This window comes from Crinia signifera, chromosome 4 (genome assembly GCF_055691185.1).
Source record: "Crinia signifera chromosome 4, ASM5569118v1, whole genome shotgun sequence".
Classification (NCBI taxonomy): Eukaryota; Metazoa; Chordata; class Amphibia; order Anura; family Myobatrachidae; genus Crinia; species Crinia signifera.
In genome coordinates this window covers 19,947,454-20,160,781 of record NC_139220.1, presented here as the reverse complement: position 1 = coordinate 20,160,781, position 213,328 = coordinate 19,947,454, and the positions used below count along the sequence as shown (strand labels likewise).

Sequence of the window (213,328 nt, the reverse complement as noted above, 5' to 3'; positions counted from 1 at the left end):
TGAATGTGCATTTACTGTAATTGGGCCGATTCAGTCCTGCTCTCACTGGTCCGAATTAGGCCCTGTCCCCAATGGTCGGAGATTGCGCTTTGCAAGCATGTACAAACCACTAAAACAAGCGTCTTTGGTGATATTTTCATTCGCCAGGGTGCTCAGCTGACTGATTGACAGGCAGGGGGCGTTCCGTTGTGTCTTTGTTTGTGATCACTGTTGTGAATTGGTATTAATGTTGTACTTTATGTTGTTTTCCATTTCTGCGAGTCATGTTACTAGTGTTACGTCTATTACCGCTTTCAGACCGCAAAAGCAGGGTCGCACCGGGACTTTTAAACGGTTCAGTCCCGGTGCGACCCTGTGTGTGCGGTTCCCTGACCTCATGTGGGGGCGTGTTGGAGTGTCATGGGGGGCGAGGGAGGAGGCAGCAGTGTGAACGGGAAATGGGTCACTCAACCCAATTAACCCGTTCACACTGCACAGCAACACAGCCATCAACCAATAAGAACCCTTCTTCTTACCCGGTTCGCATTGCTGTGTTGCTACCGGTTAGCTGTAACCGGTAACCCCTTTCACATCGCACAAATTACCGGGTTGAACCGGCAAGAAACCGGCATGAACGCTGTAATTTTGTGCGATGTGAAATGGGTATATTTTGTTATGTCTTACGTGGGTGTTTCTATCCCTTTGTCATTCATTTTGGTGAACTTAATAAAAACAAAAAACTTTATGGCAAAAAAAAAAAAAAAGAATCCATGACAAAGGTTATATTTGTGAATAGATTCTTATGGATTCATATCCCAGCAATATATACGTTATTTCATTATACTGAAGGGTACAGTAGTTGGACTATATGATTTCTCCCTGCAGTGGAAGAGAACCATACCGTACAGAGGGCGTCTCGCCTGCAAGACAGGGAGATTTAAATGTACAGGGATGTGACTACAGGGAGAAAGTGACGGTAACGTATTATTATCTGTGAGTCACTATGAATAAGAAATGACACAGAACAGTTATGTAATCGCTGATCTGCATAGTAATTACACATATACCGGCAGTAACTCTACAGATTCCCATCAGCCTACTACATGCAGGGCATATATTACCAGTAAAATAGGCTATGTTGCCCTTAGCAACCATTCAGAATCTGTCCGTCATTTTCTAGGATGCAATAGAGAAATGCTAGACATACAGATGTAGCCCCTCTCATTCAGGCAGGGGCTTGCGGTAGATTCGCCAGCCGGCAGTTCCCCGAAAGGGGATGCGCGCGCACGAGAAGCACGCGCATCCCCTTCAACCGGAGCTCCCCCTGGGTCCCTTGCCGCCTCGTCGCCATTCCCCACCTCCCCTCCTAGCCCTGCCCATCTCCCTGAAGTGGAGACGGGCAGGGTTCCCATCCCCCGCCAACGTTAAACTGGGATGCGCATGCGTGTTGGATGCTCGCGCGTCCCAGTCAGATGTAGCGTCCGCTTGCCAGTGAGGGTGAGCGGCGCTGTAATCTGATTGGTTGCTATTGGCAACATTACCTTTTTTTTACTTTGGTAAATTTACCCTGAAGAATAACAAGATCTGTAATATTGTAGGTGGTTTCTCCAGAGCTTCTTGGGAGGCTGGTAGAGAATGTTGCCCATCCGCCGTGATTGGTGGATGCCTGGAGCAATTCACCAATCACAGTGCAGACAGACATTCACTGCATGGAGGGACAGTCTAGAACCGCAAGAGGGGTACTTTATGATTTTTTTCAATTATACCTGTGAATGGGTGGGTAAGGGACCAAGGTGTTGCTTTGTCAGGGTCTACAATGCTGTTAAGATGGTCCTGACCCTCTGTCACGGATGTCAAGAGGGCCAATGGTTTGATGGTCCAGTCCAGCCACCTGGCCGTGTAGCTCCGCCTCCGGGCGCTCTTCTCAACCGGCATTCTGACAGGACAGCGCGTCGGGGCAACATCCTGGTACTAGCAGCTTGTCCCTCACGACGTGTGGCCATGTCCTCTTTCCCATGTGCACACATGTACACCGGATGGCAGGGCTAATTCTGTATAATATAGTTTATGTGTCATACATGTAGGCTTACCATACTACGCCTTTAAACCAGGACGCTAATGACTTACCCAGGTTCTGGGGCAGGCTGACTTTAAGCCTACATCTCACTTGGTGTTAATCTGCCAAAGAACCTGTGTAATTCATGAGCATCCTGGACAGTATGGTAAGCGTACATATACAGTATATAATATACTAGGTGATTCATCGCGCCCTACGGGCGCTCTTCACACCGTCGTAAGGGGCTGCGCCCCCTTAATTTGTGAACGTTTGTATATGAGAAATATGGTTAGAATTGTATGAAAGATGCCCTGTATTGCAACTTAGGTGTCCGCGAATCGCGGGAGGGGGGGTCGCGGAGGGTGCCGCGAATTGCAGGAGGGGGGGTCGCGGGGGGTGCCGCGAATTGCAGGAGGGGGGTTGTGGGGGGGTGGATGCTGCGAATCGCGGGAGGGGAGGGATTGCAGAGAGTCGCGGGAGGGGGGTCGCGGGGTGGGTTGCCGCAAATCGCGGGAGGGGGGTTACGGGGGCGGGGGTTGCGGCGAATCATGGTAGGGGGGGTCGCGGGGGGTGTGCCGTGAATCACGGGAGGGGGGGTCACGGGGTGGGGTGCCGAGAATCGCGGGGGGGTGTGTGTGTGCCGTGAATCGCGGGAGTGGGGGTTGCGGGGGGGTGGGGGGGTGTGACGCGAATCGCCACAAGAAAAAATCAACACAGAAAGGTCAACACATGTAAATGTTGACATAAGTGTGGCACTTCATTGGTGTCCATGTCGACACATGAGAATGAATATGAAAACATTAAAAAAATGAAAAAAAAAACTTCAAAAACTCATGTCAACCTTTTTCATTGTCGACCATAGCCATGTCAGTGTTTTCCATGTGCAATTTAATTCTGGAGCTGCCGCGAATCGCGGGGGGGTGCCGCGAATTGCGGGAGGGGGGGTCGCGGGGGTGGGTGCCGCGAATCGCGGGAGGGGGGGTTACGGGGCGGAGGTTGCGGCGAATCATGGGAGGGGGGGTCGCGAGGGTGTGCCGTGAATCACGGGAGGGGGGGTCATGGGGTGGGGTGCCGAGAATCGCGGGGGAGGTGTGTGTGTGCCGTGAATCGCTGGAGTGGGGGGTGGGGGGGGTGTGACGCAAATCGCCACAAGAAAAAAATCAACACAGAAAGGTCAAAACATGTAAATGTTGACATAAGTGTGGCACTTCATTGGTGTCCATGTCGACACATGAGAATGAATATGAAAATATTCAAAAAATGACAAAAAAACTTCAAAAACTCATGTCAACCTTTTTCATTGTCGACCATAGCCATGTCAGTGTTTTCCATGTGCAATTTAATTCTGGAGCTGCCGCGAATCACGGGGGGGTGCCGCGAATTGCGGGAGGGGGGGTCGCGGGGGTGGGTGCCGCGAATCGCGGGAGGGCAGGGTTCACAGGGGTTCTGGTGGGGGGTTGCCGCGAATTGCCGGAGGTGGGGGGTCACGGGGGTGCCGCGAATCGCGGGAGGGGGGGTTGCGGGGGGTGTGACGCGAATCGCCACAAGAAAAAATCAACACAGAAAGGTCAACACATGTAAATGTTGACATAAGTGTGCCACTTCATTGGTGTTCAGCACAGATGAAGGCAATCACACATTAAGAGGAAAGTCCAGGAACAGAGCGTTATAGACACAGACACCCACTTTGAGTGACAGATGTAGCCAAATATATAGGAGATGTGCTGGCTTGTAGTCCCGTACGTGGCCAAGTGTCCCCGCCCTGCGCTATGAGGTCATCGCTGCAGCCGCTAATGATAAGAACCGAGTGGAGTCCTCCATAAGTGGGCAATACCATTAATTAACAATTGTACTCAATGATTCCAAGTTATAGGAGATTGCATAGTTTTGAATGGTTTATTGTGGTTTGTTGCCCATTTATATAAGCAAATAGCATTTAATTACAATAATATATATAATATAATATACAGGGCCGGTGCAAGGCACCGGAGAGCCCCAGGCGAGTCAGGGTGGGGGCGCCCTGGTGCCGGGGGGAGGGGGGGGTGGTACCTGTGGAAAAAACTTGCGGCCCCGGCGTCCCTGCAGTGCTGGGGCAGTCAGGGGTGTCCGTGCCGTAGGGGTACCTGCGGCGCCGTCATGTGTATAAAGCTGGCTGCGGCCCCGGCGTCCCTGCAGTGCTGCTGGGGCGGTCAGGGGTGTTCGTGCCGTAGGGGTACCTGCGGCGCCGTCATGTGTATAAAGCTGGCTGCGGCCGGCAGGGTCCCTGCAGTGAATAGAAAATAACTAGCGCTTCCCGCGCCGCCGCGCGCATAGCGCTAGTTATTTTCTAATCACTACAGGGACCCCGCCAGCCGCAGCCAGCTTTATACACATGATGGCGCCGCAGGTACCCCTACGGCACGGACACCCCTGACCGCTCCAGCAGCACTGCAGGGACGCCGGGGCCGCAAGTTTTTGACACAGTTCGCTGGGGGTGAGGGGCGAACTGCCGCCCTCCAGGTGCCGGCGCCCTAGGCAAATGCCTAGAGCTGCCTAGTGGTGGCGCCGGCCCTGATAATATAGTATATATATGATACTGTAACCCTAAAATCCCCTCTAATTCTCTCTTTTTTTTTTAGAAACACATCTTAAAGTGGTTACCTACTGCTGACATCAATATTACGCAATATGTACCAAGCAGCACTTTCCAACATATGGATCACATTAAAAACTCCTAACAACTGCCAAAAACTTGATACACGTGCGGCGGTTGTGACCTGGGGCTCGCTCAGCGTTCCGGCAATTTTATCTTTGGATTCGTGTAAGTTTTACTTGATGGAATTCCCAGAAGCCTTTGCGAGTTCAATCTGTGACCCAATAACAGACAGGCCAAAGGCGAAAACATTCTGACTGTGGGATTACTCCAAACACAAAACATTTACGCTCAAAACAGCCGCACGCTCCTCTGCGTTAATATGCAGGGAGTGATTCTAACTAGGCAACAGAACTGACGCTTTGATTGTCATGCACAGCGCAGAGCCCAGCATTACATCACGTTGTTCACTAGGAAAAGCACAACTGATAATAGCGAACTATGAAGATGAATTCATCTGAGTTTCACGCAAACTTTGCTTTGTACGTTTCATTTTGTTTACAGGTAGAGATTATGGGATGCTTCTGAGTTGCCAACTGTGCAAATTGGTGACACCATGCTGCACTGGAGTTGGGGCAGATGTAACATCTGCAGAGAGTTAGATTTGGACGGGGTGTGTCCAAACTCACATCTATGATAGTGTAGGTATAAAGGTCGCCATAGACTACTGCGATTTGGCATGATTTGACCCAATTCTGGTGGATCGGGGCGATACATTTGGCAAAATCGCATGTGTCTGACACCCCATCCGACCCGATGCATGGTCCCGTGCACATCGGGTCGGACCCTAGAGATTATACTTCCTGCTCATAGGATCTATTCTCTCTGACCCATCAGCGGCACATAGCGGGTGCTTTTGTAGTGGGTAGATGTGCGGAGGGGCGGCAGTGGGTCCGGGCGGCAGCTGCTGTGCAGGCGACAGCGGGTCTGCTTGGCAGCAGCTGCTGAGCGGGCAGGAGAATTAAAAAAAACTGTGAAAAGACTGTCCGGCTTTTGATTTTTGAAATTCTCCTGGCCCCGGCTGCTGCTGCAGCTCCCCGGGAACATTTACATGGGATAAATCACATTTTCATTATTTATCGCATGTAAAAAATGGCACATCAATGCCAAATTGTAAGTGAGCCCTCCCGGGGAGCTGATGGGGGAGCTCAGGGGAAATTAGGTCCAACTTGTCCTGAGACCTAATGTATGGGGGCCCCAAACCTATACAGCATTTGAGCGCTCCTCCATGTCACTGACATTCTGGGCATCTGATATTGGACTATGTAAACAACATAGTTATACATAACAGTCCAGCGCAAAACTCACAGCCTATCACTAACAGGTAAGAGCAGGGACCAGCGGTATCACTATAGTTGAGCAGAAATATGTAGCGTGTGCTCAAATTGATTAATACTGACAGCCAATAGGGAGGGAGGTGTTTTTAAGTTATAGTAGAAACACGTCATATTGGATCTGCCTTCTCCATAAAGACCTTCAATTATCTATATTAGCGATCCCATACTGGCTGCTCCATTAGGAAGTGGGGCGGGGTGTGGGGTAAGCACCCACTTTTCTGAGAGTCTCCCACTGGTTTTGGGAGTGCAGGTACGTATGGTTCTGCAATAAGCGGTAGTTAGTGTTTTTGGCTCCCCAAAATTGTTGAGTATCTAAGCTACCATGCAGGGGTAATACTCACTCCTTTGTCATTCTGATTACTCACGACCATTCCATGAACCAGACTTGCCTACTCTCCCGGAATGGCCGGGAGACTCCCGAAAATCAGGTCCGCCTCCCGGCCCCCCCCCCCCCCCCCCGGGAAGGTGGGCAAGTCTCCCGCATGCTGGCCAGAGACCCGACACCCCCTTCCCTGCTGATTCAAATATCAGGATAATAGCCCTTTTTTCTGGGGCTGCGAAGTGGCCACATGGATCAAGCTGTGCAAAACATTTCTTGTGCCCGTTCACTAACGCGATTGCAGTTACCCTATAGCAGGGGTGGCCAAACCGGTCCTCAAGATCTACCAACAGTTCATGTTTTCCAGGCAACCTGTGGATCTATAGTAGGAATGAATGCAGCAGGTTTGAAAATGTGACAGTTAGTAATGACTACAGCTGTGCACCAGCTAGGTGATCTGGGGAAATGTGACAGTTAGTAATGACTACAGCTGTGCACCAGCTAGGCGGTCTGGGGAAATGTGACAGTTAGTAATGACTACAGCTGTGCACCAGCTAGGTGATCCGGGGAAATGTGACAGTTAGTAATGACTACAGCTGTGCACCAGCTAGGTGATCTGGGGAAATGTGACAGTTAGTAATGACTACAGCTGTGCACCAGCTAGGTGATCTGGGGAAATGTGACAGTTAGTAATGACTACAGCTGTGCACCAGCTAGGTGGTCTGGGGAAATGTGACAGTTAGTAATGACTGCACCTGTGCACCAGCTAGGTGATCTGGAAAACGTGGACCATTGGTAGATCCCGAGGACCAGTTTGGCCACCCCTGCCCTATAAGGTCTGCTCAGAAAGAAAGGAAAAACACAATACTTGAATTATATAGACACATATCTGAGCTTATACTGCACAGAACTATGGTGTATCTTCTGGTTACAGTATCAGAGATGTCTAGGTTGACAGTCACTGGGTCGACGTCTTGAAATGGTTGACATTGACATATGGTTGACATGGGCATGGTTGACATGCATTTTTCACATTTTGTTGTTGTCTATGTCGACCATATATGTGTACTGCTGCACTCGCATTGCTTTGGGCACACTATTATATTGTTACTCTATGACCACTTGGGGGCGGAGCAAGTGCTGGGCAGATAGCAGGAAGCATTGATATGTATAGTGCTGCTCTATGAGTAGACCTACTGTATCTGCCATTGCTGATTGAGAGAAGTTCCATCCATAATATAGAATACTGTGTGACAGTTTACTTCCAGCACATGGCTTTCCATCATCCTTAATTGTCTAATGTTGGGAAATTGAAAGATTTATTTCCTGTGCTCTGGCCACTGGATCATTTTACCATTATTGTGGGATCTCTGATTAAGAGCGTCATTTACACCAGTGTTTGAATTTTCATTATTCTTTCTGTGTATACCTAAAAAAAAACCTGATGAAGCCTTTGTAAAAGGCGAAACGCGTCGGTTTATCACAGCGGCTTGAAAGAAGTAAATGAATGCATCAATGAAATTTTAAAGAGAAAATCTTTTAATAAAAAAAAAAATTGTTTTATTATTAACAGTTGTACGCATTGATAATATGCTTTGAAAGATTACATTCTAATCAGGTGGTGGATCGTATTAGCGCTCTCTATATTTCGGTGTCTATATATATATATATATATATATATATATATATATATAATATATAATATATATATTGTATTTATAGCATTATACAGTATATACCTCCTGGAAGCTTTATTACTTTATTACACAAAATTCCATTGGTGCTTTAGTTTGGCTCGAACTGGACTCCATTATAAGCAGCTGTCTAACAATTGACTTGTGCTACATTTAAAACAATAATACAAAATGTCAAGGATCCCAATATAAAACATTAGTGTTTTACCCACCAACAACATGAAATATATTAGGTAGGTGTGTTAGAAGATAAATGGTATAAAGGGGTGATTCTGGTTGGTTTGCAAGAGAAAACTTCTTCTTTAATGGACAAAACAATGCTGCACTGCAGGTGGGGCAGATGTAACATGTGCAGAGTGAGTTACATTTGCGTGAGGTGTGCCCAAACTGAAATCTATATTGCAATGTAAGAATAAAGCAGCCAGTATTTACTCTGCACAGAAACAAAATAACTCACCCAAATCTAACTCTCTCTCTCTGAAAATGTTACATCTGCCCCACCTGCAGTGCAGCATGGTTTTGTCCATTAAAGAAGGAGTTTTCTTTTGCAAACCAACCTGAATCACCCCCAAAGCGCATTACAAGAATAAATACACTTTAATTGTAAGATATGGAACTATGCTGCCATCTTGTGTCACATTGTGGTATAGTTCTTTTGTCTTAACTAACAGCTTGTATGGGGTGGAGCCATTCCAGGCAGCTAGTCAGCCAACATACTGTAATGGATCTGAAATGCTGACAGATCTAGTGCACTTACCAGGCTGAACCATTTAGCCCCAGACTTGGAAGTCGGTTTCAAAGCATCAGTTGCTTTAATTGGAAATAATAGGCGTTATTTGACTCAGGATACTGCAACAAGTGGAGACAAAAATAACAGCAGATCATCCTGTACATGAGTCATGTTGTAAGGATTGGAATGATCTGTCAGTTGCCATTTCCTTCTTTATGTCATAATACCTGCCATATAAAATACCTGTATTTCAGTGGTGTAACTATAGAACCACCCCCCCCCCCCCCCAGCGCCAAAAATGTTTCAATCACCCATCTTCCCACCATATGGTACCTGTTCATTATCAGAGGAGTCCCCCCTCCACCCCCTTCCCACAGCTGTCACCGAAGGTTTCCGGTCCTATTGCAATGGGCTCGTCTTCCTTGTTGTCAAGGGTTCTGCTCGTTTTCAGAGGTTTTGCTAGTTGGCGGGGGTTTCCACTGTCTTGCCGCTGCCACAGGTCTTTTGTGCGTCTCCCCATTAAAAATGTCACTGCCAAAACAAAATGGCCGCTGCCACCTCTAGCATCCTTAATAACTGTCTCCTCTAAGGCGGTGGACATTTTGGGAGGGACGTTGATAAAGGGAGCAGGCGTAGAAGGCCTGTGGACATTTTTCTGCAGGTCCAGGCAGTGAAGCCTGCAGGCCCTCAACACCCACAAGTAGGGTGGCCAATTCCGTGATCGGGCTTGGCGGGATCCCGGATTTGGTCCCAAAAACTTTGGGGTTTCCAATCCCAGGATTAGACTGTGCATGCAGCAGTGTGATGTCAGAGGTCACACTGCGCAGCGTTATGGCCAGAGGTTACACTGCACAGGCCGAACAGCTGCACTGCTGAAGGATGCACAGCTGCACTGCCTGCTCACCCCCGGCCCGGCTCCCAGACGTGCCTCCAGCTCCCGGGCCGCTTGCACCCTGCCATAAAGGTAATGCCAAAGCTTTTTCAAAAAATTTTTATGAGGGAAGCCAATCCCGGGATTGGGCATTTTTCAATCCTGAATTCCGGGATTGGAAAAATGCCCCAAGATTGGCATCCCTACCCACAAGCCATTACCGCCTCCAACCCACCGTGGGGTCTGCAGGGGCTATTGCTATACCACTGCTGTATTCATTATATTGGATTATCTATGTGGTATAGCATATTGTTATGGAATATAGATGATATTTAAATTTTTTCATGTAGTGCCACCATACTAGTCAGTGCTGCAAAAAACATTTTAGCCATTGTCCCTACCCCGCTGCAGCTTATAGTTTGCACAGATCCTTAAAGGTTATATCATCTGTCCCGCAGTGATGATGGAGGCAGAAAAGGAAGGAGGGGTGTTCGATCAGCCATATTCTCCTTGTCTCCTGTCTCTCTTATGTGCAGTACAGAATACCGCCCGGATGTTACAGTGCTCAGGGAATTAACAGGTTCACTAGTAAATTATTTGTTTATTGTCTCAAATTCACAGCATACAACATACGCTGCAAATATAATAGTTGTCATTTGTTTGAGCTGCAACTGAAATTACACTTTTATTCACTAGTATTTCACATGAACTGGGCGCATAATACAGGTTGTATCCAATAATTGTTATGTTTATCCCCTCCCTCATATAAATTACAGTGTCCAGAGTTTAGGAACTGCAATGGGAGCCAATCATGTCCCAGGTTTAACCATCTTCTTCATTGGCCATTCAGTGGAAAACCATAACTGGCAGGGGATAGCTTTACACATCACATTATTATTGTTATATAGGAGGCGGGTTATTACCACTGTAGCAGGCAGGGTTGGTTTTCTACACCTGGAAAACAATTGGGAAAGGAATTGCCACCCCAAAATACCGTAAGACCCCACCCTTATTGGAAAGAAAAACAGTATCTAAAGGGGGTTCATATATTTGGTCATCATTGATCATTTCAACACTCGTAATGTTGACATGAGAATGATGTTGACATTGATGAAATGTCAAATTTTATTTGACGAAGATGGGCGATCTATTGAAAATTGGATGGTACCCATAGCAACCAATCATTCCACTTCTTAATTATCAGCTAGAACCTGATTGTTTGCTATGGGAAACATCCCATCTTCAATAGAATTCTCATTTTAGTAAATGATGTACCCCTTAGTAGTGCAGCAATCGCTTAACCCTAATCCCACCATCCTGCAGCCTAATCCTAATGTTGGGATTCTGCGAATCGTTGTCATTTTAAATGATGGCATTGTGCAGATGTCGATATGTTCCATGTTGACATATCAACATCATAATTTTCGACATTTTTGTGTCGACGTGTTCACGTTGGGCATTTCTCTGCAGGTGCAGCCGTGTAGCTCTCGGTAAACATGTGCATATTAGATGAAAGAGGCATCAAAGTAACCACATCAAAGGGGAAGAGCGGGTGTGTTACCAGTGCAGCCTGTTTGTGGTGACATTGTCTATTAGGGAATTCCGCAGAGCAGCGATAAAGGATTCACCCAGGAAAAAAATCCAAGACCAGCAACGTGCGTTAGCCTCACATTGTACAAAGGAGGCGATTCTGATTGACTCGCTAAGCAGGGAAAATAGCGAACGAGATACATTATGTGTGTAGTAAATACAAACAAAATAAAATAAAAGAACATTTTGTGAAAATATGATAATATAGTTTACAGTGGTCTTCCTCAGCAGCGCTGCACAGCGGGTGTATCCCCTCAACAACTGACCCAGACCTCAGCTGGGCCTCTCCTACAATTTTGGGCCTGGGTAAACCTTACATGCTCTCCTCCCTTTCTGCCCTTGTTATGGTATAAAGCAGCATGTTTTACTACTGTGCCGTGGCGTACTAGTGTTCCTTGAGGTGTTCTCAAGCGTGCCACCAGAGCTAGAGATGGCCAAACCAGTTTACAGCCACCACCACCAGTTCTACTGTTCTTCACTCGTCTTTTGTTTTCAATGTATTTTATTTTTGTTACATGTGGGGACCAGTGTGACTTTTTTTTTTCATATGGGGGGTCAATGGGTTTGTTTACCTTTTGGGGGAAGAATGTGTTTTTCCCTGTGGGGGTCTAATGGTGTACCTTGGCAATTTTAAAATCTTGTATGGTGTGCCGCGAGTTGAAAATCACAAGTATAAAGGCTCGACATTCAAAAGGTTGACATGAAATGGTCAGCATAAACAAGGTCAACATAGACAACAAACTCGACACATAAGATGTCGACATGTAGTGGTCAATACATGAAAAGGTTAACGTGTTTTTTTTATTTTTATGGGTGTAAATTTGTAGATTTCAGCAAATGGATCCCAAAGCAGGGTACTGCTTCACTCACAATACTTCGGGTACGTTCACAATCGGAGCCCACGTGTATGTTAAAGTATAGAAGAGTAAAAAAAAAAGCTTAAGTCAACCTTTCAACCTATTCTTGTGTCGAACTTTTGCTTGTGTTGACTTTTTTTTATTTACGGTTTTGACCTTTTCAATGTTGACCATATGGTGTCGATCTATCAACTGGATACCCTCTGCGCCACTGACTATGGGGGTTATTCTGATTCACTCGGATAGGTATCATCACTCTCTAATGGACAAAACCATGTGCACTGCAGGTGGGGCTGATGTAACATCTTACACATTGTGCAGTTATAACTGGGAGGGATTGCACTTGTACCGTATCTTACACATTGCGCAGTTATAACTGGGAGGGATTGCACCGTGTACCGTATCTTACACATTGCGCAGTTATAACTGGGAGGGATTGCACTTGTACCGTATCTTACACATTGCGCAGTTATAACTGGGAGGGATTGCACAGTGTACCGTATCTTACACATTGCGCAGTTATAACTGGGAGGGATTGCACAGTGTACCGTATCTTACACATTGCGCAGTTATAACTGGGAGGGATTGCACAGTGTACCGTATCTTACGCATTGCGCAGTTATAACTGGGAGGGATTGCACCGTGTACCGTATCTTACGCATTGCGCAGTTATAACTGGGAGGGATTGCACAGTGTACCGTATCTTACGCATTGCGCAGTTATAACTGGGAGGGATTGCACAGTGTACCGTATCTTACGCATTGCGCAGTTATAACTGGGAGGGATTGCACCGTGTACCGTATCTTACGCATTGCGCAGTTATAACTGGGAGGGATTGCACCGTGTACCGTATCTTACGCATTGCGCAGTTATAACTGGAAGGGATTGCACCGTGTACCGTATCTTACACATTGCGCAGTTATAACTGGGAGGGATTGCACCGTGTACCGTATCTTACACATTGCGCAGTTATAACTGGGAGGGATTGCACCGTGTACCGTATCTTACACATTGCGCAGTTATAACTGGGAGGGATTGCACCGTGTACCGTATCTTACACATTGCGCAGTTATAACTGGCAGGGATTGCACCGTGTACCGTATCTTACACATTGCGCAGTTATAACTGGGAGGGATTGCACCGTGTACCGTATCTTACACATTGCGCAGTTATAACTGGGAGGGATTGCACAGTGTACCGTATCTTACACATTGCGCAGTTATAACTGGGAGGGATTGCACTTGTACCGTATCTTACACATTGTGCAGTTATAACTGGGAGGGATTGCACCTGTACCGTATCTTACACATTGCGCAGTTATAACTGGGAAGGATTGCACTTGTACCGTATCTTACACATTGCGCAGTTATAACTGGGAAGGATTGCACTTGTACCGTATCTTACACATTGCGCAGTTATAACTGGGAGGGATTGCACCGTGTACCGTATCTTACACATTGCACAGTTATAACTGGGAAGGATTGCACCGTGTACCGTATCTTACGCATTGCGCAGTTATAACTGGGAGGGATTGCACCGTGTACCGTATCTTACACATTGCGCAGTTATAACTGGGAGGGATTGCACCGTGTACCGTATCTTACGCATTGCGCAGTTATAACTGGGAGGGATTGCACCGTGTACCGTATCTTACGCATTGCGCAGTTATAACTGGGAGGGATTGCACCGTGTACCGTATCTTACGCATTGCGCAGTTATAACTGGGAGGGATTGCACCGTGTACCGTATCTTACGCATTGCGCAGTTATAACTGGGAGGGATTGCACCGTGTACAGTATCTTACGCATTGCGCAGTTATAACTGGGAGGGATTGCACCGTGTACCGTATGTTACGCATTGCGCAGTTATAACTGGGAGGGATTGCACCGTGTACCGTATCTTACGCATTGCGCAGTTATAACTGGGAGGGATTGCACTTGTACCGTATCTTACACATTGCGCAGTTATAACTGGGAAGGATTGCACTTGTACCGTATCTTACACATGGTGCAGTTATAACTGGGAGGGATTGCACCGTGTACCGTATCTTACACATTGCGCAGTTATAACTGGGAAGGATTGCACTTGTACCGTATCTTACACATTGCGCAGTTATAACTGGGAAGGATTGCACTTGTACCGTATCTTACACATTGCGCAGTTATAACTGGGGAGGATTGCACTTGTACCGTATCTTACACATTGCGCAGTTATAACTGGGGAGGATTGCACTTGTACCGTATCTTACACATTGCGCAGTTATAACTGGGAAGGATTGCACTTGTACCGTATCTTACACATTGCGCAGTTATAACTGGGAAGGATTGCACTTGTACCGTATCTTACACATTGCGCGTGTAAGATACGGTACACGGTGCAATCCCTCCCAGTTATAACTGCGCAATGTGTAAGATACAGTACAAGTGCAATCCCTCCCAGTTATAACTGCGCAATGTGTAAGATACAGTACAAGTGCAATCCCTCCCAGTTATAACTGCGCAATGTGTAAGATACGGTACACTGTGCAATCCCTCCCAGTTATAACTGCACAATCTGTAAGATACGGTACACGGTGCAATCCCTCCCAGTTATAACTGCGCAATGTGTAAGATACGGTACACGGTGCAATCCCTCCCAGTTATAACTGCGCAATGTGTAAGATACAGTACAAGTGCAATCCCTCCCAGTTATAACTGCGCAATGTGTAAGATACGGTACACTGTGCAATCCCTCCCAGTTATAACTGCGCAATGTGTAAGATACGGTACACGGTGCAATCCCTCCCAGTTATAACTGCGCAATGTGTAAGATACGGTACACGGTGCAATCCCTCCCAGTTATAACTGCGCAATGCGTAAGATACGGTACACGGTGCAATCCCTCCCAGTTATAACTGCGCAATGCGTAAGATACGGTACACTGTGCAATCCCTCCCAGTTATAACTGCGCAATGTGTAAGATACGGTACACTGTGCAATCCCTCCCAGTTATAACTGCGCAATGTGTAAGATACGTACACTGTGCAATCCCTCCCAGTTATAACTGCGCAATGTGTAAGATACGGTACACGGTGCAATCCCTCCCAGTTATAACTGCGCAATGTGTAAGATACGGTACACTGGGAGGGATTGCACCGTGTACCGTATCTTACACATTGCGCAGTTATAACTGGGAGGGATTGCACAGTGTACCGTATCTTACACATTGCGCAGTTATAACTGGGAGGGATTGCACTTGTACTGTATCTTACACATTGCGCAGTTATAACTGGGAGGGATTGCACCGTGTACCGTATCTTACACATTGCGCAGTTATAACTGGGAGGGATTGCACCGTGTACCGTATCTTACAGATTGTGCAGTTATAACTGGGAGGGATTGCACCGTGTACCGTATCTTACACATTGCGCAGTTATAACTGGGAGGGATTGCACTTGTACTGTATCTTACACATTGCGCAGTTATAACTGGGAGGGATTGCACTTGTACTGTATCTTACACATTGCGCAGTTATAACTGGGAGGGATTGCACTTGTACTGTATCTTACACATTGTGCAGTTATAACTGGGAGGGATTGCACTTGTACTGTATCTTACACATTGTGCAGTTATAACTGGGAGGGATTGCACCTGTACTGTATCTTACACATTGCGCAGTTATAACTGGGAGGGATTGCACTTGTACTGTATCTTACACATTGTGCAGTTATAACTGGGAGGGATTGCACTTGTACTGTATCTTACACATTGTGCAGTTATAACTGGGAGGGATTGCACCTGTACTGTATCTTACACATTGCGCAGTTATAACTGGGAGGGATTGCACTTCTACTGTATCTTACACATTGAAAGTAACATTTGCTTCATTTGGCTGCTCTGGATAACAGAGCTGCTTCATTCTGCAGAGACGCTGGGTCACTGAGCACCGGGTCACTGAGCGATTACTCATGGTGATGATTTTATTGCGTTATATGGAGTCTGTGTTGCGTGCGAGGACAGCAGCTGCAGCCACACTTATTACATTACAAAGCTGCCTTATATCCTGCCAGAGAAAAACAGGATATGTCTAGACTTATGTGGTATTGGGAGTCCGGGAATGGAGGTTGGACACACAGACCGGACAATGGTGTGATCCTTGCACCAAGCTGATAATTCTACTGTGCCTATAACACTGGGTATTTCATAAAGCCGTAATCAGTCGAACCACATGTCATGCATAGTAAGCCCAGTTGTCCAGCATAAAACATCGCTGAACGTCCAGCACACTAATCATTAAGCTATGGGATCCATTCAGCATGATTCACTAGATATAAGGCAGATCTGTAATGTCCTGCGATCAAATAGAACAGACCCTCGCAAAATCGCAAATGCATCCCAAATAGCGATCCATTCATAACATACGAACCATCCAACAGTTTTCTTTCCCCCTTGCGTCAGAACCAGGCAGGAAGTGGTCATCTGTGATGTCATAGTCCTACCTGTAAAACGCCTGGGCGCGCCTGTGTTTTGACAAAAACACCCAGAAACGCCATGTTTGCACCCGTAAGCGCTGTCTTCCTGTCAGACTGCAGCTTCTATGCATACGGAATTGCAGTCATTGTTGATGCCATGCATGCACAGCCGCTACAAAAGGAAACGGATTGTGAATTCTCTGATTGGCCATCCATACCGAATTAGAATTAGACCCAATAATTGGACAAATCAGAATAACTTTAACAATAATAATAATATGGCTCATTAACAAATCTAAAAAATACCTGCGCTGCATTTTTTTATTGAGCACGTGTGCCAGGTAAGCATATGCAAAGGTACAGGCCTATTTGCACAATTGGTCACTTTCCAAAATATCTGCATGTTGGGACCTGAGCTAATGTCATTTCTAATATACACCTGTTTCCGTGTTAGAGCCAGACTTGCTTTACTACTAGAATTCCGCTCAGTTCAACTGCATTTATGGATCTAGGCCGAACAACCAATCCCACCACGACAGAGAGGCAGGGGTCACACAAGCGAGAGTGATATAGAGAGAACATTACTTCATACCTCCCAACTGTCCCGTTATTTGTGGGAATGTCCCTTTTTTTTAGGAAGTTACCGCAGCAGGGGGCCATGCCCCATATCACCCCCCCAGTCAAAGTTGGGAGGCATGCTACTTGTAGATAATCAATAGGTTTAGTAGTACAAAATTATATGTGAAACTGTTCTACACTTAAGGTGCATACACACTGTACAATTTTTTGGACCAATTTCGTTGAAAGACATTTCCATTGAACTCAGTGTCCTGGACGAAAGATGTTGACAAAAGATAATGACACCAAACGAACGACGAATGATGATGCGCATACCCGCCAGTTGTTCATCAACTGTGGATGCAGTTCAATTTGAATATCTTTCAAAAAGAGCCTATAAACTGTAGCTAGATCTTTCGTCTTTCGTCAATATGTCGTTCAATGGAAATGTCTTTCAACCAAATTGGTCAAAAAATTGTACAGTGTGTATGCACCTTTACAGTAAATGCATAGGTGTGAATAAATTGTTTTGCTCAGCACATAAATTACTCGAGCGCTCACCGTTACTACCAATAAGCAATGGCAGTATGTCACAGATCTTTTCCTTTTTAATTTGTAATCTAGGAATTTATAAATAAAGTTTTGAATTTGTTTCACAGCCCCATTTAACTGAAGATGTTTATAGTCTAACATTCCGGTAATAGTACGTTATACTTTAACTGCCTAAACAACGTAAAGAGTATTAACTCTTTGAGTTCCAAGCAAATTTGTCAAAATAGATGTGAAAGTGACCAAATCAAACCTTTTTATTCACCATAATGACTTGTAATGTTACCTTATATAGGAAATATAATCTTTTTTTTTTTTTACATTATTTTTTATTTGAATTTATATAACAAATGTGAGCGGTGCCGGCATTTTTAGCGGATATATTGCACGTCTCTCACAGAGACGTTGGCACTCAAAGAGTTAATCTGCTGGGTTTCCATTTTCATGCATTCAAATTTAAAGAGAATTTATTTTTATTTATTGAGTATTAGCTTTGCAGACACCGGGATAGGGAATACGTGATTCAAGCAGGGCCCGCTCATGTCTGTCCGCTCGGACCCAGTCTCGCCTTATTAATGTTTTGCTCCCTATTCTAAAGTGCTGCAGACCAGGCTGGCGCTATGTAAATAACGGTCAATAAATGTTTACCTTGTGTTGGTGAATGTCCCATATGGAAAAGTAGGTGCTTTATTCATATTAAACAGACTTTGCGACATCATTATTCATGTATACATTATAAAGTTCAGTTCCTCCTTCTTTCCATCACTGTAAACAGATCAGTGTCATATCACAGATTAGACAGTGTCGTCGCAGAATGGGTGGATTTTTAGTGTGAGCGACCAATCACTTGCAGTCATCATTATCGACATTACTCTAACACCAGGGCAGAGGAACTGCCGCTCAGGAAGCTAGGTTTACATTAAGCGGAGTAATGGGCCTCATTCAGAACTGTCACCCTGCACAGAAACATAATAACTCCCCCAAATCTAACTCTCTCTCTGCACCTATTACATCTGCCCTGCCTGCAGTGCAGTGTGGTTTTGTCTGTCTGCATAAACTGCAGTCATGTGAATCAGGCCCTGTGTACATTAGCATTTCATATGACATCGCTTTTAAAATACAGTTTCGGGAATGCACAACAGAATCGGTAAGTGCAGAACACATTTAGGATTTAAAGCCCGCCTATAATAACCAATCACTTAATATGGAGAATGATGAGGAGAGGTCGTCACATAATACATGCTATATAGCTAGAATTCCATTCCACAAACAAAAATCAATGACAACCACTCGTCTCTGTGACTTCGGGGCGGCGCTGTCTGCATTAGGATACTGTTAAAAGCTCTGTAATATTTTATTGATGCTGAATTTCCCAATGGAAATATTCAGATTGGGATATTCTCAGGAGACCAGGATATACTGCAGAACTCAGCAGTCTGTATTCGTGATATCTCCAGCGATGAGATCACCGCACGACTCCAGCCCTCTCCCACACATGTACAGTAACACAACAACATGACATACGTGTATGGGGATGACACGTCACATGAAGAGATCACATTCGGAGGACAGAGGACGGGCTGCAGCACAGTGCTAAATTCAAAGAGAGGAGCCACAGCCACTGCCAGGGAGTCAGATTTGAATGGCAGTTGGTGGCAGTGGCTGTCATTTGAAGTTTGAACTGTGCTGCAGATTCCCCTCTGGAGCCTTTCCTGGGTTACAGCAATATGAACACAGGGCCTTATTCTAGTTCACTCTTTCTGACAAAATCCTTTTTAGATGGACAAAACCATGTGCACTGCAGGGGGGCAGATATAAAATGTGCAGAGAGAATTAGATTTGGGTGAGTGATTTTGTTTCTGTGCAGGGTAAATACTGACTGCTTTATTTTTACACTGCAATATAGACCTCACGTTGAAGTAAAACCCCACCCAAATCTAATTATATCTGCACAAGTAACATCTGCCCCACCTGCATTGCACATGGTTTTGTCCATCTTAAGCCCCGTGCACACGGGGGAGATATATTGCTGTTTCTCCTTTTCATCAGCGACCAGAGATGGTCGCTGATGAAAGGGAACCTCTGCAAGCTCCTGCGACCAGCGATTAGAACGGGGCTGAAAACGGGAGCGCGCACCCAGCGATTTATCGCCGGGGCACACTCCCATCACTGGCAATATGGTCGCCAGCGACCATATTGCCAGCGATTTCAGCCCCTATCGCCCCCGTGTGTACACAGCTTAAGAAGGATTTTTTTTTTTCCATCAATAAATTTTTATTAACAAAGAGTTTTATATGGGGTACAGAAGAAAGAAAAGGGGGGATACTTGGGAGGGGGGGGGGGGGGGACAACATTCTGGGTTAAAAAAAACAGTACAATTTGCAAATAAAATAGGTAGAACAAAACATATATAGAACATAGCACAGATACACCGCTGCGCAGAGCGGGCTATATACGAGGTAGGTAATATACTAGACAGATCAGGACATATAGAACAGTATGGCAGACTGATATGAAATGAAATAAGCATTCCCTAATAGTCCCAGCTCTATTGACTTGATCAGGCTGTTGTCTAGTACCTAAGGTGGGGGGGATTCCGGGTCTGGGGTTTCATTTAAACTGAACGTAGTTGACTGTCCAGATAGGTCAGGGGGGAGAAGTCTGGTCCCCTCTCCCTTTGTTTTGTAAGTATGCCAGGGGGCCCTAGGGTGGGGTGGGGGGGGGGTTAGTCGAGTGGGGTTGGTGACCGGTCTCCATGAGATAATGGTGATTTGTTTTTAAAATAACCTGGAGAGAGGAAGGCGGAGAGGGTTGCTTCCACTGTTGGGCAAGGTTTGCACGTGCCGCGATAAGAATGTGTCCGAGGACATATGTTTTCCCTGCCGGGAGTTCCCGGGGGTATACGTGGAATAGGGCTATGAGTGGGTCGGGTAGGAGGGATATCTGAATTACCATGGATATTAAATTAAATACCTCTCTCCAGTACTCCCTGAGCTTGGGACAAGACCAGAAAATGTGGAATATATTACCCACATTCCCACATTGACGCCAGCACATGTTAGAGCAAGTTGGCCAGAAAGTATGTAGGCGGTCGGGGGTCAGGTAGAGGCGGTTAATCAGTTTTATATGCATCTCCGAGTGATTGAGGCAGCGGGACATTGTATATGAAGATAGAAAGATCTTGCTCCACTGGGGGTCGGAGAGCTGGATGCCCAAGTCCGTCTCCCATTTCTTATGAGCTGCCGTCTTGGTAAACGCAGGGGGGGTTATCAGGATCCTATACCAAAAGGAAATATCTCCTTTGGAGATCGTCATAGAGGGGCGGGAGAGGACCGTTTGGTGGAGGGCTTCTGGGGGAGAATATTTGGCAAAGTGTGTGTTCCACCAGTGGGCCAGCTGCAGGTAGTGATAGTACTCGTGGGAGGGGAGGGAGTATGTTTCTTGTAGGGAGGTGAAGGGTAGGATTGTGTTGGCGTTTAACACATCTCCTAGGGTTTTAATCCCGTTGCGCTTCCAGAGGTTCAGATTGAGATTGGGTATGAGTTTTGCCGCTGTAGTGATAGGGAGAGTAGTGATAAGGGCAGGTGGGGCACGGAGATTGGAAAATAGTTGGTCCCACACATGTAGGGTAGCAGATGTCGCCGGGAGTAGGGTTAGGAGGGGGGGTCTTATATGTTTTGGGATCTTTAGTAAGTCTGAGAGAGGGATGTGTGGGCAGTGAGATTGTTCGATGTCCACCCAGGCTCTGGAAGAGGGACTCTCGGAGTAATGTTTGGATGGGGCCAAGAGGCAGGCTGTCTGGTAGAGGGACAAATCAGGGAGGTCCAGTCCTCCGAATGCTCTCGGAAGGGACATTTTGGAGCGGGCCATAGCTGGGGGTTTTGTTGACCATACATATTTTGTTAGAATAGAGGTAGCCAATTGGAGCTTAAGAAGGATTTTGACAGAAAGAGTGGACTAGAATAAGGCCCATAATTACTCATGGTCAGAGTCCAGAGCTGGTTTAAGACCTCATGGGGCCTTAGGCCAGATACCGTTTTGGGGCCCCCTTACCTCAAACACTCGATAGCACTATATTTTTGGACCAAATTCATGCCCCTTACATCATTGGTAATTTTTTCTCCTTATAGTAATGCCCTTACACAATATGCCACACACTGTAATGCCCTTTACACTTTAGGTCACACACCATAATGGCACTGATACAATATACCACCTTCTGTAAAGCCCTTTACACATTATGCACTGCACCGCAATGCACTGCTCAATCATATTAGTAATGCCCCTCATGTGCTGAAAGGGAGGGCATTAGTAATAAAATAATAGAAGGTAATTCAGAGATCTTGGTTATATATAATTTGCAAAAAATATGAAAACCCTCCAGGCCTCGTCAAGGCTTCTCTGATACCGGAAGTCCTACACTGCATCATAACAGCACCCATTCTGGTCCATATAATTGTCCACACTAAGGCTACATGATAACATCACTTACCAATATATCCAAGTTGAGAGCCAGCCTACCAGGAGTTACTGCTAAATCCTCCTTGTGGCACTACAGGAACCAGGATGCCCTCCAAATGCAGGTCCCAACAAATGCCTCTTTATTATGCACTGAACCGTAATGCCTACTACACATTATGCAATGCACCGTAACTCCTATTATACATTGGGGGTTATTCTAGTTTAATCGGTCCCCCGAGCATCCGAATTTTAGCGTATGCGTATGTGCAGACGCTTGGTGCGAGCGGGCACAGCGAACTGCCTATTTGCCGTTACGCTCGCACCTAGCAGTGCAGGTAGGGGGCGTAGCCCATGGGAACGGCCAGAGTTTCATGGGCGTTCCCATGGTAATGACCCGGGTGTGGGGGATGGGCAGCTGATGTCCCACACAGGATGCTCAGAGATCTGAGGACACCATAGAGGTGTCTCAGATCTGTGAGCGCTGGAGAAATCATTCGATGGTCGCCGACCAATCAAATGATTTCTCCCCCGCAACCAAGGTTGCGAATGGATTATTATGCAAATCATCCATTCGCAGCCCTGAGGGGGATTGTGGCGTGCAAGATGTGTGTGTGTGGGGGGCATGTGTGTGTGTGTGTGGGGGGGGGGGGGGGGGGGCGGCTGTGTGGGCAGCGTCTGGGGGACTTGGAAGGCTGTGAAATTTACAGCATTGCAAGTCAACCAGAATAAGGTCCATTATGCACTGCACCGCAATGCCCCTTACACATTATACACTGCACAGCAATGGCCCTTACACATTATGCACTGCACCACAATGCCCTTACACATTGCGGTGCAGTGCATAAATGTGTTGCTTTAGTTAATAGAGACTCTAATCAGGTGTTCCACTTTAGACAAGAGGTATCAAGGAGGGAAAGGTGGGAGCTGGAAAATAGAAAATACACAGATATCTGGTGAGAAGGTCAACAGTACCCTTGTGGATATTAGAATGTAGACATGGTTCAAATGGCCGATCTCAGAATTTCAGCATGTTCACAATCAAGACATCCGAGGATACCATCAGGAGGTTTAGGCTGCGTGGGTGGGTCAAGGTTGAGGTTTGGCACTAGGGGGAGGGTTAGGCTCCGGGAGGAGGTTAGGTTCTAAGGAGAGGGCGTTTTCTCTTTATGTATCTAGTAAATGTTAAGTGATAGAAAAAAACAGATTCTTCCTCTGAATTCCGCATCCCTATATCAGGGGAGAGCACATATTCACATGCCAAATGCAGAGAATTTTTTTTACATTTGTTGAGTAGCGTTATTGGTTGGGAAGTGTTCTCACAGTCATCAGCATTTTACCATTGTTTTGTTACTACAGGGAATCGGGCGTCCCAGTACTCGAAGTGAATGGGGATCCGCATTGGCATAGAAACTACGGAATGTAGTCTGAAGTCTGCTCCATCTGTAAAACATTTACACCATTTGCACCAATGATGACATTGGTCATACAATACAAGATATAAAACAATAACCACTGTGAATAAAGACACGAAAAAGGCAAAGGAAACAGATGAATGGTTTTATTAACAGTTCGAACAACATGATATGATTAGAACTCCCAGAAAAACTAAGCATGATATGTTTTTTTCTTGGTACAAACAGGTCTACAATGCAATATTAAAAAAAACAAAAACCCCATATAAACCCCATGGTGAGGACATGTCTGGCTCGCCACATTTGGCCTTTAGGATTCCAGAACAAAACAAAGTCTTCGATAATAACATACAAAATGACTATACCATGACATGAGAGCTCAAGATACAGCATCTGGCCACAATGGTATGTGCCAATGCCGCCAAAACTTGCAGGGCCTTTTTTTAAAAACGGTGGAACCTGCACCAACAGTGTAGCCACTCATCAGATCATATTTTTCATCAGTTGGTCTAGATTAATCTGTTATAAGATAGCCGATTGGCCGTGGCGGTCTAGAAATCTTTTGCTGTCGGCACAATGTTATTAAATAAGCACAATTGTTGAGCGGCACGAGCCTCAATCTGCCAGCAAAGCAAGAACACAACATTATATATATAAAAGGACACTATTTTAAAAAGTCAATATGCTGATGGCAGTCATTATTTCCCCAATTGACACTGGCACCGGAATATAGCGGCATTCTTATTGGTAGGTCATGGAATACACCCATCTCTCGTGACGGATCAGTGGATCACTGGGTAGGTCATAGATAAAAGCATTGACCGTGCATTTTGGTCTATGACCTTTCAGCTGGTAGCCGTGTTGTTTTGCTGGTATTCTTGTTTACATCTAATTAAGTTAGATCCCTCCCCCCACCCCAAAAAACCCCCCACAAGAGCTACGTTTAGATTTAATTAATTTACAAAAAGTCAAGAACTACAAAGGTTTGTTAGACACATACATGAAGGTTCATTAAGTCTTAATACCTTGTATTAACCAATAAACCAATACCACCGCATATGTTGTGCTTATGGAGTATGAAGCCATTTAGTTTTCTAGCCTACTTTAAAATGACGTACTTTAAGCGGTCTGGAAAATGAAGGGGAGCCCAGCGCCCGACATTCGAGAGAGTAGAAAAAAATATATTTGATATGTTTCAGAAATGAATTAAAATACAAAAAATAAACTAAAATAATCTGTAAAAGAAAAGCATAAACGTTAATGCATAGCAACGCTTCTACATCCATAGGGTTCCCAATTCAGAAGCCTAGGTAAAACATAAATATACATAGAAGTTTATGAAACACTAACGTGGATATTTATGTACTTGCTTTGTACAAATGCTGCCTGAAAAAAAAAAAAAAATCACCGGATGTACTATATACGGTCCTCATATAGAAAGTTTTGGCAATTGGATACGTCCATTCGAAGATACGGAACATATTTCATAAAACATTAGCAGCTAAGGTGTAAGCGCTGCTCTGGAGTCATTCAGTAACTACTAAGGTGCTTCAAATAAAGACACTATTTACAATTAATTTTTAACAGCATCCCTATTAGAATTAAGTTTTTATTTTATTTTAAATAAATCCCTTCCAAATGGTAGTAGTTGTTAGGTGAGGATACACCTGGTAGAATCACCGCCACCGGTTGTATATAGTAGAGTTCTACTGCCCTCCGTAGTTTAAGAAGGTCAGTTGAAAAGCTCTTGGGTCTTTCAGCGAAACGTCTTTTTTGTAAATAGACCAGTATGTCCCGATACACAACACAATATTTCTTAAAGTCCAGTGTACCAAAAATGCTGTAGTGCAATTTAAACTGGGGCGGAGCTAGCCCTAAGCTTGGTCCCAAACCGAAACGGTATTTTTAAACCTTTGGCCCACCTCTCGCTAACTCCGCCGACGCTTGCAACATTCGAGTCGTATTCAATTATGCGCATTCTTTTTTAAAAACTATATTTGTGCAGCTTTTCTTTAATAGGCTGGTTTCAAGTAATGTTTTATTTGTGTCTGCTTTGCTTATGCAATATTCCTATCCAGAAATATATAAAAATAATACAGTATCATAAAGTGAACTGCGCCATGAAAACACTTCCACATTCACCAACGGTGAATCTGGTATTTTTCCAATGAAAAGTTGTGTTTAGAAAAAAAACAAAAACATTTTGTGAACCAATATCAGATAATAATGTTCATATACAACAGTAACCTAGATGTAAATAAAGTTTTGATTGCAAAAAAAAAAAAATAATAATCAAGAGGACCTAAGTTTTAGGCATGCCAGTATTTCCTATGAATTAACAATTCTCCATATTAACTAAGACAGTGACCCTAACCCATACATTCTAATGGAGACCACCTTGTGCTGATACAGCACTGGTGGGTCAACCGTTAACAAGGAGGCACAGTAAAATGCAGTAAAGCCTCTTTCCAAATAATATTACTTTTACAAGTTCCTATCTAGTCTCCTAAATGTTCTATAAATCCAAAATATATCACGTATAAAATAAAAACACAAGTTTAAATGACATAGTACAGCATTTCAAAATCACGCAAGAACTTAATTTGCAGTGTATGACTATTTGTTTGCACTTTACACTTGGAGCACAAATTTAACCATTGGCAGCTCTAGAGGAGGGGCCTCCGGCACAGTTCAAAATTCATATAGAGGAGCCACACCCACAGCCATTCCAAAATGACTCACTGGCAGTTGGTGTTCCTCCCATATTTGAAGTTTGGACTGTTCTGCAGCCCCACATCTGGAGCTGCCACTGAATTTACCTATGACCAGTTGAGAAGTGAAGGTGAGTAGCTAAGTCGGTTTAAGCTCTAGTCATCAACGAAAGGGTGATCGTCTTTGTGCTTGAAAAGGTCTCATCTTACATTCAAGGAAAGAGCTTAAAAATTACAAAAATAGTTTAAATTTCCAAAGAGATCCAAAAGCAACCAAATGTGGTGGAGTGGATCACTTCCCCCAAATCATACATATAGAAGATGTGCAACGGAAATCCATCAATGATGCACAGTGGAAGCACGTTTGCGCTCACTTTAACAGAGCACAAAGATCAAAAACTGTACAATCATACAAACAGGTCAGCAGAAGATATCAGGCATAATACAGGACATAACAGCAAATACAAAGTGTCTGGTTCCCCATTAGAATCCACCAAAGGGGGAAGCATTTATTAGCGAACGCTGTTACTAATTAAAACAGAAATACTTCTTAAAAAAAACAAAAAAAAGCCCAATGTTCTGGGTAAACATATTTCTAAACACTAGTTTACCACTAGATGTGAGAGGTATTAAGAGACCTACTGTAGAGCTGGCAGGTGGTCATCGAGGTCTTCTGCAACGATGGACCCTATATTATACGTAAGGTAGAAGCGTTGTTTGATGATACAAAACGAAGCTCAGAAACCAACTTTGAAAGAAGGTACCATCAACAGATTTGTTGCATTCAAGTTTTTAAGATCATACACTATTATTAAGCAATGGTAATGTAGGGACAATGAACAGCAGATCCCACTGTACCATTAAAAAAAAAACAAAAAAAAGAAAAACCCAGAGCCAATGTAATTTTTCCTGCTATTACAATAACACCAAGATAAATAAATTACTCATGTACATTACAGTGATGTCAATGATCTCTGTCCTGAAGAGGAACGCAAAACAATGGATTAAGGCAATACTGTATTTACACTCGATCACACTTTGGTTAGATTAACTTAATCCCATTCCATATTTGTCTGACGCGTAGGGTTTATTTTTCTTGAACATTTGGCCGCAATGATCTCCTGTACACTGTACCAAGTAGCAGACATGAATCAATAGAGACTAAAAACAAAAAGACCAAGAAAACGAAGACCACTGATTGGCACCTTTTTTTTTCCTATGAATGACCCAAAATGCAGACTGAACATTTAAAAACATCTCATCTTCTCCTTGAAACAATCATTTTAAAAAGGGGCCTAAGCTGGTGAAAGTCTTCTCCAAAGTTCTTTTAAGGTCTCCTATTGCTGGCTTGGAAAAGTCCATTGCACGCGGAGTGGTTAATTTGAGCGCCTAAGTAGATCTTGCCCGTCTTCATGACCGATGTCCATTTCGGTCAAGTCCTGCTCAGCATATTTGAGCTTCTTCGTGCCCACAGATGTTAACGCATCATCCTTGGTCAATTCGGATGCTAGCAGCGAGGTAACGGCGTTGCCAACTTTTCGATTTGCTAAAAAAAAAAAGGCAAAAAAGAAAACACAATGAGACAACAGTAAAAGTGCACAAGGCACACGGTCTCCATCATCGTGACATGTATGTGCCTTTTTTCGAATTGTGGTTCCAAACATTAGTATGATCATGATAACTTAAAGGGAACTTACACTTGCCCCAAACGTTTCAACAATATAACTCTACAGTTCTTGCTTTTATGATCACCATTGAAAGGCAGGTTTTGGAATCAAGTTTTATGCCAATGAGCTATTGGATTTTTCTACAGCAAATGGCTGGATAGTTTTGTTCCCTTTAAGAAGTTCAAATTAGTGAATTTTCATTAAAAGTTACAATTATATTATACAAGCTCAAAAACAATAAATTCAGATTAAAAATGAAAGTGTAAGTTAATTACAGTATATTTATAATTTTTTTACATAAATGTACCTGGCAATGGATACCAAAAAAATAAATAAATAAACCCCCAACAAACAAATAAAATAACAAAAGAATAGACATATTAATATTACTGTGGGACCACTACAATACACAGCGGCTAATAAAACTAGTAATAAAAATAAATAGGTATATATTTCAAGATCTTAAGAGAACTAAAGATGTTTATCAGATATTGAAGGGAATAAAGAAATAAAGCATTACTTTTACATATATAGCCTCTTCTGGGCCATAGAGAGGTTGGCCGAGCTCATGTAGTATGGGCATGGCCTAATGGAAGGAGGTGTGGTCTTTACAATGGCCAACATTGGTTAATTACAAATTAATCGGGACTGCGTCTAGTGTCAGCTACAGGGCCAAACTCCAAACGAGAAACTTGAAATGAGCTGTGAAATTTTTTCTTTTAATATACAGCTTTATGGAAATGTTGGTGACCACCATTATCTTTGTAAACATCAGATAAATCTATGATTTCTTCAGTCTTCTTCATGATTTTTGAAATAAGCCTCTCTGATGAAGGCTGGTATTCTTTTCAGACTTAAGAGGCCCTAGCCTTGCAGGTACGTGGAAATTACATTGAAGGTAAGGGACGTGGCCATCCAGGCACGTGGCCATGGCCATGCAGGCACGTGGCCATGGCCCTAACTGTGTTGAGTTTGTATATTAACCTACCAGTATATTCTTGGATTGTGGGAGGAAACTGGTGTACCCGGAGGAAACCCACGAAAGCACGGGGAGAATATACAAACTCCACACAGTTTGAGCCATGGTGGGGATTGAACCCATGACCTCAGCGCTGTGAGGCAGTAATGCTAACCACTATACCGTCCGTACTGCCCACCTCACAGTGACTGGTCATATAACCTATATATATATCGCTAACTGGGTTAATGACGCATGTTAACATCAACACTACATAAAATCACATGAAATTATATGGGACAACTTAGGGGGGTATTTATTAAAGCATGGAGAGTCAATCAGCTCCTGACACGGTTTCAAACACAGCCTGTAAAATGACAGTTGGGAGCTGACTGGATAGTGCTTTATCTCACCCCCAAATCCCTAAAAACAAAAGCATTTTTTTCCATGGGTGGTCCTGTGTAGAAGGTCAGCTGTTAGTAAGAGCGTAAGACGGTTACCATGCACAACGCATGCACATAAAGAAACCCATGCAAAGGCACACAAAGAAAACACAAAGCAGCCACAAGGAAGCAGCCCAGCTCTAATCGTGGAAGAATACATGATGCATAAAGTATTTTCGTGTAGTGTCTCTGGTGTATAATGTGTACCTCCACTGATTGCACACCTTGCCAACAGGGACATACGCAGTGTCCCCCAGCTGGTTGCCTCGGATGGTTCCTCTGCGGGCAGGATGTGCTTCACATGGATGTTTCCATACACTGTATATCATACTACTACACAAGCATCCGCTTTCCCATATCCGCATTGGGTCCTTATATGGCTCACCTCCCACCGTGTATCCTTCATAGTGCGCCAGACATGGCTGCCTGATCTGGTGCATGGGATGAAAAATACATGGACCTGACTGTTTTATTGGGACCCTACTCTACACAGCAATCACCCCATTTTGTGTAATTTCTTCTAGGGGTATAATATTCCACCCAGGGTAATCCTACGCAGTGCGCCTAAAATGGCTGCCGCACCTGGTACCTTGTTAGGGTGGAATACACAACTCCTAAAAGTTATTATTCAAAATGCCTGCACCAACACTTCATTGCGTCTACTGTGCTCTCAAGGCTTTCTTTATGTCTATGTGACTTATCTATTGCTGTATCATTGTTTGATGTATTACGCCTTGAGTCTTGTTGGAGTGCGCAATATAGATAAAACTTACTATAACCGTAATCTGCATTTTCCTGACCCTCGTAAGTCAGCAAACTGCACTGATTGCGGAACGTGTGGCCCAAAAATGGGTAAGAATTATCCACAACAAATTCATGATGGTTTTCAGGGTAATTTACCAGCAATTCTGTCACAAATCTGGTCATAAGACAATGGCAGGTGGCTTCATCAAGCAACAGAAATGTGGTTCTAGATTGCCCAACAATTTGGCCAAATTGGAAACAGATCCTGTTGCTTGGACAAAGCGGAAAGGACTGTGTGCAGCCAGAATAAAACAACGGAGACAATCTACAAAAAACTTAAATTTAACTATTTCTACAACATAAAAAAAAATCTAAAGTTTGTCACTCTAAATTAATAAAATTAATCAGGAACAATTTTGTAGTTTAAGGCTAATAAATATAAAAGGGCCATTAAATGTTAAGGGAAAAAAATCCTCTAATGAATAAATGCCTAAAACTACTTTCAGACATAATTGCCCAGCTTGAACCTGGGTTGAATCCCGGGGAACCGTATTCCCGGGTTATAACCCTTCGAGCCGAACCTGTGTCTTCCGGCCTTTAGTACGTGCTTGAAGATGATGTCATCTCCAAGTGCTACTGCCCCCGGCCAATCCATTTATTTTAGGCATGACCAGGGTCATCAAGACTATCTGTTGACCAAGTGACACCAGAGGAAGGCAACACTGCAATTAAGTAATACGGTATATGTGAGATAAAGGGTTAAGATAACCATGAACACGTTCATTGGCTAACCATGGGCCCTATATATTTCATCCTTAATACCAAAAAAACAGCAGTCAACATATATATAAAAAAAAAAACATTTATATACTTTAACCAGTCTGGAGGGTAACATGGACTGCGGTATTATATTGGAGTTAGTCAAATAAATTATCCATTAATGTATTAATGTGTGTCAGTGAATCTGTAAGATTAATGGCAGGAACAGGGTCGGGATCTAGTGGTTTGAGAGATGAATCTGTGGCTTCTGTGAGACAGAAATACAATGTGGCGTGGTCAGTGACAGATGGCTTCATTTCTCACATACATACGTACAAAAAAGGTTAAATGGACTAATATGAAACCCAACAGGTCTAAAACTCCGCTGTGATTGAACTATTACTGTTCAGGTTACAAACTGCAGTCAATTTTTTTTTTTTTTTTAAATTGAACTTTAATTTCATTAATATGGTGATGAATCAAGGGAACTTTTTGTTTTCAACACTCCTTGCTCGGGGTGCGGGGCAAGATGTACTGAGCACCAGAAAGCGTAGGGTAGTGGACCAGTGTTTTTAGATAGCATTTATCAAATACAGGGGGTAAATGTATGAAGCTTGGAGAATTATCTATCCCATAAAGAACTTTGGGGTAGTTTTATTAAGCTCGGTGAAGTGATATAGTGTCTGGATTTTATCACCGGCCAATCAGCTCCTTCCTGTCATTTTTCTTCAACTTCACAGTTTGGAGCTGATTGGCCGGATTAATAAATCTGCCCCTTTATGTGCAAGGTGATATTACTCCAGCCAATCAACTTCTAATTCAATTCTGACTATTTACATATTGGAGCGGATTGGCTGGTGCGGATAGATACCACTTATTCAAGCTTCATACATCTACCCCACAGTCTATGACATGATCGCAAGAATCTCTTACTCTCCATTCTTTACACTGGTTGATGCAGTCCATACAAACAGGGAGTGCACGGTAAACCCCATGCATGTTCATGAAAAGAGGACAAACAATTAATGCGAACTATCGTCCTTGTACTTCCGAGAACCAAGACACATCTCTCAAGCCATTATTTAGTCGGCCTTGGCTCTGCCTGTTTTTATGCTTTGCCAACTATGTTAGAGGTTACGCTGTTTGCATAATAAAATCAGGAGGAACAGAATATTCTGAAAACAAAAAGGGAGGGATTGTTGGGAATGTTTAGCAGCAACCAAAAAAAAAAGCACAAATGGTTAATAGCACAAACACATCACACAGATGAACCCAGTGTTACCGGGTCTGGTGCCGCCACCTCCTCCTCAGTGAGGGACAGGAGAGAGTCTATTGAGAAGAAATAGAGCATTAAGAAGAGATACTGCAGCCCCGTAGCTTGCGGAGATGTGGAGGAAGCGGTTAGTGCACTTACCTTCACCCAGACGGAACACGTAAAACCCTCTAGCACATTTCAACGTAGACAAAAACATTTGAAAACTAAACACCGTCCTTGGTCAGAACTACTAGAATTTTCTAACATGAATACTGGTAAAAACAAAACATACTAACAATAAGGTCCGAATTCAGCCGATGTCCGATGGTTTGTGCACTACGCAGTGTCTGCAAAGCACACGCGCTCGGATAGGTTGCGAGCCCCTTCGGCAATTTTTTCTATTTGCAAGGCGCTCGCAACTTGATTGACAGGGGGTGGACATGTTGGGGCGGATCCCCGGGGTTTCATGGGTGTGCCCTCAAAAACGGTTTTGATTGCAGCCGCCAAGTCCTGGGATATGCAGCGGTGGTAAGTAAAAAAAAAAAATTCTATTGATTTTTCCTTGCAAGCAAATGGATGTGTACCCCTACACATTTGTTTGCAGCACTGCAAACCCCTTCGTAAGGTGGATTTTGCAGGGCATGAGACGGTGGTTACCTGCTCACTGGGCTCCGAACATTCAACGCCACACAAGCAGGATTGAATCAGGCCCCTAGTCTCAGCCAATCAGTCACTGAGCTCTTCATTGGTCACATGATCACAGAGGAAAAAAGGGGGTAGGGATTTATACTATGAATGTCCAATGCAATGTGACTGTGGTTGCCATGATAATTGCATGACACTTTACAAACTATAATTTATAGCACCTTGATTTAAAAAAACCTCTAAGAATAATGAATTTTTCCATGTGCCTCCTTACCGGTAAGAAGTCTGATTTAGGTTAGAAATACATTTTCAGATAGGATTGTAGCTTTAACATTATTACACATTCACCACCCACATACTAAGATAACAGAGCTTTGTTTTTCAGTGGTTACATATATTTAGAACATTTCCAAATGTGTTCAGCTAAAAACAGCAAATTGCTGAGTAGGTGGATTTGCAACCAAACGTATAAATTCCACCTTCTGTTCCCGATATGTAATTCTGTTCCAGAAACAACTGAATTGCAGCCAAATGAACACGCACTGCATTTAGATCAGGCATGCTGATATAGGATACTGTATATATATGCAGAAGAGGGAAATAATATACAGTAAGCTTCATTTACATTTTAGTATATTTGATGCCAGTCCATCTGTAGAGAAACGGGTGTACCCTTATTTGGTATTTTCCAGATATTGTACATACTTCACTTTACCTAGGAATCTAGCTATTGGTCTTTTTTTATTGGTCTCGCACCTGAGCATACACCCGGTCACCCAACTGTGCTGAATGGATATCAGGATGACAAGGGGAGGAGCCACCTGCTGCACTCTGGGTGAACTGTCTCTTAAATACCGTACCACTTTTAGAAGACTACATTTTAAAATTGGAAATTAGAATTCTCCGGCAGAGCCACAGTGTCGGAGTGATGTCTGGTCTCATATTTTTTCTTTCTTTATGAACACAAAGCCAGCAGAAGCACAGAGCTCCTAACTGCCACCATTAACGGTAAAGAACGTCATAAGCTATACTCATAGCACTCCTTGGTCTTGTTGTCAAAATTTGTAAAGTTTGTAAGTTTAGGGAGACTCTCTGAGGATTCGTAGTGCTGCTTTGGTTGGAGTTATTGGCGTTTTTTTGTTATCAGAAAGGACACGGATATGATTTAACAGAGTATTCGATAATAGTTATAATGTGACCAGTACCTACAATCATCTTTTATGCTTCCGATGGCGCCGTAATGGCTTACGCAATAGTTTCCACATCGATCCCTGGCAGTCTTCTACAGTGCAGAGATCCAAACAGCGCAACCAAATGTGTTTATAATAACAATGAATGTTCTGAACCAGCTGATGGAATTCCCAAGGTCCTGTGGACTTTATCTCACTAGAAGGGGGATGGGACTAAAAATGATCACATTTAACGGGATCTCTGTGCCCCTGTGACTTGTTCTTTATCAGGACTACACAATATACAGTAGTGACTCATTAACACTCTGTCATCCTGTTAGCTGACAACTAGCAGCCAGGATCAAACGAGATCATTGTAAGTCCGACCATGACCCGAGGAAGACCATGTTGACTTCACGCTGTAGCTGGGGAACAAAATTATGTTGATTCATCCAACTGCATCCGCCAGCGACAAATCTCTGGCTTAAACTGGTCTCGGCTGAAAACCACGGGGCTGCAGGATACTGCGTCTTTGTGAGACAACAAAGTCCGTCACTGCCAAAAGGGATTTCTATTCAAGGCCCTGGGATGCTGGAACCTGACACTGACAATTGCACAGTTGTGTAACTTACTCTCAAACTACTAAATAATCCAGAATGAATGGCTCGTTCGGGCTGGAATCAGCCTGAGAAAAAAAAAAAGGGATTATATAGTGGTTTTCAAACTCGGTCCTCAGTATCCCGACACAGGTCACGTTTTCCAGGTCGCCTACAGCAGGTGCACAGGTGTAGTCATTGATTGACACATTCCCAAGGTCCACAGGTGGAGTAGATTATTTCACTTTGGATTCTGTAAGGAGACCTTTGGAAACATGAACTGTTTGGGGTTATGGAGGACAGAGTTCCAGAACCCGGGGAGAAAACGATGTAAGTTGGCCCGTCAATGGAACCATTTTGCTTAAAAGTAGCAAACCAAAAACATAAAGTTACAAAATTATATCATTAACCCTTTGAGTGCCAAGTGATTTTGTCATTTAGTGTGAAAACTGCCAAGCAAACATTTTTTTCCCATTATAATGGTTTGCTAAGTAGCGGTCTTTCGCTGAATGAACGCCCGTCACCCACTGCATAGACGCAGCGGCATGCAAATAAATGTGTACACTCATTCACATCCGAGTGAATGGGGGGGAAAAATAATTTGATGGTTGCCGACCATTAAAGAATCAACCCCCCCCCCCCTCCTTTGCAAATAAATGGCCGAAGACGGGGTGGGCACTGACATCAGCTGCCCGCCCCCCGTACAGGCATGCCCAGCGTTTTTTCTGGGCGCACCCACCATTTTTGCTGGCACACCCAGGAAATGATGAGCGTTCCCAATGCGCCAGCCCCCTTGTCGATCAATGCCAGCCCCCTCTGTACGAACACCTCCTCGTTGACCGACGTTTGCCGAAGGCGTTCGTACATCGACCGCTTGCTGGGAGCGGCAACAAATGAATGCAAATAATGAGTAAATTCACTAAAGCTTTTGAAAATTTAAAGGTGATATCACCCATAGCAACCAGAGTCTATCAATTCTCTACTGCATCCTAGAAAATGCTAGAATCGGATTGGTTGCTACTGGCAACATCACCTCTTTTCATTTTTAGAAGCTTTAGTAAATACACCCTTTACCCTTTGAGTGCCATCGTCTCTGTGAGAGATGCACAAAATATCCGCTAAAAATCCCGGCATTGCTCACATTTGTTATATAAATTCAAATAAAAAATGTTGGGCGAAAAAAACCCACAAAAAACATTATTGCCTATATAAAGGTAACGTGACCGGTCATTATGATGGATACAAAGGTTTGCTTGGCAATTTTAACACCTAATTTGATAAATTCACTTGGCACTCAAAGGGTTAAGAAGGAATATACTCAGTTTTCACAATAACTATAAGACTGAGGCTGTAAATCCGGAAAAGTTTGGGGAAGAATAGTGCGATGAGAGAGGACCGCACCCGCCGGTGACTCATTCATCGGCAAGCACCTAAATAAAAGCTGGATTATTTTGCAATAGGAAACGGCCATGTGAGAACATGTTTAAAATGTACAAGGATCCAGCTTTCCAGGTCTCTTATACAATAACCGTTAAAAAATAATTACACTCTAAAATTCTTATATTAAACTGCCCCCCATCCCACAAACTAACATAACTGTAAATTTCCCAGGCAGTCCGACATCTCGGGAACATAAGCCTCTGCAGGTGATCACTACGTCTGACTTTGCAGGTCTACGGTTGCTGGGAGTACCGGCATTCCAGGACTCCCGATATGGGACTTGTGCTGCTCTTCAGTTGGGTATGCGGTATGTTTGTTTAAAATCGAAGTACCGGGTATTCATATGTTAAAACAAATTGGATCATGTAAAGCGCATCAGTTGCCTTGAATAATGAAGGGAGACATTTTGGAGGAGTCTAGAATGTATTCTTGCAAATACTGGTGTAGCTCACAAAATGGCTGCCACCACTGTTTAGGTAAAACGTGTTGTAACCAATAGTAAGACATCCATGCTTCCCTCAGGAGTAGCTTCAAGGTAAGCAATGCTTATACTAACTCTTCCTATCCTTATCCCTAGTTTAGCCAGGAAGAATGTCTTCAAGAACCCGCCATCCTTTCTGCTCGGTGATTGGCCGGGATAGCCTACACCACCACCTCAGCGATGGCGGCTGTTAGAACTGGGGCTGGAGGACACCAGCATAAGAGAAATTATTTGAGATTTCACGTATTTGTGTATAATGGACCCCCATCGGCAATAAATGGTACATCGTGAATTGAGATTACCTTGGCGTGGACCTCTTTTCCTTCGGAACGCAGCTCCAGACTGCAGGGCCTCTAGTAGACTGTCCATCACACCGGTTTCATCACCCTCTGGAAAGAAAATGGCAAAAACAAAATTAAGGGACGAAAACTACGCACCCATGCACAGAGCACACCGGCAGGAGTTCTCTGTCTGACTAATCTGCTGTTTAGGAAACTAAAGACCAACTACCAAACAGGTGCGAGATACTGACGCAACTGGAACAGTGGCCGGCCAATCCGTGAAGTGGATTCCTTCATCTACAAAACAATCCATTATGCTCTGCGCCTGAATACTGGGATCCGTGTTCTGTTAGATAAAAGGGGACTTGCCAGATCTAGCCTTTGCACCGGGCGTCTGGATCACAGAGTATTTAAGCAGTCTAACACACACCGTTGTAATTCAGTTCTTAGTCTTATTGCAAATGTCACAGTGAATAAACCACGTTGCCCACGGCTCTGGTAACCTGCTTATGTGACAGAATGACCTTGTCCATCCATATTTGTGTAGCAGTTACAACAGACAGACTTGCATTAGTCTGATGATCAGCAACATGGGAGTCGTAACCCCATGCTGAGGTGGTTGGGACCCAGAGTTTGAGAACCTCTGGTATAACAGAATGTTCTGATCGGGCGCTAGGCTTCCCGCTGCCAGTCATTGGAATAAAATGATGCCCCCCCCCCCCAGATTGCCACACTTTGCAGGAGAATAAATGCGTTCCTAATTAAATCTGATCACCGATACTAATCACTCTGTGTATAGCTTCCTATATCTATTACCCATGATGATCAATTCAACTGAAGATTGTTTTAATGCTGCACTTCCCGGTTCAATCAATGATGGTGGACCAGCAGCCCCCAGCTCCTTCCTGCTCGGACGCCATGTCTGTTCTAGCGTGTAATGCTTATTTAAAAGGCTAGCTGATATTTAATGACACGGATTGGCGTCTTTTTCATTTATCATATGTGTTAATTTAACTTACTATACTGATAGCAACTAGGGGGGGTGCAAGCCGCCAATCCAACAAAAAGCCATTAAAGCAATTTAATTAAAACCTTTTTTTATTTTACAGTCTGCTTTAAGAGACAAACGAGGCACGGATGGGGGCAGGGTGCCAGGATGTTCCGTCGCCCTTGGGGGATATCAGACCTTGCATGATTACATGTGCATACTGTACTCATCAGCGAAGCAGAAGTGCCGCCGCGCTCCAGGGTCAGTGAGACACTTCCCCCTAATTAGACGCTGTGCTACTAGGAAATGGGGGTTAATCTGCTAATAAGCAATTATTGCGCTATGGTAAATATAACGCAGCAGCGCCTTTTATCCCTTGGCTGCCGACGGTCAGGCGCTGCGAGTATTTCTCATTTGTCGCTACCACTAAGCTGCCTCTCTTTCCCTCTCCCGGTCAGTAAATAAAGGCTGCCAGCACGTGCGTAATCCACATTGTGTTTTGTGAATCAGCTGCACAGAGAGGAAGGACTGGCGCACTTGGCAGGAGGGGTGCAGGGTGGTGGAAAGAAGGGAGTTCCCATAACTCCTGGCATTAGGTCCTATGCCTTCACCGCAGTGCAGACCGCCCGTCCTCCCCTCTGTCTGCATTGCACAAGCCCTGGGAAGGGAGGAAGGTTAAAGGGTGTGCTGGATGTAAAATGCAATAACTAGATCCATGCTCCCTCTGCTGGACAAAGTGAAGAATTGCGTGCTGCTTTCTGCAACGGGAATGCACTTTAGAAACCTTTCCACTGATTATATTTGATATATAAGGCACTATTAGTGTTCTGCACCAGGGGATAAAATGGACAGCAGGATACATAAGTGCAGTCTAACAAAAGCGGTACAGAAGCAGGGAAAGCACACAGAGGCTAGAACTCAGTGCGGAATGTCCAGGGTACAGCTGCGTGGCAGGGATGGGGATCAGAGTCTGTCCGCCTGTGCACCACATGCTACTGTATGTCTGCAACAGCTGAATGGTTAAACCCCCGGCCTTCAGTGATTACAGAAGTGCAATGCAAACACAAGGTGCTTTTCCTACATTCGCTTCTCAACGCCAGCCAGAAACAAAGCCTTAGTCATTCATTCATATACAGAATCCGCAAGGCAAGATCAGACTACACCTCCAGCGTCACTAACAAAGGTGGGTGGGGAAGGGAGATTCCAGAGAGTGAGAGATCCGGCCTTGGCAAGCCCATATCTCCAGGAATCCAACAGTTAACCCTGAAGTAATCCGTGCCCTTGCCTCCCGGTCACCATAGAAACGCCTGAAACCTGAATCTATAAACTCATATTAGAACATCTGTCACTGGTGCACTAGCTCCAAAAAGCCTGCCAATGGCGCCATCTGGTGGCTGAATGCGGGTATGAGCACTGACCTAGATTACAGGGCTGCAAGGCAAAGAATTAAATCAGAGGCTGTGTGCTTCCTCGGTGATAAACATTCTAAGCTGATTTGCGAGATGACATAATCATTACATTTTTCGAAAGAGTAAAAATAATTAGCAGTCTTTGCAGGCGTAGCCATGCTGATGTAGCGAACATTGATGACAAGCGTATGGTAACGAGCAGGGCCCTCACACATCCTGTGCTCCTGACAGGAGTATGGGTCATTGCATCGACATGCATTGAGTCGACAGGGTTGGAAGTTCGACACAAGCATTCAGTCGACAATGGGAGTTTTTGGCCCGAATGTTTGATATAGTTGACATGGACACTGTCAAAGTGTACCGTTGTGCTCGGGACACCGCACCGTAGTGGATGGTAGGGTATTAAATACTGCCTGTCGGCACATGTCGGCACATGTCGGCTCAAAAAATCATAATAAATAAAAAAAAATGTTAAGACAAAAACATGTCCTTTTTAAAGTCCACATAATGCGCAGTGTACTGACCCGGGGACGTGTATATTACAACGCGTTACACATAGATCATTTTACATGGAGATGGGGCACAGGGATTGTTGGTTTCGGAATGTTAAAACAAAGGCAGGAAGCAGCATCTGGCCTTCATCACTGGCTGGCCGCACAGGAAATCTCCGGAACATTCTTCTGATGTGCAAACAAAAATCGTTTCTGCAAAATCTCCTCACGCCTGAAGCCCCTCGGTACGGAATCTGTAACATTCCCCATCCCTGTAATATAGGATTTCTGGGAGTACGGAGGGCCAGGCGCTCTGTACAGGACAGGCCCCATATTACAGGATTTGTGGTGTACAGAACTGTGCCAGTATTAACATTCCACCAGTGTCTGACAATGTACACAGCGGCTGTCCCTGCGTCTGGGAGACACACGAGCCGCTGATACAGAGCCAATATGTTAGATATTGTAAAGCAGTAGCTAAAGTTTACATGTTGCAGCAGGCGCATTAGCAATCAGTGTCTATGTAATAAGGAATCCAGGGATAATGGTCTCTGGGGGGACTTGGTCACTGACCGCTTACACTTTGTGCATGGAAACGTTCTCCCGACCCCCCCTTCTAAAGAAAACACATTCTTGAGAAATGTAACATCCTGGCAGCCTGAACTTCTGAGACGCCAAACAGATCTGGGGCTGGCGGAAACCAACCATACACATTTCATGTGGACGGAGGGCTTTTTTTTTTCACGTGTGGAAATGTTATTTTTTTGTGTGTGTGTGTGTGTGTGTGTGTGTGTGTGTGTGTGTGTGTGTGTGTGTGTGTGTGTGTAATTTAAGACTTTGTCAAAAACGAACCATAATATGTATTTTGCGATTCGCGGAGTGCACTAATGTCACGAGTCATTTGTGTATAAAAATAAACAAGATATTTTAATACAATGGGGGTCTCTGTACTAAGACTTGGGCGGCGATAAAGTGGAAAGAGAAAAAAAGGTATCGGCTAACCAGCTCCCAACTGCCATGAAACTAAAAATGGCCTCTGACGCATCCGCGGACTATTTGGAATACTCGGTCAGCAGAAGGGAAGAGATCACTGAGCGCAGGTTGTGTGGTGTGGGCCCCTCTGCTGGACCCTGGGGGCCCATATAATGGCTGCATAGCCTGCAACCATTATACTGTAGATACGTCATTGGTTGGCTGTTCAAATTCATGTTTCCTATGTACGGTATATGAGAGAAGGTGACAGACACTCACAGTAACAGATTATTACACCTTACCCCCGTTTAATATAATCAGGTCTTTTTACTTCACTACAGACACAAATCCCTACTGCAACTTGCTTTAAAGCAGGCATGTCCAACGTTGGCCCTCCAGATGTTTTGAAACTACACATCCCAGCATGCTTTGCAATAGTTTTAGCATTCTCTAATAGCAAAACTATGGCAAAGCATGCTGGGATGTGTAGTTTCACAACATCTGGAGGGCCAACGTTGGACATGCCTGCTTTAAAGTTTCCCATGTGGCTTTTACCTGACCCTTCCTTGTGCAATATTATGTTGTGAGCAAAATGTGCAGGTCCCCTGTAAGCCCCAATGCTGCTGGGACAGGTGTCCTCTAACAAACACAGCAGCACAGCTGGCCCCTGTAAATGCCCAGGACAGAGTGCAGCATTCTGGGCAGAATGTTCCCTCCTAGGGATGGGGGTTGTGTGTGTGTGTGTGTGAGACCGCTCTGCTTGCCCTGTAAACTAGTTTGTTCTTACTGTCTGATTACTGTACATGTGTAACACACACGTCACACTACCTGCTACACTATGTATGATAATACTTTGTATATACTACAATGACAGCAAACATTAGGGGACTTATACGGGGTTGGAACTGCACAATATAGGGCTATAATGGCACATCTGGCGGAGAGGAATGAGAGAGAACATAGACAAAGCCCACAGCATTTACTACACAATGGTTTGCCCAATGACCGAGAGGAACAGCTGGTAACCATTGGCCTGGGCTCCCGTCCGTGCACTGTGACCTGTGGTTGCCGTAGGGACAGAGGGATTGGACCATTTATGTGTGAAAAGTTTCTCCCATGTTTCTCTGCCGCCTTGAAGAGAAAATTGTTGCCAGCGGCACAATGACGGCAGCTGTACATCAGGGTTATTCAACACGTGGCCCCGCAGCTGCTGTGGTACTTACACATCACAGCATGCCCTCATGCAATTTTGCTAGTTATGAATGATAAAACTGTGGCAGGGCATGCTGGGATGTGTAGTTTCACAGCAGCTGGATGGATGCATAATACCACAGTTTGCCTCAGCCTCGTTTAACCACCCTCGCTCACTCTCGTTTTCTGCCATAAGCTCACTTACACTGGCTCGCTCAATGTTGTCCGTTCGTCACTCCTTTCCCTTTGGCAGGTAAGCTCCTAGGAGCCGAGGCCTCCTCCCTCCTGACTCACCACCTACACTTCTCCTCGTCCCTAGGCTCTCTGCCCGTGTCCACCCCATCTCTGTCTTGGTGTCACACCTCGTTCAGTGCCTCTAAAACCATACCCTCCAACATGACCCATTCCATTTGCTACAAAATGCTCTGTTCCTGGACTTCCCTGCCAGTGGCAGTTACAGAGGTTGGACTCCAGCACAGTCTAATATTCAAAGAGGTGGGGGGGTCACATCAACTGTCAGTGAGTCCAGGACAGTTATGTTTGGGGTGGCAGTAGTTGTGGCTCCCCTTTTTGAATATTGGACTGTGGTGCAGCCCTACCTCTGCAACTGACACTGGTAAGTAAGTCCAGGAACAGAGCCTTTTGTACCTAATGGAATAGGTCATGTCGGAGGGTATGTAAAACCTGTTGTGACCAAGCCTACGGGATTATGGTATCGAGGGTCAAATGGTAAACCTGGACAAGGTGGACAGAGAAAATGTTGACACACTCAAAACGTCGACATTGGCATGGTCAACATTTTTTGTGTAAAGTTGTAGATTTCAGCACATGGACCAAAAATGAGCGTGCTCGTGCGTTTCGTGCTAGGCGCCTCGCTTGGCTACTGCTTTGTCGAGTCTACTTGGTATAGCATGAAAAAAAGTATAAAAAAATTGAAAAAAAAATAAAAAAAAATTATATAAACGAAAAATATGTTGACCTTTCGATGCGTCGACCATTGCCATGCCATGCTGACCACATGCATGTCAACCTATAGACCGGATACCGCCTACAGCTACAGATTTTAGGTTGCTCTGAATATTTTCCATTGCAATTGTACTGAAGCGGTGTTGACAATGGCGGTGTTGTACTCTATGGTTTACTGTATCGTCCGGTGTTATTGTGTACTATTCGCTGTGTGTGCCCTCTGAAGAGCTGAGGACCCCATGTAGCACCGTGTAAATAAAGCACATTGATAATAATAATACCGCCGCTGTACATGTTTGCGGTTTGTTTCGGAAATGGAGCCGCTAAGTTACAGAAAGCTCCACAACGCATTTCTCCGCCTGCTGAATACCCTTACACATGGCCAGAACAGCAAAGTACATGCACTTGGAGCACAGCTGATGTAAGTTCTCTTGATAATGGTACAGAAGGGAATTGGTGGCTTTCAATATAAGTAACAGAACATTTGACTGTATTTAAAATAGTTTCTCCAGGATACCAAAAGCAGACAAGAAGTCTTCATCTGCTACTTTTTGAGCATGTGACGGCTTTGCGCGGTAGAACAGGATAACCTTACCGGCATTTATGTCTATTACTGGGTTGCCCTTTCGTTTCTCTCTCTCCAGTTTCTCCTTCTCTTGCTTCTCCTTGGCCAGTTTGGCGCGTTTCGCCTTCTCTTCTGCCTCGCGCCTCTTCTGGTTATCTTTGAGCGCTTGCTAATGAACATGAATAAAAAAAACCACATAAGTAATTCATTATATGAACCGTTCTGACGGTAGCATCTTCTAAGTCACTGCCACGAATAGCCAAAAACTCTAATAATTGAATACACGATCTCAGTCACATGACAACTTGGTAGCAGCCAATCAGAGCTCCAGATGCAATAAAGGCCCTTATCCTATAATCAGCAGAAGCACATCCACAACCTCATTTCAAACCATGGCCAATGTGTGACAATGATACGATTGGTTGAACTCTAAATACTAAAGGTCAACGCATCTGCAGCACACGTAACAGAAAAATGAGAGAGATGGGACATTATCTACGGAGACCATATCAGTCAGATTATCGCGCGCAGGCTTACCACAAACATGGTGCGGAAGTTGTTCAGTTCCATAAAGAACTCCTCGATGGTGAGCTTCTTAGGGTCAAACACAAAGTAAATGCCCAACTCTTCAAATAACGACACCATATTGTCGTGCATCATGCACAGCTTGGTGTACTGTTCTTGGGCTTCTTTGGCAAATATGTACGATAAAGTCAAGGAAAAGTACTTAAAGATAAGAGATTTTATTGAGAACGGCCAGGTCTATGTTACACTCCCCAACTCCCTGAACAGTCCAGCTATAGGCAAAGGTCTGATTTTGGAAATCTTGTGTTTGCCTTTTCTAGAAATCTCCTAGAGGCCAGTTAGGATGTGCGTATTACACTGATGACATCACTCACCACCATAGAGAAAACACTGGGGAAAAGGAGGAGTGCGTGTGCTACAAGAATATGGCTACCGTTCTACAACATGATGGCTACATGACTGGATGTAGGATGAATTACAGGTGATTTTGGTCCAAGGAAGTGTACCGATTCACTAGGGATGTGTGCTGCATTACAGGGCATCTGTTCCCGGTGATGTGTGCTATATTACAGGGCATCTGCGCTGCATTACAGGGAATCTGCTCCTAGTGATGTGTGCTACATTACAGGGCATCTGTTCTGTTCCCAGTGATGTGTGCTGCATTAAAGGGCGTGTGTGCTGCATTACAGGGCATCTGTTCTGTTCCCAGTGATGTGTGCTACATTACAGGGAATCTGTGCTGCATTAGAGGTCATGTGTGCTGCATTACAGGGAATCTGCTCCTAGTGATGTGTGCTACATTACAGGGCATCTGTTCTGTTCCCAGGGTGTGTGTGCTGCATTACAGGGTGTGTGTGCTGCATTACAGGGTGTGTGTGCGGTTTTCAGAGATGTGTGCTGCATTAGAGGTCATGTATGCCACATTACAGGGCATCTGTTGTTTCCAGGGCCTGTGTGCTGCATTACAGGGTGTGTGTGCTGTTCTCAGATGTGTGCTGCATTACAGGGCTTCTGTTCTGTTCCCAGGGCGTGTGTGTGCTGCATTACAGGGAATCTGCTCCTAGTGATGTGTGCTACATTACAGGGCATCTGTTCTGTTCCCAGGGCGTGTTTGCTGCATTAGAGGTCATGTCTGCCACATTACAGGGCATCTGTTGTTTCCAGGGCATGTGTGCTGCATTACAGGGCGTGTGTGCTGTTCTCAGATGTGTGCTGCATTACAGGGCATCTGTTCTGTTCTCAGAGATGTGTGCTGCATTGCAGGGCTTCTGTTCTGTTCCCAGGGCGTGTGTGTGCTGCATTACAGGGTGTGTGTGTGCTGCATTACAGGGCATCTGTTCTGTTCCCAGGGCGTGTGTGCTGCATTACAGGGTGTGTGTGCTGCATTAGAGGTCATGTGTGCTGCATTACAGGGTGTGTGTGCTGTTCTCAGATGTGTGCTGCATTACAGGGCATCTGTTCTGTTCTCAGAGATGTGTGCTGCATTGTAGGGCTTCTGTTCTGTTCCCAGGGCCTGTGTGTGCCGCATTACAGGGCCTGTGTGTGCCGCATTACAGGGCTTGTGTGTGCCGCATTACAGGACGTCTGCTCCCAGTGATGTGTGCTGCATTCCACTGAATCTGTGCCCAAGCATGTGTGCCACATCACACAGAATATGCAAAATAAATATACTTGGTTCAAAACTTGGCCAATCACATACTGTATGTACCCTGCCTGTAATTATCTATCTGTTCTACAACTAGGAAATAAAGAATAAACTGAATCAGAGATAGATAGATACAGTATATCTATTAGCTGAGCTGTGCTGAGCTACGTGACTGACTTGGGGCCTATTTACAGCTAGATGTCAGTAAATGTCCTCGGCTGATGCAGATTCACATCCTCTCCAGCGCCTACTGTAGGTTCCGATTCATCAGGCAGCATGTCTATAGGAACGTAACACCCGTATGGGCTGGTACATTGTGGCCTGTGATTACTGCTGGTCGCAGGTGACGCTCTTGTTCTGTCGGGACTTGGAATGTGGCTTTAGATCCTGACAAAGAACCCAGACAATGAACACAATGAATTAGTGAATAACGTGTAATAAAGGATATGGTCATCTTTTCCACAAATTTATCCTTGTCGTCCGTCGCTGGTGGGAAGTTCTCGATGTCCCGCTGCAGATCTGACACTTGCTTCTTCATCTGGTCCAAACTTTTTTGCAAAGTTTCTGCAGATACTGTAATGGCAGAAAAGGGAAAGGAATGGGGGACGGGATCTCGTGCCAACGCTGATCTAGAACTGTGACCAGTATCATCTACGCAAAGCCTGTAACAGGCGCAAACAAGGTGCCTGATTCATACCCGTTCCCTAGGAAGCATATATTCGCTGGTAAACACCGCCGCACCTGATTCATGCAGGCGCAAACCCCAAACATAGGCCGCGGGAGCGAATTCAGGCCACACTCATGGTGGCCTGGTCTTCTAGTAGAAACCTTACTACAGGGTATAAGGATTGCACGTACCTCTGCTGGCTTTTTCTACATGGACCATCTCATCAGGGAACTTTAATACGTCGGGGAAATCTTGTTCGCAGGTGTCCACCAGGAAGTGTAACAACGTGGTCTTTTGGTCAGCTGACTTGGTATCTTTTAACTGGAAACACACAGTAAGAATTGTTCAGGACACACAGATTTGCACTGGGGGGTTGTCGCCAAAGGACAAGGATTTTCACCCCGCCACTCCTTTCCCCATGAGGCTGTGCGGTAGACTGGTCTACTCACCGGTCCACTTCCTGTAGCAGCGGCTGTGTGCAGCCACCCTGGTGATCCCCAGATTAAGCTGTGATAGGTCAATATCTGACCATTGGCTGCTCCGGAGGTGGGGCGGAAACACAGTTCAAAATTCAAATAGGAGAGCCACACCCACTGGCGGGTGGTGACAGTGGGTGTGGCTTCCCCCTTCTCTGGGGCCGCCATTGTGTCTGACTGTACCAGGCCTGAACAGTATCATCCATACGCTGTGACAGTAAGTAGGGCTGCATGACTTGTAGCCAGCTGTACTGGCTTCTGAGTACCAGGTGACACTGCACAGCCCCCCGGGACATTTGCAGGATAAGTGATGGGGCAGGTGGAAGGAACTGGCACTAACTAGTTACTTGGTTAGCTGGAAGTCCCTAAACTACATTTAGCACCCAGAACAATTGAATTGTTTTTCTTACTCTTCCCCCAGAATCCCAACATCCCCTCCCAAAGATCTGTCACATATAATTTACGAAAAACCTCCATTTAACGCCGTTACTTATGGGCCAGTGCGCTGGACTTGCCCCCCAGGCTAAAAGTTGCCAGCCAGCCCCTGAGGGTGTTCCCTGGCGGTTGTAGTCACAGAACAGCATTTGTGGAGGTACAGTTATATCCACCCCCCACCCTGGGGTAATCCATACCCGCTATCTCCAATGCACTTCCCTCTTAGCGCCACTGATTACCTATGCTGTCTGTCTACTTAAACAGCTTATGTTGTAAGTCGCCAGAATATCGGTCATTAACGCTCACATTAAGCAGGAATCCGCCACTGTGTCCAACTGGAAAATGAATGTATAAACTGTTTATGGTAAAGGTTTTGTACCTTGCAGAGGAAACTGATGTCGAAGCCGAAAGCACCGGCATTCCTGGATCCGGCGTTCATGAAATTCCCGACGAGCAGCGTGATCTCCAAGAGCGTGGAAAAGTTCTTACTCTTTTGCACCTCCTCGCAGGCGGCGGTTACCGACACAATGTCAGGCTTGATGTTTTCTACTTGCTCGTTAAAGTTGAGTTTAAACAGGATGGCATTGAGTCGCGGCTGCAGGCGGGGCACAGTGCACATCTGAAACGGGGCGGAATAAGGAAGACTGTAAGGTAACCAGATTCAGGTGTTTAGCGTTGAAGATGAAACTGTCCGTTCTGTTACCGGACAAACACACACACAAAATGAGTAATAACCGGTCCTTGTACACATTGTTTGAGTAGTAGTTACCACTAGGCTGGTATTAACTGCATATTAAGGGCCAGATGTATCAAGCTTACAGGGCATCTGCTCCCAGTGATAAACAACCAGCCAATCAGCTCCTATCTGCCATGCCACATACTTTGTTTGGAAATGACAGGTAGAAGCCGATTGGCTGGTTGTTTATCACTCTCCATTTTATCACTTTTTGAAGCTTGACACATCTGGCCCTTACCGTGCAATTTTTTCCACAACATAAACTCAAACGCAGTGGTGTAACTAGAGGCTCGTGGGTTACTGGCAAACTTTCAAAAGTGGGCCACCATAGGTACCAACAGAGCCAAACGGAACCAGCAGACGATGTGGTGGAAGCTGTATAGGATGCTGGTCAGGTACACTTACAGTGGTCACACACCAACGGGCAGCCGCGGGGCTACTTGCAGGGACACCAACAACAGAGGAACCGCTTCAGGTAAGCAGCAAACCGGGAAGGGGGTGTCAGGGAGGCCCAGCAAGCAGCAGCATTGGAATGGTTATGGGAGATGATCAAGAAATCTAGGCTCTGGCTTTGGGTTTACCCAACCACCGGAATTTGTATGCCAGAGCTCGGTAGGCCCCCGGACATTTGCCAGTTTAGCCGCCCTGTAGTTACACCATTGCTCAAGCCTCTCCTGACAAGTAGAACTTACATACTGAAACTAAACGGTATTATCAGTAGGCTCCACAGTCAGGCCCATAAATATTGGGACATAGACACAATTCTCATATTTTGGGCGCTATACACCACAATGGATTTGAAATGAACCAAATAAGATGTGCTTTAGCTGCAGACTTTCAGCTTTAATTTGAGGGTAGTTACATCCAAATCAGGTGAACGGTGTAGGAGCCCAAAATATGAGAATTGTGTCCCAATAATTATGCACCTGACTGTAGATTTCCCCCAATTCTATTCACGGAGAAGTGCTTACAAATCCCAGACCATCCATTTTTACCCTTCATTTTTGTGCATTGTACAGAACAAGTGGTGGAACATAATCAGTGCAAAACAAATCTCAAAAACTGGGGGCACTTACCACAACTCCAAACTGCTCGGACTCCGCCAGGTCGTTATACTCCTCCTTAAATTCCGCCAGCATCTGCAGCACGCCGGCTTCTGGCAATTGCTTGATCAGGTTCTAGAACACAACAAGGTATAGACAACCGTTATTTCACCAAAGCCGCTGCTCCACGTCCCACCGGGGCGAATTCCTGTTTTATGAACTCGGATTAGATGGAGACGCAACATTTATTCATTCTAACATTCAGAAAAATTCCCTCACCGCAACCATAGATTCCGTTAGCACGTCTTCGTTCACTTCCAGGATGACGCTCTTAATCTCCTCATAAGGCATTCGGAACGAACCCAAGAAAATTGCTGCAAGAGAAAAAAAATAATAAGCCAGTCACTGGGAATGCATTATTATGGTCGTGTATCCGGCTTTCTATAGTGGGAGTGTGCCATATATTACCATTTATCACCACGTGAAAACCAGGGCGGAAACGTTGGTAGGTATTGAGGTGCAAATGTACCCAAAGCAATCTACTGCGGTTTGTGTAGACTTCATTTACTGCAGCACAAGTGACTTGGAAGATGTGGTGGCCTTACGTTAGGCTAGTGGTACCTAACCTCTGTCCTCAAGGTACCCAAAGAGGTCAGGTATTAAGGATAACCATTATTTAATCACAGGTGACTGCGTTTGATTATACCATCTGTGCTTGTGCATAGTTATCCTTAAAACCTGGAGTACTGGAAGCAATGGTCCAGCAATGGGCTGCCCATCGTCAGGTAGCGTTACATGTATTGGCTAGTACAGGCACCCGCACAGCTACACATTAGCAAACACCCTGTTTTATCTGTGTGACTATGGGAGAGCACAGACACAGCAGGGCCAACAGGCGGGATCGCGGTTCACAGATCCGCAGTGTAGCACATGAGAATGTATTCATGCGCATATTTGCAGATATTCAGGATATCCTAGGTTCAGCCGCTGCCAGCGTGCATTAGATGAGGCCGCACTGGTCTAGGGTACTGGAGGCTGGAAGGCCAGATACATTCAGCAGTAACCCAGACGTATAATCCACATCATCTAAATCAGGCATGTCCAAATTATGTCCCTCCAGCTGCTGTGAAACTACAAGCCCCATCATGCCTTGCCACAGTTATGCTACAGGTACACCACCGATTTTCCGGCAACCGTTTGTCCGGAACCTCTTTTAATCCGGACACTTTTGATTTGTCCGGAATAAAGGAGTTTAGAGACCTCCTTTAATCAGGACAAAGCAAAATTGTAAATTGTCTGGATTAAAAGAGGTTGATGAACTATTTTAAAATCGGGAACACTTTCTGTGCATGGGTGTAACACGCAATAGGCGCAAGTGTCAGTGAGTACAGCTTCCGCGGACACTGCAGGTGACACAGGATGCATCATGGTGTCTGAGGTCAAAGCAAGTACCACACATTGGCAGAACACACAGCATGAGCAAGTGCCACTGGGTACAGCTTCCAAGGATCCCGCAGGTGACACAGCAGGCAGCAGTGGGGCTGATATGGCGTCCAAGGTCCCAGCAAGTACCGCACATAAAGACAGCATGAACAGGTGCCACTGGGTACAGCTTCCAAGGACGCTGCAGGTGACACAGCAGGCAGCAGTGGGGCTGATATGGCGTCCAAGGTCCCAGCAAGACTTTCATTCATACTGCACTTACTGTTAATGGTTGTTCAAAATATCCCGTTTTGCTTATACAGCACCTAGTACACTGTAATAAACAGTTTTGCATACACTACTGTGTTTATTCATTCATTAATATTATGCTGTAGCATATATATGACTATTTATTGCTTTAGAAATGTACTGAAGGTGCAAAATTAGTAAAAACTAGAAATCCTTCTGTAATCCGGCAAAATCGATAATCCGGCATGGCATTGGAACCAATCATGCCGGAAAATCGGTGGTGTACCTGTATTAGGGAATGCTAAAACTATGGCAAGGCATGCTGGGATGTGTAGTATCACAACAGCTGGAGGGCCGCAGTTTGGACATGCCTGGCCTAAATGATGGTTCCTATCTCCAAGTAGTAACAGTCTCAAAAGTTGTACAGAATATGGTCATCATAAGTGTACAATCCATGTATACCGTCACCTTATCGGATAGACAGGCACTTTCATGCCATCTGCTGAACATGACCTTCCCCAGTGTCTTGCTGGGTTCCCCCCCTCCCCCCGGGTCCACTCAGCAGGTTCCTTAGGGCTATCACTTGCATTCCCTACAGCAAGTGAAAATCCTTTTACAGGACCCCACCCCCCCCTCCCCAACTGCACCTAACCTGCCCCCTTCCGGCTTTATTGGGTGAGGCTGCCTTGCCCCCACTGTGTGACAAGAATGTGGGAAAAATATGTAGACAGGCCCCCAAAACTTTATACACCAGTGGCATGGCCTAGTGGGCGATAGGCCCCATTTGCATGAGAAGTTCTGTAACAGGGGATGATAATGTTGGGTGGTATGTATCATGGGAGGGGTGTGGATCATTTTATCGACCACACTTAAGTTGACAGTCATTAGGTCGACACCGTTGGGTCAACAGGTGGCAAGGTCGTCAGTGTTCTAGGTCGACAGGTGTCTAGGTCGACATGGGTTTAGATCGACATATGCGTTAGGTCGACATGGTTTTTTTCACAGTTTTTTTACCCGAATGTCGACACAGTCGACATGGACACAGTTGGAAGTGAACCGCAGCCCCTCGCATCGTTCGCAATGCTTCGGGCACACTATTTTATTCTCACACCACGTCCTAGTGGATGGTAGGGCATAAAATACCGCCTGTCGGCACATGTCGGCTCAAAATACAGTGAAAAAAAACCATGTGGATACTAGTGGTGTTGGAACTATAGAGACGATACTGGACCCCGTGTATTCGCAACGATGTCTGGAGCTTAAATTCAAACTTGTTCCACTATGAAATCATCACACGGATGATTTCCCAGTGATTTTGCGGCGACTCAGCGGACACACTGCGCTGTCATTCGTCCGATACATCAAACAATAACTGGACTCACAGAGATTCTGGGCCGTCTTTGTATCTAACACTTTGAGCTCTTTGGCCTTTTTCTTCTGTACGGATTTCTTCTCATCGCCGTCCGCGTCTTTCTTGCCTGGAGATCAGAGAGAACCATTAGCATTGGAACCACAACAGCGAAAGTCCTAAGTAAACACATTTCCCTAATAGTGTTCCACTCTGTTTACAGTAACCATCTGTGATGTACAATGCGCCCAGCTGCACACGCCCCTGTAATAAGCACACCTGTGCTGCCCGATGTGCGGAGAACAGGTTCTGCCACACACAAGCCAGTTCTTACTTGTAGGATTAAGTTCAACATGAACTTATGCTACCACTCACTAGTTGGGACAGGGTGGCACAGAGACTGGGTATATACTCATTAAACACTAAAAGTGACCTGTTCATTAATGTTACACTACCAACCACTGTGCAACACACTATGGCACTTATTCTGGTTCATTCGCAAAGGCAAATTCCTTCTCAAATGGACAAAACCATGTGCACTGCAGGTGGGGCAGATGTAACTTGTGCAGAGAGAATTAGACAGATTTACACCCGTATGTTCAGGTGTGAATTCGGACCCTTGTCCGATGGTAAGGTATTTGCGCATGTGTGTTTCATACCCGCTGGGCTGTTCAATCAAGAGGGGGTGGACAGCTGAATTCACATGACGTCAGTGCTAGCCCCGAAACATTGGTTTTGGCATTTTGTTACACTTTTAATTATCATTTTCTACAAAAATTACCTCAAAGCGCCAACGTTTATTCCAAGATATACACACACACACACATACAGATATAGCCGCACTCATTGTTGCTACGATATAGTGTTAAATCACACCGCCGCACCATCTAATGCTTTTCTATGAGCCTAAGGTAACTAGAGAAGTTACCCATAGCAACCAGGTTCTGGCTAGCATTTTAAAGAAGGTAGCAGACAAATCTAGAATCTGCAATAAGCATGAGGCGTATTCTCCCCACTGGCCGGACTATAGAGCACATAGGAATAGTAAAATGCCGTTGTATGTTATGTTGTTCCTCCGTCGGCATGAAATGTATACGGTCACATGTTCCTCATCCTGTCAGGAAACCGGGATACTCCAGAAACAATGCTGAACAGCTGTCATTCAGAAATATCCAAAGGTCCCACAGGAAACAGGAAGGGTGACTTCCTAATACAGGGGAACCTTGGCGTAATCTAGGAGGACTGCAGTAAACATCCATAGGCAGCTATAAGTCCCCGATACCTCACAGGACGGGACTCCGGGACACAGGAAGATTTGTCTTTTGTCCTTATGAAGTATAAACACCTTGGCGAATACAAGTAATACATGTAGGACCAGATTCTGCTTCGCCTGCAAAAGCAAATTCTCTCTATAGTGGACAAAACTGTACTGCACTGCAGGTGGGGCGGATGTAACATGTGCAGAGAGTTAGATTTGGGTGCTAGTTTGTTTCTGTGCAGAATAAATGCTGGCTGCTTTATTTTTACACTGCAATATAGATATCGGTTTGAAGTACAAACCCCACCCAAACCCAACTCTCTCTGCACAGGTTACATTGGCCCCACCTGCAGTGCAGCACGGTTTTGTCCATTAGAAAGAGAAATTGCTTTTGCGAGTGAACCAGAATCAGGCCTGTAATGTGAGAACGTGTAAAGAATGGGGACTATACGAGTGTGACATCAGTGCTTAATGTCCAGCATTAACGTTCGCCTCACTGAGAAGGGAGGAGACATTATTGCAAAAAATGAAAAAAAAAAAAAAAGTGAAATTGTTAGAACTTTATTTATACGATGCCACAATGGATCTGCAGCTTACTATTGCAGAGTATATGAATCAACAAGCAAAACAAGAGCACAGTGACTTATATTCGAAGGCAGTATAGAAGATAGCTCAAATACAGGTAGAAAAAGCACATGAGGGAAGAGGGCCCTGCTTGTGAGAGCCTACCTTCTAAAGGGGAGGGGCACAGGAGTGACACAGATAGGGCAGAAAGTTAACGCAACAGCCCATGAGATAAGCAGCTGGCTGCCATCTGTCCTGTTTGGAACGGCCGTGTCTGGCACACTGCTACCCTGAGAGCAGCAGCTTAATCCAGGTATTTTCACATAACGTTCCGATTGCACCATAAACTGCCGAAACCCGAGGTATGTGCACTGTGTGCACCCTTCCGGTGTTAATGTGATCACCAGATCACTTCATTACTTTCCCTTTCTGTTTTACGGAACCGGGTGACTTGGTGTGCGTGTATGGCAGTCATATTTTTCTACCCTCCAGAGAGATTTTGAAAAGGAGATAACGATTAGCAGGCCAGACGCATGCTAAAAAGGCCTGAACTTGCTATAAAATAACAAAAAAAACCTGCATTTAGTCTATTGATTAACTGAATTCAAAGCAGCTGTCAATGTCTTACAGGATAAACTTCTTCACCCTCTGAGTGCCAACGCTGCCTTTAAAAATGCCAGCGACTGTTCTTTTTGTTTTTTGGGTGCAATATTTAACTAAACTTCAAAATCAATTGACTCTGCTGCATTTGTATTCATTTATACTAAAAGAACAGTCGCTGTGAGTGGGGCGGGCATTTTGCGGCGAATATTTTGAGGAGCGCTCAGGGCAATGTTGGCGCTGAAAGGGTTAATGTAAGATACGGAGAGAAGAATAAATCTCATTTCACAAAACTTTCCAGTCGCCGCGTGAGGGGGGGGGGGGGGGGGGGGAGGACTAAATGGCCGTGTAATACAGAGTTTTATTCTTTAGCAGTCACTGTGACATGAGCCTGTGGCACAGGATTAGTCATGCCCCCGTCCTCTGCAGAGATTACAGGACACGCTGACACACTCTCCCCGGGCAGCATTACTGTGAAATCCCTTTTATTGTCTGCGTCATTCAACACAAAATGGAGAGTGCAGTTAAAATGGCCCATTACAGGGGAAAACTATAGAAAAACTCCGCAGAGCAGCTCAAGTGCACACCCCTGCTGGCCAAATGAGGAAATTGCAGGCAGACGATTTTTTTTTCTGTCTATAACTTAAAGTACAGCTTCTTCCTTTTATACTTTCTTTTTTTTTAAGGCCGTTTACAGATCATTAGCAGAAATTAGGTTAATTGATTTGTGACAGGAATAAGCATCTGCTTTGTGTAAACTTGGCAGCCCCGGGGGCCTGGATGACTATAACAGCAGGGGGGGCCACTAAAATATGGACAATGTCGCTTTTAACCAAAGACGTGTGTGACAATTAGGCGCGGCGATCTCTGAAGGGAATCCCATGGCCGAGTCAGATTGCTGGCGCCCTTCCACGCGGAGGGGTCACGCTGCATGACTCTTAAATGGGGCCTTTATTGTGCCGTGCAAAATAGTTTTATTGTTGGAGCAAAACGGAAGAACAGCTGCAGAAAGTCCCGTCAGTCACCGTAAAACTTATTGAAGTTTTGTGTGCAGTGTATAAAATGGCTACGTAAAACTTTGTGTGTCGTTCGTGGGAGCTCTGCGTTTGAATACAGATTGCACAACATGCTCTGCGTTCACATTGCACAATAAAGCTCTGCACCCACTTGATTTGTTTTGCATGTGCAAAGCCTTCCTGTAACACAGCCTGAAATGATTCATTGACAATGAGAGCACATTGTGCAATGTGACACATAGCAGTGTAATAAGAGAGGCACGGCAGATGGGCAGGCTGCAGGTCAGCAGTGTGCTGCTGATGTAATAAACATGGCGCCTTCCAGCTTTTCTATCAGCATGGAGGAGGATGGTGGGGGAAAGGGCGGGGGAGATGGGGAGGGGGGCCCAGCTACACGGTGGAAAGTGGGCCGGCTGGTCTCCTTGGTAACGAAAAGTCGGCCAATCCAAGCTTGCTGACGCCACTGCAGTAATCCGAGCCAAAAGTAGCTCAACTGCACACCCCTTGTGGCTGAAAATGGGAAATGCAGCACAGAATTAAAATAAACTTTTAGTTTAATAAAAAGACCTAAAAGTGGCTTAAATTATGCAGCAATTAGTTTCCAAAAGGCAGGCGCTGATAGTATATATCATATTCAATGACTGGCTATCAAAAAAACGTAAGCATTTTAATAAAAATGGCGCTGGTGCAAAGGTAAATTGTGACTCAATCGGATGGGAACAATCTAATGCATGTAATAATTTTGGGGGGGAAGAAATCGAGAATTCTATGAGGAGATTTTTTAATGCAAAGTTACAGGTGATGTTCTAGAATTTTTTGAACACTTGTAAAACCAAGAAGAAGCCACAATGTGTCTTATAACCCTATGATAACAATGGCTGAGAAGTATTCAAAAGAAAAAAAGAACTGTAAGGATTACATTAATTGTCCAGAAATAAAAAGGTAAAAATTTACTGCGGTCACCTGACTGCACAACATAGGTCATGTGACTAATAACCGTACATATCCCAGTGTGTGAATACTGACGGGCAACAAGATATTACTTGTACTGTAGTGTTTGTGGGCTTCTATTAACCAATAGTGATGTTGTTTATATATTTACCCATTATGGTTTGTGACAACTTTGAGTATTAATATTGCATGACTCACTTCTTAATACCTGTAGCAGTTTGTTACACGAAAATTTTACAAACAAGTTTTCCCTCTCAAATAATTGAAGGACTTCTCTTATCGGCTCAATTCAGAGATGAACGCAAACCCGATGGTTTCTCCGATGGTTGGAGATCGATACATATGCGCAAAACTCTTTCTGAAAGTACGCTAACAGTGCCCGTTAGCTGTATTACGCCTGACAGGCTGCGGACGTTTGGTGTTAGGGAGTGGAAGGCAAGAGCCAGAGTTCCCAAAACTGGGGACCTATTGGCTACGCTTTGTGGAAGTGACGAGGCTAGGGTCTTGATTAAAATTTACTGGCCTCAGCTACGGGGCCGATATGGCCTTAAGGCCCATAAACACTGGGTGATATTGAGCTGAGAGCAGCTCGGTTTTGTTGTTTGAGCCGCCAAGTGTGTATGGTGCAGCGATGAGCGCTGATGTGCACTCCTGCATCATCCCCAGCCACCGCCGCTCATCTGCAAAAGACGCTAAGTGTGTACAGCCAGCGATGAGCAGTGAGTGCTGATGTGCGCTGCCGCATCATCGCCTGCCACTGCCGCACATCCGCTAGTATTACCAGCAGATAAGCGAGCGGCGGAGTGGGAAGCTTTCCATTGCGTCCTCCTATGGAAAGTCATCCACCCCTGGGAAAATCACTTGGACGGGCAAAAATTTCCAAAGCGAAGGAGACGCAAAACCAACATCGCATGCCCCCAATTAAAAAAAAAAAAAAAAAAAAAAAGTTTATTCTTTTTTTAGATTCACTTACAATGTATGAATGGGAATCTAGTGAGCCTCGGGGGTATATTCAATCAGTGTCGAAACTGCCGTCTTGCCGAAAAGACGTCAGTTTTCGACATGAATACATCGGAAGGGGTTCTGAAGTATTCAATTTTAGCTTTTTTTCCCAGCATGTCGAAATGTTTCGACATGCCGAAAAGCAGGTGGATTGACTGAAGAGTCGCCAATTCACCTGCTTTTGATGGAAACACAGCCAAAACTGCTGTGTTTCCATCATTTTCAATCCGGCATAACAAGATGCCGGACTGAGGCAGGGAGGACGGTGCTGGGTGAGCAGCAGCAGCTTACACGGCGCCGTCCTCCTGTCCGCCGCTGCCCGCACCCTCTCGCAGCTGCCCGCACCCTCCTGTACATTCCCGCCACCGAGACGGGTGAGAGCAGCTCACCCGGCTCCCTTGCTGTCTCCCACCGTCGCGCTCACCCGGTCCGAGTGCCGGCCGGGTGAGTGTCAATCATCGGCCAAATCCGACATCAGGATTTGGCCGATGAATTGAATAATGGATCCGGCATCAATTGAATATATCTATAAAGGTGCAGGATGCTATTGGAAGCTGTCCACCCATGGCTCATCTCCTGGTAATACCAGCAGATGGGCAGCCATGCCAGCGAATGATGCGGAATCGCGCATCAGCGCTCGCTGATCAATGCTGCCCCGCACACACTGAACAGCTTTTGAGCTGAAAGCAGCTGAAATGGCGGAACTGAGCTACTTTCAGCTCAGAAGTCGCCCAGTGTGTACGGGCCTTAGTAAAAAAATAAATAAAAGAGGGTTTGTCACTGCGCTTGAGTTTGACAGAAGTACAAACAAGGATTAAATGATCAATGTCCACCTCTTCAATACTGATAACACAAGACTTGATGCGTAAAATTAAAGCTTTATCAAATTTAGCTTCAGTACATAAAAAATGTTCTAAATTAGGGGCCGATCACTTGAATGGTGGTCAGCAATGTATTGGGTGTCCCAGGGCGGTCAATAAGCACAGAGAACCCGCAGCATTGCTTGAGATGCTTTTTGGCTGTTGCAGTACCTTAATGCATTTACTTGCATTCAGGATTATTAGATCATCGGGACTAATTCAGTATCGAACGCAGAAGGGTGAAAATCGCAGAACTGAAGGTTTTTGCAATTCTGCGCATGCACATCATCCACAGCGGTCATGCGTGAAAGTGCGATTGCTTCCTGGAAGGATGCAATCTCAGTTTGAGTGACAGTGGCGGCCGTTTTCTAGGCAGCTGTGTGATGTCACACACACAGCTGTTGTGACCCGAAACAGGGCGGCAGTGCTGTTGCAGCAATTTCTGCGATGTGATCGCAATTAGGGTGGGCCTTGTCATGCTTGGGGGCCTTGCTGCCACCAGCATACAAGAGAAATAAGTTGCTGTTTCGCTATTTAAGCAAAATGGCGACTGTTGCTGAATCAGTAACATTGTCCTGCTTTCAGCAGCACAGAGTATTGCAGGAGATGATCTTTTTGAAGGCAGCGATCTTTTTGTATGCAGGTCCATCCTCCAGCACGTGGGACAGCGCATCAGACACAATGGCATCGAATAAACCCAATTTGGGCAGATTTCTCAGCCAGATCCGTCGTTACTCTGTGGGAAGCGGCAAGAGAGTGGGAAATGATCCGTATGACTGAGCAACGCCATGTATACCGCCGCTGTATCCCGCACAGTTACAAAGCCCCAGACTGGAAGCCCCCAGTACGCTGCAAGTATATCGTTATTCCACGCCAAACGGTGCTGCGAGTTGAAAGAATTATGCAAAAATGTGAGAACCGGCTCATGCGCTACGTCTACGTCATGCCAAGAGTTTTGCGCCATATAGTGCAAAAGACGCTTAGGTGATTGAGATGCAGCCGCAACATTTATAAACAAAACTGAGACTACAGGGTATTGGAACGCCTGTGAGATCACATGACCAGCACTTGTGCAATGAAACAGCCAGCTCCCATTCGCTGACACAGATGTGTCTACACACAGTATTGCTGCAGCCGCGCCAAACGGGGTACAGTTAGTCTGAGGCCCGACAGATCGCGAATGTAAGTACTGACTTTGATGTTAGGCACTAGGAGGAGGATTGGGGTCAGGCTGATGGGGGATAACAGTAAGGAGGGTAAGGAGTCCGGTTACGGGTAGGGTAAAAACAGGAGCTGGATGAATGCCTGAAAGGGGGGATCCCGATGAACAGTATCCCGACATCGGAATCCAGACTGGCGGTGCTCCGACAGGGGGGGCCCCGACCCACAGAGACTATTCTCCCTTGAGGGGGTCTACGACTATATAGAATCTGTGGCGAGCGAAAAGAACCACTGAGCCCACGGCGTGGTGAGTGCCGCAAGCCCGCAAGGGGCTTCTTTTTACGCTCGCCCCCCATCGCAGCACCGGCAGTCGGGATTCCGACATCGGGATACTGACTGTCAGGATCCCCCTTGTCGGACCGCCATACCACACCTGGTAAAAATACCTACCGCTATCCGTCTTGATTCTGATAGTCAGTGTATAATTATAATAATTTTATTTATATAGCATTTTTCTCCTGCAGGACTTAAAGTTGATTTAGAGACATCAAACACATGATACACTGTACAAAGGATTTAGAATGGCTCTTCCCAACCTCAGTCCTCAAGGTATGGTTAGATCAAAATAACAGAGGTACTAAACAAGTCACCTGTGCTCAAGCATGGATATTACAAAACTCTGGCCTGTTGGTGTGCCTTGAGGACCGCGGTTGGGAATGCCAGATTGAAGTTGCATACAACGATATCGGTAACAAACGATAGATCGCTAAAACACTGAACGAAAATGTTAACAATATCGTTGAGTGATCTCACATACAGTCTCTGCCGTTATACTCAGATTTCACTGCATGTTCAGACGACGGGGGGGGGATCGCATCATTAGCTATAGAGTGGGTACACACTGTACGATACGCACGGTAACATCGCAAAAGATTGTTATTGTGCATATAGTTTGTATTTATAGCATAGGGTCGTACCAAGTGGTAGAGTTACAGCAAGTAGAAAGTCACACAAAAATTATTAACAGCAAACCTAAAGATCACTATGGGCATAATGCAGGTTTGGTGCAGACATTTTGAGTAATAACTTCCGTGGGATGTATATTGTACTCATAAAAGACACAAGACGAGGCGGCCATCTTGGGCGCACCACGTGGGCTTACCCTGAGTGGAATAGTTTTCGCCCAGAAGAGATAGGCCAAAGCTGGTGGTTGCAGCGTCCTAACGCTAGGAGTAGGGTCCGAACATAACAGTCAGGTTCATGTATTTTCATCCCACCCAAGAGCATACCAGATGAGGCAGCCATTTTGGTTGCATTATAAAAGGTTGCACTGTGGGAGGTGACCAAGACTCAGGGCATATATGGGATGACGAACACGTGTGTTGCAGTATGATCTACCCTGTATGACTGGTACATTCCGCTCACGGACGATGAGTGCAGTCATGTGAAGTGGTTCTGTGGCATTGTATTGCTATTAAGACGCACAAAATGGACGCCACCCTGCACAGCGAGGCTATCACACACTGCAAGGGGTAATGATGCTAGGTGTACATCAAGTAAAGCATAACAGGGTGTATATGGACGCCACAAGCAAAATTAGCAAGCCACATTTAATGAACAAGTAACAAAAGGATATAGTTGCATAGGAACAATCTGCTCCTTGCAGTCTGCACCTATGTAACACGTTTGTTTCAAGTCCAGGACTTTGATAAAATAATGTTATAACTGCTTTGAAGAAATAAAGGCAAGTGATCTTCTTCGTTGTAATTTTTATCCATTAAAGAATAAAAGGTAGCTAAGAAACACACTTTTTTTCTCATTTCATGTCAGTTTGGTCTTCCACAAGGGTAGCAATAAAGTTTGCTTTGTCAGAAAAAAAAAAAGAAGCACGAGGTGGATTTCATCATCCTGAGTCACTCAGGGTGGGGCACAGGACACAAACAGATCCTTGTGCCATCTGGTGGTCAAAAAAGGGAACAGCAGGCAATATTAAAACAAATGTATTAATGCCGAATATTAATAACAACAACAATAATAGTAATAATAACAGTTTCCCCTAATACTCTTTTCTATAAGCATGGTTTTAAAATATTTTTACTTTGTATTTAGATTCAGAGCAGCCTTATATACTGGATTTCGGTAACATTTACTTTACTTTACTTTTAAGTCTCTTCTGCATTCATACTTTGCTGTAATTTAATTTCCACGGCTGCAATATTTATTAACCCTTATTTTTTTTGGCAGCATGGTGACACAGTGGTTGACACTGCTATCTTGAGGTGCATATGATTTTTTTGACGAATGATATTTTTTACAGTATCGTTCAGTGTGTATGCTACGAACGATGATGAGCATACCTGGGGCTGAGGTGACACGCAGGGTTCAAGTTAGCGAGTCACAGGCAGCACCTATGTACTTCTTGGTAATTTAGATTGTGTGCAACCCCCCCCCCCCCCAATTGTGTGAGGACACATACCGACCTGTATGTATTTTGTAGTGTAGGATTGCCCACCGTAAATACAGTATTAGAAATATTTGGCCCCGAAGAAGTTCTGAACGCTACATTTGTCACATTACACAGCAACGCCACAATTTAAACTGTAAGGGTGACTGTGCCTCAATACTGCACTATGCCTGCCCCCCACGCACTGCAATACCGCATTTCACACAACAGCTTTCCCACAATGCAGCACCGAAGTAACTAAGGAACAAGTGGCCATATCCATGTGCCTACTCAAACATTGGGTAACAATACCAGCCGGTCTCACCGTTACCCATTCCATGACTAAGCTGTTAGGGATCACAACACCGCTGCCGGTGCTGGACGCAGACACATACTGAACCTTATGTACTAAGCTGCAAAAAGTGATAACGTGGAGAGAGATAAAGTACCAGCCTGTAACATGGCATTGATCAGTACTTCATCTCTAAGGTTTGTGTAATCTTAACATATATCCAGGGGAAGATGAAAGGAAGATAAATGCAAGACCAGAGAAGAAAGGAGGGCCCTGCTCGTCAAACAGCTTACCATCTAGTACAAAAACACATAGGCAAGGGGAAACAAGAACGTTTTGGAGTGATTAGGACAGCAACAAGGGTGTAAGTAATTTGGGTGCGAGTAGGACAGACACCATTAAAGATCTGCAGGCTGTCAGAGACAATGGCCCTTATTCTGGTTTACTCGCAAAAGGTAAATTCCTTCTCAAATGGCCAAAACCATGTGCACTGCAGGTGGGGCAGATGTAACATGTGCAGAGAGAATTAGATTTGGGTGGGGTTTTACTTCAAAGTGAGATCTATATTGCAGTGTAAAAATAAAGCAGTCAGTATCTTCCTTGCACAGAACCAAATCAACTCACCCAAATCTAACTCTCTCTGCACATTACATCTGCCCCCCTGCAGTGCACATGGTTTTGTCTATTCGAGAAGGAATTTGCCTTTGCAAGTGAACCAGAATAAGGGCCTATGTGTTTACTCCGAGACATTAATTATCCCAATTGAAGTCACCCAGCGGCGCTGTCCCGTTACAGGTGGCACAATGGGAGAGTTATACCTATACTAAAGCAAGGCCAGGTAATTATTGATGTAGGAGTGCAGCTAGGCCAGGCGGCGCAGCGGTAAGAATAAGGTGGATTTTTCCAGAAGAGACACCAGAAACTTATTGGAGAGTAACCTTGTAGCCCGTTTCTCCGCGGTGTAAAATGACACAAGCCACAAGGGCAAGCCTGTGATATATCCCGCTCTGCGCTCAGCTCCATAGATGTCTGTGCGCGGGGGGTCTCTGGTTTCATTATCCCTCAATTACTGTCTCACAGCCGGGCCTGCGAGCGATGCTCTGAACCACGCTGATCAGTGTCAGCCTGCAGCCCCCCCTGCGCTCTGCACCATGTCACTTGCTAATCAGACGGCGGGGGAGTTATTGATGCTTCCATCGCATGCTTTTTAAGCTTTTGGTAAACTGCAGGAGATTGATTAATATCAGATAATCACTTGCAAGTTGTTACTTTCGCAGCAAAGGAACATTGCTAGACAATGGGGGTCCGTCGGGCACTAATGAGTTAATTTTTTTAGTTTTTTTTTTTTGTTGTCAAGGAACAAAAGCAGATGTTTGGTGGCCGAGACGTCATTAAAATAATCATTAAAAAGTGCATTTATAAGAAAGTAGAGGTAACGCTGACAATTATGTTTAAATCCTTTTCTGCTAATTGCGCACAAGCTACAAGCTATTTGTGGTATCATGGCGCCATCTGGTGGCTAAATGCAAAATTGCAGTGCAAAGAAATAAATATAAAGAATTTTCCCATTAATGCGATTGTTTCAGATTAGCCAGCTTTATACGTCAGTACCCAAGTAACAGCATAAGCTTGTAGTAAAGGACGGTTTATCACCTGTTATTTGGCCTTATTCAAAGACCGATTTTGTAACAAATACACCTGTTAGCACTAATTCAGTCAATGGTCAGTAAATTGTGATGGTTGAGGGGGTTCTTTGGCAGTCAGAAGGCCCCAGGGAATGATAATGTTGTCCCTAGGACTGGCGTGATCTCTGCCTATATCTATGTTCCAGCATTACTCTGGAATGCCTGGAGCAATTTACACCAAACGTGGTACGCATATGACTTACAATCCTGAAAAAATAATGAGGGGGTAAGACACCGCTTGCACCCACGTGGGGCCAAAAAAGGTGCCCGGCCACTACACAAAGTGGGTCAGGGAAGCAAGATATGCAGGGCCGGTGTAAGGCTTCTCAGCACCCTAGGCAAAACTTCAATCTATTTCCCCCCCAATACTGCCACCAATACCTAATGTTAAAACCCTTAGGCATCCCTGCCTAACATTCCGGAATGGCGGGATGGCAAATGTTAGGTGGTCCTCCCAGTCCTCGTGAAGGTGGGCAAGGCCCCTGAATTCCCTGGAGGCCTCCCCTTGAAACCCACAACAGAATGCAAGGAGGAGGGGGCAGAAAAGTAGGGAAGTATGCCTCAAGGGAAACTATGGGGGTGAGGTCTTAGAAGTTCCACAGCAGCCAGCGGCGTTAAGTACAACAAGGATGCTCATAGACATCTTTGATTTTTTGATAGACTCAGTGGCGGCTCAGTGCCCCCCCCCCCCTTTTCAGGTCCCAGCGCCCTAGGCAGCTGCCTAAAGCTGCCTAATGGTAGAGCCGGCCCTGAAGATATGGCAAAGTTGCATAACATAAAGGGGGTAGAGGACATGGGGCTTAATAATAAAAAAATAAAAAAACGGTGCTCAGATCCGGGAGCCCACCACAGACCGGTGTATGCCGGTCACACCACGGGAATGGCGACTGGGTGAGCTTAAAATAAAAGAAGGCCAAAGTTCAAGTAATGAAAATTGCACAACTAAACCCGAGCAACTCCGGGACCCTCAGCTAGCAAGAATAAATAAAAATCAAGCCTGTGCTACACATTGCCTATAGCTTTTTTTTTTTAATAAATATTTTCTAACATTAGTCGTATCTAATCCATATACAGTGCCATGAATTCCCAATCTGCACATTTCAGATGCCGTGACACATTGTTGTAAAATACAGATAATAATCTATTTGCTGAGTCTTGTTTAAATGCATTTCTATTTATTGAAAACCTTTGCAAAAAGGCCTTAAAGCCATACTTGTTTTATATACAGTGATCAATAACAGCGTAAGACTCTTTAGGCACATAGCTAAATTTATAATGCAGTGTCCTTGCACCATCTGGTGGCCAAAATACAAAAATGCAGCAAGAGTCCTAATGCCCCATATGAACATGTGTTCAATTCATTTTAAGTACTTTTAAGTACTTCTTTACTTATCGACAAAAGTTAATTAATCAGAAACGGTTTGTATACCGGGTCTTCTTTCTGTCTCTGTAACTAGCGTTTTATACATTCTTGCGCACAAAAATTAAAAATGATTTGAAGGGCTTGCATTTCAATCATACGAGGAAACAAGAGTCTATAATTAACACCAAAATGCATCACGCATTCAGGTCACTTATTTCCAATTCTATAAGGTGCAAACATAATATATATAGAAGTTAAAAACTAATAAAAGTTCAATGTCAACAAAAAACAGAGCAATTCTGCCCTCTTGTGGCCAAAACATGTATTGACTTCAAAGACCCATAACGTAAAATATATATATTTGTTAAAGGCCCTAGATATTTATAAATCCTACACTTTATAGGCATATGCAAAAAATACTGAATATTGTATATTATTGTACATTTATGGAATAAAATTTGTTTTGGAAAGGAAAACCTGCATTAACGCTACCTGAAAATAGCAGTGGGGGACTGACGGTCAGTCATCACCGCACTTACACCTCTGCATGTCTGCGACTAATATAACCATAATATTAATAATAATTGTATTATTCTACAATAGGACTCAGGGCGCTTACCAGATAGAAAGAATGAAGTGCAGAAAAGCTTTTCATAAACGATACTTAAAAGGAAATACGGAAATGCTTGAGTAAACAGGAAAGTCTTGAGTCTATTTTTGAAGGATTCTAGAGTGGAGGGGTCTTTGGAACTGTGCGGGGAAGTGAGTACCGTAGAGTAAGAGCTGCAAGGTAAAAAGCTCGACCCCCAGATGAATTATGGGTCATTCTAGATAATGCTAAAAGTCCTTCATCTACAGATCGTAGTATTCAGGTAGGACAGTATGGAATCAGAAGATGAGCTCATTGAGATCCCAGGGGCCGATCCAGGAGGGAAGGAGGCATGACACTGAATGTAATACTATGTACCCTGCACCCCCTATGTCACGGTGTATGGGGCCCATGATCATTCAATTCACAGTGAAGAATCGCACCAACAGCATAGATCACTGGGGAAATTGTATGATACAAGTGACATCACTACGCAGTGACATCACTTCCTATTGCGCTGACAGGCTGCACTCTTACATTGCAGAATGGCTGCTTCCACTGGGGGTGAGGTATAGGCAGGTAAGCATTCAGTAACCTTATCTGAAGATCACACAAGTGATTCTACTGAAAACGTCACTGATCGCTAAACGGAGATTGAGTCAGACCCCTGAGGGCCCCCATACACTATGCGATGTGGGCCCGATTTCACCGGATTGCGGCAGATCCGGCCGAGAAATCAGATGAAATCAGCCCAAATCGCAAGTGCGTGACATCCGATCCGCGGTCGGACGTGGATTACTTTACATGTGTTCCGCGTCCCCTCGCTGCGCTCGCCACACTATCTAAAGTCAACTCCACGCCAACGTGGATGGTGGGGGTATGAAAAGGACGGAGGACGCGTACCGCTGCGCTCGCCACGCTTCGGGTTGGCATTGATAGTGGGGGTGGCATTGACAATGGGGGTGCATTTAACATTGTAAGCACCCATCAGAGTGCTTGTACAATTAAAAATCGCATCGCATGCCGCTATTTTGCATGCGATGCGATGAGATGCACTTCGATCAAAATCGGGGGCTCCGTGCTAGGAAACAAGTACCGATAAATCTTATGCCCAGCCGTCAACGGCACCTCAATGTATCACAAATATCGATACAGTGCGGCGGGTGCTAAATAATTAGATTCTGATTCTTAGTAAATTTCCCCCATCTCCGGAACCCTCACACTCTGACATCCCACAAATGAAACCTTATTTAAAAACCCCACTGTGTGTAGTATAGGGATGTATTACACATACTGTCACTTCTTCCCAGGAGCCAAGACTCCGTATGGGACTTGGAGACCTGCACACTGGCTGGTATGACATTTGAAAAATGCCTAATTGCCCAATGTTACTGCCTCAAAACGTCAACACATCTCCTGGGCATAGCGTATGCTGGGAACGCACCTTTACTGCGGTCATGCAATTACACACCAGGACCGCAAGCAAGGAAAGCACAGGCGTATTTCAGTTCCCCAAAGGGGTTAATAACGGAATAACAGAATCCAACTGAGAGGGGTCTATTACTGTCTTATCTTATTTATTAAGTTATTTATACAGCGCACTCACACATCCATCATTCACACTTGCCCCCAGAGCTCACAATCTATTTTCTATATCACATGCACACTGGGGTGCTTCCACGTTAAGGCCAATTAAGCTATGAGTATATTTTAGAGTGTGGGAGGAAACCGCAGCAATCGAAGCGCAAGCATGCAAAACATTGGGAGAACATATAAACTCCAGATCGGCCATGACTGGGAACTGAACTCATGACCTCAGTGCAGTCTGAACTGCTAACCGCAACCCCAACAGTGTTATTCCCGGCGCCCAGTGATACTTATGTCTAAGACTCGGAAAACAGGGGAACAGGATCATAAATGCTTATTGCCAACGCTGAGGGGCCCGTTTATCATGCCACAAATATTAAGTGTCTCCAGGATGTATTAAGGAGGGGCCACAGAATATAACTGCTGCGTTCCTCCATTCCTACTGCCAGCTGCATCCCCCATTGGTTTCTAGGGGTGAAGCGGTGTTGCCAGATGAACCAATATGAGGAATGCCCATTGTGGCCTATGTACTGGGAACTCCCAGAAGTGGGCACTGTGCAGTGTGGTCTGACCACCCATGCCCAAGCTCCACTGGAATCCAACAGAGAACGTTGCTTGTGCCCCACACTACATACCGCCGATGGGATCACATACTGCAATGCAATTCTGGCCTGAAAACGGATGTCGACCATCGAATGATGTGGAACGCGCACGCAGATCTAAGTGACTCTCAGGTCACTTAGATCTGCGTGCACCCTCGGGAGGAAGTGGGCGGGCAGCTGACATCCGGTGATGTCAGCTATCCAGCACCAACATCACGGCCCGATTACCACGCCCATAAAACGCTGGGAGCGTGACTATATGCCACCGCCCCCCCTGGCCTCAGCCTTTTTTGCGTGCACCCATCGAACAGTCTGTTCACCATGGCCACGCGGACCCGCATATGCCAAACATCAGTCCCCGTGCGAACGGCTTCTGGCTGTAAACTGACCGGAATAAGGTTGAGAATATAGGCATGCTGTATATTATTTAATCAGCAAAAGCTGCTTCTGCTTCTTATCCACATGGTTTTGCGAATAGGACGCGTTGTAATGGAAACAGTAGCCAGCAGACGCTCGGTGCTACCGAATCGCTCCACGGTGTGACTAGAAGGGCAGTTTAACACGCAAGGAGGCTGCATGTACATCTATGTATTATACAGCACGGTATCGCCTTATAATCTGCTGGGGGCCCCTGCGCAGTATAACATTATAACCTGCGCAAGAACTGATAATAATATACTATCACATTTTTCAGTGACAAGTTGGAGCAGCACGGTGGGGTTGTGGTCAGCATGCTGCCTCTCAGCACTAGAGCTTCTGAGTTTGATTCCTATCAGAAGAGCCATGTGTGGAGTTTACATGTTGTTCTCTCTCTGTGCACTCAGAATAGTTTATATTAAGATGAGAGTTCTATTGAAGATGGGACATTGCCGGTAGCAACCAATTTAGAATCTACTCCTTATTTATTTAGCATCTTCTACAAGATATAACCCATAGAATCTGGTTGGTTGCCCATAGCAACAGCCAATCTTTAATAGAACTCTCATCTTAGTGACCAAAGCCCAGAGCATTCATGTACTACGGATGTCACAATCCGCAAAGACACCGATAGGTGTGAATCAGCCCCATAGACTGCAAGCTCACAGGGGCAGTCACTGCCGCGAAGACGTCCAAATCTGTGCATCGCCGCGGAATATGTGCGCGCTACTTACATAACGATTAGCAAGTAAACATTTTAGAACTCTTTCAGAAGAAAATAATCTGATCAGCAGTAAAACCATCCACAGTGGGGACCCTCGGAGACACAAACCTAATTAAAAGGCAGCGGGCAGCGTGTTTAAAGTGCACGGCGTACGAAAGACGACAGGAAAAGTAGAAGCGACATAATTACTCGCCGCAACCTTCTTCTTCCAACCGTCTGCTTCTCCTTCCCCGCTTCTAATCAGAGAAAAGTGCCCGGCCTGCAGCTAAATGGGAGCCCAATTAATTAAAGCTGATTGTAAGCGGAGATTGTAACGAGCCCAGATCACAATCCTAGCAAGCGTCGGGCTGGCTTCACCCCTCTAACGGCGCGCCGTTCTATCAGCCTGCAGGGGCGAGAGAAACATTTTAATCAGAGAGGAACAATCAGCTTCTGAGAAGGGATCACGCTCAGTGAACTTCCAAATTCGCTGATGAAATTAATGCGACTGAGCAAAGCCGATGCTGGTAGCGTAGGCCGCTATCACCTGGGCCGGCGCCGCGTGGGTTAAACATACACGCGCAAGAACACGCGAGGCAGTGTCATACGGCGAGCACGCGAGCGCCAGATTCCATCTACGTCCCCGACCACACACCTGCCATATTCCTTTATCTGGCCCCAAACTAGCGCCCGCCGTAGTTTTGAAGATATCTATATTTTTCCACGTTATACCAGGAGCGAAACCCAGGGGAATTACTGGGAAATCTCATTAAACTCAAAACCTTTCTGTTCCTCGCAATGTCAAAAATTGGCGTCATAAATCACCGCTGCCATTCTGAACTACAAAGTAAGACTGCGTTAGTCATATAATTTCAAATGTCATTTAATGCAGTCCCTTGATGTGTTCCTCATTTTAAAAGGCAACATTTTTTTTCCCTTAAAAAAAAAAAAAAATGGATGTAACTCGTCTTTAAATCCTACTGAGTTCACTATAGCAACAGCCGGAGCTGCGAGACGGCTTTGCAGGGCACCCGCAGGAATCCGGCGGTACGGACGCTGGAAATAGGATTGCCAGGCACACACTAAAACAGCCAAGCTGCGGTATAGCTGTACACAACAAATACCCCGCCGTGAGTCTGGACGTTGGGGCGGACGTCTCGGAGGAAAGGCTGTGTGAGGCCTGCAATTTCAGCCACTCTGCCATAATCTAATAAACGGTTTTAAAAACACTTGTTAAACAACACAACCTGCATCGCCGATTACAATTCTTCAGGGCAAGCCTCTTAAACTTTATCTGATTTTGTATGTACAAGCTTGGCTGAGCTTGCCGGGGAACAAAATAAAAAAAAGGTCATTTAAAGTCTTGGCATCGGTGTCGCGCCCGCTTATATCGGAGAGGGTGCCAACGAACTGAAATATTTTTTATTTCTATAGATTTCCAAGCCAGGATATTTGCATCTGGTCTCCGTCCGTTAGGAATGGTTTGTATTGGAATTTTTTTTATTTTTTTTTAAGAAGACTGAATTCTAAATGGGATCTTTATAAAAATACATTCAAAAATAAAATTGTAAGCTGCATTTATTGCAGAGAGTGGTAACTGATGAATACAGAGCAATACTCAATGATCTTTTGGGGGGGGGGGGGATACAGTCAATGGGTCACCGCCAAGTTGATTGACAGTCATTAGTTCAACACCATTACGTCGACATGCATTTAGGTCGACATGTGTCTAGGTTGGCATGCAGGAAGGTCGACATGGGGTTTTTCACAGTTTTTTGAGCTGACGTGCCGACAGGCGGTATTTCACGCCCTACCATCCATAGTGGTGGGAGAATACAAGTACAGAGTATCTGATCTTTTAGGAAAACCTGGACTGGACCAAATCAGACCTGTTGCTGCAGATCTAAGTCATGATCCTGTCGTTCCACATTCACTTAATGTGGAACTATGTTGTCTCTGCCACACTACCTATCATTTATTAAGTACATTTTAGAAAATGAGAACCATAATCGGATTACTTGCTAGGGGCAACACACATCCATGTATCCTCGTTAAAAGGCCTGAATAAATCTCCCCCATAGGGGTAATTTATTATTATCATCATCGTTTATATGGCGCCACAAAGGTTCTGCAGCGCCTAGCAATACACAAAAGATTAAAAGTAGATAACGAAATACAATTTAGGACAACTACGTGGTAAATAAGGATAGTTGCATCAGGGGACAGGACACTGAAGCAAGCATTAGGGTGGGAGAGATGTATATATACTAAGAAAGGCACATGAGGGGAGAGGGCCCTGCTCGTGCAAGCTTACATTCTAAAGAATATAATTTAATTAGCGGCTCTTCGTCCGGCACTTTGCCACCCCCAACATGGCGGGTTAATTCCAGGCACCTTATTATCGGTTACTGTGCGCAGCTACACAATACAGGCGCACTAGCAATAAACGCTCTGCAAATACGGATTTGACAACAGTAAATCAGAAAAGTAGAGAGATGCACAAGGTGTCAGCCTGGATACGTAGATATAGCCTGACAGGCAATGTGTGTCTCCAATATCTGACACGCACAGCACCGCTACATGCGCACAGCAAATATATAAAAGACATAAATCACTTTTTACTGAAAGGCCCTAGAAAAAAAAAAGGGAGAAGAAACACAAAACAATTGGCTGCAGGGAAAAAAAAAAAAAAACCCACCTCAGTGGAAAATGATGTTTTAACTACTGAGAAAACAAATGCTCGGCAACGCTGACAGGATCCGCAGTGTGCGCCACCTAGTGGACACAGAGTGGAAAGGTCCTGGTTTAAAAGTGGGGAAGCAACCTATAGGACAAACTGGCTCCGTTACGTATGACCGAACGCTTCCAGTTTTCTAGCTTCAGCAACAGCTTGTGCCCAAACTATACAATAAACCGGTACAATACTGAAATAATGTGTTACACGTAAAACCCAGAAGGCTACTGCTGGAAATCGCCTCCATGGCGTGCTGGTAAGATGCTGCAGAACTATGCAGCACTAGATGGGAGTCAAATTACAGAATGAAGGACAAGTGTGAAGACCAACTCTAATTAGGTCTAATTAGCGGCACCTCATTTTACCTCAGACTTATTTCTGTAGGCGGCTTTGAATGGGACGGTATGATGGAGTAAGTCACGGCATCTTGCAATACTTACCGGTAGACCATCGCTGAAGCGAATGTGCAGTAGCGGTATGGGGAACCGATAGAGTGGAGAAGCCACCGCTAATCTTATCACAAAAAAGGTGCGAGTAGGACACACAGACAGCTTCTGCTGATCAAAATGATAAGCGGCATGCTTATAATTCTGGGTACTTGTTTCCTAGCACGGCGCCCCCGATTTCCATCGTACATGCAATATAGCGGCATGCGATGCGATCTGATTGTAAGCGATGCGATCTTTAATTGTACAAGCACCCTGATGGGTGCTTACAATGTTAAATGCACCCCCATTGTCAATGCCACCCCCACTATCAATGCCAACCGGAAGCGTGGCGAGCGCAGCGGTACGCGTCCTCCGTCCTTTTCATACCACTATCCACATTGGCGTGGAGTTGATTCTAGATAGTGTGGCGAGTGCAGCGAGCTACCAAGCCCGAAGCGTGGTGAGCGCAGCGAGCCCCGTGAGGGGACGCAAATTACTTAACATGTATTCTGCGGCCCCTCGCTGCGCTCGAAACACTATCTAAAATCAACTCCACGCCGATGTGGATAGTGGGGATATGAAAAGGTCGGAGGGAGCGTGCCGCTGCGCTCGCCATGCTTCGGGTTGGCATTGATAGTGGGAGTGGCGTGGACAATGGGAGTGCATTTACCATTGTAAACACCCATTAGGGTTGTACAATTAAAAATCGCATTGCATCGCATGCCATTTGCTGGCATGCGATATTTAATTGTACAATCAGGGTCATTTACCCGAATATCGCATCACATACCTTATGGCATGGTATGCGATGGGCGCCATGCTAGGAAACAAGTACCTAATTCTGTGTGTGAACAGGGCTGTACCTACATAAGAAATGCTAGGTTTACAATGTTTTACTGGTAGCATTTTGAATGCAGACACAGAACAAAAGTATGCCGCTTTCGTTTTAATCAGCTTGTGCGTCTTATTCACACCGCGTATCGAATGAGACGCATTGTAATGGAAAACTTTGCACGCAAAGACACTCTGCGCTACCGAATCATGCCGTGGTGCAACTAGAACAGGGTTGCCTACCTGACCCTCTCCATGAGGGAGAAAATGCTCTGTTCCTGGACTTCCCTGGTACTGTATGATTGCCATCACCTGTGGTGAGTTGGGTAATGGATAAGGAAGGTGTTTCACCACAGGTGATGGCAATTATACATTATCAGGGAAGTCCAGGAACAGAGCATTTTCTCCCTCACGGAGAGGGTCAGGTAGGCAACCCTGGACTAGAAAGGTTGTTTAAAGCGCAAGCGGCTACATGTACGTAGACACATCTGTATGAACAGTGGAGACCAGGGTTGATAGTACCGGGTGTGGTATAGGAGGTTGACCGTGTTAAGGGCACAAACGTTTGACAGATACTAAAGACACACACAGGTGGACAATGGGTAATGTTGACGAGTACAAATGATCGTCATGACAACGGTCAACATACTTATTGGTTTTTTTTTCTGTCCAAACATTGTATATTTCATGTTCTGTAACCACACACACTAGACAGGGTCATTGGGTCACCACCAAGTAAGTCAACAAGCATTCGGTCGACACCACTATGTCCACATGCAGGTAGGTCGACATGCAGGATGGTCGACACGGGTTAGGTAGACAGGGTCATTAGGTCGACATGGGGAAGGTCAACAGTCAAAAAGTCGACATGTTTTTATTTATTTTTTACTGTTTTTAGAGCCGACAGGCGGTATTTCATGTCCTACCATCAACTAGATCTGGGGTAGCCAACCCTAGTCCTCGAGAGCTACCAACAGTGCATGTTTTGCAGGTCTCCTCACAGAATCACAAGTGAGCTAATTAGCTCCATCTGTGGATCTTTTAAAGTGTGTCAGTGATTAATGAGTGCAGCTGTGCAGCAGCTAGGTTGTCTGGAACATGTGCACTGTTGGTAGCTCTCGAGGGCTAGGGTTGGCTACCACTGAACTAGGGCATCGTGGGAGAATAAAATTAGTGCCCGAAGCATGGCAAGGGGATGCAGTGCTACGTTTTAGTGTTTATGTTGACTGGGTCGACATTCGGGTGAAAAAAAAAAAAAAAACACCTCGTGTCAACTTTTTCACTGGCGACCTTACCCATGTCGACCTAAACTCATGTCAACCTGGTGGTGTCCACCTAACGCTCCTCACCCTACTTGCTGGTGACCGAATGATCCATACCTCACTAGGCGATACGCTCCGGGAGCAATCTAGTTAACGATATCGTCTGAGCTCCCGGTCTAACAATACAGCGCTTCCACACTGAATGATATCGTTCAGTGTGGTGGCGCTATATCTCGTTTGACCGGGATGTGCTATATTGTTTGGGGCGTCGTTAACAATGCGAAGGAGCGCGCACGCGGAGCGATATTATAAAACGCTATCGCCCAGTAGGGCAAAAATAAGCGATACGGTTTATGTCGCTTAGTGTGCATGGCGCTTGACCGTTAATGCGCATTAAATACAGCGAAGAACGGCCATTTTCTCATTTACATAACTAAATCAGTTTAGAATATTTTGCGAGCAGATACGTGTTACAGATATGCCTCGCCACACAACGCGGTGTGTACGGCTTACATGCAACGCGGCTCTTTGAAATGAGTGATAACAGTAAGAGCTGACGAAAAAAGGAATAAGGTAACCAAAAAAAAATGCAATTTGAGATACAGATCTACAAGGTGAAAGAAAGGCAGCAGTAATCTGTTCAGGAGAGACCGGGAGCCGAAACGGACGGGAGTGACACAAAGGGAATTATTCGGATTACAGATAAGGATTTATATCCATAGCGGCAGGGAGGGGGCTGATTCCCCACGAAGGTAAACTATGCCGTTAAATAAGTAGTGTTCCTAAACAAAGAATCTGCTGACACACGTGTCCACCGACTGCTGGGAACCATAATAAGAAATTACCTGTCTGGGATAAAGATATTGGACTTCATTATAGCCTGCTGGTGGCATCGTTATTCTAATAGCGGTGCAAGAAATACCTTACGCTGAGAAATGACATATCTGGAGAGAACGCATTTGATTGGCTGAGCAGCAGTGGTGGACATTTTGTTTGTTCGGTTATGTAAAGTTGTATTCGCCATGAAGGCAGCCTGTACATTATATACATATAAGGTATGTAGTCGTTGTGTCGGTATAGTCTGAACTTGGCGGAGTGGTCAACATTCATAACTCAACATGTAAAATCACTACATCGGCATGCCGACACAGTATGTGCATCTTGATATTCAGACCATGTGGTCATCCTGGTGTCGACATTCTGAATGTTGACATTACAAACCACATCTCCTTGTATCTACTTCTGGTACTGCAAAGGAGACTATAAAAGCTCACCCACACTCTTGTTTGCAAAGAAATAGTACATAAAAAAAAAATCAGAATGGTGTGTGTGACTCCTGACTAGATGAGGGGGAACTTTGTAGCCCTTACCCAGAAGGCCTCGGGGAGAGTTGTGTTCATTTTAGCACCCCACCTTTCAAAACCCACGCAGTTCCTTTTTTCAGCCTGGGGTGTCGCTTTATGCTGCTGTGATTCTAGCACAGTCTGGTCTGTATCCCAGTGCTGAGATGCAGACCAGACTGTGCTAGAAACAACATGGCAGAGAGCGACACTGTATGGGTTTCGAAAGGTTCATGGATGCCAGAATGATATATACGGATGGGATGCGTGTGGTCAGAACACGGACTACTCTGACCTCATCCTTCCCAGGCTCGCACATAATGAGATGTAACTGGGCACCAAGCACCTAAATAAGGTCACAACATGAGTTGGGACATTTACTGTAAAAGACTGTGGAAAAATTAAATCAGCTTTTCCTTTTCCTCCTGCTGGTGTCAGTGTAATTAACCTTTCCAAGAGGATTATTTCAGAATATATAGGGGGGGGGGGGGGGGGGGGAGGAGGAGCGGTTTGCGCCAACAAAGAGAAAAAACCCTCAGCTCTGTTTTATAGAGATTAATTAGCCGATGTAAAATAACCAAACACACTCTATGCTGCGCGGCTCATTCTCATCGCTAAGCTGTTATTATAGGGAACTCAGTAATCTGCATCTGGTGAGAAGATCCGGAAATAAGGACTACTACTTACGCTTCTGTATCTTCTAAAGGTCATATGGGATAAAATGTTCCCTTATGGGCAGTAGTAACCGGCAATGCTCAGCAAGGGGGCAGTGCCATGCTGGGTACACACTGTGCAACTTCTTTTACCAAACAGATCAGGAATATCTGTAACATGTATGCATCCTTTCCTCTGCAGCGATCGCCCCTTCCCCTGCAGAGCTCTCACCCCCTGCTGCCTCCTTCCCCTGCAGCTCTCACTTATTCTGCCCCCTTCCCCTACAGCGATCGCCCCTTCTGCCCCCTTCCCCTACAGTTCTAACCTCCCCCCCTACAGTTCTAACCCCCCCTTTCGCCCCCCCTGACAATAATGAAATATGTTTGAATGATGAAGAATACAATTTACTGTTTTTTATTTTTTATAATTGTCTCAATAAGATTCTTTTTTTCATAGGGGTGCCATTAAAAAAAAAAACATGTCTGACACTCTAGTGAGTCTTGATTCCAAAAAGTTTGGGAACCTCCAAACTATACACCCCCTACAGTTCTCTATATCCCCAGACTTTGGCCTGTTGAGTCTCTGCAGTTTTCTCGCCCTCCTTCTCCTACTCATAGTCCTAGGTGGTCTTCTGCGCGCTCGTTACTGAGCGCTATCCCCCCCCTCTTCCCTTTCTTCTCTATGCGCTGTAATTACAGCCCTGGAAAAATAGCTTTGTATGCATGATTAGACGGAAGGAATGATCTATGTAGGTGCCCATGTGGAGCTGTATCTGTAAAGGTCAGCACTGAGAAATGATGATCAGTCGCCACAGGATGCATTATTCCACCAACTAACATCTTTTTTCTCAACAAGCCGCTAGGACGCTGAACCCACATTAGCCAGCCAGAACTGAATAATGCTTAATTAAAATTAAAAATAGCACCAGAAATTATGTGAGTAGTAACACAAAACAACCAACAAGATATAAGATCATCAGTCGCCCGTGTACTGCAGCAACCAGACTGATGCTGTGAGCTAGGAATCTATACACAAATCTGCCACGTTCGAGAACAGGAAAGTTGGTCAAACACTGGACTGCTCTGTACATATTTGGGTTTTGATTGGTCGGACTCTTACGGTGTTAGCAAAAGTATAAGTAGGCAACTTGGGGCAGAGTCGCGTGTAAGTCAGTTTTGCTGACCGATTGTGTGCGTTATTTTTCCAAGACCCTTCTCCACTGAGTCGGGTTATTGTGGCACTGGAAAACGACCAACTCTCTCGAATCTCGGCTCTGCATTTCCAAGTACACAGTGCGGACCCATTTGCGTGCAGTTGCGAATTAGGACCGATACATTTTTGCCATTTACCTCCCCAAATGAAAGACTTTATTATTAAATACAGAGATTACGCACAGTTTAGCCGGGAAGTAAATGGTACACCCCTAAGACACAATTGAAGACACAATATAGTAAAAAGGGAGGAATGGAGAACACAGATTTGAAATAAAATACAGATAACATGTTTACAAAATAAGTAAAGTTGGCAGAATTCAAACAGAATCCTGAATTCAAACAGCGCAAGTGTCTTACAGACCAAAGCAATCAATCAGTAATGATCGGTCATCAAACTGGCCGGACATTAGAAGGACCTGCATACTATGCAGATCGTATGATCGGCAGATCGATCATATGTTCTAAAAAAAACACTAACGATCAGCTTTCGACCACAACCCATCCCAACTGATCATATGTCCAGCACAAGATCATCGTCATCATACTGAAATACCTCACGATGTGCACACAATCGATGGTACGATATGCCAAAATCTTGTGTTCGGGCCTAGAATCGTTCTGATGTATGGCTAGCTTAACTCCGCTTACTAAGGGTCATTGGCGGGATATTGTAGGTGACATATCGACATTCACAACATGCCGGTACTCAAGCCACACCCATTGCTCCTCCCATCTGGGCCTACCCCTACGACATCTACCGGGCAAACCTGGTAAAAAAAAAGTCAACAAGTATGAAATAAATTAATCTGAAATATATAGAAAGTCTATTAAGGGTAATGTCTAATTCTAAATGGTTATATGAGATCATTATTCAATGTAATGAGATGAATTTCGCACTTGATAAACCCATTTAGAATAAGATGTTACACTAGATCACACAGTGATATTCTGAGGTCAGAATACAAACGCTGGCATCCCGAACTATACTTTTCTTTCTTGAAACAGGACGAATACAAATATATAAGGAAAAAAAAAAAACAATAAAGAAAAGAAAAAACTTTCTCCTTTGTTCCAAGACATAGGGGGTTATTCTAATTTAATTATTCCCCCCCGTGCGTTCATGGGGGACAGATATTTTGCATCTATGCAGGTGCATTTCTGTGAATGTGCAGACACAGAGTGCGAGCAGGCATGGCGAATTACATGTCGGCTGTCCCGCTCACACCTAGTAGTGTGGTTCACAATAGCGGCTTGCCAGGAGGCCATCCCTGCGGGCTGCATGTGCACAAGAATAAGGCCCATATTGTCTGTTTTATCTCTCTTGAAATTTTAGGTGTGGACTACTTGGAGCTTGGAACCATGCTAGCAGCTGGCACCAACCTCTCCATCTACCCCCTCTCTTCCGCCAAGCCTCACATGGCAATTATAGTCTGGCATTAAAAAACAGAGGGGAAACAAGCAAACCTTTAAAATCAATAATTCAAGCATGTAACGCTGTGCAGATTTTAATTGCTTATAAAAGTCTCTATTAAAGACAGGAAAACGATATTGTGCGTCATTATATGCTCATTCTGAAGGTGGTGCAGGTGTGAGCCCCCCCTTACACCAATCACTCGATCCCCCCCGCAACCAATGGCTCTTGAGATGGCATCGGAACTGAATGGATTATTTCCCCGTTTACCTCAGATGCCCACTGAAGACTGAATAATAAAACTTTAACGATGAGCGCAGAACGCAGCGCCGAGAGTCCGCGACGACGCACAAACATTCTCGAACTTCAGTTGAAGTTAGACAGCGACCCCAGCAAAAACGAAGGACGAGGAAACAGACAAATAGACGGCTTTCTGCAGACAGTCCTTGCACAGGCTCAGTCAGCTCACCGTGAAATATAAGAATAATAACTCAGAAACACACATTAGAGGCCTTATCTGGAAAGACAAAGCGGCTTCGCTGAGACGGCACTAGCTCCGTGCCCTTGGACCGGGGGGAAGCTGCGGCAGCTTTTACAGAACTGGCATGTGCGGAATAAGAGATGAGTTACGGAGAGAATATAAATTCAGGGTTCGAGGTGACCCCAATAAACAACCCGGAGAGATGTGACTCAGACAGCTCCGTCGTCCTTCACAGCTTTTTCCTGACATTTCGTTATGCATGTGCCAGGCCTGAAACTCAACGAAAAAGGTCCTTTTTTTTTTGTTATGAGAGGATTTTCAGCACATAAGGAGGCATCCTTTAGAAAGGGAGTACTGCCAATTATGTTGGGGGTGGGGGGGGGGGTAATAAAGGTAACAGTAACTGACGAAGTTCAAAACAAACACCGCACAAATTCTCCTGTGGAACCTTTGTGCTGTTCGATTTGCTGAGGTGAACAGATGATTTCTCTGCGGCGGTGCATAAGTCCCATACACACTAAGCGATATTACTAACGGTATTAGTCATTTTATGTACAGTATCGTTAACAATGCGTGGCCTTGCTGGTCGTTAACAACCCCCCCCCCCCCTCTGTACCTGCATGCTAGGAGGCGTGGCAGGATGACGTCACTGAACGATATAGTTTTTGACATTATTTACGGTTACGCACCATTTGTTTGCCCGGAAGTTCAATGGAAATCGTTAAGGATCATTCACAGATGATACAGTCTAGTGTGTACACGGCTATAGACTCACAGCACAAGATGGCAGCCTTTCGGGAGCAATAGTTTGGCCAGGGTCACCAGATCAATAAAGCAGGCATATTCAAACCTTGGCCCTCCAGCTGTTGTGAAACTACAAGTCCCATAATGCCTTGCCACCGTTTTGCTGTTAGGGAATGCTAAAACTATGGCAAGGCATGCTGGGATGTGTAGTTTCACAACAGCTTGAGGGCTGCAGTTTGGACATGCCTGGGGTGTCGCTGTCTGCTGTGCCAGAAACACCACAGCAGACAGCGACACCCCAGGCAGGAAAGAGGAACTGCATGGGTTTTCAAAGATGGCGGGTGCTAGAATGAACACTAAAGTCACATTCCCTCACTCTCAAGAGTAATATCAGAGACTAGTTTCCAACTTGTCAAAATGACAAAACATCATAACCGCAATGTAAGCGGCAGCTGTCTGTAGCCTTTTATATAGAATAAATGAGTAATATCTTCAGAAGACAATGGTGAGGTTTATTTTACTTTCCCGCCTGTCCACACCCACTGAGGGCGCAGATTTCAGAGGTACATTTTCCGCTTGTGTCCATGCGCAATATTTAAAAGGGCAATGTTTTTGCGCGGCTAGTTCTTCCTAACAAAAGCACCTTTTAAATATCGGAACGTTTACAAGATCAGATGCGCCGGGACGCGACGTAAATAAGCCCCACGTTAGCACAGTGTTCCGTTAATGACCGTCACCGTCTGCAGGAGAGCGACAACATAAAAAGATAGCGCCAGGCAGAAATAGGCGACTGGCAGAACACAGGAACGTCTGAGAGCTCTCTCGTTCTCTGTACAATTCTAATAGGAGCGTCTGACTGCTTCTCATTGACAGGCAGGGTTCTGAAGTGTATCCCCACTGCCTGCTGGGCTTTGTGTAACCATTAAACATTGCTTTGCTGAATTCTAAGTGTGCCCACCATGGTCATGACTTTTAATGTGACATTTTCTGCAGTCTGCTCCGACAAACTTATAAAAACCAATATGTAGGGCGCGAGGAGAATACACAGAAGTGCTGGGGGTTTATGCTTAGAATTTAAAATGTTGTTTGTAAAAACAGATATCAGTAGGGCCCCTGCCTTCGCTGGCTGAGCGCTCCGATACTAATGCATATTACATGGAGGCTAACCAGCGGCACCTGGGGGACGGCTTCTGCAGGGTATAATCGTGTGCAGGGCTGAATAGGGGACAGAGAAGGGGTAGGGGGGCAATGAGACTGAGGAGGACAATGTATAAGAAGTGGGGATTAGTTAGTAGCGGTTTATAACATAGAAACTTTTGGCTATAAATAATATATCTGATTTTCAGTGGTGTCCTTTTGTTGCAGGAGGAAACAAAAAAACATAAATGTTTTTTTTTTTTTTGGGTGCTAAAGTCGGACGGCAAAAACTATTATGGGGGTGCAATATGCACATTTATAAATTAGGGCATGGAACATTTTTCCCTGCACTAAAATGCGGTTAGTGCAAACTGCGGCAGGTGTAACAAACTTCAAAAAGTGATAAAATGGAGAGTGATAAACCGCCAGCCAATCAGCTCCGACCTGTAGTGTTACAGGCTGGGTTTGAAAAACGACAGGTAGGAGCTGATTGGCTGGCTGTTTATCGCTCTCCACTTCATCACTTTTTGAAGCTTGATACAGCTGGCACAATATGAGTGAACCCATCGAGAACACAGGTTTGTATTTATATTTTTACCAGTAACCCTTCCACTTCTGAGCTCTCCAACATTCCCCAGACCATTCACTGACGAAGACCCGCTACCCTTGTTTCATAGAACGTGCACTTTGTCATCACAGGCTTAGACTTAAGCCGGTGGTGGGCAGCAGAGGGCCAGCCGCCCATTGAGAGCCCTGGATCCACGCTCCCCGTCTGATTGATCGGTTTTATTTTAAGCACAAAATAATATGACCTCATCCACACAGCACAGGGGGACCGGGTGTAATATTCAGTCGGAGAACAGGGAGAGCAGTTTTATTTTGCACCACAGGTTGCTTCCCCCGCGCCTTCTCCTGAGGGCTCCAGCTGATATATTTTTCAAGCTGTAGAATAGTTAATGGGAGGGGAGATGTGGGGTCTGAGTGGCAAGTTGGGGCATTTTATGGAAAGTGGGGGTTATATAGAGGATTTGTGTAGCACGTGGGTTGTCCAAGAAGCATAGGAAAGAATGTTGGAGCAAGGTAGAATTTTTGAAGCAAGGAGGCACAAGGAAGAATGTTGAAGAAAGGAGGCACGAGGTAGAATTTTTTAGAAGCAAGGAGGCACGAGGAAGATTTTTTTAGAAGCAAGGAGGCACGAGGAAGAATTTTGAAAGCAAGGAGGCACGAGGTAGAATTTTGGACGCAAGGAGGCACGAGGTAGAATTTTGGACGCAAGGAGGCACGAGGTAGAATTTTGGACGCAAGGAGGCACGAGGTAGAATTTTGGAAGCAAGGAGGCACGAGGTAGAATTTTGGACGCAAGGAGGCACGAGGTAGAATTTTGGACGCAAGGAGGCACGAGGTAGAATTTTGGACGCAAGGAGGCACGAGGTAGAATTTTGGACGCAAGGAGGCATGAGGTAGAATTTTAGACGCAAGGTAGAATTTTGGACGCAAGGAGGCGCAAGGTAGAATTTTTGAAGCAGGGAGGCACGAGGTAGAATTTTTGAAGCAGGGAGGCACGAGGTAGAATTTTTGAAGCAGGGAGGCACGAGGTAGAATTTTTGAAGCAGGGAGGCACGAGGTAGAAATTTTGAAGCAGGGAGGCACGAGGTAGAAATTTTGAAGCAGGGAGGCACGAGGTATAATATTTGAAGCAAGGAGGCACGAGGTATAATATTTGAAGCAAGGAGGCACGAGGTAGAATTTTACTGAGGCGATGTTTTCATTTCTGAATATAAAACAATATACAACCCGTTAAAAGGTTGGAGGACCCCACGTGCAGTAATATGTTGTTGCTAACTGGTATAAAATGACCCCTCAGGTCCTCCGATGGATTTCACAGTCCATTGATTTCCAGGTGTAGATATCTGAGGTTTAGGCTGTAAAAGGTTGCGTATGTTGCTAATTAATAGTCCATTGATCGGATTGCTTACTATTGTTAAGCAGTTATCCCTGAAGAGATCCTCAAACACAATTCAAGCAGTGTAACCTGACAGGAACTAAACATGGTGCAGAGGCAGAGAAAGGATAGGCGCTAATATTAAAGCAGCAATTCCACAGAATTCCCCCCCCCCCCCTTAAAATAGCAAGTACTATTAATTACACTGTACATGTGTTATTTCATAGTTGTTCTACTACAAAACATTATCTCCTTTTCAAATTCTCTATGGAGGGTAGACAAATATGGATGCCGATAAGATGGCATCTTCTTGCCATGAGGCAGTTTCAACCCAGGACTGAAATCCCTATAAAAACAGCATCCACGGTAAAGAAAAAGTTGAATCAGGTGAACAAACATAGCATAAAATGGACCTCAAGCCTGTTTGGGTGTGCTGGGGCCTGTAAGAATACATGTGCCAGAACTGCTGGCACATACAGAATAAGAATTGGCGGAATTCCCCATCAACCAGGACCTTATAAGAACCGCAGTTCACATGTAGAAAACTCACAACACAACCACACGTAGGCTTCTTATTGGCCAATTAACCATACCAAAAACCGGCACTAGTTTTGACTATCAGGACTTATTACGTTTCTGGCGACTGCCATAACGCACAATGTAAATTCAATACAGTATTGCAAAAACATAAAAGCAAAATAAAAAAAGTTTAAAAAAGTACATTGAAAAATCAAAGGGAATACAAGAAGCTTAAAAAAAGAAGGTCGAATACAAATGAATACTATTTTGGGATCAAGGCGCCAATACGACACCTTTAAAGTCAACACACCCATTATCACGGAGAACGACTCTCTCTACACAACGCACACCAAACTGCGGACAAGGCCAGGCGGAACATTTGTATAAATTCTGCGGAACTTAACGACTGCTGAGTGTTCTAAGTTGAGTTTCAGCAGTATATTACTGGTGGAGAATATAATGCAGGATGACCAAGGAGCGGAGGACCCTGCTCAATCACTTCTAGTGACCTTTCAGATACCTGTCACCAAATACTAGGAGCTATGTGGAGCAGCTGTCAGCTGGGAGAATGTATTAAGGTTTCCGGAGAGCTTTTCCAGCCAACACACTCACTTGAAGTTTGACATTTGCAGAAAAATGGAAAGAAATAAAATATGTTTTTTTCTAAAGTAGGTTTCATCCAGAACATGAGAATTGCAAAGTTTAATGAATGTCCTTTCAATGCCTGGCGAGTTGGCTCATAGAGGGGTGTTCGCCAAGGACATACCGGAAATAATGTGCACTGCAGGTGGGGCAGATGTAACAAGTGCAGAGAGAGTTAGATATGGGTGGGGTTTGCACGTCAAAGTGATATCTATATTGCAGCGTAAGAATAAAGCAGCCAGTATTTTCCCTGCACAGAAACAAAATAACTCACCCAAATCTAATTCTCTCTGCACATGTTACATCTGCCCTCCCCGCAGTGCAGCATTGTTTTGTCCATTAGAGAAAGAATTTGCTTTTGTGAGTGAGCCAGAATAAGGCCCTAAACCTATACCCTGCAAGTTGGGAACTCTGGGTCTGATTCTCGTTCATTCGCTAATCAAAGCTGGTGATCCTGCACCCTCTTTTTTAAAGAGGTCCTGTTCTTTGCATGTCTTCCCTAAAGGGTTCCGGGTGATATGTCTACACCATCTAGGTTGACAAGCAAAAAGGTGAACATTGACAAACCGTCGACATACACCGGGTAGATCTTAACAAAAGGTCGATACATAAAAAAGTAAACATGGTTTTTCACGATTTTTTTCTCTTTAATTTTTAGGACTTTTTCGTATTTTAACATCTACGCCGTGGACTCCGATTGGGATCGGTAAAGTGTGTTGAGTGCAGCACTACACTGCTCGGGGGTACCATGTCAGCAGGTGTCAACACTGAAACCAAAAACGTGAAGAACTCATGTGTTTAGGATTTTTTTATTTTATTTTTCTCCAAACTTTACGTGTACTCTGATTGATAACAGTACAAATCGAGCCGTGCGAGGGGACATGGTACAATAATTGTGGGTCTACATGCTCAGGAGTCGACATTGACACACAAAAAACGTGAAAAACCCATGGAGATCTTTCCACGTGACGACCTTTTGTCAATACCTTGTGCATGTTGACATAATAACTGACGACTTGGACATTTTCTGTGAGATACGCGACGCTCAGAAATAAAAATCTGAGGCTAAAAAGTATTTAAGTTATTAAGCCTGCATAGATTTCCCGATTAACGAGCACCGCTGCTTCAAACGAAGACAGTTCTGATCACCTATTTTCTAGGACAGATAATAAGTTTTGTCTCTTCGCCGACACAAAAGAACAGCTGGAAAAAGCCCGTTATAATAAGCCCGTCTTTCCGCGAATACAGTAACAGCTCCTGCGTACATATAATTTTTTCCCTAGCACGGTTAAGTCATAATGTGAATTGGAGAAACAAAAAAATAGGCCGGCTTAGAAGCCCTGTGAAATCCCTCAAATTATTCCGGCAATTTTATTTCCGTGGGTTGGATTGTTAGTGGATTAGCAATGAAGGAATTCTGGAAACCGCCTGCATAAAGATGATAAAAGCAGCTGGACTTAAACCAATTCCTAGGACGAGGCGAGAGGTGGAGGTTTGAGGGTGGCGGGCAAGAGAGGGGGGGGGAAGGGGGGGGTTACCGTTTTAACAGCCGCTGATGCATATAATAGGATAAGATGAAGCCTTCATGTCCAAAACTTCTCCCCCTGCTGTCCTGTTACCTGGCCAACCGCTGTTTCAACAATATCCCTAAAGAATCCAGCAGAGAAGATTCAAATAATAGATTTCACCGGCTCGCCGCTACTTCTGAACTTCATTTTTAGAATAACTTCCATCGTGCCCCTGTTATTTATCACACTGTGACACGCGTCTCGTACGTGCGCGGCCCCCATTACTCAGCGACCCGCCGCTGTTTTCCTCATAAACGGTTAATGATCTCAGACAAGTTTGATCAAACAGCGCTGACATATGGCTGTGTGGGACGACACAGGCTTTTCCTCAGCCAATTGGTGTCGGACTGAAGGGCGCATCGTTACGGAGATGAAATGTTGCGATGAGGTAGGGACGGTATATGTTGCAGACACAAGGCGATCTCAATTTGTGTGGAAATCCAGAAAACAGCAGCTGGTAATGATTGCAGGATGGGATAAAAGTCTAGGCATGATTGGGAAATATGGGGTGTATTTAGGAAGCTTGGAGAGAGATAAAAGTGGAGAGAGATAAAGGACCCACCAGCTCCTGTCATTTTTCAAACTTAGCCTGTAAGATGGCAGTTAGGAGCAGATTGGCTGTTACTTTATATCTGTCCACTATATCGCTCTCATAAGCTTAGTACAAATACTACTTTATCTCTCTCAAAGGGTTAGTGAATAGGGATTCGGTATAAATCCCGACTGTCAAAATCCCGAATGGGTCAGAATACCGACAAGGACAAAATCCCAACATTTAAAATCCAGACCAGGTCAAAATACCAACATATAGAATGTGCAGGTGAAACGGTCAACATGACTTTGGGTCGCCAGGTCGACATTTTTTTTCCACTGTTTTTTGACACGAATGTCGACAGTCGACATGAACACAGTTGGAGGTGAACCGCAGGCCCTCGCAATGCTTCGGGCACGGTGCCTCGCTGCACTCGGCACACTATTTTATTCTCCCACCACGCCCTAGTGGATGGTAGGGCATGAAATACCGCCTGTCGGCACATGTCGGGTCACAAAACTGTGAAAAAACACATGTCGACCTCGTGACCTGTCGACCCAAAGTCATGTTGACAGTTTCACCTGTACATTCTTTATGTCGGTATTTTGACCTTGTCGGGATTTTAAATGTCGGTATTTTAAATGTCGGGATTTTGTCCTTGTCGGTATTATGACCCATTCGGGATTTTCACCGCATCCCGTGAATAGACCCTTATATTTTTTGGCTTGCAATATAAAGCAGGGGGAAAAAAAACATGGTTTAATAATCTCTTAAAGGGGAAAACAAAAAATATAAGTGCACACTTCAGAAACGACATGAGTCTAATGTCTAGAAGCCATTTTGTCTTCATCAGAATAGAATGTGGACAATAGCGTAACAATGTAACGCTTCCATCGTGGCTTGGGGGAACCAACGCCGTGCAAACACAGATTCCATGCAGCCTGGCCATCTGCGTGGAACCTGCTGAAGATGGCCCTCGGAAAATGGCCACCGCCCTGGGAGGAGACTGATGCGAGAGGTAAAGTGGAGTTCCCCAAAGCAACCAATCTGTTTCAGCGGCCATTTGAAAAATGGTGGTAGACAAAAGACAGAAGCCGTTTGACTGCACTGGGCATCTGCATTCTCTCACCCTCAGCGATGTCACCATTTCCCAGTGAAGACAGAACATGAATTAACAAAATGGCAGACACCACTGTGTACACCAACCTCAGAAGGACGATCTTTTTGCCCTTCAATCATATTCTGCTCCTATTAGAACACGGGGTGCTAGTATTACAGCCCTCAGAGCTGGAAAATTCAGAAAATGGATTGCACAATGAGAGCGCCACAGATATTTATTTTTATGGACACGCATTTCTGTCAGGGTGCGCAACGCACAATTATGTACCGTGTTAATCCTGGCGAATACCTGCAGAACCGCTTCTGTTTCAAGGGAGCGAAGGTGTCAGAGCTGGGAACTGCTAAAGCCGTCACATTTCTCCAGACTTCACCTCACAAAGTACGCCTGTCAGGTTACATTACCTACACCATCCATGCCGGGCAGACATGAGGAACCATTTCATTACAGCTGGGGCCTGAACGGCAGGCCTTATACAAGATCTCCAAACCAGCCTTAACCCCCAATGGGGGCGAGTACAACACAACATAATGAAGTGTGAAGGTGGATGGGGAGGGGGGCGCAGAAAAGTTAAAGAAAGAAATATAATTTGGAAAGAGAGGAGCGTAGTCAATGAGCCACGCACATGGGGGCCGAGGCACTCCCAGTACACAATTTTCCGACAGGTTTGTCAGTGGAGGCGATTTACACTACATGTGTTTTCAATTACCGTTCCCCATATGAAGCGCTAGCGAGACTCTGGGCGAAGAGCCTTCTATAGGCCAAAGCCACAGAGAGGGAGAGAACGGCGCTTACATATTTATCCCTGAGGCAGGAGTTACAGCACACCTGGATAGGCTCACACATGGCTCCCACAAATGAAGGCAGCGCGAACAAAGCTCTCATAAGACACTGACAGAAATATTTGATTGCATCAGGGAGCCATTGTTCCTGTAAACTGAAATAGCTTTGCATTCATATATAATGAGCCCTGCACAATCTCATACAGATCAAAAAGTCAGCCACCCTAAAAGAGAGGAGGGGGGGTGCACAATTACTGCAGACAAGGCCCTCACAGTAGATTAACACTTTAGCGTACCGGTACAGAAGTTCTGTAACGGCCCCGCCAAGCGCTTTAACCTACCGGGGCAGCATGAACCATATTTGCGCAGATTTCCAGGAGAATCGACCTCCCTCACTGGGCGTGCGCCATGTTTCTGATGCCATTTTGCAAATGCTGGGGCAGATGTATTAAACCTTAACAAGAGATAAATGCAAGTGTGATAAAGAGAGATAAACGTCCAGCCAATCACCTGCTAACTGCCATGTTACAGGCTGTGTTTGAAAAAAGTCAGTAAGGATCTGATTGGCTGGACGGTTATCTCTCCTTATCACCCTTGCATTTATCTCTTGTTAAGGCTTAATACATCTGCCCCACTGTATGATGCGTCTGCCATATTTCTGGTGACTTCTTCAGAAACATAATTCAGGCAGTTTCTGAGGAAACGTGGTACTATTACGTGCATGGCTGGCAGGTAAATAACATGTGTGTGAGGTGAGAGACCCCCTGACCTCCGGGGCCCCATGTACCATGCACATCTTGCATCCATTATAAAGTCGCTACTGATGACATGCAGTAACCAGACAGGTACGCACCGGCTGCCGCCCCGGAACGCACCTCTGTATACAGATGTAAGTACATTACTTTTGCTCGCGGCTTTTTTAACCTTTCATGGCCGACTCTGTATCTGTCACTCCACTGACACATACAAGGCAACGGAGATTTGAGTTGCAAAAATTGTGCTTACAGCGTAAAGAAACTGCGTGGACACAGCCTAAATTACATCTGCCTACTCTGTAGTATTTGTTTAAAATTTGGTCGACAGTGAAAAAATCAACACAAGAAAATAGGTTGATACGAGTTTGTACAGGTTTTTCTGTGTCAACATCAAACTCTAATTAATGTAAGACAGGGGTAGTCAACTCCGGTCCTTGAGAGCTACCAACAGTTCACGTTTTCCAGCTCACCTCACTGCACTCTGTTGACACAAGTTTTTTTGAGTGTCAATGTCAACACGCTCCGAGCACATTTTACCGTTCACAATCAGGAGTGCCCCCGGATGTTAAAACATGGAAAATTCTAATTTTTGGGTGTCGATCTAAACACTGTAGACCGGGCGTAGCCACCATGTGGATCTGCAGCTGTTGTGAAACTACAAGTCCCAGCATGCCTCGCCACAGTTTCGCTATTTATTAGTGCTAAAACTGTGGCACGGCATGCTGGGACTTGTAGTTTCTCAAGAGCTGGAGGGCCACAGACTGCCTACGCCTGCTGTAGCCACGTTCAATACAACTCCCATCTTAGTAAATTTACCCCTAAAAGTCCAGGTTCATTCAATAGGACCTCAGTTATTTTGATTTACCATCTATGCATTGAGGACCGCTGTCCTAAAAGCACTTAATTAGTAAAAGATGTAGTAACGAGGATGTGTTAAGAGAAGCATGTAGTTAGCACTTAATGAAAAACATACTGTATGTCAACAATGTCACTGTCGACTGCACATTGCCGACACCATGATGTAGACAAGAGTGAAACGCTACCCAAACAACGTAGGTGCTATACCGTCATACATACTGTTAAAGAGGCATGCTTAAAGTTATACTTCCCACATAGTTAAAATAGCATTTTAACCGAGTCAACACTGTAGTGCCGACATAGTGCTGCCGGCAGCAAAACTGTCAACAATGTCATCATTGTGATAATGACTGCATGGTTCATCAATGCCTAGATTTCGCAGGTGGATCCATCTGGCCAAATTTGCCACTTCAGACCAACACTGTAACCAACCAATCAGATTGGGCAGAAATCAAATCTCTCCGGCTGACGTGTGTGTGGGCCCATCTGACGGCGACAAACTGTAAAAGGTCTGTTTGACCCGAATGCCCATAACTATGCAAATCACCACAGATAGAAAAGACACAGGTTTACAGAAAAAGGTCTTAATTTAGAATTTTAATAGGAACTTGCATTAAAAAAAAATACAGCGATCACCGTTTCATTGTTCGTTAATGCCGCCTCTTTGAAATTCATAATAAGGCAATTCATCTGAAAGGAGTCTCAAGGCCGGATTATCTGCAGAATTCTCCGCAGAGGAAAGTAGAACAAAATCCTCCCATTGTCCCGGCTCTCTCTATCGGTGTGAAAGGGATTAGCCCAGAAACAATGATACAAAGTTACGGTGGACATTCATTGTCTGATGTCGTTTTTTTCGCCTCATTGCTATGCGACTTTGGGCAGAAGACACGCAGCAGTGAAATAATTGTGGCGGGGAGAGAGATGTACAGAGCGGCGCGCAGTAGCGACACAGCGGTGACATAATGTAGTTTTATACGTTACAGTAATGCATTCCGTGTAATAAAAGCAGCAGGAAACAGCTGGAGATTGGCATCCACACTGCACATAATAACATTTGTAATTTTAAATAGAGTTTCACATGCTGATTTCATTTTAGATGGATATAGAGATACTGTAATATACATTGTGGTAAAAAAGGGTTGGTTTCAGCAGATATTTTTCTCTGGTCACAACTGCCCTGTGAAGGGTTAAGGAGGAGCCGTCCAGCCTCAGAGAGAGCGCTTTGCAGCTAGGTAACAGAACTTGGTTCACTGGAAAGCCAGGAATGGATCATTGAGGTGTGCTTGAGGAAGTGAATTGTGGGCTCTCAGGCACACTGCTCCAGTCCAGGTTTTCAGACCTGCACAGCCACAGCTGGGAAGTGGGCTAATTCAGTGGAAGAGATTTAAACTTTGTATAGTTTGATGCTCAAGGCACTGATGCCCGAAAGAGGCCAGTAAGTAGGCATAAGTATTGTAACGCCAGGGACTAGGCCTGCCAGTGACCGGAGGCAGCGCTGCATGGACAAGTATCTTTGTTTGATTGTCTATATAAAGTTTTATTTGCTATAAAGTGGCTTTTGTGGCTTTTATGAGATTAAATATATTTTGTAGTATTGCAGTATTTGTACATGTATTTACACACATGCATTTATTAATTTATAACCCGATCGTTGTGGATTTTTCAGGTGTGATAGTGTTAAGTCCGCCTGAGACGTGTTGGCGGTTATCACTCAGGGCAGGGGATAACCGGAGAGGAGAGCTGGCAGGCCCCTTCAGGGAAAGCAGCCGTTCATTGTAGCAACTGTGGACGGAGGGTGCTTTGACATTTTGAGTGATGTCATCTGAAATTGAATGTGCTTAGGCGAGCTTCATTCCAGAGCATTCAATGAGATGGAAATCCAGCCTTGGGCTTTCAGTCCGAGTCAAGGAAATCAGCGTCTCCAGCGTCTGTAACCTTGTGACTGATCCGATTGCGCTGAGCAAAAGAAACTGGCGTTTTCAAAATCTAAACAGACACTTCCCTTGATTTACGATGGCAAGATATATACCGGAGATTACAGTGTAGCCGACGGTACACGATGAGGAATCTAAGGAAGACTACAATATGACATCACCGAAATTGACCTCCTTGGCGGTTTGACACGTAAAGTAAAATGGCTGTGTATTACGGAGCGGAACAGCAAACGGGGGAAATTCTTCACTAGCTTCCTAGCATCTCTGCATCAAGCGAACATCATCACAGAGTTCATCTTGCCGCATAGCGGGCCCGATTCAGATGTGTACTGCTAATTTAGCGGCGATCCACGGAAATGATACGGCAGACTGAAACGTGTCAGAAGTAGGCAGTTTCTGCGTGCATTTGTGATGAGGTGATGCATCCAGTGATAAGATAGTTACAGTATAACCAGGAGCACCCAGTGTCTGGCCAGGCAGCCTTTGAATGTGAGACAAGAATGTGTAGGCTGAAAAGGGTGGAGGGCCCTGCTCGTGAGAGCTTATAATAATGAAGGATTAGGGGTAAAACGGGGAGGTAATGGGGTAATTTCCGACAGCATTGAAGACTGATTTTGACAAAACAGATCTGACTTTAAAATAAGTCGGATCGGTTTTGTCGGAAATGGCAGCAGAGTGTCGAACTCTCGGATGTTTTTCGCCAATCGGCGGCCATTTTCACCGACACGCCCATGTTTCGACACTCGGAACAATGAATCCCGACTGTGGAGTTGGACAAAAATGATTATATGCAGCAGTGACTGAGGTGTAATAGAAAACACCGTAGGCCAGGAACACTAGGTAACAAATGTTTAGGGCACATTAGAAGGTCTGGAAACCACGTGCAATATAAAGACCATTTCCTCTGATATTCTCATTCACACACAAGACACCGCTAAGCACCAAATGTTTTTGTAATAGCCGCTTTTAGAGAACGTACCGCTTCTAAACAGGGTTGCAGCATATGTGAATACTGGCGCACAGAAGGTACTGTAATGTAACCCAGCATGGACACATTTTCTAAATGGTAATTTCGAAAGAAGACAGAAGGGGAGGTGCAGCAAACCTGAGGCCGGTAAAGCAGTAGGAGAGTTACCGATAGCAACCAATTAGCTAATAACCAATGGCAGCTCCAGAGGTGGGGCTGCAGCATAGTCGAGGACTCAAATAGGGAAGCCTCACCCACCGCAAGACAATGCCGGTCGGGACTCATTGGCAGTTGGTGCAGCTCTCCTATTTGAATTTGGGAATGCGCTGCACACCCCCACCACTGGTGAGAAATATCAGTTACCTATCAGAGATTATAAAATGACAGTTGGAAGATTAATGGGCAAATTCTCCACTTTATCTCTCTGTAAGGTATTTTACATCTCTTTCAGGGGTAGATTTATTAAGCTCGGTGAAGTGATAAAGTAACTGGTTTTTATCAAAGGCCAATCAGCTCCTACCTGTCATTTTTCAAACCAAGCCTGTAACTTCAGAGTTAGGAGCGGATTGGCCGGTGATAAAAACCAGACACTTTATCACTTCACCGAGCTCAATAAATCCACCCCTCAGAATCAAGTGCACAGTTCTCAACCACTCATTGGTCATCTCAAAACCGGACTCCAAATGCACGGCTTCCTACCGTCTTCACCTGGCTGACCTTTCAGAATCCACTTCAACCTCTGCCAATCCTCGCCTGGTCCATCTACAACCTGATCTCCCTCCACACTCCCATGCACTTCTCCAATGGCCGAAGCCTCACCTCCCAACTGCTTACTTCCTCCCAGTCCCGCCTCCGCATGGGTTACACTCACTAAGTCCACTCAATGAAGGTCAACATACATCGGATTGACCACTGAAGGGTTGACTAGGTCGGAAGGTTGACAAGCATTAGGTCGACAATGGGATGGTCAATAGGAGTTTTTCATGCCAACAGGCGGCATTTCATACCCTACCATCCACTACAGCATGGTAGGAGAATATAATAGTGTGCCGAGCGCAGCGAGCCATGAAAGGGGACGCGGTACTTGGTGTCCATGTTAATTATGTCAACATTCAGGACAAAAACAAAAAAAACTTTAGCTCATGTCGACATGTTGACTTGCCCTTTGTCGACCAAAAGATTGTGTGGACCTTCAGACCCTCTTGACCTTATCCACTGAGCCATGTTAAACTAAGCCCTGTTGACCTTCATTGAGTTGACCACATCACCCATACCCCTCCACATGTACCACCCTAGTTAAACTTCCCACATCCAAGACTATCTCCCTATCAGATACTTTACCCCTCTCCAATAAGGCTCTCAAGACCCTTCCCATCCCCATCCTAACTCTAGAGCTCTATGTTCTTCCCGCACTCTCTTTTCCACACACCCCCCCCCATGAATATCAGCCACCCCCATCAAGATTGTACGTACTCAATTAACTCACAAGCAGGGCCCTCTACCCTCATGCTTTTACATCACTCACCAGGGGCGTAACTACATCTATGTGGGCCCCATAGCAAAATCTTGAAAGCCCCCCCCCCCCATTACCATTGTCACAGGATGGGGAAAGAGGAGTCTCAGGCCCCCCAAGTCGCCGGGCCCCATAGCAGCTGCATCCCCTGCACCCTCTATAGTTACGCCACTGTCACTCACACCATCAAAAGAATGAAACTATGGGGGAGAAGCGCTAAGCCTTGGAGAGTGATGAAGAGGGGTTTATTGTCTCTTACATTATCTCTCCCCAGCCAGCCATGTTACATGTTGAGTTTGAAAAAAGACAGTTAGGATCTGGTTGGTGGCCAGTACTGTATCTCTCTCTCCCCACTGTATCACTCTCCAAATCTTAGTACATCTCCCCCTGTACGGCTTGTCACACTTTAACCTCAGCAATGCCAAGACGACTCTCAGCCCAGGTTGAGATATAAAACGCACAATATAAATGCATTGTCTATGGTAACAAAACGCATTCATATGTTAAAACAAGGCAGAAGCCATTTATATTTTATAATCTGTTAAGTGCTTATCCGCACTTAATGGAGTGTACGCGCTTTGAATTTATATGGTTAATGTCTTGAGAAGAGGCAAAAGTATTTCTTCTGTTACATTGGGAAGCCGTAACGGCAGGCTGTTGGGAGTTTAGAGGAAATACATTAGAACAGCGTTGTTCTCAGCAATTTTGCAATTCACTCCTCCATTAAACTTGAGTTTCTAGCCAACTGTTAACAAAAAGCACTATGTAGGGTATATTGCATTTTAATTGTGCTTCAATTGTTCAGCGTTAAGTTTTTTAGATGATGCCTCAGAACAGGGACCAGATCAGAATGGTCTTTAAAAGGCCTACCGTCTTCCTACTGGATTTCAGACGAAGAGACCGGCGGCTTTCCCCTTGGCGGCTGCATATAAACTAGATGTAGCCCCAGCCTTCAAAGGTGTCACAAGGTTCAACAGTCAATAGGTCGAGAGGTCCAAATGGCTGACACAGGAAAGATCAAGGTCAACCAGGTTAAAAGGGTCCATAAACGGTTTCCATTCAAATTTTCAACATTTTCCATCCCCGTGGACTACGACTCGGAATATTAACCTTACAGGAGGAGTTGCGGGCACGCGACGAAACAAGTTTCCACTAATTTGGCTTACATTTGGTTAAACGTACAAAAGGACATCAAACACAAGAAACGTGTGTCGACCTTTTGACCCTGGTATGGTCTACCATAGGGGGCAGAGTCGGAGGTTGGCTGGGCAGCAACTCCGACCTCCTGCTCCGGTCCGATGCGCACGAGACCAAGCATCAGACCAAATCAGACTAGTTTATGTGGGGAGTTAAGTCAGGAACTTAACTGTGTCTCATATTTCCTTATTTTACCAAGTGGTTAATATGGGGTAGTACGTTAGGGCAGACTATAATCCCTGTAATTGTGCCACTTTAGGTAATACGTGGAATACATGAAATAAGCAGACAAGGCTTTGGTTTCATTATTAAACAACGTTATTCACAACAAATCGCCCCATCATGCCCCGAGATGGCCCTTGTGGGACTTGTCTGACCTACTCTCGCGAAAAGTTCTTGAGGACTCATGGGCTTACAAGAGGGCAAAGTATATGGAACATTTCTACAAATCCAGGCAATCCACTTAAAAAATAATATTCAAGAGTTTTAATCGGTACTTCTTTCCTAGCACGGCGCCCACTACGTTAATTGCGTAGAGGGCTATTCTGCGTTAAAAAAATCGCATCGCATGCATTTTAGTGGCATGCGATGCGATTTTTTTTAAGTTAATTTATTCACTGCTTTAATGTCCCCAGGCCATCTCATTGCATCACACCTCCCGCAAAATCGCATGCGATGCGATTTTTAAGTTAATTTATTCACTGCTCTTTTGTCCCCAGGGCCATCTCAATGCATGGCATCGCAACTCCCGCAAAATCGCATGCGATATTCTGGGGTGCTATGCCATGACATTAGGTATACAATAATATGATTGTATGTCCCAAAAACAGGTTTAACGCACCCCCCCCCCCCCACCCCGAAGCGTGGCGAGCACAGCGAGCCCCGAGAGGGGCGGCGGAACGCGTCCTCAGACTTTTTCATTACACCACTATCCACGTCGGCGTGAAGTTGATCTTATATAGTGTGGCGAGCGCAGCGAGCCACTGAGCCCGAAGCGTGGCGACGCGGAATACATGTAAAGTAATCTACGTCAGCTCGCCACCCTTCGGGCTCGGTGGCTCGCCACACTATATAAAATTAACTCCACGCCGACGTGGATAGTAATGAAAAAGTCGGAGGACGCGTTCTGCTGCGCTCGCCACGCTTCGGGGTGGCGTGGATAGTGGGGGGGGGGGGGGAGCGTTAAACCTATTTTTGGGACATACAATCATATTATTGTATACCTAATGTCATGGCATCGCACACCCTATAAAATCGCATGCGATTTTGTGGGACATGCGATGCGATATAGTGGGGTACAATGGCCATAGAAAAAAATTACCTAAAAAAAAAATTTGCATTACATGCCGATATAATGGCTCATGCAATGCGATTTCCCTACGGTGCCGTACGCAGGAAATCTGGGCGCCGTGCTAGGAAACAAGTACCATTTTATCTATAAAATTAAAATAATATCCAAGCTTTTATGCTCTTTTCATTGTATCCAGTATGCGGACTGCTAGATCAATATTCCTACTGACGCATTTCATGAGGAAATACTTCCCCACCTGGTTTCCCTCTAGAACAAGGCAAGGCGTCAATAGCACAGCATGTAATGCAATACTAAGTCAATCAATTGTAGGTCTAACCGATTGGCTTGGAGTTTTCTAGCCAACGACACGCTCTTAACAGTTAGGCAAGTTCACTAAACGGGCCAGTTAGCATGTGTGGCTCTGCCAACATAAAGACCCAAGCGATCACATCGTGATTACAGAAGCCTTGTTGCGTGCTCTAAATTGTGGATAAAAAGATTGATACGGAAGGGATATTTCAAGTCAGCTTCGTTGTCAACTAATGCAGGCCTCTATTACCCATTCTACGGACCTGAAAATCCTATTCGCCAATCAGTAGCCATCGATGGGTGGTGGTCCACCGGCAGATCCGGTAAAAACAGCATGTTAAAGATTCCCTGACCCAACTTAGATGGACATTTTGTTTGCCCTCGATCGACGAGCTGTGAGAATGAAACTATCAGCTGAACCCAGAAGAACGTGGACTTGACCAGATACAGTCCCGTCATGGTGCAATTAAAAGAGAGAGGTCAATGCCGGACACTTTATATCACTTGTGTTCAAACACTATTTGGTCTACTTCGAAGTACCAACTCCCCACCGATCGTCGGGCGACAACAGAACCGTTTCACTTTGCAATAAAGTAGGATTTCAGGCACGGAGTTTCCAACACATCTGCTCAATAAGCGTATTACAATTTTATTTATTCTCCTCGGTCAAAATGGACTTACGTTTTGGTAGACTATTGAATTACATTTTAATTTATTTGGAATTAATGGAGAAACAAAAAAAAACAAGCGACGGTATTTAACAAGCATTCTACCTGTTTTTTTCTTATTTTTAACCTAATCCTGCAGATATACTGCAAAAGTTTTGCCAGCCAGGCCTACCAATCCTGCACTACGCCGCTGCAGACAGTAAAGTTACCGCGACGAGCAGCCGCAGCCCTGGAAACTGGATGGTAGAAGTCACATTTTTTATTTAGTTGACAGGTTCTATTTTTAACTAATTTTCCAACACAAGAGTTTCATATTTTAAAGTCGGAATTTTTTATTTTACTTTTTAATAGTCTGTTCTGTGTCAAACCCCCCCCCCAAAACTTCTTATCTTCCCCTACCGTTAGACAGGTAGCGAAGAAAAGAATATGCTTTTTTTTCTTGCCATAACAATCCCCCTCTAGTATTCTGCATGTATTTATGTAAAAACAGCCCAATAATCATCACCTCCTGACAAGCCAACAGAAAGCGACAGATAAAAGAGCACAGGGAAAAAGTGAACGGAGAATAAAAGATTCTTTCGTGGTTTAGAAAGCGTTGGAACTCCTGTCATTGATTCCGCAGGCACGCTGAAGTAATGGCTGGTAATGAAGCGCCTTTGAAAAATGCAGCCCCATCCATATTCAACGTGCCTGGGTTGCATGCTGATTAACGGCAGAATGCCAATCCACCGGGCACCTTGGCAACTCCTGTGACGTGTGGCAAGGTACCCTTGCTTTTGTCCCTCGTAAGAGTTGCAAACTCAATCTAACGCGGACCCCCCCCCCCCCTCCCCACCCCTTTATTTCATTTCCTCTCTCTGAAACCTTAAAATAGGCACTGAGCATTTAAATAATTGAGCTGTCACTGTGGGTTTGATGGACTAATTGAAAGAAAAAAAGAATTAAAAAAAAGTCTGAAGGAAGTTGGATCGAGAGCATAAAAAGGAAAGAAAAATTAGGAAAATGGATGTCTGACATTCCGCTTCTAATTTAAAATTAAAGAGAGAAAGAAGAAGAAAAAACAGACGAAAGCTGGAGTTTTTTATATCCCTCTGGAGAAATGAACAAGGGAGAAAAAAAAAAGTTGAAACTCTAAAGCAAAGCGCAGCACTACAGTTAAAAGAAGCAACTCAGTCAAACTGAGGTAAAATAACGAAAAAAAAGCTGATTTTTGTCAGAGCCAGCTGAAGTGAATCCGAATAGATTGAGACCGGGGGATAATTGTGTGGATAGAGACGTTTCGGGTGGTTACTAAAAAGGCAGAAGAGGTGACTGAGAAGGTAGGCAGGGACTAACTGAAGTTATAAATAAAGCTGAATAAAGTTTGAATTACGTGTCGGTTTTCCGCAGAACACATATAACATGTAGCCTGGGCCAGGCAGAAAACGTACGAAGCAAAGCCTTAAAGTAGAAAGAGTTCTGAATTACAAAAGGCCAGAGCAGTCTCTGATCAAATGGAATATTCTTTTTCATAATACACTTCTAGAGGAGTCGTGTTCCCCAGACATTTTCGCTTTTCTTTTTTTTTACCGTTTCATGTGAATCTGTATCCGCACATACTGTGCAGTACGTGTGTCTCCCATTAATGTAAGGAAGGCCCTTTAGAGAATCATTTTAAAACGGGATCACGGGCTCCAGCTCTCAGTTGTTGGTAGATAACACAGAAAGAAGTTCCGGCAAACAATGTATTTGTGTCTTGTGCTTCCTTTTATATTACCAGTGTCCTGGGTATTACATGCATTTAGAAGCTTTTGTTTAGTGGCGAAACAGAGACAATAGCTTTGTTCCTAAACACAGAAAACCAATGGAGATTGGGGGGGGGGGGGGTATATATAGAAATTTCATATCTGAGCACTTGAAATATTTATCATTCTTCAGCACATTTCTGTTCTCCTCAAAATCGTAAGTAATTGGGAAGATGTTGGCTGAAGGGATATGAAAGTACGGTGGCGCCAGATGCGGCATCATAAATATTCTTAAAGAGACACGGACCTTAAAAATGGGCATTATTCAGTGATGCCTAGCAGTTCTGCGTGGAGGAAGACTGTCTGCGACCTCCTAAAAATCAAGGTCGATCGGTTCAAAAGGTCACCTTGACCAAAGTGCTGCGAGCGAAGCTAGTTGTGAGGGACTACTTTTGTACTAGTCACGGAACTTGAAAAATGCAAGATTTGGCCAAAAACCAAAACCCCCTACTTTGCAATGCCTGCAATCACTGTAGAGCAAGTGTGCAAGACCCCGCACCACCCACCTTTTCCCGGGCCTGGCTGCCACCTTCCGTATTGGGCAGCCACAAAGTGATTGTAAGCTTGAGAGCAGGGCCCTCCTACCCTTTTGCCTGTAAACACCTAGAGCTGAATTTAATGCCGCCAGAGTTCGGTGGCAGTGCGAGATGTCCGCCAAACTCTGTTTTTTGAAAAGGGGAATTCACTTACAAGGCATTTTTTTGCCTTGTAAGTTAATTCCCCTTTAAAAAAAAAAAAAATGTCCAAGTTCGGCGGACATCTCGCACTGCTGCCGAAATCAGGCGACATTAAATTTCACCCCTACTTTGTTGTATCACCGTTTCAAATTGTAAAGCACAACTGAATTTGCTGCGCTATATAAGAAACTGTTAAAGTAAATGTACCGATGGGGCTGGCTCCATCTTTGCAGGGCTGACGTTTCTAACGCCAGGGGGCGCGCACATGAGACGCTCATGTGACCTCTGGCAACGGATCCTGCCTCTGGTCCCCGCTGCCTCCCCCCATCGGTACAGGTACCCGTCGCCGCCGCATGCGCCCCCCTAACCCTGCCCGTCTCCCGGAAGCCGAGAGACTGGGACGTGCGTCCGTGTGAGACGCACACGCGTCCCAGTTCAGTGTAGCCCCTGTCGCCGACGCTCGCCAGCGGGGAGTGTCTGGTGAGCCCCGGCCAAGGATGGTCCATTAAATGAACCAAAATCTCCTTTTAGAAGAGATTGGTCGAGAATTGTAATCTTAAATATATCTGACAAACCGCTGAATATATGGTAACACACAGAGTAACGTCAAAGGGACAAAACTAAATGCTGTGAACGGATAGGTATGATACAGATAACATCAACAGTTACGCTCCAGAGCAATTACTATTCAGAACGAGAACAGTGACAAATGTGTTTAACAGACACCGCGAAGGACAAGATCCGCGGATTGCATCACTGTAGATAATGGGAGTCAGGGAGGTTTCGTAGCCTCCTGAACCGCGCACAGGTTAAAAGCACTCGACGCGAGGCGCAGCCTTGTGGGGCCTATTGTTCCCACTGCAACTGCTGAGCATTTAAATTGTGCCACAAATACTGAAAACCCTTATTACCAAAGTTTCCATGGCAACGATCTTAGAAGATGGGGTGGCAGGAGGGTGGGGGCCATAAGACTGCAAAAAACAGCGGAGAACTAATCAATAAATACTATGGATCCATTTCAGTGAAAATGGCGTTTTCTCCATTTCAAATCAAAATAGGTTTGTTTTTTTTAGATGAATTTGTGTTCCGTTACTGTTGCTCATGGTGAAAACTTTGGAAATAAAGATCAAACACAAAAACTTTGAATAAACGTACACACATTGGGCAGTGTTCAATGCGGCCAGCGAGGGGGTTAAACGGTGGGGATAGCAGTTTAACCCCTCCACGCTCTAGTGGATGGTAGGGCATGAAATACTGCCTGTCGGCTAAAAAAAAAAACACTGTGAAAAACTCGTCAATCTTGCCATTGTCGACCTAATGCTTGCTTAGAACTTGTGTCGACCTAATGACCGTACACCGATTTCACTTAGCCCAACACCAGGATTCTGCTCCTTAGCACTGAATATCCAGTTGGTTCCTATATACTGCATGTCTAGGGTTACAAAGTAGTCCCGTCATTATTGTCCTCTATGACTTATATGTCGACATAAACGTGCGATGCTCACACCGCAAAATCACATCGCCTACTGCGGGTCATAGAGGACAGTTATAGGCTCACAGCTTTACAAATAAATACAGGTAACGTAATGAGGTAGAGACCATAGGAGGGGCCTGGATCGCAAGAGCTCACACTCTAGGGTGGCTATAGGAAATCACTAATGGTCTTAAAAGGCAGTGAAATCTAACACAGACGGGATGCCGGCAGTTAGAATACCAACGTTGGCATCCCTACAGAGGGAATGGCCATGCCAAATACTGGGGCAGATGTATTAAGCCTGGTGAAGTGATATAGTGTAAGTGTTATTTTTTAAATCCAGTCTATAACTTGACAGTTAGGGGCCGCTTAGGCTTCTGTGTTATCACTTCTCTAGGCGTAATACATCTGTCCCAGTAATTGAAAAAAGAAAAAAAAGTATGTAAGGCACAGCGCGATGCACAGGGAGGCACTTCACACCCCTGCAGGGGCTTGGGGGGGATCATTATATTCACCCCCTTCCTTAACATCAGGGGCAACCGCCTCACTGGACCCATTGCAGTCCAGCACACAGATGTGGAGGGAATGGGTAGAAAGTCTGCTGCTAGTGACAGATATGAAGTAGTGGAATAAGAGGGGAGGGGGCAACAGGCCTGGGTACCCACCACAAGCCCAAATATAAACCTGGCCATACATCTACAGATTGATTGTCAGATCGGGCTGGTTGGAACAAAATCCTGGTAATGGATGAGAGCAAATTACAGTTGATCGTTTGCTTTGAAATGCTGGAAAACTGCCAAAAACTGTCATTCAGATATTACCAGATTTTCATTTCAACCAGCCAGATCTGACAATCGATCTGTAGATGTATGGACAGCTTAAGATCTGGCACCCCCCCTGATGATATGACAAAAAAATCCTTTCACTACATCATAGCCCCCAACTGTCCTGATTTGGACAGGACCGTACGGATGAGCGCTTAGTCCCGCTTGCATTCCTGATAAGTTAGGCTGTCCTTCCGACAGGACGACCATCGCATGTCAATGTTTATTTTTGACCACCGGTTGGGACGGGTGACCAAATGAAAAGACTGAGGTTGTACAATGCTGAAAAATCGATGGTCCTTTTAACATCGGACCTTAATGGACTGTGTACAACCCTAGATAGAGTAAACGTACAGTATATGATTATATTATATTATCAGCCAATGGGCCAGATGTAAGAAGCTTGAAAAATGATCAAATAGAGAGCGATAAACCGCCAGCCAATCAGATCCTGACTGACATGTTACAGGATGGGTTTGAAAAAGGACAGTTGGTTGGCGATTTATCACTATCTAGTTCAGTGATGGCTAACCTTGACACTCCAGATGTTGTTGAACTATACATCCCAGCATGCCCTGCTACAGTCTTGCGATTTGGACATGCTAAAACTGATGCAGGGCATGCTGGGAAGTGTAGTTCAACAACACCTGGAGTGTCAAGGTTAGCCGTCACTGCTCTAGTTTATCACTTTGAGGCTTAGTACATCTCGCCCCAAATCTGAAAGTTTGTGAAATCCAAGACAAACCCCCATGCTTACATTATATAGTGCGTAAAAGTTTCACTTTGAGAGCTTTGCTCTACATAACCCCGAATATACAAGATATTCTTGAAGATGCAGATCTGTATTAAGTAAACACTTCAGAATTAAGCAGCTCGCGTCTCATCTCGCTCTGGCACGGAAGGATTTGGCCACTACAGCCTCCGCTGAGGAAACGCTGGCAAAGGAAGTCCACAACTTCTATCTACTTGTCCTAGAAAAACAGATTGTTTTCTTCACTTTGCCCAACTAAAGTATTTAGGAGATTAGACGTTTATGCAGCTGCCTGCCCTGAATTTGGGCATCAGCAGGCCCCCTAGAGCACAGGGAAAATCCAGAACATAGCAGGATTGGAACTGCTGGGTATTACTGGATTACAGGAAGCGCCTTGAGGTCACACGCGCTATCACGAAGAACATTAATGTTTAGTTCCCCTTCTCCCTACTCACATTACTTGAGGTACTTTAAACCTAATTATTCCCTGGTACCGGCAATCTAATCTCACCACTGCATACTAATTTAGCATCTGTATAGCGTTCAACAAAATTTAGGAGTGTTTTGTATGGTGAAATTCAGCAAGTATAGAAGTTGTACTGGGACGGACGAATGTCAGCAGAATAACCGCCAGTTCGCGCATTTACAAGGTACTGGTCTTAAAATGATATGGGGTACGATTCAAATGTTTTATAGCGCCAGATCTCTTTTCTAAAGTGACAGGAGATCACGGGGCAATATATTTAAATGCCTGCTGTTATCGCGCCATTAAGGTCAGGTTTTGGCGTGCTTAGTGGCAAAACAAATGGGCATGACACAAAAAGTTCTGTTTGCAAACACGAACTGGTGACTTTTTGCACATTTCAGCTTGCCAACCCCAGGGAATGCGAGCTGAAATGACGGAGCCGGCAGCCGTATATGCCCAAATGGAGCTATATTTTAATGGTTTTGTCTAGATCCACTTCTGTTTCTTGAACAGGATGTGATGTTAGGTGAGGGCGGAAGTTGTTAGATGCCCTCACAGTGTTTTTTGTTTTATCTGTAATGTATGTAGGTTATTTTCTTTTATTTCAGCTGGATTGTACCCTTGCGTGCTCGCTTCACTCGCCACGATTCGGGCACAGCGTCTCGCCACAGATTTATATATTCCCCTTCAGGTAATACATGGACACAGTGCATGATGGGAAAAGGCAAGAAACGGAAGTGGTTCAAGCCGCAACCCTCCAGGTATACGTGGACCCAGTGCATGATGGGAAAAGTCAAGAAACAGAAGTGGTTCTAACCGCAACCCTCCAGGTATACATGGACCCAGTGCATGATGGGAAAAGTCAAGAAACAGAAGTGGTTCTAACCGCAACCCTCCAGGTATACGTGGACACAGTGCATGATGGGAAAAGTCAAGAAACAGAAGTGGTTCTAGCTGAAAACATCTTTTGTGACAAGGATCACAAACACAGGGTCTCAGATGACGACTTTGTAGTTTATTCTAACCAGCAGCTTACAGCATAGCAGGTTTAATGCACATGCAGTCAGTATTACAGGCAGCAGCAGTATACAGGCTCTCTCAGCATAGCAGACTCTTAAAAGACTCCAAGAATCACTTGGGTAGCTATTACACCAATGAGAGCAAGGTGACTCTGCCCTGGAAACCCTTATATCAGGAAATCCCAGGTGCTGCAGATTACACCTGGGATTCTGCTCCCAAATCCTGGTCTGGATCCTCCATATTACTTTCATGTGGGGGAATGCTGGCTCTGCCACACTTTGAATAGATCGGATGGGCGCCCTCTAGTGGCTGCCGGCACGAAAAACATTTGAAATCGGCCTTATGTTGTAAATCGCGCTCTATGCAGATGTAAGCAGTTTGTTTACCGGTTCAATACGCAGATCGTTCAGTTGTATACATAATACAAAATATATAGTAGAAGAGTAGACGATTAATTCAAATTAAATATACATATTAAATAGAACCAAAAGTGAATTAAAATAGAGCCAGACAAATAAAAGTAAAGATTTAAGCCATGTTACAGCGGCTGGACCCGGGTTATAGCCAGGTTTTCAGTTTACTGCCGCCCAATTGCCTGTGATCCAGCTCTCCAAAAGCAATTAGCTTGACCCAGGTCACACCGTACAAACGGCGGGCTACCGGGTCAGATTCCTGAGTAACACAGCCCGGGTTCTTTTACACCAACCTTGGGCATGGTTTACCCCACCCTGGCAATAACATGGGTTACAAGTTTGCTGGGGAGGGGTATTAGTGGAGAGTCTAGATTTGGTCAGAAATTGTAAAGTAACCTATGTGGAAGTAGGTACATCAAAAGTTGTAATTTATGGGAAGGATTTTTACAGAACAGGGGTGGGGCTTATTCTGTCCCAATTTTGCACCTGTAAAATGTTTGGAGATATGCTGACGTGTTTTATTAGGGCAAACTGGCAGCATAAAAGGGTCTAGTTTATGGCAAGTCAACATTATCAACATTGACCTTCAGCAGGTGCAAAAGAGACTAATATTGTGACAGTATATTGGAATGTGGAAGATCCAGTCCAGTATTTAGAACGGCAGCAACAGCAGGGCTAGGGAGATCCAGTCCGGGTTTTCCTAAGATATAGCGGGAATCACTGACTGATTAGCAGCACCTGTCGCTTCCTGTTATGTGTGTGTTCATGACAGAAGGACATGGTTCCCAATGGCAGTTAGTGCCTGGGCAACTGGCTTGGGGGGACCAGGAATTAAGTTAGGGATTCTCAGGAAGTGCCCTTATTGTGAAAACCGCCATTGCTATAACCAGAGAACTGCCAATCTGTTATCCTGGAAGACAGAGGAGATTGTGTGCAGGACTGGATTCCTGCCAATGGCGTCTGTACACCATATGTAGAATGACTTCTCATAGCATACTAGGAAAAGTACTCTGTCTGCACCAGCCCCATCATCTATGCATGTTGCTATGGGTGATAACAGCTGTACCAAGCTAAAGTGGAGAGAGCTAAAGAACCAGCCAATCAGCTTCCAACTGCCATCACAGGCGGTTTAAAAAAATGAGTTAGTTATTGATTGGTTGGTACCTTTCTCCCCCAAGGCTTAGTGCATATGCCCCTGTATTTAAATAAATGACAGTTAGGAGCTGATTGGTTGGAATGTTATACATTTCCACGTTATAATACATCCCCCCTTTAGACTCTATATTGGACAGAGCAGAAGGTACAGTAAAGTGGCTTTTCCAGCGTGTATGAGCCAAATATAAAGAGTCGAGTTTCTGATAAATCTGTCATTATTTCCAACTGCCTGACAATTCCGCGCTCTCCAATTCCAATCTCGCACAGACTGGAAGAATCCAAAATAACACACCTGACCAAAAATCAATTTTTTGCTCGAGCTCCTCCAGGACGGCTATACCGTTCCCTGGCAGAAGCCGACAGAAATAAGAACCTTCTCAAGCTGTTCAAATATTCCCCACAAGCATGACAACCGCAGATGCCTTTCCCTCGCACATGTAAACAGCGCGCCTTAGCTAGGCGGGCTGGAAATGTGCAGTTACACGGTCTAGATAGGGCAGAACATTAATCCAGTCAACCACGGATACACTGAAAATATCCCATTACTCCTTAGGCCAATGCAGGAGCCAGGGTTTATTTTTTTATTTTAAGCCCTGATAAACGTCCGCCTTATGTGCAGCCATGAGAGCTGGGAATTAGGAGGGAAATGTACTTTTTCACGATAGATACTGTATCTTTATCTGTACATTTCCTTCGCTGCTTTGCAAACGCATTTCATATTAAAATTCTCCGGCGGTAAATGCTTTTAGGCACAAACGACACAACAGACTACGGGGGGTCATTCTAGTTTGGACGGGGCCGAATTCTGCCCCGTTCCGATGGTCGGTGGACTGCGTATGTGCACAGTCTTTTGTGCGCATGTGCAGGTCCACTGTGCGAACGGCCGCGGCCATATGCAATGTCGCTGTGTTGTTCGCATGTAGCGATGCGTGTCGTGGGACGGCGGACGCGTGTCACGCCCATGGGAACGCCTAGTGTTTTGCAGCTTACTGAGTCAACCAGAATGAGGGCCTATATGTTCTCCTAGGTTTCGAGTGCAATATAAGTCCACCCAAGTTTGGTGGCGGTGCGGGACGTTTTTTAAAAAACGGCAAATTACTTACAAGGCAAAACCATACCTTGTAAGCGACTGCCCCTTTAAAAAAAAAAAACATTCCGAGTTCGTCCAGCATCCGGCCCTGCCTACAAACTCGGCTGGCGCTACATTCCACCCCTAGCCCCTGCGAGGTGTTAGGTCCTGTGCTAGCGTTGGATCACTTTATTTGCTTAAAATGCGTATTAGTCGGAACTCGATGTGACGAGGATACACCAGGAGACTGGTGTATTTATGCTGATAAATTGCATGACACTTGAAAACTGTGTGCGACGGAGTCTCTATAGAAAGTACAATAGAATTTGGCGTGGAAAAAAGGCGCAGATTCAAAGGCCCAGTCACACACAGATTTTTTCCTCCTCCCCCCACCCCTTTTTCGCACTTCTCCCATCCGCGTAAAATCTGATTGGGAACGGTAGAATGGCGAGGTTGTCCATGTGGATGAAATTAGCAAACGGACATGAAAAATACATGAAACTCGTGTTGACCTATTCAGGTGTCGAACATTTCCATGTCGACCTGTTGCTTGTATTCAACAATGTGTATGTCAACCATTTGGTGTCAACCTAGACTGTGCTGAGCCTTTATACCAGGGATGGGGAACCTTCGGCCCTCCAGCTGTTCTTGAACTGCACATCCCAGCATGCCCTGCAACAGTGTTGCTATATGGCCATACTAAAATGGTAGCAGGGCATGCTGGGATGTGTAGTTCAACAACAGCTGGCGGGCCGAAGGTTCCCCATCCCTGCTGTATACCATAACCTATCAACCTAATCTACAGTATCCTGGTGCATCCTGACCGCATCGCCTTGCAACAAAGATGTATTTTCAGCCCCCCCACCCCTTTTAAAACAAACCAAAAATATGCAAAATGCGCCCGGTGCCAGCAGTCTCTCGCGACATGCAGGAGTCGGCTTGCTGCAACGATGTATGAGGTAATTTGTATAAGTTAAACTGCGCTAGAGTTTTTGAGCAGCCCTAATCGTATGGTTATTGGAAAAAGGTTTATTTAAGGCGCTGGTGGTGATATGGATAAATATGGATAAATCAATAAAAATGACAATATAGCTAAAACAGCAAAGAAATGAGGGGAGAAGGTAGTAAAAAGAAAAGAAAATAAGAGAGAAAAGGTGCTTGCCTGTTGAAAAAAACGGGGTTAGTAAAAATTATGTTTACAGCACTTCTTTGAGTGGTGGCGTTTTTTTGTATGAGAGAAGGCAGCTCCGGGGATATGGTCTACAATGTCCCTACAATACCTTTTCCGTAGTTAGGGATAGGGCAAGGCAGGTCCAAGGTGTAGCGCTCAGATCTTAGGTAATGTCCCGGGGAGCTCCGTGCGGCTTCAGCGCGGCTTCAGCGATAAAACCGGAAGTTCGGGCAGCGTGTTTCCGGATCACGCTCCCGGCGTCCAACGCGTTTCAAGTGTTACCACTCTTCGTCAAGGATGATGCTCCCTTGCAGGAGCTAGCTTTTTATTGCTTAAAAACTTTATTTAAACGTTTAAAAACGAACACTTCTTTTTTTGTTTATCGGAAGTGATCACAGGAAGTTGTCATACTTCCAGCGGCAAGCACATGTTTTTATAAGGAAAAAGAAAACGAGGGAGAAAAGAAGAAGGGAGAGTCAGAGAAAAATGCTGTTTTTTGAGGATATATATTATTAGAATTACTTTTTTGTTTTAGAGGAAGACGTTGAGATCTATGTCTATGTTTAGTCCTGACGGAGTTAGCGTTTTTAGTTCATAAATCCATTTTGTTTCACTCCGTCTAAGCTCTGTGACAATGTCTCCTCCTCTCCAATTTGGGGTGATTTTTTGAATAACAGTAAATTTTAATGTCGAAGGATCTTTGTTATGGTGTTTCGCGTAGTGGTCTGACACACTATGAGTTGTCATGCCTCTTTTTATGTTGTATATATGTTCTGCCAACCTTGTCCGCATTTTTCTTTTGGTTTGGCCAACATATTGATGTTTACAGGGGCATTCTAAAACGTAAATGACTCCTGTTGTTTCACAACTAGTCTGTTGTTTCAATTTGTATTCTTTCATGGTTTGGTTTGATGTAATGGTTTGTATGGGTTTTGTTATTTTCTTATTTGTTGTTTTGCATCCCATGCAATTTAAACATGGGAAGAAACCAGGTGTTATTGTTTTTTTGGTCTAATGGTATATAGCTTCTTGTGAGTTCTTGTTTTAGGGTTGTGGCTCTTCTGTATATGATTTTTGGTTTTTTTGGGATAATTTGAAGTAACTCTGGGTCCAATTGAAGTACGTGCCAATGTCTATGTAGAATATCTTCTATTTGCTTGAAGTTGCTACTGTACTGTGTGATGAAGGTGACTTGGGGGTCAAATTCTGTTGTTGTTTTTTGTTTGTATTTAATCATTTGTTGTCTGTCCATTTGTTGTATTTGTATTCTGTCTTCTTCTAATTTTGTTTCTTCGTAACCTTTTTGTATGAATTTCTGTTTGGCTGCTAGACTCTGTTCGTTGTACATATCTTCTTCTGTGCAGTTTCTTTTTATTCTTCGGAAGTTTCCATTGGGGATATTCTTCACCCATTTGCGGTGGTGGTTACTGTTGTGCGGTAAGATGTTATTTCCGTCTACCTCCTTGGTATGAGTTCTGGTCAGGATTGTGTTTTCTTTAATGAATATCTCTAAGTCTAAAAAGACTACCATCTCCTTGCTAGTTGTTGTTGTGAACTCCAGGCCGTAAGTGTTGTTGTTTAGATGGTTTTTGAAGAGCTCCAAGTCATTTTCTGGGCCATCCCATACAAAGAAGACGTCATCTATATATCGATGCCAGCTTATCAGGTGTTTCTTGTAGATGTTGTTGGTCCAGATTTGCTCGTTCTCCCACTGCGCTACGAATAAATTAGCATATGACGGTGCGAAGGAGGTCCCCATCGCAGTACCCTTGGTCTGGAGGAAGAAGTTGCCCTCATACCAGAAGTAATTGTTTTTCAATATGAATTCTATTTGTGCCATTATGAAGTTTATTTGTGAGTTGGAGATTTCTGTTTGGGTGGAAAGTAGATGACGGGTCTGTTTGCAGCCTAAATCGTGGTCGATACAGGTATATAGTGACTTGACGTCACTTGTGCACAGTGTGTAACCTGGTTCCCATTTGGTGTCTTTCAAAATCTGTAGTATATGGAGGGTGTCTTGAAGGTGACTGGTTTGTTTCTTGACTACCGGTTGGAGGAATGTATCTATGTATTTTGAAAGATTTGTGGTTATTGAGCCGATTCCAGAGACTATTGGGCGGCCTGGAGGATTTTGCAGGTTCTTATGGATTTTAGGTAGGTGGTAGAAGGTTGGAATTCGTGGGTCAGTGGTATTAATAAAGTCGTATTCTTTTTTTGTCAGGATCCCCATTTCCAGTCCTTCCTCCAGTTGTTCTTTTAAGGTTTCCTGAAATCTTTTCGTGGGGTCTGCTGGTAGTTTGCAATAAGTGGTTTCGTCTGACAGCAGTCTTTCAGCCTCTTCTTTGTAGGTGGTAACATCCATAACTACCAGTCCACCGCCTTTATCGGCTGGTTTTATCGTGATGGTTTTGTCCATCTTCAGTTCCTTTAATGCTTGTTTTTGTTGCTTAGTGATGTTGTAGTGTTTCTTCGTGTGGTCTGGGAAGCTATATACCATTAGACCAAAAAAACAAAAAAACAATAACACCTGGTTTCTTCCCATGTTTAAATTGCATGGGATGCAAAACAACAAATAAGAAAATAACAAAACCCATACAAACCATTACATCAAACCAAACCATGAAAGAATACAAATTGAAACAACAGACTAGTTGTGAAACAACAGGAGTCATTTACGTTTTAGAATGCCCCTGTAAACATCAATATGTTGGCCAAACCAAAAGAAAAATGCGGACAAGGTTGGCAGAACATATATACAACATAAAAAGAGGCATGACAACTCATAGTGTGTCAGACCACTACGCGAAACACCATAACAAAGATCCTTCGACATTAAAATTTACTGTTATTCAAAAAATCACCCCAAATTGGAGAGGAGGAGACATTGTCACAGAGCTTAGACGGAGTGAAACAAAATGGATTTATGAACTAAAAACGCTAACTCCGTCAGGACTAAACATAGACATAGATCTCAACGTCTTCCTCTAAAACAAAAAAGTAATTCTAATAATATATATCCTCAAAAAACAGCATTTTTCTCTGACTCTCCCTTCTTCTTTTCTCCCTCGTTTTCTTTTTCCTTATAAAAACATGTGCTTGCCGCTGGAAGTATGACAACTTCCTGTGATCACTTCCGATAAACAAAAAAAGAAGTGTTCGTTTTTAAACGTTTAAATAAAGTTTTTAAGCAATAAAAAGCTAGCTCCTGCAAGGGAGCATCATCCTTGACGAAGAGTGGTAACACTTGAAACGCGTTGGACGCCGGGAGCGTGATCCGGAAACACGCTGCCCGAACTTCCGGTTTTATCGCTGAAGCCGCGCTGAAGCCGCACGGAGCTCCCCGGGACATTACCTAAGATCTGAGCGCTACACCTTGGACCTGCCTTGCCCTATCCCTAACTACGGAAAAGGTATTGTAGGGACATTGTAGACCATATCCCCGGAGCTGCCTTCTCTCATACAAAAAAACGCCACCACTCAAAGAAGTGCTGTAAACATAATTTTTACTAACCCCGTTTTTTTCAACAGGCAAGCACCTTTTCTCTCTTATTTTCTTTTCTTTTTACTACCTTCTCCCCTCATTTCTTTGCTGTTCATTCGTAAAATATGTATAAAGAAATACTTTCTAAGAAACCCAATAGAGAAAACAATAACAAACCATCATCAAGAGTACATCCACACCGAATTTAAACCAAGCTCCACTTTCTTTCCAGCTCATATGAAAGGTCCACACATAGAGACCTTTCAGAAACTGATAGAAGAAGACATCAGAAAACTCCCAGACCACACGAAGAAACACTACAACATCACTAAGCAACAAAAACAAGCATTAAAGGAACTGAAGATGGACAAAACCATCACGATAAAACCAGCCGATAAAGGCGGTGGACTGGTAGTTATGGATGTTACCACCTACAAAGAAGAGGCTGAAAGACTGCTGTCAGACGAAACCACTTATTGCAAACTACCAGCAGACCCCACGAAAAGATTTCAGGAAACCTTAAAAGAACAACTGGAGGAAGGACTGGAAATGGGGATCCTGACAAAAAAAGAATACGACTTTATTAATACCACTGACCCACGAATTCCAACCTTCTACCACCTACCTAAAATCCATAAGAACCTGCAAAATCCTCCAGGCCGCCCAATAGTCTCTGGAATCGGCTCAATAACCACAAATCTTTCAAAATACATAGATACATTCCTCCAACCGGTAGTCAAGAAACAAACCAGTCACCTTCAAGACACCCTCCATATACTACAGATTTTGAAAGACACCAAATGGGAACCAGGTTACACACTGTGCACAAGTGACGTCAAGTCACTATATACCTGTATCGACCACGATTTAGGCTGCAAACAGACCCGTCATCTACTTTCCACCCAAACAGAAATCTCCAACTCACAAATAAACTTCATAATGGCACAAATAGAATTCATATTGAAAAACAATTACTTCTGGTATGAGGGCAACTTCTTCCTCCAGACCAAGGGTACTGCGATGGGGACCTCCTTCGCACCGTCATATGCTAATTTATTCGTAGCGCAGTGGGAGAACGAGCAAATCTGGACCAACAACATCTACAAGAAACACCTGATAAGCTGGCATCGATATATAGATGACGTCTTCTTTGTATGGGATGGCCCAGAAAATGACTTGGAGCTCTTCAAAAACCATCTAAACAACAACACTTACGGCCTGGAGTTCACAACAACAACTAGCAAGGAGATGGTAGTCTTTTTAGACTTAGAGATATTCATTAAAGAAAACACAATCCTGACCAGAACTCATACCAAGGAGGTAGACGGAAATAACATCTTACCGCACAACAGTAACCACCACCGCAAATGGGTGAAGAATATCCCCAATGGAAACTTCCGAAGAATAAAAAGAAACTGCACAGAAGAAGATATGTACAACGAACAGAGTCTAGCAGCCAAACAGAAATTCATACAAAAAGGTTACGAAGAAACAAAATTAGAAGAAGACAGAATACAAATACAACAAATGGACAGACAACAAATGATTAAATACAAACAAAAAACAACAACAGAATTTGACCCCCAAGTCACCTTCATCACACAGTACAGTAGCAACTTCAAGCAAATAGAAGATATTCTACATAGACATTGGCACGTACTTCAATTGGACCCAGAGTTACTTCAAATTATCCCAAAAAAACCAAAAATCATATACAGAAGAGCCACAACCCTAAAACAAGAACTCACAAGAAACAAAAAAACAATAACACCTGGTTTCTTCCCATGTTTAAATTGCATGGGATGCAAAACAACAAATAAGAAAATAACAAAACCCATACAAACCATTACATCAAACCAAACCATGAAAGAATACAAATTGAAACAACAGACTAGTTGTGAAACAACAGGAGTCATTTACGTTTTAGAATGCCCCTGTAAACATCAATATGTTGGCCAAACCAAAAGAAAAATGCGGACAAGGTTGGCAGAACATATATACAACATAAAAAGAGGCATGACAACTCATAGTGTGTCAGACCACTACGCGAAACACCATAACAAAGATCCTTCGACATTAAAATTTACTGTTATTCAAAAAATCACCCCAAATTGGAGAGGAGGAGACATTGTCACAGAGCTTAGACGGAGTGAAACAAAATGGATTTATGAACTAAAAACGCTAACTCCGTCAGGACTAAACATAGACATAGATCTCAACGTCTTCCTCTAAAACAAAAAAGTAATTCTAATAATATATATCCTCAAAAAACAGCATTTTTCTCTGACTCTCCCTTCTTCTTTTCTCCCTCGTTTTCTTTTTCCTTATAAAAACATGTGCTTGCCGCTGGAAGTATGACAACTTCCTGTGATCACTTCCGATAAACAAAAAAAGAAGTGTTCGTTTTTAAACGTTTAAATAAAGTTTTTAAGCAATAAAAAGCTAGCTCCTGCAAGGGAGCATCATCCTTGACGAAGAGTGGTAACACTTGAAACGCGTTGGACGCCGGGAGCGTGATCCGGAAACACGCTGCCCGAACTTCCGGTTTTATCGCTGAAGCCGCGCTGAAGCCGCACGGAGCTCCCCGGGACATTACCTAAGATCTGAGCGCTACACCTTGGACCTGCCTTGCCCTATCCCTAACTACGGAAAAGGTATTGTAGGGACATTGTAGACCATATCCCCGGAGCTGCCTTCTCTCATACAAAAAAACGCCACCACTCAAAGAAGTGCTGTAAACATAATTTTTACTAACCCCGTTTTTTTCAACAGGCAAGCACCTTTTCTCTCTTATTTTCTTTTCTTTTTACTACCTTCTCCCCTCATTTCTTTGCTGTTTTAGCTATATTGTCATTTTTATTGATTTATCCATATTTATCCATATCACCACCAGCGCCTTAAATAAACCTTTTTCCAACGATGTATGAGGACTCGCGGTGTTGAGGAAAAGGTCTGCAATGTCTAGGTAGAAAAGCAATAGGTCGACATTGGCAAAAGGCTGACATTCAAAATGTCGACACAAAGCAAAAAGTTGACATGAAAAAGGTAAACATGAGGCTTTTTATTTGGGGGTGGGGGAGGGTTGTTCGACATGGACCCCCAGTTAGTGTAGCACACACCCTCGCCACCTTCTCTTGAATGTTAATGTATAAAAAAAAAAAATATCCCCCCAAAAAATAAAAAAAAAAAGGGAAAACACTCATGCCAACTTTTTTAATCACCCTATAAAAGTATGCTGGGGAAAAAAAAGTATAAAAATTAAATAAAATTAAAAAAAGTCATTCCTTGCTGCACCATAAAAACTAAAAAATAAAATACACAAAAAAAATAAAAATAAATGATGTGCAACGGTTTCATCACCTTTGCACGCCTTCCTAAAGATCACACAAACTTTCCATGGTACTGCCCACCCGGTAAGCCAAGGACGGTTTGAGCTCGGCAATCAATCCGCCCGAAATTTAACATCTGCTTTGTCAACTGAATGCCTTGAGCAAAGAAGGACTGAAATGTATACGGAAGGCTCATCGAGCTTGTTCACTTGTCCCAGGAAAATTAGATTCGCAAGGTTAAACACTCCCGGGGCCTAAAAGCATTCGGTGCAAACAATTTGTATTCCAATGGCAAAATCTGCCGCCCAGTCACCTTAGTAACAGGCGGTTTCATTTGCCAGGAAATCCTGCGATCGGTAATAACATTAAACATGTGCAAAAACTATAGCAACTCTTCTTAATCTAGAATACTAATGAGCGCACAGATATTTTCTCTGTCTGGACACCCTCCCTGAAGGGATTTACTGCATTAGCCATTGTCTAGGATTATGCACACGTTATATGAAACATGAAATCTATATATAGAAAGTCTGAGATCGTATTTATAGGTCTACGGCAGGCATGTCCAAACGATCGTCCCCCTCAGCTGTTGTGAAACTACAAGTCCCATCATGCCTTGCTGCAGCTTTGCTAGTAGGTAATGCTAAAACTGTGGCAAGGCATGCTGGGATGTGTAGTTTCACAAAATCTGGAGGGCCACAGTTTGGACATGCCTGGCCTAGAGGGTTTGGAGGAACTTCCCAAAGTTGTCGAGGTCAATCATACTGCGGTGGGGTCTCCTGTGCAAAGCCCTGTTCGGGTCATTCCACACTTTAATAGGATTGAGGTCAGGGGCTCTTACTGGGCCAATGAAAAGCTTTGATCTTCCTTTTCGGAAGCATGCCGTAGAGGACTTTAATGTGCGGTTTGGATAGTTGCCAGGTGGAAAGGTGACATTCCTCTTCCTCTTAAATCTTCTGACAGAGAACAGCAGGTTCTGTGCCAACGTGACACGACGTGCGGAGTAATGCCCTCTATACGAACTAGAGGCCGGGTTACAAGATTCAGACAACACTGGATGTTACTAGGATGTCATTTATGTGTAAAATAGTTTTTGTCTGGTCACCCTGCCCCACTGCCTGTGTGAGCGACTACCTCTGAACACAGCTATAGGCCCGTTATGAAGAGGTGTGCACACTTACTGTATGCAACATATAGGGGTGTATTCAATGCTCTTTAGTGAACTGTGACGGAGAGAGAGCAGTGCCGACAGCTCGCCGTCACAGCTCGGAGGTCAGTATTCAACTGAACCCCTGCATTCGCCGTTTCCACCTTGCTTGGCTTTTACAGCGAGGTGGAAACTGCATGTACGGCTGCCGAAACGGAGAGGCTCGCGGCTAAATGCAGAGGGCCTACAATAGCCATGAAATTCGCCGTTTGGGGGAATCCTCGCCCTCCTCTGACCGCAAGGATTCCCCCCGAAACGATGAATAGGTCTACAAGAAGATGGTCGACGCCATTAGTTCGACATGCTGAAAGATAGACATGGGTCTAGGTTGACAGGTCATTAAGTCGACACAAGCATCTGGTCGACAGTCAAAAATTTGATATGTGGTTTTTCACTGTCTTACGAATTCACTTTACCCGAATGTCGGCATGGACACGGAAACGTACCACCTGTCCCCTCGCATGGCTCATTGCATTCGCAATGCTTCGGACACACTAATTCTCCCACCACGCCCCAGTGGACGGTAGGCATGAAACACCGCCTGTCAGCACAAAAAACAGTGAAAACGCCCATGTCGACCTTTTGACTGTGCCGACCTAATGGTGTCGACCTAATGACCATATACCGCCGGCACTGGGGTTAAAAAGCGAAAATGGCTTGTTTTTGGCGATCCTCCCAGAGAACAAGCCATCTTAGCCATAAACACCCCCTCGCCGGCCGCACTGAATCCACCCCATAGTTGGTGCTTTTAATTTCTCTTCTTTTTGCTAAAAATTGCCTTTTAGTGAGTCACTACCTCTTCTGGCAGGAATCAGTCACCCTACTCTCCAACCTTTATGCCGGAGGTTATTCTCCTGCTGCTTCCTCGCACCTTAAATCTGCAGCGGATGCACTTTAATCCACAGATTCCAGAATAAGTGCCTGGAGTTTGGCGTTAACGCATTCATGGCCCACACTATCCAGATTCAGATCCAGTTCTACTTGTGAGAAATTTCTCAAATTACAACTGGTGGCAGTAGCCTGAGGGCGCACCCAATGAAGGGCAAGGCTGCCCCGCTCATCGGCTCCCTCCCTACGAGTGCATCTCTACAGCAAAACGCTAGAACACGACGCACCTAGCTATGAAGCCAGACACATGACTATTTTTTCCAGCCGCTTCAAGAAAACACTTGGGCCCGCCCCCTCAATAATCAGTCATCAACCCTGTTGCCCCCATTGAAACTTAAACTGCGATGATCAAGGAATCCGTTTAGGCGTTTGCGCACTGGAGCGTAAGCAGACCTCCGGAATTCACGATTTGCGATTTTCGGAGATCCGCAATCGGGTCTGAATCCGGCTCATCAACCCCTACATACCGCATCGTGAACAAACTGCATTAAGTGTAGCCTGCTGGCCTATCGTCGTCTGCAATTGAATAGCCCGGGTGACTGCTGCAAGCCTGCGGAAATTAGCGCTGCTAACGGAATGCGTTTGTGATTACCCAGTATCGTTTTATCCCCGTCAACTACAAAGCGCAACAGTATAGATATATATTGATAAATGTTAAAAAATAAATGCCATCAATCGCTGCGGCATTTGTGGCGCCCTAAAAATAAAAAACGCGACCATCAATGCAACTTTTTTATTTTTTAAAACAAAATCTATCCTCCGTAAAAAGAGATAAACTCCCAATCCCTGGCTTATTACCAGCATGCATATTCATGAAGAATCGCGCAACCAGGATTCCAAAAAGTATTTATAGCCCGTTCTTTACAGCACAAAGTAATCTGCAGCCCCCACTGCCGCCCTCCCGTCTAATACACCTTTATCTGCGCGGATTAATCAGTCACCTTTACAACTAACTAATGACAGCCACGGAAACGATGAGGCAAATTGGACAGAACAGCGGTAATCGCGGCCCTCCACAGGTTAATTCCGCATTCACAAGCGACGGTCTCATTTTTATACTTTGACGGGAATTAACGGGAGCCGGTTCCAGCTGGCGTTCCGGCTCGACATCATCAATAGATAATTACTAAAAGGAGGACGGCGCGCACCTTTCACTGCGAGACAGGTCTGAATAAAACACTAATGAAAAGGAGGCAGGGAGGAACGAGGGAGAGAGAGAGAGAAAAAAAAAAAAAAGACAGAAAAAGAGAAATAATTCCTCCAATGCAGGACCATTAACAGCACATTCATGTTATGCAAATGTGTGAATCACTGCCTGAAACTGCGCTCAGCCTGTCAGGCTTTTTATTGAAACAAATTAAAGTGCAGCCCATTGCTATCAGATCAGCTAAAGAGGGGAAATTATAATGTCCATAAATATGCTAATTCCGCCAATGGGGGGGAGGGAAAGAGATCGGAGTGTTTTCAAGCTCCCCTTATTAGTTTCACTCATCAGGGGGTTATGAACGTCTAAATAAAACAGAATGGAGCAGGAAGCAGATAAAATGTTCATTTATTAGGAAGGCGGCGGTTGCTGTTGAGTTTCTCTTTCAGGATATAGCAGGGGGGGGGGGGGGGGGGTGGAAGTCACATATTTCTCTCGCTAATGGGTTATCCTTTGCCGGTCAATGGTGGATGGTCAGAGAGGCTGCAAACGTCACCTCGTTTGGAGTCCGCTCAATATATAGATATAGACATTTTCTCAAGACCTTTTTAAAAGGTCATAGAGGGTTTAGCACGGTGTAAAGTCAGATATTGCGGCTATGTAGCCTTTATCTTGTTACGGTAATTAGACTGCACCGTCAGCCGTAGCAGTCACACAATGTCAGGTTAAAAGATGTGAGACCTTTTCACGGACCCACCCTGTCACTTTCTGTAAAGGAATTCTCCTATGTCCCAGTGTAAGAGTGTAAGAAAAGGTTGAACAGGAATTGGTCCACGGGCGTCCAATCAGATGTCGCTGAGCCAGTAGCCAAGCCACACCCACCACATCCTAATTCAGTGATGGCGAACCTTGACACTCCAGCTGTTGTTGAACTACACATCCCAGCATGCCTTGCATCAAACAGCTGGAGTGTCAAGGTTAGCCATCACTGACCTAATTGCTGCAACTTAAGAGAAATAGAGAACACTGCTTGAGCTTATCGCTTACACAAAATAAAAAAAGCAATGGAAGAATCCTAGGACCAAGAGCCCACTAGAACCGGTATATGTACGGCCATAGTATTGGTTTGCCTTGACCTCTCTTAGTCATTCACATTAACCCCTGCGCCAGTGGAGCTAACACTCTATATTCCCTATCAGAAGTACATCCGCGCTAGGTTAATTATCTTATCCTAAAACTAACCTATCAGTATGCTTTTTGGATGGTGTAAGGAAACCAAACGAACTAGAGAAAACCTCAGCAAACATGGAGAGAACATACAAACTCCACCTGCATCAAAATAATGGCCACTGAACATTGATGATTCGAAAACATTGATCATGGATATCGAATATTTGTGCCATCGATTGGGGAGATCCGGATGGTTTCCCTCCATCGATAACACAGCAAAACCGATGTTTTGTTTTGGTGTTTTTTTCAAGTTGCCGGGACACTGAGCATAGCTCTGCCCCTGACAACTGAAGCCCTGCCCCCATGCTCTCATTGGCCCATGGGCCAGTCAGTAAAAAAAAAAAAAAAAAAGGGATGTCCATCAATAGGTAAAACTATCGATGGTTATCAATAACATAGTTTGTTACTATCAATGGCTGGTTGCACTATCACCATCGATGGCAACTGCACTGATGGCCATACCTACTGCACAGTGTGTTTACTATAATCAAACAGGACTGGAGTAACGGGGTGGCTGAAGTAGTCGCCCCAAGGACTTCCATATACTGTATAGCTGCATCCTGAGGCGCAGTGGGTGGGAGTACTTTTTACCTAGGCCTGGGATTGTGAGTATTACCCCTCCCCCCCTTTTTTTGCAGCGCAGTTTTGCCCCTCCCCCAGGGACCTGATTGGCGGAGCCAGGTAATCACGTGACTTAAAGAGAGTGTGGCTGATCCAATGGGGAGGGCCAGAGAGACTGGTAACCAGTCCAGTGTAAAAACAAATCTCCAATTTGCAGGTTTTATTATTATTTTTGGTACTTATGTAGTATCTGGACGCCCGATTTTAAAAATAGGGTCGGAAAATCGCATCCGATATCGCATGCGATGCGATTTTCCATAGGATTCAATGTCAACATGGTCCTGTTCATTTCCCCACTATCCAAGTGGCCATAGAGTTGATTTTATAAAGCGTGGCGAGCGCCCGCGGATTACTTAAAATGTTTCCTGCGTCCGCTCGCCACGCTATATAAAATCAACTCTATGCCCACTAGGATAGTGGGGAAATGAACAGGACCTTGTTAACATTAAATCCTATGCAAAATTGCATCGAATCGCATCTTAAGTCATACAATCAGATGCGATTCAACGCGATTCTGACGAAAATCGCGTAGAATCGCATCTGATTGTATGCCTTAAGGTAAGGCATACAATCAGAAAATCGGCCGTCCAAGTACTACATAAGTACCTTTTTTTTGGGGGGGGGGGGGGGGAGGAGAGCATGGTCACATTTCCCTAAACCCCCTCCAGGGTTCAGGCCTGTTCCTGTTGTTGACGGCACCGGCTACATAACCAGAGTGGGGGCACTGGGGGCACTGTAGCAATGTGAACTGGTGTTTCTATGTGGCATAATGTGAACTGGGGCACTACACTTGTGGTGCTAACTTTTCAAGTGTATAGGGCCCCGACAAGTTCGTTGCCCTGTGACCCCCACAATAAGGCCCGGTAAACCAGGCAAAGGTGATCTGGATACCGGCAGATAATCCTGCCCCAATATCACAGATACAGTTTCTGTCTACGTCGTTTCTTAGCACAGGGGAAAACACTGCAATGGTTAAACGGGAATCAGGCTCTAAAGTCTCCGCACAAGGTCATGCTTTTCTTTCTTTATAAATTGAAATACATTAAGCTAATCCTCCAGCAAGGCCAGGTTGATAATTGCAGGCATTTGAATAAAACGCTCAGGGAACACATTCTGGACGGACACATCCATCAATGTGAGTTATATGCCGCTCGCTCTGATTGGTCACACACCCGCCGCTGTTACAGCGTCACTCAGTGCCACCACAGTCCCATCCCCACCCAGTCTGAACCCCCCACCCCACTCCCACACTCTGTGGGAACAGAGCTTGAGAACATCCCACTTGTGGCCACAATAATATTACCGGAAGAATGGGGGTCCCAGTGAACAATACCACCACTTAATAGGAACCCCCTTTTATGGTGAAGAGGGGTGCGCCCATCCAGCGAGAGATTGGTCAGATCTGATCAATTCATTCACATCACAAAAAAAATAAAAAATTACATAAATCGCCCTCTCCCTATTATATGAATATAACTTGCGCCTGATGCGGACCATCCGTTCATTTTCTTTTTTAAATCACCACCAGGGGGCGTTTGACAATTTTATTCAGACCATTACAATGGGGTATGGGTCCATAGGGTCGACAAGAGGAAGGACAACATTCATTACGTCGAACACTGAAGGTCTACATGTCTGAAGGTCGACATGGGGTTAGGTCGACAGGGTCATTAGGGCCTCACATGCATTAGGTCAACATGACCAAGGTCGACAGTCAAAAGGTCGACGTGTGGTTTTCACGTTTTTGTCCCGAACGTCGACACCATCGACATGTACACGTAACGTTGCACCGCTTCCACACGCCATGCTTCGGGCACACTTTTATCCTCCCACCATGCCCTAGGGCAGGGATGGGGAAACTTAGGCCCTCCAGCCGTTGGGGAACTACACATCCCAGCATGCCTTGTTACAAGCTTTGCTATGTAGGCATGCTACAACTGTTGCAGGGCATGCTGGGACGTGTAGTTCAAAAACAGCTGGAGGGCCGAAGGTTCCCCATCCCTGCCCTAGGGGATCATAGGGTATGAAATACCGCCTGTCGGCACAAAAAAAGTGAAAAACCCATTGTCGACCTTTTGACTGTCAATCTTCCCCATGTTGACATAATGAATGTGTCGACCTAATCCTATGCCAACCTTCAGACAACCCAATGCATGTCATCCTTCCCCTTGTCGAACTAGTGACTGTATACATTACAATGTTTTTCAGCCAGATTCGGAATTGAATACCCCCCATACTACGCCTGTATTTCTACATGGGGCTCTGGTTAACATCCCGGCAAACGAGATGCCGACATTCAGAATACCAACGTTGACATCCTGATTTGCAGCTACAAGACCGGCGCTGGAATCTCGCCATTGATGAAGATGCCGACGTCTGTATTCTGACCAATTGCCATCCGTATGTATTCCTCTACGTGTGTGTGTGTGTGATATGAAAGCACAAAAACAACGCGGGCCTAAACCAGCGGCTGCGGGCGCGACCAGTCTACCTATGAACGCATTTCCGAGAAAACCAACAGAATTATAAACCATTCTCCTGATTAGCAGCTAGTGGTGGGGAAATACCAGTAGGTCGCACTTCCATTTAAATGATACTAATTGTATCATTAAAGTGACACGATGTAAGATGAGAAGAGAACAGGCTTCCGGCTGTGCCAATGACAGCGTATTAATGGCGAGAATAATTTCATTTGCGCCCACTGTCCTATTTATTATCTAATGCAACTTCATCCACCCAGGCAGGTCAGCAGAGGAAGGAGGGGAGGGGGGGTGGGGGGGGGGGGAGAGTCTGAGAGACATAAAACCCACCTTAGTTCACACTTTACATTTTATTTCCTTTTATCCATTTGTGAGAATGAGCGCCGTTAAGCTATGGGCACAATGTGACGCCCCCTCCTACCACATTGTAAGCAGTAATGTGACTCCCCTCCTACACCATTGTACGATACTGGGAAATCGGAGGCACTTACCCTTGGAAGCTGAGAACGCCACAGGATATATTCATTCAGGGGCCCGAAGACAGAAAGGGGGGGGGGGGATAAGAAAAAAAATTGTTAACATTCCGGAACAGTTGGCACATGCAACAGCTGTAATACACTGACACAGTAATGTCATACAACCTAAGCCGCACACACTACCACCTGCAGATCCAATGCATTGTTAAAGAAGGAGCATTTCTGAAATCTCTATTTTCTCTGTAACAAGTGACGGTTTTACATAAGAGGATCAGGATGAGCCGGCTGCATCCTTAGTGGGCATCTGCCCTTCAATAGGTGACGCTGGGCCACAAGCAATAACCATCCATCACGGGCGGCTGGATGGGGTGTTGGTATGCAGGCCACATAGGAGGTGTTTAGAGGGCACTGGCTGTAATTACAGAGGAGCTCCTGCCTTTTATTTGCCTTGAAAATGCTTCCAACAATGTAGAGGGCAGTAGGGAAAAAAACCCATTCAATTAATAAAAACATGTAGTGGAGAAATTAAAGAGGACGTCGGTTAATCAGCGGCATCGGGAAGGCGGGAGAGGTTCTGAAACGTTTGGAACAAAAGTATAAGAATATAATTATATTAAGAGATGGATGCACAACCTACCACCGTCCTTCACTGAATACAATGGTATACTCTTGATAAGTCTGAAGCTGGCATGTCCAAACTGCGGCCCTCCAGCTGTTGTGAAACTACACATCCCAGCATGCCTTGCCATAGTTTTAGCATTCCCGAATGGCAAAACTGTGGCAAGGTATGATGGGACTTGTAGTTTCACAACAGCTGGAGGGCCATAGTTTGACCATGCCTGGTCTAAAGTGGCCAGTTCGTCATGCAAAAAGTCAACTTTGGCAAAAATGCCGACAAGCAAAAGGTCGACACGGGGGGGGGGGGGGGGTCTACATACATATGATCGACATGGTCGGAATGTTGATGTACCAATGTTCGACACGTTCAAAAGGTCGTTGAGAGTTTTTGGGGATTTGTTTACTCCGTTTTTTTTTTGTTTTTTTTTATAATTTAGCATCCACGCGGACTCTGATTGGGAACGGTTAAGTGCTCGGAGTGCGGCGGGACACTAATTGGGGGTCTGTGTGCTCGACATTGAAGCAAAATTTTTAAAAAGTGGACAAACTCATGTTTATCTTTCTATGCGTCAACTTTTTTTCTAGTGTTGACCTTTCCTTTTGGGGTGGACCTAGACATTGTTGACCGGCTTTATAACATCCGCATTAAAGGGCCGGTAGCACTAAAATAAGGCCGACAAAAAAAAAGAAAAGAAAAGGAAAATAAAGATCTTTGCTGGACAATAAACCGGTTTCCTCCAGCTCCAGACAGAAGTTGGGAGACACAGGAGTCCAGCAAAATAGATTCAGACAAGATAAGTTGCTACCTGCACACAGGAGTGCTAGAAGTGTGGATAGGGGGCGGACAGACCGCGCCAAACAGCAAATGTATGTACATTTCTTACGGCAAAATCCAGGCACTTCATGAAATGGGGCAGTAGAACTACAGGTACTCTTTACCTAGAACGGCGCCCATCGCGACCATCGAATGCACTAAAAATCGGGTGCGATGCGATGGCCGCGATTTCCCATAGGGACCAATGTTAAAAATGAGATTGGACACGATTTTAGTGTTCAATGCCTCAATGCCCGCGATTTTTACATAGGAAACAATGTTAAATGGGCCACAGAGCCCAAATAGTCACCGTGAAGTCTGAAATGGCCCCCACAATTGTTAACGCCACCCCACGATCAACGTCAATCCGAAGCGTGGCGAGCCCGCGAGGGGCGGCGGTACGCGTCCTCCGACCTTTTCATGCCCCACTATCCACGTCGGCGTGGAGTTGAGAATAGAAAGGAGTTGAGAATAGAATAGTGTGGCGAGCGCAGCGAGCCACCGAGGCCCGAAGCGTGGCGAGCGCAGCGAGCCCCGCGAGGGGACGCGGATACCTTCACAGTTATACGCGTCCCCTCGCGGGCTTCACAGGTGTCCGTGGCGACGCGGACACCTGTGAAGCCCGCGAGGGGACGCGTTTACATGTGAAGGTATCCGCGTCCCCTCGCTGCGCTCGCCACGCTTCGGGCCTCGGTGGCTCGCTGCGCTCGCCACACTATTCTATTCTCAACTCCACGCCGACGTGGATAGTGGGGCATGAAAAGGTCGGAGGACGCGTACCGCCGCCCCTCGCGGGCTCGCTGCGCTCGCCACGCTTCGGGTTGACGTTGATCGTGGGGTGGCGTTAACAATTGTGGGGGCCATTTCAGAGTTCAAGGGCACTATTAGGGCTCTGTGGCCCATTTAACATTGTTTCCTATGGCCAAATCGCGGGCATTGAGGCATTTAACAGTAAAATCGCGGTCAATCACCGTTTTAACATTGATCCCTATGGGAAAATCGCGGTCATCGCGTCGCACCCGTTTTTTATGTACCCGCGATTTACCCGCGATTTTTTACCCCCGACGCCCGCCGTTCTAGGTAAAGAGTACCGAACTACACATCCCAGAATGGCCTGCAACAGTTTGTCTGTGAGCATGCTAAAATTGTTGCAGGGCATGCTGGGAAGTGTAGTTCACCAGCAGCTGGCAGGTTTATTATTGCCCATCCCTGCTAAAATTGAATATTACATTATATTACATCTGGTAGTAGGTATGGGGTGGATATAAAGGGGTGGTATAATATATGGACAGTGCACACTAGCACAGGAGAATTGAAGACAGAATTGTAATGTAATTAGAGATCACATGGAGGTTGGTTCTGCTTATAAGAAGGAATGCAATGGCCTACTTTCATGCTCTTCAACATAAATCGCATTTTATCTTAATACATATATAAATCATATACAGCTGGCCTGCCAAGCAGGAGATGTCTGCTGGTGAGAATTCAGTCTCTCAGTACCACAGACACCATGCGCCCTCTACTGGCCAGTAATAGGAATAGATCGGACATAACATTACAACCATCTGGTCTGGCCCCTCTCTGACCCATTGAGGCATGCAGTGTGGTCGGATGCATTATCCTGCTGACAAAGGCCATTGCCATCAGTGAATGCCATTACCATTATGGGGTGTACTTGGACTGTAACAATGTTTTGGGTAACATCCACAGGAATTTCCGGGTCCAAGGTTTCCCAGAGCATCATACTGCCCCCACCGGCTTGCCTTCTTCCCATAGTGCGTCCCGGTGTCATGAAAATGATCCCAGGAAAAACACCATCAGCCAACCACATGGTGATTTTTCAGACCGGTCCAATTCCAACGCTCACACGCCCATTGCAGGTGCGGTGGTGGACAGCGGTCAGTATGGGCACTCTGGCTGGTCTGCGGATATGCAGCAAGCTGTGATGCACTGTGTATTCTGACACCGTTCTATCAGAGCCAGCATTATCCAAGCAGCAATTTGCGCCAACAGAAGCTCTGAGATCGGACCAGGTGAGAGAATCTCCGCTCCTCACTTGCATCAATGAGCTGTGGGCGCCCAGACTCCTGTTGCAGCTTCACCAATTATCCTTCCTTGGACCAGTCTTGCACCAAATAGGTGATCTGGGAATGTGGCAGTTCGTAATGACTGCACCTGTGCACCAGCTAGGTGGTCTGGGAAATGTGACCGTAATGACTGCACCTGTGCACCAGCTAGGTGGTCTGGTAATGTAACAGTTCGAAATGACTACAGCTGTGCACCAGCTAGGTGATCTGGGGAATGGGAGTTAGTAATGACTACACCTGTGCACCAGCTAGGTGATCTGGGGAATGTGAGTTAGTAATGACTACAGCTGTGCACCAGCTAGGTGATCTGGGGAATGTGGCAGTTACTAATGACTGCACCTGTGCACCAGCTAGGGGATCTCAGGAATGTGACAGTAATTACTGCACCTGTGCACCAGCTAGGTGGTCTGGTAATGTGACAGTTAGTAATGACTACACCTGTGCACCAGGTAGGTGGTCTGGTAATGTGACAGTTAGTAAGAACTACACGTGTGCACCAGCTAGGTGGTCTGGTAATGTGACAGTTAGTAATAACTACACCTGTGCACCAGCTAGGTGGTCTGGTAATGTGACAGTTAGTAATAACTACACCTGTGCACCAGCTAGGTGGTCTGGGAAATGTGACCCGTTGGTAGATCTTACTGACCGGCTAGGCCAGCCCAACTATAGGTGCTATTTGAGCTACTGTATAATGCATCCAATCCCAATCTGGCCTAAATACCTTTTATCCCAAAAGCCAACATCAAAAGAACACAAAAGAGACAGTCGGTCACTCACACTTGGTCTGCGAAGAGAAAGTGAGAGTGATCTTTGCGAACAACTCTTCTCTTTCAAATCGATCTTCTTTCGCCTGGGTCCAGAAACATTTCTCCGAGAGCTCTTTGGGAGTAATCTAAAGAATAGAGGCGAGGGGAAAAAACCAATTATGTGATACTTTGATGGAACAAGGGCAGACTGCAAAATGTGTTCTCCTTTTAGAACTTTGACATGTGAATGGCTGGTGAGGAACAACTCTACGGATGAAAGAACAAGGAAGCAGACTACGGATTCGGAGAGGGGAACATGGCTGCTTGTTAGCTTTGTTGGGCTTAGCGGAAAATCTGAAAGGAGCAAGATATCAATGTACTGTACGGAAAATAAAAGTTTTTTTTCTTATATCCCAACACGGAGATATTTCTGGAGTTGACATCAGGATAACGATGCCTTAGATATGTACTTTAATTATGTGCGTCGCTAAAAATATCACAATCATTTAAAAAAAAAAAGAAAAAAATTTAAATGACAAAAAGAAAAAGAGTCCGTTTTTATGGTGCGGTAATTATCAGCCGCTTGCATATTTTAAACGAAATGTGATTATTAAAAAGTGTGCGTTACCATGGTACTGGTTTAAAAACGCTTCTATAAAAAGGCAGAGGGCAGAATGCATGAAATAAATAATAAAATTAAGAAAAATTAAATGCTAGCTGGGCCATTAATCAGCGGCTTCAGGCAGCGGGAACAAATAGCAATTGCAGATCTTAAGAATTAGGCTACAAAGTAAAAAAAAAAAAAAAAAATGTTCCAGAGCACCTCCGAAAACACTACTCTCCAGTCCCCGTTATCAGCTCTTAAGGCCCCCATACACTATGCACTTTGGGGCCATGTGTGCGACATCTGATCCGATGCGCGGTCCTGTGCGCATCGGACCGGATCAGGTCGGACGTTCAACACATAAGATCACGTCCGACCTCCCTGTATGCATATGCCTGCCCTGCTGCATGACCGGGGAGCAGTGGGGCGGGCAGTGGGTGCTCTGAGCTGCACTAGCGGGCCAGGCGGTGGCAGGTACTGCAGCTTGACCGGGGAGTAGTGAGGCGGGCATGGGGGTGCTATGAGCTGCGCTAGCGGGCTGGGCGGTGGCGGGTACTGCAGCCTGACCGGAGAGCAGCGGGTGCTGAGCGCAACACAAGCAGGCGGCGAGTACTGGCCGATGCGCTAGCGGGCCGGGCGGTGATCATATCAGCTGGGCGCCGGGACGGGCAGTGGCGGGTATTAGATTTTTAAAATATCCTGTAAATGACTGGCTGTTCTCTGATTGGCTCTCTGAGAGCTCTCTCAGCCAATAAGAGAACGGCCAGTCCTTTCACAGGTTATTTTAAAAAAAATCGAATACCCGCCACTGCCCGTCCCGGCACCCAGCTGATGATATTATCACTGCCTGGCGTCCGGCCCGCTAGCGCAGTGGTCAGTACTAACCGCCCACTAGTGTAGCGCTCAGCACCCGCTGCCCACCCCACTGCAAGCGATTTATCATATGTAAAAAATGGCCCATCAAGTGCCAAATTGTATGTGAGCCTCCCGGGGAGCTGCTGGGCAGCTCACAGGAGAATTGGGTCCGACTTGTCTATGGACAAGTCGGCCTAATGTATGGAGGCCTTTAAATATTCACTATGTAGAAGTGCTAAATGTAAATCTTTTTGATCTGTAAGCATTGACCTATGTAGAGGAAAGTCAACATGAAGTGGTATATACGGGACAGGCCTATAGCGGACATACCTTTGTCCAGTTGGGTCGTTTGAGTTGCACTTCTGGTTTGTATTCTTTTTTCGGTGCTAGTCCGAATGGCAGGACCGGGGCAGCAGGTGCACCCCAGCCTCCAAGTCCAGGTGGTGGAGGAGGCCCTAATCTCATGCCTAGGGGAGGGGGTGGTGGAATCCCAGGACCACCAGGGAAAGGAGGTGGAGGGGGTGGCATTCCAGGGCCTCCAGGCAGAGGTGGAGGAGGAGGAACACCTGGAGCGCCAGGGAATGGTGGAGGTCGAGGAACACCACCTGGCAAAGGTGGTGGAGGAGGAGGACCCCCACCAAAAGCACCCGGGAATGGTGGAGGAGGAGGAGGTCCGCCTTGACCGGGAAGGGGTGGTGGAGGTGGAGGAGCAGGTCCGCCCATTCCTGGAGGGAGAGGGGGTGGAGGTGGTGGTGGTGGCCCGCCTCCTCCGAAACCGCCTGGTAGAGGAGGTGGTGGTGGTGGTCCAACCCCTGAGGTGGCAGGAGGAACTGGTATTAAAACAGATGAGCTAGACATAGTGGCCATTTCTTTTTTTGTATCTTCAAGTTCCTTTGACAGTTTATCAATCTGAAAAGAGATCAGAACAAATTGATAAGTAAATATGAAGAACATTGTCTTGAACAGTTAAATGGTCACAAGCATAATTCCACTTCCAAAGGCCAAACGCTCAAATGAACCAATACAATATATGCAAGATTTAGTACCATCACTGACCACTAGATGTCACTCGACGGACCAAATTATTCCTTTGTGCGCTAAAAGAAGTCATAACAGAAAGTGAAAGCAAGTTTTGCAGGGACACTGATCTGCTTTAAACTGGCTGGATATGGAGAGAGAAGCTGCATAGACAGAGACTGGAGGTAGGAGCAGATAGGGACTGGGGGTGGGGTGGTGAGTTTGGGGGCTAAAATGTTTTTCCGGGCTTTTAATGCTTCAGATTTGGGTGGGGCGTGTTCAAACCGTTATTTAAATTGCAGTGTAAAAATAAAAAGTTATCGAATATTTGTCAGCTACATGCAAAAGCTGACAGTATTTACCCTGCACAGAAACAATAGAAATGCGTTCGCTCTGCTCGCATGAAAACATGGTTTGTTCCCGACACAAAATTACTTGTTTTTCTGAATCTGGCACAAAGTCCTTTAGGCTGAAATCAAGGTTTTACTCCATTTCAATTCCAGCTCTCCTATATACTGTATAATTCATTTCATGGTTTAAATGCCATGGCTTAAGGATTCTCAGACAACATTTTATAGCCAGTCCGTGACAAAAAATAATATTCATAAAGATCCATGATGCTTGACTGTTTTCTATAACTGGTCACCCATCATGCCTACGGGCATTAGAATTCTGTTTCTAATGTCGGTACAAACTGTTGTTTAATGCAAGCATTAACATGTCATTTTCCATAAACAAAATAACACCTCAAAGTAGGTAAAAAGATGTTACCTCAAGAACTAAGGAAAACCGCTTCTTGAGTAAGACCCATTAATGTGCATTTCACATACAATAAAAATGTATGATTTACTTCATATAATATTTTTGTATAAGCTCCAAATAATGATTTATTCCAGTGTAGTCACACTAATTCAGTCACAGGGAGGAACCATTTTAATTTGGTAGCCATTTTGTGGTCTGGTTCAACGTTCCCAGAACTAGTAACTTCACAGGGGTGAAATAAAAATAAAAAATCTATGCTAATGGTCTCATTGAATTAATAAGCTGCTGTCTCTGTACTTCACACCTTTGTGATGTAATCTCCCTGTACTGAACTGTTACACTGCATATCAAGGAGTACCGCATCAGTCCACAAAATGGCTGACTGAGTGACTTCACTGTTGCCTGGTGAACGGCGAAGTGTCATTTTCCATAATCACTGACAGCCCACAAAATGGCTGACTTCCCCGTAACGACCATTTGGAAGGGTAACATGACTGTTAATACGTGCCGACGTACCTTTTCGGAAAGCTGTGAAAGATCTTCTTCAAGTTTTTGCTTCTCGGCGGTGACTTGCTGCTTGTCGGAATCTAGTACTTGCTTCTCTCCTTGAAGCTCGCTCAATTTCTGCTCAAAATCGCTCTCTTTGGCCTTCATTTCCACCTGCAGCTCATGCCTGGCCGTGAGCTCAGTGTCCAGCTGTACACACAAGTTATAGAACACATAAGTAATTAGCAGACTGGGTCCCGGATACAAAAAAAGAAAAAGATTTTAGCGGTCAGATGCCCTCCTCACAAGTGGACAATTAACGGTCATCATTCCTGACCAATAAATCGAAGCGTTGAATTCAAGTTGGGAGTTTTTGTATTCTGAGACTCAACAGGACAATTTAGTACAGCAATTTGCATCATTGGCCATAACAATCAGATTTAGGGCGGTATTCAATCGCGGGTCACGACTGTCAGGCCAGCCCGACAGTCGGGACCCGGTCCTGTATTCGGTCCACTCGACTGCATCAACATTACCATGTTGACCTGTGGTTGCTAGGACTCCACCTATCACTGCATGTTCCATTGGCCTCGATTACTACAGGTAAGGTGATAGCCAATCCTGCGCTAACACTGCCGACATTTGTGCAGGGCCCTCAACAGATATAATATCGGCCAAATCTTAGGGGTGTGGCTACAACCTGCCTGGAGAATACAAGGGAGCTTGTCCGCGCAACCTTGGTGGCGTAGTGGGATATGGTCTTTGGGTAGACTACTGAAGGAGGGCAGGGCTACAGTCAACAGGGTTGGAAGGTGGACACAAGCATTAGGTCGACATCAGTTTTTCACATTTTGTTTTGAGCCGTCATGTGCCGACAGGCGGTTTTTCATGCCCTACCATCCACTGTGGTCTGGTGGGAGAATATAACAGCGTACCGAGAGCGGCGAGTTACCGTGCCTGAAGCATGTCGACCTATATTGGAAGGCCCAAATGACCCATATCCGGTGTAGTCAGGCCTCACTCACACCCCCAGAGGCATACAGAAGGTGCTGATGGTCTGTGCTCGCGCCATTCTACCCCACCCCCCATGGGACCACTTTCAGATTTATAGCTTTTGAATAAAATAGATATTATGTTCTGACAAATGAACTAGAATTTTACAAATATTTTGGGGGAAATTTACTTAGATGTGTATTCTACTTCACATGTGATGTTGCTGTGGGCAACCAATCAGATCCGGTCTATCATCTTCTAGAGCAGGCCTGGCCAACCTGTGTCTCTCCAGACGTGGTCAAACTACAAATCCCATCATTCCTTGCCACAGTTTTGCTATAAGGGAGTGTTAAAACTGTGGCAAGGCATGCTGGGATTTGTAGTTTCACAACATCTGGAGAGCCACAGGTTGGCCTGTCCTGTTCTAGAGGGTGCTAAATAAATAAGTAGCAGCTTCTGATTGGTTGCCCATCGCAACATCACATGTGAAGTAAAATACACATCTTAGTAAATTTCCCCCTTTATCTTACACAGATGTGACCACGCTGATCGTTGCTGCGCCAATCCCCACGTGCGAACTCTGTGGCTTTTTGGCGCCATCCCGCATGTGCGACTTTGGCGTCATAAACAAGCACGAGAGGCCGAATCATGGCCACATCTGCACATAGTTGGCATATTGTCCTGCTTACCCGATCATGAAAACGCACAACAGCATGAACAGAATCGAATGAATGAATGAATGGACAAAAACATCTACTACTACTGCAGGCCTTGTTTTTAAATTCCAATTTAGGGGGTCACATCGGAGTTGTGGTTTTGAAACGGCTTCATACAGTGATCACCATTCGGGAGAAAAAGCAATTTACAGTATGCACTAAGCTGCCTGCGAACGGAGAGAACTCCTCGGCAGGTCTGAGAAGACAGAGAAGCAGCAGAGAGGTTTTCCTGACACACAGCGAGCCCCCTCTAATTACATCCCAGTCACAACTTCAATTATCCCCCTATCAGCCTGGGGCCTGGAGGTCACCCTATCAGCCCCATCGTGCCTGGGAATGAAATTTCCAGGGTGAGGCCACCCGACAGCTCGGCCACAGCACTATCTCTTCTCACGCTGACAGCTAAATTATTTTTTTAAATTGAAAAAGTAAACATGTGGGCTCAGCTCGGCTGATAAGGGTCAGAAACGCTGAGCTGCCAGACTAATAAACACCGGCGCCGGCCGTCACCGCCGAGCGCAGGGAGCCAAATAAATAGAAAGTTTGTAAAAAGAAATTAATAAATAAATAAAAGAGTTAGAGGAAGTGACTGAAGCAGGGACAAGGCCCGGTCCAAAATATTCTGCTTGCTCCAGGACCTCAGTTAGGTGATGCTACCAGCAGGGGGAGCCATTGTCACAAATGGCATTATTATAGGGGATATGGTCCGCCAGCTGTTGTGAAACTACAAGTCCCATCATGCCCTGCCACAGTTTTGCTATTAGGGAATGGTAAAACTATGGCAAGGCATGCTGGGATGTGTAGTTTCACAACTGCATGAAAATAAGTCGACCTTTTGAGTTTCGACAATATCCATGTCAACCTTAGGCTTGTGTCAACTCTGTCACTGTCGACCAAGTCATTGTTACGGCCTCATCTAGAGTATTGTGTTCAGTTCTGGAGGCCATATCTACAGAAGGATATAAATACATTAGAGACTGTACAAAGAAGGGCAACTAAAATGGTGCATGGCCTGCATCACAAAACGTACCAGGAAAGACTAAAAGATCTTAATATGTATACTTTAGAGCAGAGAAGGGAAAGTGGGGACATGATAGAAACTTCCAAATATATCAAGGGTTTTAACAAGGTACAGGTGGGAGACATTCTTCACAGGAAGAGGAGCAACAGAACACGAGGACATGCACTGACACTGGGGGGAGGAAGGTGCAGGTGGGAGACATTCTTCACAGGAAGAGGAGCAGCAGAACACGAGGACATGCACTGAAACTAGGGGGGGGGGGGGAGATTCAGGGGAAATGGGAGGAAGAATTACTTCACAGAAAGAGTAGTAGATAAGTGGAATAGCCTCCCATCAGAGGTGGTAGAGGCAAATACAGTAGAGCAATGTAAACAAGCTTGGGATAGGCATATTGATATCCTTACAAAGAAATAGGATCAGATATGGTTTGAGGTAACATGTTTAAAAAAGGGGCAGACTAGATGGGCCAAGTGGTTCTTATCTGCCGGCACATTCTATGTTTCTATAATGGTGTTTTTATTGAATATAAAGTTATAGCTGCCCCACCAACTGTTCTGCAATGCTGGTAATTACGCCATTGCACGGCAGGAACAAGGCTATGAATACTCATGCAGTAAGTACATCACAACCCTCGTACACACCACACTCGGGGGGGGGGGAAAGCCGGCAACTATAATTATATCCTGGCTGCATGCTCTATCTCAGCCTATAAAACGTATGCGCAGACAACGCAATATTAATGTGCACTTTTGAAAACATTCACATTTTCTTTGATATATTAAATAACCTAATGACCCACTAAGCGCAGTGGACAGGGCTATGTACATCGGATAAAGCAAGCTCTTTGTGACAACGCAGCCTATTCACTCACTAGAAAAGGGATGGGCAACCTCCGGCCCTCCAGCTGTTGTTGAACTACGCATCCCAGCATGCCCTGCAACAGTTTTAGTATGGCCAAATAGAAAAGCTGTTGCAGGGCATGCTGGGATGTGCAGTACAACAACAGCTGGAGGGCCGAAGGTTCCCCATCCCTGCACTAGAAACTAGAGCAGGATTTCCCATGCTCGTCCTCAAGGCACACTGACAGCCCACGTTTTCCTGATATCCAGGCTGGAGCACATCTGTGCCTGGATAGCACAAAAAAAATCAACGGTACTTGTGTATTATAGCGACGCCCCCGATGTGCATCGTGCAATATTTTTATCGCATCGCATGCCATGCACCTGATGGCATGCGATGCAATTTTTGCCCCCTATGCGATGAAACATTGTATAAGCACCCTAGAGGGTGCTTTTAAGCACCCAAATGCACCCCCACCCCACTATAAACATGAACCCAAAGCGTGGCGAGCGCCAGCGGTGCGCGTCCTCCGACCTTTTCATACCCCCACTATCCACGTCGGCGTGGAGTTGAGAATAGGAAGTGTGGCGAGCGCAGCGAGCCACTGAGACCGAAGCGTGGCGAGCCCCGCGAGGGGACGCGGATACCTGTGAAGCCCGCGAGGGGACGCGGATACCTGTGAAGCCCGCGAGGGGACGCGATACCTGTGAAGGTATCCGCGTCCGCTCGCCACGCTTCGGGCTCGGTGGCTCGCTGCGCTCGCCACACTTTCTATTCTCAACTCCACGCCGACGTGGATAGTGGGGGTATGAAAAGGTCAGAGGATGCATACCGCCCCACGCTTCGGGTTCACGTTTATAGTGGGGGGGGGGGGGTGGCGTGGGGGTGCATTTCACATTGTAAGCACCCATTAGGGTGCTTATACAATTTTTAATCGCATGGCATTGCATTGTATGGCATTGTATGCCATACACAATGTCATACAATTTTAAAATTGTATGACATTGTACAATATCGCGCGGTATCGCATACCATTGCATGCCTTATGGTATGCGATGCGGTGGGCGCTGCTATAATACACCAAATTAACTGTTGCCATAGCAACCAATCAGATTCTGTCCATCATTTCCTAGGATGCAATAGAGAAATAATAGACAGGATCTGTTGGTTGCTATAAGCAACATAACCTCTTTTCATTTTTAGAAGCATCAGTAAATCCCCCCCTAGTGTGCCTTGATAACAGAAGGTTGGAAACGCCTGCACTAGAGGCGTAACAATACAATATATATTTTTTTACCTTTTTCACCAAATCTCGTGCCTTGAACTCGCTCTCTTCCACCTTCTTCTTATCGATCAAATGATCTGAAATCAGATAGTTATATTGGGAAACAACATAACGTTAATGTGATCCCACACTAGAGGTTCTTCTACTACACTCAAAATTACTTGATACTACCAGGTAAACTTGTGTTTTACAATATATACATAGCTAAAAGACAAAACCATGCTGCACTGCATGTGCAGACAGAGCTATGGTGCTCAAACACGTATGAGATGCAACATCGACATGCAATGTCCCATCACATCAGATCGCATCTTGTGGTGCACAGTGTGGTTTTTCCAGCACCCAATGTCACATGCCGTTTGAGACGCCACATTTGGTGCTGGAAGAGGACTGGCAGCGGTGGAGAGGGGACTGGATCGCTGGCGGGGACCAAAGCGGTGGAGCACAGTGCTGTGAAGGATCGCTGGTGGCAGCGGGGCTCAGCAGCCGCAGCAGCAGAATTTAAAATTTTTATTTAAAATACGGGGCGGCCCTCTGATTGGCTGAGAGCTCTCTCAGCCAATCAGAGGGCTGCCCAGTGTTTTAAAAATGTTTTGAAATTCTGCAGTGGCTGCTGAGCTCCGCCGCCGCCAACCGCCACCGCTCTGGTCCACGCTCCACCACTCCGGTCCCTGCTCCATCCCCACCTGCGTTGCAGTCCCCGCTCCCCTAACCCACCGCCGATTGCATTCGAGCGATGGCATGTGGTTAAAAAAAATCACATGCCATTGCTCATGCAGTTCGATAATTATCATGTGCAGCGCATAATATTTTTCAATACGAAATGTGACCAGTGGGCATGCGCATCGCCTCGGGGGACCCATTATCCGTGCATACAATCCTTTCATTTATTGCAGAGATGCGGTCAAAATCGAAAAATTGTATGTCATATCACAGTAGTGTATGGGCTACATTAGATTTGGGTGGTGTGTGTTCAAACGTACATAAACGTACGTGAATCTAACTCTCTGCACATGTTACATCTGCCTCACCTGCAGTGCAGCATGGTTATAGCAATTATCCATTTGCAAAAATGAATCAGCTTTGCAATTAGTTGCACGCGACCTGGCACCTCACCCACGTCAGGCATCTTGTGCCACACTGCGGACTGAGGCTAGGCGCATGATAACACATCTGTACGTTGAGGTCAACTGCCAGGAGCCCCACTGGTTGTCTGGACAGGAGGTGGATGTATTGTGTTGCACTGCTCCGCTACAACACTATGGGGTATATTTACTAAACATCTAAAAATTAAAAAGGTGTTATTGCCCATAGCAACCAACCAGATTCTGGGCCAATAAGCTCCTACCTGTCATGTCTCAGACTGTTTGAAAAATGTCCAACAGGAGATGATTGGTTGGTAGCTTCTGGCCCTCTGTCTATTATTTTCTAGGATGCACCAGAGAAATGAGAGACAAGATCTGATTGGTTGCTATGGGCAAAATCACCACAAGTGAAGCATAATAGACACGTACCTATCAAACCTTCAATCTCCACTTTTAATGGTCTGCATTTGAAGTCGGGGTCAGCTCCGTTTTTGCGAAGGATTATCTGAGAAATGACCTCATCGATCAGCTTGTAGTACTGCGGCCTACAGCAAGGAAGGATAAAGTAGTAATTAATCACACAGCCGGAATATTGTACACTACATATAAATCCAATGACGCCGTCTCTGTTATGCAGGAAAATAATTAGCTTCCACATCGTTAATGCGGCCGGAGTTTAACATAAATAAAAATAATTAATGACTAGTTGCGAAATAGTCTGCTGCCACCGACGGTCCGTGGCCACAGGCGTCTCAGCGTGGCGGAAGTTACCTCAGGAAACGTCCCTGACCGGACCCTTTTTGAAGTTGCGCGTCGTGAAAGTTTGCATGGAGGCAAAAACTTGGTTTGAAGGGGATATGTAAATAGGGAGCAGTTTCTTGTTTACCAGCAGTCTCGTTACTTATTTTTAATTAGCCCCTTAACGAAAGACGGCTACGAGTAAAAGAGATTTCGTTTCATCTTCCTGTAAAGCGCACCAGTTTTTATTTACTTATCTGCAGAAGGTTCTGGAACCGCATCGTGACTGAAAAGTATTTCCTACCTCGGTGACCACCCTTCATTGATTGCTGAGGTGGTTTTGCTGGTTTCCTTCATAGTCTAGAATGGAGCGGTGTAATGTTGAATACCCCTGCAAATACCTCAGGTAGTCCGGTGTACAGTAGATGTCATTTGCTTTCTCTTTCGGATGCCGTCTTTATTTATTTCTGACTGTATGCACAACAGAAATTCATTTTATTTACTTGCTAAGTAAATAAACGACTGTACGCACAACAGAAACTTAGACATTAACAAAGACGGCATCCGAAAGAGAAAGCAAATGACGTCTACTGTACACCTGGCTACCTGAGGTAAAAACAGTGAAAAATTCCTGTCAACCTTTTGACTGTCCACCTTCCCACTGTCAACCTACTGCTTGTGTTGACCTTACGAACCTTTACCACCCTTATCCATGTCGACCCTTATCACTAAGCATGAGTTAAACCTATGACCCCTACCCCGATAAAGTACGGCAGGGTGTATATTACATAGACTGCCATGTAATAACTGTGCCCAGAGATTCCTCTAATTCACATGTAGACTACTGTGGGGTGTGGATCATTTAGGTCACTAGAAAGTTGTTAGACAGTCATTAGGTCGACCCCATTAGGTCGACATGTGTCTAGGTCAACATGTATGAAGGGCAACATGAGTCTAGGTCGACAAGGGTTAGATCGACATGGGTAAAGTTGACAGGGTCATTAGGTCGACATGGATAAGGTAGACAGTGAAAAAGTCGACTTTTTTTTTTTTTTACCCTTATGTCCTAGTGCAGGGCTGAGCAATTGCGGCCCTCCAGATGTTGAGGAACTACACATCCCAGCATGCCTTGCATTAGTTTCAGCATGGCCACAATAGCAAAACTAATGCAAAGCATCCTGGGATGTGTAGTTCCTCAACATCTGGAGGGCCGCAATTGCCCAGCCCTGCCCAAGTGGATGGTAGGGCATGAGATACCACCTGTCGGCACATGTCAGCTCAAAGAAACAGCAAAAAAAAAAAACATGCCGACCCAATGACCCATTTAGACCTAATGACCCTGTCGACCTAACGACGACCCAATGACCGTATCCCCTACTGGGGCAGGAACAAAGCTCTATATACCTCTATAGTGTGAGATTAACCAGCTAATCAGGTATTTACTATGAAGAGGTTTTATTTAATGTACATACGGCTAATACGGCATTAACCCTTTGAGTGCCCAGGGAATGTGTCAAAACAAGTGTGAAAATTTCAAAGCAAATCAAATCTTTTTCTGAACCCTTTGAGCACCAATATTGATGTGAGCGAGGATATTTTGAGGATGGCGCACAGCAACGTTGGCGCTTTAAGGGTTAAATAGGTCTACAAGCAGGGACACAAGGACTATACATTTATGCAGTATCCCCCCCCCCCCCCCTTGTAAGGAGGCAGCAGCGCGGAGCTTCTGGCTGCTGAATGAGAAAATAAAGGAGTAAAATTGTTTGTAAAAACTGGTATGATAATAGAGGGATAAAACGTACATAAAAAAAAAAAAACATATCAGTGGCCAACTCAGGGGGAAAGAACATCACCAAACAAATCATGGCTGCGTTCTCGCGCTGCCTCTCCGAGGAAGAATTAATAGGATTATTACAGCGAACGCTGGGCCATTAGCCATCCAATAATCCTTTCTTTATGGAAAAACTCATCTGCCTGAAATATTACCTTTGACTGTCATACTGTTCAGTAAATACCAATCTTAGGAGGCTAAGATACATAAAAACTAAAATGACTAAATAAATGAAAAAAAAAAAAAAATAACCTTTTAAGTGGTGAAAGATCGCCATCTGCTGGTGACTGATAAAATGTCTGGTTTATTAATTTCCAGTTATGTTGCATACAGTGCTCTGGAAAATTTTACCGTTTGTGAACTTTCCCCTGTGACCTGGAACATGTGACCTGCTGGGTGGTCTGGAAACTGTGACAGTTATTTGGAGCCACCTACCCGATTTTTCATCATTCAACTCCTAAAAGTGGCGAAAATGGGTAAAATGTTGCACCCAGCGAACCTTTGCCCATGTGGTGAAGTATATTTTATTAGTGTCATAATAAAAACTATACGATTGGCTGCAATGGGTTGGGGGCCGTTTGTGTCACTCGCATAATGAATAAACATTCAGCGCCGTCGCCAGTAGCCAATGATCTCAGCCACAACACTGGCATAGCCTGGCCTTCGTCATGTCACTAGACACAGTGATGTCACTCGCAATAGTGATGTCATTCATAGCCCCTAGCCTCAGCCATGACATCAGCAATCACTTGGCTCAGCTGGAGGTAGAACTGGAGTCACTAGCCATCTGCTGTTGTTGCCCCATTACGGCTGCACATGTATCACCGTTTCCTACCTGGCGTCATAGTCATTCCGGATAAGTAGAAGATGCTGCAGGATGGAGAGGAACAGCTGTTCTGCGGGAGTGTCCTTCACCGTGTTCTGCACAATCTGGAAGACTTCTTGGACATCAGTGAGATCAGGGTTAAGGTTCAAGTGATTTAATGAAAAATTATTAAATGAACAATTTGACTTCCTTCCACTGTACCGCCTGTTCTTCCTGATCAGGTACTGCACAGTAGAACACACTGTCAGTCCGATTCAGACACGTTCGTTTGGTCTGGATTCGTCCCCGCCCCAGATGATTGGAGTTTGCGCATATGCAATTATGACCATGTGCAAACCCCGGGAGGGAACGGAGTTTCACACTTGCTGAGCAGTTTGCTCGGCTGGGTGGCATTTACCGGTTAGCTAGGCTACAAACATATGCAGCTTAGCGGACAGGTCTGAATTAGGCCTAGGTGTTTCTACTATAGGGCCAGAAAACCAGAAATGTAAAAACCCCATGGCGTAGGGTTGGTCTCCAAAGACCCAGGGTTTTCCTATTCAATTAAAGGATAGAGTGAAATGCAGTGATTTTTTGAATGAAGGAGGCAGCAGCTCGGAGAACTACATTTCCCAGCAGCCCCCTACTGCGTGCCGTGCGGTTGCGATCATTTATTTATTTTTTAAACTGAATACCATAAATATCTACAACATGCATAGCTGGGGAACGTTTTTATAGTGCAAACTTTGCACCCAACTGATTCAATTGAAAACAGGAAATTTAAAAACCCCACGGCGTAGGGTTTGTCTCCAAGGACACAGGGTTTTCCTATTCAAGTAACGGAGACCGTGTTATTTGTTTCATAATTAAATAATATATAAGAAAGGTTGTGTATTACTGAAATCATCAATAGACATGAAATCAGTGGTGGTTTATCTTTAAATATGTCCCTCATGCTCTCCTGCCCTCACAGAGGAGAGACACAGAGGGGATCACAGCCAGGCAGCCCATCGGAATTGCACACTTAGGCAAGTGTAATGGAAGCAATACCGAATTCCTAACAGACCTACCGTGGAATATTTGGAAAGACGAGTGTATGGGTCTTGCAATCCTACAAGCTTACAGATGGGGTTATAGAGCGTCAGCTTCATAGTTTAAACACCGCTATTGGAACTGCTGTGAATAACCCCTTCAGGCACAGATATTAGAGGAGTAGATACTGGCCAGCCAAGGCATTGGTTTTATTCTCCAAATTGCACTAGCAAAATGTCTGGTACAATCTGATTGGTTACTATAGACAATATCAGCAGTTACAGTAACCAGAAATGTAATGTATAATAATACAGGACAATCGCTATTCTGGTTACATACAGTCTGTGCTATGCATCGGTGTGACAAAATAATAGGCACGCAGCGGAAATAGGGAGCTTCCATATAACTGCGTTCAGTAGCGGAAAGTCTCCTCCATAGAAAATATATACAGTATGCGTAAATATGTCTGGGGATTTACTTTGAAGGCAAAACACTATAAACAGGCTAGCACTGCCACCTTGTGGCAAATAGCAGAACTGCACCAGTGTAAACCACCATAATGTAATACTACACAAAGTAAGTAGATGTAAGGGCATAAATCTGCAGATGCGAATCTTTCAGTGACCTGAGCCAGTGTGCAACCCCCATACACTTTACACTTTACATGGATGGAGGATTTTCTGTGACTGTATTGATCGTCGTTTAGTACAGAGCTTATGGTGTTATGAGGTGCCTTGGTTGCATCATTAATGCTGCACTAAATACACTACAACGGTTTGGGGGGAGGGGGTTTTGTATATTTGTGGGGGTTTTTGCATTTTTTAAGCTTTTTCCACTTCCACTGTGAACTTTTTTAGACGCGATAAAAGGATATTCCATCTCAACTCGAATGTCCTCCAGGCGCCCGCGCAGGTCATCCGTGTCGTATTCGCAGTGCTCCATGAACACGTTCAGCTGCACCTTCAGCTCATCATTTTCAATATCTTGAAGATCCTAAACACAAAGTTTTATTAGTAACCTGGTATAGAACCTTGCAGGACTAACAACAAATACCAGTGACTTCTACATTGACATCATACCCCCTTTTGTTTTAGTTTATTTATGGATATACATACATATTTAATACCAATCCGACATTGGCATCCCTAGGGTTGGAGACAGGCAATGGGGAATGTGTGAGCGAAACGGACGTCGTGGCTTCACGCCAGCCATGCCACGAACCAGAGTGTAGATGCTCTCAAGGCGTGATTACGCGGTCACTCCCCCGCTGTCACGCTGGGTGCCTGCCCATCACTCTGCAAGTTGCTATTTGGCCCCAGGGGGGAACCGGCGGCAGGGGGGGGGGGGGGTCAGGTATTAGGCGGGTCGGCCTCTCTGCCATTAGGAAAGCTGTGATCACCCCCCAATGTGGATAATCCATACATCGTCCATCACCGCTGAAAAGGGGCATCCTAAGAGCGGGTGACACCAACAGAGCAGTTCCCTCCTACATGATCACACGCACCCACAAAAAAAATGTAGCGCTTCACAATCGATGGTTCTACACCCTTAAAAGTCTTAAGGAGTAAATTTACTAACGCTTTCAGAAATGAATTGAGGCAGTGTTGCCGATAGCAACCAGAATCTGTCCATCGGCTTCTAGAATGCACTAAAGTTTGGTTGCTATGGGCAACACCAATTGGGACAGGGCCTTTATGCCAAACCTAAAATTTGTGATTCATTTGCGGAAAACCCACTGATTCTGTATTTACGAGGTTTAGTTTGACTAGGAATTCACGCGCGGGGCAGTCCCTGCCAATTGGATTGCTCAGCGCTATTGACTACCCCCCAAAATGTGTAACATCAACCTCTTACCTTTAACAAGCTGCCCAGTCCAGACCGCATTAACTCGCTGCGTATGTGCACCCGTAGGTCCAGCTCATCTCCTTGGATGATCAGGGCGTTGATTAATAGTATACAGCTCACCTAGGGCATAACAAAATCAATTAATCAAAGTCATTATGTGTTTCAGACGTCTGCAACAAATGGGTATTCAGAAAATGAAAGTCAATGAGTGAAGGTTTGGTTTAGCGTACCCCAATAAACTGTACAACGATAAACTGGTGTTGCTGACCTAAAGCCACCAGAATGACACAAATATCCCGATATGTTTCACTGGGCACCTGAAGTCCAGCAACGCCCAACTAACCAACTTACCCATACTGCACGTCACCCGAAATGAATTAAGCCTTGGGTCATCATTTCAAGATAATGCCAATCAGGGCTCCAATATGGTTGCCACTTTCGGTGGCAGTGCGGGATGCCAAGCAAACTTTTTTTCAAAGGGGCAATTACTTACAAGGCATCCCACCCGATGTGTTCATTTCACATCTGATCTAACCTGAGTATAGAGACCCAGGTCTATGATCCAAAATAGTATGCACCTGGGATACTGCACAGCGTGTGTGTCCTATACAGCTATAAGGTGTAAAATTACCCATTGATAACATATTGAGCCAACGTAAGGCAGAGGAACCGCTTGGTGTTATTCTCCCCCACCCGACTGACCAGCGAGGATATCCTCCGGGACATACATATAGGGTATTCGATCCCGGACGCTATTTTTCGCCTGCAGAAATAGAGGCTGTCGCCTATCCAATGCTGCCGTTTCCGACAGCATTGGATGCAGATTACGACAAAACAAATCCGACTTTAAAACACGTCAGATTTGTTTTGCTAAACACGGCCACAGATTGTCGAGTTCACAGCCGTTTTCGACAATCCTCTAACTTTTTTTTACTGACACGCCCACTTTCTGACATTCGACAGCCGGAACATTGAATTCTGACTGTTGGATTACAGTTGAGCTGAGCAAAAACTGCTCGGGATTGCAACTGCCCGGACATTGAACACCCCACATATTGTGGCAGAGGAAAGTGTTTACATAACCTCCTTCCATAATCCGGAGATGAGAAAAATCCTCTTAAATAAAAACTTTTTTTTAAAATAAAAAATATTTGTAAATGTTATCCTCCGCCATGCTACTATCACACGGAGATGCAGGGTGGCGATATACTACCTTGAGGGCCACAGGAGTTCCGCTTTTCAGCCCATCAAGAAGAGGTTTAAATCGCTCCATTTCGTACATCTCCGCTCTTTCCGTCAGAGCTTCGAGGACACGTTCATGGCTGAAAGTACACGAGTAACATCGGTTACAAAAACATATTTATTGTCTACGGATATAAACTGTACCCCAGTGTATACAAGTCTGTCACACCCTGATGAAGTGATGGCTATGACGAAACGCATGCAAGTGTTTATTGCGCTGGACCTTCTATAAAAGATATGATTATCTACTTCAGGGATGGGGAACCTTCGGCCCTCCACCTGTTGTTGAACTACATATCCCAGCATTCCATGCAACAGTTTTAGCAGGGCCAAAAAGCAAAACTGTAGCAGGGCATGCTGGGATGTGAAGTTCAACAACAGCTGGAGGGCCGAAGGTTCCCCATCCCTGATCTACTGAAACTTGGGCTCAAACCCTGACATGGATGATGTTTTTTCCTCTGTTCGCAGATAAAAGTCAGTTAGGACTTTTCAGATGCCCGGTCTTCTGCGAATTGGGGGCGGGAGGTGACATCATGTGATGTCATCCGCCCGCTCCAAGCAGACGCGAAACGCCCGTCTTTGCAGGGGTCCGTCCAGTGTTTCTATGGGCGCGCCCACCGTTTTGTGTCAATCATGCAGAGCGCATTGGCGAATGGAAATTGCGGGGGTTTGTACATGCCCATTTATGCAATCCCCACAAATCGAGGACGGGGACTAATTCGCACCTATACGAACAGGTCTTAATTGGCTTCATTATGCTACTCTTAGTGGCTTTGAGCCTTTCAATACATAGGTGTACATGTAACCTCAGAAGTCCACCCGAGGTGGTTGGATAAAGTTGCTGAGGTAGAGCATTCATTTGTAAAGAAACACGTTCCGTCATTTACACTAGGTTTCAAGGAGAAATGCCCAGGTAAAAGTAGCACGGAAAAACCTCGTGTTCACATACAAGTACGTGGTTGTGGTGAACATGACTATGGGTCAAAATTTATGACCGACGTACCCACTCGCATTGATGATATATGGTTCACACTTAGAAACACAGACATTGAAGTCAACCAATTATCAAAAATAAAAACACCAGCAGAACCCAGTCTGAGGAAGTGAGTAGTGTACCGGCGAAAAGCGTAAGAGCTTTATAACGCTCTTTAACATGTCAAAATCAAGTGTTTGTACATTTTTGTTCAAAATGGACACCAAGACCAACTGTAGAACATTGACTACATCGTTGACTACAATGTTGACTAGAGATATTGGTTCTTTTTGGCATATACTGAGAGGTTTCTGGATAGCTCGCGCCCCCTTTATATCACCGAATATTACCGGAATCACAGAGGAAACGTCCTACAGTGGAGAGGGGCTTGGCTTTCCATTCCCCATAATAACATAAAACCAAGACATTTACGAATGACACGATTAGCAATAAAAAAAACACGTACACGTCCTCAGGTTGCGGAAGTATGCACATGGCAGAGAGCAATTTCAAAGCATCGATCATCATGGCTGGGACGGAGGGGTCCATGGCCCGCGCCAACAGCAGGATTCCATCTTCTGTGTCCAACACTGTTTTTATTCCGAACTGGAAACAGAGACGAGAAATTGTTATGTGCGCTTAGGCTAGTTGCTTTAATTAAAGCTGGCCAAAATATATCGCTATATAAATCTGGTGAAGCTCAGGAGCCTCAGAGGCAGCTCCATACTGGGTTGTCCAATTATTCCTACAGAATCGGGCAACAAGCAAGGAAGTGAGGGGGGACCAATATATAGGGCTTGTGATTTGCTGGCACGGTCACACCTCCCTCCATATCCAGGGCGGAGCTTAGTAATGTTGATTGCACTAGGGGTATTGCAGCTTTAACATCATTGTGGGGTCTCCTGTACAACTACCATTTAGGGCAGTATTCAATGCGGCCAGTGAGGGGGTTAAATGGCGGGGATAGCCGAAAACAAGCCGTTTAACCCCTACGCTGGCCGCTAGCCGTATACCCCCAAACGAATGCAGGGTGCCCGCTGCATTTAGCTGCAAGCCTCGCTGTTGTGGTGGCCGCACACGTCGTTTTCACGACGCTGTAAAAACCCAGCGACGGTGGAAACGCTGTGGGCAGGGGGATCAGTTGAATACGTACCGTGCGAGCTGTGACGGGGGAGCAATCAGCACTGCTCGCTGTCACAGCTCACAAAAATCATTGAATATACCCTTAAGTAGGTGGTCTAAAAAATAGGTATTCACTTACATTATTGTTCATAAAAGCCTTTAGACATCGGATGATTTCATGTTCACTCTTAGAGTCACGAGGTCTATGAAAAAGTAAACAAAGAATAATTAATGACGGTAATAAGCTGGGATCTCAGGAAGCACAAAAATAAATAAAGTGTTAAATAAACGACGACGTTAAAGTTTGAAAAAGAAAAAATTTCGGCTCATTTAAATTTGTAGAATTCTCATTTGATCTATAAACACTGTAACAGGTGGCATGAAACTACAATATGAATTTAAGGTACCATAAGCAGCTTTTTGAAAAAAAGAACGCCGCCATAGGTATTAAATAGAAAACAATGTAAATAAATTACAATGAGTAGGAGGTCACGTTAAGCTTTCAGATCCGTAATCGCAAGTGCGCAGTATACGGAGAGGCCCACGCACATCCTCGTGATCTATAAATGTATGATGTAAGTGCTCACTGATTATTTAATATCAGTTTATAGTTTCCTGTGGCTGGATATAGCTATTGGGGAAAAAAAAAATACTGTTCTGCAAAGTCTTCCCCCAAAGCCGCCTTTGGCTCATGCGATATCATCCCCCCCCCCCCCCCCTTTCAACTGATCACGCCCACAGAGCAATACTGCATATAAGCGGCTGAAGTGTAATACTGAGCTTCCAGCATAATGTAGTCAGAGAAAGAACAACACATCATCACTACAAAGGGGATGTGATGATAACTAGCACATGGGCAGAGTGGGGTAGATGTGGACAATCCCTTTAAATGTAAAGTTAAACTCAATTGTTTTTATGGCATTGAGCCTTTACGGTTAGTGTTTGCAACAGAGAATATAAACATTCTTCTAACGACCAATGGTATGGACGAAGCCACCCAGATGCCACACTTACGCTGACTGATCATCTTGCAGTCTTCGGAGGATCTCCAGGAGACAGGACAGACCTTCTGCACCAAAATTCTGCACCCAACTAGAAAACCGAACAGAAGAACAGAAGCTTCAGTGTAATCCTGGTCTAAATGAAAACTAACACAGTGGTTTCCAGCCATATATCACAACATTAACCATAAACAGGTATACATGGGAGTTTAGGAGGGGGCTGTGGTGGAGAAGGACTAGAATAAAAAGCGTATGTGAGTTATTGTCTAAATGACTGAAAACTATGAACCTGTAACATCTAGATAGATCCATGTTGCAGTCACCAATGTAACATTTTTGTAGGGAGTGCAGATCAGCTTTCAGGTTGTCAGACGTAATCACTGGGAAATGTTTAACAGGGAAATGTTTTACAGCATACGGATGCGTTTAAGTTGTGCTGGTGTTCTGCAAAGTCCTCAAAATTCCCATGGCCCATGAGGCCCTGACTGACAGCAACTCATTGCGTCTGCTGACTGTGACCCACCCCACAGTGGTATCTATGTGATGTTGAAAATGAGATGCATAGATGAAAACATGAATCACCCAACTGCACCCGCTGTGCCTCACAGGAACGGACAATTGAGTCCAAAAATTGGGCAGCCAGACTGATCCAATTAGGGTAGATGTAGCCGACTGTAGAACCAGCTCTGCGTATGGATGAGTCTATGAATTGTGAATAATAAAAGATATTTACTACCGACCTGACCGGATTGTTGTTTAGAGACACCCTCAGGGACTCTAAGCAGGACAGTAGGTTGGAGTCGCCCAAACCGGACTTCAGATCCTGGATGTACATTTGTGCTGACCTCGTACTCTCCTTTTTGTTCATTCCCTAGAATCAAATTTAAAAAATAAAAATAGAAAGGTTTCAGATTCCAAACGGACATACACAGATCGCGCCGATACCGGTAGGTAGGATCAGATTTATATGCCGGTTGCTCCTGAGGAAGGCAAGGATAATGAAGTACGGTAGTGGTTCTCACACTTTCTTGAATCACGGAGCCCGAGAATAATCAGCATTATTTTCACGGCACCTCTAGGACAAAACCACTAGTCTAAAAACTTTTTTAATTGATAATTTTATTTAAAAAATACATATTTAAGTAAATTTTGTGCATCTTTCATCCTTATGGTCAGTTATGTGGTGGACAGTTGTGCTTCTGATTGGCCACCACTAGCACTGGTTCAGCCTATTGCTTTGACCATAAATAATTTAGGCCTGGACCACCAACCCGAGACACCACTGCAAAGGCTGACTAGGCACACAGATGGGAACCACTGAGCAAGTGTATTAAAGACCTATTTCAAAGGGTATACAGTCGATTGGTCGACACTATTAAGGTCGACATATATTGTGGCGGAATGTGCCACTTGCCATGGGCTTACAGGCCATACCTTGGGTTGACCAGTGTCCTAAGTGGCCCACAACTCAGCCCATGAACAGATCTTCTTTAAATTCCAAAGAGTGTGTCACAGGAACAACCCATGCCAACCACATCATGGCGGCCTATTTACATATCTGGAACCTTGAGGGCACATTTGATCTTTAAGAGAACTGGAATAAGTCAGAGGAACCATGGAAACAAACACAGGAAGCTGTGAACTACCCAGGTAGGAATTTGTTCTCCAGTTCCCCCAAAAGGCCATCCATGTTACTCTTAAGGTTACTAATACACATTGTCTGGGGGCATATAATTCTAGTCTAAGCCCTGGGAGCCACTGGCACTAACAAAAACCTAAATGCAGGAGATTTTATTTGTAGGAGAAGCCGCTCAACTACAGAGAAAGAAGCTCCGATATGAATGGACCTATCAACCACCTGTTTAGGACCAGTAGCACTGAACAGAAGATTAGCATGGACAGTCATGATCACAGTGTTACATGTATTACCAAAAAAAATAAATACTCAGCCAACTACAACCAGCCAGAATCTCACACATAACCATCCCGGAGGTAACAAGCCCCACTACTCACAGCTTTTGATGTGTGAAGATACTGAGAGACCATTTCTCTTTTGATCATGATGTCTTTCGCGCGTAGTGGCTGCTGCTTTTCCTCATTGAGATTCATGTCCGTCTGGGAATACACGGGAGAGAGAGGTGAAATTGTAGGCAAATACAGGCAACATCGGTACCCCAATACTGTATGTGGAGGCCGGGGATGTCTTGCCGCGGTCAGCGAGGCCGCGTGGTGCCCTGCCGCGGTCAGCGAGGCCGCGCGGTGCCCTGCCGCGGTCAGCGAGGCCGCGCGGTGCCCTGCCGCGGTCAGCGAGGCCGCGTGGTGCCCTGCCGCGGTCAGCGAGGCCGCGTGATGCCCTGCCGCGGTCAGCGAGGCCGCGTGATGCCCTGCCGCGGTCAGCGAGGCCGCGTGATGCCCTGCCGCGGTCAGCGAGGCCGCGTGATGCCCTGCCGCAGTCAGTGAGGCCATGTCAGCGTTCTACATTGGGTGGATAAATAATACAAGGGCTTAAAGTGAAGACTTTGACGTAATATATGTCTGCAAGACAGTGAATTACTACTGGGTACCAGCTGTCGAGCCACAAGCCCGGCTTGTTTAGTAGAGGGATGCCGGACGATCTCGGACAGTTATTGTTTAATCGTGGTTTTTGCCTTGTAGATGATTGCTGCTTTAAAAAATGTCCGAAATTGCCTCGAATCCGGACTCCTCAGTCAAACTCAGCATCCTAGCACAATATCTTTTATGGGTACTTGTTTCCTATCTGGGCGCCCAGGTTTTCTACATACGGCACCGTAATGAAATCGGATCGCATCGCATCGGATTCGGTACTCGATGATGTACGATGGTATACGATGCGATGCGATTTCCCATAGGAAACAATGTGAAATGGCTCAATTTAGCCAAATTATCATAGGAACAATAGTAAATGGGCCAAAAACACCTCTGAACATTGAAATGTCCCCCCAAAAGTAGTTGACGCCACCCCGCCATCAACGTGAACCCGAAGCGTGGCGAGCGCAGCGAGCCTGCGAGGGGCGGCGGTACGCGTCCTCCGACCTTTTCATGCCCTACTATCCACTAGGGCGTGGAGTGAGAATAGAATAGTGTGGCGAGCGCAGCGAGCCACCGAGCCCGAACCGTGGCGAGCGCAGCGAGCCCCGCGAGGGGACGCGGATACCTTCACAGTTATACGCGTCCCCTCGCGGGCTTCCCAGGTGTCCATGGCGACGCGGACACCTGGGAAGCCCGCGAAGGGACGCGTTTACCTGTGAAGGTATCCGCGTGCGCTCGCCACGCTTCGGGCACTATTCTATTCTCACTTCACGCCCTAGTGGATAGTAGGGCATGAAAAGGTCGGAGGACACGTACCGCCGCCGCTCGCCACGCTTCGGGTTCACGTTGATGGCGGGGTGGCGTCAACTACTTTTGGGGGGACATTCCACTGCTCTGTGGGTTTTTTTGGGGTTTCTGGCCCATTTACCATTCTTCCCTATGCTGAGTTGGGTAAATTGATCCTATGGGAAATCGAATCGGATCGCATCGCATCGTTCAATATCGTGTATGTGTATTTGTGGTATCCGATGCGATGCGATCCGATTTTTATACGGAGAATAGCATGGTGCGCAATTAACTTAGCGGGCGCCCAGATAGGAAACAAGTACCCTTTTATGCAAGTTAATTGTATTTTTGTATTATGCACAAGTATAGTTTTCATTGGCATTTTAGATAGGTGGCATCTTTCCAGCCCGTTTTGGCTGGCAACGGCCATAATGTTCTCAGACTACAGGTGTTTCTGAAGTTCCCGATGTGTACGAGCATGAGAATTCGTGAACGCAGCCATTACCCCCCGTGTCTTGGTTGACGGGGAGACTCATCGGAGCTTACCAGCATCTGCTCAAACAATTCCAGCACGGTGTTATCATCGAGTTCCTGCAGCGACGGAAGACCGCTGTCCGTGTAATGAGCAGAATTCCGGTTGGACATATAAGGCTTCTCCTTCTCTTTCTTTATCCTTATACTTGTAAACCGTTCGAGCTGCAAGATAGAATCAGACCCATTATATAACCCCTCTTCTGGCAAGAAATCCATCTTCAAAAACATACAAACGTTTCCCACTCTTCGCTTTCAAAAATAAAATATTATTCATTGTGAAGAGTACAGCAGCTATTTATTGGAAGGGGAAAACCAAAAATTGTATGTGTACATTCCTAAAACCCCAATGCTTTATAAAAAAGGACTGGACTTGGCTGCTGCTCAAGAGGGGGCGGAGCAAAAGATTCCGTTCATTTTAATAATGGTGGCTTATAGGTTGAACCTCCCAGCAATGGCCAATGAGAAGTGTCGATTATGTATATTGAACTTCTGATTGGTCCACAAGCTCACATTCCCCTTCTACATCAATTTTAAAACTGGGACATCCTAGAAGCCTTGTAATAAGGGATACCCACAGGCTTTTACTTTACCACTTTAGTTTAAACACTATGGTGTAAATTTACTAAAATGAGCGTTCTATTGAATATGGGTTGTTGCCAATAGCAACCAATAAGATTCTACTACTTATTATTTAGCACCTTCTAAAAGATCCTCTTTACACCTATGAAGTCAGTTTAAAATATATCACTTCAAAGGAAGATTATATGATGAAACACATCCGTATCCTGCAGGTGAGCGACACGTGGCCTCTCTACAACAATAGCCCGGGCAAATGATAAAGTAATCCAATAACCGTGACTTCAAATTCTATCCACTGACATAATTGCTACCCTACTATACAGTTTACAAAGACAAGGGCACCACACCTAGGACACACCTGCAATGCAAAGCTAGAGGGTGACACGTGTATGTATTTAGCAGATGCATTTCAAGATATAACATGCACTCTGTAAAATCACAGCAGACGTTACCCAGGTTAGTAATAGGTTAGTAATAGGTTAGTCTTGGTACAGCAAAAGCACAATGTTAGCAGTAACAGTGTGAGAAACTAGGAAAGGAACAGGAGAGCTAATACCACAGCCAGTAGTAATGAGGCCTAGAAATGACCTGTAGCTACTAGTGATTAATGTGTCCTCACCGTGACCTGGTCACCTGACAGCTAAACTGTACTTATCTTATATCAATACTCCGATCAGCCTGTGGACCAAAGGGGCGTACACACCTAGCGATTTAGGGGCATTTTCTAATACGCCTTTCACACCAGAAATGCAGGGACAAAACCGTGAATTACATTCCCGGGAAAAGCAGGGACATTCCCGGGTTTGGGACTCTTTCACACCAGAAAAGTCCCTGCATTTTCTGGTGTGTGAAGGGGGCAAAAAGGAGGCCGGCAGGAGGTGGGGAGGAGGCGGGCAGTCGGCGGGATGGCGTCGGGCAGTCGGAGGTGGAGGTGGGCAGGAGGTGGTCCTCAGTGTCCTGTCCGGCTGGGAATCCACGCCGGCGGCGGCGCAAATGACGGGACATGCAGCAGATGAAGATAAGGCAGCTGTCCAGCGCCCCTACTGCCGCCGGAGAGCTGCGTCATCATCATCCACTGCCCGTCATTTGCGCCCGCCGCCTGCGTGGATTCCCGGCCGGACAGGACACTGAGGACCACCAACCCGGGTAAATATACCCTACCCCATTCACACCAGCCAGGTCCCCGGGTTGAACCCGGGAACAACCCTGTTACCTAGCAGGGTTGGATTGCTGGCAAATTTTCCCGGTAATTTGTCCCGGGAACCTCACACCAGCGGTAGTTCCGGGTTGTTCCCGGACTCAACCCGGGAATATAGGCTGGTGTGAAAGGGGTATGTGCGATCTCCTTAGATCGCTAATGGTGCCCATACACTTGTGCGATTGTATACGATACGATATTGCGATTCGATTTCCCCTGAAGGTCCCAGTGTGATCAATCGCATTGGAAGTGCTTTTTCCCCCCTCAGGATGTGCATGTAATCATGTGATAAATCGCATGCCCCATGTGACCTGAAATCAGGTCATGGAATGAGGGGTATGGATCATTGGGTCAACGTAAAGACGGTTGACACCACTGGGTCGACATACTGCAAGGTCAACAGTAGTCTAGGTCGACATGGGTCAAGGTCAACAGGTCATTAGGTCGACACAAGCAATAGGTCGACGTTGTCTAGGTCGACATGGGGTTTTTCACAGTTTTTCGCCCAGTCGACATGGACACAGGATTAAGTACACCACGTACCCTCACATGGGCACGGTGCCTCACCGCGCTCGGCACACTATTTTATTCTCCCACCACGCCCTAGTGGATGGTAGGGCATGAAATACTGCCTGTCGGCACATGTCGGCTCAAAGAACAGTGAAAAACCCCATGTCGACCTTTTGACTGTCAACCTAGACCATGTCAACCTAATGCTTGTGTCGACCTAATGACCTGTCGACCTTGACCCCTGTTGACCTTGCAGTATGTCAACCCAGTGGTGTCGACCATCCAACCATATTCCGGAATGAGGGCAGGGCTATCTGGGGCTATATAAACACCACAGATCGCGCATCGCACTCGCAATAAATCGAACGTATTAAAAACCCACCTTCAATCACACATGAGGCTCAATAAATATTAAGTGCAGCACGTAATATCTTGAGATGCAAGATTCGACCAGCGACAAATATCCAGCATGTTGGATATTAATCGGGCACGGCCAATGTTCTCACCGGAGAACACTGGCGCTGACAGATCGCTCACCTTTGAGGTCTGTTACACAAACCGCTCGTTTACGATATCAGCCATGGGCGGGGACTAGTGTACACAGTGAACGATATCGGTGAACGATATTGTCCAGTGACATCATGGAGACTCGCTGAACATGGCCATTAGCTATATAGCCAAATTGATCTGCATGTTCAGCTGAAAGGCGGGAGGGTTGTTCATGACCAGCGGGAGCGCGCATCGATAACGACATTTGAGCATACACAGGATATTCTAAATCTAAAAGATAAAATATCCTCCAGTGTACATGGGGCTTTAGTTCGGACAGAGGACAACCAATCGCTTAGGCTGGTTTCACACACTCCGGCTCCTGCCGGACGGTGAAATCCTGCACGGCCAGGGAGCCGTGCCGCACACACTAGTTTATCATGGAGGGGATGGCCACAGCCCGGCAGCCGCCCCTTTCAGTGGCGGGATCCGGCTGCAACTGTGCGGCCGGGTCGTGGCCGTCCCGTGTGAATGGACACAATAGGGTCCATTCACAACTAATGTGTGCGGCACGGCTCCCTGGCCGTGCGGGATTTCACCGTCCGGCAGGAGCCGGAGTGTGTGAAACCGGCCATAGGCTATCAGGCTTTGGACTGATTTTGAGCCAGCACCCACTGTAATAGTGTAGTTATTAACCCCTTGAGTGGTAGGTTTTGCTGGGGCCCCCTCCCTCACCTCTGCTCCGGCATTAGTACACCAGAGCTTCCCTGCCGCCGCTAGTGTCCCCACTGCCTTAGTCGCCGACCGGTCACATTCAGCAGTGATGTTGGCGGCGGCTCAGGAGGACTAAGGTGCCTGAGCGCTCCCGAGTCCCCCCGAGCCGCCCCGAACATCCATGAGCCTGCCGCCGACGTCACTGCTACTAAAAGTATGGCGGCAGGCGGAAGGAGCGATGTTATAAGAGCTCCAGTGTGTGATCACCGAAGCACAGGTGATGGAGGGTTGGGGGGGGGGGGGGGGCTCTAGAGGTGCTGCGCCAGTGGTGCACACCTGGACACCACTGGCGCGCACCTATTTCATATTTGTGGTATGCCTAGAAAACTTCCGCGACAGCCCGCTGCGGCAGCGCAGCTGAGCCCGAGAAATTTCCGGGCATACCATTTAAGGGGTTAAGGGAGTTTCACCTGAGTTGGTTTTTGAAAGAAGGAAAACATCCAATCCTTATACAAAGTAACAGATAGCGGCTGTGAGATTCTAAAAACCGTGCGGTTCCTCTTTCCTGCCTGGGGTTGAGCGCTCTGCTCTGGTGATTCTAGCACAGGCGGGTCTGTATCATAGCTCTGGGATACAGACTAGACTGTGCTGGAAGCAACACAGCAGAAAGCCACACCCCAGACAGGTGATCAAATTTACACAAATGCTTGTGATTCACTGGCAACGTAGAATCGTTTAGAATCCGAGATCCATTTGGTTTAGTAAAACCACTTTCCAAAATAAAACTAAAGTGAACAGGTCAAATAAAACTATAATATTAATCTTAGCTGGACACAAAAGATAGAGCTTCAGTTATTTCTATAATATGCGCTCGATGTTCGCAGCTTACTGAGCAAACCTGAATGAGGCCCTTAGTATCCATTTAGAATTGCCGATGGTCCAAATGATCTGCAATTGTGAATGCACTGACCTGGGAATGCACTGACCTGGGAATGCACTGACCTGGGGGATGCACTGACCTGGGGGATGCACTGACCTGGGGGATGCACTGACCTGGGGGATGCACTGACCTGGGGGATGCACTGACCTGGGGGATGCACTGACCTGGGGATGCACTGACCTGGGGATGCACTGACCTGGGGATGCACTGACCTGGGGATGCACTGACCTGGGGATGCACTGACCTGGGGATGCACTGACCTGGGAATGCACTGACCTGGGAATGCACTGACCTGGGAATGCACTGACCTGGGGAATGCACTGACCTGGGAATGCACTGACCTGGGAATGCACTGACCTGGGAATGCACTGACCTGGGAATGCACTGACCTGGGGGATGCACTGACCTGGGGATGCACTGACCTGGGGATGCACTGACCGTGCTTCTTACAGTTAGTGTTAGTAGCGTTACATATAAGCACAGCGACGTACTGAGGTTATACGAGCAGAGCTATTGGCTGAAGGGAACGTTTCTCATACTCACCAAATGTTTTATAAGTACAATGTGAAACAACTTTTTCTCTAATCCCACATTATGACACAGTCTCCCGAAAATCCCTAAGGGTCCGATTCATAGCTGATCGCACAGGGCGCAAATTTGCCAGCCGGCGCTCAGTTAAGAGGACTCTCCGATAGCGTGAAATCCCGCCTTGTGAATTAACGCGCTCGCCGTATGAATGGATGTGTACAGTTACACGTCCCGTCGCAGCCGTGCAAAGATGTTCAAATCCCATCGTAACAGGACCACCGTCCAATGATCTTTACACTGGGCACAAGTCATCGCAGGCTCAGAGAAGGCAGAGACTTAAGGGGTGTACACACGGCTTCGGTATGATTTACCTACAATCAAAATGCAGACGGACAAAATACAGACAAATACCGATATTTAAAAATAGACAGGTCAAAAATTAGACACGTTTTTTCATAATTTTTTGGGTTGACATGAACCCTGTGCTTCGGGCACGGTGCGCCTCTGCACTCAGCACACTATTAGATTCCCACTCCATGTCCGCTGGGATGGTAAAGTATGTACAAGTCGGTATTTTGACCGTCAGTCAATGGTTGTCTGCATTTTGATTGTAGGTAAATTGACCGCATCCCGTACACACGGTGCAATTCCTTTTCTATTCGGGATCAAATCGCACGGCACAGAGTACTCATTCGATTTTGACTATATATAACGGATCTATATCTATACCATACTCAATGGCCAGTATTCAATGAGAAAAATTCGCCGTGTTTTATGGAGAGTTTGTGCTATTTTCGCCTTGGAAGGAGCATTTTGCTCTCCAAAAGTGAACCACCCTATTCAATGTGATATTTTGGCCGTCTTTTTAAGTGATTTTCGCCGTCTCTCTCCGTGTAGCAATTCTCCATCTTTTCATGGAGAACTGGAATGTGAACTTTTAAACTAAAAAGGTTTTTTCTTTTTATTTTGGTGTAAAAAAAAAAAAAAAAAAAAAAAAAAAAAATCAGGATTTTTTTTCTGTGTAGGGGCATGTTATTTTTATTCATGTGCTTATAGCATGAATATATATTTAATTTAAAAAAAATATATTTTTTTTAAATTTTTTTTTTATATATTTTTTTTTTTACACAGAGCAGCCAGCAGGGGGCCGGAGCTCTCGAGCCGCTCATTAGATATTCATATATTCACTGCACCCGATCATTACATATGCACGATCAGGTGCAGTGAATACTGGGTCCCCCGCTGGCTATAGGGGGGTAGCTTGTGCTGCCTGGGTCAAGGGGAGCCCTCCTCCCCTCCACATATGTTCTGGGGCAGCCAGGGAGACTTTAATCTCCCTGGCTGCCACCGTCCCCCAGCTCCCTGATCGCTCCCTGCCGCGGACGCTCGTCCGCTGCAGGGGTTAAAACTCGCCGCGAGTGGCGGCGAGTCTTAACCACATTAAATAGTGGGAGCAGGAGTGGGAGCCCTCCGGAACAGGGCGAGTGCATGGCGAGAGAAAAAAATCTCTCGCCATGCACGGAGAATTTTTTCATTGAATACTGCCCATAGTCTTTCCCGCAGAGTCTATTTTTCTATTCGATATAGACTGAACATCAACGCGCACCGGCATCCAATCCTGATCGAATGCAGCGGAACACTATTCGATTTTGACTATATGCGATGGGACACTGTAGACTTTGAGAGTGTTCGTGTTGACTATGTCGACATTCGGGACAAAGAAAAGGTTAAAACGTCATGTCGACTTTTTGACTGTCAACCAAATGCTTATGTCGACCTTAGCCATGTTCACCTTCAGTGGTCGACCAATGACTCCTACCCATAAGGAAATAAATGAAAGCCCCGGTAAGTAACGTCATTATATTATGATCCTGTAAGGGCAGCTATATTATTAAATTAGTGTCCGTGTAACCAGCAGCCCCTTTAATGGACCCCTTCAGCCATGGCTATATGTGCAGGAGGGCAAAAGGAAGGATTAAACACAAAACCAATGGAAAGTGCAAGCAAAACAGGGACACGGCACACAAAACACACTTACCTCGTCTACCATAAGACGTTTAAATGTCTGGTATAACCAAAAGATCAGAAGAAAAAAAAAGAGACAAAAGACAAAATCAGATACCAGAAACAACCCACAAATCTCACCAAACATGAACTGTACAGATGAGAAAGTGCACCAACATTTAAACAGTGATCATAAACAGAAAGAGGTTCTGTACAGCAGGCATGTCCAAATTATGGCCCTCCAGCTGTTGTGAAACTACAAGTCCAATCATGCCTTGCCACAGTTTTGCTATTAGGGAATGCTAAAACTGTGGCAAGGCATGCTGGGATGTGTAGTTTCACAATCGCTGGAGGACCACAGTTTGGACATGCCTGCTGTACAGCATTAAAGAGAGTGTATTTCATGACCAGAACAAGGAAGTTCATGCAAATATAAGGTATTGTTGTTAAGCATTGTACAATTTGCACATTTGATTGTTTAATTAGGTGTGCTTATTTTTTTCCTTAACTTCTTACACCTGTTGATGACTGTAGGAGGGGTTACTGAAAACGCAATTCAGCAAGTAACCGCCCATGCAACCAGACCACAGGTGTGCGACACTATACAAGTCCAGAGATATGACTGTCAGAATTGGTCGTTGTTAACATGTGTAAAAGCATTGTAAGACATGACACACGCGCCTATTTTAATCTTGTGCCAAACAGCCCTGAATGGAGCACTACAGGATTTACAGCTAAGCCGCGCCATAACAATTCCCTGGCGATAAACAATACTAATCCTAATTACAGCACACGCTGAACAAATGAGTTTTTATAACGGAAAGCCCAGCCCATCCATTCACTAGGATCAGTGATCTCACACGCTGCCTTGCTGATGTCATAGTGTAGCTTCAGGACACATCCTCAGGGAGGTTACTGGTTTCTTATAGTGAATTAATAAATGCGATCACAATGATACTACTGCTTGCTAGTGAATGGCGTAAATACATTATATAGTTCAGCCAACAATATGCCTTTCTCCTAGTGCTGTGTTAATGGTCTCATAACATTGTAAACCATTGGTACCATACTACAGATACTCCTCATTTTTGTTCTATTTTATGTGCTAAATTCTTGTTTTCCTGGTACACATGCATTTTGCATTCAATCTGCAGTTGTAGTAAGCAAAGTTATCCACAAGAGGGCAGAACACACTCAGTTGTAAATTACATTTGTGAAAGGAAAAAAAAAAAAAAAACTTTTTAAAATGAGTTGGATGTTCCAAGCTAGGTCAGACCAGGGAATTACCACTGCGTCATTGATCCGAGACATTCCCATGTCGGTGCGGTTTACACTGCATATGGGTGTCATCGCCAAGCGTCAGGAAAACGGGTAGATTGAGACCCCTGCCCAAAGGATGCTGGGGTAAGCCAAGCACTCTGTAGGCTGCTGTGCTGCCCCCAGCCTCTTGTAGACACCATTTCCTGCACACCATGTCCCCCCCCAACTTCCCAACCACAGTGATAAATCGCTCGCAGTGTACCAGAGACGCTGGGCTGTGCTGTAACCCGCAATAACCGATTTTACATACGTTAGAAGTCATAGACCAGACACAACGTAACTTGGCATGGGAAAACCTTTATGCAGATAAGGACTCAGTCACACACAGATGTAGATTTTACTCAAACTGTTCAGCGCAGTCTAGCGAGAAAGAGGCTCGGTACGGCCGAGTCAGCCAGTACCTGGTGCGTAGTATATTTTGAACAGTCACATCAGTCTGCCCCAGTGGAGATTACAATCTATATTCCCTACCACATGTACATGCACACACAGACATTCTAGGGTTAATTTGTTTGGAGCCAATTAGCCTACCAGTATATTTTTGGATTGTGGGAGGAAATTGGAGTACCCGGAGGAAACCCACGCAAGCACGGGGAGAATATACAAACTCCACAGGGCCATGGTGGGAATCAAACACATGACCTCAGCACTGTGGGGCAGTAATGCCAACCATTACACCATCCATGCTGCCCAAATACCAACTCACATATCTCCCCAGATAGAGGTCTGAAAATGTATACCCCGTTCTCACTGCAGGCAAATTCCCGGGTCGATCATGTCGACCCGGGAATTTGCCTTTTAACATGGGTTTTTCTGCAGTGTGAACGGGTCGCATACCCGGATCTCATACACGGGTAAAACCCTTCTTTTTTACCCGTGTTTGAGATCCAGGTATGCAGACACGGGTTGACCCGTTCACACTGCAGAAAAACCTGTGTTAAATGGCAAATTACCGGGTAGAACTTCTTCACCCGTTAATTTGCCTAGCAGTGAGAATGGGGGTCCGTCCCGCCGGGGAAAAGCCGTGTATTTCTCACATGGCTATAGGGCAAAGCCATATAGAAACCTCCCGCAATGCAGGTACTGGCCAAGCTATAGAGCCAACATATCTGGTGGACACTCTGCAAACTGGTCCCAGTTACATCACATACAGGGATGAGGACTATGCTATCACCATGCCAAGCGACCAGAACTAAATATCCCATAGGTCTGCCAATGGCTGTCAGAATGGCAGGCGTTTCCGGCTGCTCCCTGTGTCACCAATTCTCAGATGATGTTACTGTATTTGGTATGTGGCAGGCACTCTGCTAGGGGGAGGGGGGCGTGGGAATTAGGGCACTCTGCTACAGCAAAAGCTACAACAACAAAAAAAGTGATCATTCCGAATCCGTGCTGGATACAGTTCCCTCTCCAACAGACCAGACATGGAGGAGGTTTGGGCCATGAAACTATTTGGTGATTAGGAAGGGGGAGGGGAGGGTTCATTCCAGGCCAAATAAATAAACAGAGGGGCGGGGGGGGGGGGGGGGGGGGAGTGCGGATCTACTTCTAATCGGTCCTGTGACTAATGAACGAGGAGAGAACGTAACCTACTGTATGGAGAAGCCAACTTTCATATTTATTTGTATTGTTTAGTAAGAACATATAAATGACAAAACACTCAAACAAGAAACGCTTTTTTCGGTCTATAAAAGATAAGTGGATTCCGATCCTCGTTCATTTTATACCAGAGGTTGCCAAACTTTATTGAACCACAGAAGCATAAACCTGTGTTTATAGATCGATCATCCTTACGTTCTGTTTAAGTGACTCGCTTCTGTTTGGGTGCCGGATGACGCTCCGACAGGGGGGGGGGGGAACCAGACAGTCAGTATCCCGACGTCGGGATCCTGACTGGCGGTGCTCAGACAGGGGGGATCCCGACTCACAGGGGCTATTCTCCCTTGTGGGGCAATTTTGCGCTCGCCCCCGTCGGAGCACCGGCAGTCCGTATCCCGACGTCGTGATACTGGCCATCGGGATCCCCCCCGTCGGAGCGTCATACCAAACCCCCTTCTGTTTACCCACAGAACAAGGAGTTTGGGAACCACTGGGTAATCCATGGTCACCATATAATCCCCTACATCTATAGAGCGGTGTAAAAATACCAGAGGCATAAGGAACGCTTGTTCCATTAATGAGGAGCAAACAACCTGTAGCTGCTGGTGGGTACTGGAGGAACGACTGAGGGTAAGAACAGTCATCACGTAGATCAAGGACTTTGAAAAATGAATTAAAAGATTTTGAAGGACCTTCATCCCGACTGCAGAGGAAGAGGAGCATCAAGAGGAGCAAGTGACTTCAGGAATGTGTTTGGCTCGGGAGTTAGGGAGACGTTTAAATTGGAATTTAATTTTTAAAGTTTATGGGATTTATTATTTCCTCTATAAAGAATCACATAAAAGAACCTTGTTGAGACATCAAAGTAACAGTAACTCACACAGGACTAGAGAACACACCATTAACAACTTGCTTGGCACCTCATGGGTATATCCACTTATGGGATCCTTGTGAACCCTTTTTTGACAAATTCACTTGGCACTCAAATTGTTAATCAATGCCAGGCTTCCAGGACAAAAAAAATACACATACCCCCACTATCCACGTCAGCACTGAGTTGATTTTATATAGTGTGGCTCTTGGAACCCGAAAATCGGGTCCCATCGCATACCACTAATTAAGGTATGCGATGGGCGCCATGCTAGGACACAAGTACCCATTTTTTTAAAGAAATTACCAATTGACTACTAGGCCTCACAAGGGGCCAGATGCACTAAGCTTCAAACAGCGATAAAATGGAGAGTGATATACAGCCAGCCAATCAGCTAACTGTTATGTTACAGGCTGGGTTTTAAAAATGACAGGCATTAGTTGATTGGCTGGCTGTTTATCACTCTCCACTTTGTCACCTTTTGAAGCTGGATACATCTGGCCCACAGTGTTTATCTCTTGCTAGAAATGATAAAATGTCTGTTTCACTACTGGGTGGTCCAGCCCTATACGGGCGATTCTGAACTATTAGCCAAAATGCGAGTTCGGCCCCGTCACAATGCTTTTTGGGGACTGCGCATGGTCTATTATGCGCATATGCAGAACAGTTTGGCATTTCCATGGTTACGCGGGCGGGACAATGTCTGCCGGGCGGCTGATGTCACAGGATGTCAGCCACCCTCCCAGTCTTGGCAAATGCAAATGAAAGTCCATTCTGATCGAATAATTTCCCCTGCAGTGGAGGCGTCTTCGTTACACATTTCCTTGCATGTTAACAAGGGGGAATCGGCGGCGGCGGCGGCGGCAGCAGCTTACTGAGCCAACCGGATTCTAGTTTTTGGGTTGGGAGACAATGAACCTAACAGCATATTTTGAGATTGTCACAGCGACGCGTTTCTCCAGCATTCAGAGACGGTGAAACACCAATTATTTACTCAACACAACTCACTACTATGTACTCATCGTTTGCACACAACGTAAGGAAAGTTATGGTTAAGTCAATCCATGACGTGTTTTCCCTTGTAAACCTTCAGCCTTCAGGCGCATTTTAAACAAGTGATTCTACATTATAATATATACAGTATGATCCAAAAGAGGAGTCGGCGAGTAACAATTATGAAAGCTTAATTGTAGCCTTGCAATGCCATCCACCTATCCTATTATTAAACCTCAGTTCTCTATATTAATTATACATGGGTGGCAGACATATTGGCCCCATGAAGATATACCGGGCAGTATGGATGGTGTAATGGTTACATTACTGCCTCACAGCGCAGAGGTCATGGGTTCTATCCCCACCATGTGTTATATATACGGGGCAGTACGGACGGTGTAATGGTTACATTACTGCCTCACAGCGCTGAGGTCATGGGTTCTATTCCCAGCATGTGTTATATATACGGGGCAGTACGGATGGTGTAATGGTTAGCATTACTGCCTCACAGCGCTGAGGTCATGGGTTCTATCCCCACCATGTGTTATATATACGGGGCAGTACGGATGGTGTAATGGTTACATTACTGCCTCACAGCACTGAGGTCATGGGTTCTATCCCCACCATGCGTTATATATACGGGGCAGTACGGACGGTGTAATGGTTAGCATTACTGCCTCACAGCACTGAGGTCATGGGTTCTATCCCCACCATGTGTTATATATACGGGGCAGTACGGACGGTGTAATGGTTAGCATTACTGCCTCACAGCACTGAGGTCATGGGTTCTATTCCCACCATGTGTTATATATACGGGGCAGTACGGACGGTGTAATGGTTACATTACTGCCTCACAGCACTGAGGTCATGGGTTCTATCCCCACCATGTGTTATATATACGGGGCAGTACGGATGGTGTAATGGTTACCATTACTGCCTCACAGTACTGAGGTCATGGGTTCTATCCCCACCATGTGTTATATATACGGGGCAGTACGGATGGTGTAATGGTTATATTACTGCCTCACAGCACTGAGGTCATGGGTTCTATCCCACCATGTGTTATATATACGGGGCAGTACGGATGGTGTAATGTTAGCATTACTGCCTCACAGCGCTGAGGTCATGGGTTCTATCCCCACCATGTGTTATATATAAGGGGCAGTACGGACGGTGTAATGGTTGGCATTACTGCCTCACAGCGCTGAGGTCATGGGTTCTATCCCCACCATGTGTTATATATACGGGGCAGTACGGATGGTGTAATGGTTATATTACTGCCTCACAGCACTGAGGTCATGGGTTCTATCCCCACCATGTGTTATATATACGGGGCAGTACGGACGGTGTAATGGTTACATTACTGCCTCACAGCACTGAGGTCATGGGTTCTATCCCCACCATGTGTTATATATACGGGGCAGTACGGATGGTGTAATGGTTACCATTACTGCCTCACAGTACTGAGGTCATGGGTTCTATCCCCACCATGTGTTATATATACGGGGCAGTACGGATGGTGTAATGGTTATATTACTGCCTCACAGCACTGAGGTCATGGGTTCTATCCCACCATGTGTTATATATACGGGGCAGTACGGATGGTGTAATGTTAGCATTACTGCCTCACAGCGCTGAGGTCATGGGTTCTATCCCCACCATGTGTTATATATAAGGGGCAGTACGGACGGTGTAATGGTTGGCATTACTGCCTCACAGCGCTGAGGTCATGGGTTCTATCCCCACCATGTGTTATATATACGGGGCAGTACGGATGGTGTAATGGTTATATTACTGCCTCACAGCACTGAGGTCATGGGTTCTATCCCACCATGTGTTATATATACAGGGCAGTACGGATGGTGTAATGGTTATAGCATTACTGCCTCACAGCACTGAGGTCATGGGTTCTATCCCACCATGTGTTATATATACGGGGCAGTACGGATGGTGTAATGGTTAGCATTACTGCCTCACAGCGCTGAGGTCCTGGGTTCTATCCCCACCATGTGTTATATATACGGGGCAGTATGGATGGTGTAACGGTTAGCATTACTGCCTCACAGCGCTGCGGTCATGGGTTTGATTCCCACCATGGCCCTAACTGTGCGGCGTGTGTATATTCCCCCTCGTGCTTGTGTGGGTTTCCTCCGGGTGCTCCGGTTTTCTCCCACATTCCAAAAATATACTGGTAGGCTAATTGGCTCCCAACAAAATTAACCCTAGAATGTCTGTGTGCGTGTACATGTGGTAGGGAATATAGATTGTAAGCTCCACTGGGGCAGGGACTGATGCGAGTGTTCAAATATTCTCTGTACAGCGCTGCGGAATATGTGTGCGCTATAGAATAAACTGGCAATAAATAAAAATAAATGATATAAACGGTTAGATAATCAGGGTCTTCAGCTCTTCCTCCTGCACGGAGCTTATCCCCTGTTTTCGCTTTGTTTTTTGGAGGGGGGGTGGGGGTAAGGGGTAGACCATTATAAATGTAAGCGGTTTCCTTAAGTGGAAAGAGATGGGTATATGGAAACTAATCCAGCGCGTCGTTTCTTTATATTTTTAGCGCAGTTTTTGAGTCACAAGACCGGCTCAGAGCGGCTGACACGCTTCTGTTTATGCTGGAAACATCAAACGAGGAAACTGCCTTTATTTCCCCATAGTAGGAAAGCAGGTAAAGCAACAAAATAGGTCATTAAGTAAAGATACTGAGCAATACCATCCCTAAGCCAACAGGTGGCAGCAGAACAGTGCGGAACTTCCATGGGGATCCGGATCAAGTATGGGTCATTGTGTCGACCACAGAAGGTCGACCTGGCTTAGATCGACACATGATACAGGTCGCCATGGCTAAGGTCGACACAAGCATAAGATCGGCAATGGCTAGGTTGACGTGAGTTTTTCAAGGGTTTTGGTCACGAATGTTGACACAGTCGACATGGACACCGCAAACGTGTACCGATGAGCTTGCCTTTGGGCACGGTGCCTGGCTACGCTCCACACACTATTCTATTCTAGGGTTACTGTAGACAAATGTCGACACAAGCAATACATTTCAGCGTGGCATTGGTTGAAACATGAAAACGTCGACATGGGTTTTCACGATTTTTCCCATTTTTTTACTTTTTCATACTTTAGCATCCACGTGGGAGCGAGGCACCGGGCCTGAAGCATGCACGGTGACTAATCGCAGAGCCACGCACTCAGCTGTCGACCCATTACCCACACTCGCTTCCATGGGAGTCTGACCAAGCTCAAGCTGTTCAGAGACAGGGTATGCTAGGTGCTGTAGTTCAGCAAGTTGGATCATTATTACCGAAAGGATAGCAAAATTGATACGAGCATAGTTCTGAATGCACAGTATCGCGTGCATACTGCCATCGCTTTACTGAAATGTACGCTCGTTATTTAATGGGACATCACATTACAGCAATAAGAGTAATTACAGAAGTCATCGTCATGGATTAGATTCAGATCCTTTTTGTCCGTCTGTCCACCGTTCGGAACTGGGTGCACAGGATAATCTATCTTGGAGTTGGAGAGCATAAGATGCTTACAGCAGCACAGAGTATTACAGCAGCCCCAGCCACCACCACATACACACACCCCCCCCCCCCCCCACACACACCCCACACCCCCCCCCCCCCCCCCCCCCCCCCGGTGCCGTCTCTTAACGATGAGGAATGAGGGTGTGGGGCACAAAAGTGAAACAGGAAGTGCCTGGTCTGATTGCTCATGTAACGTATTAAAAGCCAGGAAACATCCACTTAATGTTTCAAAAAAAAGCCTTTATTTCCCTTTTATTCCGTGCCAAGGGTTCTTTTTTCCCGCATGAGACATCTCCGAGTCTCTACGCCGCTCAAGAAAATCCATCCACATGGAAAAGGTCGAGATGAGGTTTTTTTTTTACTTTTTTCTGTGTCAATGTTGACACCTGAGCACAATTACCCCTAATTAGTGTATAGCGTCCCCTCACGTGGCTCGCTATGCGTCAAGCCAGGTGCCTCGCTCTGGACAGTTGGTCACCTGATGACATTTTATTTATTACCAGTTATTTACATAGCGCACACATATTCCGCAGCGCTGTACAGAGACTAGTACTACTACCACATGTACACGCACACACATTCACTCTAGGGTTCATTTTGTTGGGAGCCAAATAACCTACCAGTATATTTTTGGATTGTGGGAGAAAACCGGAGTAACCAGAGGAAACCCACTCAAGCACGGGGAGAATATACAAAGTCCGCAGTTAGGGCCATGGTGGGAATAGAACCCATGACCTCAGTGCTGTGAGGCAGTAATGCTAACCATTACACCATCCGTACTGCCCTGTATATATAACACATGGTGGGGATAGAACCCATGACCTCAGTGCTGTGAGGCAGTAATGCTAACCATTACACCATCCGTACTGCCCTGTATATATAACACATGGTGGGGATAGAACCCATGACCTCAGCACTGTGAGGCAGTAATGTAACCATTACATCATCCGTACTGCCCCGTATATATAAACACATGGTGGGGATAGAACCCATGACCTCAGCGCTGTGAGGCAGTAATGTAACCATTACACCATCCGTACTGCCCCGTATATATAACACATGGTGGGGATAGACCCCATGACCTCAGCGCTGTGAGGCAGTAATGCTATAACCATTACACTATCCGTACTGCCCTGTATATATAACACATGGTGGGGATAGAACCCATGACCTCAGTGCTGTGAGGCAGTAATGCTATAACTATTACACTATTACGTACTGCCCTGTATATATAACACATGGTGGGAATGGAACCCATGACCTCAGCGCTGTGAGGCAGTAATGCTAACCATTACACCATCCGTACTGCCTTTTGCAAATTTGATGACGTTATTTTTTATCATCATTACATAAGTGTCTTCAATATGTCAACTGTATCCTCATTTTTCATTCCAAATAAAGCATGAATGTGAGGTTAGTCAGCCAGAAAGCTCTCTCTGCTGGGCCGGGGCCTTTCTGGCGTCAGGACGTTTATTTAGCAGTGCTGGGAAATGGGGAAATGCTGTTTCTGTGACCGTGCAGCGCTCTCTGTGGTGCCGGTCTAGAGCTAAAAGAGTGCACCAAAAAATATATACAGTATATAGAAAAAGAAGTGTTTAAGTTCCCAGAAACCTAATTTATATTACAAGGTTTAAGTAGGGTTTCTTTATTTTCTGGTTATGGTTTTTTTTTTTTTTTTTCTTGATGGAAAAAGCCCTGGAACAGGGATCAAACTCCATTCTGAAACGAGTCCTGTAAGTTGCAGAACATCGGTGTGTACACAGGGGTTTGCTTTCATTATCGTGAAAAACGCCTATTTCATAGATTAAAAAATTATTATAAATGATTGCATAAATAGTTAAAATCCCATCACAACGAGGGCTTCTGCAAAGTAATTTCACCGTGAGCTGTGACCGTTTTTACTTTCCCTTTGAGCGGTGACAGTTTTTAGCTCACAATCTCCCCGGCCCCTCCCCCTATCGGCTCCTCCCTCCAATATCTGTCTTCACAGCTCCCTCAATATCCAGCAAGTTTGAAACCGATAAGTGTCCCTGCACAAATTTCTTTCACTTTCTGCTATGACATCTTTTAGCACACAAAAAAGAGTCATCTGGTCCATGAAGTGGCCTCTACCGACCATCAGCCGGTTGCATGCATAACGTTACACCGCACACATAACCTGCAGCCATTACAGACACAGTGATTGCAATTGTATAACAGGTTCCCCCTCCCAGTGACTGAAATAATCCCACAGCGACTATTGTGCACTCAGTTTATATAAACCCTGAGAAGTAGAAGGGAGGGATCCGTTTCCTCAGCAGCGGGCACAGTACCAAGGAACAACTCTTCCAATTCCCTCAGATATTCTCCTCACCATATCCTGGTCTGCACTGGACAAGCCCCACCCTGTGCCCGACGCAGTTACCTGTACATCAGGCGCATGTCGCACCAGAGAAGCAATTACAAAACCGATAACTGTGTATATGAGGCAGTGTGCAGGGATGTACACCGTCTAGGCGTACGCCTGGTTTGCCGTGGGTGTCCGATGACCTCCCAACAGTTGGGATCCTGAATGACAGGGCTATTCTCCCTCGTAGGGGTACCGGCAGTAGGGATTCCGATGTCGTAGCGCTATACCACACCCGTTTGCACATGTATTGACCCTATACAAGATAAAAAAAATAATAATACAGATTTTTGCTTGTATCAACCCTGTGCAGACTAAATTATCACCTCACTGAGGTTCAACAACATGAGCACCCCCATGAGCCACCAGTAACACCGCTTCAAAAGCAGTCGACTTTCCTTGCCCATACCGGTGTCCACTCACTGCTAACGTACACAAGGTACGCTCTGCAAACGGGCCTGCACCAGCCCCTTAAGGTGCCCATACACTAGTAAGATTTATCTTCAGATCTGGCTGGTTGGAACAAAAACATGGTTATGGATGAGTGACAGTTTGACAGTTTTCCAGCATTTCTATGCAAATGGTCAACTGTCATTTGCACTCATCCATAACCATGTTTTTGGTCCAACCAGCCAGATCTGAAGATAAATCTGCGTGTGTATGGCCACCTTTAGGCTCTATGGCCTGTGTAACACTGAAATAATGATATTGACCAGATTGATTATATTTTGTGACTCATCATCCAAGTTCATAAACCAGCATCCAACTTGTATATGTCGTCACTCAATAAAGATAAGGATTCTACAATGCTTTCCCCCCCTCATTGCAGCGGGCAATTTGCCCAGGGCATGAATCAGCGTCTGGTGTGCCAAATGCAGGGCAGCCCCACACACACACACACACACCAGATCTGTGATCAGCTGCTGAGCTTGTCCGCAGACACTCGTCGCTGTGAGGGGGAGCAGCACCGCGGTGCTGCAATGGGAGTAACAGCAGTCATATGTTCCTTATGACCGTCCTAATGTGATTACGGGTAACACGTCCACCTACTAACGTCAGGACTAATGATCTGTAACAGAATTAGGTCACAGTAAAAGCAGCGAAATAAACATCTTTGTTTACCACTGGCATTGAACGCATGTGCTTGGCCTGACTGTAAAGGGGCCACTGTCCTGATCCAACAGAGCAGGGATGGGGAACCTTTGACCCCCCCAGCTGTTGTTGAACTACGCATCCCAGCATGCCCTGCAACAGTTTTAGCGTGGCCAAATAACAAAACTGTAGCAGGGCATGCTAGGATGTGTAGTTCAACACCAGCTGGAGGGCCAAAGATTCCCCATCTGCGCCATACAGAAAGGATAGACAGAATCTGGTTGCTATTGGTAACATCACCTCTTAGTAAAATATACCCCTTAGGGTCCGGACCACCCATCCCAGGAGACATCTGATGACTGCATCAGACGTAGACAAAGGGACAGTTGTTCTCAGTTATCATTTTGCAGCTACATCGGTCTACTCTATGATAATGCAGCCAATATGTCGACAGCAACATACTCTACAGCAATATGCCGACACCGGTATGCGGGCAAGGTTAAAGGTCAGTACTTCTAGCACAATAATTGTTACCTCAGCATGTTTAGCGTTGCACTGCCGACACCGTTTAAACGCTTTACGCATCATTCTAACCTTGTCGGCATAGTGCTTGTAGCGTACGGCCGGTAGCGGCGACGCTGCAGGGAATGCCACTGCCGACATATTTTATATATATCCTATGTGTGGTCCACATACCAGGACTGATTTACGGACGCCATGATGGAATGTTCCTTCGTCAGCCAGTTACCATAAACAGAACCATAAAACACAGAGCAGCGGAGATTAGGGTAAGCCGGGATTCACCTACTGACTCTGGACAATTCCCAATCACATTACAGAAGGAAGCACTGCAGGAAAACGGTTGAAAACAGGCGGCATATCATACCTACCGTACCATCCCATCGCCACGTAGGACTTACGTGGTGATTGGTGTGATCCCATCGTCACGCTTGTGTATCTATTTTGCTCCCCTAGTTTATAGAAATGCATCGAATGTCCGTGGCGACGCGGATGCGACACAGGCGCGCGAAACACGCACGAGCGGCCGCGACACAGAAATGATGAGCCGGCTATATCTTTATATCCTAAAAAGAAATATAAGTCCACTTACTTGTTTAGGGTGTTCTATATGTACGAAACCCAACAGGTTTATTTTGCAAGTCTAAAGTGCCCTACATACTAGACGACCCGCGGGATGGCCGATATTGCTGGTCCTGTGGGTGAACGATATTGTGTATGCACACTGCACGATATCATATTTATATAATTCGGTGACGTGACCGGTACCCCGCTGAACATGCAGGGTGTATTCAACCGAACCTTGCTGTTCTATAAAGTCCGCAGCCAAAAAAAGTCCAGAAAATCAAGTTGCCAGCGGACTCCGTGGGTTTCTGTGCACTCGCCACGATCTTTTGGAATGGGAAAAAGCCCATTGAATTGAATAGGATTTCCCCACGCTGCAGAGATTTTGCTGGCAATTAGCCTCACGGCTAACTAAGCCAGGAAGAGGGTGCATCTATTGGCAAGGACAGAGGAAAAAAGTTCAGAGTTACCAGTAACCTGCCTAAGTGCTTTAACCGTCTGGGTTTTGTACATAGCGCCACCGGGATATGGTCGCTAGGTTGACACTTTAAAAGTCGACATAGGACTGTCAAAAGGTCAAGCTATGACTGAGGCAACAATTCTACCCACTGTGCCAATAAACCACCTTTACTTGGTATATGGCTATTGGGGCAATTATTTCAGTTTTTAGTATACAGGGATACGGTCGTATTGTCAACCCAACTTAGGTCGACAGGGTTCTAGGTCGACATGGATGAAGGTCGACTGGTGTCTAGGTTGACATGGGTTTTTTCACTGTTTTTTTGAGCAGACATGTGCCAACAGGCGGTATTTCATGCCCTTCCATCCACTAGGGCGTGGTGGGAGAATAAAAAAGTGTGCCAAGCACACACAACGGGGCACCGTGCCGAAGTATAGCGAGGGGCTGCGGTTGACTTCCAACTGTGTCGACATTCGGGTAAAAAAAACAGTGAAAAAACCCATGTCAACCTAACCCCATGTCGACCTAGAACCCTGTCGACCTAAGTCGGGTCGACAACACGATCCACACCCAGTACACGGTGGACACTTGTATTGCCATAATGCAGTGATGGCTAACCTTGATACTCCGGCTGAACTAAACATCCCAGCATGCCCTGCTACAGTTTTACTATTTGGCCATGCTAAAACTGATGCAAGGCATGCTGGGATGTGTAGTTCAACAACAGCTGGAGTGTCGAGTTAGCCATCTAGGCCATAATGTACGAGATTGCGCAGCAAATACCTGTTCCCATCTGAGTCACACCTAATACAACAAGGGTTCCTATAGGTGCGCTGGTGAGATCTGCAGATTACACAATTGGCACAGCATCCGTCTGACCTCCTCCCATAGTTGCCCTTAGAAACCAGGATCGGTTAAACCTCAATCACCTGGGCGGAACTTTTATTGTAAAAGGGCTGATACCACGATATTGGCCGGCAGGGTGTGTGCGGGACCAGAGACCTGGATCTTCTCCCTGCTCAGCGTTACAGCGCTTTACAAGACTTCACAGAGCCACAAACACACTCTGCCTATTGTAACTTATATGTCATGGTCACACAATGATAGACTGCCAGCACAAAGCTGGGAACCTTCAATTACAGTACACACGCAGTACACAACTCACGCTCACTTATAGTCACACTGTCAAGCACAAGCATCCCCCCCATCCCTGCTGGGCCCTCGTAACTGCATTGTAGACCCTAGGCAAAGTATCACACTGGGGCCCCTACATACGCTTTGACAGGAACCAATTTAAAAATAAAAAAAATCATTACATTCTCCTCCTGCGGTCATGCACCGTTTCTCCACCTGCTACCATGCAGTGACTGGCTGTCAGCATTCTAATTGGTGATTAGTTCCAGCCTGCCACCAATCAGAATGAGCACAGCCATTCACTGTGCGGCTGAAGACTGGGAGGCAGGCCGCTCTGTGTGACCACCACCCAGCCCTACATGGAGGCCCCTAGAATTGTGGGTCCCTAGGCAGCTGTCCAGTGCATCTATACATTAAGATGCTCCTATGTCCCACGTAGTGTCATGGGGGGGGGGGTCTTGTCAGACCCATTTATTTAGTTGGGTATTTCGTCACAAGACGACACACGACATGCGGCCAACTGTGATGCAGACAGCGCAGAACTGTATGCAGGTCCCTATATGGTAAGGTAGCAGCCATCGCTATCTCCGTGGACTCGCACCTACCCTACACCTGGTGCAGAGATCAGTCTATAAATACACTGGAAGCAGGCCTGCAGCTCAGACTGTCCCGGAACATACAGCCCTTTATCTTTCACTAATCGCACATGCAATATACAGAGCAATGCCTGCAATATACAGATCAACGGTAACAAGTATTATTCCCAACTGGCAAATACAGATTTTGGGGGTCATTCTGGTTGATTCGCAAGGCTGCAAGTCCACAGACGCCGTCCTGCAAATACCGGTACAACCCCCCCTCGCACGGAGGACTGCGAATGGATGTGTAACATTAACAGTCATTCGCAGGCTGTGGGGTAACACCCACAGCATTCGATAGTCGCCGATCATCGGATGATGTGAAATCTGCGTGGACATTCCTCAGGAAGTGGGCGGGCAGCTGACACCCGGTGGTGTCAGCTGCCCGGCCCCGGCACCCACGTCACTTGCCGATTCCCCACATCCCATGGGCACGACTATACGCCGCCGCCGCCCCCCGCCCGCTGTCTTGGGTGCCGCATGCACCCAGTGTATGCACATGCTCAGAAATGCGCCAAACATCGGTCCCAGTGCGAAGGAACTGGAAGTGCGAGCGGACCAGAATAACCCCCTTTATCCATTATCTTCTAGAAGGTGCTAAAATCAATAAGAAGTAGATTCTGATTGGTTGCTATGGGCAACTCCCATCTTAACAAAAAAAAAACAGAAGTTTCTAAATAACATGAATGATGATCACACAGCCGGGGCCATAAATGTAACTTTTAGAACTGGAAAAATGTAAGGGAAAAAACAACATAAAACGGTATCCATGCCAGGAGCAATTATCATTACAGTTATTCTATTGTTATTACAGTTATTCAAACAGAAAACAACGCATTGTCTGAATGCTGTGAACCAGATGTGAAATGTCACACCCGTCTGTGATGTCATCCTGCAGCTGGGCAGGGAAGATGCAGAAACCGCCGCCACCGAAAGCTGCACAACTGCAGCCTGGCACACCGGCATTGCCTTCCCCAGGCCGGTTATCCAATTAGAGAACAATGCGGCATTCAGGCAGCTCCTGCCATTGACCAGCGTACTAGCCGGCTTGTCCTACTTAGGAGAATGCCGTGTCCCACTCATCTTCAGATTAGCATGTCTGAGGCACTGACACCAGCATACTGATCTCTGTGCACAGATAGGGGCAGTGTTCCGAGAGACAAAGCCAAGTGTGTTCCCGACCACGAGTATAGCCCAGGCACGTGAGATGTGTTTATCAACAAGACGTACACAGCTGGTACACATAACACTGCCACAGGGCACTTAACCTAGGATCAAGGGCTGCAACACGGAGTCAGTTGTAAAGGAACAGAAATGTCCAGTTATGGGAATTAAAACATATACATAAGGGGAAGCGCGGTTTGCTGACGTGTGTGGATCATTTGGTCGACAGCAAAAAAGGTCGACATGAGTTTTATATGGGATTTTTGGGTGTCTATGCCCACTGTGGGGTTGGATGAGATACCCAATGTCCCACTCAGACAAACAAGTAAATAAAACGGCAGCGGTGCCGCCCCCCAACACCAACCTGCTTTATGGTCTATGCTGCTTTGCTTGTGACACTTGATACAAGCCTGCTGATAGGTCATTATAGACAGGATGCAGTCAGTATGTCGACCATGAAAATGTTAAGATTCAATGTCGACATTCTCAGAACGGAGACGGTGAAATGTCGACATTCGGGTTAGGCTTAGGAGTGAGGTTAGGCACTAAGTGGAAGATTAAGGTTAGGAATGGGGAGAAATATTCACGTTTAGGCTGGAGGATCACCGCTCCTGTCAACCTTCCTAATGTCGACCTTTTCACCCTGTCAACCTTCAGTGGTCAACAGAATGTATGTCCACCTTAATAGTGTCGACCTAACGACAGTATACCATCTTTCTTTGGTTATATTGTTTTCAGCTCCTTGGTCATTTCCCGCTCACCGGCAAAGTCACACGTAGGCGAGAAGCGGTGTCAACGCACAGAACGTGTCCCGATACCCCTTCTCCCCATAACGGATGAATACATCTAGCCCTCTGTCCACAAGGAGCGCCAACAGCTCACATGTTCCAGGTCCCCCGGCAGGTGCACAGGTGTACTCATTACTCACCGACACATTATGTCACTTGTGATTTTGTGAGGAGACCTGGAAAACATGCACTGTTGGGAGGGCCCTTGAGGACCACTGATCTAACGCATTTAACCATGAATGTGTCCATATGAACCACAGCGCCAGCAGCGAAGCCACACGTGCGCCGGGTGTTTAGGCCTGGACACAGGATGTGTAATCAAACACCCAACAGTACTTACACTGCAAACGGGAAGGCGCTCAGGCATTGCAACCTCTGTGCATCAATTATACTTCATGCCTGGTTAATTAGGGAGTAATCTAAGATGTTAGAAGGGATAAAAAACCATAGCGGAAAGACATAACAGTTATGCAGCATTTTACAGATACTATGGGTCCGATTCAGACCGGCTTGCTAGGCAGCGAGCAGGTTAATACCTCCAAGGGGATGGCATGCCCACCTACGCTGGGAGCGGATGTGTATGCTTACACATCTGCTCGCACAGAAGAAAGAGCCTATGCAGTCCCCCACCATCGGGGCCGGCGCCAAATTCGGACCTGTGCGACCAAGTCTGAATCAGGCGCTATGTGCATGGCGCTTCTGTGCTGCAATAGTAGAACTGTGTCCCATGTGTTTGCATGCTCACTACTAGCTGTCACCCCCTGTTTATTACAAGGAGCACAGCTCACAAGATCAGGCCTCCGTCCTCAGGAATGCGTGTGCACCTTGCACAATCCGCCAAGGTATGCACTTCCAGTGTGCGCTGACCTCTGCTAGGAATGCAGGCAGCTCTCCGGCAGTGTCACACCGCTCTAGGCACCAACAAGCTTAGGAACGCAGGAGGAGAACAGAGGCGCAGGCTCCATAGCACAGTGTGACTGAGAACCCGCACGGTTTCTCCTACGCCCTACGTATCATTCCTGCCCTGTTCTTGGCCACAAACACAAGTCATGGCAATGCCAATCGGTAATGCGCTACTAGCCCTGGTCACCTGGACGCGAGCGGCGGGCCCATATTTTTGTCCGCAATTACGCAGAGCACCTCAAATTTACTCTAGCGATTCCCGGGCATTTTCTAATCCGCAGGATCTAGAACTTGGTCCTCGGGATCCCACATACAGATGGAGTGCCTGTCAGATAGCCTGAAGAATCACCAGATCTCCTTAGCTGGTGCAGGCTGGTGGCCAGGAGCTCAATCGGCCCACACAATCGCGCGTCCCAGTCAGCACGGCGGTGGGGAGCGGATTCCCAGTCCGTCTCCGCTTCAGGGAGACGAGCAGGGTGAGTCGGGGGAGACTGGGAAGCAGCAGGGAGCTGGGGGAGGGTGGCGTCAGGCTCCAGCAAAATGGGCCACGTGAGCGCCACCTTCTGTTGGATGGTGCACAGCGGCGATTGGAGATTCTATCACCAGGAGTGGCTCCATCTGTAGTGCATGTTTTGCAGGACTCCTCACAGAATCACAGTGAGCTAATTAGCTCCACCTGTGGATCTTTTAAAATGTGTCAGTGAGTAATGAGTGCACCTTCTTGGTGACCTGGAAAACAAGAACGGTGTGGGGTCCAGAGAAGAGAGTTTGAGAACCCCTGCTCTAATCCTATGCACTGCATCAGGTTATAAGTTCGCATTATAAACAGGCAGCGACTCTGAAACGGATTTGCTTTAAATATATCCTAAAGGCTTCTCGGACTTAATACTGCGATGGGAAAATGGGCAAATTTAAGGTAACAGGGTCAAAGTTCAGTTTAGATGGTTGGAGAGGATTATGCAGCTAAGACGTTCCCAGAGGGGCAGGAATATCAGCACAGAATAAACATGCAGCCAGATTTAGACTTCGTAATTACACTAACAAACGATTAACCTATGACTATTAAACGGTCCACGGCTTGGTCCCATGGGTTTATTTAATAAACTGAGACGAGGTTGATTTAAAAACGTCAAGTGTCCCTTTAAACCACCTGACAGGCCTTGCACTTCGTATCAGTGGTGCTTTAAATTTGTAACCGTAACCCTTGTAATTCTTCCACCTAGCAGCTGCTCGCTGGGTTACGGGAGGATACACGCAGGTAAAGAACTCAGGAGAAAACAAAGGCGGTGGGGACCAGCATCCCAAACCTGTTCCCAGTCTTATGCCCTAATGGGCGACAGGTGGGATGAAGAAGCTCTTGATGAACCATACATTATGCAAAGCTATGGTTGAGATGCGATCAGCTGTAGTCAGGGACTTCAGAGATGCCCACCACGTTCCTCATCTCCAGAAACAGACTGAAATGGTGCCCGTTCCAAGGGAAGTGGTCTTGGTGTCCAGCTGGTCGACAGGCGGTGTCTAGAACAACAACAAGAGGGCCACATGCACCAAGGTCGCCTTTGATAAAAGATATGTTGACGTGGCGATAAAACAGTCAACGGGAATTTTTCCACAATTCTTTGGACTTTCAAACCTTCCCACCCACAGCGGCTCCGATTGGGAATTTTAAAAAAAAGTGCGCCAAGCGCATCAGTAGCAGAGCGAGGGGATGTGGCGTACCATTTCGGGGTCCACGTGCTCGGTGACACCCAATGACTATGAGCTATACTACACCCAATGGTCTTTACCAGGGGTGCCGGATGACGCTCCGACAGTGGGGATCCCGACGTCGGGATCCCCACTGCCGGTGCTCCGACATGGGGGGGGGGGACACACACAGTGGCTATTCTCCCTTGTGGGGGTGCACCGGGCCCGCAGCGTGGCAAGGGCAGCGAGCCCGCAAGGGGCTTCTTTGCACTCGCCCCCCTGTCGGAGCACCGGCAGTCGGGATACTGACTGTTGGGATTCCCACGGTCGGAGACGCATACCACACCTCTTTACCACGTATCTATTCCCACGTCAAACCGGTCAGTAATAAAGCACCGAAAATACAGAGGTCCCCACTAACGTCCTTGCTGCAGTCACGCCAAAGGGCCCCCCTTAGCACACAACATCCTATGAGACTCTTTGTTGCATTTTTTTTTTCTGAAAATGCAATGCGTCCCAACTAGGACACACCAGGAGATTGTGCTAATTGATTTACTGTGACACACACACACACATATATCTGTCACACTTATAGCACTTATGTACAAAGTGTTACAAGGCAGCAGTCACCGTTTTTTTCCCCTCAATACAAAAATAACCACAAATGCAGTTTAAAAGTAAGCAGCAGCAGAATTCCTATTGGCCGGTGGTATTTTCACTTCTTGAAACCATGACGTAAGGTTCTCACCCTGTCACTCTGGTAACACTTCCCTTTAAAGGCCCCCATACATTAGGCCGACTTGTCCTAGGGACAAGTCGGACCCAATTTACCTGCGAGCCGCCCGGCAGCTCCCCGGGAGGCTCACATACAATTTGGCACTTGATGTGCCATTTTTACATGGGATAAATCGCATGCGATTTATCCCATGTAAAAAAAAACCCGGGGAGCTGCAGGGCGGTGAGCAGTAGTGGCGGCGGGCAGCGGCAGTAGTGGGGACGGGCAGCGGTGGTGGGGGCGGGCAGCGGCGGTAGTGGGGGCGGGCAGCGGCGAAGGGCGGCGTTTGCGGTGAGCGCAGTGTACTTACACATAGCAGCAGCGGCGGGGACGGGACGCGCAGTGGCGGCTATTATATTTTTAAAATACTTGTCAAATGACCGGCCGCTCTCTGATTGGCTGAGAGCTCTCCAGCCAATCAGAGCGCGGCCGGTCATTTGACAAGTATTTTAAAAATATAATAGCCGCCACTGCACGTCCCGTCCCCGCCGCTGCTGCTATGTGTAAGTACACTGCGCTCACCGCAAACGCCGCCCGTCCCCGCCGCCGCTGCCCGCCCCCACTACCGCCGCTGGCCGCCCCCACCACCGCTGCCGCTGGCCGCCCCCATTACTCCCCCGGTGTCTGTATGCATATGCCTGTCAGGTGGCAGGCATATGCATACAGGGAGGTCGGACGTGATCGTATGTACAGACCGTCCGACCTCCCTGATCCGGTCCGATGCGCACGGGACCGCGCATCGGATCGGATCAAATGTCACATACCTACGATTTTGGGCCGATTTCATTCGATTATCGGCACAAAGTGCCGAAATCGGATGAAATCGTCCCAAAATCGCATAGTGTATGGGGGCCTTAAGTGTCCATCAATGAGCACTAGTCAATGATCCACTCTGAAAGGGTGTCTGGAGCCAAATGATCCCTGATCACTATCACTAGAGGTGCCGGGCTACATTTAGAACTTCAGCATAGGAATGCTGTTTAGTGGTAACCCCAGCAACATTACACACACACCGTGTCCGCCCAGATGTGAGTAAGCACCGACACACCCTAAAGACCGCGGTACATTTCCTGCATGCACAGGAAACTATTGCAGCAGGGTAAAGTAAGAAAAAAAAATACAATGCTGTCCTGTCTCAGGTCATTAAAAATACACACACACAAAAAATAATTTTGGAAGCAAAGACTTTTCTCTCCCTCTTTTTTTTTTTTTTTTTTTTTTCAGGCTCTTTAAAACTGCATTTTGTTTTTTTCTTTTTTTTCTATCCCTGCGTTACAGGATAGGGACCCGCCGGGTAGCACGGACAGTGTAATGGTTAGCATTACTGCCTCACAGCACTTAGGTCACGGGTCCAATTCCCACTATGGCCCTAACTGTGCGGAGTTTGTATATTCTCCCTGTACTTGCGTTTCCTCTGGGTACTCCGGTTTACTCCCACAATCCAAAAATATACTGGTAGGCTAATTGGCTCCCAACAAAATTAACACTAGAATGTCTGCGTGTGCGTGTACATGTGGTAGGGAATATAGATTGTAAGCCGGGTCACACTTCAGCTGCAAGCAGAGAGTCTACCTATGGGACGGAAGAACAGAGGCAGCCTCATTATTTTTCAATCAGCCCTCTTCTATTCATGGAAAGAAGAATAAAAGGCATCTACTAGGACTTCAAGTAAACATACCCTGACGCATGCCACTTGATAAAACAATAAAGGCAAATGATAATAGAATGCACTTCAAAGATAGGTAGTATTACCTAAACGCAGTCAGGCAGAGCTCAATTACAGCACAGAGAACCTTTGCAAGGAGTCAGTGAAGACCAGGAATGTCTGGAGCAATTAACATCCCACTCTGGTAGGTCTAGAGAACAACAGTGGGGAGAAGACCACAAATGATGTGCAATGGAGCAGAGCTGCGGCCCACTATACAGCAAATATACCAGGTCTCAACAGTGCTTACGTTTCTATTAGTGGCTGACAAATGTGCAGCAAAACAGATGTGCGCAGGTGGTGTTACTTCGAGAACCTGAATTATACCAATATACAGGGGCTTATTCTGGTTGATTCGTAAGGCTGCAAATTTGCAGACTTACGAGTCCACCAAACCCCGCCTTGGGAATGGTGGCCTGGCTGCCACCCATTCGCAAGGGCGATTCCCTCGCAGGGCCTGTAAATGGATGTTACACAGTTACACCCATTCGCAGCCTAGTGAGATCCACCCCCACATCATTGTCGGCGACCATCGAAAGCTGGCGAAGGTGCATGCATATAAAAGGGACTCTCTTACATATGCCTGGACGTTTGGGAGGAAGTGGGAGGGCAGCTGACATCCGGTGGGGTCAGCTAGCCGCATCCCGCGTCATCGGGCATTTGCATGAGAACGACCAGCATATTCAAGGGAAATGCTGATGAAACTCTTGGCGTTCCCATATGCAAATGGACCGGCCCGACGCCCCCCCACGCTTGCACACCCTCTTCGCTGTGGCTGCACGCACCCGGCGTATTCATATGCGCAGAAATTACCCGGTGGAAGAACGCGGCCATGGACTGCAGTGGCCATATTATTACGGCGCACATGACCGTACTCTTACTTACGCCTCAGATTGAGCAAATCTGCGAATGGAAAACTGATCACCGCCCCTAAACTCTAGCTTCCTGTTAGTCATCTTGCAAATTCGCACATTAGAGATCAGGTGGGAATCAGACCCTGAGCCCAGGTACACATCAGGGCGATGGCAATCATGCCGAAGTTTGTGGCAATTTCCCTTCATTCCAGACCATCACAAATTGGTGGAACACACTGAGCGATTTGATGAATGCTGAAACAACACGACCTCACACACGACCGCGCAGCCTGGTGAAGCAAATGATCTTGTATGCCATCCTCAGGAGCGCGCAATTCTGCATGTACATTAGACAACATTCCCGATTTGTCAAACAGTGTCAAAGAAAAAAAAAAAAAAGAGTAAATCAGTCTAGTGAATGGCGTGGTACTCTTTACCTAGCACGGCGCCCACGATTTTGATCGTGGGCATTGCAGGTTAAAAAAATCGCGGGCATTGAATGCACTTAAGGCGCTGTGCAGCTTGGCGGGTATTTGTCCCTTATGTGATAACTGTACTGTCCCTGCTCATACTGCTACCTACCTGGCTGCTGCAACGACCAGTGGCGCCGCTGATGGCTGCCTAGGCGTTGTGCAGCTCGGCGGGCATATGGTCCCTGTGTGATGTTGTACTGTCCCTGCTTATATTGTTACCTACCGGCTGCCGCAACGACCAGTGGCGCCGCTGATGGCTGCCTAGGCGCTGTGCAGCTCGGCGAGTATATGTTCCCTGTGTGGTAGTGTACTGTCCCTGCTTATATTGCTACCTACCTGGCTGCTGCAACGACCAGTGGCGCCGCTGATGGCTGCCTAGGCGTTGTGCAGCTCGGCGGGTATATGTTCCCTGTGTGATGTTGTACTGTCCCTGCTTATATTGTTACCTACCGGCTGCCGCAACGACCAGTGGCGCCGCTGATGGCTGCCTAGGCGCTGTGCAGCTCGGCGGGTATATGTTCCCTGTGTGGTATTGTACTGTCCCTGCTTATATTGCTACCTACCGGCTGCTGCAACGACCAGTGGCGCCGCTGATGGCTGCCTAGGCGCTGTGCAGCTCGGCGGGCATGTGTTTACTGCATATAATGTCTCAATTTAATGTATGTAAATGTCCCCCCCCCCCCCCCTCCCCTCCCTGGTTGATCCTGCACTGTAAAATCCACAAAAAATTCCTAGTGTGCGCAAGCACACATGGCCAATAAAGTTGATTCTGATTCTGATTCTGATTAAAATCGGGTGCGACGCGACTGACGCGATGCCCGCGATTTCCCATAGGGAACAATGTTAAATGTCTCAATTGACCCGATTTTCATGTTCAATGCCTCAATTGACCCGATTTTTCCATAGGAAACAATGTTAAATGGCCCACAGAGGCCAAATAGCCACCCTGAAGTGTGAAATGGCCCCCACAATTGTTAACGCCACCCCACGATCAACGTCAACCCGAAGCGTGGCGAGCGGTGGCGGTACGCGTCCTACGACCTTTTCATACCCCCACTATCCACGTCGGCGTGGAGTTGAGAATAGAATAGTGTGGCGAGCGCAGCGAGCCATCGAGCCCGAAGCGTGGCGAGCGCAGCGAGCCCCGCGAGGGGACGCGGATACCTTCACAGGTAAACGCGTCCCTTCGCGGACTTCACAGGTATCCGCTGCGCTCGCCACGCTTCGCGTTTGCCACACTATTCTATTCTCAACTCCACGCCGACATGGATAGTGGGGGTATGAAAAGGTCGTAGGACGCGTACCGCCGCCGCTCGCCACGCTTCGGGTTCACGTTTATCGTGGGGTGGCGTTAACAATTGTGGGGGCCATTTCACACTTCAGGGTGCCTATTTGGCCTCTGTGGGCCATTTAACATTGTTTCCTATGGAAAAATCGGGTCAATTGAGGCATTGAACAGGAAAATCGGGTCAATTGAGACATTTAACATTGTTCCCTATGGGAAATCGCGGGCATCGCGTCGCACCCGATTTTTTAGTGCATTCAATGCCCGCGATGGGCGCCGTGCTAAGTAAAGAGTACCAATGGCGTTTGTCGCACTGCATTGTGAATAATGAGATGATTCCGGAGAAAAACAAATTCAGCGCAAGCAGAAAAGAACAAATCCTGGCGCACAGAGAAGGGCGATGACTAACTGGCGGATTTGCATCTACACACTGATCCGCTCTCCGAACCGCCGACGCGGTATAACATGTAGCATACAAGGGCATGTTGTGTAGTTGTACAGCATATTGTTTACGGCTGTGCGATCGATGTATTGTTACATCGCATGGCCGATGTGTCGCACCATCGTTAGGTGTGTACCTAGCTTTAGAGGCACAATATAGGACCCCAGATCAAATCCGAATGACTACAAAGAAAGTCGAGCAAAGAAATAATGTACATGCAACAAACTCTTCAGGTCTGATCACTTATCGCACAGCTGATGAACAAACTGGGACAGCAGATGCTGGAAGTGTTACGCATCAGCGGTGGAAGTCGGAAGACGGGAGACGTTCTGAAATCATTCTAAAAAGTGCTCTAAGCAAACTACTCACAGCACTGGAATACTGTCCTTTAACGAAGTAACATCAGGGAATCCCCACAACGGCCAGGTAAGTATACTAACATACCTTCCCGATACCCCTTAACCCAGGCATGCCCAAACTATGGCCCTCCAGCTGTTGTGAAACTACACATCCCATCATGCCTTGCCACAGTTTTGCTATTAGAGAATGCTAAAACTATGGCAAGGCATGCTGGGATGTGTAGTTCACAACAGCTGGAGGGCCACAGTTTGGACATGCCTGCCTTAACCCTTCCTCCCTGCAACCTAATCCCCCCTCCCACCTAACCCTATCCCTCCCCACTAGTGCCTAAAACCCATTCCCCGCAGCCTAAATAAATACTAACTTGCAGTTTTTCTCTCCCAATGTTTCCTCACAGGTAATTGGATACCTTCCTTAAGATTTTTTTTTTTTTTTTTGCAATGCTTCCTATGATTCATCCTACAAATGATTTCACCTTTTGCAAAGGACAGAATCGCTACGCTGTCACACTTATAAAATAACTAGTTACATGTTCCGCAGTCTACAGAGTACAAACACATGTGGGGGTATCCACGGCAACACAATAAATAACCAAACCTAACCACTGACCTCACAGTACGTATTTGACAAATATACTTTTGAGCGCACTTCTCAAAATGACCGTGTGTATGTATCAATTATGTTCAGCTCCGTGGAGACTGCGGCACTTAATGGCTGTGTAGTATACATGGAAGGGTAAAAGCAGCACGCATGGTGTAATGGTTCGTACTACTGCCTCACAGCGCTAAGGTCATGGGTTCCATTCCCACCATGGCCCTAACTAGGGAATATAGATTGTAAGCTCCACTGGGGCAGGAACTGATGTGAATGTTCAAATATTCTCTGTACAGCGCTGCGGAATATGTGTGCGCTATATAAATAACTGGCAATAAATAAATACACGCGAGGCCTCTCTGTGACTGGATCAGGCGCTCCAGGCTTTGTACACATAAGTGGATTCACACATAATAACACAGCTTAGCAGCATGTGACATACAAGTGACACACAAGAACAATGGCTGCTACTCAAGGAACTGCGGAAAGCTCGAGGCTGCACTTAGAACCCCCGCTTCGTACATTCACATTTCAATGTTCACTTTATCCGCGTCATTTCAAAAGCTTGATCATTCTGATTAAGCCCAATGCGCAGGAAAAAAATAAATGAATCATCTATAAAAGCAGAAGACGCTTCGGAAAAATGCTATTTAAATGGCAGCCGTGTGAGTCGGTGTCCCATGTTCTGGGTTACTGGAAGGGGACAGGGAGTCATAGAGAAGTACCTGATCCATCGGGAGAATCTGTGTGGATAAGTCTCCCTAAGGAGGCTCATTATTTATACCGAGGACGGTTTCAGTATGTGTGACTGGCGGGCTGTACGCTGGTGGTCAGAAAACCGGCACCAGATCCCGCGAAACAGACCACCGACAGGGGCGGATTGAGTATACTAAAGCTGGCCATACATCTACAGATTGATTGTCAGATCTGGCTGGTTGTAACAAATACCTGGTAATATCTAAATGACAGTTTTTGGCAGTTTTCCAGATTTTCAAAGCAAACGGTCACCTGTCATTTGCGCTCATCCATTACCAGGTTTTTGTTCCAACCAGCCAGATCTGCCAATAAATCTGTATATGTATGGCCAAGCTTTACCCTGTCCACCTGCAGGCCCAGTAACCGTTTTGGCATGGTCAAATAGAAAAACTGTAGCAGGGCATGCTGGTATATGTAGTTCAACAACAGCTGAAGTGCCGAAGGATCCCTTAGCCATGGATGGAGACATTAAACTTCATATTGATGACATGATTCCCTTCATCATATTGGGCACTTTGGGACAGATTTGTGTTTGGAAGTAAAGGAGAAAAAATGCAAGTAACTGTCTGGAACAAGCCGTGTTGCCACGCAAGGGGAGCAGATGTATTTCTAGGTTTTCTGTGTAGGGTAAATACTGTCTGCTTTTGCATGCAGCCCACAAATGCTGTGCAGCTTGGTGTTTACACTGCAATTTAGATTTCAGCTTGGACACCCCCCACCCAAATCTAACTCTCTGCACATGTTACACACCTTCCCCATTGGGCATGGCAAAAGGCTACTGTAACGTGGAATTAAAATGCAAATTGTAATAAACGGGGCCCATACATGAATTCGCCAGGCCTGCCAGGGAGGTACCATACCCTAAGATGTCACAGCCCCACCAGTGGGCAGCTTCTGCAGCCCTGAGATCATCAATTTCATGAAGACGTAAATAAAGATCCAGAACACGTAACAAACATTGAAGACGACAATAAAATGATTGGTCCACTTTCAGGGGAAATAATGACTACACTAAAAGGAGGGGGGACACGCAGTAGTCATATAGTGGAGTACGTGTAATCAGCCTGAAGGGTGTCCCGCAGACTAGCGAGTCTTCTTATCCGATAAGGCCCAGAAATGTAGAAAGTTATAATTAGGAAGTAACAGAACCCACAAGAGGAGGTCACAGTTGAGGAAGCGAGTGAGTGGGCCCTCCCGATAACATATCTGAGTTCTCCACAGGACAGAGTGCGGTATAGAAGACAGGAACTCTCCATGCACTAAATTATATTCTCTGGTTTCGCATTATACACACACACACACACACACACCGCATAAGACTGCTCAGACAGGCTAGATTTTTTTATTAAAATGTTATATTGCGTCTTAGTCACAACACAACGCAGGGCACACAAGGAGACTGTGCTGAGTAATGTGATATCGGACACTTGTACATTGTGTGCGATAGAGCAGACCAGACTGCTTTATTACAACACTTCCTGTACAGACCCAGAGACTCGGTGACCCAGAGACTCGGTGCACCAGCCGCTAGTAAAGTCTCACAGGATTTTTTCCATGTGCAGTGTTCTGGGCCAGTCAGGCAGCCTCTTAGCTTACCCTGGCAAAGCAGCTGACAAGCGTCCTATGTACGGTATTCTGGGCTGGCCCAGCGGCAAACAAAACAGTATGGCATGACATCCCTGCCCTACACGAGAATGCATCGAAAAATGACCGGATTGCTGCAGTGTCGGTATTGCATCCTGCCCACGGGCCGCTAGGTTGAAAAGCTCCGCCCTAGGTGTACGGAAGCTCACTCAGGACAATCAGAAATAGGGTCCATTGTGTACCAACCCTATTCTGTTACACAACCAAGTAGAGCAAACATGTTCTGAGAATAGCATAGCCATGGCTTAGAGAAGCTGGGGGAATCATTTTTTAAATACGGATGACTAGGTCTGTATAAAATCTAGGTTTAATAAAAACCTGTGGACTCTTGGGGAAAGTCTCCTGCCCTGCGTATAGCCATATACTACAGTATATACGCTTCAATGAAGGACAACGCACCAAAGAGAACTTCAATATGTGAGCAAAAATGGGTCAATAACAGAGTAGAAGAGACAGGCCGCGGTCTCTGCGGGAGGTTCTATTACCAGCAATTCGCTTTAATCATACCCAGCGGCTGTTTGATTACAATAATTGCAGTGACGGGATCCCTCCGCCGGGATTTCACCTCCAGGAAATCCACAAGTAACAATTTGAACATTCTGAAAGGAAAATCTAGGTCGTGAAAACGTGAGACTATCCCTGTGTGTGTGTGGCAGGGAAGTAACACAAAATGACATTTCTCAAGTGCTTCTGCGCAGGTTCCTTAGGGAAATCATTATACAACGTCGGGAACTCGCTTTATACGGTGATCTGTGTTTGATACTGTTGCCTCTTGTTTGCACAGCTTGGGAAGCATGCAAATCCCCTGAATAACACACCAAGGATTGTGTATTGCTGACCAACAAAACTCATGTATGTAGCTTATACAAAGAGTGTAAAAGTTGTCAAACGTCTGGGTGCTGATACAGACCTGTACTTGGGAGCCACCATCCAAAATAGGATTTGGGAAAATATATTCAGGATTTATCTAGTCTGCTGAGGAATATAGAATTAATTAATGGATATTAAGGTATAGATGTGTCCTCGTACACAGACTCAGTGCTGTCCCTATGCCCTTCGAAATGAAAGTGTGGTAAGGAAGCTTGGAAACAATGCCCATAGCCAGTACTTATCACTCTGGGGGTCCACGAGATGCATGCTTGCCCCAGGATATTGACCGGGTACATTGACGGCTCCTTCACTGTCACAGGAGCCAAATGCTGCACATATTGCTACAGTGCAGCACTTGGCTCCTATTACTGAGGAGGAGCCGGCATTTTGCTTTCAACCCTCTCAAAGGTTACAAGCTGAGAGCAGCCCCCAGCCTAGTGACACCACTTCCTAGCATCAATACACCAAGACACTTGGATTGAGTGAGCCACACTGAGCTGTGTAGCTTTTTCCTTAAATTTACGTCTTAATCACACTACAGGCGCAATCTGCAATAGAGGCCTGCGACTTTAAGCGCACAGGAAGTCATCAATATGTGCAAAACCCCAGATGAAGCACAACAGAACTTGTGGTGTAAAAAAAAGTGCAGTCGCTGTATCGCAGCATTGCGCACAGTTCTGTCGCATACACACACAAGCGTTGCACGTCAACTGAATCAGCGTAGTCTTGTGAAGCAGTTTTATCGCATTGCGACTAAGACGCACAAAAGAATGTCAACCCAAGCACAGTCACGGCATGGTGTTGGATATTGAATTTGGATATAGATTTAAATATTTCAGATTGCTGCAGAACTACCTGAAATACAAAAATATACTAATGAAGGCCGACTTTAGTGTTCCCGCTAGGATGCGGCAGGGCACTGAGGTGCTACCATCTGATTGAAGAGTGTGACCAAAAAGGGGGTGTGGTCAGTTGTGAACGGGAGGGGGGGGGGTGCCCAGCACTTAGTGACTTATTTTTTTTCTGTTATATTACTATCTGAAGTGCAGATATGTGCAGTAACCATAAGCAACCAATCAGATTCAAGATGCCGTGTTAAAACGCAGCTTAGAGTATCAGAGCAAATGTTTTATTGGCCACTACACGTTTCGGTCCATTAGTGCTGAAACATTTCATCTCCCCACAGTGTATGTAATATTCTATGCTGGGGCGGTTTAGCAAGCGCTGGAGCTGGAAAGGTCATGTTTAGGCACGCTCCTCTTTACAAAGGAAAAAAAACATGAAATATGCTGAAAAATAGACCTTGGTGTTCACAGGAAGGCCAGGTGACACAATCAGCCACCCAGGAAATCTGCTGCAACAACTGTGCGACTCAGCTCCCAGTAATGAGGACACTGCGCCTAATTCAGACCTGATCGCAGGAGCTGCGAATTTGCACAGGGGACGAATATCGGACTGTGGAAGCATACGGGCCGTAATGCGTGTGTGCAACACAAGGCAGTTAGGGGAGGGTGAGTGACGTCAGTAGCAGCCCGGGTGTGCCTGTGTTTATCGCAACCGCCAAGTAAGTCCTGGGCTACGCGGCGGATTCGATGAATGGAGCCAAGTGTAAAATTAATTAGATGGTAAACGGCTTCCAGCGGGACTGGGACATTTTTGCAATCAGGTCTGAATCAGGCCTACTTAGACAATTGAAACATTCAATGTAACCCAATTATAAAGGGGCCCGCAAGACCTAGGGCCCAGAAACATATTAGGAAACTTAGGACACTAGTGGTCACATTCACTACTGATGGGCGCATCTCCTGCTGGTAGACAACCATTAAGAGAGATCTGCGGCCAGTCATTCTAGTTATTGGGGGCTCTAGAATCCCTCTCTGCTATTCATATTTGTGCACTGTGGCAAAGAAGCCTCAATATACTCTAGAGGCAAAGAAGCCTCAATATACTCAAATCCAGACCGCATAATTTCCTGCAATGAGTCGTTTTAGGCAACAAGGATGCCATACCTTGCCACCGCTCACTGCTAAAGTGATTTACACAATAGCTATGTGGCACTTCTAAATCAGCAACATGTATCATGCTTTCGGCTGTACTACCCACAGACTCATAAATAGTATGATATAAATGAGAGTTTATTCTAGCACTCTGCCATCGCTCTCTGTTCTGGTGATTCTAGCACACACTGTTCTGTATCTCAGCGCTGAGCATCAGAGCAGAGAGCAACACCGCAGACAGGAAAGAATAATTGCATGGGTGTGACAGTGGCAGGGTGCTAGGATGTACACTATAAAGACTGCCATACATAACACAGCTATTAAATATAGTACTTTACGAGAGTAAGTGTCAGCGGCTCAGGTGATCCAATGCCAGCCTAAGAGGGATGGAAATACACCCAACACATGATCGAGTTAAATATTAAAATTTGAATAGCACAGTGCGAACCAGCTAACAGAAGGATCAATATATGCCGTATGCATGAGGTCATACAATGCCTTACTGGGCAGCTACTCAAGCCCCTTTCAGACCTCACTTTTTACCCGTTATTTTGCCGTTTCAAAACGGTAATTTGTGCAGTCTGAGTGAATTTACCGGTTCTATTGAACTGGTATTTTTAAAAGGGTCCTAACACGTTTTTTTTCATCCACCGTTATCTATGGGTTTAAATGGGTTCAGCGTTATGAAGGGACAAAAACTGCACTGAAATACCGTTTAAGAGACATGCGGTGTGAAAGGGGTTTTAGCTGGCAGACCCATTTGGTTTGGGTGGAGTATAGGAGCTGAAAAGTGATTGGCCAATGGAATGCGGCAGAGCTCTCATAACCAATCCGATTGCCCGATCACCGTCATTAAGTCTTGGATTGGATACCACTAAGCCCTGTTAGAGGACATCTAATGACATTGCTTGGTCTTTGTATTTTATACTAAGAAGGCTTCGTATTCAGTTGTATCTGTAACATGGTCTTTGCTGTGTGTTCTTTACTGGATATACCCCGACCTGTGGTTTTATAACCCTGTATTTGAGTGACTTCCCTATATATTTATTGGATCCCTTTGTCGAAAAAATGGAAAAACGGAAAAAAAATTTTTTTTTTTAAATGAAGACACTTTGGGCCTGATTCAGAACTATTCGCTAAGCTGCATGTAAACGCTGTCCGGCTGAATGACCCCCATGCAAGAAGATGCGTCGCTTAACATAAAACAATTTTTCTGCCATTCACTAATAGAAGTCAGTGTAGACTGACACTTATATGCTCGCAGATCACTGAATTCGGGACCAGCCAATCAACTCCCAACTGTCATATTTCAAACACAGCTGATTGGCTGGTGCGTTACCTCCTTCCCACTTTATCTCCAGTTTATCTCTTTTGGCTGGTGCGTTACCTCCTTCCCACTTTATCTCCAGTTTATCTCTTTAGGCTTAATAGATCTCTGTCAACCTAATGACTAAAGACTTAAGGTGCCCATACACTAGTAAGATTTATCTGCAGATCTGACTGGTTGGAACAAAAACATGGTTATGGATGAATGACAGTTTGTCAGTTTTCCAGCATTTCCAAGCAAATGGTCAACTGTCATTTGCTCTCATCCATAACCATGTTTTTGCTCCAACCAGACAGATCTGAAGATAAATCTGCGTGTGTATGGCCACCTTATTGCTGCCCATACATAATGTGAGATAATCCTTCGATTTCAACCGCATCTGGTCGATTAATCGAAGGATTGCATGTACAAAATGTGTAAAAATTCGACGCGATGCGCGGGCACGCCGCTCGAATGTCGCGTCTCACGGTCTTATGGACTGCACATAATATTTCTCGAATTGTATGTGTGGTCGAAAGCTGGTTTGTGCGCATGCGATTTTTCTAAATGGCGACGTGTATTCTTGAAGAGTTCAGGACACTTCCTGGGCCCCTCCTCTTCCCCCCACCCTGTGCACATGACTAGAGAGGAGGCTGGATGCACGCTGCTGGGCTCCCATGCTGCTGGGGAAAAGGTAATCAGGCTACAGCACTGAACAGCAATGTTTTTATTAATTTATAAACAACACTGCCCACTTTATATGCTGTATACTTTCTTGCTGTATACTTTTATGCTTCATTTAATTTCGACCATGCGACCCCGCCAAAAAAAAATTATCGCATGGTACATTCGATAAATCGCATGATCGAATGCAAAATCGAATGCGCTAAAATGCTAATTTCATGCGATTTATCAAATGGTGAGCTTGAAGGGAAAATCGAACCCGACATCGAATCGAATGCAATCGCACATATGTATGGGCAGCATTAGACATTGTCGCTAGACCACACCCAATCAATCCCCCCCCCCCCGGTCACAGAGGTTGTATGAATAACAAGCCCAGGAGACGTAACATCAGCAGCATCTTAGGCAGGGAGGTCTGAGGTTTCCGACAAGGGACACGGTCGCTAGGTCAACATACATTTGGTTGCCCGCTGAAGCTCAACACCTGAAAAATGTCGATATGGCCAAGGTCAACAGGGTGGGAAGGTCCACGAGTTTTTCACGCCGACAGACGGTATTTCATACCCTAGCATCCACTACGGCATGGTGGGAGAATAAAATAGTGTGCTGAACGCAGCGATCCATAAAAAAAAAACGCAAAAAACAACCTTTTGACTATCGGCCGTTCCATTGTTGACCTAATGCTTGTGTTTAACCTTCACCGAGTTGACCCTATGACCCCTACCCTCCAACAAGCCCAATTATCCTTTAATACCAAGTCACCAACACATCTACTTGGAGTAACGTAGAGCGGGCACGTATAAGATTTGGGTCAGGCACCTACTGTGGTCAGCCTTATTCTCAGTTATGCATTACACTCTATTCAGATATAGAGATTTAAACTTACATTTTCTATGACCGTTACAGAGGATGAACGTCCGTCTTTTACCCCTTGTGACTATTTAAACGCATCATGAAGGTAAAATTTGGTTTCCAGCAGATTGCTTTCCAGTGTGCATCTTATGCCAGAACCTATAAGGCCAGCAGTGTGAGAGTTGCTAGTGTCACACACCAACAGTAAGTAGTATTGGGTTGGTACAAGTATCAGGGTTCTAATCAAAGATCTACAGAACGATCAAACATTGGAAAGAACAGAAGAATACAATATAAAAGAGGTAAGTATTTGGAGTCTATGAAAAGCTACGCTGTCAGGATGAAAGGCGAAAAGAAAATAATTGTTTTTGATGTATCATTGATTCCTACTTCAGAGAAAGGAAACTTGTCTTTCTTACAAGGCACACAGCCTGCTGGGACTTGTAGTTTCCCCCAGAGCAAGAGTGCTACAGGTTGCCTAGGTATAAAATAATCATCACAGGTAATTAACCCACAAAGAGCCAAATCGCATAGCAGCATACCCTAGCGGTAAGTAGACATTGGTGTATTTGATGTAGGAGTCCGGTTGGTACAGACCGATAAAGAGCACTAAATTAGGAGAAATGACTAGTAAAATAATGAACTATAGGCCAGATTCAGTACAGATAGAAATTTTGTGTGTGGAACAAACATGTTGCTATGCAAGTGAAGCAAAAAAAAATTATATTGTTTCCGTGCAGGGTAAATACTGGCTGCCTTTGCATGTAGCCCACAGATGTACAATAGCTTTATTGTTACACTACAATTTACATTTCAGTTTGACCACCCCTCCACACAAATCTTCCATCTTAGTGAATTTACCCCTAACTCTCTCTGCACAGGTTACATCTGCAGTGCAGTATGGTTTTGCCCAAACGCATCCTTTTTTGCTTTGCCAACAAAGTTGAATCCTGCCTTATAAACCAGAATCCACAGAGGACTATGGTGCTAATGCAGAGGAGGACATTAGTAGCACAGTCTTTCTACATGGCGGTTGAGCGGAATTATGCAAAAGCTGCAAGGGGCGTCTCATGTATAAAAACACCCAATGCCGGCTTCCCGGTGGTTACTCTGGATGTCTGGATGAATCCCACTGGTGGAGCTGCATCCAAGGATACATCACGCCTAGAGAACAAGGCCAACAAGCCCCAGTTTTCTGGAGCGCTCCCCTTTTCTGCAACATAGAACTGGATGTACACATTAAGGAACAGAATACACATTCTACCGCTCAGTAGATCAGAACTCTCCTCTGGGACTCTTAAATAAGTTGCTAATATGCCAGCCGCTAAGTACAGGACACACTGTGCCGGGGGAAGTACTGTGCATCCAGCCCCCTCACTAACAAGCAGCTCAGAAGTCGCATGTTCCCAAAAAGAGACTCGCGAACATTTTCCAAAGGGATTCCCGATTTTCGACGTCTCTAATGATTTACGCTTGAGAGGTCGCATGCAGACCACGGTCGGATCATGTTTTAGGACTTTCTACAGCTGTTCTTCACCGCTTGATAATTTATTTATAAGGGTGTTTCTAATAAACAATGTTTAATGTTAAGTAAGTTTATACTATTAGTCTCTTAGAAACAGAATAAAACAAACCACAAAGTTTACATTTATTATCTCGCTAATTAAAAAGTACTTTATTTAGAAGAAGTGGCAGTAAATTATAGCAAGGCTATTGGGACAGTATAAGTCATTATGTCGACAGGGTTGGAAAGGCGAAACAAGCATTATGTCGACAGTCAAATTTTTTTTCATGTTTTTTTTTTTTTTTAGCCAACATGTGACGACAGGCAGTATGTTATACCCAACCTCCACTAGGGCATAGAGGGAGAATAGAACAGTGTGCCGAGTTTATTGAAGAACCATGCTTGAAGCATGACGCGGTACACTTTGGGCGTCCATGTCGACGTCTGTATTTTGCAGGTGTTGACATAAATGATGTCAACCATCTGCTGTTGACACGGCGAATGTCAATGGTGTGAAAAAGACATTTTGCTTGTACATCGGATTGCGTAATAGCACAATGTACACACGGGAGGCGCTGTAACACTCTTTTAAATCTGCAATGGCAGCAAATGACAAAACCATAAGGACTAGGTCCTGCAGGGCGAGTGCCAGCAAATCGCATACCGCAATCTGCATAGCTAGTCCGTGACCGACGCCTCTGCGACAAACTAGACAGCCAATCAGATGCTCCTAACACCATTGTTAACAATGAAAAAAAGAGAAACAGAATAGGAAGAGAATTCGAAAAGTGTGGCCGCTTCTTATTGGTGATTATTCTTCTGGTGCCTGATCAGTTCCGGCATCAGGGAATCAGGAGGCAGGCAGCGGAGCTCATTGGATAGCCCCCAAAAATATTTTAACAGCAATTATCTTCACTGATAATGGTATATCCCACTTTGCAGTATTAAAAAAAAAAAAAAAAAAAAAAAAAAAAGGCAGCAATTGAATTACTTTGGTTCGGTTATTCCCGCTAATATCCTACTATTAAGTTTTCCAAGCATATTTTAAGTTCTTAAAGTGATTTCATGCATTTACCCCAGGGATCGAGAAATCCCGGGGGCCAGGTCGCCATGGCAACAAGATTTGGCTTCCTAGGAACCAGATTTTTTGCAGGGAGGGAGGAAGCAGATCCTGCTCGCGGACGGCCAGTGGTGCGCTTGCAAGAGCGGTGGACAACTCACCCAGCTGTATCAGAGCAGCTCCACGGCCATTTTAAAACTGGAGCCAATCAGAGTTGGCTCGCAGTTCGGTAGCCAACCAGGAGTGGCAGTAGAAGCTCCTGATGGGACAGCAAGCTCCGAAACAGCCGCAGACCTGTTCCGATGGCGGGTTGTCCACCGCCCTGTCTGACTGTTGCAGTTACTGTGCTTGGTAATGTTGGGAAGGGGATGGAAGAGGTGGAGGGGTAATCCCCTGTGGCAATGAGCATGTACCTCAGGCAAAGAGCATGCAACCCGTAGCAACGAGCATGTAGGTAAGCAGCACTAAGATGTCTGGTTCCTAAATTTTCATCCTGGCTCCTGTAGTTAAAAAAAAAAAAAAATGCAGGACAGATTATATTTTTGTGCTGCAGCTTTAGCTTCGAGATCGGACACGTCCCTCCCGCCACTACATCTCTCTGCAGGTTACATCTGCCACCCACCAGTGCAGCCAAGGAGCAAATTTCCTCCTTGATTTCGTTTTGCTGTTCTCCCAACTCAGAATGAGCATCATAATCTGGAGATCGCGTCCTCGTGATTCATGACCAAGAGATAAACAAGTGTCATCAGTCTCTCCTAATAGTCTGACCTCCAGCACCTTGACAAAAACTCATGCCACCAGGAAAGCCAAAACCAGTCCTCAGGGAACAGTCTGTCTCTGCTGCCAGCAGCCTCACTGGATAACGTTGCAAAATAAACCTCTAAAAGAAACACTTTACATCATTTAATCCCCAAACATGAAAATAGCAACACAACACATTTCTCATTCACCGAGGCATGAAATGATATTGCGGATTCTATTGTGTGTTTTTAGTTATCATAACTCGACAAAGCATGAAAACGGGTGTTGGAATGGAACCCGTTGGCGCCTTAGCCTATACATTGGCATTTATGGATGCAGCATGACCCATTTACGTGCATTCTCCACAAAGGCATCGTAAGTCAAACATGTCGGCATTGTAAGCTCCCTGGTAGATGCCAGGTCGACTTCTGGTCTAATGTAGACTGACCAGCCACAACAATGACCTAATGGCCGATAAAGATCCAATCGTAATCTCCTGCCTACACGTGACGTCATCTTATGAGAAACTCCACACCGATTGGCTGCAATCAAAAGACGAACTCATGACATCATGCTCTGAGGTATTCATGCTAACTGCTATGCCAACCGTGCTGACCAATAGCCTTGAAGGTTAAATGGCCCCATATTTTAGTACTTGTAAGCCCACTCGAAGCAAATGCTTCGAAAGCTAGCAGATGTAGTTTCACTTGCTGCCTACAGATGGCAGTGTTTGGGAGACAAACAGAAACTAGACAATCACATACATAATTATTTTGCTTGCTCCCTCTTTTCAAAAATTGTACAAACATTACTTTTACTGAACTAAAGGCAGGGAAAAAATATGCCTTAACCCCTTTGAGTGCCAATCTCTCTGAGAGAGATGTGCAAAAGAACCACTAAAAATGCCAGCATTGCTCACATTTGTTATATACATTCAAATTACAAAAAAAAAAAAAATGTTTCCTCTGCAATTTTTTTTACACCTATTTTGACAAAGTCGCTCAGCACTCAAAGGGTTAAACCAGGTACAATTCCCGGGGTGACCTGACAGATTATTAGGGGTTATTGGCCCGATAATTGTTTAACGTATACACTACACCAGGGCCCAATGGTCGGTCAAGACCCGTCGGATCGACTCAGAATATAATGAGTGCTTTTCATATAATTTGGAAAACCCAGCGTGTACGGACCTCAGCCTGAGGTGAAGTACCACCCGTGACCACTAGAGGCCACTCAATGGACCAAATGTCTCAACAGAAAGTGAAAGCAAAACGATCTGTTTCAAACTTGCTTGATGTGGAGAGAGGGAGCTGTGAAGACAGAGTGGAGGTAGGGGCAGATAGGGACTAAGCCGTCATTTTGACGGGCTTTTAACTAGGGTACTTGTTTCCTAGCACGGCCACAACTATCATGATCGTGGGCATCGTGAGGAAAAATCGGGGGCATCGCGGCCATCGCAAGCACTAAAAAAAATCGGGTGCGATGGTCGCGACGCGATGCCCGCGATTTCCCCATAGGGAACAATGTTAAATGCCTCAATTTAGCCGCGATGCCCCCGATTTCCCATAGGAAACAATGTTAAATGGGTCAATTTACCCAAATCATCATAGGGAACAATGTTAAATGGGCCATAAACCCCCCAAAACACCCCTGAACAGTGAAATGTCCCCCCAAAAGTATTTTACGCCACCCCACGATCAACACGAACCCGAAGCGTGGCGTGCGCAGCGAGCCCGCGAGGGGCGGCGGTACGCGTCCTCCGACCTTTTCATACCCCCACTATCCACGTCGGCGTGGAGTTGAGAATAGAATAGTGTGGTGAGCGCAGCGAGCCCCGCGAGGGGACGCGGATACCTGTGAAGCCCGTGAAGGGACGCGTTTACCTGTGAAGGTATCCGCGTGCGCTCGCCACACTATTCTATTCTCAACTCCACGCCAACGTGGATAGTGGGGGTATAAAAAGGTCGGAGGACGCGTACCGCCGTCCCTCGCGGGCTCGCCACGCTTCGGGTTCGCGTTGATCGTGGGGTGGCGTAAAGTACTTTTGGGGGGACATTTCACTGTTCTGGGGTGTTTTGGGGGCTTTCTGGCCCATTTACCATTGTTCCCTATGATGATTTGGTGAAATTGAGGTATTTAACATTGTTCCCTTTGAGAAATCGGGGGCATCGCGGGTACATTGAGCCATTTAACATTGTTTCCTATGGGGAAATCGTGGGCATCGCGTCTGGACCATTTAAGGCTTTTTTAGCCGCATACGACGCGACCGACGCGATTTTGACTATTTTCAATGCATTTCAATGGGAAAAATCGGGGCCCGCGATTGTGGCCGTGCTAGGAAACAAGTACCTTAACTAGTTTTTTCTTAATATAGAAGGAGACATTATGGGATTTTATTTCAAAAAGATAAATTTAGAATAAATCAATTATAGGGTAGTTCATTGATTATTATACGATAATTAGTCGATTATCAGTCATTTCCTGGATCGTTTCGTTGGTCTGAATCTAGCATCGTTGGGCAGTAACTGACTCTACAGACTCAAAAATAAAGACAAAATCAATTCTAACAATACACAAAAGGTAAAACGATCATCATATCTATGTGTCCTTTAAAAAGTCTATTAACAAAAGATCTTGGGAAAACCACCCTGCCTTTCATAGTAACAAGGTCGCTAGAATTATAAGCTAGTAAAAGAAATGCTTTTGTTTTTTAACTGACGCGGCTGAACACAACAGACGTAAATGATGTGTCATGCACTTAATACACGCCAACGCATAAATGTCTCTTGTTCTTTTTAATTTGTGTTTCTGTTACAAGTTAAATAAGCGTGTACGTCTTTTAATTGGGATAAATAGTTTACACTCGGCATTATGGGAATCTATATAATTAAGGGTGGTTAACTTTTCCAGCTCTCGGAGATTGGCGACAGCGCAAGGCGAGACGCGCTGATCGGAAGAACTGTCATTGGCCAAAGAGAAAGAACAAGTATAATTACTTATTGTGATCGTCACGGATTGTGACGATACACAACAGCGATCAGGTCTGAACACCGCGCACATCACCAGTATACATCATTACAGTATTGTGGTTTTTCACTTCCTCCTAGGAAATACTACACGGTATCATGGCACGATTCTGTTTCCTGGGTGTGGTTACCAGTGGGGGGGGAGCAGTTTATAGATCAAAGACCTATAGTATGCCATTAATATGCATATTTATGGTAAGTTTAGAAAAAGAACATATATATCCACCAATTGGTTTTCAAAAAATTAATGTCTATACATTTTTTCGGTGCACATCACATACTGTATGTTTAATGCGATTTTTCAGTGTTCTTGTACAAGATGTAAGAAAAAAAATAAAAAAAAATTCAATGCCATCTGCAAGGCCAAATTTCGGTAAATGTTTACTTTCAAGGCGGTCGATATATTGGATGCGATATATCGGCCGATCCGATGCAACTTTGTATCTGTTCATAACCCCAATATCCACTATGCAGTTGATGTTATATAGTGTGGCGAGCGCAGCGAGCCCGAAGCGTGGCGAGGGGACGCGGATTACTGCGCTCGCCACACTATATAAAATCAATTCCATGCGTAGTGGATAGTGGGGGTATGAACAGGTTAAAAAAAAAAAAAAAAAAAAAAAAAATCGGATCGGCCGATATCACATCCGATATATCGGCCGCCGTGAAACTAGACAAGTACCCAAATTTCTATAATAATAATAATAATAATAATAATAATAATAAATTAATTAATTAAAAAAACACATAAAATTAACAAAAAATAAATAAAATCACTACTCAGATGGAGGATCTGCAAGGTCCACAATGGAATTCACATCCAACATCTGTACCAAACATTTCAGATGGTCAAGTACCAGGTTAACAGGAATGTCCTCAGATGTTCAGATGGGAGTCTCATCACAAGATAATTCTGTACAATACACAACCCCAGATTTCTTATATCTTATTGGGTTTTCAGTTTGATTTTTTCTAAATGAAACCATTTTTGCATTAGTCGTCAACAACGTGACCCACCCTCAGACCTACAGCCCACCCTAAAAAAGAATTTGCAGCATATACACGTCCACTGCACAGAGAGTCCCGATAGATTTGGCCGACATATTTTGTTTCTGTGCAGGGTAAATACTGGCTGCTTTTTTTCTTACACTACAAAATAGATATCAGTTTTAACATATTTTGTTTCTGTGCAGGGTAAATACTGGCTGCTTTTTTTCTTACACTACAATATAGATATCAGTTTTAACATATTTTGTTTCTGTGCAGGGTAAATACTGGCTGCTTTTTTTCTAAAGGCCCCCTTACATTATGCGATTTGGGCACGATTTTGCCCGATTCGGATGAATCGGGCCGTGAAATCGTCCCAAATCGCATATGGTGACATCCCCTCTGATCCGATGCGCGGCCCCGTGCGCATCGGATCGGAGATGGGAGGTCGGACGTGCTGCACATAAGATTTGCTAAATTTTATGTGCTGCCCGGAGCCGTGCTCCCCCACAACAGGGGACCTACCAGAGTCAGGCGCAGGGAGCCGGGCAGCATCAGCGGGAGCAGGGGCGGCGGCGCAGAGTACCAGGGAGCCGGGCAGGAGAAGACGCTGCAGCAGCAGCACTTCAAAAAAAAAAAAAGGGCCATACAAACGCATAGGAAGCCATTCATTGGCTGAGACCTCTCTCAGCCAATCAGCGATCTCAGCCTGAGAGGTCTCAGCCAATCAATGGCTTCCTATTCGTTTGTATGGGGTTTTTCTTTTTTTTTTGGAAGTGCTGCTGCTGCATCGTGTTCTCCTGCCCGGCTCCCTGGTACTCTGCGCCGCCGCCGCCGCCCCCCCCCCCTGCTCCCTGCCCAGCGGCTTCCTGCCCGGCTCCCTGCACCCCGACCCCCCCCCTGCCCACTCTCTGTTTGCGGGCATATTTCTGCTGCTGTCCCCCGCTCCCATTGTCCCTGCAGCTCCCCGGGAGTGGCATGTGATAAATCGCATGCGATTTATCACATGCAAAACTTGGCACATGAAGTGCCATCGCATGTGATCCCTCCCGGGGAGCTGCTGGGACAATCGGGTCCGACTTGTCGTTATGACAAGTCGGACAAATGTAAGGGGGCCTTTACACTACAATATAGGGTACTTGTTTCCTAGCACGGCCACACCGATTTACATCGGGGTGGTCGTGTCGGAAAAATCGGGTCGATCGCATCGCATGCGATTTGGTCGCATGCGATGCAATCGACGTGACCGACCCGATTTTGGACCCGATTTTTTTATTGAATGAAATGTAAATCGGGTCCCTGGGACCCGATTTTACATTGGATTCAATGTAAAATATTCCCTAGACCCCCAAATTTAACGACTTAAACCCCACCCCACGATAGACGCCAACCCGAAGCGTGGCGAGCGCAGCGAGCCCGCGAGGGGCGGCGGTGCGCGTCCTCCGACCTTTTCATTCCCCTACTATCCACTAGAGCATGGAGTGAGAATAGAATAGCGTGGCGAGCGCAGCGTGCCCCGCGAGGGGACGCGGATACCTGTGAAGCCCGCGAAGGGACGCGTTTACCTGTGAAGGTATCCGTGTCCCCTCGCGGGGCTCGCCACACTATTCTATTCTCACTCCACGCCCTAGTGGATAGTAGGGGAATGAAAAGGTCGGAGGACGCGCACCGCCGCCGCTCGCCACGCTTCGGGTTGGCGTCTATTGTGGGGTGACGACGGGGACATCTATAATGTGAAATGGGTCATATTGGCCCATTTCACATTTTTTTAAAGGTGAGATGGACTTAATCAAGTCCATCTCATCTTGTGCCATTATAATGGCACAAGACCGACGCGATCCTCACGATTTCAATGTTAAAAAATATTTTAACATTGAAGCCTATGGGGAAATCGGGGGCATCGCGTCGGTCGCGTCGGGACCAATGTTAATGGTCCCGACCGACGCGATGCCCCCGATTTTGCACCTTTGCCGGCAAAATGGACCTGATTTCAAAGGAAATCGGGTCCATCGTGTGGATCGTGTACCTTAACTTAAAGGTACACGATCCATAAGATTGTGGCCGTGCTAGGAAACAAGTACCCAATATAGATATCAGTTTTAACACACCTCCCCCAAATGTAATGCTACTTTCAGACCACAAAACTGGCTTTGACCAGGCATTTTGAAACGGGTCTGCCAGGTAAAACCCCTTTCACACCGCATCTCTTAAACGGGATATTACCATTTAAGAGCCGTTTTTGGACACTGGCAGCGTGTTACAGTTTTAACAGACACTCTCTCCCCCCCCCCCCCCCCTCAACCAGTAGGGCTAACACCACCCCCACCCCACCCCACCCCACCCAATGTGTTTAAGAAAGCCCCCCGTGCAGCCGGTACCTCATGCCTTGCGGATCCCGGCTGTGCAGACTCCTGCTGCTTATAAAAAAAAGTGACTTTCGGAAAATGGCTGCCCCCATACCAAAGACAGTTTTTTCAAACAGTCTTTCCTATGGGGCAGCCATTTTCCGAAAGTCCCATATTTTTTTAAAAAGCAGCAGGTACCGGCGCATGGGGGTTTTCTTAAACACATTGAGGGGGGGTCCCCTCTGAGCCAGGTCCTCACTGAGACAGCGCAGTGCATATTTAACGAACCGGCCGAGTATTACATATGCACATATGTAATGAGCGGCTAATTACATATGCGCATATGTAATTAGTGTCCGGCTCATTAAATATGCAGGCACTGGGGACAAATAGTGCTCACTGCTGCCTGGGTACCGTTTCAGACCGCAAAAAAAAAAAACGGGTCTGAAACGTGTAGGACCCTGCTTTTTTACCATTTTAAAATACCGGTTATTTTAAAACGGTAAATTCACTCTGGACCTTTCAGACCGCACATATTACCTTTTTGAAACAGTAAAGAAACAGCAATATAGCGTTTAATTTGTGCGGTCTGAAAGGGGCGTCACTCTCTCTGCACATGACACATCTGCCACACCCGCAGTTCAGCATGGTTTTGCCATTAATGAAGAAGGCGTTTGCTTTTGCAAACCAACCAGAATCACCCTCAAAGTGTGGGGAACCGGAAGAACCGGTTTCTCTCTTTCCCACAGATCAATCACCCAAATCAAATCTCTTGCTGTGTGTGTATTTTTAGGATGTGATGTCATTGGGCAGCGATCCCAAACTATTTTAGTCATAAAGCCCTCTGCCACTAAATTATTAAACGGCTACCCACAAAGAGTTGCACAGCACAGCAAAATAACCAAGGCAGCGAGAGAAATAAAAGAAAAAGAAAAAAAAAAAAAAGGTAAAGAAAATGCATAACAAACACAACTCAAATGTATGAACAATGAACAGAAATGTATTTCCACAAAAGAAACCTCAGTGCTAGTTATACAATCAATGAGGTTCTACGTATAGGCAGTAATTCTGATGGCCCGAAGACTACACGTTACAAGTTCCAGGACAGTGTACGCGTGGTGGAATAATAATAAGAGCTGAGGCTGCATGCACACCTCCAAACAATGATCTATTTGATGTTGCACAACCCGGACATGTGGTTTTAAAAAGAACAAAAACTAGTTTTACAAGTTCTTCTCAATTATTTGTAACATATCAAACAACATAGCTGAGCGTGTACCGCCACAAGCAGGAGAGGAACGGGCAAATCCCCAAGAAGCCTGTTTCTACTACACAGTTTGCATTCCTCTGCACATTACATCTGCCCCACCTGCAGTGCACATGGTTTACACCATTTTCCGAACAAATTTGTACTGAGCTCCGATCTGAATAAGGCCCGTAGTGCAAGCGGCAGGTGGAGAACTTCTAGGAAGCCACCTCCAAATGTTCCCCACCAACATTGACCGAGACAAAAAAAAAAAAAAATGTACCCAAAAAGTTAATAATAATAATTCCCCACTGACCCACCTGCTGGACAAGCTCCTACAATACACACATTCCTCCCTAAATTTAAAAAAAGTCACAGGCAGTGACCCATGTATAACATTCACTATAGCGGTCAACTAGGGCCATATGCAACTGGCGGCAAAATGCGGCTGGACAGGTCACAGAATATCGCAGATTTTCTTGTGCAGTTTATAATATATGGATACTAGGTCTACACCTGAAATAGGTCGACACAAGCATTAGGTCGACAATGGGAAGGTCAAGAGTGAAAACGCTCATCATGAGTTTTTAAAAAAAAAATATATATATTTTTTTAAATGGTCATGAGCCAGGCGGTATTTCATGCCCTACCATCCACTACGGCGTGGCGGGAGGAAAAAGTAGTGTGCTGCACGCAGCGAGCCACGCGATGGGACAGGGTACACACAGACTGCGTCCATGTCGACATTCGGGACAAAAAAAGAAGTCAAGAAACTCATGTCGACCTTACGACCCCAGCCATGACGACATATCAGGTGTCAACCTAAGGCCTATGGTCCTTCAGTGGCCGACCCAATGACCCATACCCCAACTTATATTGGGGAAGAAAACTGCATCATTACTAGCGAGGCACCAGAGATACAGACAGAAAGACGACACCCGGTGCCTCACGCCGCCAATTGTATGCACCCTTTAGGCTGTATAATTTTTACTGACATTTCAACCCTATAATGTTACTACAATACAGGAGAACAAAGCAGTCAGTCAGAAGAAGTGATACTATATTACTGGTGCAGAGCGCCCTCAGCTTGGGTCATGTGATTATCCGTATATAGAATGTTGTGACTGGGCCATAGAAGGTGGCAGGGGACTGGGGCACTCTGAATGTCAATATACATTATGTCGACACATGAAATAAGTCGACACAAGCATTAGGTCAAGGGAGTATAGGAGGCCACTTTCCCAATTAGCCCCGACCAGGCCACTTTTTGTACGGACACTACAGTGACAGGGCTCTTATACAGCCCCAATCCGTCCCTGGCCCTGCAAATATACAGCATATAAGGGTATGCCATTGCCATGTCGGCAGACATAGTGTTGACATGGAACATGACAACACCTTTCATTAGGTTTGGAATCGGGGTGTGCAGTCCAAGCCCCCCAAAATAACACAGGTCTACGGAATGTTGTCATGTTCTCAATGTCTACACCTTAAGCAGGGCCCCGACAGGTGTGATTCTGTACATGCAGGTAAAGCAGGGCCCCGACAGGTGTGATTCTGTACATACAGGCAAAGCAGGGCCCCGACAGGTGTGATTCTGCACGTACAGGTAAAGCAGGGCCCCGACAGGTGTGATTCTGCACGTACAGGTAAAGCAGGGCCCCGACAGGTGTGATTCTGCACGTACAGGTAAAGCAGGGCCCCGACAGGTGTGATTCTGCACGTACAGGTAAAGCAGGGCCCCGACAGGTGTGATTCTGCACGTACAGGTAAAGCAGGGCCCCGACAGGTGTGATTCTGTACATACAGGTAAAGCAGAGCCCCGACAGGTGCGATTCTGTACATACAGGCAAAGCAGGGCCCCGACAGGTGTGATTCTGTACGTACAGGCAAAGCAGGGCCCCGACAGGTGTGATTCTGTACATGCAGGTAAAGCAGGGCCCCGACAGGTGCGATTCTGTACATACAGGCAAAGCAGGGCCCCGACAGGTGTGATTCTGTACATGCAGGTAAAGCAGGGCCCCGACAGGTGTGATTCTGTACATAGAGGTAAAGCAGGGCCCTGATAGGTGTGATTCTGTACATACAGGTAAAGCAGGGCCCTGACACAGTATAACCCTGCTCGCACAGGTAAGCAGTTCCCTGACATGGAATAATTCTAAGTACTTCAGGTCTGTGTCCCCCCCCACCATCAGACACAGTATAGAGGAGCACATACAGGTAGGAATGTGTATGTGGGATCTGACTGAGCCTCTGCCTCCAGGTAAGTGCATTTCTGTTTCTGCAAGTAGACAGTTTCCCAGCAGCAGAGGAAAAGCAGAGGCAGGGGGGAGTCCTGTCAGACAGGGGTTGGGGGTACTAACAAACTGGTTGAAAGCAGTGGCAGAGGAAGTGTCAAATAAAGGAGGGGTACTGGCCGATAGGGTAGAGGCACTGGCAGAGGTGGAGAGGCACTGGCAGAGTGTGATTCTGTACATACAGGTAAGCAGGGTCCTGACTGCAGAGGCACTGGCAGAGTGGCAGAGGAGGGGGGGGGAGGAGGCACTGGCAGAGTGGCAGAGGGGGGGGGGGAGGCACTGGCAGGGAGGGGTTGAGGCACTGGAGGAGAGGGGGTTGGAGACACTGGCTGAGGTGGGGGAGGCACTGGCAGAGGGGGGGTTGGAGGCACTGGCAGAGTGGCAGAGGGGGGGGAGGCAGAGTGGCGGGTTGGAGGCACTGAAGGAGGGGGGGTTGGAGTCACTGGCAGAGGTGGGGGAGGCACTGGGTTGGAGGCACTGGCAGAGGGGGGGTTGGAGGCAATGGCAGAGGGGGGGTGGAGATTGGCAGAGGAGTGGAGTTGGAGACACTGGCGCAGAGGTGGGGGAGGCACTGGAAGTGGGGGGGGGGTGGAGGCACTGGCAGAGGAGGGTGAAGCACTGGCAGAGGAGGGTGAAGCACTGGCAGAGGTGGAAGAGGCACTGGCAGAGGTGGAAGAGGCACTGGCAGAGGAGGGGAAGGCACTGACACTGTCACCAGGACTGCCACAAACTTACAAATTTCTTGGACTTCTCTCCCCCTTCCTCCTGATTCTTCGGCTTCTTCTTCTCCTTGGAGCTCTTGCTGGGAGCCGGAGGGCCCCCTCCATAGCCGCCTCCTCCGGCTGGCGGGTCCATGCCGCCGGTTCACACTCCCCGGAGGCCTCACTCAGAGGGTGATAGAGGGTGCAGGGGCAGTGAATGCTACCGCTGCTGCTGAAGGTAATCCTCCCCGGTGCTGCCGCCCTGGACCCGGCGCTGTCCCCTGCAGCACACGCTGACCCTGCCTCATTAGCATACACTCTGCATATTCATGAGCACGCGCGCAACAGGCGATCCCACCAGCCACACGTGAGGGCGGAAGAGAGGGCAAAACTCCACTTTCCCAACAACTTCTTCCTCCACACTTCCGGGTTTGGGGCACACCAAATGGCACGGAGGGGGGTGATGATGCGTTTCTCTTTTTTTTTTTTCTTTATCGTTAGAACTTTTAGCTACGGTATCTGATTTTAGTATGTAGTTTATAAAAAAAACTATATACTTATCTGTGTAAGTAGCTCACAAAAGCCTTCGGAGGATATTTGGAATGTACCATTACATACTTTGCGGCATAAGGCCGAGTGGGTGTGCTGTGAGGCCAAGCGAGCGGCTACACCGCCACCTTCTGGCCAGCGACATAGTTGCAGCTTGTGCAGTAATGTATGGGTCATAGGGTCGACACTATGAAATAGGTCGACAGGGCTGGAAGGTCGACGCAAGCATTAGATCAACAACGGGAAGGTCGAAATTAGTTTTTCACCTTTTTTGCCCCGATTTTTTCAGTATACCACCTCCGCACGCCATACTTTGGGCAGGGTGCCTCACTGATCCTCCCATGATTCCACTGAGGGCACCCAATCCAGCCCACAACTGCACTGTCTTGGAGCTATTCTTGACTTATCCATCTTCCTCCTACAGATCACACATTCAGTACATTTCACAGTCCTGCCATTTCCAACTCAGAAATATCTCCAGGATCAGACCTTTCTCACACTGGATGCTACTAAGCCCCTCATCCACTCACTGCTCATCTCCAGACTGGAATCTCCTCCTTACAAATGCCTCTCTCCAGTCTAACCTGTCCTCATTGCTGCTGCCTTGATCATCTTACTCTCCAAACGTGCTATATCCCACCTCACCTCTCCCACAAGACCTTCACTTACCCCCCTTCCCCATCATAACTCAATTCTACTGATTACTTCATCCCAGTCCAAGCTCCCAAGATTTCTCTTGTGCTGCAGCCTGCTCCTTACCTCTGGAATTCTCTCCCTATCAGACTCACCACAAAAGACCTATTTTATCAGTCATCCAGCTCTCATCCTAACCCATTGCTCCAACCTACACCTTTGTCGACCTAATGCTTGTGTCGACCTAATGACCCTGTCAACCTAAGCCATTTTGACCTACAGTCATGTCGACCTTCCTGCATGTTGACCTTATGACTGTCGACCAACATGCTGTCTACCTAATGATCCATACTCCTGCTTATGATGACCGCTGATGCAGCGACACATTAACAGAGGCACCACTATGATGATACCCAAGTGTGGTCTGTACCACCAAACACCTGCTCCTCCTCAGGCACAGGGAGCAGGGTGCTGCACTGTCTCATTAGCAGCACCCAGCTCCTGTCACTGAGAAGGAGCCAGCGATACAGTCAGACCAGTCTCTGGGGACAACCCAGCATCTCCAGGAATGCTGTGTGCTCCCCAGAAGTGATTAAAAGGATTAAAATTACTAGATTGTAAACTCCTCCGAGCAGGGCCCTCTTCCCTCCTGTTGTCAAAGCCCACTTCTCGTCACATGTCACTCACAGCTCTCCTATACTCCAACACTCCGTGACCATCTTCGTCCGCATACTCATCTCCATCATTGGCCTCAAGCCTCTAGTTGTATGTTGATTGAGTCCTCACTACTTATATTTAAGCTGTAATGTGTATTGAACTGTGGCGCTCTTTATTTGTACTGTATTTTTGTTATTTATTCAATGTTATGCCAAGCTTTGTCTCCCTGCACTGTTCCTTTGTACGGCGCTGCGAAACACTTGTGGCGCCTTATAAATAAACTAATAATAATGACCACTATGAAGCCAGACCTCATCCCTACAAGGTCATGCCACCTTTTCAGGCGCCACCAGTGGGGCTAGTAAGTGTAATGTGTATCACTGACCCCCAGTAGCATCTCTGCATGCTGGCAGTGTATGTACTGTATTTGGCTTGGACGAAAATCAGAAGCAGCAACCAATCATGGTCGAGGATCTAGAATGAGCGCTCCAGCAAGAGATTGACAGCTACTTCCTTCCCTACTACACCTCTTCTCTCCCAGTTACGCCTCTGTAGCTGCAAGATGTGAGAAAATCCGTGCATGGACTTAAGAGTAGGTTTATTCAATGCACACTAGAAAAGTTTATCTTAAGCAAACAAAACAGGCTTATGTACCAACTACCATGTCTTTGGTGACAGAGGCCACTTTGACATGAGGACTAACTGGAAGGAATGAAAATGGCCCTTAAGGAAGTGCATCAAAGGCCGCCACCATCCGGCCAAGCCGTCTGATGCAGAGATACACCAAAACCTGTCTGTGGCGCAACACCAAATGAATCATTTTCTGAATAGCAGTCACTTTGTCCTGTGGAAGACAACCCCGTTGTTGTGCCGTATCCAACACCTTACCAAGAAACAGAAGTCTTTGCGTCGGTTGTAAGTGGGAGTTTGGATAATTGAGAATCCAACCATCTCGAAGGAGAATGGACTGTGTGGTCGCTAAGTCCCACTGAAGGAGTTTTTATCAATGGTCATCCAGATAAGGAATCATGGTTACACCTTGCAGACGGAGCAACATCATCATTACCAATCTGACCTTCGTAAACATCCTGGGTGCTGTAGCCAGGTCAAAAGCCAAGAAATCGACCAAAATTGGGTTAGTGTGATGACCCCTCAGGTCACACTCTGTGTGGTACAATGTAGTCGGAGGTCTGACCTCTGACCCCCCCACTCCCGGCAGAGAGCCGGGTGGGGAACATGGGTTGCATGCGATCGGTCACAAGTATAGGACCACTTGTGATGGAGCACACGCGACCCTGCAGCCTGGGAAGGTCCTGGGCAGCTTGGCTTCAATGCTAATCTCAGATACTGCTGGTGAGGAAGGAAGATGGGAATGTATAAATATGCATCCTTGACATCGAGTGCTACCAAGAAAATCGTCCTTCTCCAAACCGGCAATGATGGATCAAAGGGATTCCATCTTGAATTTGTATTTTAGCAAGAAAGTATTGATATCCTTCAATTGTAGGATAGGGCTTACGAAGCCATTCAACTTCAACACCAGGAAAAAGGCTTGAATAAAAGCCTAGTTGTCATTGACGCAAGGGAACTGGAGTCATTACTCCTGCTAGGAGCAATCTGGATATCACCCACTTTTAGAGCGATTCTTTTGCCTGGTAGGTAAATGTTGCAGCGGCTCAGTCACAGCCTCTGAAAGTAGTTGCTGCCCCCAGGAATGGCCCTGGAAATGGTCTGAGGGACAAAAGGACCAAAAGGAAGGGCCAAAAAAAGTCTAGGGCAGGGGCCGCAGACGGCAAAACAAGATAGACTCCCCTATGTAGCCTGGGAGGACCATATATCCAACACCTCTCAAACAGGATCTTTCCTGAAAATGGAAGGGTTTCTACCTACTTTTTTAGAATCTGCTTGCCACTGTCATAGCCAGAAAGGGCTGCAAGCAGAAATCTCTAGCCCAGGTGACCTGGAAGCCAGAGAACAGACATCCCGGGAAGCCAGACTTGGGCGGCTTTACATCCCACCCATTATTCGTCCAATCAGAATCAGATCTCGGTCTTCTGCTCCACTGATAATATGAAGGCCATGGGTGAGGGAGTTGTTGGTTAGGAGTTTGGGATGGAGGTATCTAACAAACGGTTTCTCAAAGGAATATTACTGAGTCTTTGTGGTTGTGCCGAAAGCTTTCAGTGTTTTTGGGACTCGTTTAGCCTCACGAAATCAGGCTTCTGTCCATGTTTAAAAGAAAGACAAAAATATATATTCCACTAGAGAATATGCTGGGCGCCTGAATAGGAGTTGTCTTCCCAAAGCTGCTGCTGAGTTATAGGGGTAGTCACTCCCTATGAAAAGTAGACCGAAAAAACACAGAGAAGCAGCGCTGGAACTACAATGAAATAATAACGAATTGAGTTTATATAATTTCTATATATAAAATACACAGTAACAATACATAGACATAAATACATAATAAAATCAAATATCACTTGCAGCCTAGGGTATCTTATGGATATTTCCAATTTCAGCAAGTGAATTTATCAAAGCGATTATTGTTGTTACCACTGTTTGGATGGTATGGGAAAGTCACAGGTCCTCTCTATTTACAAGGTGTCCTGGTACGGTGCCGCCGCTGGAGGAATCTGTAAGGCGGAAGTTTGTGCATAAAGCCCAGGTCCTCTCTGGTGATGTAAGGCCCCCAATGACGGTGACTTTGGGGTATTAGAGTCCCCCTGGAGGTATACAATTGCATGGTTTCTTTAAGGGCCACGGTGGGTCCTATGTGGATTTACCCAAAAAAGGCAGTAAACTCAAACAGGTGCCTGTAGATGTTTGTTACATCTACAGCTACCTGTTTGGAGATCCTGGGCAGGGATCTCCAGAAGTGATGAGATATCTCTGAAGTTGGACTCAACAGGATTCACAGTCTCTTATCTGTGAGGTCAGAATGGTGACAATGGCGAATCATGAAGGTTCCGGTAAGTATTTTATACCAGCCTAACCCTAAACCCTCTGCCGCAGCCTAATCCTAACACTCCCCCCCCACCACAAGACCCAAGCCCGCCCTTCTGCTTCCTAATCCTAACCCCCCACCCCTGCATCCTAACCCTACACTGGCAGCCTACCCCCCCGGCAGCCTAACCTTGACCACCTCACCATCTAACCCTAACCCCCCTCCCTCCCACCGCCTAACACTAACACAGACTAATTCTAACCCCCAACTCTCCCCCCCCCCCCCCTCCCGCAGCCTAACCCTACCAATTTAGTACCTTACCCCAGCCCCAGTACTTACCACCAGGCACCCACATGAATAGTGGTTGCTTTTCTGTGTAGGAAATGCTCTTTATTTTTTACCACAACACTTACATATCGCAGTACCTGAGATTTTAATGGGAGCCACCTTCTAACAGAAAGAATATAAATATCTAGAATAGACTTCACAGATCCTTGTCCATTTCTAATTCAAAGAGGTGCGTTTTTTTCCAGAGGCGGCTGATGGCCCATCAGTACATCTTTCGGGGAGGACCCCTCTCATGCCAAACTCTCTACTGCCGGAGTTGGTCTGTAGGTAAATTTTTTTCACCCGAAATCGGTTCCCGTGAATGTGTCGGTGTGATTACATCTTCATCTGTATACATCTTCATCTGTATACAGTAGGTCATGAAATACATTTGTACATTAAACCATATAAACCAGGTGGTAGGTAGCTCCAGTTGGGGGCAACTCTCAGTGGTTTTAGGCAGCGGCCAATTTGCTGAATCCGACGCTTACTCAAGGCATCGGAATCAGGGAACCAAACTCTTAACCTTTCACACCTTCAAAACTGTAGGGGGAACTTTCTAAGATCCCAGGATACAGTTAATTCCGAGAACAAATTGATAACACCGCCATCGGCCATATTTCATGAAAAATATGAATACAGGAATAAGAAAATTTACTAATCTGCCATATTTGCCGATGGCGTAGCCAATTATATCCATTCATATTCGTATGTGTTTGTTTACATTTATGGCTCCTCCCTCGAACTTGGGGATTGGACCGCCCCCATTCAATCATTCAGCATCCGGGGGAGCTCCGCTCCTGATTGGGTGGGGGAGGAGCCATAAATGTAAACATACAACTTCTCCCATAAGATGGTTCGGTGTGCATTTTTGTTGTTTTAACCCCGGGGTGCCTACTACCGACTGAAGAGGACGCGATGTACGCTGGAGGCCTCGGTAAGTATAATTTCCTTTCACAGGTACCGATGGGATTCTACCAGAGAAGAGGTTGGGCCAATGTTGGAATCCATAGATAGGTCTGTATGAATGACTGTAGTGTGAAGTCAAGTTTTATAACTCTAAAGTGTAGGACTACAAGTACCAGTGGGCCCTTTAAAGTCCCTGCATGCAAGGCAGGCTTGCTGGCACTTTAAAAGGTGCCTATACACTTACCCGATTTCGCCCGACTCTGACAGATTGGGCCAAGAAATCAGCACAAATCAGATTCACCAATCTAGAAGCTCCACAGCAGAGAGTGACACCCCAAGCAGGGAAGAGGAACTGTACGGGATTTGGAAGAAGCCGGATCCTAAAATGAACGCTATCCCCCAGATACCCATCTCGTGATGCTACTGGGACGTCCA

General features: G+C 45.7%; 1 protein-coding gene across 3 annotated transcripts; it reads right to left on the bottom strand.

Moving 5' to 3' along the window:
- Positions 1–23,625: 23,625 nt before the first annotated feature.
- DIAPH1 (diaphanous related formin 1) lies at positions 23,626–207,285 on the bottom strand. 3 transcript variants are annotated; one of them, XM_083181346.1, is made up of 28 exons: positions 206,909–207,285; positions 158,740–158,766; positions 151,756–151,905; positions 149,887–149,988; positions 148,614–148,744; positions 147,887–147,964; positions 147,012–147,075; positions 146,217–146,356; positions 144,749–144,857; positions 143,545–143,655; positions 142,565–142,683; positions 140,689–140,805; positions 137,714–137,829; positions 136,212–136,276; positions 131,375–131,554; positions 129,410–129,988; positions 127,652–127,766; positions 51,807–51,902; positions 49,033–49,127; positions 48,787–48,888; positions 47,354–47,593; positions 46,255–46,384; positions 45,846–45,969; positions 43,764–43,929; positions 43,257–43,395; positions 36,666–36,752; positions 32,060–32,106; positions 27,576–27,752 (listed from the first exon to the last, which is right to left on the bottom strand). In XM_083181346.1, the coding sequence occupies exons 1-28, from the start codon at positions 207,026–207,028 to the stop codon at positions 27,714–27,716; spliced, it is 3,588 nt and encodes a 1,195-aa protein (XP_083037472.1). In that variant the 5' UTR covers positions 207,029–207,285; the 3' UTR covers positions 27,576–27,713. The 3 variants fall into 3 exon arrangements, with proteins under 3 accessions (XP_083037470.1, XP_083037471.1, XP_083037472.1); XM_083181344.1 differs by lacking the exon at positions 32,060–32,106 and having other exon boundaries at positions 23,626–27,752; positions 206,909–207,284; XM_083181345.1 differs by lacking the exons at positions 32,060–32,106; positions 158,740–158,766 and having other exon boundaries at positions 23,626–27,752; positions 206,909–207,284.
- Between the last annotated feature and the right edge of the window lie 6,043 nt (positions 207,286–213,328).

Excerpts from the sequence above, each read along its gene's own strand:
- DIAPH1 (XM_083181344.1), bottom strand. The coding sequence starts at position 207,028 with ATGGACCCGCCAGCCGGAGGAGGCGGCTATGGAGGGGGCCCTCCGGCT. Across the intron at positions 147,076-147,886 it reads CTGCAAGATGATCAGTCAGC|ACCTCGTGACTCTAAGAGTG; the intron begins GTAAGTGTGGCA and ends ACTTTTTCATAG. Across the intron at positions 43,930-45,845 it reads AAATTTGTGGAAAAGATGAC|CATATTTGCCAAAGAAGCCC; the intron begins CATATCCTTTAT and ends GACTTTATCGTA.